This window comes from Equus przewalskii, chromosome 16 (assembly GCF_037783145.1).
Source record: "Equus przewalskii isolate Varuska chromosome 16, EquPr2, whole genome shotgun sequence".
Lineage (NCBI taxonomy): Eukaryota > Metazoa > Chordata > Mammalia > Perissodactyla > Equidae > Equus > Equus przewalskii.
The window spans coordinates 52,308,830-52,597,187 of NC_091846.1; the positions used below are offsets into that span (position 1 = coordinate 52,308,830).

Below are 288,358 nucleotides of genomic sequence, written 5' to 3' on the forward strand. Positions count from 1 at the left end.
CTGTGTCCTGCCTTAATCGATTTGGCTGGCTCTGTTTCTAGCCTGCAAGAACATTCTCCATCTTCTGGTAACCCCTGGCAAGAAGCCAGGTTCCCTAGGTTTCCTCACAGGCACAGGAGACGCCTCTCTGCTACTCAGCCGCCTCTATTAATACCTCAGGATCTAACCCTGAAAGTCGAGCTGAGAACCCTGTGGTGGAGTCCACCCCACACTCAGACGTCCCATTGGAGGTGTGTTTCAGAAGAAATGACAGTCTCCTGGGAACCCTATACTTTACGTGTATTTTCTTCTCAAAAGAATTAACTCCAATTTTACATTATAACATGTAGTCATTTAAGCATTATCAAAATAACCTCTGCCTTCAGATTCTTCCACAAGCATTTCCAACTCTCATTTTTTTATTCAAGAAAAGGAGACTGAAAAAAAATCATCCATTTTATTGGAAAAGAAACAGCAAATATCCCAAACCGGATATTAGTTTCTTATGGGTCTGTCCTTCTTTCCATGAATAACAGTTTTATGTTTTTGCTCAGCCTAAGCTAGAAACTTCTCTGCAGTCATTTTTTTCTCCAACTCTTAATACTGATGCTTGCGTCATCATCGTTTTTCAAATTTGCTTTGCGAACTGGTTATTTATTCTTGGAGTTCTGTTCCAAGACTCAGAGCACAGAAATACTAAAAGTGTTGAAGGGGAGAACATTGGGGGTGGGGGCTGGGGAAGGCAAAATATTTAAATTATAAGCAGTACAGCTATTAGTTTTGAAATGGCCTCAAAGAGTAGAAAATAAGATGACATGTTCATGTAATCGGTATCACTTACTGAACCCACTTGCTAAAATAATAACAACGAAAATCTCTGGTCTTTTAAAGATACGCTGCATGAAGACTTTCTACACTGGCTGGCTGGAATGTTCTCCCTGGAGCCTCTGGGTTTGCAGTGCACCAGTCGATAAACTGAGAAGCTCTTCATACTCACAGCATGAGCGCCTCTGGTGACTGTGGACAACCACTGTCTCCGGTTTTGCCTGTGGGATATTCTGTTAAAGGTCAAGTCCATAAAATGGAAACATGGCTGGTATGAAAATAAACTTCTGAAAATAATTTCTGTCACTCTAAAAATGAAACCATTAATTCTGACTTTAGGACGTTTCTAATTCTGTTGGCAACTGCAACTTTGGCTCTGTCCCTTGATGTGCCACTTTCTGCCCTCACATCCTACTGGTTTTGTTCCTTTAAGACAACACATTGTATCCAGCCTGTCTTATGATTATCTACTATTAAATAATCAGGTTTGTATATACTTTGAGACTTCATGATTTCTCTAACACACCTGAAACACAAAATGGGCAGAACCATTATGGTTTTCAGTGCTTCATTTTCTTAGTTATATAATTGTTTGGATTATTTCCCAATATTCTCAAAAAGTCCTTTTCACCGAGTCTTCATACATTGTGAAGATATGAAAAATTAAGGAAGAGTATTGGACTTCACTTTTTTGTTGTTTTTTGGTTTATTTGATGAGGAAGATTGACTCTGAGCTAGCATCTGTTGTCAATCTTCCTCCATTTTTGTATGTGGGATGCTGCCACAGCATTGCTTGATAAGTAGTGCATGGGTCCATGCCCGGGATCTGAACCCTGGGCCGCCAAAGTGGAGCACACGAACTTAGCCACTATGCCATGGGGCTGGCCCCAGGATTTCACTATTTTTGTTATCAGGCACTACAGGCTTCTGCTGCGTTTTCTCAGGTGAGTGACTCTGATTTGTGAGCAAAGTTTTAAAAGGCTAAAAAGGGGGAAATTGGCTCAATATTTCAGGCGCAATGAAACATTTCTTTTGTCACTTTATTTCCCTGCTGTATTAATTTGTGGTTACTCACCTTCTCCTCAGAGATCCCCAGGGAACCCCAAATCTGACTCTCTATGATCTGACACGTGAACCCAAACATTTCTCCCAATAAATTACATCTCATGTGTAATGAAACAAAAATTGGGCTTTTTGGAGTTCAGGCACCAAACGGCCACATGTTAGCTTTTTGGTCACATACATCCCGACGGTGAGGATCTCTGTGGCCTATACTGGTCTGGGAAGAGGAACGTTGGGTTCGCTCACTGGACTGAACAATACTGGAATGTTTTTTCCCTGTCCATTCACTTAAACAATGTGCCATTCTGTACCTCATAAGCACTTAATTTATTCCAACTCTTTGGCCTGACCTGTAATCCCCCTCTCCTTACCCATCTGACCCATCTGTGTTTCATTTCCCACTCATCAGCATCCAGAGAGCTAGGCCCAGGCCCTGTTTGGAACCATTAGACAGAGATTGGCACTCTTCCCTCTTCCTGCACCACATCCTCCGCTGGAAAAAAAATGACCATCAGATCAGAGAACAGAGCCTGCTTTGTCCCCTGCAACGGGGATCTGGAAGCATTTTCAATCATTTGCACTCCATACCCACTCAAACGCATTAATGTGATCAACATTGGGTCTGTTGTGGGCATTTTTTCCAGCAAATAGCTTGCTAACATTCCAGGCATGTACTCCCCTGAAAACAAGACTGAGACAGGGCCCTGAATATTCAATTGGAAAATCACCAAGAGCAAAAGCTTAGCTTGGCACGGCTGGTGTTGATTCTTAATAAGTGACTTCCTAAAGCTGAGGCATGGGGCTTACAGCGTCAATGACTTGTTTGAAAAATATTTTGTAGGTGCCTCATACCACTCTATTTCCTGTGGTATGCGTCATATTGTGAGCTATTCCAAGCCAGCCTGGTCAAGCGCGCTAACTTTTTTCCCCCCCTCAAGATCGTGGTGTTTAACTAAAAATGTCTTTATACAAGATGAGCTCATAGCTATTAGTGCTGATGTAGTTTTAACTGCTTGGATACCAACGGCAGTTGGTTGAAAATGTGCTGAAAAAGGGTAAACCTGAGTGAAAACATATCTCACCCTCTCTAAAATGGCGGGATGGCAGTCCCAGTGGCAGCGTCTCTTCAGGGGGAAAAAGTTCCAGATTTAAGTACAATGCATAGCTTTCAGTTTCATTAAAAAGACTTACTGTTCTTAGTATATTACTAAAGTCATGGTGCTGAAGACATCTGGAACATTGGAATAAAATTAACCCTTTTCTTTGCTTCAGGTACTTTGTAAAACTTACCGAAAAACAGAGCTAAGGTAATTGGTGAAAACAAGTGTATCTTTTCAATAGAGTTTCCTAAAAGGAAACAAAAAGAAATCCAAAGACCTCAAATTCTGCCTCAGATTAAATTATTTATGAGTAGGATTTGTATAAAGATCAAATAAGATAATGTGTATGAGATATCTTGACAAGCGTTTAGAATTCTAGAGACAGAAAAGGGAACCAATATTGTTGAGCGACTACTATGTACACAGACAGCTTTGGGCACTTCTACATCCTAGATAAAGTGTTCTTCACAGCACTTACAGCGTAGATATTATTATTTTCATTTTACAAACAGGGAAAGAGAATCCTGGAGAGATTCAGTAAGCTCCCCAAGGTCACCTCATTGATTACAGAGGAAGGAGTCACAACAAGGTCAGTGTGAATACCAAGCTTGTGTTCTATCCTTTACCTTGCTTCTCACAGATCCAAACAGTCTCATCTCTATTATGTTTGTAACTGTCTACTTGTTCAAAGGATGTATACTTGCCATGGTGTGAAGGGCTAGAACAGGAGATGAATATAAATCTGTGTCATCTTCTCCCCTGTCTTCCTCCAGTGAATAGGTTACAGACAGTGTCTAGTTTGGGGCCTGTACCCAGTGGGTGCCCAGTAGCTATTAAGTGATTAGACATTGTACATGCCATCTCTGAGTGATTTGTGTTTCTACAATAGGGCCTTTTATAACAGAGAAGACAGGGATTGATACTCTGGACACTGCCCGGGCTGTGTTTGCCTCTCAGGCCAAATAATTTTCCTTGGTGCCAGGAGCAGCTCTGACGTGGCTGCTCTGCCCTTGTGTGGCCTGGGGCTTTGAGCTCCCAAGCAAGGTCCTGACTGGGTCTGCGATGAGAGAGGACTGCAATAAGGTGGAGCCAGGGAAACCAAAAATTGTGTGTGAGGAGAAGAGACAACCATGTAGGTTTCGATCTCCAGGTCATTCGGGGGCCTGGAGAATGTCTATAGGAAATGACCAAGACCTTTTCTGGAGCAATGAGCTATTGAACAAATGCACCGTACAGTATTATAAAGGGAAGGAAGAACCTCCATTCCCCTCCACATTTAGGAAGGCACGTAATGAGGCTCTACCATGAAGTGGAAAAAGACCATGAAGTGGAAAAAGAGGCTTTTGTGTTGGGTATTATCTGTGAGTAAGTGTTTTGGCTCTGTCGAGCTTACAGGCTACAGAACTAGGCACCGGGACTGTAAATTGTGAGTGTATCCCTCATGGCCTGATAATTAGTGCATTATCTGAAGGACATAACTTGTTTCTTTGTTGAGATTTGCAGGCTGGACAATTTTCTTTTCACAATATAGATTTTTAAAAATATAAATTTTTAAAAAAATTCTGTGACTTTTCCCCCTACTCCTCACAATTTAATAAGTTTGTAAGACAAGCAGTTCAAAATGTCTAGCTGAGTGACAATGATGAGCTTGGTTTCTGTTGTCAAATTATAAGTAGTTTATATTTCTACCTGAGGCATAAGAAGAAAGCTTCCTTCACGTGAATAAAAAACATTTGCTTATTATTTTGAAGGAATTCTGACTTCAGAAATTTGTTACCACTGCATAGTGACATTTGGGGATAAGCCATATAAGTATGTTTCTAAACTAAGAAAACTGACAGCTTTTAGAAATATGTAGATTTCTTTTATCCTTGCATTTTAAAGTCCACATCAGAACTATTTAATGAAAAGGCAACATTAGGAAAGAAAAACAGATTTTTTTAATGAAAGCAGGTGAAGTGAGTCGAGTCAGAAATCAGTTCACTTTAGGCCTTTTGCAGCCTTGTGAAAAGTCGATTTTTTTCTACTGAATACTCTTGTGTTATTATTATATTTCTTGCAAGCTGATTTGCCCTCTCTTGTTAGAAAGAGAGACTTTCATCCTTAGCAAAGTAATGGAAAGGGAACATGTAAGAAAATGTCAACAGACTAAAACTGCATGATCCATCACGGTGTTTAAGCGTAAATTTGGAAATATTGGCCAGGAACAGCTGAAGTCCTCAACTCATGACGTTTGAGCTGATTTGAGTTTTCCCTGAGCTAGTTCCATAGCGGGCTTTCATGTTTCCGTGGACATAAATTCGTGGGCCTCTTAGGTAAGGACTACGTCTGAAAGAAGTGAATAGAATGCTGGGATTTTCTCTTAAGATTACACGTACCCCTTCAAGTAAAGTTCCATGCAACTTTCCTTCCCAGAGCTGTGCACACAAAATTTCAGGAAACAGCAGGTCTTAATTAGGCCTCCAGTTTATAGTTTCACCTGAAAAAATACATTTAAAAATATCATATATGTTTGGCTGTCGAGATTTTTCAAGTCAATAAATTCTTGCTAATTAATCACATTAACGGTGCTCCTTAAAAGTTGAAACAGAATCAGAAAACAAACCAAATTCCCCATAAATATCCAACATAAAGGCCTATTCACTGATGCATTTTCGGTTTCTAAGAATTTTACAAGTGTTTTTTTCTCCCTGACAGGACACACACGCACAGGCACACTATGTCACTATCTGTAGTCATATTACATGATCTGCACAGGAAAACAATTCTGGTGACAAATTTTAATACTTCACAATGATGTCACTGTGTATGAGTACTTTGCTCCTTAGTACCCATGTGTGTGACTGTTTTAAGAGATTAGAACCCAGAAATCCGCAGGAGCAACATGTCATCTCATCTCAGAGCCCCCCAAAAGGAGAAATTAATAACATGGGGGTGAAGAGAAGATGACAAATTGGGAAAGCAGAAGCTAAAGGGGCAAATGGACCTTTTCCTGTTTGGCCAGCATTGCATTCTTCAAAAGGACCATAATCCTTGGTATAAATGTGCCCCACTAATATCCTGGTTGATGCTTTGGTCTGCCATGGCAAATACTGCACAAAAGCGGATTGCTTAAATCCCCTTCAGAAACATCAACAAATAGACCTAGAATTCCACCTCCCTCTGTGGTATGCTTCCTGAGAATAGTGCTACTGTTGTTCGTTGAGAAAATAACCTTTCAACCTCGTAAACCTTAAGCTCCCCAAATCTCTCGTGTGTGTTTATCAAGACGCTTTATCTGAGCATGCGTGAGCTGTGATTTAAAATCTTGTTACTACTTGGTGTGTTGTAATTAGCCATTTTTCCAATAGGATTTCTGAATGTGATTTATCTTTTAGAGAGAGAGGGGGTCAGTTGCTATTTTCAACAAGGAATGAATTTTAAATCAGTAAAATGGGAGAATTTCCCTGTCAGGGGAATAGATTTTAATTTCTTTTCAGCCTTTCATGTAATATTATTAGGAGGAGATGCTCCTAATTTTATATGTATCTGTAGGGGAGAATGACCATAAGAATTTCTGCCGTAAGTCCTTCGGCAAACACAAATAGTTGACCATGGCAGAGATGTAGTGTTTCATAAGATTCCTATTCAGAGATTTTGAGAGTTCACATTTGAGGTGATTTTATGTTGTATAGATAAAAAGAAAAATAACAATATTTTAATCTGAAATTCTTCCCTTTGGATTTCTTTTTTGAAGCCCAGTTCTTCTTTGGAGGGGAACTTTTGATTTATTATCCCTTCCTGCCTCCCTTCCTCATATTTAGGTCTTATATTCTAGGCTCTGCATTGCCAGCCATTAAAGAAGACTAGGTAAAAAGCAATACATTACGTTGAAAAAAGTGCTTGACCGGGTCCGAGCTAAGCCTCTAACTCACTGTTTAGCTTGGGCAAAATATTTCACCTTAGTTTCTTTACCAATAAGTTAAGGGGGTTCAATCATTGATTCACTCAGCAAACTTTCTGTGAGTGGCAATTCAGGCAAAGCACTGGGTTGTATACAATTGATGCAAAGATGCAGAACAGAGTCTCTGGCTCTTGAGGGTCTTATTGTGTGGGCAGACATGCAAAGGATTGGAATGGGGATAATACCTACAGATAGATGCCTTTCTGTGCAGCAGGTTTGCTACTCCATTATTCACCACATGGAAAGAAAAAGGAAAAAAAAGAACATATCCTGTAAAGAAGCTCAGGACAGTTCTCAGAAGGGGACAAGAGTTGAAAGAGAAGGAGAGAGAGAAGCAGCAAGGTCCTTTGTTCTCTCATTTTCTCACCGAAAAACTCAAGGTGAGAAACGGAGGTAGAATAAAAAGAATGAGTTAGTTGTGAAACCAAAACCCAAATGGGCTTGTGTGCCACTTCTGGTTTGGGACTCTCGATGGAGACAGCCTGGCAAATTATTTGCCAACAAGGAGCAGCCACATTGAGTGTAGAAAGGTGGCATGGCTTGAGAGAGAGAGAGAGAGAGAGAGAGGGCACCTTCTGTTCCCTAGCACCTGATAGAAGCAGTGGAGATATCCAGAATTTCCCACCTGTTCCCAGTGATACTGAAGGTTGAGAGCTGGCAGGCCACCATGGGGCTGTAGCAGTGAGGGAAGAGAGGAATCATAGGCTGAAAAGAGGGATCCAGGGATCAGATGGAGTCCAAGCCTGACTCAGAAGATCTGCAGGTCAGACAGAAATGTGGTCAGACTGAGGAGCAGAGTGTGAACTGCTGGGCCGTGGCTGCACTGAGAGAAGAAATGAGCATTACATCAACTACGGAACTTCCCACGCACATGCAGAGAGGTCAGAGATCAATATGGAGACAGGCAAAAGGAGTTTATCTCAGCCAAAGGCCCGTGGGAGCCCAAAGAGAAGCACAGGGCTGAGTTAACGCCAGGGTCCCTGCCATAATGCTGTGAGGGTGTGTAAGCTTCCCCTGTGCTCACATGTTATCTGAAGTAGAGCGTAGGAATCTGTGCCTCAGGTGAGATAGTGCTGATGTGGAGTTTCAACTTTACTTTGAATGACTCTTTGCCAAAAATGGACTGAACTAACCTAAAAGGGGATTATGTTAAAGTGGAAGAGATTGAATTACTCTGAATTGGCAGATTTAGGTTTTCTCCCACCTGCAAGTCCATTATCATGGGGCCTCACAGCAAAATGCAGATCCAATGTGGATCCCACATACATTTTTTGCACATTAGTATTGTATATGGTACAGATGTGTCCTCTTTTATGATGATATAATAATAGCTTACCTTTTATAATGTTTCTAGTTTTTCAGGCACTCTCCCATCTACTATTTGATTTGCTCCTCTCGGTAAGTATGAGAGGTTGGCAGAGTAAGCATTATTGACTCCGTTTTATAGCTGAAGCTCAGTGAGCTCGGCTTGCACCTCTTTATCTATAAAATGGAGACAATAATACTAACTTGGCCGAAATCTCATGCTTTTTGTGAGGATCAAATAGGGATGGAGAGCTCAAAGGGAGATATGATTTACTGTAACCCTAGCAACACCTAAAAGCAGATGTAATCAAAATGACTAGGATGCAAATAATGCTGTCAGATGCAGAGAAGATTTACCTAGTGAGAGGACTCCTAGAAAAGTTTCAGTAAATCCATTCATGTATGAAACGCTCTGGTGAAATTCACGTTAAATGAAACACTGGAGTACTGCAATTATGTTCAGGGAATAGATGTCTTTTTGTGATGTCATAAAAAGAGCATGATTTAGAACACCCGATTGGAGTTTTAGCTTCAGCACTTAAAGGAACGTGAGTTTCATAGGGATATTAAATACACTTTTTCTGGAAGTTTACAGTGATCATATTTTTCAGCTATCTTAAATCTATGAAAGGTATGATCATTGTATGCTTTTTTAAAGAATGCAATGTAATTTACACTCACAATCTCTGTAATGTAATAGAAGTGTGGTGCTCAGTTAACCTAAAATTTGGATCATCGTCAGGTCAAGGCCGCCTCCAGGCACTTCTACTCTCTTCTGATGGCACAAGGAATGAACTAGCCTTCACTGCTTGGCCATCACGGCCTTGTGTGGTCTGATCCCTGCTGACATCTTCCACTTGATTTCACATTCTTCCCTTCACGTACTGCATGCTGGTCTCGGTGGCCTTCATTCAGTTCCTCCCTTTGCTAGGTGAGGTTTGTGGGTATGATCTTCCCTCTGCAAGAATGCTCTTTCCCTCCCCAGAGTTTTGGCTCCTTCTCATGCGTGAGGGCCCTGCATAAACGCCTCCTCCTCAGTGAAGCCTTCTTCCGTTATTCTGTTTAAATACAGCCCCATGCTATGCTCTATTTTAGCAAGCTCTTCTTCTTTTATTGCACTTTATATTTTGTGAATATTTGTTTGATTGGTTATGTATTGTCCAACATCTCACCAAGCTGGAGGAGGGTAGGCACTTGGTTTCACTCACCACTGAACAACTAGTCACTCCGGGAGAAACAGTAAATAGCTGTTGAATGGATGGGTAAACAAATGAATAAACCAGGTGTAGAAAGTCCTTACCCAAGTATATAGCAAATGACAAAAGCTTAGTAAAAACTAGCTATTTTTATTATCATAGTATTAATGACCTCAAAATTATTACTGCTAAATTTATGTATAAATACAGGGGGAGAATATAAAGAACAGTAATAGGTTTTGGCATTGTCTACATGATTATTTATATATATTCTTAGACTGATTCAAATTATTCATAATTTAAATTGTAAATCTCAAAATAGAAATACAAAAGAACAATAAATTTATTAAGAGGTATTCAAACCAACTGAAGATTAAATAAATAGAAGTGGAAACAACAATGAAATATTATTTTTTTTACTATAAGATTGGCAAAGAAAGAAAAAGTTAACACTATTCTGTATTGGCAAGCATGTGGCAAAATGGACCCTCACATAAATGTTTCTGTAAGGCAAAGAGGGATTATGTGACAAAGTTTAAAATGTGCATTTTTGGGGCTGGCCCCGTGGCCGAGTGGTTAAGTTTGTGCGCTCCGCTGCAGGTGGCCCAGTGTTTCATTGGTTCGAATCCTGGGCGCAGACATGGCACTGCTCATCAAACCACGCTGAGGCAGCGTCCCACATGCCACAACTAGAAGGACCCACAACGAAGAATATACAACTATGTACCGGGGGGCTTTGGGGAGAAAAAGGAAAAAATAAATTAAAAAAAATTTTTAAAAAAATGTGCATTTTTGTTGTTCTAGCATTCCAATCTTGGGAAATTATACTATGAAGAAAATTAGAAAAGCCAAAAAATATTTATATAAAAGAATGTTTACTCCAGGACTTTTTATAATATACAAATTTAGAACTTTGTTTAAATACTTCATTATAATGCAGAAAATTTGAGAATAAGTTTATTATAAATAATGCTGCATTTATAACTGCTGATGGAAATATAAATTGGTACAAAAAGCTTGGAAAACAATTGGACATAATCTTTAAAGTTGAGCATGAACATGTCCTATATCCTAGAAATTCCAGTCTTCAGGTGTAAACCTCAGAAAAACTTACACATGACCCCAAAGAGGAATAGATAAGAATGTTCTTAAACATTGATTTTAGTAGCTAAGCAATTTGGTATATAGTACTTTCAGTACTGTTTAAAGTATTTTTAATTTCCATTATTTTTTAACAGGATTAAACTTGTTTTTTAATTTAATTTAATTTTTTTTGAGGAAGATTAGCCCTGAGCTCACATCTGTCACCAATACCCCTCTTTTTGCTGAGGAAGACTGGCCCTGAGCTAACGTCCGTGCCCATTTTCCTCTACTTTATATGTGGGACGCCTACCACAGCATGGCATCATGCCAAGCGCTGCCACGTCGGCACCCAGGATCTGAACCGGCGAACGACAGGCCACCCAAGCGGAACGTGCGAACTTAACTGCTGTGCCACTGGGCCAGCCCCTAAACAGTTTTTTTTAATTTATTTTTTTCGAACTTTATTGAGACACAATTGGCATACAATATTGTGTAAGTTTAAGGTGTACAATGTGATGATTTGATACATGTATATATTGCAAATGATTAACACATTAAGGTTAGTTAGCACATCCATCACCTCATATAATTACAATTTTTTTTTGTATGTGACAAGAACATTTAAGATTTACTTAGCAACTTTCAAGTGTATAATACCGTATTGTTAACTATAGCCACCATGCTGAATGTTAGATCCCCAGAAACTTTTCTTGAGGCTGGAACTGATCCCCAAGGCTGTTTCAGGCTCCACAGCTAAGACTAAAGTCTACAGACCAGGTTCTGGAGGCACGGGTGGGTATGTCTCCTGCCAGGTCCCTAGGTGGGCTAGACTGGTCCCTGACATCGTTAGGGGGACCGGACCTGAGTGCAGGGCCCTTTCAGGATCTTCCGAGGCACAGACGTGGGTGTCTCCCACCTGGTCCCTGTGCCGGGGGGACTGCTTGCAGACTGCAGCTGGGAGGTGAGTACAGAGCCATTTTAGGATCTTCCAGAGCACAGATAAGAGTGTCTCCCTCTGGTTCACTGCGATAGGAGTACTGTTTGTGGACTATGGCTGGAAGGGGTTGGAGCCACATATAAGGACCTTTCATGATCTCTGGGAGCACAGACAGGAGTGTCTTCTCCTTGGTCCCTGGGCTGGCAGGTCTGCTGGCAGACTTTGGCTGTGATGAGGTTGGAACCGAGGACAGGGCCCTTCAGGCTCTCTAGGGGTGCAGCTGGGAGTGTCTCCTGCTGGGTCCCTGTGCCAGCAGGACTGTTCATAGACTGTGGTTGGGAGGGGCTGGAGCTGTGTATAGGGCCCTTTCAGGTAAATCCATGGATTGTTATTAGAGAACACAATCTGTCTATCTATTTTTGGATGATTTTTGCCATTTGCTTTATGGCCGGGCACATGGTCAGTTTTCATAGATATTCTATATGTTCTTGAAAAGAATATTTATTCTTTACTTGTTAGGTACAATTTTATATGCATCTGTTATATCAAGCTTTTTATATTGCTCAAATATTTTAAATGTATTGCTTAGAAATTCATTTAACTGTGAGTGAGTCTTTTCTTTCTCCCTGACAAAAAAGTTCTCTCTTTCTCTAATTCTCTCTCTCATCTTGTAGCTGATAATTTCAGTAGCTAATGTCCTAATTAGAGAGTCCAATTCTGTTTTCGATGGCTTTTGCCAACTCTCACTCTCAAATCGGCTTGACTGGGCTTCTGCTTTTATAATTGTGGATTGTAAGCTCATCTTTCTCTGGACTCTATACCTGGCAATTATGTGAGGCCTAGGAGGAAATTATATGTCTTCCTCTAAAGAGTTTCTCTTTTTCTTTTGCTAGGCAACCTTAAGCTGAGTAGAATTTTAAGTTCATTTATCAGCTTGGAGAATCTTAGACCATGTGAGTTGTATAAATTTTAATTCCAAGCCTATGTGAGAGCAGACCTTGGTTAGAAATTCTCGGAGAAAACCTTTTCCCACCTAGTTTTTCACTGGAACTAAGATGTTACCTGACAGCTCTTTGCTTTTAGGTGGGTTTTTCTAATCTACCGTTTTACTGATGGTGTATCTCTTCAGATCCGGAATTTATGCTGAATGGATTCTCAGTTCCAACTTCCGTATTTCGCAGTCTCAAGGTCATGTCTCTAGCCTAAACCTCCAGCTTTCAGAGATTTATAAGATCTTTAATGTCCACTGCAGCATCTGCCTCGGTTTACCTCCTGTTTCCTCTCTGCTTCCTAGCCTTAAGTCTATGGGTATTTTGTCTCCTATTTAGTCAGCTTTGTCATGCATTTTAAGGATCTATACTAACACGCTTTCTTCATAGCGTTGGTGTGAAATTAGATAGAAATCTATATACGGCATTTAGATCATTGCCTGAAATATATGCAGACTTAGGGGCTTGGGTTTTAAAAATAGTGCACTGAAAGAAGAAAAACCTTCTGTGGTGTCCAATTAGTGACAAGAAATTGTCTAAGATCTCTAGCCTGTTCCCTAAAAACAAACAAACAAACAAACAAAAAATCTTATAGTATCCTGCAGGTTGAGTGCATAATAAACATTCCATTTGGTAACAATTTCGATGAGAAGAACATATTCCTGTATGTGTAGGACAGAAGTGGCTGGGATTGGTACGTAGGAATATCACGTTAGGAGTTTCACTTCCTGATAGCCCATGGACTGAGGGAGCCTGGAGAGGAGGATACTTCCACCAACAATAGGAATTCTTCTCTGCCACTTTGCTTTTCAATCTAATTTTCTTTCCATTGAAGGCAGCTGTGCTTTTTCTCGTTCTGACAATTCAGAAATCAGTGTAACTCGTTCTTCATAAATGCTTTAGAATATGCTGGAAGAGCTGCTTCTGACAGTAGGTTGCTGAATGTTCAATGATGCTTGATTATACAGAAGGTTAAAAAGACCACTGTGATTATTTCCTTCTTTGAAAAACTGTCCTTGTCTTATCCCAAAACTGCTAATTCTTCCAGAAGCCAGAGATTATCTAAATAAGCTAGAGCAGAAGCAGTATTATGTAACAAGACAGGTCCTTTGATTTTATTTTTTTCTGGGTGTGAGTGACTTTTAAAAAACAGCTTTATTGAGATATAATTCCCCTATCGTACGCGGCACACATTTAAAGTATGCAATGCAATGGTTTTTAGTATATTCAACACAGTACATATTTAGTTTTAGATGCTATCACCATCACTGCAGTTTTTTCAAACATTTTTATAACCTCGAAAAGAAACCCTATACCCTTTAGCAGTCATCCCTACCTCCAACCTTTTCCAGCCCTAAGCAACCACTAATCTACTTTCTGTCTACTATTCTTCTGGACTTTCATATGAGTGGAATCATGTAATATGTGGTCTTTTATACTAGCTTCTTTAACTTAGTGTAATGTTTTCAAGATTCATCCATATTGTAGCATGTATTAGTATTCCATTTCTGTTTATGGCAAATAATATCTCATTATATGGATATACCAAATTTTATTCATCCTTTCATCAGTTGATGGATATCTGAGTTGTTTCCACACCTTGGCTATTATGAATGATGCTGCTATAATCTTGCATATATGGGTTTTTGTGTGGATATATGTTTTTGTTTTCTTGGATATATACCTAGGATTGGAATTGCTGGGTCCCATTGTAACTTTATGTGTAATCATTTGAGGAACAGCCAGACTATTTTCCGAAATGGCTGTACCATTTTACATTCTCACCAGCAGTATACGAGGGCTCCAATTTCTCCACATCCTTGCCAGCTCTTGTTATTATCAGACTACTTGATTCCAATCATCCTAGTGGTTGTAAAGTGGTATCTCATTGTGGTTTTGATTTGCATTCCCTTGATGACTAACAATGTCAAATATTTTTCAATGTGCTATTGACCATTTATATATTTTACTTGGAAAAATGTCTGTTCAGATCCTTTGCTCATTTTTTAATTGGGGTAAGGGCATTTTTTTTTTAATGATTTCTAATTTCTGAATATTTTTATAAAACCTAACAACTTAACATGTATTTCATGTTTAATAATATTCTTAAGAAACTTCCTTGATTGAAAAGAATAAAAATACGTGAAATTGGAACTCCTTTAGAAAAAACAGGTTATTGCGTAGATCATTCAAGAAGAAGAAACATTTAAATAATAATTTAAATTGCTGGTCACCCATGTCCTCTATTTTAGTATTCCCCAAAGTCTCCTACATTGGAACTTCAATTCACATGACCCAATGAATATCATTTCTAAAAACATTTTATTTTACTGCCAATATTTTTCTGTCTTAAGTTATCGCTCTAGTCATGGGATATCTCCTCAGATTTTCATTTATCTGTCCCCCTCTCAGTCCTTTAAGAATACGAACTCAAAGTTAATGAGAAAGGTGTTTTGATTTTTTTCTCAAACTATCTCATTTCCTCTGGTAGGAAATTTGCTTACTTTACTGTTAGTAGAAGCTTATTGACCTACAGTAACTAGAGGTCACCGATGTCTGACCCTGGTCTCTGTCATTCTAACCCTGCCTGGATGGAGTGGAGCAAGCTTTCTCATAACTCAGCGTAAGAAGTGCTGCTTTGCTCTTACCCATTCCATGTCTATATGATGGTAACCAGAAGTCTTGGAATTTCCAGTAGAAATTGATCATTTTTTAAATGCATAAGTAAATTGAATTTAATTTCCCTAGTGCTTTAAAACATTCATATAAATAAACTCACAAATCTTTTTAAATAATCCTTTTTATTTTCTGACCTAGTATCCTGGTTTGTGTTTCAGGTACATGTAAACCATCTTGGAAAGAAGACTAAAATCTCCAAGCCAAGGTTAGGGCATGTATGGGTTTCCTCAGTAGGTTAACTGCTCACATCTCCCTTCAAATTGATATTCTACAAATGTTAGCTTAATACTTATTTGGAGTCTAAAGAGAAACTGATTTCCAGTTAATGAAAATTATATATAATAAGGAATTTTCCACAAGTATTCTGAAATATGTCATATGATAAAGATTAATTGGAGCTTCAGTTATAATAATCAGTTAATAAACAACTAAATGCTCATGAGTAGGGGTTTATATAGTAATTATGTTTCAACCACACAATGGAATACTATGTGAGCCATTTAAAAAACATGAAATTCTACATTTATGATACAGAAAGGTTTTCAAGATATTTTAATTGGAAAAAAAAAAAAACAAAGTCCAGAAGAACACATATAGCATGTTACCATGTATGTGGAAAAAATATTTCTGTGGCTAAGTCTAGAAATAATGGACTATCTCCCAAAGTTTATGCAAGAAACTGGAAACTGGCTGCCTTGGAGGGCTGAGCTGGTAGCTGAGGGACAAGATTTCCCAGTGTACACCATAGCGTGTCTTTCCATCACATATCATGTGCATTAATCTCAGTTAGTAAGTCACAAATTTTGTAAATAAATAAAGCAAAATAAGGAATTTATCATATTTTTGTTAATAGTATTTCTCATATCATACAGCTTCTTGTGAGTCATTGTAGCTCCTAAAATTCAGGTAATCAAATAACTCCTTCTTAGTAAAATGGACTTGGTTTACACTATTAGCTTTTAGAAATTCTGTTGAGACTAACTTCGTACGACTATGTGCCAGCTGACTTCAGAAATCATAGTGCTCTTTATAGAGGGCATATCGATGAGGGATTTATAAAAAAATCTATTTTTATTCAACATACTTTTATTTCTCTGGTTATTTAAGAAGTTGAATGAGGAAACCTGAATTAACTGGCACCATATTTCTGATTTATTCCAGTAAGTTTTATTGCCTTTTCAGACTCAAGCTCTGGGAGCCTGCCCGTCTAAGTTGCTTCTTAATCCTACTGTGGTTTCACACCAATGTAAGAGTTTTGCTAACGTTACGTTACTTAAAACTTGGTAAAAAATAAAATAACAGAGAGTTTAAAACCTTATTTCAGTTTGAATCCAGACAAAAAATTTGAACTTTTGGAACTCAATGAAGGCACCAACTCTTTTTAAATCCATTGTAAGATGTGACCATTTAAAATGTCTTCTTAAAGACGACATTTAAAGAAAAAGAGAAAGAAACTCAAGGAGCATAAAAGATATTAAGAGAATTTGTGAAAGGAAAGATATAGAGTTATTTCTTCATACCTTCATAGTTTTGGTTTAATTTAACTTTAGTTTAATGATGCCTGTTGTATTATTTATGATGATGATGAAAACTCATCTTACTGTAAGCAAACCAGTAATGTTTTTATCTAGCTGTTATGACCAGAGTTCTTCCATTAAGTTTCAGACAAATTCTCTATCCTTATCTTTATGTGCACTTAATTTGTGTGTGTATGTATGTGTATGCTAAATATAGTCCTCTTACTTTGTTACAAATGAAATCTGATTTCTTCCAGTTACCAAGTAGTTTGTATATGAATTATCTAGTCAACCTCACTAAAATGACTTGACCTTACTTGAGAATGACTCTGTGTAACATTTTCTCCAGAAAATGGAGACAAATATTGATATGCCCCTAAAATTTTGGAACCAAACTAAAGTTTAATTGGGAAAAATTATGCTGGTTCTCTGTTATTTAACATTTTAGCTGGGGATTTTTTTTTCAGTAGTATCAACTAATCTTATACTCTGAAACCTGCAATATGATCCACGTTTGCGCTCAAGAAAATCTAGTCCAAAAAGTTCACCTGTGGAAGAGGAACTTCATAGTGGAGAAACCTGACAAGCGATACTTCAGGCAGGTGACCAAGATCAACACCAACAGCAAGAAGCATCATTGATAGTACGTACCCTTGATATGACATGATGAAAATGACGTTACCTCTGTGTTCTCTCTCCCAGTAACACATAGCCCCAGTTTGATCACAAGAAAAACATCAGACCAATCCCAGCTGAAGGAAATTCTGCAAAATACCTGACCAATACTTCTTAAATGTGTCAAGATAATAAAAAACAAGGGAATGTGAGAAACTGTTACAGCCAAGAGAAAGTTAAGGAGACATAGCAACAAAACATAATAAAGTATCCTGGATGGGATCCTGGAATAAAAGAAGGGCATTATGTTTCCTGAGCTAATGAAATTGAAATAAAATATGGACTTTAATAATAATGTATCAGTTTTGGTTCCTTAATAATAACAAAGGTGTCAGCCTAAGGTAAGATGTTAATAATTAGGGAAACAGTGTAAAGTATATGGGGGCTTTCTATACAATGTTTTCAATATTTCTGTAAATCTACAACTGTTATAAAACATTGTTTATTAACAAAATAGTTCACCAAGACTTGTTAAAAAATAATATATTCCTTATATTCATCAGGAAAAAATGAGTACTACTGACAAAACTTATTGACATTAGTTTAACACATGATATAATAAAGAACATTTATGATTATTATTCTTTAGTTGGGATAATGTGAGAGAAAAAAATTGATAACGTGTATATTTATAGATGTTTCCTTTTTTCTTCCTCACCACAACCAACACTCCATGGAGGAGTAGAGAAAGGATAAAAGTTGTGCAGGCAGATTCTCACTACAGAGGAATTTAGAGCCAAGAACAGCGCTCTCCAGGACGTGTTCATGGAAAGGATGGTGTGTGTGTGTGTGCATGTGCGTGTGTGCATGTGTCTGTGTGTGCTGAGGATATTAGATAGGACCAAATGCGAGGTGTTATGTGGCAAAAGGCAGCACAGAGAAGACTTGAGAAACCAGAATAGTAACAAGGAGAGATGGAGCTCTTTAGGTGAAGGAGACTGAGTTGTTCCCAGGAATTTCAGAGACCTGGAGAAATGAGAACTTCTTAAACTAACTCACTAAAGGAATGGAAGCGATGTAAGAGTAAAAGTCGGAAAACATGTTGGGCGGTTCTTTAAATGCAGTGAACTCTGGGTTGGAATAATGTGTGTTATAGATCTACAAGCATTGCAATTCTATTATATATTTCTGTTTGTAAGTGCAATTTTAAAAATAGGAAGCAATTTGAGGCCAGCCTGGTGGCATGGTGGTTAAGTTCGCACACTCTGCTTTAGTGGCCTGGGGTTCGCCGGTTCGGATCCTGGGCGCAGACCTATGCACCGCTTACCAAGCAGTGCTGTGGTGGGATCCCACGTAGAAGAACTAGAAGGACTTACAACTAGGATATACAACTACGTACTGAGGCTTTAGGGAGAAAAAAAAGAGGAAGATTGACAACAAATGTTAGCTCAGGGCCAATCTTCCTCACCAAAAAAGCCTGACAAAAAAAAAAAGGAAGTGATTCATCACAATACAGATGGCAACAATAATATCTTATCAGGAAAGAAAATGCTGCATATAATTCAAATGCATTCTCAAGTGTAAATATAGCATTCTGGGTATAATAGGTGCAAAATAGAAAAATGGGATAATGTTAACTTATTTTGAAAAATACCTTTGCATATCATATCCATTATTATTTTCTTGTTTGCATTTCCTTGACTAATAGACAATAATAGATAATTTGTTTCTTTTCTAATTTGTTTACGTATGATATACATGTACTAGTAACAAAATTCAGAAAATTCAAAGGTCCAGATGCAATTCTGATTGAGTCTTCTTTCTCATGAAAGAATCACTTCAAATGATTTTAAACTCTTGCATTGAATGCATAATTTTTATTTAAAAAATATATCTTGTAAAAATAAATCTAAATGTAAATTTTGATATACACACATAATAATCATTAATAATCCCTATTCATTTTTTTAATAATAATCCTTAGGTTTTCATTAATAATCTCTATTTTTCCTAAGATGATAAAGCAAAATTCATCTTATTTCTAATGAATTTTAAAGTGACTTCCTCATTGTAGCTATTAATTCACAAAAGAGCACATATAATTATGAACATAGGAAAAAATTGTGAGAAACAATTTGAAATGCTCCTACCAGAGATTTAACTAATTACTGAGATAGTTTGTTGATAAACATGAATTGTAAATCAAATTTGACAAGTAAATAGCTTACACAATATAGAGTTTATTCATAAATGCTCATCACTCAAACACAGTACTATCTTTTTTGAATGCTACTCTATACCACATAAAACACTCAAAGGGACAGAGAAAACAAAGCAGAAATGACATTTCCCCTCAAGTGACTTACTGTGGGGATATAAGGCATATTCAAATCCAACTACAGGATAGAGCGATGATAATGTAGGCTATCAGAGGTGGGACAAATTACTTGTCTCTAGGAGAGATAAGCTGTGTTTGAGTTGGACCTTAACCATAAGCAGGATTTGAAGTTGCAGCTGTGACAAAGTAGGGCATTCCAGGTGGAGTTAGCAGCACAAGCAATGCCAGCAAGGAAGAAAACTGTGACAAATTCGACAAGTAATTAAAATTGACTGAAGAGTTAAAGAAGAAGTAGCTTGAAATAACATATATTAAAGGTAATATGGTAATGATTCAGGGAAGACATGGACGTATAATGAAATGAAGAGGTTCTTAAATCCATAACTATCTAGAAATTTGATAGAGTTGACTGATCCATTAATTCGGTCATTCATTCATTCAAGCATTTCTTGACTGCCAACTTGGTGCTGAAACATTGAATATCCATTTAGCCCTCAAGACCTTGCCCAGAAGGCTATTCCCAAACTGAACCTCATTTCTTCCCCAGAAGATTTAGGGTACATGAAGAGTTAACCACTGCAGAGTAACGAAGGATAACAATTCGCGGTTTGTTGCTGCCTTCCATCTTCCCTGACAGAACAGCACGATATTGCTTGATTTGTCTCTCATTGGTGGTTTGGCTCTCAAAAAAGCCACCAAGACCACAGAGGGCACGAGCCGGCCTGATTGACACTGGCCTCATTCTGTGGGTGTGAGGCAGGAGAGCACCAGGCTTCGGGACATGGGCACTGGGTGCAAGTCTGGCTTAGAATCCCGACTGTCACTTACTGGCTGTGCGGCCTTGGGCATACATGTTACTGAATTGTGATTGTTTCCTCATCTGTGATATATGTAAAGTGTTTATTTAGAGTAGCCCCTGGCACATGGTAAGTATTTGAGTATCATTCATTTTTATAGCGATTTAGCATCAATATAACCATATAATGAGGGATGACTCCCTAGAGATAGTCTTGAGCAATTTATGTTTAAATTAAGACTGTGGCTTTCTCAGAGTCCATTTCTCAGAGCATGGGGCTCTGACTTTTCCGCTTCTGTTCCAGGCCATTGGCATTGGGTAGACAGCCACGTTCTGCCTCTGCTTTTCCTGTCTGCTTGGTTTAGGCCACACCTGTTCCCATCTAGTCCTAACATTCATGTTGGGTAAATGTATTTGAAAATACATTTGTAATCTAAGGCTGGTATGTATTTAATATGCTTTACTATAAATATACTAATAATGAGAATTTTAAGGCAACATCGACATTTCCAAAAAGATAATCAATCAACTGGTTCTCCAGTGTTCCAGTTTCAAACTATCTTCAGATAATTTAACATTTTAGATCGAGTGCTCATCTTTTTTTGACATAGATTCCCAGTCAAATTATTAGGTACCATTCTCTAAGAACCCAAGTGTTAAACATTCTGTCCGCCTCCCACTTTTTTTCCCCAATGAACTAATTTTTAGAGAAGTTTCAGTTTCACAGCAAAATTGAGTGGAAAGTATATAGAGTTGGCATATACCCTCTGTCCCGACATGAGCACGACCTTTCCCACTACCAATAGCCTCCATCACAAGAGAAGATTTGTTACAATCAATGAATCTGCCTTGACACATCATTGTCACCCAAACTCCATTGCTTACTTTAGGGTTCACTCTTGATGTTGTATATTCCATGGGTTGGGACAAATGTATAACGACGTGTACATTTCACCAGTTGTATGTACATACATACAATCAGCCATTGCAATATCAACAGAGTAGTTTCACTGCCCTAAAAATCCTCCATGCTCTGTATATTCATCCTTCCTTCCTCCCAACCTGTGGCAGCCACTGACATTTTTACTGTCTCCATGGTTTTGCCTTTTCCAGAATGTCATATAGTTGGAATCATACAGTACGTAGCCTTTTCAGATTGGCTTCTTTCAGTTAGTAATATGCATTTAAGGTTCCCTTATGTCTGTTGCTGGCTTGATAGCTACACCCTCTTTCCTCTTATTAGTATTAGCGTGACATATCTTTCTCCACCCCTTTATTTTTAATTTATACTTGTCTTTATATTTAACGTGGTTTCTTGAAGACAACATAGAGTTGGGACTTGTTTTTTGATCCGCTCTAACAATCTCTGTTTTTTAATTGGTATAGTTAGATCATATATATTTAAAGTAATTATTGACATAGTTCAATTAATCTCTATCATATTTATACTGTTTTCTATTTGTTGCCCTTGTTCTTTGTTCCTACATTTTGTATTACACACTTTTTCTGTCTTTTGTGGTTGTAATTGAGCATTTTATATAGTTCTATTTACTGTCTTAGCGTATCAATTATACATCATTTTGTACTTTTTTGGGGGGTTGCCCTAAAGTTTGCAATACATATGTAAAACTAACCCAAATCCACTTTGAAATAGCACTATATTGTTTCACAGGCAGTACAAGAGCCTTACGATAAAAATATTTCTATTTCCTCCTATCCATCTTTTTTTACCATTGTGATCATTTGTTTCATTTACACATAAGCATTTATAAGCCTATACATATACGCAAACATATTTAATCAAATACATTGTTGTTATTATTGTGAAAAAATTGTCATCTGTTAGATCAGTTAAGAATAAAAAAATAGAAGTTTTTATTTTACCTTCATTTATTCATTCTCTGATACTTTTCTTTTCTTTACGTAGATTTAAGTTTCTGACCTACACATTTTCCTTCTCTCTGAAGAACTTCCTTTAACATTTCTTGCTAGGCAGATTTACTGGTAACAAATTCTCTCAATTTCTGTTTGTCCAAGAAAGTCTTTATTTCTTCCTCACCTTTGGAGTATAATTTTGCAGGGTACAGAATTCTCCAGTGAGTTTTGTCTCTCAATGCTTTAAATATTTCACTCCACTCTCCTATTGCTTGCATGGTTTCTGAGAAAAAAATCAGATGCAACACTTATCTTTGCTCTTCTAAAGGCAAAGTGTTTTCTCCCTTCTGCCTTCTTTCAAGATTTTTTCTTTAGCTTTGATATTCTGAAGTTTGAATACTATATGCTTAGGTGTAGTTTTGTATATCAGTCATTTATCCTGCTTGCTGTTCTCTAAGCTTCCTGGATCTGTGGTTTGGTGTCTGACATTAATTTAGGATAATTCTCAATCATTATTGCTTTCATTCCTTTATCTGATTCTTCTTCTTCTGGCATTCCAATTACACTAGTGTTATAGCTTTTGCAGTTGTCCCACATTTCTTGGATACTCTGTTCTATTTTTCAGTCTTTTCCTTGTTCTTCATTCTTTGGAAGTTTCTCTTGTCACATCCTAAAACTCAGAGATTCTTTCTTCACCTGTGTCCAGTCTCCTAATAAGACCATCGAAGATGTTCTTTATTTCGTTTACAGTGTTTTTTAATCTCTAGCATTGCTTTTTAATTCTTTCTTAGAATTCCCATCTCTCTGCTTACATGATACATCCATTCTTGCATATTGTCTATTTTTCCATTAAAGCCTTTAGCATATTAATTGTAGGTTGTTTTTTTCTAAATTCCTGGTATGGTAATTCTAACATTTCTACCATGTCTGACTCTGGCTCTGATGCCTGTTCAGTCTCTTCAAACTGTGTTCTTTGCCTTTTAGTATACCTTGTAAGATTTTTGTTGAAAGGAGGGCATGATGTACGGGGTAAAAGGAGCTGCAGCAAATAGGGCTTTAGTAATGTGGCAGTAGTGTGTGCAGGAGGGAGCAACATTCTATAGTCCTATGATTAGATCTCAATCTTTGGGTGAGCCTGTACCCCTGAACTATGGACTTTGCCAGTGCTTCTCAGTCCTACCGCTCATCCTTACATGGGACAGGATGGCGAAAGGGAGCTAGAGTTGGATATTTCTCTTACCCCTGGTAGGTTACGCTCTGATAAAATCCCAGCAGGTTAGGTTTTGGTAAAAATTGTTTCTTCCGAGAGCAAGACTCGTTAAAAAGAACAGAATGCTCTGGGTATTTCAAAATAGTTTCTTTTTTCCTCTCCCTACCTGATGCCCAAGGCAGTTCTTCTCTGACATTCACTGTGCGGACCTGGTAGAGCCCTGGAGGTAAAATTTGCAAAAGTATGGGGGCTCCCCTGTGACTGCGTTCCCTGGAAACTTTTAACTCTCAGAGGTGTTCGCCCTCAGCCTCCAGCAATCCATCACTTATAGTTCGGATTTCCGTATTCCTGCACTGGTTCCCATGGAGGTTTCTGTTTATGAATTTCTTCTCCAGTAAATTATGATTCTCTGTATTTGTCTGTCTTTCCAATTTTGAGGACAGTGGTTTGCCCTGTGACCTCACTTCTCTAGTGGATCTAAGAGGAGTTGTTGATTTTTCAGTTTGTTCAGATGTTTACTTGTTGTTAGGAAGAAGTGTCAACTTCTAAACTCCTTACACATAGGACCGGAAACCAGAGTCACTCTGACCCCTTTTAAAATACTCACATTTATCCCCGACATCTGTAGAGCCCCATCAGTTTTGACTATTACTGGCTTACAGTAAGCGAGGCTCGGATTTCCTCATTTTGGAAAATTTGGGTCATCGGAGACTTTTTTTTTAAGTTCTGATACATCTGCTTCTCACTTTGTCCGATAAACTAAAAAAGTAAAATCCTGATTGTCAGCCTCTGAGACAGCAGAGGTTTCACTGTGGAGCATGACTCTGCCTTGACTGTCCCTCCCAATAAACAATTGCTCACTGTGGGCCTGGGGTCCCCACCCAAGGTAAATGACTCAGTTGCAATTTCAAAAATATCGTAAGCAAGCACAGAATATTTGGGCAAGGAAACAGGACAATAAAGCCTGCTAGAATTAAGTTATGTCTGGTTTAATTACTATGGCATTGAATGGCGTCAAGCAGAAACCTAAGGGTAATAAAAATAAGTACTGTCATAACCATTAGAAATACTGTTCAGTGTTGAACTTTTGCCTTTATCACTTTGTTTTATTGTCTTCTACTACAGATTCCGTCCCAGCACTGGGTAGCCTGTGTGATCATTTATTCTGCAGGCATTTACTGATTTCTCTAGTCCCAGTTTTCTCCTTATGAGCTGGATGAGCTCCAATATGTACTTTTTAATTTTGGATTTCATTTTCCACTGCTGAATCTCTGAATCATAGAATCTCGGAAGTTCTTTTTTCCTTCTAGTTCCAAAAGTATTTAATAAAATATGGATTCTTGAGCAGAAGACTCACTTAGAGTGATGTTAGTGAGAGAAAACAACTTGGGAGAAGGCTCAAACCCGGAGGGCTGGTGGCTCATCTTCCCTCCATCCCCTTTAGCAGAGCTCCACAATGTCTTCCACAGACCTGGTTCCAACATCACTTCCTCTGAGAGAACTTCCTAACTTCTCCTGAGAGGAACCCCTCCTCTTGGCCCCATAAGTCTCTGATATGACTTATGGAAGCATTCTATAGTTTACCTGCCTGCATACAACTTCCCTCCCTACCCCAGACACTGAGCCACACAAAAACAGGAGCCATATTTCACTGCTCTTTGAGTGAACAGAGCCCTTCCCTCATATAATACACGTCATTTATTTCAAATGATTTTGATAGTTGATAAAATGTTATATTTTATGAATATTCCATATATGTTATATACGGTCCAAACAAGCCTACAAGCACGCTCAGTGAACACACAGTGTGTGTACCTTCTTTCTGTGTTTTCTTCAGTTCTGAGTACGTGGCAGGTAGTCAGTAAGTAGATGCTATAATTCCCTGAATTGGAAGACAGATAATGATATACTTCTTGGGCTCTTTCTTAAGAATCCCCCTGTTTACATCATATAAAAGCACTTACTAATTTACTCGCACATTGCTCATATCAAGTAGAAGTTTAAACTAAATGGTTTAATCTATTATTTTAGGCAGCTAAAAATAGGCACACAGTTGGTCACTCCTGGAGGGGAAAGAAGGTGCCAGCTTATCTTGCATTACAGAGTACATTAAACAGTACAAGGTGTTGTAGTTGTTTTGGAAAATGCTCTTTTATGACAGGGCTGAATCATGGGGCTGGGCTGCTGATGGGAGCGAGCAATTCCTCTGCAGCTCAGAGGGCAAAATGCGGAGCTGGGGCAGCGATACTGCTAGTGTCATTGCACCTTCTCTAATCCAAACTCTGTCCTCCACAGCCCTTCCTTTACAATATGACCCATGTAACAGAAGAAGAAATTTGCCAGCATTCTCTTGTGAACTTTCATTGGCAGTAGGTTTGCGTTAATTCATTGTCAGGCTCGAAGGCCAATGGGACCAGCGGTGGCCTGCAAGTTGCTAACTATTAAGACAGCAAAAATGATTTGGGACATTGCAAATTGTCGGATGAATTCCTTAATGCAGGCCAAGTCTCCTTTTCCTAAAAAGCCATAGGAAGGAGTTTTAATTGAATTATTCAGATCATTGCTTAAATGTGTTTTGCCTCTGTGGGCAGCTTTTGAGTTTTCTCTTCTTGCCTGTTTATTGATAATATGGTCAATAAACCTCTTAGAAGATCTTAACACTTGGCCAACAGTCATCTTCTCCATCCCTCAGGCCTGATATCATTCTGGATGACTCAATATGATAACCTTGCCTCATGGTTCCATGCGTGCCTCACCTTCAAGGACCTTCCTTCACTCAGGCTCTGCTCCATGGCTACACCTTAGATCTCGTCACATCCAGATTGGGCTGCCTCTCAAATAAAGCGTTCACACTCATTCTTAACCATGTGTTCCTGACCATATCCCTCTTTTATATTATTGTTTCCAATATCCCAGTTCTTTGACTTCTTTAATATCTTTATTTTAGAGTTCCTTGTCCCTCTCCCCATTAGGTCTCTCCTTTCTTCACTTAGCTCCCCACCCTTGACATCACTTCATCCTTTTCTTTACCAGTATTCTAAAACCTCTAATTCTACTGTCTTCCCAACACACTGGGTGGAAGAAAACCCCACAAACAAAATCCAACAACTACCTTCTCTGCTTTTGCATTCAGCTCATTGACATTTTAAGAGAAAAATCACACAGTGATCAAGATTGTCCCCCATAGAGTTATGTCTCTAATCTTGGTAAAGCATTCCCTGACAACACTAATTTTTTTTTCCGGATCAACTTGCTCTCATTCCATGTGATATTTCAGACGATACCAAGCCTCTCAAAAGTACAACCCCTCCCTCCTCAGCTCCCCTTTGCTATCAGCCTCTGATCTTCTGTTTCACAGAGAAAACAAGTAGACAGTAATTCCTTCAATATACTTATATACAACTCTACCCTTTTCTTCTCTCTCCAGTTAAAATGAAAGAAAGTCTCTTCCTTTTTCCTAGGGGCTTACATGTAGTTATTACATCTTACTCTTTATATTTAATATCTCCCTCTCCACTGGCACATTTGAATATACATATGTATTTCCAATGGTGGTCGGGAGGGGGGGGCTTGTTTCTAATTCCTTCTCCTGTCCACTGTTTTCTCCCTAGTTTTCTTTTTCAATTCAGATCCCATCTCTTGAAAGAATTGTCTTTATTGATATCTCCACAGTGCCTCCTCCCAGGCACGACTCAACTTAGCCCTTCATTCTTACTACTCTACTCAAACAGATCTTTTTAAAATTTTTTTGGCTGAGGAAGATTCACCTGAGCTAACATCTGTGCCAACCTCCCTCTGTTTTTTGTATATAGGACACTGCCACAGCATGGCTGGTAAGTGGAGTAGGTCTGTGTCCAGGATCCGAGCCCACAACCCAGTCTGCCGAAGTGGAGCATGTGGAACTTTAACCACTTGGCCATGGGCCAGGGCCCTCAAATAGATCTTTAAAAGGCCACTAATAATTTCCTTGTAGCTATATTCAAAGGACACATGTAAGTCTTTATCTTACTTCATTTCTCACTGATAAAAACATAATTGATTTCTCCCTCTTTCTTAAAATACTTTCTTTCATATTTTCCGTGTCGGAGAAATCCCTGTTTTTTTTCCCCATGCCTTTATATGTTCATTAATGGTTCTTGCTGTTTCCTCTTCCTCAGCTCATATCTTTTAAATAGATACTATGCAAAGTGTTGTCTTCAGTGCTTTTCCTATGCCATTTCCACATCTTGTAGTAGGTGGACTAATAGCTCCGTCCCCAGAGATGTCCACATCCTAACTGCCAGGACATGTGAATATGTTACCTTACATGGCAAAAGGGACTGTGAAGATCTGATTAAATTAAGAACCTTGACATGGGAAGGTTAGTCTGGATTATCCAGGTGAGCTCAATGTAATCATCAGAGTCCTCATAAGGGAAAGAGGAGGGCAGGAGAGTCGCTAATGGAGATATGGTGATAGAAGCGAAGGTCGGAGTGATGCTGGCAACCTAGAGAAATTGAAAAAGGTAAGAACATGGATTCTGCTTTAGAGCCTCCAGAAGGAATACAGCTTTGCTGATACCTTGACACTGTAAGACCAACTTCGAACTTCTGACCTATGGAACCGTAATACATTTGTGTTGTTTCAAGCCACTAAGTCTGTGATAATTTGTTACAGCAGCAATCAAAAACTGAGACAATCCTCTCCCTGGACAATCTCATCTGAGGTTTCAGATCTTTATTCCACACTTGTCTTTGTTCAGAAGGCTCCTGAATCAGTTATGGTAACCTCATTATTGTAACAAATTCACCCCCTAAACATATAATTCCTCCATCATAATACAGTTTACATATTGTTCCTGTAGTAGTGTTGGGTAGATGAAAAGTTCAGCAGGAGGGCACCTCCTCAGTCGTTCAGTAACTCAGGCTGACAGAGGTCTTGCCATCTTCGACATTTGCTAAAAACAGAAAGAGCATGGGAAGAAGACCATGGACCAGTGCACCTGGGAGGTTTTTATAGGTGTGGACCATAAGTAGGTATTTTTCTTCTCACATCCCACTGGCCAGATTTCAGTCACATAGCAGCATCCAGTTGCAAAGGATACAGGGAAATATAGTCTATTTATGTGCCCAACATGAAGAGAGAACGTGGATTTTGTTCAGCAGCTTTTTAAAATATCCCCAGATCTATATTTCAAAGTCTGGTCTATTTTCTGACATCGGAAGCCACATAGCCAACTTCTTACGGATAGCTTCGCCACTTTGCCCAGAGGCATCTATGAACCTTGAACTCAACATTTCAGAAATTGACCCATCATCTTCTCAATGTTGTGTCCTCTAGTGTTTTTATGTCAGTGAATGGTAGCACTATTACCCAAGCCAGAAACCTGGGGGCCGTCTGTGACTTCTCTCTCACTATGTAATTAATCACCAGGTCCATAAATAGTAAATAAAAGAATTATGTTTCAATTCTGTTCATCTCTCTAGCATTACTGCCACCACCCTAAACCATGCCATCACCGTCACTCACCTAGACCCCTGAAAATGCCACATAATTGGGTCCATTCTTAATCTTCACCTATCCATTTTTCATACTGAAACCCAAATGATCTTCTGTAAATCTTAATTTTCCAATTTGTGCCATTCTCCAAGTTCAAACTATTTATAAATTTTCTCAGTATTCCAAAGACAAAGTCAAAACTTAGCATGGCTTCCAAGTCTCTTCACGGCCCATCTCCTACTTGTACCTCCTACCTCACCTCCAGCCCCTCCCCATAACTCTCTGTGCTACTGTCATGCCAAAGTCTTTTCAGTTCCTTTAAGGCTCCGTGTTGTCTCTTGCATCTGGATCTTCATATATCCTATTCCCCTTGCCTGGCTCCTCTCCTTCTTGCCTCAAACTTTACTAGTCAAGTCTTATCTATCTTTCAGATGTCAGCTCAAAGGTTATTTCCTCTGAGAAACTTTCTCTGATATCCCACAAGAACATAGGGCCCATATCATACTCCGTTTGTGTAACTGTCTGTCTTGAGAAACTGCAATTTATGTGAGGGCAGGAAAAGAGTCGCTGGTAGTCTTTTTATCCTCAATGCCTAGTGTAGTGCCCAGTACACAGTAGTGCTGAGCAAATATTTGTTTAAAGAATGAACAGATCCTCATTTGTGTGTATCTAAGGCTTATGAAGCTAGGTAAAGGCTAAAGTATTTATGTTCTCATCACTGAGGTTCAATTCCCACTTTTACTTTCAGTTTCTTTACTGGTTAAAATTAATGTTAATAGCAATGGTGGCTGCTGTAGTGGTGTGATCCTCAATCACCAATAGCAGCTATGTTTTATGTATACAGATATAGTTATCAAATCAACCCATTCCTAGTGCTTCTAAGGGACACAAAAATAACGAAAGCTACTACTCAGTATAGATCAACAATACTTTAGAAATAAACGCAACAACAAAAGATGTTTTCTAATTCAAGAAAATGTATATATATATATATATATACACACACACACACACATATATATACACATATGTGTGTGTGTGTGCACTGGGCACTACACTATATATGTATACACTATATATATATATACACCAACTTCATGTGTTTATAGCAGCAGATAAACATATAAGTTTTGCGGTTACTAAACTACTAGCTAAACTCAAGCCACTTTTTAATTCAAAAAGGGTCTAGCAGTTATAAGGGATTTGGTACAATGCTTTCTTATGTGACAAAAAAATAGAATTGCTTATAAGATCGTTGTGACAATATGCTCTATATTTCTCTAAATAAAGCCAAGACCATCCTTCATTATGAAGGATAAAGTGCATTTATATAACTTGAAGCTCGCAAGCATTGGCTCAAATAATAAATTATTTTGGTATGGAAATTTTTTAAAGAATGCTTAATAAATAAAATATGTATTTTAATGCCATAAACTATGTTAATATCTGGTTAAAAATAAGATTTCAGTTATACCAAAGTCTGAAAATTCAGAATTACTGATCCCAAGGAAATCCTAATCCATCTCCCAAGTGTACAATTCTGTTTTCAGAAGAAAAAGTTCTTTTAACACAGGACAATGCGATCTGTTATTTGGCACATCAAGAAATTCAGTAAAATATTATGGGAAAGAATGGATCAATGTGAGATTTAGGGACTTTGATTTGCATTTAAATGGCATCGTTCCTTAAAACTTGTCTATGCCATGCCAGTGGCGAGTTCAACAAATGATGGAAAATAACACTGACTGTAAAAGTATGCTTACAATTGATCTTCCATGAGAAACATAGAAAAAGTTTTATTAGAAAATAAGCAGAAAAGTATCTTTCTCACGAGGTTGAGTGAATTGGTAACTCCAGGCCAATTCCTGCTTCAGGCACTTTGGTGAATAGTTTGATGGTATTGTCCATAGTAACATTTTCACAATTTTCTTTTAGTTTAGGGAAGCAAATTGTTTGATAATAATAATTATGTTATTAACACAGATGGAGGATGTTAGAGGAGACTTCATGGGAAGATGCTGCCTGAATTAAGTTGTAAAGAATGGACAGGTTTTAGATAAGAGATGACGGGAGAGAAAACTTTCAAGGTGGGTGAGGAAAATCCCGAAATTGTTTGATAATAATAATTATGTTTAAAAAATTGTTCAGACTAAGTCTTAGTGATTCTGTTTAAGGGAGCCACAGAAAGATCTATTCTCAAAGAAGGGAGAGTGAAGACATGAAATTGAAAAAGAGAAAAAAAAATGGAGGAGGGGAGTGGAAGAAGCAGAAAAACCGCAAGAAAAAAGGGAACAGTACACATGATAAGTGAGGTAAAAGGCCACTGGAACTGCTTTTGATTTTTCTCTGTGGCAATAGTTCTAGAAATCAACTGCTCTGGGTCTGGAGTATGGAATGCAGCATCCCAAGCTTCTTGCCTCTGCCTGACTCACTGTGGGGCATAAGGAATGACAATCTGCTTCACCACTGCAGATCTAATCAGCCTGTAACCCTTGTCTGAGCTAATGAGCTCTGTCCCAACAATGTGGTGACACAAAGTTGATTATGCCTCAGTACAATTAAACTTCAACTGAAGGATTACCCTGGAAGTTATATCGAAAATATTTCTTTATTTAATCAATGATTTTTGAGTTTCCAACATGTGCCAGGAGTATACTAGATTTTTGGAATTCAAATAATAATAATTGATGCATATACAGCATGCATACGTGTCAGGAATTCTTCTGAACACTTAATATAACTCACTTAATCCTGGCAACAACCTAACTAAGCTGCTATTATTATTATCCGCATTTTACAGGTAAAGAAACTGAGGTGCAGGATGGTTTCATGATTTTATATGGCCCAAGGTCATATAAATAGTTAAATGGTGCAGTCCTTGACAAGTGAGACCCTGGGGTGATGCAGTGTGGTGAGGGACGTAATAGCGATAAGTGGAGGATGTGATGGAGAGGCAGCGACTATACCCCTAACACAGACTGAGGATGTCCCATCTTCATGGGAAGATGGTGCCTGATTTAAGTTGTAAAGCATGGGCAGGTTTTAGATAAGAGATGAATGAAGAGAAAACTTTCAAGGCAGGTGAGGAACATGAGGAAAATCCCAGAAGCCAGAAAGAACACAGAGGTTTGAGGAAAAGCACAAGGGTCAGTGGAATAGGAGTATATGACAGGAAATGGGGGTGGAGGTGAGAAAGGGAGGTGGAGAAGTGACCAAGGTCCAAGCCTGAAGAGCCTGGCTCACCATGCAGGTGGGGAGGAGCCATGCAAAGAGTTCAATCTGAGAAAGACATATTTGGTTCTTAACATTAGAATAAACACTCTGGAGAATATTGCTTATGGGTTAAAAATAGTTTTGTTTTGTTTTTTTAAATTCAGTCAGATCTTGGTTTTGAATTCTGGCTCCTATTTATTCTGTGACCGTGGGCAAATCGCTCCACTGGACCCCAACTGCTCTGTTTGTAAAGAAGGACGAGGTGGTATCATGCTTAGATGTGGCTTAGTAAATGGAGGTGCCCATAATATGCATGGCCAACTGGAGGAGAAGATAAGAATAAAGGAAACTAGTTTAGAGTTTATTTCAGTAATTCAGCAGTGAAATGATGATGGTTCTCAGTGGGATGGGGGTGAGGGTTGATTTTGCCCCTCCTCCCAGGGAACATTTGGCAATGTCTAGAGACAGTTTTGGTTGTCACAACTGGGAGTGGGTGATATTGGCACCCACTGGGTGGAGTCCAGGGATGCTGCTAAACATTCTACAATATACAGGACAGCCACCCACAAAAAAGAATTATCCTGTCCAATATATCAACTGCGCCAATGTTAGTAAACCCCATCCTAAGCTAAGGTATGGGAGTGGAGAAAGGATGAAGTGGACAGATTGAAGCGATAGTAATGATGCTAAATTAAAAGGTCTTGCTAACTGACTTGATGTGGAAGTTGCCATAGGGATGAGGTCTGAGGCATTAATCCCAGCACCTATTGGAGTATCTTGCACATATACGGTATTCCAAAAAATTTCTTTTAAAAGGAAACTCTCCTTGAAAAGAGTCTTTGAAAATTATACTGGACGTTCTCAAGGTATAACCAAGGATAGGTTTAAGGTCTTATGATCGCTAGAGAAATCTACATTTTTACATTTATTAATCTTTCTGAGGAAACCATATTTTAAAACTTCAAATTATGTGGTCTTAATGCTTCTTTCTTGCCTAACCTCACTATTTTGGCTCTGAAGTAAAGCAAAAAAATATAGCCATGCCATTTAAGCACCAGAGGCAGTGGGATTACTTTTACCCTCAGATGTGGTTACTCGTCCTTCTCCACACTAATCCCTTCGCCAAAGCCTTTCTGTCCCCAGTGCCCATTTGCCATTGATCTATTATCCAATGGCCTAGAACCAGAATAGAGACATTTGTCCCCAGGGCTCCCTTTGCCCCCACTCAAAGGGTGCCCCTCAGTGGCCTTGTTGAGTGATCTGCATGCCACTGGTGAAGCACAGGAGTGCTACATGTACCAGGGCCATTTAGGTCGCTGCCACTGCTCTATTTGTACCCTTGTCACTCCACTAAGCCTCGTTTTACCGCCAAAGCCACCCTGTTCTTTCCATTTATAAACCATTACCTAAAACCATTTAGGGGGGACTCCCCAGGGCCTGGGGCAGTGTGTATTTGCAAAGTGCTGCACCACCAGGCCCAGGAGGGAACGCATGAACTCTGACTCTTCTTATCTCCGAGTGAGTTCCACACAGTCTAGGGCGCCTACTGGGGGGTGGACCTTACCTCTCTTGTCAGTTCAAGGGTGTTAATCTCAGTGATCCTCATGTGCTCAGAGATCACAGTGATTATCAGTTCCCTGAATTCTCCTCATGGTATATTTCAGAAACGTTTAGAGTCTTAATGCAAACAGGACGTGTGAGGGCTTGACCTGATAATCTCAGTCTGATCAAGGTGGACACCCAGAATATGCCTGTAATCTGTTCTTTCCTACATACATTTTTAATTAATTGCATTTTATTTTCATATTGGTACTGGACAGAATTTTATTCTCGGACTATCTGCATTTGTTGACTCTTACACCCAACAGAATTAGCTGTTCAAAACATAGCCCTAAAGAAATTGAGCATTTTGTTCTCTGTAGCCATTGTTATGCACCTTTAGGACAGTAAATGCTGCCTTAGTAGGATCTTAGCAAACGTATTTGAAAGGGAGCTGTGATGGGACTGAGTCTTTTCATCACAGCCTAGAATTATCTTTGGTCAAACTTTTAAATCCAAAGTCCATCTTATGATTTCTGTGGTCACAGGGGTTGGCAATCGTGTTTTCCAAAAATATTGAGGCGTCGGGAAGAAGGCCCTGAAACGAGTGAAGATGTCAGCACCTTCATTTATAAGAGCTCACACTGCCATCATGGAAAACACACTCATGCCAGAAGAAGGGAGGAGAGATTAAAGGAGCTCTGGAAGCAACAAGTTGGAGCTGGATTTCCTGGTGGTGGAGCGTGCACGCACACTTAGGAGGATGTCAAAACCATTTGTAAAGTTTTTTAGAAATTGAGCAAAGGAACATTTTATCCATTTGTCAGAACTGTGAGCTCTGCCTCAATTGCATTAGCTTTTTATTCATTTTTAAGTGACTGAATTGATGAAAACAAATTCCTTGTGAAGTCTCGCCAAAAGGCGTCAGGGGAAACGGCATCTGTTCATGTTCTGGATCCGCGTTCACATTCTGACGGAGGAGCTTCATGTCAAAACCAGTATCCCCGTGGTATGAAGTCCTCTTATTGTCAGCTATTCAGTTGCTACTAGAGACTACAGGTTGGTTTTTTTCTTTTAATTTTCATTTTTTAGTTTCTTGTGTTGAGAGAAAGTAAACAAAAAAAGACATTGGTTTACAACAAAAATCCTAATGTGATGCTAAGAAAATGATGTTTCGTGTGATCACAAGATTGAAGTTCCTCCCATGAAGGATTCATCTGCTTCTGGGAATAGTTCTGAGAGTTTTTATATCCATTTTTGTGAAGCTTGAAGAGGCTTCAGTGTAACACTGCACCCCAAGAGGCCTGTAAAGTTGTTAAAATATTAAGAAAGACATAATTGTTAAAAGACTAGTTCTTAGATGAAATCTCTTGTGGAATATGAAAAATCTCCTGAGGCTACAAGGCGACAGTGTTGTATTGAGGACTGACGCGGCTCAGTTCATTTAGAAAATACCATCAACGGCTTTATTATGGGAATTTGGTAAAGAATCTTTCGTTAATAGGAAATATTTGGCTCTACACTGCAAATAAAATGATGTTTACATAATTTGTTAAGATCTTTCAAAGATTTAGTATCCTTCTGCTCGGCCTTAATGTGAAGTACTATATTAAATATCTGATTTTGAAAAAAAATAAATCCCACCAAATCAGTTATGGAAAATGTGATTTCTCATTTTGGGTTGTATCCATTCTTTGTTCACTGAATTCGTCCGATGTCATTAGGGAAAATGATTCAAATTGCTACTGTGGGTTGATGTGATATAAATCATCTGTATTAGCAGACTGTGATGGAAAGATATGTCCAGATTCTGAATCCCCAAATTCATAAAGAGGAATTTATTCTGGATTTCTAGTGGCATAAGCAGAAGTAGCATCTCAGTCAAACACACTGTGGTTTGTATGGGCTTTGACTTCAAATCCCAAGGAAAACCTGAACCTGCTGATCTGGCCTGGATCATATGGGAACCTTTGGACTTCTATGCCCCTTAGACTACACCCAGAATATGAGCTAGTCCAAGCAGCCTGCTTTATCTCCTTCCCCTGAGGGCCAACCTGATATTCATGTTAAAACTCCACCTTGTCCTTGGCTCAGCTCGGAATCATTTTTTCCTGGGGAGTGTGTTCCCTTGGAATAGAACAGAGATGGTGGTGAGCCAGGTACAACCCAGAAAGAGTAAGCAATTTCTAGATTAGAGTTATACTAGTTATATTAGCTAGTTAGCTAGATTAGTTAGAGTGTGTAGCCAAGAACCTCTAAGTCTAAGACAATACAATTCAATTTGATTTTGAGTACCGATGAGCACCGGGGTTAGCCTTTGGTGGGCTGGGGTGGGGTGGGCAATTAAATGTGCGTGGACTTGGCCAAGGCTTCCCTCCACTCCCTTGGCCCCTTAGATTCTACTGGTCTCCTTTGAGTCTACGGGGGAGCCAAGATTTTATCTTGTAAGCCAGGAGAGTGACATGATGAGATATGCCTTTCAGAAAGAGAACCTAGAAATTATCTGAGTGACAGATCAGAAGGAAGAGAAAGCTGGATGGAGCCAGGGCAATCAAGGTCATTAAAATACTCCAGGTGAGAGACCAAAAAGATCAGCATCAGGGAAGGGAATTGGTTAAAGGAACGGTAATGCAAAATGACTCTCAAGATGCAATGGAAGGTCCTCAAGTGGGTAGAGAGAGGCTTTTGTTTTCTGAGCTTATCAAATGGTATGAAAGAAAAGTGTGTACAGTAGGAATGCAGTAACCCAAATATCCAATGTTGAAAAGATTTCAAAGTGAAAGATGGCAGTTTAAGAGGTAGAATAATCCAAAATGTCTGCTGATGCTCTCCTGAAAACCCCAACTAACACGAGTACTAATTTCACACTACATAGCGCTAACTCTTCACTTTGTACACATTTTGATGAAGTCCCTCCCGTAACATCCTATCCCTAAATTATGCATCAGGGTGCTCCGCTTCCGCCTGCGACAGTCTCTCTTCCTTAGTGGTTTCTCCATCAGAGACGGTGGTTCCCCAGCACATTAAAGGAAGTGATCGTTATCATCTCTCCCTGGCTTCATTATTATTTCACAGGATGGACTGCAGAAGATAAAGCATAAATATCCCTTTCTTACTGTTCATTATGAGTCACATTTTCTCATATTCAATTTCATTCTTCCCTTCCAAGAAATCTAAATAGGAGTAGATATCGATTCTGGAAATGTTTCTTAAATGGTCAGAAATAGCAAACTATACCCTGAAGCATAAGTTTAAATGCACATTTTATGTCCTTTGGATAAAACAAAGATCTATGCTTTGTCATAGCATTAGAGGAACATATCAGGAGATGGATATTTTGTGTTTAGTGGGGAAAAAGTATTTTTACCAGTTTTTCAGTGCCTAGAATGAACAAAACATCTAAGATTTCTTTTCAAGCCCTTTTACAGTTTAGCAGAATCAAAGGGGAAAATTCACCTGCAATTTTGATACACAGCCTGACAGGACATGGACTAACAATTCACAAAAAAATTCTGATGGAAAGATTTATCTCTTGGAAGAAATCCATGCAGATAAAGTGGGTAGATAAAGCAGGATGGAATAGCACATAGTTGAAACTAGTTCTTACATTTTTCATGTAATGGCATTCTTTTGTTCTTTGTATTAAATATTCTAAATAATCAGTCTCGCTCTCTCTATTAATTGATGGAATTAAAGCAAGCTAGATACTATGTGCACATGCGTCATTTCTGATTGGCCCAGTTTGAAAGCTTACTGGGGTATGAAAAAAAAAATCATCACATACACAATGCTTTCTTTCTGGGCAGTCTAAGGACCACAAGCCTGGAAACAGAAATGGGAATGTATTCTGAAAATCACAGCTTTGAATCGGCAAGCTATCATTTTCAACAGTAAAAACACAGTAAGACTCACTGTGAAGAGACTATTCCCTGTTTAACCTCACGGGAAAAGCGCATCGAATCCACACCTTCACAGACATGGCTGCTGATGGTGTGATTTTCCCTGTAGGCAAGTGTGGAAGAAAAACCTGATCTTTTGGCTCAGTCTGCCTGCTAACAGGGTCAGCGTCAGGGGACGGTCACTCAGGGCCCAGCTACCAGAATGACTCTGCGCTTGGTAAAATGCTCTGCTGTCACTGAGCGCTGAAACTCTCAATAATTTTGGAACAAGAAGCTCTGCATCTTCATTTTGCGCCGGGCCTCACACATTATATAGCCAGTCCTACCTGCTGGACCCATCATCTTGCAGCTCGGTCTTTTTGCTTTATAATGGAAGGGCATGAAGGCTTTTAAAAAAAATTTCACAGTCTCACTTTTGGGAGCTATTTATACTATGGACTTGAATAACTCGTGACTTCTGCATGGCAGGGTGTTGCTGTCGTTCTATTCTTACTCTTGGACTTAGGTCTCCCTTCCCCAACACACACACAGTTTAATAACCTGATCTATTAACTATAGGTAATGATATGAGAATAGAGCTCTAACTTCCGTTATAAATACTGACTCCCTTCCTCTGGTCTTAGTTCTCCGGGATAGAACACTCTGTGCATGTTCCATACACTCACTTGCTTTTTCCTTAATGGTCTTTCAGTGTTTACTTAGTTCCTGTTTCAAGCTGTATCTCAATGGGTTACTTCTATCAAAACCATGCTTCAGAAAAACCTAACTAAAAAGAGTGAAGTTAGCTGTTCACAGACATTTTGATTAACTTTTTCCTTTTAAACCACTTTTGAAGTTAAAATGCTTTCTGTGGAACAGACTTAATTCTTTGCCCATTATTGCATCATTTGAAATAGGATTAACTGAATTACAACCAAGTGATTGTTTTTTGCATCTCTGTTGAGGGACTCCGTGTTGTTGAAATGGTTAATGTTTTGATTGTTTTATTTTTTAGATCACAAGATTTCTGATAATTAGATATGGTTAATTTATCCATATGTTGGTTTTTGAAAATTTTAAATGTTATGAATCTTTAAAGTTGGATATTCTAGCTTCTTCTAAAATGTAGAAGGGGCTAGCATCAATGGTTTAGCTGTTCTTAAATTGATGAAGTCCAACTTATCTATCATTTTCTTATGGATAGTGTTTTTGTGTTGTGTTTAAAAGCTGTTTGCCTATTTTAAGCTCACAATATATTCCTTTATATAATTTTCCAGGAAATATATTGTTTGAATTTTCATATTGAAATATATTCCATCTGGAATTGATTTTTGTATATGATATAAGATAGTGAAGTGGGATTCAAGGTTCATTTTTTTCCCCCTTTGTGGATATCCTATTCACTGGGGAGAGAAGAGGCAAAAGAAACTATCATTTCCACTGTTATGATGACACTGTTGTCATCAATGAAGTATTTGTATATATGTGGGTTTGCTTCTAGAATATTTTGCTCAATAAATTTATTGTCTATCCTTTAATCAATACTAAACTTACAATAACTATAAATATGTTTTAATATCTGATGTTGTAGGTCTTCCAACTTTGTTTTTCTTCTTCAAGGTCATCATGACAATTCTTGGTCTTTAACATTTCCACATTGATTTAAATCAGCTTCTCAAACTCCATAAAAATACCTGTTGAGATTTTGATTAGGAGTACATGGAATTTATAGATCAATCTGGAGGGAAATGGCTTTCCTACACTACTGTAATCTAATTCATAGGCACAGTATATGATACATTAATTTAGGTCTTTTTCAATTCCTTGTGATAATGCTTTTTAGTTTTCCCTCTTACATACTATTGTTAGGTATAGTCCTAGATACTTAAGTTTTTGATGTTATTGTAAATAACATTGTACTGATTTTTAATTTTATTTTCTAATTATTTGTTGATATTTTATGAGTGTAATTTATTTTTGTATATTGACTTTGTATCTACTGACTTTGATAAATTCACTTATTGATTCTAATAGTTTACCTTTTGTATTTTCTATGTACATTCTCATGTCTCCTCAATCCATAAATATTTTATTTCTTTTTCTTGCCTTATTGCATTGGCAGAACTTCCAGGAGAATATTAAATGGAAATTGAAACAGGGCTATCCTTATCTCCTGAGTTATCCTTATCTCAGAAAGAAATTTTTTAATATTTCATCAAGTGATGCTTGCTATAAGTTTTCTTGAAGATACTTTTTATCATATAAAGATATTTCCTTCTATTTCTATTTTGCTAAGAGGAATTTGTTGTTGTTTTGTTTCAATCACGTGTGGTTGTAAATGTTTTTATTTACATTTTTCACATTTATTGAAGCGACTACATGCTTTTTGCCTTATTTCTGTTAATGTAGTAAATTACAGTGGTTGATTTTTGAGTGATAAATCAACCTTGCATTCTTGGTTTAAACCTGACTTTGTGGGGATATGTTATGCTTTTCCATATTGTTGAATTCAATTTGCTACTACTTTATTTAGTATGTTTGTGCCTATGTTCATAAGAAAGATCTGTAATTTTGCTCTTTTATGTCTTTGTCAGGTGTTGCTGATAAGATTATGATGACCTCATAACACGAGTTGGGAAATACACCCCCTATAGCTAGACTCTAAAAAAGTTTGTGCAGGATTGAAATTATTTCTTCCTAAAGTATTTAGAGCAATTCTCTTGAAGCATCTGGACCTAGAGTTTTCTTTGTGGGAAAGTTTTTAAGTTTGAAATCAATCTTTTTCACATGCAATAGCATTATTCACATTTTTATTTCTTCATTTGTATCAGTTTTAATAAGTTGTGGTTTTTCCCCAAGGAATTTATTTATCTAATTTATGAAATTAGCTGATATTAAGTTGTTCATGATCCCCCTTACTATATTTTAATCTGTGTAGTGATGTTCCCTTTTTTCCTGATATTGGTAATTTGTTCCTAATATTTCCCTGGTCTCCATTTTTTCTTTTCTTTCTTTTTCTTTTGAGGAAGGTTAGCCCTGAGCTAACATCTGCTGCCAATTCTCCTCTTTTTGCTGAGGAAGACTGGCCCTGAGCTAACATCCATGCCCAGCTTCCTCTACTTTATATGTGGGACACCTGCCACAGCATGGCTTGACAAGTAGTGCTAGGTCCACACTCAGGACCCATACTGGCGAACCCTGGACCGCAGAAGCAGAACGTGCAAACTTAACCATTGCACCACTGGGCTGTCCCCCCTGCCCTCTCTTTTTCTGAGTCAATATTGCTGGGGATTTATAAATTAAATTAGTGTTTTCAAAGAACCAACTTTTGCCTTTTTTGTTTTCCCTATTAAATATTTGTTTTTTATTTCATTTATACTGCTCTTTTTTTTAAAAAAAAAATGCAATTTCATTTCTTCCTTTATATTTATGTTTAATTTATTCTTTCTTCTAGACTTTTGAGTTGGAGGCTTAGATCACTGATTTTTAGCTTCTTTCTCCCTCTTTTAGTAAATGTATTTGAGGCTTTAAAATTACCCCTTTAAGCACTACTCTTTCTACATTTCACACGTCACTCATTTCCAGATATTTTCTAACTTCCTCAATTAAAACTTTGATTTTTATCTATGCAGTGCAGTGAGAGTGCTGTAAACCAGACACCACTGTATTCTGTTTTGCTCCCATGCTCTGTGACAAAAATCAGCCTAGTCTCCAAAGGCTTGTGGGGCTCACCTCAAAGTGTGTCTCGTCTCTCTAGAATCTCTGCTGAAGCCTCAAGGAATCAAGATCTAGAATCTTCCAGTCTTGAAGCATTGGTTTCTTTCTGTAGTGTTCAAACAGTTTTTTCTTTTTAAATACAGGTTTGCAGTTGCTCTTGGCCGAGGATGAGTCTCATACAAACCACTCCCTTATAGCCAAAAGCTGTTCATCCCCTTGATTAAAATTTTACCAGTAAAATACATTTAGCTTCTGTTTATGTCATGGTACATATTTGTACAACTTATTATTATCTAGAGAATGGCAATCTAGAAACATTGAGATTATTTTTGAGAATATTTAGTTTAAAAATTAGATAAATGATTTTCTTTGTGAGTCTTAATACAACATTGCGTGTGTGTGTATTTCCATATCTGATTTCATCACTTACATGAGTGTAATTCTTTTGAGAGATTGCCAAGGCAAAAGCTGTTTTTTTGGGAGTGTGGAGAAGGCATCAAGCACTAGCCATTTTTGTGTTTCGTCAAACTCATGTCCATGTTTTTGAGTGTGTCAGTGTGGGAATTGGTGTGGCAGGGATGATGGTTGAAAATTCCTACTCATGAGGCTACAACATCCACGGGATGTTCCCTGACTCACAGATATAGGTCAGCCCTTTCAAACAGTTCTGACTTTTTACATTGCAAATCTTTTCTCACTGCTGAAAGCCTTTCTGACTGCTGTTGGTGGCTCAGTAGCCTCATCTTTCTCTAGAAAGAACAATGCCTAACGATTTTCAGTACTTTAATGTTGCTTTTGAGAGTGTCTCAATCCTAAAACAGGTGATTTCTTCATCATGTACAAATGAGTGAATTATGATGTGGTCACTCAGCTCTAGGTTTCATTTGTGATTTTTTCCTTAATTCCTTAACCAGAAAACAAGACTTTTTGTGCCAATGTTTTCTATTCTCACTGAGAAGCAGCACACTTGTATTTCACTTTCTATCCAGGCTGGTGTGAATTCTGTCCTTAAATTATATCAGATGGCTCTTTCCTTATTAAGCTTTGCAGCCTGGCCCCTCCGTGGAGGCTCTGGACTCAGGATGGTGATTCTGTGAGGACTTCTCCTCACTCACACTTTTCTCTGGGTAAGCTCAGGCTATGCTGAACATCAAAGGCAGCCTTGGAAAAGAAAAGACACACAAAAATAATATCTGGCAGTTGGAAGGTGGAAGGAGGGAGAGAGAGTCAGGCTATCCCACCAGCTTGTCTTAGGGCTGGCAAAGGAATTATATTCTGGCTGTATATAGAGAGCTTATGGAGTAATGAGACTTGTTCAACAGGTCATTCAGGAAAATCACATTCTCTTAGCCATGCTCAGCAGCTTTAGGTCTTTCTTAGGAAGTGATGTCAGAGCCATTTTCTATTTCTTCCTTCTGGAAGACTGACTCCCTGGACCAGCTATTTCCCTCCCCATGTATGTACCCAGGGTGATCAGGTACGCTAGAGGAGAAGGTTTACCAGGTAAAGACAGGCATGGCCACCACTGCATAACTTCGATGATTGTACCATTTTGTTCTCTTGAATAATTGTTATTCTCTACTTGAAACAGATCCAATAGAGAACACATTAATTACTCCCAACACCCTTGGATTCTTGCCACTATCCATGCCAAAAACAGAACTGATAATAATGATACAGGGCAACTGAGAGAAACGGATTGTCAGGATGGAGAGAGGGGAGAAACATTATGAGAACAACATGTGTAGTGTCTTAGTCTGTTCAGGCTGCTATAACAGAATACCATAGGATGGGGGACTTGAACAACAGACATTTGTTTCTCACAGTTCTAGAGGCTGGGAAGTCCAAGGTCAAGGCAACAGCAGATTCGGTGTCCAGTGAGAGACCCTCTTCCCGGTTCATAGATGACTGTATCTTCTCGCTGTGTCCTCACACGGCACAAGGGGTATGAGAGCTCTCTGGGTTCTCTTTAATAAGGACACTAAGCCAGTTTTTGAGGACTCTAGTTTCACCTCCCAAAGGCCTCATCTCCTAATACCATCACATTTGGGGCTCAGAATTCACAAAAGACACAAATATGCAGTCTGCAGCAGGTAGGCTATAAGTTGCCTTGTTGGACTGTTTTTGGAAGGGAAATGGTGCCTTAGGAAGGTCACAGTCAATGAGGACAATGTGAACATGGGATCAGAGAAGCCAGTGGACGATGGCACTTGACTAGGATATGGTTAGAGCAAAACAGGAAGGGAGGGGCTACTGCATTTTATGACCTCTCTGTTGGTTTCTGATATTTCTAAGGGTTGAGATACTGGTTTATGAAGCAATGCCAGAAGAGTTTGGATTTATATGCAGCAACATAACGTACATTTAGAAAATGCATGGCATCTCTCAGATAGCTGGTGTTCGTCAAGCGTCCTTTTACTTCTATAGTTCCCTAAAACAAACTGGATGATGAAGACTCTAGCTCCAATTCCTTCTTCCCCTTCCCACACAAATGGTGGTAAATTTCCTCATTTATGAAATAAAACGAGTAAATTAAACAATTCCCAATGTCCTGATAGCTTTGATAGTTTAAGCTCTGCCTTTGTGAACCCTAAGGTTTTATGACTTCTTACCCAGTTTACATACTGAGTTACATTTATGCAATACTCAGTGATATTCCAGGTGACTTAAGGACCTTTCTGTTCATTCCAGCTATGATAGAAGCTGCCAGGTGCTTAATATCGAACTTCATTTTCTCCAAGTGGATTGCTAACACCTTGAAGCTAGAGATCACAATTACCTTTTGGAATATCATGTGATAACTGATATCACAGCAGTGCCAGCCAATTCAAGAGAAAGATGACACTGGTTACTTGTTTCAAGAGGGCAATTCAGGTACAGGCAGGGTGGACTTTGCTGTTTAAAGTGAAGCTTACTGATGAAGGGCAACTCACAAAGCCTGGTGCCAACTGTTTTCTTTTGGCAGGTCACCAACGTCTCTCAGATTTCAGCTTTGCAATTATAGATGCTAATTACTTTGAAGTTTATCAGTCTACCTAATGGCAAAAGCAATCACCTGATGAGTCTGATTATCTCTCATATCAAGCATCATTAATGTGTCTTTGCTCATCAGAATAAATGTGTACCTCCATAACGTGGAAAGAAATTTGTATTAGGAGTCAGAATCTCGGGTCTTAGAATTTCAACATTTATTTGCTGGACATCCTTAGGGAAAATCATTGATCTACTCTGAGCCCTTTTCCACACCTAAACTTTGGAATAATCCCTACACAACCACATTTTTTAACGTTGTTAAAAGACCTTCTAATTAGATGTTCTTCTAAAAGAACATCTAATTCTCTCCATAAGTGACAAAACAGAGACTCAAAGAATTTCAAAAACTTAAGCAACATGTCCAAGTTTGTGGAAGCTGAAAGTCAATGTGCTTTCCTTTAGGTCACATTAACTCTATTCTGAAGACCAAGTGAGATAATGTATATGAAAGTTATAATATAGAAACTGTAATATATTATACCATATTGAATATTTCAATGGCATATTGGCAAAGAAGGGTAGTAATGATATCTCTATTTTCCAAATGAGAAAACTAAGGCACAGGTAAATTGAAAGATTGCTTGGAATCAGCTATCAGGGATAGAAGTCAGGTTTTTTATGAACCTATTTCAGTAGTCTCTCCATGAGAATATACTGTAAGGAAATATTATTTTCAATAGGGACTAAATTTATTTGTCACTAAGTGGCAGTATAGAATAATAGAAAGAACATGAGCTCTGGAGGCAGGCAAACCTGGGTTCCAAACCTGGACCCATTCATTCCTAGCTATGTCACTTTGGATAAATATTTAACCTCCCTGAGTATGGGATTCCTCAGGTAACAGGGGAGATATATCTAATTAGTAATAATACTATTGAATACTTATGGAGCATTTATCATGTAATAGTTACTGCTTTAATGGTTTTACTGTTTTCGTTTTAATAGTTTAACTTGCTAGCTCGGTGACTCCCGAGAACAGGATTATTGTGAAAACTGTTAGGAGAAGATTAAATCTGTAGAGCGCCTTTTGCATTTCCTCTCTTCCTCTTAAACACTATCGGTAAGTTTGATATTCATGCTAGTCAGAAAACATAAGCTGTGACAAATGAATCTCCTACTCTTTCCATTGTGACTCAGTGTAGGAAAAGTGGGAAGGAAAAGATAATGGGATTGATTATTTCGTATCTATCACAATTTGGAGACAAATTATTGAGTTTTAGTGTTTTTCCAAGCATTAAAGACAATAATGCTCTGGTCTAACATTGTGGTCATCTCTACCAAACCTGAAAAAAACAACAATTTTCAGTTTTTGTTTTTAAATTGATGTTGTTGATGTTTGTCCACAGCCAAGCAAAAATAGTTTTCCTCCAAAAATTGTCTTCTAATTAAAATATAGGTAAACTACATTCATTACATAAGCACATGTTCGATTCTTGTAATTTTCTCTCGTTAAAAACATAGTGAAAAGGAACTAATTCTCACAGGAGATTTTTCCTAAAGAAATTATATCCTATAATCAAAATAAAAATTCACTTTCCCATTAGAAAAGGAAGTCAGGTCAAGAATGTGAACTAGCCATTTCAGAATACAACCGCATATATGATTTAGAATGAGTATTAAAAACAAACTCTTTCTGCTGTCCTATTTACCAGAAGGTTTTTTCAGCAGTTTCTGTAAATTCTTACCTTGTTGTTCAAAAGCGACTAGAGAATAGAGCTATTATTTCTGTGACTTTTCATTAATTCTGGGCCTTATGGTGACTGAACATCTTTCTTTCCAGAAGCTCAGAGACATTGTTTACTGAGCTGCTATGCTAATTTGTACTTTGGAACAAAGCTTGAGCTAGCACTAACTTCAGAGATGGTGCAAATGAATTGGATAGAAGCAATGGTACCCAGATCTTGTAGTTTTCGAGATTGTCAAAACTTCAACAAAGTATTTGATGATTATCTTAAATCTATATCTTCACTCATAATCTCTCTTCTGATTCTAAATAATTTATTAACCATGCATAATATATTCACCTAGAAGTCCCACAGTCACCCCAGATTCGACTCATCCTATATGCACTCGTAATACTCTCCTCCAGATCTGCTATTCCTTTGGTATTCCACATCTTGATTAATGATTTACTATCTACCTAGATGCCCAAGCCAGAAACCTGACCATCATTCTTGATTCTTCCTTTTGTTCAGCATTTTTCTCCAATGAATCTCTTCTGACCATCAATTCTACTTCCAAAATGTCTTTGAGTCTGCTTGTTCTTCCAACCACTACCCACATTTTCTCTCCCCTGGATTATTGTCATAGCTTCCCAATGGGTCTGCCCATCTCCAGGGTAACCACTTTCCATTCCACCCACTGAACTGCTACCAGAGTGTGCTTTCTGAATAACAAATCTGATCTTGTCACTCACACAATTAAAGTCCTCCAGTGGATCCCAGCTACTTACAGCATGGAAATTCAAACCCCTCAGCATAGCCTGCAAAGACTGTTTTTGATGTGGCTCCTGTGTCTTTCATCTGCAACCCAAGACTATCCTCCCTGAACTTTTCACAGCTTGGCCTCATGTAATGCGCTCTCTCATGTTTCTGTGGCTTTGCACATGCAGTTCCCATGCCCGGAACAGCTGTTCTTTCCACTCCCTGAATACCTGCTCATAGTTCAGGTGGCATCTGTCCTAGGCAGCTCTTCCCAGTCCCCTCTGTGCATATTCTGAGTAACAATCTCATGCCCATCATCATGGTAGTTTCTACTTCATTATATTTTAATTCATTGTTTATATATTAGTTTCCCCCTCCTTTCTGTGTATTCATTTGAGCATTCTTTGTATTCTCTGCATCTATCAGAGTGCTTGGCAGTAGAATAGGAACTCAGGACATGTTTGCTGAATATGAATGAATACCGAGGCAGCTGCTTTCAGTCCAAGCGCAGCAACTCTGGGCATGCAACTTAATGTCCTTTGAGACTTCGTCCTCATTTGCAAAACCAGGGATGACAAGACCTACCTTGCTGTGCTGCTATAATAACCAAATAAGACAGGGACATACTTTGTAAACAGTAAATTAATAAACTTGCATAAATATATCATATATAAGATTATGTAATTATTGTGACCTATTGCACACTAAGCAATATATTTCTAAAAACTGATTTATCAGTACGCACAATGACACACAAGGACACTGCACAAAACAACCAAGGCTTTCCTTTCATTCCCAACTCCTTTGCTTTTCTTCCCTCCTCAACCCCAACTACTGATGCACATACTCTTTATGTTAACAGCCACCAGGTCTGGTGTCCTGAATTTGCTGTCCACTTTCACACCAGCATGACTTCACTCATGCTATTCCCCTGCTCAGAATGTCCCTTCCCTCTGCTCTCCTCATGAATTTGTTCTCCAAATCTGACTCAGAGTTTGATACTCTTCCAAGCCTTTCCTATCTTCACCCAGGCAGAATTTACCATTTTCCTCTCAGCTGCCCAAACACTTGGTATATGCTTCTCTTATAGTTTGCACCACTGTGTATAGTTTTCATTTACGTGTTCATCTTTACACATTCTATTGTGAGGTCCTTGAGGTGTTATTCATTTTCCCAGAACTGTTATTACTGTTTCCCAGTGACTGCCCCCTGCAAAGTGGGTCTCACTCAGATTCCCAAACCAAACTGGACACGAGATAGACAAAATATTTAAGCATCCACAGTCCCCCAGATTGTTCCTCTCTTGGATGAAGGGTCTGTGCTCTGGGAGACCACCCCTCCCCGACCCGGTTCATGAGTTACTCCCTGAATTCCCTGTCAGGACTGACTGACATTTGCCTGCTGCTCCCAGGTGTGTTGGAGTTTCCTCTGGTCACTGCTGTCCCTGGCATTTTATTTTAGACTCAATTTATTTTAGAACTTTAAATGGTCGCAGTGTCCTTGGTTTCCATTTTAGTATCAACTCAAGTCTCTGTATGACTCTGACAGCCTCTTTCCTCCCAGTTCACTTTTCCCTAATATCTGAGGCTTTATTCAGGAACTGTAGCCCTGTGGCTTACCCTGAGCTATCTCATCAAGAACATGTGCCCTGAATATCCTTCCCCTCCCTTCCTCTTTCCCTGTCGTCTGCTTTCCTTCCTTCTCTTCCTCCTCCTATATCAGCAATGTTTTAGAAAGACAGCCAATTGTCACTAAAGATTCGTTTAGTGCCAGAAACTGTGCTAAGCACTGTACATGCGTTACATCATTGTTCCTTACAATAAATCCGTAAGGAATTACTATTGGTGTCCCTATCGTATGTTATTTTTTCAATTATTTTATTGAGATCATGTGGTTTACAACATTGTGCAATTTCAGGAGTCCATTATTATTTACCAATTTCTGTATAGATTCCATCATGCTTACCACCCGTAGTCTAATTTTTATCCATCACCATACATATGTGCTGTTTTATCCCTTTTGCCCACCCCCCAAACCCCTTCCACTCTGGTAACCACTGATGTCTTCTCTTTATCCAAATGTTTGTTTATCTTTCATATATGAGTGAAATCGTGAAGGAGTACAGTATTTATCTTTGTCTAGCTTATTTCACTTAATAGCAAACCCTCAAGTTCCATCCATGTTGTTGCAAATGGGGTGATTTTGTCTTTTTTATGGCTGAGTAATATTCCATTGTGTGTATATGCCACATCTTCTTTATCTATTCATCCACAGAAGGGCACTTATGTTGCTTTCACTTCTTGGCTATTGTGCATAATACTGCAGTGAACATAGGGTGCATAAATCTCTTTGAATTGTTTATTTCAAGTTCTTTGGATAAATACCCATTAGTAGTATAGATGGATCATATGGTATTTCTATTTTTAATTTTTTGAGAAATCTCCATACTATTTTTCATAGTGGCTGCACCAGTTTGCATTCCCAGTAGCAGTGTACAAGGGGTCCCTTTTCTCCACATCCTCTCCAACATTTGTTATTTTTTTATCTTGGTAATTATAGCCATTCTGGCAGGTGTAAGGTGATAACTCATTGTAGTTTTGATTTGCATTTCCCTGATAATTAGTGATGTTGAACATCTTCTCATGTGTCTGTTGACTAGCTATATATATTCTTTGGGGAAATGTCTGTTCATATCCTCTGTCCTTTTTTGATCAGGTTGTTTGTTTTTTTTATTGTTGAGTTGTATGAGTTCTTTATACATTTTGGAAATTACCCCCTTGTTGGATATACGATTTGCAAATATTTTCTCCCAGTTGGTGGGTTGTCTTTTCATTTTGTTCGTGGTTTCCTTTCCCTTCCAGAAGCTCTTTAGTCTGACGTAGTCCCATTTGTTAATTTTTTCTTTTGTTTCCCTTGCCTGAGTAGACATCATATTTGAAAAGATGCTACTATGACTGATGTCAAAAAGTGTACTGTTACATATGTTTTTAGGAGTTTTATGGTTTCAGATCTTACCTTCAAGTCTTTAATCCATTTTCAGGTAATTTTTGTGTATGATGCAAGATAATGGTCTGCTTTCATTCTTTTGCATGTGCCTGTCCAGTTTTCCCAACAACATTTATTGCAGAGACTTTCCTTTCTCCGTTGTATATTCTTGGCTCTTTTAGCAAAGATTAACTGTCGTAGATGTGTGGTTTTATATCTGGGCTTTCAGTTCTGTTCCATTGATCTATGTGTCTGTTTTTGTTCCAGTACCAAGCTGTTTTGGTCACTATAGCTTTGTTGTATATTTTGAAATCAGAGATTGTGATGCCTCCAGCTTTGTTCTTTTTTCTCAGGATTGCTTTGGCCATTCAAGGTCTTTTGTTTTTCCATATAAATTTTAGGACTCTGTTCTATTTCCATGAAGAATGTCATTTCTTTTCATGTCATTTCATGAAGAATGTCAGTTTTTTATTATAAATGGATGTTGGATCTTGCCAAATGCTTTCTCTGCATCTAATGAGATAATCAGGGATTGCATTGAATTTGTAGATTGCTTTAGGTAATATGGACATTTTAACTATGTTTATTCTTCCAATTCATGAGCATGGAATATCTTTCCATTTTTTAATATCTTCTTCCATTTCTTTCAATAATGTCTTATAGTTTTCAATGTATAGGTCTTTCACGTCTTTGGTTAAATTTATTCCTAGATATTTTATTCTTTTTGTTGAGATTGTAAATGGGATTGTATTCCTGAGTTGTCTTTCTGCTAGTTCCTTATTAGTGAACAGAAATGCAGCTGACTTTTGTGAGTTGATTTTGCACCCTGCAACTTTGCTATAGTTGTTCATTATTTCTAATAGTTTTCTGATGGATTCTTTAGGGTTTTCTGTATATTGAATCACGTCATCTGCAAACAGCGAGAGTTTCGTTTCTTCCTTTCCAATTTGGAATCCTTTTATTTCTTTTTCTTGCTTAATTGCTCTCGTCAAAACCTCCAGTACTATGTTGAATAGGCAAGGCAAGAGTGGGTACCCTTGTCTTGTTCCTGTTCTCAGAGGGATGGCTTTTAGTTTTTCACCATTAAGTATGATGTTGGCTGTGGGTTTGTCATATATTGCTTTTATTATGTTGAGGTACTTTCCTTCTATACTCATTTTATTGAGAGTTTTTTATTATAAATGGATGTTGGATCTTGCCAAATGCTTTCTCTGCATCTAGTGAGATAATCAGGTAATTTTTCTTCCTCATTTTGTTAATGTGGTGTATCACATTGATTGATTTGTGGATGTTGAATCATCCCCGGCATAAATCCCACTTGATCATAGTGTATGATCCTTTTAATGTATTGCTGTATTCAGTTTGTCAATATTTTCTTGAGGGTTTTTGCATCTATTTTTCATCAGTGATATTAGCCTGTAATTTTCCTTCTTTGTGCTGTCCTTGCCTTGTTTTGGTATAAGGGTAATTTGGCCTCATAGAATGAGTTAGGAAGCCTTCCATCCTCTTCAAGTTTTTGGAATAGGTTGAGAAGGATAGGTATGAAATCTTGAATGTTTGGTAGAATTCTCCAGAGAAGCCATCTGGTCCTGTGCTTTTGTCTTTTGGAGGTTTTTGATTACTGTTTCAGTCTCTTTACTAATGTTTGGCCTATTCAGATTCTCTATTTCTTCTTGATTCCGTTTTGGTTGTAGGAGTCTAAGAATTTATCTATTTCTTCTAGGTTACCCAATTTGTGGGCATCACTTTTTCATAGTATTCTCTTATAATCCTTTGCATTTCTGCAGTATCCATTGTAATTTCTCCTCTTTCATTTCTAATTTTATTTATTTGACCCTTCTGTTTTTTTGTCTTAGTGAATTTGGCTAAGGTTTTGTCAATTTTGTTCATCTTCTTAAAGAACCAGCTCTTAGTTTCATTGATCCTTTCTACTATTTTTTAGGCTCTATTTAATTTATTTCTGTTCTCATTTTTATTATTTTCATCCTTCTACTGGCTTTAGGATTTATTTTTTCTTCTTTTTTCTAATTCTGTTACGTGTGGTTTAAGATTATTTATTTGAGGTTTTCCTTGTTTGTTGAGGTGGGCCTGTATTGCTATGAATTTCCTTATTATAACTGCTTTTCCTGCATCCCATAAGAATTGGTATATGTTTTCATTTTCATTAGTCTCCAGGTATTTTTTTATTTCTCCTTTGATTTCTTCATTGATCCAATGGTTGTTCAGTAGCATGTTGTTTAGTCTCCACATTTGTGACTTTCCCAGGTTTTTCTTATGGTTGATTTCCAGTTTCATAGCATTATGGTTGGAAAAGATGCTTGATATGATTTCAATCTTCTTAAATTTATTGAGGCTTACCTTGTTTCCCAACATATGGTCTATCTTTGAGAATGTTCCATGTGCACTTGACAAGAATGTGTATTCTGCCGTTTTGGGATGGAATGCTCAACATAAATCTATTAAGTCCATCAGATCAAGTGTTTCATTTAAATCCATTATTTCTTTGATGACTTTCTGTCTGGATGATCTACCCATTGATGTAAATGGGGTGTTGAGGTCCCCCACCGTTATTGTGCTGCGATTAATTTCTCACTTTAAGTCTGTTAATAGTTGCTTTATATACTTTGGTGCTCCTGTGTTATGTGCATATATGTTCATAAGTATTATGTTCTCTTGTTGGAAAGTCCCTTTTATCATTATGTACTGCCCCTCTTTGTCTCTTATTGTCATTTTTCTCTCATGTTTCCAGCTGCGTTTCCAGCTGCTCTGTGTCTTTTGATAGGAAAATTCAATCCATTTACATTTAGAGTGATTACTGATATATAAGGGCTTAATACTGCCATTTTATCTCTTGTTTTCCAGTTCTATATTTCTATTGTTTCTCATCTTTTGTGTTTCTGACTACCATTTCAGTTTGGTGATTTTCTGTGGCAGTTTTTTAAGTTTTCTCTTTCTTTATGAATTGTGGCTCTGCTTTGATTTTTTTTTGTGGTTTCTGAGAAGTTTGTATAAAAGATCTTGTAGATGAGATAGTCCATTTTCTGATAGCCTCTTATTGCTATTAGCCTAAGCAGGTTCCGTCCCTTTCCTCTTCTTCTGAGTTATTGTTGTCACAAATTATTCTGTTTTCCGTTGTGAGTTTGTGACTAAGTTACTTTTGATATTTTCCTTCCCTTTATCTTTTAAGTTATAATTCAATATTTGCTCCACTGTTCTGAAAAAGAGTTGCAGTTTTCTGACTTTGTCTGTCTTTTTATCTCCTTGTTTGAAGCTCTGTAGACCTTTGCCTTTTTGTTTTAGGTGTGAGCGCATCCTTGATTATTTCTTATAGGGTATGTCCAGTGGCAGTAAACTCCCTTGACTTTTGCTTATCTGGGAAAGCTTTTATTTTTCCATTATATCTAAAGCATAGCTTCCCTGGATAGAGTATTCTTGGCTGAATGCTTTTGTCTTTCAGTATTTTGAATATATCATTCCACTCTCTCCTAGTCTATAAGGTTTCTGCTGAGAAATCCACTGAAAGCCTGATAGGGGTTCCTTTGTAGGTTATTTTCTTCTGCTTTACTGCCCTTAATACCTTTTCTTTGTCATTGGCTTTTGCCAGTTTTACTACTATATGCCTTGGAGAAGGTCTTTTAGCATTGATGTAATTAGGAGTTTTATTTTATTCCTGTATTTATAAGTCTAACTCTTTCCCCAGGCTTGGGAAGTTCCCAGCTATTAATTCTTTGAACAAGCTCTCTGATCCTTTCTCGCTCTGGGATACCTATAATCATTATGCTGCTTTTCCTAATTAAGTTGGATATTTCTTGAAGAATCCCCTCATTTTAAAAAAATCTTAGCTCTCTTTCCTCCTCCACCTGAAGCATTTCTATATTACTATCCTCTAAATGACTAATTCTTTCCTCCACAATGTCAACTCCTATTTTTTTAAGGATTCTAGACTATTTTTTATCTCATTAATTGTATTCTTCATTTCCAGAATTTCTGTTTGGTTTTTCTTTATAGTTTCAATCTCTTTGGTGAAGTATTCCTTCTTCTCAATAATTTTACTCCTGAGCTCATTGAACTGTCTTTCTGAGTTTTCTTGTAACTCATCGAGTTTCTTTATGACAGCTATTTCAAGTTCTCTGTCATTTAGATTGTAAATTTCTGTGACTTCAGGGTTGGATTCTGGAGAGTTGTCATTTTCCATCTGCTGTGAATTGTTACTGTAGTTTCTCATGGTGTTTGATGAAGTAATCCTTTGCCAGCGCATCCATAGCAGTATCAGGTCACAGATTCTACCTGCTACCACTGGGGTGGAAGTAGGAGCTGTATTTCTGATCCCACCTCATCTAATGGAACTTGTAGGAGTATGGTAGACAGCCCCACAAGCCAGGAAAACATTCGTGAGTGGGCTCAGGGCTGCCATCACTTCTTCTTACAGTCGCGCTAAGGTGCATTCCCATTTGTGGGGTTGCAGAGGTTCTATGGGCACTCCCACAGGCCAGGAAAGCATTCACACATTAGCATATCTGCCTCTGCTTCTTCTTACAGTCATGCCAGCTGCCATGCTCAGTGGGTGGGTCTTCTTCATGGGGTCTGTGCCTGGGCCACTCCTTAGGACTGCAGCAGTAGAGTGGGCTCTCCTGCTGGCTGGGAAAGCATTCACATGCAAGCTCAGGGCTGCCTCTGCCTCTTCTTACAGTTGCACTGAGGTATGTTCACACTTGCAGGACCACAGCAGCACTATAGGCTCTCCTGGCCAGGAAAGCATTCATGCACATACACAAGGCTGTCAGGGAAGAGTCGGAGAAAGCTCACCTATCTTAGCTGCTTCCAGGAGGCCCACTTTATCCACCTTTAGATGTATAGCTGCATGCGTCTCTCAGGCATCCTGTTGGGCTGTGTGTATATTCTCCACTGATCAATGAGTGTCCATTTAGTTGTAGTTCAAAGGGAGAGAGATAATGGGAACAACTCACTCTGCCATGTTGCTGATGTCATTCTGGTGTTCCTATTTTAAAAGAAAAGGACACTGAGGCTTAGAGAGATATCATGACTTGGCAGACATGATTGCAAACAACTTGGGTCTACTTCAGTCTAAAACTCTTGACCCCAATTATATTCTGCCTCTGAGGTGTTGCTGACCCCACCTCTCTCACTCCTGGCTGCCTCCCACCCCTTCCTCTAAGCCCTCTGCCTTGTCACCAGTGGCACACACTTTTGCCTGTGCTTCGACTTAGATGCTCATGCCCAGCTGCACGTCCATGATCAACCTACATTGCACAACCTCTGTCAACCGCCCTACTCTGCCTTTCTTTATATACCATATCTAGTTACCTTCACCTCCTGACATATAGCTGAGGGCAAGAACTATGTGTGACTTCTTTGCCTTTATGTTCCTAACTTCTACCACAAGTGGGCCCCAAACAGATCCATTAAACAAATAAATGGATTTTATTAACATAAAAATATTGGGAAAATATGAACAGAAGCCATATTCAAAATTCTTTTGACCACAAATTATTTTAAGTACTATTGATTTTATATAGAAATATTTGACACATTAATTTAAATATTCTCAAAGGAGATTCCCCAAAGCTGACTATTAGAAAATCTTGTTGGTTTGGGTTGAATTAAGGCAATATATGTATACCTAAATGTAGAAAACTGGGTTCTTTGAGAACTGGAATGGGAAATCTAACTCCATGGAAACATTTAATTGTGCCTTCTTCTCAATTAATCTTAACTTTAATGTTTTATTATAATTAGCAGCAACCGTAATGTTTGTAATTTCTCTTTGAAACATTCCTGTGAGATAGAAAAAGAGCAGGTGACTGTAAACTTATTTGTAGAAAGATGGCTTGGTCAAGACCTTTTAAGTAACCCAAGAAATCACCTCTCTTTTCTTGATTTTGATGACTGGCAGATCCTAATCCAGTTTTTGGCTCTCAAGGAGCTACTTATAAAATTAGACTGTTGGTAAATCAAAGTCAAACACTTACCTTGCGTGATCATGAGTCACTGTAGCCTGTATGCTGTAGACTAAATGCATTTTCTTTTGTGTAAAGTAACCTAAGGCGGAAGTTTTCTTCCTTGAACTCTGAGCATATGATGGGAAAAGAAAGGAAATAAATATTCTATATGAACCAAGAAAGGTATTAATATAAAAATACCTTTTGGATCCATGAATTGAATCCTACAAATTTCTCTTTACAGATGTTATGGTCTATTACATTAATTCATGTGCAATATCTCAGAACAAGTACGCATTTATCAGTCTGAAAATAGAATAGTTGTATTTAGCTAGTCATCTCAATGTCCTGCTGCTAAGGGCTCTCCCAATTCACCTGGACGAAGAGTAGCAGAGGGAAGATGAGGGGCAAGCCCTGCATCAGAAAGAAAAATAGCAGAGCACTAAAAGGGATTGGACATTTCAGGCTCCAGAGTAAAATGAATCGTCTCTTCTTATCATCCACAAGTAAAGGGTAGAAAACATCTTCTACCTAGATCTATAGTCCGTCTTTTAATGTTCAATTAAGAGAACTTTCTTTAAGAAACAACTTTAGAGTTTAACATCACATGGCAGATGTATTGTAAGAATTATGACACTTCATCTTTTATTTAAGATCTGCAATCACATTGAATTTATATGTCCATTTGGAGTCATAAAATCATCCATTGTTTTACAACTTTTTTTGTGAATCAGATAATGACTGATCTTTTCAAATTGATTTTATAGGTCAAGTAGCTATTACAAACACTGATCTAAAAAAAACCATTCCCACCCTCTGGCCAATCAGTGTGTAATTATAAATGCATTTGAATTCCAATTTCTAAAATAAATATAAATTTTGAAGCAGTGAGTATGCCAGAGAAGATTAATTTAAACAAATAGAGGAAATATACTTTGTCCTTATAGAAATATATATATATATATGTAATTATTTTTTTTAAACCCATGCAAAAACACCCTATCCACTGTGCCAAATGCAACCCGAGGTTAGATTATTCATTTATTTGTTCATTTAGCAAGTAGTTACTGGGAAGCTAATTTAAGCCATATGTTATTCAACCCTGGAGATATTTATTAAAGAGTAATATCCATAAATCAGCCAGTGAGGACAAATTTGATGTCATTCAGTAATTCTACATGTTGATTCTCCAAGCCGCTACCTTCTTGAATAACAGAGAACCTAGAGGTTGGAACCAAAGAGTAGCCCAGAATTCATCAATATTTATGTTATTTGTAAGATTAGTTTCCAGTTTGTCCATAGATATATTGGATTAATTGCTAAATACTAAGAGACAGGATGTCAGCCCTTTCTTTCTTGACTCTCCAAGAATCCAGGGGCCGGGGGGCGCCGGGGAAATGGATATAGATGAGCTGTTCACTTATGACCACCTATAGTCTGCCCCCTGCTCTAGGGCCCCTCCTTCCTGGCTCCTGTTCTCACTGCCCATTTGCAGCTTTTCCTTCTGCCTCCTTGTCTGATGTTCCTCTGGGGTCTCTCTCTGTACTTGTGCCACAGCCAAACTTATTCAGGCTACACTGTACAGCTTATTCACTCTACACTGTTATTGCTCTTGCCTTTTTTTGGGTATAATTTGCTTCGTCATGTTTGGTAGGCAAGATAATGGCCCCCAAAGATGTCCACTATCTAATCCCCTAGGACTTGTGACTGTGTTACTTTGCACAGCAAAAGGAATTTAGGTTGCAAATATAATTAAGGTTGCTAATCATTTGACCTTAAAATAAGGAGATTATTCTGGATTATCCAGGTGGGCCTAATGTAATCACAAGAGTCCTTAAAGGGAAGAGAGAAGCAAAAGAGGAAATCAGAGTGATGCAATGTAAGAAGGACTTGACCCATGATTGCTAGCTTTAGAAGGGGCCCTCATCCAAGGAATGCCAGTGGCCTTTCAAAGCTGGAAAAGGCAAGTAAAAGATTCTTCACTAGAGCCTTAGCAAGAGTAAAGCCCTGCTGACACCTTGATTTTAGCCTTGTGGAGGGCACATTGACCTTTCACACATCAATGCCTTTTAGAAGGGAGGAGTGGATCCCACAGAGAAATCCTTGGGTCCCTGGTAATATACTAATTTGGCTTTTTAAATGCCCTTCTTCCATCTGGGGCACAGATATTCTGGCCTGGTGTGGACAGTGCTGAGTGGGGAATTGGTCATGCACCATCTCAGTTGTACCTGGAACTACTGCTCCCTTTCACACATAGGCCAAGCTGAGGGGTCAGGCTCTGCCTGCCAGATTTGACACAGTACTTTTTTCTTTAAGGACCCCACGGTCTTTCCGTGAAGTTTGGCTCCTTCTCCCCACCTGCCCCTCTTTATCAGACATGTCTGCCTATATCAAACACTAACCGTAATCAGGTTCCACGCCCTTTCCCACGTTTGGGAGCTCCAGGGAAACTAGGCATGTAGCCAGACCACTGCTCCTGTCAATCACCACATATTCTGTGATGGGTAAGGAGTTTCCTGAGCATTTTAGACCAAAGAAAGAGGTATATATGCTTGAGCACTGATCCATATGCTGTCCTAATTCAGCTCCAGCATCATCAATATGCACTGTGACATAAAAGTAAATATCAGATGGCCTCTGTCCTCAAGGAGCTTAGCACCAATTGGAGAGATATACACAACGTGATCTTACTGGCAGTAGATATTCAGCTGGTATGCACTAGTACTGCTGCAAGGCTGGATATGTTCTGATCGGCTAAGGCCCCTGCCATATTAGCTGTTCATGTTTTGGAAATGGGAGAATAGTGAAATTGAGCTTAACTCATCTTCAGGGTGGAAATGGAAGCGTATTGGGAGCGAAGAGTCAAAACATTGGAAAATTAATAGGAGCTACTAAGCAGTGAAAAGAGAACCAGAGCATAGGCAAGGTCAAGATTCAAATAATTGTTTGCTGTGCGTGGAGAGTATTAAGTAGTCCAAAGTGGCTAGGGTGCTAGATAAGTGCCTAGGGGAGCCAGAGGCCTCTAGATACACTTGTCTCTGAAGTAATTTAGTCATAAACTTTTTTTAAAGCTGATCAATGTAACAGTCTTTTGTAAATTAAATTTATTGTTGTTGTTGAAATGTATGTCTCTAGTTACTTTTCTTTTCCTCAAAGGTTGCTCATTTTGACACACTATGAAATAGTCCCTCACATAGCTTGAAGCATTATTGATTTGTAAAATTGCATTTTAATTTCAATTTTAAAATTTTGAATTAATTGCTTAGCCATTTATTTCTTCCTCTGCAGTGTGTAATTGTTGATTGCACAACAGAAATGTCCACCAGTAGCAGGAAGCTGACTACTTGGGAGCATGGTTGGTCGTGCAAAACCCATGTCTGGATATAGCCACAATGTAACCTTGAACTTGAACTCAGTGTCTCTAAGTTCCTATTTTCCCATTTATAAAGTGACATTCATAATATCTGCCTCATGAATTATTGAGAATTAAAACCAAAGTTTACCACAGTGCCCAGCACACAGTGAGCTCTCACTCATTAAAAGGCAGCTTCTTTCATCAGTTTTTTCCTTATTAAAAAAGCAATGAATTATTACTGCAAAACAATAGAAAAAACACAAAGAATATAATAATTTCACCCATTCAAAATAGATGCTATTAATATCTTGCTGAGTATTTTAAATCCTTTAGATCTTTTTAAATGATTTCTATATATTCTTACATATTACTGATTTTTCTTTTGTAAAATGAGACCATACATGTGTGCTACATTATAACCTACTATAATTAATTTAAACAAAACACCATTTGATGGACGTTTATGCTATTTCAAGTTTTTGCCATATGGCAGTGTAAAACAAACAAAATTAATTATAAATTAAAAAGCACTAATTCTAAAAATGGACACAAAATTTTAATACACACAGGGGAGCAAAATAATACACAATTGGCTAATATCTTCAAAAGCCTGTTTGGTCATTATTTAAACAATTTTCGTGTGGATCTGCTTTTTTCCTATTAAAATATTCTTAGAAACATTTTATTTAATTAAATTGCTCCTGACTAAGTCGTACGCTACAGAGGCAAATGTGAAACTTTGGCAGCAGCAAGAGGTGAGGGCACGAAGGGCTTGTACGCCGTGTTAAAGAACTTGACAACGGAGGATGCAGAATCTTTGAAAGAGTCTTAAAGCAGAGGCTGAGGAGGGTCCATTCCAGTTGTAGAACTTGGAAAACTGAGACCTGGAAAGAGTTACTCAAGTATAGAAGTCACCTTCAGATGGAGGTAGGGGCTGTGAGTTAGACTGAAAGTTCTAGTACATTGCCTTGAATCCTTTCTGGACAAGGTTGAATAAGACATAAATAAGTGTCAACCAGTCCAAACGGATCATGTCTCTTTTCTGCCCTGTAGGAACTTACAGGAATTCCTTTTTATGTTATAAAATGTGTTACACTAATAAACTCTTGATACCTGTTGCCCACATTAGTATTCCGAAAATGAAGGGAAAAAATAATTAGCTGTTCCTCCATTTATGAACTGGACTGAATGCAAAAGGAAATGGTTAAAGCCTCACGGCTGCAGGGAAGCACTTTATCTCAAGTGACACGTCTAAGAGTTACTGTCCAAAGCAGACGCTTTCTCAGACTAGTTCCTTCTTCTGCTTCTGTCTCATCTGAAACCGGGAACTCTGCAGAATGCTTCAGATTTGCTTAGTGGTCTTGTAAGTTTTGCTTCAATTCCATCCCTGAAATATACGTATTTCTTTTAAGTGTCCAAGATCTTTCAGAAATATGCCTCTCTGGTGACATGTCTGATTGACCAACATTTGGGCCACAATGGCACAAGAAAATTGTCAGTAATCAGTGCTGTGAATACTCACGCCTACCTGATTCATGCGCTGGGCTCGCCTTGGTTACCAGTGCTTTTGTTTTACATTCATTAAAATTCCTATCAGGACACAAAATGCTGAACATCACCCAAAACAAAACCAAACGAAACCAACAAACCAAAAATAAAAAAACAAGGCCTAGGCTTAGGTGCAGATACGGCAATGGTGTTGATGAAGAAATGAAACAAATCTCTTGCTGATTTTGCTTTGGCTCATTGGTAATTTTTTTTAAGTTTGAAGTTTTGTGGCAGTTGTAAAACACCCAATACTCGTATTTTGATTATTCATTTCTCTCTTTGTCTCATGAAATTAGACTGAAAAAGTAAACAAAAATTAATGGAAAGATAGTCTTTCACGCTCCCACTAAACGTTCAAATAGAGTAGACTTTCCTGTCTTTCCTTTCAACTCAGATATTTTGGTCATTATACCTTCTAAAAATATAGTTTTGCTGTATGCAAGTTTTGGAAGCATATAGGAGTTAAAATACGTGTTTTATTTCTTTAGATAAAATGCACCTCTATCAACCATATGTTATATGAACATGCAAATATTTTGGTCTTTATTTTCGAAAAATACAAATGCAAGTTAATTCTCATTTTAGGAAATGCGATTATATCTTAAGGGTAAACCGTAAACTATTCCAGGATAGAATTGTCATTTGATATAAGCTCTTGGGTTTTAGTTTATTTTTTTATTGAATATACATGCACCCACAGGTTTTACATTTTCTTGTTGCGGGAATAAAGAGATGGAGAGGTGTTGAATAGGTCTCGTGTTATGCATTTTTTTTAAAGCAGACATTGTGTTAAACTGGAGAAAGAACCATTTTTAGTGAATGTGGCAGAGACTCTGGTTGTCTCCATAGGGCTTGTTCTCACTTTCCTCTGTAACAACAGAAAGCCTGCTTTTTGGTTTGGCACATTGCCACTGGAGGCAACGCCACATTTCCCAAACTCCCTTGATAGACGTGGCCCTGTGACAAGTTCTGGATATGTGTGTTCAACTTCTGGAATATACCCAGCCACGCCCCTCCCTCCTTTCTGTTGCTTGGAGGTGGGTGTGATGGCTACCTATTCCTCTGACATGGAAACTGGAAGCAACATGTGCCCCAGATTGGACGATGGAATCACCGTGCCATCCCTGAACTACTTCAATTAAGACTTTTATACAAAAAGAAATGAAGATTCATTGTGTTTATGCTTCAGGTATTTAAGATCTCCCTTACGAGCAGACAAATATAAACTCTAATGAGTACAGAATTTGATGCCTGAAAGTAGAATTTTGGCCACGACAAAGCCTAGAACGTAGTTTCTGATGGCTCAGACGGTGGAAGCTGAAATGCTAAAACCTCTTGTTACACTGTGACACGCCATTTGATGAAATGCTTACTATCACATCTTGGAAAGCAGAGCACATGGTATGGCCAAGGCATTAGAGGAAATTGTAGGAAAGATCCAAGATGTTGTCTTATGTTTGTTACTTCTTGGGGCTTTAGCAGAATCTACAAAAGAGGTCAACTCTGGTGTGAGCTAATCAGTCTGATGGCAGACTGCATCCTGCAAAACAAGTTGATCAAGGGTCTAGCAATCTTGCATTAGTAAGTTAATACTAACTACATATAGATGGTGCTTACAATGTGCCAGGTACCTTTCTAGTGCTTTATGTATTTTAAGTTAGTTAATCCTTAAACGACATAATAAAGTGCATAGTGTTTTTAGCCACATTTTTCAGATGGGGATCAAAGAGGTTAAGTAACTTCCCAGTTGAACCTTTGGACTGGGCAGTCTGGATCCAATGTCCATATTCCTAATTGCTACACTAAACAGTCAATGATTTGGGCCTTAGAGATTGCAAAAGCAAATTTCTTTTGTACCGTAGGCTAAAGCAGTTCTAAGTAAAGACTGGAAAGGGGCAGACTTAGCAGAAGATAAGATGGTGCCTCTCAGTCTTTCCCAAGTACCTGCAGTTAAGCGTTCTCTGTCAGACAGTGGGAGCCAACTCAGTGGCAAAGATCAGCTGAAGAGTGTTGTCTGCCACTGTAGCTCTTTGTTTCAAATGGCCTTAAGAGAGCCAGCCTAAAACAGGAGAGAAAAGGGATGGGCAGAGCCCAGAGGCAAAAAGTAAAAGAGCTGTGTGTCTTTGGTCTAAAAAACTCTAACTCTACCAGACTTTTTTTTTTTTTTTTTTTTGCTGAGGAAGATTAGCCTTGAACTAACATCTGTACCAATCTTCCTCTACTTTATATGTGGGTTGCCACCACAGCATGGCTGAATAGTGGTATAGGTCTGTGCCCGGGATCTGAACCTGTGAACCCAAGCCACTGAAGCAGAACACGCCAAACTAAACCACTAGACCATGTGGCTGGCTCCCAGTCTCTACCAGATTTTTATCTGTGGTTATTAACACATAAGGCTGACTAGAAGCAAATAAACTGGAAGACCATTAGGTTTTGAAGAAATTCTATTACTAAAAAACCAAAATCCTGTTTAATCCCAAAAACATTTGCTTGGCCTCCAAACCAATAAAAGCAAGAGGCAGGCTACAAAAGCCGTGCAGGTCTAAAAAGGACACCTTCTCCAATGCCCACCTCAGATATGCCATGGAAGATAATGAACAAGGAAGTTCCATGCAGAGGAGCTTTCAGATGGAATAACCTAGGAATTTACTGACAAGAAGAGAGTCATTATGACTCCTGCTTAAGCAGACATGGTAACTTCCAAGATGGCTCTGTTTCCCATTCTTCCTTGGCATCGTGCTGCCAACAATCTTTACTGCTAGTACTGTTTTTCTTTATGATAAATTTTGACTTTTCCCTCCTCGTGTTCCCTTCATAGAAGAAGGCTAAGTATCTTAACCGTAATAACTTTTCGTAAATATGAAGATACCTGTGAAGCCTCTACTCAGTACATCTCCCTGTCCATGCTATAACGTTTCTCCTGAGCATCTGTTTAAGACTCTTTTAACTTTCTTTGCCTCTCCGAGTGACATCTTACAATGGTACCACTTTTGTAAAATAATGATGACTCACAACTGAGTAGGAGATTTCAGTAAGGGCTGAGTGTGATTCTTGACAAAGTTCTATGCAGATCAGAGATGACTTTAATCTCTTTCACTTTGACATGACAAAGATTGGAATGAGGTTCCAGAATAAACAATAAAGCAACTTCTATATAACTCAAGAGGAGAAGAAAATATGGCCCATTTCCAGTAATTCCAGACTGTGTAGGAAGACAAAATATAATCAGTGGAGAGGAGATTGGCTTGTAGATTAGAAATGCTTTTATGTAGCTTTGAGCTCTGATTGAGCTTGTTATTTCTGGACTCCAAGAAATTTCTTTATATCAGGGCAATGTTTTTATTTATTTAATTTGTATAATCTATCCCAGAACCTGAAGAAGTAAATGGAGGCATTATCGATGTAAATGAAGAGTTAGCCCTACGCAATGATGCTTCGGGCAAGGATACGCAATCCAAATGTAGGGTTATTGGAAGGAAAGTAGAGTGGGTGTCAGTGTCAGCTATTCCTAAGTCAACTTGTTGCTGTAGCAGATGAATATGATATCAAGGATTGTCTAATAAATCACTGTCCTCACTGAGGAAGGTGAATTCCCAGGTTCTCTTCTTAACGTCTAGTCTCCAATAAGAGAGACACTAAATGGTTCAGAGAAAGTAAATGAACAGATTGGCCCCTAGAAAAGGAAGAAGAGCAGCTTGCACCCAGGGGGGACAATGTACTAGATGTCCTATGGAAACAAAGCCTTCCTCTTGCTCAGGGTTGGTATACAAACATTGGATTGTTGCCGGGGATGGCAGCAGATGGGTGATGTGTCCTCTGCCAACACGTGTCCTTTTCCTTTGATAATGGTGTCCAGAATTCTTGATGAATAGTTGGTAAATTTCCTAGGTTTCTGGGTGGGGACTCAGATCAATAGAATTGTGACACCCTTGAAAGATAATACCAGCTTTACTTAACAGAGGTGTCTGTGACAGGGTGTTACATAATCTTCATTTCTTTCTCTTTTTTTCCCCTAAATTAGCTAGATCAAATATCCAAAAGCTATTATTGTTACACCAGATAATGATTTTTGAAAAAACTAAAGTCTCCTTAAGATTATAGCAATTCAGTATTTGGAATGGGTTTGAACCAGATAGTTTCTACTAAGTTAGCCCTGGTTTTAAACCTGTCAGACTGTCTTCAGTTATATTACTGGGTCTGCTACACAAACATGAGTAAAATTCTAAAACGCTTTTGGCAATGGAAGGGGTAGGGATCACAGAATCAAACACCAATATCCTGTTTACTAATATCTGTTCTAATTCAATGTAATAAAATGAAAAGGAGGATTGCTTTTAGTTGGATTATTTGGGATAGAGTGACATAAATATCTTTACAATCTACCTGGGTAATTCAGAACAGAACTTCTACATGCAGCATGTACTAACTCCAGACCACAGTGTCTGATGTGCAAGTTGTACACTTAAGAAAAAAATTCTAATTCATTTCATTTTTCAGCCTCCCTTGTCTGGGGCAGGAGCTAGTCAGTTTGGACTCCCTCCCTTTTCCAGGGTTGTATCTATGTTCCAGGGGGCATTAGAGAGGTACCTAGGTACAGGCATCTCTGCTAAGACATCCATCATCTCATCTGGTCTTCAGTCATTGGCCCACATGGGATAAGAATCATCATTTCTTTATGGTCTCATCTGCTTACACAAAACACACAGTCATCCTTTCTCTTCCTGAGACCCCCAAACTGGGGGGCTCAGAATGGAGGTGGAGGTACTGCGCTTCTCTCTGGGACACCACGGCCATCTCTGCTCAACTTGCTTCCTCCCATTCATCCTGTCTCCTTCCCCACCCAAATGAATCATTTTCCAGACTGTAGCAAAGCAGAGGTCAACTGTCTTATGACGTTCCTCCCATTCATTTTGTCCTTACACGGAGTCCTCACTGTTGCTCAAACACTGGGTTTCTCAACTTCAGTGATGGGTTTCTCAACTTCGGCACTATTGACCTTTGGGGCTGGATATTTTGTTGTGTAGGAGGCGGTGCTATTCTCTGCAGGGTGTTTAGCAGCATCCCTAGCCTCTGCTCACCAGATGCCAGTAGCAGCATCAGTTGTGAAAATTGAAAATTATCTCCAGACCTTCTCAAATGGCTCTGGTACATTTGCCCTCGGTAGAGAACTATTCCTTTAAGGGTATAAGTTTTTGGAAACCAAAGCCATTAAGATTCCCTGGAGACAATGAACAGTGAAGAGGAGAGCTGGCAGAAGGGGTGGCCAAAGGAGACGTGCGAAAGTGGGAGTTTATATTTGAAATTATTCATACACCCCCTACTTGACCTGAAGAAAAAGGAGACAGAAATGTCAGGATAGCTACACATAAACATTCTATACTAAACTTAGACAGGCAAGTGTTAGAAGAGTTACACCAGATAATGATTTTGTATTTTTTATGAAGTTATTGTTCTCTCCTTATCAGCACTGCCCTGACTTTTCTAAACGAAACTTCACGTCATTAATGCAAATAAAATAGATTTCGGAAGCATGGACATAGAAGTTGTACATGATTAGTTGTTCAAAATTGCATTCTTCTAAAATATAGGAATTTCTTTTAATATACATTAATCAGAGAATGTTATATAGAACAGCATCATGACCTCTTACTAAATAGAAAAGTCCCACTAGGTATAGACACGTATGTGTAGCATTCACTATGCCATACTTCTTGAGGAAGAATAGCAAAAGTACTAAATTGTAAAGAATTCAGTTTCTGAGACATTTGAGTTTCTGAACTTAAGGGAAAGGAAGTCACTTACCTTGTATTTCCTCATGAGTAATCTATGACAGGCCAAATAGGAATGTCAGTCTGTTGACAGAACAAGAATAATGAGTATACATTTATGGCCTTTGTCAATAGCCCAGGAGATCACTTGCCCTGTTGACCAAGACCAAGTATTTCCTCCAAAAGATGAATCTTGAAAAAAAAGGTTTCCAGATGCAGTTCATATCCAGGTGTTGTGTTGGCCTTTTTGACACCTTTTCAATCACCCTTCCTCAGACAAAGGAAATCTGCAAACCTTCTAAGATCAACAAGCTTCCTTTCTTCTAGGCGATGTTTAGTAAGCAATGGACTGATAGATGCGTTCATTCTAGTGGTCAGTAGAGAGTTTGGGAAATGGTGGAGTGGTTATTTAGGACGTTTGCTACTGAACACTTAAGACCCTCTCCCACTTGTAGTTTGATCACATAAGGAAAGAACCTAAACCATTTGATGTTGATCATATTTCTTCCATTTGAGGAAAGTTTCAGTGTACTGGCATACAGTTATCTTAATGTGACAATTGTTTTACTTGGAAATTGTTTTTCTCAAATACAGTACTGATGTTCATCCTCCAAATATGAAAATTTGAATCTATGCGTTATTCTGTGTATGACAGCTGGTTCTCTAACACTAACCAAAGTGTTTCATATGTTTTCTGGTTTTATTTTAGTTTATTAATTCTCAAAATCTATACTCATATTTTTTCTTGAGTAAATAGGAATATTTGAATTGAAAGTTAACTGAATTGTCAATGGGAAATACATACAAGAAAAAATGTATCTTATTAGTAAACACGAAAAAATATTCAATTCATTAGTAAACAATGAAATGCAAATTTGAACAAAAACAATATGTAATTTTACTTATCAAATTGGCAGCAATAAAACATTTTAGAATACTTAATACTGGACATAGAGTATTGCTAGTGGGAAGGAGAAATGTTACAGCTTCTTTGGAAAATAATGACAATATGTAGGAAGGGAAATTTCCAAGCCTGAGACAAGTAATTCTAAATCTGGGAATCTATCCAGAGAAAATCATCTTAAATATAGAGAAAGTTTTACCTACAAAGGTCCTCACTGTCATACTATTTAGAATAGGGGAGAAAGGGGGAAACAAAGTGTTTGACAATAAAGGAAATTTAAGTAAATTGTGATAAATCTCCTCTATGAATATGTATGTGGACATTAAACCTGCTAATGGATTATTTGAAATAATGGAAAACACTTATAATATTTAGGAAAGGAGCACTGTAAAAATTATACATATATAAGTTATGCATCAAAATTATATAAATGTGGTGCTTAGAAAAAAGGCAAATATAGCAAAGTGCTTGTATTTTTACAGTGATGCTATAGGTAAAAACTTAAATTTTAGTCAAATTTTCAAAATTTTCCAAAAGTTCTATACTTATATTTTATTCTTTTGTATTTAGAACAAAAATATTTATTTTTAAAGTGTATAACATACATTTTTAAATGATTATTCTGCAATACTAATCTTTACATTTATAGTTCTTTTTTGTTCTGTTTATTATTTTCTTGAAGTCACATTGGTTTATGTGGATAGTTCTTGAACTAATTACTATGTTTTTTCTTTCAAATGAAAAACTTCAGAATCACAACATCAAAAAAATGAAAAAAATGACTCTAACTTAAATCCTAGTCAGTAGCTTTTCAGTCAGTCCACCTTCAACTGTCTTTGGTAAAATGGATCATCCTTAAAAGAATGATTAACTTATGTCTCACAGCTTGTTCCAATCCTTATATGTTATTAGTCAATTTTATTCCTAGGACTTCATATATATAATCTTCTCTGTTAGAGTCATGTGCTATTCTCTAAAACTATCAACAAACTAATTTTTGGTTATGGCTTGTCTTTCTTTCCTTATTTGCCTCCTAGTATAATACCTCTATGCTAGCTTGAATTTTAAGAAGCTTCCTCTGTTTAGTATACAGAAAATTGTCACACCTGTGGCCCTTCCTTCTCTGCTCTTCTAATGTCCTAAGTATACTGGGTAATTGGCGTGAGGGCTAACAGGCCCCATGTTATTCCTGCTGTCTTCAGCCATCAATAATGTCAGGATTCTTGAACAATGGAGCAATTTCTAGGTCTTGTGGTATGTGTGTATTTGTGTGTTTGTTGAGATATCTGGGGGAAAGTGGAAAATACAAAAAAAATGGTTGAACTTCAAAAATCTTAAAGAGTACTTAAGTGGTTTTCAATTCGTTGTGCTGAACTATCTATATTTCTAACCTGTTAAGAATGCAAATTCTCAGTCCCCTCCACAGACCTACTGAATCAGAAACTGTGCTTTTGTTCAAGCTTACCAGGAGATTCGATGCATGCTAAAATTTGAGAACCACTGCTTAAGAAGAGGCCCAAAGAAAACATCAAAGGAATATCCAAACTAATTTTGTAAACTACATTTGGAATAGGGTTGAGGCTAGCCAATGCACTTTTTGAAATGATGATTATTATTAATGAAGCCTAGCTGGTCTTTCTCTTTTACCTCATAAGTAGTTTCGAAGCCCTTGTGAACTCTGTGTTTCCCTTTTCCTCACTTTTAAAGCTGGTCTCTTGTGGTTAGATTCGGGGGGCCATGGTGTTGGGATGTGCTGGGGCAGCAGAAGTCCTTGGATTTCTTTTCCACATGACCTGCTGAGGACAGTATTCATGACAGTAACTGTGTGCTATTATTCCCTGTACTTCATGCTTAAAACACTTCAACCTGTGACAAACCAGGCTTATGTGTTCCTTTGAACAACATCTGTAGCAGGTGTGTAGCTTCTGCATGAACTCCTACAAATAAAAAAATACAAAAACTTTTATCCCCTCCCCCCACAGTTCAGCCTCACAAAAGCGTTTCCCACGTAAGAGTATAAATCTCTGTACAGATTTATTTGCTGCCTGTTTGCAGCTGTATCCAGGTTCTCCTTTGATCAGCATTCTGGGAATGTCCAGGGAAAGAACCTGTAATTGTTATTCTGGATCTGTAAAATAGCATGCCTTCCAGTCACTCTGTGTCTTCATTTCCATGTTTCAGAATCCACTATCATTTTCCCAAATTCTAAACTTACTCAAACTCTTTCATGCCTGGGCACTGCTCCCAATGAATTATTTATTATGCTTTCCTCATATAGTTTTTGCAGGATATTTTCTTATCTTTACCCATTTGTCTTGTTCTGGCAGCCAGGAGGCTGATAGATAAGAAAGGTAATATGATTTAGAGGATGGCGAAGGGCTTTCTTGCAAAATGTCTCCTTGACTAGGCATGATACGAGGCCTGAGTTTTCATTGGTCTGTCAAATTTCCCAGGCCTGATCTGTCTCCCACACTCCTGCCCCATATTTCTAACTCCTCGCTTGGTGTCATTGAGCCTTCCAGTGTGTTCTCTAACTCTTGAACAATGCTTCTCAAACTTTACTGTGCATCATAATCACCTGGTAAGCTTTTTAGAAAACAGACTACTGAGGCCCGACCTGACATTCTGATTCCGTAGGCCTGGAGTAGGGCTAGAGAATTGATTACTTCTAACAAGCTCACGGATAATGCTGATGCTGCAGGTTTGAAGACAACACTTTGAGATCCTTCATTTACTCAATTGTTTTGTAATTTACCTTTAATTGTTATATGTGAGGCAGACATTATTGATGTCTTAGCCACCCAACAGCCATTTCCCTTTTTCCTTAATAACACAAACTAACTGTATCTAGGAACTCACCCCAAAGCTTCTTGCGTCAGGAAAACCTGCCTTCAATTGCAGTGCTAGGATCAGAATTTTAATAGTTTAAGATAATTAAGTTAATAAATTGAAATTCATAGTGATTTCATTTCCTTGTGAATGACTTAGTATGAGACACGAATAGGGCTGGCGGGCTTCTGAGAAAGGTTCCTTATGTCTCAAAAAGATACATGTGGAAGACATAAACCCTTTTTCTGGCTCTGGACTAGCCGAGTGTGATTGTAAGAGTGCTACATTCAGCTCGTGACCATCAAGAGAGCTTGTCAAATGCTGAGCACAGCAGAATGGAAAAAAGAAAATAATTAGGTTCTTAAAATGTTGGTGACCAACAAATTAACCAACCTGGAGCCACCTCGCCTCAAGACTTCTTATTATGTGAGATTTCTGTTTCTTGCAGCTAAAAGTATATTGATTGATGTTATCTATCTATCTATCTATCTATCCATCTACCCTCTACTTACCTATCTTTAACTTGTCTCGACAATTAGATGATATGTGTTAATAAATATGTGGTGATCAGAAAATTTAGTTACAGCACTGTTAGAATATAGCTATGTTACCTGGAAAGGTTAGCTTACCACCCATCATCATCAGATCAAGAAATAATCACATTTTCTTCTATCATGCAGAGATTTGGAAGGAATAGAATATGGGAAAGTTAGGTCTGATGGGATGTGCATAGAGGACAAAATTTCAGAATCTATTCAAGAGGGCAGGCGTAAGAAGGGCACCAGAATGGGCACCCTGGATTCCTGTTACACAGCAGGAAGGAACCAGAAGTCTCTGTTTTCAAAATATCGTTTCTGGTGTCCCTTCATGTACTCTCATACCTCAGTAATTCTTTCTCCACTGTGCATCCGGTGTGATTAAAAAATAATGTGATCAAGCCATTCTCATTAAAACTCTTTAAAGACTTCCCATTTTTCTTTTTCTTTTCTTTTTTATTTTTTTATTTTTGGGTGAAGAAGACTTGCCCTGAGCTAGCATCCATTGCCAATCTTCCTCTTTTTTTTGTTTGAGGAAGTTTAGCCCTGAGCTAACGTTCACGCTAATCTTCCTCTACTTTGTACATGGGATGACTCCACAGGATGGCCAATGAGTAGAGCAGATCTGAGCCTGGAATCTGAACCTGCGAACCTGGGCTGCTGAAGTGGAGCAAGCGGAACTTTAACCACTTGGCCACGGGGCCAGCCCCCACTTTTTCTTTTTTGAAAAAATTTTATGGTGGTGGTTAAGTTCACGTGCTCTGCTTCAGCGGCCCAGGGTTTCACTGGTTCAGATCCTGGGTGTGGACCACCACTTCTCAAGCCACGCTGAGGCAGCACCCCACATAGCACAACTAGAAGGACCTACAACCAAAATATACAACTATGTACTGGGGGGCTTTGGGGAGAAGAAGAAGAAAAAAAGATTGGCAACAGATGTTAGCTCAGGGCCGATCTTTAAAAGAAAAAATTTATTGTGGTAAGAACACAACATGAAACCTACTCTGTGAATAGATTCTTAAGTGTAAAATACAGTATTGTTATCTATGTATGGCACAATGTCGTACAGCAGATCTCTAGAATTTATTCATCTTGCATTACTGAAACTTCGTACCCATTGAACAACAACTTCTCATTCCCCCTCCCTCCAGTCCTTAGCAACCGCTATTCTGCTTTCTACTCCCGTATGTTTAACTATTTTAGATTCCTCCTATAAGTGGAATCACACAGCATTGGCCCTTTGAAGAATGGCTTATTTCAGTTAGCATGATGTCCTCAAAGTTTATCTGTGATGCTGCATATTTCAGGATTTCCTTCTTTTATAAGGCTGAATATTCCATTGTGTGTATATATATATATGTACACATACACATAGATGTATATATATACACCACATTTTATTTATCCATGCAGCCAAAGATGGACATTTAGGTGGTTTCTGTATCTTGGCTATTGTGAATAGTGCTGCAATGAACGTGAGAGAGCTAATGTCTCTTCAAGATCCTTATTTCAATTCTTTTGATAAACACACAGAAATGGAATTGCTGGATCATACCGTAGTTCTACTTTTAATTTTTTGAGGAAACTTGTAGTGTTTTCCATAGCAGCTGCACTATTTTGCATCCCCACTGATAGGGTACAAAGGTACCAATTTCTATACATCCCTGCCAATACTTGTTGTCTTTTGTTTTTTGGTATTAGCCATCCTACCAGGTGTGAGGTGATATCTCATTGTGGTTTTGATTTGCATTTCCCCGATGATTAGTGACATTGAGAATCTTTTCCTATACCTGTTGGTTATCGTATCTTCTTTGGAGAAATGTCTATTCCAAGTCCTTAGTCTACTTATTAATTGAGTTATTAGATTTTTTTACTATTGAGTGGTAGGAGTTCCTTATATATTTTGGAAATTAACCCCTTATCAGGCATATGCTTTCCAAATATTTCCTTTGATTGGTAGGTCGTAAACCCTTCTCATTTTTCTAAAGATAAACATTCCAAATCCTTACGTTGACCAACAAGGCCCTGTCTGAGCTGGTTCCCACCTGTCTCTCAGCCTTATCTACCATCACTCCCCCATCCCTTGTTCTTTCTGTTCTAGTCCCAAAGGCCTGCTTTTGATTCTGTATTCCTGCCGTGTGCTTCCTTCCTCACAAACCTTTGCATACAGCACTTCCTCTTCCTAAAAAGCATCTCCCACATCTTTGCAACTTCACCCTTTCCCTTTCATCTTTCATAATTCAACTTAAATGTCACTCCCATACAGAACCCTTTCTGTAGACTAAATCTTGTTCTATTCTTAAACATTCTTTTAATACCATAATGTCTTTTGTGGTACTTATCACAATTTTAGTTATATAATTAAATGCGCAATTAATTATTTAGTGTCTGTCTCCTAAATTACCAGGTGAGCCCTTGAGGGTAAGAACACGTCTGTTTGCTACCATACCCCTAGCACCAGATGCTAACCATGGGTTAAATCATCTTTTTTTACTGCGGGCAACTTCTCTAATGACTGCCAGTATTTTCTCCCACTCTTCCTTCATCAAATATTCAATAAATAATAGTGAACCTGATTTTGCACATGACCTTTCCCGTCAGGCATGAATTTTCCTGCTTCACAGATGAGAAAATGAGGCCCAAAGAAGTTATCCCACCTGTTGGTGTTTAAAATCAGCAAGCCTGACTCCTACTCCCTGGCTTCTCCATGGACTAGTCACCTCCAGAACAGCATTACTCAGCCTGCTCAGAGGGAGCACACTCATGCTTAAGCAGACTACAGCTTTCTCTCATCCTCTGCACCAGAATTCTCTGCAGCTTACACTTGCCTGAATCACTCCTGGAAAGCAGCTAAGAACACATTGTGTGAAATATACCAACCCACCCAGGAATGTCCTTTCATCATTCCAGGCACAAAGGGTCAATGGAATGTTCTAGGAGTATCTTTGAAAGGGAAGAGAGAATTCAAGGCAGAAAATTGCTCCCCAGTCACTACCCTACTATTTGCTTGTAGACTATCTGTCATGTGCTTGAGTATAAAGACCTGGAAAACCTTGACAGCGAACAAAAGATTTTCAGTTCCTTCTGAGAGTAATTCAAGAGATACATTAATGCAGTCATGGAAATTAGGATCTCTGCTGTGGCCTTAAATCTCTGAAAGTAGCATTTGAACACCCAAAGGTTTCATACCTTGTACCAGGGCCATAGAAAAGACTTGCAGAATCATTGCTGGTATTTGTCTAAAAGATAAGGGACTTCTGAGAAGCTCCTATAGAGCTGTGGACTTGTCTCTTCCTCTTCTTTTTCCTCCTAACACTCCTCTGACAATAGCTCAGGAGTGGGATTCTTCAACACTGGGCACTGTTGGCTGCTTGAAATTTACAGGCTTTTGTTTTCATACAGGCAAGCAGGTTAGACCTGATTGAGGAAGTATAAAGGTGGGGAAATGGCAAGGGACCAAATTTAAGAGGGATAACTGGCCAGTTTAGAGGCTGTTGGAGTGTTTGGAAAATCGGTATTAAAAGTTTGGCATCAAAGTTATATGCTTCTCTTTATCAGTAAATAACTGTTGTTGAGTATCTGCTCTGAGTTCACTTTGTGATAGGAGCAGCCAGGAAATTTAAAAGAACAGTAAGAGAGTAGGAAGGCAGAGTAGAAAGAACAAAGGTCTTAGAGCCAGAAGAATGGATATAGCTTCGGATCTTCCGCTTACTGGACCAACTTCCTTTGGGCCTGTATTTTGTTTGCAAAGCACGAATAGCCTTAGCAACTTCGTAAGGCTGTGGTAAGACTTGGGGAAGAAAAATGTGTCAAAAAAAACCCTAGTTTAGCATTTTGTTAACTTTCATTTAACAAATATTTTTGAAGGCCCATAATATACATTAATAAACTTACCAGACAAAATTCAAATACTCATGGTAGATCCCTACTTATCCTTCAAGGTTCAAATCAACTATGACCTCTTCTAGTTATGATATTTCTTTAAATAAATCTTTTCCTCAATTAAATCTCAAATGCCTTTGCTATCTTGTGTTATTTTACACATTTGTTAACATATCCATATTCCATCTTAAACTGTGAGTTCCTCAAAGACAGAGACTGTACCTCATTCACCTTTCTGCTCCCATGATGCCCAGCGCAGCACCTGATATAAGATGTTTTCATTGGATGATAGACTGGATGGATATATGAAAAGATGAATGGGCATCAGGTATGGGACAGCCTGGGCTCTGAGGGGGAAATCAGCATGAACATAAGAAGGCTGACTGCACTGGAAAAGAAGATGGGTTTTGACTTGCTGGGGGAAGTAACGTGAACAAACTTTAGTTTGTGAGGTCCCATGGTGGGAGCCTGGAGGACTACATCATGGAATTTGGACACAATTTTGTAAAGTGTCAGAGTCTGTTAAGTCCTTTAGAAGAAACATGATATGATCAGACTATTATCCAGACAAGAAAAAAAGTTTATAACTGGAGAATTCTGACCATAATCAATGTCTTGCTGCACAGTTAGTAGAAAGTTCTCTGGAGTTAAAGAAGGTCTTGCCGTCTTGGGAGTTTCCTTCTGCTGATCTGGTGACATGACGTCATCAGAACACAACAGTACGTCTATTCAGAAACAAGGTCAATAATGAAAATCAATTATACAGGCAAAGGCTTGTTGAACAACAGTTTTATCAGAAGAGTTCAATGAAGGCTTCTTTAAAAATGTTCACCTGGGGGCCGACCTGGTGGTGTGGCAGTCAAGTTCGTGTGTTCCACTTTGGCAGCTTGGGGTTCGCTGGTTTGGATCCAGGGTGCTGACCTATGCATCACTTGTCAAGCCATGCTGTGGTAGACTTTATTTGTGGTAGGTCCCACATATAAAAATAGAGGAAGATGGGCACAGATGTTAGCGCAGGGCCAGTCTTCCTCAGCGAAAAAGAGGAGGATTGGTGGCAGATGTTAGCTAAGGGCTAATCTTCCTCAAAAAAAAAAAAGAGAGAGAGAAAAATAAATAAAAACGCTAGCCTGAATTTTTTTCAATCAGTTTCTTTTTTCAGTTTTCACTTGCAATAAGAATATTTTCTTGGGGCTGGTTCTGTGGCTGAGTGGTTAAGTTCATGCGCTCCGCTGCGGCGGCCCAGGGTTCACATCCTGGGCGCAGATATGGCACCGCTCGTCAGGCCATGTTGAGGCACCGTCCCACATCCCACAACTAGAAGGACCTGCAACTAAGATATACAACTATGTACAGGGGGTTTGGGAAGGTAAAGCAGAAAAAAAAAAAAAGAATATTTTCTTGAGCAAGAAATGACAAAAAGCATCTTTGGTATGGTTCTCCTTTAATGCCGTGTTTATTCCTTAGAGATAAATATGTGCAGAAGAAAAATATGACCTGAACAATGCTAATCCAAATGCTAAAGGGTATTTTATTACCAAAATTTTATTTAATATTTGCTTTTGTAATCCTAAAGCATTTACAGGAACTCAGAGATCAATGAAGTTTCCAAAATTAACCAACATTTCAAGAAATAATTTCAACAGCGAGATAATTTAATTTCCTGAATCCTTTGTCACAGCCACAGTCTTTCCAAGGTTGAGTAGAAATTCCTACCTTCCTTGATTTGAAGAATCTGAGTCCTCCAACAGTATATCAGATGTTTTTAGTTTACATTATACAAGTGTTCCTGGAAAATTTCAAGTTGAGCATTTTTAAGGGAATCCTTTAAAACATAAGGAGGAGCTTCAAATAAAATCACCAATAAATTCCTTATGATATGAACAAGCCTTTACATCACGTGTTTTACAGGATCGATATTTTTTGTGTCAGATTTTCATAAAGAGGGATGTAAATGGTGACAAGACTAGGCTTTTTTTTTCTTGATATTGAAAACAAGGTTACAAGATATTGTTCTCAAGTACCATATGTCTTCCTTTCAATTGTTAAGAACCATTTCTAAAGCTCTAACACAAGAGCAGATGAGCCACACTGGCTGGATTTGGGGATAATTGGATTTTCTTTTCTCTTCACAAAAATTATGCATGCCTGGAAAGAACGGCAAGAATAAACTTCAACCGATGCCTACTAATTACCATCAGCTAGTGCCTGGCTTTTGAAATCTGATTTAAAAAAAAAAAAAATGAAATAAAACCGCAGGCTTGGCTGATAGAAAACTGTACAATGTTTAAGCAATGATGGGGGAAGCCCAATCTTAAGCAGGCTAGACTTTGGACCAAACCCAATTGATGTTTCTCATCCTTGTTTATTTTGTTACTTGACATGATTCAACTCATTAAGGATTTCAAAGGTCCAAGGGAAAGTATTTCTACTTTGCCAAGGAATCCTTAGTTGGAATTCCATTATCTCCCATGATCCGAGACAGGGATTTCCTCCTACTCAGTTCTGAGTAATTATGTGTAAGCAAACCCTTGGTGTTCTCGCAGAGTGACTGTACTGAGTTGATGGTTCACCGTGAATCATTCATGCGGCAGGCATCTTCAATGAGAGGGTAAGAAGGGATGACATTGATTTGCAGTGTTTAGATGAAGTATGGCTTTTTCGTTTGTTTCATTTGCTTCATCAGAGTTGATGCTTATCCCTATAAACCACGCCCTCTTCTAAAATGAGCACAGAAAAACGAGAGAGAACAAGCATATTCAATCAGTCCTTCCTGCTCTATTGAGTCTAATTTAAATGATGCCTTAGGAAATATTGCTTGCTCCCTTCCGAAATTGGGAATTAGAGCGCTCTCTCTCTTTCTCTCTCCCCTTCCTTTCTCCCTACTCTCCTATTCCCCCAACAGTAAAACAAAATGGATATAACCTAGGAAGTAGCACCTATTTTTTAATTCTGCATTTTGTACTTCAAATTATCAAAGCTTTCCTCTTTTTTGGGGGGTGGAGGCGAAATAGACTTCTCTAAGACTATGATAAATAAAAGTGCCCTTGCCAGAATAATTCCACGAACCACATATTCACAACTGACATACAACTTTAGGAGGGTTGGCATCTGAAGTCTATGGATCCCCCAACATGACTCCTCACTCCCTCCTTCCCACACCCGAGGACATCAGGTTAGACCCCTGCTCTAAACGTCCCAGGAGCATATCCTACCAGGATTTGAAGGTAATGGGACCTGAGGCCATTTTTTCCCCTTAATTTGTTGATAACATATCCTGCCTGGGAGTATTACAGGGTTCAAGAGAGACCAGCTCAAAGGAGAAGCTGCTAGGGTTCACGATTCTGGGCCATATTGATTCTTTCTGTTAGTGCCATCCAGTGGATTCTGACTCCTAGCGATCTGTGTACAGCAGAGCGGAACGCTACCTGGTCTTTTCAAGCCAGCCTCTCACCTTCCAACACTGTATCAGACAATGCTCCAATGTTACTCATAGGGTTTTTGTGGCCAATCTTTTTGGAAGCGGGTGATCAAGTTCTTGTTCCTAATCTGTCTTAGTCTGGAAGCTGTGCTGAAACCTATCCACCATGGGTGACCTTGCTGGTATTTGAAATTACTGGTGGCATAGCTTTCAGCATCACAGCAACACACAGCCACCACAGTATAACAACTGACAGACTGGCAGTGTGGTTCCCTGACTGGGAAAGAAACCTGGGCTGTGGTGGTGAGATCGCCGAATCTTGACCACCAGACTACCAGGGCTGGTTTGATCCTGATTCTTACATGACTCTAAAAGCTTTTTAAGATCTTCAAAGATAAAATAACAACACATCACAGCGATGGCCCTGGCAAGTCCTTGGTCTTTTTTATAACAGTTTTATTGAGATATAGTTCACATACCATACCATTTATCCATTTAAAGCGTTCAACTTAATGCTATTCAGAGCTGTGGAACCATCACCACAATTAATTTTCGAAAACTTTCATCATCCCAAAAAGAAACCCTTATCCATTAGCAGTCACTTCTCATTTCCTCCCAACCTCTTCCCCCTCTAGGCCATTGCTAGTCGACTTTTTGTCTCTATGAATTTGCCTACTCCAAATGAGACCTCACCTGGGAGTTGCCCACTGTGTCACCCTTATATAGGCCTGTTGCCTCAGATGAAATGACCATAAAACTACACATTTGAATTAAACAGTTCATCATTTGATTGCCTAATGGGAGTGAAGCATTATGTTAGGCATGCAGAAGTTTCAAAGTTGAGTTTTCAACCTAGAGATGGGAATTATTCTAAAAAGAAGTGATAAATGCCATGGAACTGATACAAAGTGTTATGGCATTTCAAGGTGTTCCACCCAGCCTTGCTCTCTAAAGCCGGCAGGCCCTATCCCCACCTCTGAAAGCCAATGCTCACCAGGAATCACCCCAGATGTGGGTTCCCAATCATGGGCAACATCCTGAACCATTCACTGGAATCCCAAACAGTTCTGATTTCCTCAGATTCTGATCCCTGGAATTCTGTTTCCTTCATAGTCTCACAATATTCTTTTGGATCTTGGGACAGAGATGAAGAGTTGCTTCCTGCTTCCTGCTTCCTGCTTCCTGCTTCCTTCACTGCTTCCTGGTCATGCTGTCTTCTTTTTGTTCCTCTATCATGTCAAATTCTTTTTCAGCTGGGTGCCTTTGCATATGCTGTTCCCCCTATTTACTCTTCTCTGACTCTGATGATTTCCTAAGTTTCAACCAACAATCCTTCAAGTCTAGGCTTAAAATGGCACTTCCTAGTCAGACTAGGCCAGACTAGGCCAGACGCAGCCTTTAGGAAAACCTTATACTTATCTTTTATCTTTCTTACCATAGTTGTAATTTGAATTATTTCTATGATTGTTTGTTAAATATCTATTCCCCCTACTAAATCATGATGCCAGTAACTATATAATTTCACAATTGTATGTCTATAACCTAGAAGAGTACCTGGACCAGATTAAATTCTAATATTTATCTGTGAATAAGCCAAGGATAGGAATATGATCAGAACTCAGTTATATATATATTAGAATAATACATCAGGATTAGAAGCAGACCATTCCCTAACCACAAAAGAAGTTTTCAACATGCTATTCTGAAATTATCTATTTGTTTCTATTTCCACCATTGGATAGCAAGTTTCTCAAGGGCAGGAATGTGTGTACTAAAATGGCTGGCACATGGTAGCCACTTATTTATTGCAATATACATAGCAGTTTGTGTCTCAAGAAGGTATATTGGCCCTTTGTCTTAATTTATTTGATCTCTAAATTCTCTGTCGTCTGTTGTTTTCACAGTTGATAGTACTCAGGCCGATTGACTTGAAGCCCACCTGTAGGCTGGTGACTAACAGACTGGAACTCTGTCCCTCGTTTCACCCCTCAGCACCTCTGAAAACATCTCAAATTTAAGAGAATTAATGGTTGTGTCTTGCCTCTATCCTTCCAAAGCTGTTGGCTTCATTTCAGAAAATGGTATCACCATCCCTCTAAGTGCTCAAAATAAAATCCTTGACACCTACCTTTCCACCTGTCCCGTGTCTAAACTACAAGTAAGCTCTTAGAAAAACGTACCTAGGATCCATTTAATTCGTTTTCTGTACTTTAAAAATATACTGCGGTCCATTTCATTCATTTTATCCTCACTGTCATTGCTCTCATCACAGCCTCATCACCCTTTATTACTCCGATCGCTTCGGCACTGCCTTCTCTGCGCTGTCTGTAGAGCCTGTAAGCCATTTTCACGCAGAGAACGGGTGATCTAAAATGGCGTGGTAGATCATCTCATTCCCCTGACTAAAACGCTTAAAGAGCTCCCATTGGATTCTGAAAAGAAAAATCCAAACTTTTTCTCATAGCTCACAATATTTTAGAGGATCTCCCCTCCCCATTTGTCTCAAGTCTCATCTAGAACCCTCTCTCATCATCTATTACGTTCCAGGTCTTTGTTCTAGCCTTCAAATACATTCAACTCCTTTTCTCCTTAAGGCTTTTGGTGTTGTTTACTCTTCCTGGGCTGATTTTTTCTTAGCCTCCTCAAAAGTAGATATAGCTCATATTTCTTGTGTTAATTTAAACGATTTCTTCTCAGAAAGACCTATCCTGAAAGTAGCCTCTGGTTACTTTCAAACTTATTAGCATATTTATTTGATTCATTTATCACTATCTGAAATTATCTTATTGTTTTCTCGTTTTTGACCATCCCCCTTATGAGATTGTCAGCTTCTTGAAGCAATGAATCTTGTTTTGTTTTCATTATTCGTACCTTAGCACTCAGAACAGGACGTGCACCTTAGCGAATAGTTGTTGAATGAATAAATGAATGGAAAATGAGCATTTGTGGGAGTAGGCTGAACTGAATGGGAGAAGCAATGACAGAGGAAAACGTAATAGCCCATCTTGGAAAAGAAATTGGTAAGGGAAAAAACCAAACAACAAAGGGTAAAAATGGAATAAGATGATTCTAGATGCTAAGTTTTAATAGGTTTGGGTCATGTGCCCCTTTGTGAATGTTACAATATTATTTGACATATAATTTAGGATATTCCCTGACACGTTGAATCTCATCTAGGATCCTCTCAGGAGGGGTCATGGACAGTGGAGAAAGGATTTCTAGAGGTTAATCAGTGACAGCCTTATCTTCCCAGTGAGCATTTCATTTTGAAGGTCAACTTCCATCTAACATTGCCACTTCAACCGTTATATCAAATTCCTCTTTTAGTAGGGCAAAAGTGGGAGTACATAGCTGGTATTGTTTTAACCTAGCAGAATTTTAGTTAGGCAAAGCTCTGCGGGACAAAATACGAAGCAAAAGAATTGCCCCAAGAATCTGTTTCTTGCAGTGGAGTTCCTCCAGACACAGTTGACTTCATCAGGTCTCACCTTAATCTTAATTAAAGCATCATTATTAAAATTTCTCAGGATCCACATTGTACTCATAGCTTCCAGAGAGAAGTAAATTATCGTCAACCTTTGTGTAGATACAGGGACTTTAAAACAGATTCACGGGTCAAGTATAATTTTTTCCATTGGATTAGTCCAAAGGATAAGGAAATGTGTGTCTTTAGAGCAACTCCTCTTGTGCTCTTCAAATATCCAGTGTGTTGAAGCCACTGGAGGCCATTGAACCTCCTACCTGCTAGATTATGCTGGAATAGTGTCACATTTTACTAGCACTCCCTAGAAAACTTTACTTGACTGTACTGCCTCGCTTTCATGGGACGGTGTCCAGGATAAGCAGGGAAACATTTTCCCCCCTATTTTATCTGAGTTTGTTCAAGGAACTGGAATCATCATGTCCTGAGCTACATGCCATGTGCAAGGCCTCCGACCAGCACACAGAAAATTCTAAGGAATCGTTATTCAGTGACTCTTGCCATCTGCAAGCCTGTGGAATTCAGGTGCCCACAGGAAGGAGTGGAGAGGGTTTTGCAGCCTGACAGTATCAGCTGTCTCACCACAAGAACCTTCTGTTTTGGCTGAAGTTGTTCTATCAGACTCAAGCTGCTCTTTATGGCTAAATGTGAGTTTAACGCGTCTGCTTTACATTCTTTAAATGTTTCTCTCATTCATAGGCTTCTCTTCTTATATCCAATGGCTTGATTTCTTTGTATTCATGTCCGTTTTTCAAGAGGAGGTAGGATGGTTGGACACTGGAGAACATAAACTCTTGAAGTTTAAATTCAGGGAGTCATGAAATTAATGATAATAAAGAGAACCACAGACACTGAGAGTGCAGCAGAGAAAATCAAACAAATAGGATCAATGCTATAAGGATGTGGGAGGCAACTTAAGAACAGTATGAGTATGGAGTGGTCAGTAATAGTAACAGAAATTTTTTGGTGAATCAGGCAAAGGTTTTCATGATTATTCCTTTCTCATATTTGTGAGGTGTGGTTTGCTTTAAGCAATAGGAGGGTGGCAAAGGACTTAGTGGAGAGGAAAACAGTTTTAAAATTTCTCTCAGAACCCAGCCCACTGGAATATGAAAGCAGCCTCAGTAAGTAAGATAGACTTGCATGCCTCCAGTTACAGAGGTGTAGGAAAAGAAATGACTTCGGTTACTGGAAACTAGTATTTGCATTGGACGACGTTATTATTTGAATTGGACAGCAGAGGGAAAGGTGCATCTTAACTTTATCAAACACATTACAGATGTAATTTTTAATTCATCCACTCAGGGCCATTTTGTTTGTGGATACAGGATGATTGTTGATATTTTTAGACACATTTAAAAAATTACCTTTAAGCTCGTTAAGTATTCTAAGAATATTTTTAAGCTCCTTAAGAATTCCAAGAATAATTTGTTTGCAAGTCAGAGACTACACCTGCTATATTTTATTGTTGATTATTTTTAAAAAGCAGTCTAAGTATTTGCTATGGAAGTGTGCCTTCCTATTATTTCTCTGTGTACATAAAAGAAGCAGAGATACCCGTTTAATAAAGCAGTTTTCCCCTCACAGAGAGTAAAACAGGCTGGGCTGTGCCCATCTAACACACAAGGTAGTTTGACCTTTAAGGTTACATTCTCTGGGATGTAAAAATTATTCAGTTTAGGTGACTTGAATGGTGATTTCTGAAAGTTATTTCTCAAAGGTAAATGAATCATCAGCCTCCACATAAACAAGCTGAGCATTCAAGGGGCTGCTTTTCTAAGTTCTTCTTGCCTTCCATTTTTACCAGCCAGATTGAGAGGGAGTCGTGCTCCCTGCTCACCACCAGGGACGGCTGACTCTTCCTTCCGCAGCTCGTTAACTTGCAGGAAGCGGTCACGGTTCACTCCCAGGCGCATCACGCTTCAATCCCGGGTAGGAGGGTGCGCTCGAGGTTTGAGCGTGGGGGTGGGAATGGAGGCGTTTCCGTTCTATTTTGGTTTCTCCTACTGACTGGCTGCTCAGCTGTTCATGAGTCACCTTAACCTCAAAATCTGTCATTAAAACAGAAATAATGGTACCTATTTTCTGTGCCTTATATGAATTGCATGAAGATGTTATTCATATTTCTGAAACACGTGAGAATTAGTCAAAGTTAGATGGAAGGAAAGGTCCAATGTAATTGTTCTTAAGTCGTGATAAATATGCTTTTATCAGTTAGATTGTGAGAATTCTCTGTAATGAAGAGTTAAGAATATGAAGAGATCTTAATAAGGATTAAATTTGAAAAATATTTATTTTTCAAACTGGGATCAGGAATATAAATGGTTTAAAAATATATGCCATTAGAACTTATTTATTTAAAGTTTCATTTAATAGAATTTTATTGAGCATCCTGGCACTGAATTAGACATGACACAGAACCTCTCCTAAAGAAGACCACATACCAGAAATAAGACAGTAAATGATTCTGGGTGACACCATATATAAGTTCGGTGGTATCTGGGAAATTTTCACTTTAATATCATCTATGCTAGTGGTTCTTAGAGCAGCATTTTGGTTTTTTTTTCCCCCTGCTTTTTCTCCCCAAATCCCCCCAGTACATAGTTGTATATTCTAGTTGTGGGTCCTTCTAGTTGTGGCATGTAGTATGCCGCCTCAACGTGTCCTGATGAGTGGGTGCCACGTCTGCGACCAGGACCCAAACCAGCGAAACCCTGGGCCCCTATGCAGAGCACGTGAACTTAACCACTTGGCCATGGGGTGGGCCCCAGAGCAGTGTTTAGGAGCTTCAGAGAGAAAGAATTCACCTTAAAAGGAAAAAAAGTTTCCCTTTATCTTAAATTTGCTTTTCTACAGTGTGACTTACCTTACTTGATTGTTCTTTTCCTACATTTGTGAGTTTAATGTTTATTTTATTTTTTATTCACTCGTGTTTAGAAATAAAAATATTTGAAAACATGAGTTTGTCTCTGGACAGCATTTTGTGCACAGCGCATATTTTGTTTTTACTATTTAGTGCTGTCCATATTCTGTAATAAATGCTCTATAATTATAGCTTTTATTAGGTGATCATATTAAACTTTTTCAGTGATAATCAGCCAATGCTTTAATTTTTGCTCTCCACATCCAGCTAGATTACAGAAGCAGATTCGTTTGCATAGCTGTTTCTTCGTCATAAAGTCCAAGTTCCTCATATAGATTGTTGAATACTTGACCTCTGAACCAGGAAGAGTATTTTACAGGTGTTCCATTTAATTCTTCCTGGTCCACCCACACACAGGCTTCTACCATATTAAACAGTCTTTACAACAGGCTCCTACAAACAGAATTCTGCCAAACTGAACAATCTTTATGACAGGCTGCTACAGTGAAAACAAAAAGAAATAGAACCAAATAAATATCAACCCGTCATTCTCTCATCCAAAGTCCAAGGGAAGATACTCTCAGAAATTGACCTTCTTCTCTGTGGGGTGGATGGGAGAATTCTGAATGTAATATTATTGGCCTCTCTTGGACCAGAGCTCGGTTATGTGGTCTCCCCTATTTCCTGTCCTGAGGAGAGATGAAAGAATAGCGTTGAGTCTCCATACAGCAGCATCCAAACACTGCAGCTGGAATCCCAAACTCTTAGCCTTAGTCTTTGGGCTGGGTTCAGACCTTTTATCATGTTCTCCTGCTCCTCCCACGTGGGGCTGGCTCATGGCTGCTCCCTCTCCCCTAACCTTGTCACATGAGATGTGGGGCTTCTCTCTTAGTGCTTTATTTTCTCCACCAAAGATCTACTTAGAGAGAAGTGAGATTCTAAATATTGCCACAACTGTTTTACCTCTTTTAGGAGAAATAAAATCAATAAATTGAATTGTTCTTCTAGCTAGATCTTGCTGACCAATATATAAAGTTATTTTTGATTCTTGTTATATTTTAAGCCAAAACATACCTGCCATCTGAACCCTGAACACTCAGTAGGATGTTTCCCTTTCTTCTGCGCAGGGAAAAATTTCATAATAATATTTTATGTAAAATCCTCCTATACAAGGGGACATTTTCTCTTTCTTTCTCATTCCCCAAATTAGGATAATGAAAAACTTTTAGAAATCCATACAAGAATATGTTTGAAATTAGATTTCTCAAAAATTACATAATTCCCTACATACTAATTCATGAGGTTGTGCATACTCATTTTAGCACTCTTTTTTCCACTCTACAGCTTCTGTGTTCCCATTATACAAAATGACCCTTACTAAAGTACCAGCATTGCTTCCTAATCCCTCATTCCTCGACTCTCCAATTAAATCTCATCAATAGGCTCAGCCGAATTCTAGATGTTGGGAACTTAAAAGAGCACTATTTTAGTACTTTAGATTAATCAACATCAAATTAACGTTGCTTAACCTTGTTCTGACCTAGCTAGGCTTCTGACCTGTCCACATGACCAAATGCCCACCTTTGTCACCAACAGCTGAATATCATACATATTGACCTATCCCTGAGTATTTACTTGATAACCTACTCATCCTTTCCATTATCTTCCTTTCTCTTCATTTCTCTTGTCCGTTCTCTTCTGTATTGGTTCTATCCACTACCTCTTCGTTAGATCAATGGTAGTTTCCCCCATCTACCTGGACTTCCTAAAGGCACCTGTCATCCTGCCCAAGTCTCAGTCTCTCACCTGCCTCCGTTTTCTCCATTATCAGGTTTTCACTGACTTTTTCCTGAGACATCACCTGTTACCTCCTTTGGGGTCTTCCTTATGTTGATGATCTGTCTGAGGGGTCATCTACCACCTGCCACCACACTATTTTAGTATTAGGGATGTTGGAAACTGTTCAGAATATTTATCAAATATTTTTAGCTATAATCCTAACTTTTAAGTACTACTTCTGAGAATCCATAAGCAGCAAATGCCAAACTACAGGGGAAAAAGTAAGTACACAAGGATGCCCAGTGTTACTGTTTCTAAGAGGAAAATAATGAGAAAATACCAGCAACAAAAGAATGTTTAAATAAAAAATAATAAAGCATCTGATGGACCTTAACGCAAACATTATAATTATGTCTTTAAAGACAGAGTGCTGTAATAATATGGAAACATCTTTATACTAAATTAAATTATCTAAATTAAATAAATAAATTTAACTTAGTGGTAAATTTTTTAAAAAACAGGATTTACTCTATAGAGTGTGATAATAACTAAGGATTTTTTGTTTGTCTGTTTTTAACTTATGTATAGAAGCCGAGACTGGATAGAAAAGAAGTAATATAAATGTGGGTGGTTGACTATCTGTCACACTGACAGCCTTCTTTTAATTTTTCTGCATCTTCTAAATTTTCCCTAATGGTTAGTGTGACAGGCAGCCTCTAAGATGGCCTCCGATGCTCCCCAACTCTTGGAGTACACACCTCTCTATAATCCCCTGTTCCTGAATATGGGCTGGACTTGCTTCTAACCAATAGAATACAGTCTAGATGACTGGATGTCACTTTCATAATTAGATTACAAAAGACTGTGACTTCTGTCTTGCTAGCAAACTTTCTCTATCACCTTCTTGATTTTCATGCTTTGATGAACAAGCTATCATGTGGGAGAAACCCACCTGGCCAGGAACTGTGGGCAGCCTCCAGTCAACAGCCAGTGAGGAACAGGGGGCCTGAGGCCAATAACCTGTGAAAAAACAAATGCTACCACAACTATTGATCGAGCTTCGAAATGGATCCCTCCTCAGTCAAGTCTTCAGATGAGACTGCAGACCCTGAGCTGATACTTTGTTGGATCCTTTGTAGAGGACATGTAACAGAGGACCCAGCTGTATGTTCTAGTTGTGAGCGCCTCAGGTGGTTCTATGTGGGATGTTGAGTCAGCACGGCCTGACCAGTGGTGCCATGTCCACGCCTAGGATCCAAACCAGTGAAACCCCGGGCTGTTGAAGTGGAGGATGTGAACTTAACTACTTGTCCACAGGGCTGGCTCCTAAATGTGTGTTGTTTTAAGCTGCTAAGTTTTGGAGTAATTTGTTACACAGCATTAATTAACTAGCACATGAAGGTATTATTTCTATAACATGGCAACAAAGTTTTAAAAAGGACTTTCAAATTAAAAAAATTTGAAATGCTAACAGACTTTGTGAAAGTCTCTTGTACAATTACCCTTAGAAAATGACCCCTTGCCCTGGACAAGAGGAAAAGGAAAAGATTGCGGGTGTCATCACTGCACAGCACAGAATACTTGCATAAGCTCGCAGGAGTAAGGGATCATTGCAGATACTTCCGCATTTGGGTTTTTATCCTTCTGCTCTTCCAGAAGACTGAGTGATCTGGAAGGTAGAGCTCTCATGCTGGAATTAGAAACCTGTCTACAGGGGTAGTCCCCTTAAGTATATTTGTGAGAGATCTTCACTTTCCTGTAAGAGTCTGCCCCCTAAGAAAGGAAGAAAACGAAATACTGTGACACCAATGGTGTCTTTTCTCCATCCCCTAAGAGGTGATGGAATTAAAGGGCTCTAATGCTGACCATGTGATATTATCTGAGGAGCTGTGAAGAGAAGCCTGTCAGAGGGGAGTGGTGACTTTCCAGCCTCCACCTGTGGGGACTCACCTGTTAGTGCTCACCTGAGGATAGGCTTCAGGAACTGTGCACTGTGGTAGGTGGAACAAGGAAACCTTCATCCTTGACCACTGAATCCTTTAATCAGCCTTACTAGAAGGAAAGAAGCAACTATAGTTTGGGGAAGGGGTAAGAAATTGCATCCATGTGAGCTGTCTGTATGGCTTTGTATGTCAGAATTTTCCAAAGCTAGTCATTTTGAGTTTTTAAACTGTATGTGTATATACTTATGTATTTGGGTCAGGCAGGGGCTCAAGGATGAGGGAGGAAACTCAGATAAGTGGCTGAGTGGACCTAGACAAGGAAAGGGCGAGGGGGCTTTTGTCCCTTGTGTATTAATTCTCTTCCTTCTTTCTTCCACCTCTGCCCACCCCCCATATAAATTTCTCCATTCAGCCGAGCATTGACCCCTTCCTGGAGCTGTGTCCACCTCAATATCTGTTTCCACTATTCCTGTTCCTAGAGGAGAACCCAGCCTCATTCATACCATCATTTGAGCAATTCTAGGAACACAACCACATGGACCTTCTAGTAGAAGGGAAACAACAAATATAGCTCTTTCTAGAGACAGGATTTGCCTTCTGGAGACACAGTTTGTTCTAATATACAAGACAGATGGGAAATACACACTATTAGTGCCTGCCTGAGTCACCGACATTTAGATGTTTTCTTTCAACAGTTGTCACACTTTGGGAAAAACACATCACCACGCAGGAGTGTATGAAGGACGAGCAGTCACAGATTAATAATCAGACACTCTCAGAGCCCAGTCATGAATTAAACCCAAAAGTCAGAGATACAATCTCATTACTACAAATACTTGCTTATAAAAGATGTCTGTTAATTTATTTTTTCCCCATCGGCTTTGTATTAGTAAGCTCAGGCTGCCATAGCAAAATACCATAGGCTGGGGAGTTTAAACAACAGATATTTATATTCTCACAGTTCTGGAGGCTGGAAGTTTGAGATCAGAGTGCCAGTGTGGCTGGTTTCTGTTGAGAGCGCTCTTCCTGGCCACATTTTTATTGTGTCCTCAACATGGTGGAGAGAGAGATGGGCGGGGAGAGTGGGGGAAGCAAGCTCTCTGGTGTCTCTTCTTATAAAGGCGGTAATCCCATCATGAAGTGCCATCCTCATGATCTCACGGAACCCTAATTACCTCCCAAAGGCCTCATCTCCAAATGCCATCATATTAGGGGTTAGGGCTACAACATGTGAATTTTGGGAGAACACAAACATTCAGTCGCTAGCAGGCTTATTGTCCCATACGTATTTTTTCCACACCGAGTTTTAACTACATATTTTCTAGAGAGCAAAGTTCCAGCTATTCTTTGTAGAGTATCTTCTATGCATCACAAAATTTTACCATTTAAAGAATGATTTCTGGTAATTGTGATTATCTTCAAACTTTTAGCTGATCGGAACTTGGAACCCAAACCAATGTAACTTGTATTAGCATTACGTCTTTAAAATAATGTCTTTTAAAAATAATACTGATAAAAAATGCTGCAATACAGGCATGGATCACATATGGTTTTAAGTGTAATAAAATGTATTTTGCACATAGCAACATCGAACTGTGATGCTACACTCACTTCCAAATCTCAGTTACCTTATATACAAAAACTTACGCTGAGTGGCCTGAAATAAGGTCATTATACCCTGAAGCTTTCACAACCTTCTCCTTTTCTTTCTAACAAGTGCTCACTATTATGGGAAGAATGCCTGCCTTTTCTTTGCAGCTTTGCAGAGTTTTAAGGAAACAGGGTTTTTAATCACACTCTTCTTTTCTTGCTTGCACTTCTGACTTCTCTAAGTTGGCAACAGAATTTTAAGTTCATCTCGGAGATAGCATCACTCTTTAACCTTGGACAGTTTAAAAGTCTCTCCCAGGGCATTTCTGGGCATTTGATTGCTTCATTCCTTTATTCTCATGTCAAGGCTAAGTGGACTTGAGCCAACAAACAAAATTAGAGCAGAGCCTTTACTCCATTTCCAGATCAGCTAAACCAATTAATACAATTTAATTAAAACTTATTTTCTTTCCTTTCTGCAGAAGGGGCTCAGAGTGCAGCTATTGCAACGGGGTTTTCAATATGTCATTCCAGCTTCATTTAACCCTTACAGGGACATTTTCAGAGAGAGACTCTACAGGCATGTGGTACAACACAATGACCTCACTTTTAATTTCTCGTGTGGTACCATGGCAAATTATCTTTTTAAATTGTATATTTCCTTAATCTGGAAGGGAGAAAGTTGATTTAATTCTTACTTTTTCCCTTGGGATTGAGTGCTTCAGTAATACTCATGCCTACAATGAATTATCCATATTTGGCAGGTCTGAACCAATTCATTTGAACAAACGTAAAGTACACCTGCTACAGTGGGAAATGTCCTCTAATCACATCCCGGAATGTGTTTTGACCTTGAATAGGAGTAAAAATTCACGACAGTAATCACCTCCACTTTTCCCCCTGTAATATTTACCTAAGCATTCCTATAAGTTATACATATTGGCAAAATAAACTGATTCATTGGAGTACAAGAAAAATCTAGCAAGAGCTTCTCTCTTCACTTGGATCCCCACATTTCTAGTGGGGTTTCTAGGGGTCCTCTTGGTATTTAGCCTGTTGTGGGGACAGAGTTCAAGTTCCTTTCTCAAAAGTACACTGTTATAACTTACCTTATTGCTTTCTCTTCCACTCATCTTTACCCTTCCCTAGTCCATGAAATCTTTATTGAGACTAGGGCAGAAAGAGTTGTTTTGACTTTGCATTGGTTAGAACGAGTTTGACTGCAAGTAACAGAAACTCCAACAGAGGTTCAAATAATTAAGTGGCTTGTTTTGCTCAGGTAGAAGTCTGGAGGGGAATAGATCAGGTTGATTCAGTAGCCAAGGGCACCATATGGGCCCAGGGTTTCCTTTTCTCTTTTCTGCCAAACTTAATAGATGGCCTTCAACCTGGTAGATACAGGGCCATTCTAGAGACTCCACACATCCATGTCTATATTCCAAGAGGGGCAAGGGAAAGGGTAAAAGAGAAAAGCCTTATGCCAGTAGAGTCTGTCTTACTTTTAAAGATTTTTCTGGAAGCCCCATCGGTGATTTCTGTATAACTCTTTTGGGCTTCAGCTAAGTACAGAGGAATCTGGGGGGATGAGTATTTTATCTTAACACAGTGGTTCACCCAAATAAAAGTGAGGATTTTACAGTAAAAAAGAAGATAAAAATATACATTTGGTGGGTAACTAGTTAAATCTGCCAAAGCCTATCCCTTTGGCTACCCAACATCCATATACACGTTTATTGTAGTCTTCTCCCTCTTAGGGAGTATTGTAAAAGGTGTGGAGACATCTTTACTTGTCAAGATGACTGGGGAGAGGGAGTGCATGCAAGTGGTGTTTTGTGTCTAGGAGCTAGTGATGTTAATTGTCCTATAGCATGTGGAATATTCCTGAATAATAAAACATTATCTCACCTGGAATCCTAGTATTGACTCCCACTGGGAAACACTGTCAAACATAGGAATGGTACCTCCTGAAAGGGGATGATATTCTAAATTCGTAACCATTCGTCGTCCAGGTCAAATAAAGAATTTCTGGGACTGTGTAACTCTGCCAGATACAGTGTCTCATTATCCAGTCGTCTAACTGTCCACTTGCCAAACATTGAATATACAATGGAGGAGTATGAACCGTATCGGCTGAAACAAAAATTCATGTGTGGAAAAAAGTGAAGTCAGTGGTTTGTGGCATATATCGGATCCTGCTGATAGAAATAACTGCAACTCTCCATTGACTAAGCTGGTCGCCCCAGTTTGAGTGCCTGGGGAGATCTCTCTGGTCTGTTATCCCCTACCGCCACATTGAGCAGTGGGGAAGAGCACGTCTTCATGGTCACACTTGCTTTTAGTGCAGTTCAGAGTCCAAGGATTGCTTTGGAGGTTAAATAGTCACAAGCAGATGTTATCCTCTCTTGGGATGTTTGTTTGTTTAGACAATGTAGGTCCTCAGTAGGCTTTCAGGCTACTTGCTTCAACCAAATCTCTGAGTAACTGTAGCCAAAGATCCTGTGTGGACATAGTTTTAAGCATTAAACCTTTTTTCTACTGGCTTCTGTGACCTAACCATTTTTCTCAACTCCTACTTGTCAAAGCCTTGAGGTAATTACAAACAACCTCGGATGGGTATACAAACGTTTAGAGTAAAATTTTTTCCAATAATCGCTCCCTCTATTTGGCAGAGGACTTTTGTAGAAGGGATGTGGGAAAGGCCCAAGGTACCAATCTAAAACTGCCCCTTCTAAACTGTCCTCTGTTTAAGACAGAGAAGAATTTAGCTTGTTCAACTTTCCAAGACTCCATGAGAGTCTTACTCAACTTGGTTTCCAGGTCATTTGCAGGAAGCGTTTCTGTCAGCCAAGTTACTTTGTTAATCCATTTCTGCTTGCAGACTGTCTAATTGTAGTCTGAGCTCATTTATCTCTTGTAGGACTTGGCTCAAAAAGGAAAGAAGAAAGAACAGATCCCACCATTCCAACTGTTCCCACCATTTTCCCTAACACAACAGCCTTGGTTTGTACACGGTCAATGTGCAATGTAGTAGCAGTTGAACAAAATGTTTTGTTACAATCTTTTTGTGTGTGTGTGTGAGGAAGATTAGCCCTGAGCTAACATTTGCTGCCAATCCTCCTCTTTTTGCTGAGGAAGACTGGCCCTGAGCCAACATCTGTGCCCATCTTCCTCTACTTTATATGTGGGACGCCTGCCACAACATGGCCTGACAAGCACTGCACAAGTCCGCATCTGGGATCCAAACTGGCAAACCCTGGGCTGCCAAAGCAGAACGTGCGAACTTAACCACTGTGCCACCAGGCTGGCCCCTGTTACAATCATCTTGTAATAATTTTTATAGAAACTTCAAGAAAGTAATTCAGTCTTTCCTCCTACAGTGTTGATCAAAAAAATTTTTTTTATTATTCTCTCTTTAGAAAAATTTATTTCAGCTGCATAACCTGATATCAGTAATATCATTTGAATGTTTAAGTTTGTGTCAGTTTTGGAAACTGTCAAATTTCCGCCACGTAAGCACTGTAGGATTAGAGGACATTTTAAGTTTTCTTGTGTAGTGACTCGTTTAATTGGAGACACACATTAAGTGATAGGCTGTGAATGTCGTCACGTCGTTACTCCGGGTGAACTGGCACAGTAGGCAGTAGGAGTGTGCCTACAGCAGGACAGCTAGCAATGACTTCACTGTACACAGAAGTGACCGCAAACCGTAATACCATATCCCCAAGTTGTCCAACCCCCAAAATGCTACTGCTGCCCAGGAGAGGAGTGAAGGGGAAGTGCTTGGAGCTTGACAGAGGATGTTGGAATGAGAAAGGGCAGCCAAATGGGATTGAAATGTCTTACTTTTTCAAATTTTAGAAACCTTATGAGTATGGTGCATAGTTTGCAGTCATGACCAGGTACAGTTCAGTTATGCTAGCTGTCCTCCTGCAGGACCGCTCCTACTGCCTAGTGTGCTGGTTCACCCAGAGTAATAGCATCAGGACTTCCATGGTGTATCACCAAGTAAAACCAATCAGAAGGTCATACCTCTCGATTGTTCTGCAATCACTTTGCTTCTGACAGTCTAAATAAAGGAGGGTGAACAACTTGCACTCTTATGTACGTCTCATAAAATATCTTCATAAATTTGCTATTCTAGCTAAATTAGATGTTTGATTTTTAATTTTTTAAATTCTTTTTCTTTTCTTAAATTTTTATTTTCTTTATTATAGATGTAAGAGTAAACAAAAGGTAAACACCATGTCGGAGTAACACACGGAAGCAATCAGGAAAATACAAAGCTTAACAAACTAGCTGAACCTCAGGGTAGAGAAAGCTCTGTTACACCCAGAAGACAAGCCTTGGGGGAAGTTAACACTTCTTCAACAGTTGTACTAAGAACATTAAAAATACTTTTGCCAAGGGAGGGTATCAACATTTTAATCTACCTTACACTGATAAAAAGAAAAACACACAGCAGGGAGGAGGCAGGGCCAGGTTTTCATGGAGCCACAGACGGTAGAAACAAAATGTCCTTTGTTTGGAGAATATTGCACCTGCATTAAATTTACTGCTGACATCTCTTCATAGAAATTTGATTTTTCTCCCATTCCCCCACCTTTGATTGTTTTCAACACTGAAGAATGTGAGGTATGCCAGTTGTCCTCCTTGTCCTTGCGACATTTCTGTCTTCAGCTGTGAAGGGGAACAGAGCTTCCTCACCCCTGGCCATCAGCACGTCATCTCAGCAATGCACCTGCACCCGTAACACGACACTGCAATGTGCAGAGCTTCATACTTCTGTGACAGACACAAGAGATCAATTTCCTGCCTATCAGGCCTTGGAGTTGGGGCCCTGTTCTAACAAGGAAGGTCTCTTTCAAATAATCCTAACTACTAAGGGCACCTCAAATTCAGACGCAGAGCCTTTAAGGAGCTGTGAGATCAAGGCCATAAAGGCAGGCAGCATGGCCACAGGCACAGTGGTCATGGGGATTTTTCTGAGGGGAGGGGTATCTATAATCTCAATATCTGCATAGTGAGTTGACTCTGACATTTTATATGTTTTCTGAATATTCCACGTAGTTGCTGAAGGAGAGAAAGAGAGTGTGATGGATAGCACAATATGAATTTTGCTCAGAAATGATTTTACCCAGGAAAGCATTGTATATTATAGATTAGGTCAGCTTTGTTACGTAGTTCAGCTTTAGTCGTAGTGTAACAGAAAGTCCTGGCTTTCTGTAGCCAGTACAAAGGCAGAGTTTCTCGCATCTCCGAACCTTGTGCTTACCTCTGTGATTGCACCTGCAATTCTTCATGGCAGCCATTTGCTTAGCTATCATCTCGTCTCCAATCTGTGAATTTCCTAGGACAGAGCTGGGATGTATTCCCTGGTTCCCAGTGCCTAAGTCCGCATCTCCATCTTGGCAAATCCCTACTAAACATTTATCTTTTAATGAATTAATAGATTGCCATTCAGATTAGTCACCTCCTAGGGGATCCTGGAGCTACAATCATACTTCTTGTTGAAACTATGTCAGTTTGGCTCTGACTTCGAACTCAGAAATTTATCTTGAATTGGGAAAGAAGAAAGAGGAGAAGGAGAGGAAGGAGCAGAAGAAGATGAAGCGTGTTATCTTACAGTCAGGAGACCTGGGTTCCAAACACGCTCTAACACATTGTGTGAGTTTGAGAGCTGATTTAATACCTGAGCATGATTCTCCTTACCGTAACATAGAAGATACTAATAGAAGCTGGGAGATTAAATGAGAATATGAATATAAAATGCTTAGAAGCACTTGCTCTAGAGAAAGAATTCAATAAAAACTAACAGTTAGTACTAGAAGAGCAAGAAAAAATTTTGGCTTCAGTTTTTCAAAGATGTTATCTGCATACCATAATTTAAAAGAAAATTCCAAAAAGGCAGAGGCACAATTAGGAAGCCTTAAATTAGAAAACATGCCTTAGGTCACCTGCTCCTCCTCTCTATTCAGAAATCAGCAGGCAGAGTCTGGTTTCTACACTATTATTTGCTTTAGGAATACCTACAAACCTCTCTCTGTAACTGCAAATGTGCCAGAGGTTGATTTATTTTTGGCAAAAGGGAAGAATTAAAATGGAAGTCTTTTAGATGTCCTCTCTCACACTGAGACTACACTGCTCATTCTTTAGTTTACCATTTAACCTTTTACATGAGAGTACTCAGATAATTTTAAGCATCATCCATGTACTTTGCGATAATCCTACAGTTTACAGTGGGCTGAAAAGATCAGATCTCTGTACATTCCATGACCATTTCCAAGTTGCCACCAAACTGTGAGATGCAAACCAGCTCATAAATAAGCTTCTCCATTATGAAAATTTCAATCTTTCTTCTATTTATCCCAGATTTTCTTGCTTAAGTGGAAGTCAGGAAAGAGAAACTAATACTTAATCCTAAAATTTTGTTTATTCTTATGCAACTTTTAGTCCTTATAAGTTTTACCTTAGCATGTCCCATTGCATTAGTCTATGAGGTCACTCTTCAATGTTCATATCACGGTGGTTGAGCCTGATCACACAGAGTCTTGGAAGTTCAGTCTTTTACCAGGTTTCCTCTTTTCTAATTCGCAAATGTTTCTGGCTTGGGAAGCCCAGAAGGCATGGGAAGGCATGGTCCCCATATCTGCCCTAATTGTTGACCACCTCAGTCAGATTTCTTTCCACTGTGGATTCAGGACCTTCCTCCTGCCATCTTGAGCATGGCTTCCCTCAATCTGTTGCTCCTCTCCCCTCTCCCAGCTCATCTCGACTTGGGGCACAGACCTTTTGCTCAAACCACCAGAATGATAGCTGAGACCTGACCATCACTTTTTAAAGTCTTAAGGATAACAAGAGGTCTTTAAACTGGTCATCAGATTTGGCTTTTCTCAGAGTCCACTGGCCTTGTCAGTCCACCAGCCATGTCTGTCCACTGGAACCATCTGTTGGACACTGCTGTCTAGATGTGGTCCTGCCACCATGTTGTAGAGATGGACTTATCCCCTATACCTCTGCCAATGGTAGTGCCTTGAACAAGTCTCCTTTCAACGTGCCAAGTACTCTGCTGAGGGTCATCTATTCCTCAACCCTGAAGGAAGAAAGGGGCATTTCTGCCTCCTACCAGTCCAGAGTCTGCCTACCATATCACTATTTTCTCTCAGATGAGAAATATTCTCTGACATATTTTACAGTGAAGCTATCCAACCCTCTCAAGGGAAGGGCATCCTTGGGAGCATCATCTTGCCTTTGAACTCTTTAAAACACAATTGCCTGTGATGCATATATTTTGAGTGTATCACACGTTATTCAAGTTCAACAGTTCAGTTTAGTTCAGTTTAACTCCCAGCCCCCACTAGCATGGGGGAAAGAGCTCGGTTCTATATCCTTCTACAGTCTGAGACTGATCTCAGTCTATTTGTCTCCTCTACACCAAGACTTAGACAAGAACAAAAGTACAAAACTTTCAAGAATAAGCAACTCGCTTCAGAGCCAGTGTATTGTAAATTCGTTTTTAGAAAAGATACATTTTCCTAAAAGAAATGATCTCCCAAGATTCAGCTTTGTCCACTTAGAAGACAACTTTTCATAGGAATCAGAGTTATTTGATATTTGCAGCCACATTGTCATAAATCTACTCATTCCAGAATAAAGTTGTGTGTTACATTTCTGTAACGAAAAGATCCATGCAAATTTCTTTTCTAAAGTAAAGTAGTTTACTCCCAAAAGTTAATGTAAGAATCTACCTCTATAGAAACAAAACAAGAGAGAAACATTGTTTCACCTTTAAAATGAGGGGTTTTTTTTGTTTCTAGTGTGAAACAGAATGAAGGAAACCTGATAAAAATGAGGTCAATAGGCCAAAAGGATGAGCCCTCACACACTACTACTCAATGTCAATTACAGACCCCAACGAAGAATGGTCAATAACTACCCCAGCAGGAGGAAGATTTCTTACTTGCCCAGCAACTCAGCCAACAAGAAACCATCACCACCCTGAACTCTCCCTTTCCACCAGTGGATTTTCATTCAAAACAACCCCTACCAACCTCCTTCTTTTTCTCTGTAAAGTAACATTCCTCTCCTTTGCTTGCTGGACTTGTATGACTTTTGCTATCGCTTGCTTGTCCCAAATTGCAATTCCTCTGCATTCCTGAATAAACCCATTTTGCTGGTAAAATAACTGCCTGCTTTATTTGTTTAGATCAACACTAGCTATGTGTAAATCTCAAACATTTTAGGTGCTTTGTTTCAGCCAAAATACATGCACAACTGCATAACTGGATATTGTGTTAGCATCATTTTTGAGCTATTAATTTTGATTTTTCTTTGTATTCTCCAAAGTAGCAAGGCTCTTTGCATTCTTTACCTCTTTGATTCTTGCAGAGCAGAAGTACTTGGAAAGAAAGTTCAACCTCACATATTATTTCAGGTGTCTGGGAGGAGAAAGACAGACATATATCTTTGACAAGGAAAAATATAAACGGGAGAGATTTTTCCTTAGAGATATTGGTGGGTCCCCAGAGCAGTGGCAATCCTCATACCACCTCCACACAAGGCACCAGAAAAGTGAAAGCCATCAGAGGGAGTAACTTCTCCCAAGTACAGCAGCTCCCTGCTTCACCAGAGATGCCCAGGATTCAAGCAGAGGCCAGTGTGGCAGGGCCACCAAACCTGAAGGGAACCCTTGAGCTGGGAGAGCACATAACTCCAAGGTAACCAATGTGGACAAGTGACTGATGTGGCTGGCCCCTCGCCTGGGAGCTCTGTAGCACCCCGGGGCCTTTGCAGATTTATGTACATTTAAAGGATAAAAGGAAATGGAATTTTTCTCTACATCTCAGATTGTGAACTAAAATTCATGTTTCCTTTTGAAAAAGGTTTTTGTAGAACCCCCATTTCACAGTTGAAGAAACTGAGATCCAGAGTAAGATTCACTAATCTGTAATCTAATTTCTCACCGACAGGAGGTGACAGAGCTAGGGTTTGCATCCAGATCTGCTTAACTTCAAACCTATGCCCTTTCTGCCCGGACTTCCTGTGGATGTGCTTGGGGACAGGGTTGGAGCTCCAGCACCTAGCTCTGCGTTGACATCAGCTTCAAAAGAATCTTTTCGGACACCATAACCCCTCACATGAGGGAAACAATAGAAAGAATAAACAAATGGGACTTCATCAGACTAAAGAGCTTCTTCAAGGCGAGGGAAAACAGGATTGAACCAAAAAAACAGCCCACTAATTGGGGAAAAATATTCACAAGTTATTTATCCGACAAAGGGTTAATCTCCATAATATTCAAAGAACTCACATGACTCAACAATAAAAAATCAAACAACCCAATTACAAAATGGGCCGGGGACATGAACAGACATTTCTCCAAAGAAGATATACGGATGGCCAATAGACACATGAAAAGATGCTCATCATCACTAATCATCAGGGAAATGCAAATCAAAACTACACTAAGATATCACCTTACACCTGTTAGAATGGCAAAAATATCCAAAACCAAGAGTGACAAATGTTGGAGAGGCTGTGGAGAAAAGGGAACCCTCATACACTGTTGGTGGGAAAGCAAACTGGTGCAGCCACTATGGAAAACAGTATGGAGATTCCTCAAAAAGTTAAGAATAGAAATACCTTATGACCCAGCCATCCCACTACTGGGTATCTATCCTAAGAACCTGAAATCAGCAATTCCAAAAGTTCCATGCACTCCTATGTTCATCGCAGCATTATTCACCACAGCCAAGTCATGGAACCAACCTAAGTGCCCAGCAACTGATGATTGGATAAAGAAGATGTGGTGTATATATACAATGGAATACTACTCAGCCATAAGAAAGGACAAAGTCGTCCCATTCACAACAACATGGATGGACCTTGAGGGTATTATGTTGAGTGAAATAAGCCAGACAGAGAAAGAAGAACTCTGTATGACTCCACTCATAGGTGGTAGTTAACATATGGACAGAGAGAACTGATTGGTGGTTGCCAGGGGAAAGGGGGTGGGGGAAGGGCACTAGGGGTGAAGTGGTGTACCTACAACATGGCTAATAATGATGTACAATTGCAATTTCACAAGGATGTTAACTTTCATAACCTTAATAAAAAAAAAAAAAAACCTATGCCCTTTCAACCAAACCACTCTGGCTTCCAGGTAGATCAAACACTGGGGACGAGAGTAACCATCCAGTGGAGAAAACTGGCAAACGCCAATGGTACCAAATGATCAAAGTAACACCACAGCATATCAACATCATGAACCCCTTGATATAATGTACTAGGAAGGATGCAACATAATGTTTTTTAATATTTTTGCCCAAAATGCATAACCTTTGTCCAAAAATGAGAACTCGTCAGACAAACCCAGTTCGAAGGACATTTTGTAAAATAAATGATCACTATTTCCAAATGAGAAGGTCATGAAAAACAAGGAAAGACTAAGAAACTACTGCAGACAGAAAGAGACTAAGGAGAAACACCAGCTACATGCAGTGGGAGATTCTGGATTGGATCTTGGAACAGAAAAAAGATGATAATTTCCTCCCCGTACCGCTTCCCTGTAGAGGAATTCTCTAATGGCCGCAAATAGGTCCTAAGGAACAGAGAAATATAGTTGTGACCAGAGGTGAGTCTGGAGAAAGTCCTTTGCCTTGTACTCAGAATTTCTCATTTAGTTTTATTGCTTTGATCTACACAAAGACCATTTGGGGTGGGAGAGTTAGCCAGTCTTGGGAGAGTGGGTGTTGCCTTTTTTTATCTAGCTGCAGTGCTAACTAAGTTAGGAGAGCTGATCTCATTCTGTAGTTATTCCTTAGCAGCTAGTTCCATGAAGAGTGCAGGCATAGTCCATTTTCTACGCACATTTACATAAGCATTGATTAACATTTTCTTCCCCTCAGTCTCTATTTTCTTTTGAGAAAGATTAGCCCTGAGCTAACATCTGCTGCCAGTCCTCCTTTTTTTTGCTGAGGAAGACTGGCCTTGAGCTAACATCCATGCCCATCTTCCTCTACTTTATATGTGGGACTCTTGCCACAGCATGGCTTGATGAGCAGTACATAGGTCCACACCCGGGATCTGAGCCGGCAAACCCCAGGCTGCTGAAGCAGAACGTGCAAACTTAACCACTGCGCCACCTGGCTGGCCCCCTTCAGTCTCTATTTTTTAAATTAGGCCCAAGAATTTAGAAAATTGCTCATGGAAGGAGCATTTAGGCACTTATGAAACTTAAAGCAATCTGTCTTTCATCAACAAAATCCCAGCTGAGATTGCCACAGTGGGATTTCTGGGCTAAATGGAAGCGTCCTTATTTTATGTGTAGATGTATGAACGTACCTGGTATGGATGACATGTTTCTTTCATCCTCTTGAAAATGAACCACATATCTCAAAATAGTCTCTTCTTCTCTAATCATTTTCCCAAGCCACAGGGCTTTATTTAGTCAACGCACAGTTGCGTCCTGCTTATTATGTGCAAGGTACGATTTGAAGTGCTTTATAAATAAGAACTCAATTTCTCATTGTTACTGCCATAGGTGGTGGGTGCTGTTACCATCACACCCAGTTTTGTAGATGAAGCATAAAGCAATGAGGACCACAGTGATAAATGACAGAGCTGGATGTGAACCCATGGAGTTGGGCTCCAGGATTCACATTCTCAAACACTATGCTGTGTCGCCTCTATTCTCCCCTTAATGCCGCTATTTAAGCCTCCACATACCTCTATTTTAGGCTGGACCCACACAGTTACAATTATCGTACGCTCCCTGAGAACAGAATTTCTGGTTTATTCCTCTGTGTGTTCACCATATTTGGCATCATGCTTAACAAACAGAAAGCACTCAATAAATAGGTTTGCCTAAATGAACGAAACCAGGTTAATAAGAGGAGGTATAAGTGATTCTTAGACCTTCAGATCTGTCATTAAACAGGAGTGCATTATCCAACAATTATATTGTCTACAATGCATTTCATGTGCATTTTCATCACACTGGGATGAATTTATATATTTATCCCATTTCTATTCTTCTGTATGTTTAAGCGCTCGTATTTTACTGCTCTCTAAGAAGACTCATAGTAAGTCTTACAACTCAAATTTGATTCCAAGACAAAGGTTAATTGGCAAAGATTGCACAAGCATTAAATATTGTACATGAATCTGAAGGTCAGTTGGCATTTCTGAATCAGATAGCTTTTATCATAATGAAATTTTAAAAGAAATGACATCCCGCACAGTAACTAATGGTTTTTAGCCCTATTGGGAAATCATTTCTTTAACACTAGTAGGTTAATCGAGATTGATTTCTGTGAACTCTAAATTCCTAAGTACGCAATCTAATTGAGGGCATTGTTGAGTAAATGCCTATGTCATAGGCACTGAAAATACCTCACTTGCCAGTGTATCATAGACATCTGAAAATGTATGGGATTCAGCTAATATTGTTCATTTTATTCATTCTTTTTTTGGCTAACTTTTTATAGCGATGACAAATTTTAAGATAAAAAAATCATGCTTTAATCACTGAACTGCATACATTCAATTTTAAAACACTCCTCTTAACAAATAGAAAAGTTTAAAAGAGTTTTACTTTTCCCTGGGTAAGAGCGCAATTTTGTGAGAAATTCACAGCTATAATCTTGATTTCTCAAGTTTATTGACTTGAGTTCTTAATCAAGAAGAATACAGCCATTTCCTCTTCTGAAAGCAAGATACGCAGACATACAAAAATATATATGAATATATATATCTGAAATGCTTCCCATATTTCAAAAATATTTCCTCTAAAAATCCTTAGTTACAAATGTTCTGTTTTAAATCTTTTCTGAAAATGAATTTATTTAAAATATGAATCATTTTATACTGCAGGTTTGTGTATATAATATTTCTTGTCAAAAATGAAATGAATTTTTTTTTTTTACAAAAGCCAAACTCAGAAACTCTGAAAAAAATAAACATAGGAAAAGACAGAAAGACAATTTCAATATTGTTTTAATAAAAGCATTCTTCTCTTATTAAAATTTTGGGATGGATTTAAGATGCGTAAAACACAAATCCGGGGTATTGTAACTGGGCCAGCATGCAATCTGGGGACCTGAGATAACTGCAGAGCTTGAGCCTCCGTCTGTTACAATGATGTTATCCGAATCTGTAAGTGTAGCTATGAGTCTGGCTTGTAAGCTGTCTGCATCTGACCAAGAAAAGGCTAATCTGTATTTCACTTCTCATTTTTAAATATATGTGGGGGGATTAGTGGCAGCACAGAATATACCAGATGAAACAGTATATTGTAGGAAAATAATTTTGTTATTTTGTCTTTTTCTTCGGCTAGGGGATAACCCCATCCGGGACGGAGGTTCTGACAGCCAGCCAAGGCAGATAAGATAGTGCTGAGTGAAGCTGCATAGTGAGACACTGAAAGCGGCAGTAACGGGCTGGAGGCCTGAGGATACACTGAGAAGTTAGCAGCCATATGTTTGACAACTGAAGTCCTCTAGGATAAAGATGACTTCTTACATGGCAATTGACAACTGAAAATGCACACCTTAAGGAAAAATCAGATACTTGTTTTCCTGTTATCTAACCCTGGGGTTTCCTGTTTCCAGGTTTGAGGCAAACTTGTGCCATGCCCAAGAGAAAGCTCAGCTCCTAATCATCTTATGTTCACTTTCAGTGACTTCCCCAAAGATGACAGACTGGGGATAGGGCTCATTTATGGAATAACAGACTGAAAGTGGTCTTAGAAATCATGAAATCAATCTCTCCTCCTTGTTTTTGAAATAAAGAAAAACTGAGGCCCAGAGCGGTTAAGTGAGTCCTCCAAGGCACATAGTCCTTTAAGGTCTAGTTCATACCAAAACCAGAGGGGAAGTCCCAAACTCCCAGTATAATCCTTTTTTTTTTTTTTTTTTTGGTGAGGAAGATTGGCCTCAATCTGATGTCCATTGCCAATCATCTTCTTTTTGTTTGAGGAAGATTGACATTGAGCTAACATCTGTGTCAATCTTCCTTTATTTTGTATGTGGGGTGCCACCACAGCGCAGCTTGATGAGCGGTGTGCAGGTCCATGCCCAGAATCTGAAAATGCAAACCCCATGCCACAAAAGCAGAGCACGTGAATTTAATCACTAGATCACCAGGCAGGCCCCAGCTAACTCCTGGTATAATCTTTTACTATGCACACAGTAAAGTGATTGCTATAAAATTATCACAAAGGCAAGAAGAATGTTATTCATATATGAGGAAATGATCAAACAAGTTGAGTTGACCCCTCCAGCCACCTCCTCTTTTCAATAATAGTTATGTTATTAATATTTTCTCAGTGTTTGGCATTAGAATCCAGTCACTGTTTCTGTTAAATCACAGGCTATACCCTCTCACTTGAATAATTGAGTAAACTGAAGCTTCAGAAGGATGAATGACTTGCTCAAAGGCATGCACTTAGTGACAATCAGACACCAGGTAGCTGAATTCTCATCTGCGACTTTCTCCCTAAACACTGCATTTTGCTCAGAGCCTTCCTCTTAGACCGAAGAAATGCTGGCCTTCAGAGTTACGCAGGAAGGGATGACTGGACGTTGATGCTCTGACGTTCAGGGTCAGAATTGTGAGTATCTCTTTCTCTGCTAAGGTAGCTACCAGCGCTTCAAAAGTTTGGGAGAAGACAAACTCACGGAACCCCTTCCAGAGCTGGGGTTTTATCACTGTTGACAAGGCATTATTTAGGACGCTGCCTGGTGCCAGGGTGTTTTGCCAAAAGGCCATGTTGTCACACTGCACGAAGCCCAAAGGAAGTCCCTGTGCTTGCTGAATTTTAGGATAGGAGACAGTCTGTGTAAGGGGAATAAAATGGGATGAGCTTTCATCAAAGATCAAAATGCAAGGACTTGTTTATTCAAATATCCTCTGAACAAGAATCCATAAGCTCATTTCTCTGGTTTAAAGCAAAAACTACATTGGAACGTCTTTCAACCCAGTACCAAAATTTGACATGAAATGGAAGAGTGAGTGCAGTAACTGCAGTAGAACGTGAGGAGTCACACAGGCATGTCACAACTACTCCACGCGCATGCTACTCTTGCAGAGGAGGGAGATAAAGGGACTTGGTTGCTATGCAGATTGGTGAACACAAATGAATTGGTCCACAAGAAGTTCAGGTTCCTGGATCAGAAGATTTCAGCCCTCCAAGAGCTGAAATAATAATACATGATGGGCCATACTAATCCATTATGGTTCTGGGGTCTGGATACTTTGTGGACATGGAATGTGGTGTCATAAACCCTGACAGTTTGCAGGATTCTGTCTCAAGTCAGTGCTTTAGGACATCTTGCCACCATTTACGTTGGCATGCACTGTTCTGTCTGAGACATTTGATGTCTGATTGATCAAATTCAGACCCTATAATCTGAATTCGAGCCAAGCCATAATCAAATCATAAAATTTCCAAAGCTGCCACCATCTTGGAAATGTCAAGTGTGGGATGGGGGAGCAGGAAATGACTATACAGGGAATAAATAGAGCCCGTTTTAATGACTTTTGCATGTGATCTTTATGTGAGGCTGTCAATCCATTAGATATAGTTTAAACATCTTGATTAACATTTCATTACCCTATATGACTGCTGGAAAAAAAATTTGCGTCTTCATGCACCATGCATACCAAAATATCCTAAACTCCTTTGAGTTTTAAGGTGCTAAATATAATACTCTCAGGTCATTTAGACAGCGTCTCAAGTCAGCTTGATATTAGGCATAAAAAATAAACCTAAGAAAACGGGATGTTTTTATATGCTCAGATATTAGGACCTGCTAGAAGCATGGCCTGCCTTGGCAGTCACTGTCAGACCTCCCCGGTGTCTGAGGAATCGTACACTCCTTTTTAAATCCTTTCGGAAATTGCCAGTTTGATAGAATAACATTGCAGGAAACCACTCAAATTGAACATATTTGTTGTTTTATGTTCTGCCAGGCAAATGTCAGAACAATGCCAGGAGACCAGAGAGGGTCAGAATTGGAGGAAGCAGGGGGAGGTGAAAGGAGGGAACTAGGAGCATAAAAGACAATAAGAATAGAATAAAAAGTTATTTTAATGGGAAATTTTAAACACATAAAACATACTCTTGCTTTTGAGAGTTAAAAGCAAAATAGATGGCATCTTCTCGATTGTCTTGTGGTCGGCAGCATGACGTCCAATCTGAGAATTTTTGTCGTAGAACTTAAATATTGTGGTCAACAGTTTTCTGGTAAATCTCTATTCACTGGTCAATATATTGCCAACAATAAAACTAAATTGAAGGCTTAGTTGGAGAACTCACTAATGGAGCCTTATTCTTCCAGTTTTATTCCATTTATCTTGAATATGAATCTCCTTTATTACTGGGACATTTTTTTTTCACTCAGCGTTTTTCAGTTACACAGCATGTCACATAAATCATTTTAATTAATTAGGAACAACGATTTGGCATAATCATTTCTTCAATCTCCTATTTGAAGTCCCAGTGAAACATTTTTTTCCTAAGTCTGACAGTAAGTACCAGTAACTTACTGGTAGTGATTCTGCATAGTCCTGCAAGGAATTTATTTTTCCAGAAAGATCAGCATAGGGAAAGGCTGTATGAACGACCGTGTCAGCTTTGCCTTTTTTTTTTTAAGTGGCTGACTCATGAAGTAGGAACTTGATTCTCTCTCCCTGGCTTTGGATGGTTTCCTAATGAGCAGAAGGACTGCCTTATTTATTTATTTACTAACCGATGTGGATTCAAACCCTTGATAGCCCTTTAACACCTTAGTGACTGTGGCTATATTAGCATTGCAGGCACACCGTGTTGGTCTGGTTACCAGGAAAAACTTTTTGCCTCATCTCCATTCAAGCATTGAACCCAGGGCCAAACATATGCTCTGTATTTTTGCCAGATTATCATTACATTTTAGCACACTGAACAAATTTGATACTGATTAAAACTGAATGTTACTTGAAAGTAAATAAATTGACTTTATTTTCCACATCAGTTAAAAAAAAACAACCTGTAGCTTCCTTTCTAAAATATCTAAATACATTTGTTTTGGCAGCAGGCAAATAGGGAAAACTACCTCTTATTTCCAAATATATAACAACCCACCCAGTAAATTTTGTAAAAATCAGAATTTGGATTAACTAGTTAGTCTTTGGACAATAATAATGTTTGATCTTAGATACGCACTCATTTAATGGCTCTAAAATTGGGGATTTTCTTGTGATGTGCATGCCAAAATATTTTGTATGCTCTAAGGATAGCTACTGGAGGTTTGATGGTGGGTATTGTTTTTACTTACCAGGTACAAATGGATTGTAAAGGAGTTGAAATGAGTTGTCCACTGTCAAAAAGTTATATCAACAAGGAGCCAGCCCCATGGCTGAGTAGTTAAGTTCGTGCACTTCACTTCAGCGGCCCAGGGTTTTGCCAGTTCGAATCATGGGCAGGGACATGGCACCGCTCATCAAGCCATGCTGAGGCAGCATCCCACGTGCCACAACTAGAAGGACCCACAACTAAAAATATGCAACTATGTACCGGAGGGCTTTGGGAGAAAATGGAAAAATAAAATGTTTAAAAAAAAAAAAGTTGCATCAATGAAATTAAACACCTAGAACTTCTTGCCAAAGCATTGCTAACTAAACACACGCTTGTGATCTCATTTTTTCTGCACTGATATGATTGCTTTGCCAAAGTAGCAAAAGAATAAGAGAATCATTTTGCTTTCCCAGGCCTTCAGAAGGGAGTAAAGTACTAATCACACAGCTTCTATAAAGAGTCAATCCAGTCTTCCTGGTAGGCAGAGTAGGTGCTCAAATATGTTGTGTGATTTGGGAGAGAAAAACTTTCTCCTTGTTATATATCCCTGAGCTGCTTTTATTAACGTTAGACAGCTTCAACCAAGGGTGAACGCTCTTCATGCCATTTTTCCTATTACTCCTCAGTGCACATCAACTAATAGAGTGCTCCAGTCCCCCACCCAGTTTGCCTTGGTCTGCTTTTATTTGTCCTCAGCTCTCAGTTTAGATGCTCCTTCCTCACAAGGTCTTTCCTAATGCCCCAGCTGTGACCATCAGCAAAGAAGGAATTTTGTATTTTTAAATAGTTGGAAAAAATAAACATTTCATGAAGTATGAGAAGTATAAGAAATTCAAAGTTCACTGTCCATAAATAAAGTCTTAATGGAACATGCCATTTGCTTACACGTTGTCTAAGGCCACTTTTACTACGTAATGGCAGAGTCGAACAGTTGTGATATTCTGTGTGGCACCTAAGCCTAAAATATTTACTATCTGGCCCTTTAAAAAAGGAAAATTTTGCCAACCCCTGCCCTAGACTCTTTAATCAAGTAAAACAATGCCCTTAAGTGCCCACAGCACTGTGATGGCTAAATGTGTGTCTTCTCCACTGGTATTTAAGATTCATGGGGCAGTCTTATCTTGCTCAGTGTGAAATCGCCAGCACCTACAAGAGAATGCCAGAGTGTACTGTCAGTGCTCAATAATGAGATGTCAAATTATTAACCCTTCCTAAGAATGCTTTCTTTTATGAATAATTTTATAAATGACATGATTCATACTGAGTTGCTCCTTTATCAGTCACTTAAAAATTACTTTGCAAGTAGCTCTGTTCCTGGTTAAATAAAAAAAAAAAAACAAATGAACCACGGATAAGAAGGCAGGCTGTGATTAAGAAAGAGTCATTACCATGAGTGGATCTATTTTATTTCTCATCAATGATCAAGTAAAACAGGATTAATATGAGGTATAGGAATTTTTTTTCGTTTATTCCAATCACCCTTATTTGAAAATTAAAGGAAGAACTATAATTTAGCGTTAAAATTTACTTCTGGCTATCTGGGAATGTCTTTAAATAAAAATATTGTTTCAGTCCTTAATAACCATGGAGACTGCAACTTTTCTGGATTCATGAGATTGTTATTAAGACACACACAAGGGAAGATGCATGCAGTCTGTAACGAAGTTGTAGGGATGGTTAAGTGGCCACAAATGATGAAACCTACAGGTGATGGATATTAACTGTATTAGTTTGCTAGAACTGCCATGACAAAGTTACACAGGCCAGATGGCTTGAACAACAGAAATATACTTTCTCACAGTTCTGGAGACTCGAAATCTGAGATCAAGGTGTTGGCAGGGTCGATTTCTTCTGAGGCCTCTCTCCTTGCCTTGTAGATGACCATCTCCCTGCGTCTTCTCATGGTCTTCCCTCTGTGCATGTCTGTGTCCTAGTCCCCTCTTCTTATAAGGACACTGGTAATATTGGATTAGGGCCCACCCCAAAGACATTTAATCTTCATTACCACTTTAATGACCCTATCTCCAAATACAGTGACATTCTGATATACTAGGTGTTAGGACTTCAATGTTTGAATCTGACGGGGAACACAATTCAGCCCATAACACCAACCAAAACGTTCAAGAAGATATCCAACCACAGATTTTTAAGGCCCAAAAAAGAACACACAGTAAGCCATGCCCAAATTCCACCATTTGTGATAGCAACCTCTCTAGTAAAGAAGAAATATGTCTTAGATGTCTATGTAAAATACAAATCTCTTTTCACTAATGCAAGTTCATGGTTTTTGTCATATTTGTCCTCTTGGCTTGAATAATTGATTCTCCGATAAGTGGCATCCTAGTAAATGTAATGATATCTTAACAGCATGAACAATATCATATTTCCAAGTATCTAAGCAACTTTAGTGCCACAATGAGACATTTTGGTTCAGTTTATTCTCTCATTTATTTATCATAACATATTTAAATGAGATGGTTATGTGCGGTCTCTTTAGGGTGGTGATAGACAGATATTTTTTGAATATCTATGCTGGGACCTCATCCCTATTGGCATTAGCCCTTTGCAGTGTAGGTATTTTTTCTAGAGGGTGACTTCTGTCCTTTTCTCTCTGTTCTTCAGTCCCTGCCTGGGGACTGAGTCAAAATCAGACCCAAGCCCCTGAGCCTGAATACTGTAGCTTATAGTTTGTAGTTTGGGTGTATACTAACTCAAAACATTCTGAACAACTTTTGACTTAGCAGAATTGCTGCCATAAAGTTTACATTGATATCTAGAAGATAACCTTCCTGTTGAAGTTATTTTAAAAGAATAGCATAACTAAATTTCAAACTTGTGTCTCAATATTTTGCCCTCTCAAAACCTTGAAATTTTAAAGGTTTCGTCTGCTCACTTTCTTCCTCAAAACAAAACAAAAAAATGTATATTTTTTCTTTCTCTTTCAATCTCTTGTCTCAGTTAGAGACCCTGAAATAGTTTGTAGGGAGAGAAATTCTGAAATATAGATATTTCAGCTGCCTGTAAGATGGATATAATTTTAACTATACTTAGAAACTACCCACCCATGTGTCCGGGATCCAATTATCTTTTTCCTCCTTCATTCCTGTCCTCTTGTTCCTCATTCGTCTTTTAAGCAAGTTGTTTTTTTAAGAACCCATGTTTCTTATTTCAGACAATCATTATTTCATTTAGTGATTCTAATATGTAATTAAAATGCATGAAGAGGGCTGGCCCAGTGGCACAGCGGTTAAGTGTGCACGTTCCACTGCAGCGGCCTGGGGTTCGCTGGTTCGGATCCCGGGTACGGACATGGCACCGTTTGGCAAGCCATGCTGTGGCAGGCGTCCCACATAAAGTAGAGGAAGATGGGCACAGATGTTAGCTCAGGGCCAGTCTTCCTCAGCAAAAAGAGGAGAATTGGCAGCAGATGTTAGCTCAGGGCTAATCTCCCTCAAAAAAAATAAAATAAAATAAAATACATGAAGAGAAAAATCAAAACCCTCACATGCATAGGTGGGATAAAGACCAATATTAGAATATTGGAAATTAACCGGAGTGAAGGGTTGGGGGTGGGGCTTGAACTCTGTAATTTCTATGTATTTTTAAATAAGAGAGACCCGACTCAAATATGCCAAAATATGATAGTTAAATTGAAGTGCCTCTTATAGTCTGCACTTTTCTCTAGATTTGAGTTCTTTAGGGCACGAGAGTTGAGTTGTGCTCTCCATTCTCTCTCCTTGACTTTGGGCCATTGCTAAAATCTCTCCATCCGTGTCAGTGACTAGAGCACCATTCAGTGTTGCTGCTGGACTGAATGAGTGGTCAGTCTGTTTGAGCTTTCCTGTGAGTTGTACTTTTTTTTCTTCTGGTCATCAATCATTCTGCCAATGATAACATTTTGTGTTTTAAATAGAGAGTGATGATTTTACCGGGAGGGACACCGTGGTGCTGGTGAAGGCGGATGAGGCGATTATGTCTCACAGAGTCAGGAGTCGCCACCAATAGTTATCTTCAGTTCTTAGGGTGAATCATGAAGGTTTTCTAATATTGACTCAAGAATAATCCCGCTTTGTTACACAATATTTGAGGTGGAAACTGTTAGCATGAAATTCGTTCCACAACAAACATTTCTCCCTCCAGTACCTACAGAAGCCCTTCCTTTGTGGCCTTAAATGGAGCCTTCCTTGCAGTCTGGTTCTTTGACATGCCACTCTTAACGGCCCTCCATGCCCTTCCTTCTCCTCTGACTGTTATGACTGTTCTTGCCTTCATATATGGTTGCAATATGATAGTAACTTATGGCCAGCACAAATAAAAGTCTGTGAATGGGATGCCAATGATTAGACAAGGAGAGGTATAGACTTTTTTTAAATAAATTAAACATTTTGTTGATTAGTAGTGGACCAAGTCTCCAGGCTTTACAACTTGGACTTGGCACGCTAAACTAACTGGCTGATATGTTTAGAGTTATAGCAAATATCTTTTATTATTATTTTTAATCTGGGGTAGATGGTAGGGACCCGTAAATATTTGTTAATTGATAGAATCAATTTCCCAAATGTATGTGTTCCTTCTTAAACAATTACCAATATTTACTTTGTTAACTTTGTGTCAAATATACTTCATCTTAGTATATTAATGTGTTTTATATATAAAATTTACTTTAAAATTTCCAAAGTTTCAAATAAGATTAAGACAGGAGTACTATTAGCAGACATAATCTAAAAATAGAATTTAAAATTTTGTTTGTGAATAAGTTTAAGTTATATAAATGCCATGTTAAGTGTTAGAAATCAATGAGTGATAAGGTGGTATAATTTATTTATCTGGAAGTTTCAATTATTATTCAGATGGTAATTCTAAAAGAAATGTATCTTTTTACTGGGAAATCGGAAGATAAAATATGAAGAAACTGTGTGCTTTTAAACAGTTTTTACAAAAAAGCATAAAATTAAAAAAACCTAACATACAGATTTCATGATTACATTTTAAAATATTGACTCACCTGGGGTTAAATCTTATTTTCTCTGAATCAGTCCCCTGGATATTCTGACATTAGAAATTGTAGCAAAGACTTCAAATTGTTTTGCTTTTAATGGATAGGAATTTGGAAACTGAAATAAAAGCTTTTCTTCAAAGCCCTTGAAGCATGAAGCTATAATAAATTCAATCTTACTTACAGGATGCTCTCTCAATGCTGATTTATAGGAAGTTACATTCACTCAGTTTATAAAATTATGATTTTAATGAGTTTGAGTTTTCCCAAGGACTTTTCAAAATCCATGTCCTTTTGGATGGAAAACTTGTCATGTGATTGGTATTTCACTTATGTGGTTTCTTAATGTTCTTAATAGTATGAGTGATTGACACACTGCTGTCCTACTTGTGATGTATTGCCCCCTCCAAGTAATGTTCCTACCTCAGGTATGCGAGATAGCTCATGTTTTCATATCTCATGTATCAAAAACATACTACTCAATGAACCAAAGTAAGGTCACCTTTATTTTGGTTTTTCCATTGCATTTTAAAATTATGAAATGCTGGAGCCAGCCCTGATGGCCTAGTGGTTAAAGTTTTGGCACTCTCACCAGTATGGCAGCCTGGGTTCATTTCCCGGTCTCAGAACCACGCCACCTGTATGTCAATTGCTGTGCTGTGGTAGAAGCTCACATAGGAAGAACTAGAAGGACTTGCAACCAGCATATACAACCATGCACTGGGGCTTTGGAGAGAAAAGAAAAAACAGAAGAAGATTGGCAACAGACGTTAGCTTAGGGCAAATCTTTCCCTGAAAAAAAAAAAGAAATACTAGGAAAAAATTAATTCTAGAAGTAAATATAACAAATACTTGTAAACTCAGCACTTAGTTTTAATAAATATTAGCATTTAAAAATATTTGCTTCAAACTCTGTTTCTGAATTTTCATGTTTGTTTTTGTGTTTTACTATGTATGTATCTAAAAGCAATGTATTATACTTTCACAAGTTTTAAAATTTTATATAGATTCACACTATATGTATCTTACTGTGATCTGATTTTTTAAAAATGTCCATTTGATAGATATAGGGCTAGTTCATTTATTTCCATTTTGTAATATTACATTTATACATGAAGCACAAATTATTTAATGTATTTCTCTGCTTGTGGACATTTAGGTAATTCGTAATTTTGTGATTAAATCAATACAACACTGATTTGTACCTGTGTGCTTTGCACTTGTCAGGTTTTTTTTAAGGGGTTGCAGTGGCGGGTTCTGTTCCTAGAAGTGGAATTTGGGAAATACGTATATGCTGTCCCCTTCCTTCCAAAGTAATTGTAACAATTTCCATTCCAAGCAGCAGCCTTTGAAAATTATCGTTTCCAAATATTCTTGACAACATTTGATTCTGGCAGACTTAACATTTTGCCAATTTGAAGACTGGTATCCTTATATTGTTTTCATACACGTTAGCCTGATTACTTATAACTTTGAGAATATATATATATATATATATATACACACATTTATAGTGTCATCCAAGTTTTTATTTATCTAAATTATACCTATTCAAAACTTCATTCATTTTATGTTTCTTGTGAATGTTTTATATACTCCTTATATATTCAATATACAAATCCTTCGTCGCTTTTACACTTGCAATTATTTTTTTCACATTATTATTTTTTACTTCACTGGTAGTTTATTTTGCTCTTCAAAATATTTTTATTTCTATGCTATCAAAGTTATCAATATTTCCCTTAATCTTTGTTCTTTTGTAAGTTTTGTGTCTAAAAATCTTTCCCTGGGGGCTGACCTAGTTGCATAGTGGTTAAGTTCACGTGCTCTGCTTCGGCAGCCTGGGGTTCCTGGGCTTGGATCCTGGGCAAGGACGTAAACACTGCTCATCAAGCCATGCTGTGGTGGCATCCCACATATAAAATAGAGAAAGATTGGCACAGATGTTAGCTCAGGGCCAATCTTCTTCACCAAAAAAATAAAATAAAACAAAAAATCTTTCCCTGACCCAGTGTCATATTGTTATTATCCTATATTTTCTTTTAAAAGATTTAAAGTTTAGATTTTCACATTCATAAGTTAAATTGAGTTGGAACCAATTTTTTAATAATGTGTGAAGTAGTGTTTTAATTTATATTTTTCCACATAGAAACATATTGTCCCAGCACCATTTATTTAAAAGTTCCCAATGAGTATTAATGCTATGTCTGCCATATACCACGTCACCTATATGCCTGTCTGTATGGATCTGCTTCTGAGTCTTCAAAGGGTACTACCATCAGACTGTCAGCTTAGGTTCCTGATATGTCTGGGAATTAATAATTATTTTCAGATTGTTGACTTGTGGCTGGATTGCTTGGCACTGACTTCTTCAGGTGTTTCTCAGTTCCAGCTTGTTCTGTTTCTGGTTTATTTTTGTCCACTTTATTTTTGAGCTCAGTTAAATTTACTTCATTTTATTCTTTCATATTTTTGTTCATTAGCATGAATCAGAAATCTTATATTACTGCTAGAACCCAAATTATGATCACTTGAGGCTGACCCCAGATGAGTACTGTCATATATTAACCCCTGCTTGTTCTGTAAGAACATCTAAATAATGCACAGAAATGATCTTCCACCCAGCCCCCTTGTCTTACTTCTACACATTCCTCTTGTGGCATTCGTGCTTTGTTAGACATGCTGTTCTCTGCTAATGACTGCCATGGTCCTCACCACTCTCTGGGAGAAAGGACAAAACACACTGTGCTCTGTTTACTGAGCATGCTCAGTTTCTCACCGCACTGCCAAGACTAATCGGTCATGGTTAGTGATAATTCACTGAAGTTTCCAAGAGAAGGAAAGAGACCTTCACAAGTCTGTGATCATGACTTGGGGTTTCTTTTCAGGCCACTTCCCTGCCTCACTCTGGGTTTAACTCTGTGAGGGGAGGGCTGTCTTATTCTCCACCACAGAAGTGGTCAGCTTATCTCCATGCCAGGGAGTCCAAGACAGGAGCTCTGACTGCCGGAAAGAGGAGAGATTTGCAGTCTCAGGTTTGCCCCTTTAGTGCTATCTTCCTGCTCCTTAGCTGACTTTCCTCCGGGATGATTGGTCTTCGGTAATCCACTGCACTTGAAATTGTATATTTCCTATTGCTGGTGTAACAAATGACCACGAATCTAGTGTTTAAAACAACACAGATGTATTATGTTACAGTTCTGGAGGTCAGAAGTCCAAAAGTGGGTTTCAATGGGCTAAAATCAAGGTTTCATAGGGCTGCATTCCGTCTGGAGACTCTAGCAAAGAATCCATTTCCTTGCATTTTTTCAGCTTCTAGAAGCCACTTGCATCTCTTGGCTTTCAGTACCTTCCTCCATCTCCAGATTCAGCAATGGAGTCTTTCTGACACTCCTCCATTGGCACATCTCCTTCTTTGGTTTTTCTGCCTCTCTCCTCTACATTTAAAGGACCCCTGTGATTTCATTGGCTCTGCCCTGACAATCCAGAATAATTTCCTTGTTTTAAGGTCAGCCAATTAGCAACCTTAATGCCCCTCTGCCACGTGACATAACGTATCCATAGTTTCTGGGGATTCAGGCCTGGACGTGTTTGGGAGCCATTATTCTGCCTACCATAGAGACAAACCCTGCTATATGCCCAGGATTATCATGCCTTAAAAAGCCATCAGAATATAACAGTTTAGTATCAGTTCATTCACCAAATGCTATGTTATTTATCTTAAATATCTTTACATGTGAGACATCCCTTGCTCTGTTCAGGGTGGGCTGAATAAACTGCAGTCTACCTGCTATAGAATGTGGCCATAAGATGAAGGGAACTTCCGGTCATTATGTCTTTCAGATTTCAGAGTCTCCTCACCTATTGCCTGCAGGCAGCTGCTTGGTCAAGGGAACATCCTGTACACGCCTCCTGAGAGCAAGACACAACATACAGGTAAAAGCAATCTAGACCCACTTTTAGGAAGTAACTGTGTCTCTATCAGAAATAAGTTTTGCAGAGACTTAGAATTCCTAACAACACACCCAATTTAGGACTCTAAACTGAAGGACCAGCCATTATCTTGGTAGTATTTATGTTTGAGTTAATTACTTGCATCCAGCTCTTCCCTAAAGACATGAGTGCTTACTTGCTCTTTCTCTCTCTTTTCAAAGATAGATATTCTAAATTGTCCGTTTTACATGTTATTTCTTTTTATTTTTTACAGAACAATAGGAAAATCTGTTCCAGACTTAAATTTGTCTCCATTTTACTTTATTTTTTTTAAGATTGGCACCTGAGCTAACAACTGTTGCCAATCAATTTTTTTTTCCTTTCTGCTTTTTCTCCCCAAATCCCCCCAGTACATAGTTGTATATTTTAGTCTTGGGTCCTTCTAGTTGTGGCATGTGGGATGCCACCTCAGTGTGGCCTGAGGAGTGGTGCCATGTCCACGCCCAGGATCCAAACCAGCGAAACCCCCAGGGGCCGGCCTCTAAGTCTCCATTTTAGAAGACAGAAAACAACTTGCAACATTTAATGACGGTGTTTTGTGTTTAAAAATTATTGAAGTCTTTTTTACAGCGTACTCAATACATATCATACTCTCACTACCCATAGCTTTGATGTTTATATGTGATAGATTTTTCCAAGACTTCCTGAATTTTAAAATATTTGCTTTTTTGTCCAACTGTTTCCAGACTTTAGGCTCTGAAAATGTCGTCCACTTCTATCCTACCTTACATTTCTTTACCTTAAATATTACTAAAAATAACTTGCCAATGGGTTGACACAATTTTTGTCTTCCATCTCCTCTAAGCCCCTCTAATCTTTTCTGAAGTTTATGTAAGTTTCTCTCACATCATACAATGTTTCTCTCTCATTTTCAGCTTCTACTCAAGCAAATACATTTCATTCATTTAATGCATTTTTTTTCCCTTAATGCCCAGCCCAAGCTATTACCTTTTGTCATATTAAAACCAATATTGGGAATACACACCAAGAATATATTTGATCTATTTGCTTTTCTCTTTTTTTCCTCCCACATATTATAAATTATAAAGAACAGTTTACCTTGTCTGAAAATATAAATCCCATGGGGACAAGAATGGCATCTTTTTTACATTCTGTAACCTTCAGACAATCGTGTATAGAAAATGTTGAAGTGCTCAATTAACAAATGAATCAAAGCACTACCATTTCTTTCTTAAATGTCACATATTTTTACCCAGCTAAAAATATTTTTCTGTGGTCTTGGCATTTCACATGTGACATGGCATCTGCTCTAAAAGCAACAATAGAGTTATAACAGACCTCTCAACTGCTATTTTCGGTAAACTATTTTGTCATCGTAAAATCTTTTGTTAAAATGCAAGAAAAGGTAATTATTCTTTTTTTCTTAACACTTTTGTGAATAAAAATGCAGTGTACTTATAATAGAAAAATTATCATTGAACTGTCTAATGAGGTTGAAGCAAAGGCATTTTAGTAATGTGTTAATCCTCTTGAGACCACTTTATACTTTTTTCACCCAGGTTATTTCTGCCTCAATAACTTAAACATTGCTGTTCTGACCATAATCTGTCCCTCAGGCTTTTCTTCTAAGGGGGACAAATACATAATCACTTCCTTTCCTGTTTAAATAGAAACTTGGCACTGCAGATGTATGTGAATAACAGATGACCTAAACTGCCACTGGGAAGCCTGGCATGATGGAATCAGACCTAGGAACAGGCAGTGACATTTGCCCAGAGAATTTACTAGATTAAAACCCAGGCCCCCCAAGTATTTCAGTCACAGATCATCACGGATCATCAAATTAAATAAAAATCAAACAATTAAAAGTGATCAACTTCATTTGTATATGATACCAGATAAATGCCTGGATTACTTTTCCTTCCATAAAATTAACGAGTTGGTTAATTAATTAGTTAGTTGTTTGCCAAACTGTAGGAACAGAATACAATTGATCTCAGAATTATGATTATAGAGATAAGAAAAGTGAAGAGGAAATAAATTGAAGTAATTAAACAGATAATTATCTGCAGAAAAGCAATCAGTTTCATACCTGAATCCTGAGGATGTGTCAATATCAATGTAGTTTGCCAAAGAAGTTCTCGGTTTATAGTTTACAAAATTATCATACTTGCTCTAATTTTTCTCTTTTTAAACAGCAAAACTAAAAATGAGGATCATTTTATAATAATCCATTTAATAATTTATAATAATCCATTTTAATAATAATTAAATCATTTTTAATAATTATTGATCCTCATTTTCTACATTTCAAAATTATAAAATCTTTCCTTTGATTTATGTGTAAGTTGCCTTCCTGAAGTGTTACACACACGAGCATGGGTATTTCTATTGTAACATTTTCTGGGTTTATTTCCTCTTTAAAATCCATGCAAATAGTTTACTCTACTCCATAATTTAGCTATATTTATGCTTCTATGAAAATACTGTTTTTCCCTCAAACTTTGAGTAAAATTGATTCTCAAGGAGTGTGCTCCTGGTTTACGCTGTGACCTTGCCTTCCACCTTCGCACAACCTAGGGCAGGTTTCTCAACTGGGCTCTTTCTCAGCAGAGCCCTCAACAAATGAGCCTGCTCTCTCACCCTAGGGGTCAGAGGACCAGGGCAATCAGCCTAAGTTTGACTGGCTTTGGAAAATGGAGCCAGACAGATGAGGAAGCTGCAGTTGGTTTTCTATTTAAAGGTTTGCTGCTTCCCTTTGGGATATCTAACAGATAATTAAAATGATCATTTATACACAAAACAAATTCTTGATTTACCTATCCTTTCAAAGATCTCCTCCTCTCCTGGATTTCTATAGCTGAGTCAGCAGAACCGCTCAAACAGGGTCTCTCTCTTCCCCTGACATCCACATCCAAGCCATCTGCAGATACCACATCCTGCATCTATCCACTTCTCTCCATTCCCCCTGTTACCACCTAATCCAGCAACCTGAAATACCCTTCCTCCCTCACTTTGCTCAGGTCCCTTCTCACATGTGGAGTCTCCCTCAGAGACGCTTCCCTGACCATCCTTTCTGGAGTAGCACCCCCACTCATCCTCTTCTATCTCCTTGCTTTTATTTCATGTTCTTGATAATAAACACCTTCCTAATTCATCTCATGGTTTCCACATTTGCCACCTTACAAAACATGGTCTTCTTAGCTTCCAGAGTGATCTTCCACTAAATAAAGAACAAAATCCCAAACTCTTGTTGTGGCCGTTACTGAGCTGGCTCTTTATCCTGGTTTTGATTTGCTGCTTTCTCAGAGATGTCTTCCTTAAGTCTTCCCTAAGAGCAGTGTCCCTAAGACACCCGTCTGTCTCTGCCCCAAGTTACAGTGTAAAACTTCACCATGCTTTATTTTCATTATAGCTCAAATCCTAATCTAAATACCTGGCATTTTGTTTTGTTTCATTATTTAATTTTGTAGTTTTTGGCTCTTCAAAGGGAATAAAAGCCTTGTTTGTCTCATTCAACACTGCAAATCCATTGCCTAGTACAGTATCTGGCTGGCAATAAGTGTTTAATAAATATCTGTTGAATAAATGTATGAACAATTTGACCATAATTCTAGGAAGCAGGTAGAGAATGTCCTTTAAAAGTGGTTCAGGAACACTACAAGACTCAACCATAAGAGTAGAAAACAAAGCAGAAAAATGGCTTATTACATTTTTTTTCACCTTGAAAATAGAGGAGTGGATTAAAAAACCACTAAACTCTGTTCGAGATTTATGCTCTAATCTCATGATATTAAAAATATATAAAGTACTTACATTCAAAGACTACCACATATGTAGGTTTTTCTTTTAAATGTTGGCAATTAGCCTTGTGTGAGACTCATAACCCATGTTACAGATGAGGAAACTGAGGCTCAGAGATTTGCCAAGGATACATAGCCAGTTGCAGAGCTGAAAACTGAACCAAACTCTTCTAAAAGCTATGTTCTTTCTATGACATCATACACTAACAAGATTTTGATTCCTGTAGCCATGAGAGACTCAGGATTGCTTTGGGCCACAGCTTCTTGCACAAGAAAGAGTGAAAACTCGCCTTGTTTTATAGGGTGGTACCGGTTCAATCAAGATGATGTGCCTGCTGCCCACAGGGTGTGTTTGCTCACCCAACAGGCACGATGGATACAGAACGTCTTTGAAATCCATAAAACACCACATAGAATATGATTACTTTCAAAATAATCAGGGTAAGTTAAAATTAAAAGTTCTATATTATCATCTAACTTAAAGCTGTAATTGAATTTATCGTAAAATCTAGAATAAGTGCAGATGTAACCAAACATTTTTATTTTAATGAATCAACTTATGGTATATGCATACAAAGGCGTTTTGGCCTTACAGAGGCTGTGGGTATCATAACTGCCATAACTCCACCACTGTATTCTGGGGTTGAATGGGAAGCACTAACCTTGGAGAGGTTTTTGGGTGACTTTGAAATATTTCTTGCTTAGGAATGTTTAGAATCCTTTTATAGCATTCTTTTTTTTTTTTTTTAAAGATTTTATTTTTTCCTTTTTCTCCCCAAAGCCCCCCGGTACATAGTTGTATATTCTTCATTGTGGGTCCTTCTACTTGTGGTATGTGGGACGCTACCTCAGCATGGTTTGATGAGCAGTGCCATGTCTGCGCCCAGGATTCGAACCAACGAAACACTGGGCCGCCTGCAGCGGAGCGCGCAAACTTAACCACTCAGCCACGGGGCCAGCCCCCCTTTTATAGCATTCTTAATAAGTTTGGTGGATATTATGATACTCCATTAATGTTACTTGACTCCCACAATAGCAACAGGGTATGCACTCTAGAATTTCACTTCATTCTTTGTGAAGAGGTACACAAAAATATACTGAGTCAGGGCCGGCCCGGTGGTGCAGCAGTTAAGTTTGCACGTTCTGCTTCTCAGCGGCATGGGGTTCATAGGTTTGAATCCTGGGTGCAGACATGGCACCACTTGGCAAAACCCATGCTGTCGTAGGCATCCCACATATAAAGTAGAGGAAGATGGGCACGAATGTTAGCTCAGGGCTGGTCTTCCTCAGCAAAAAGAGGAGGATTGGCAGATGTTAGCTTAGGGCTAATCTTCTTCTTCAAAAAAAAGAAGATATATACTCGGTCAGCAGTAAGGACATTGATCTCCATTAGTAATTTTATGTAAAGCCTTTAACTATAAAAGCAAGTGACATAATTATAGCACCATTTCTTGAGCACTTGGTATATGCCAGATATTTACATACACTATTGCCAACATTCCTACCAGCCATGCAAGATAGATATTTCTAAATGTTAAATGATTTGATTGAGGCCAAACAGCTAGCAAAATTGGAGAACTATAATTTTAACTCTGTCCTTTCTGATTCCAAAGTCCTACTTTTTCTCCCATTCCACATAATCTCATTCATCATTCATAATGCCTATCATATAGCAGTTACTATTTGAGGTATTGAATAAAATAAAGTCACCATTTTTATGGGGCTTATAGTTTAGCTGAGCAGAAAGGACATATGCCAATATATCACATAACATAATATAACATAACATTAGTATAATATTAGATATGTAGTTATATCGGCTATAAAATAAAAATAAAACAGGGGAATGAGCCAGGAAAGAGTGTTTGGCAATCACATCAGAGAATGTCATGAGGCTGGACTGTTTAGGACTTTGTTGGCCATAAGAAGGGTTCTGGATTTATCTATCAAAAGTTTCCTTTAAAAATAGGAACTAAGGGCCTGCCTTGTGGTGTAATGGTTAAGGTGAGTGCTCTGCTTAGGCAGCCTGGGGTTTGCAGCAGAGATCCAGGGCGCAGACCTACACACCACTGATCAAGACATGCTGTGACAGCATCCCACATGCAAAATAGAGGAAGATTGGCAACAGATGTTACCTCAGGGCCAAACTTCCTCACCAAAAAAAGAAAGAAAGAAACTAATAGACCACATAATCCAGGTAGAGTTATACAGACATCTCCAATAATATATTCTACTTTTGACAGAATTAATTAAATCATTAATTTACATATTCTTTCAGGAATAGTTTACAGAGAACATTCTACATATCAAACATGGAGTTGGTGCTGAGATTAAAAAGATGGCCAAGACATAATTCCTTCCCTCAAGAGGAAGGCAGAAAGGGAAACAGAGAAACTCATTCATAAATTTTATTTGAAACATGAAATTCATTCAAAAACGTTTAATGAGATCCTTGTATGCCCAGAATCCAACCACAGTGTGAGATACTGAAAATACATGAGAAGGTATGACCTCTCGAGAGGGGAGTCTGGAGAGAGCTACAGAGCTGTCTTCAGAGGAGACATATCATATTGCTCCTGAAGGGTGAGTGAGAGTTCACCACACAAAGACTAGAAAGATGGTCTAAGTCGAGAAGACGGCAAATAGGAATGCAGGGAATTGGTATGTTCGAGAACAGTGAGAAGACCCAGTTGCTGGAACGCAGGGTGTAAGAGAGGCAGGGGCAGGAGATAGAATAATGGGTGAGCCTCGACTCTGACAGATAAAGGTATTTAAAGCGTGGATTCAGTTGGTAGACTGTGATAAGGGACACGTTTAGTCTCCTTCTCTGTTGTTTTCATGAAGAACTTCCACTGTCCTCTCACCCCACCCCTTTCACACTTCTCTCCAGAAGAGGAAGACAAGCTCAAGGGAAGATGAATTTGGGGAGGGAACTGAACCTGAGAAGTTCAGACACACTGCTCCTCCACGGGAAACTCACAGAAGCACACTCCATCTGCTCCTGCTTCTTGGTCCCCGGGTCTGAAATCCTGTCTAATTCGGGGGTGAAGCTTTAGAAAGACTATTTGCCATGGATCTAAAGTCACATCCCTCAATCAGCTTTATCGCTAGTAAAGGTGACATTTCCATGCCCTGCAGTCTGTCTGACTTCCATACTTTCTCAATTGGTTTCTGATTTGGAAGAAGTGCAAATTTACTTATTGGCTTTCCTAAAACTCCAGCACACCTGTGGAAGGCAGAATCATGGTCCCTGTCCTACTCACCTGAACCTATGAATATGTTACCTCATGTGGCAAACGGGACTTTGCAGATGTGATTAAGGTTAAGGACCTTGAGATGGGGAGATTATCCTAGATTACTCCAGTCTAATCACATGAGTCCTTAAAAGCTGAAAGTCCTTCCAGCTGGGTCAGAGAGAGACGCGAGGATGGCAAGAACGATCAGAGAGATGCAGCATGAGACAGATCTGACCAGTCATTGCTGGCTTTGGAGATGCAGGAAAGGAGCCACAAACCGAAAAATGTGGGCAGCTTCTAGATGCTGAGAACAAAATCCCGGCCAACAGCCAGCGAGGAAATGAGGACTTTGGTCCTACAACCACACAGAACTGAATTCTGCCAACAATTCAATTGAGCAGGAAATCAGCTCTCCCCTAGAGTCTAAAGGAAGGAACATAGCTCAGCTAACACCTTGATTTTATCCCAGTGAGACCAGCGTCAGACTTCTGACCTACAAAACTGTAAGGGAATCGTTTGCATTTTTTAACCCACTCAGTTTGTGGTAATTTGTTATGGCGGCCGTAGAAAACTAATACAACATCACAAGGAGCCAATAGAGGGTTCTTTTGTTTGTTTGTTGTTTTTAAATTGAGATATAATTGGAATACAACATTGTGTAGGCTTGAACTGTACAATGTGTTGGTTTGATACATTTATATATTGCAGTATGATTGCAGTAGCTGACTCCTACATCGTGTCACAGAATTATCATTTCTTCTATTTTTTTTTTGAGGAAGATTAGCCCTGAGTTAACATCTGCTGCCAATCCTCCTCTTTTTGCTGAGGAAGATTAGCCCTGAGCTAACATCCGTGCCCATCTTCCTCCACTGTGTATGTGGGACACCTACCACAGCATGGCTTGCCAAACAGTGCCATGTCTGCACCCGGGATTTGAACCAGCGAACTCTGGGCCACCAAAGCAGAATGTGTGCACTTAACTGCTGTGCCACCAGGCCGGCCCAGAATTATCATTTCTTGTTTGTGCTGATAACAATTAAGATCTGGTCTCTTAAGGAGCCAGTGGAGGTTTTAACACAAAAGTGATGACATGCTCAGATGGGAATGGCAATTCCGATGGCCAGCAGAGTCTAAGTTTGAAAACATTTGTAAGAGACCATTGGCAGCATTTGGTGATGGGATGCAGGGCAGTGAAGGAGAAAGGGTATTTCAACTTGGGAATTGGACGGATGTCCACACCATTAACCAAGATTGAGATGCCAGAAAGAGAAATGAGTTTGCAAGAAGAAATCATGAACTCAGCATTGATTTATTAAGATTGAGGTATATAAGGCCTCTAGGACATTCGGACAACAAATTTACAAGTTGTTGCAAACAAGTACCCAAAGCCGAGACAGTGAATGCCTTGGGAGTGGATAAGACGACGCAAAGTGAGAAACATTTTAAACTGTACTGATTTGGACCACGAAAAAATTATTTTAAACAATTTATGTATTTTTTTCACTACTAAACCGATCATCTACAAACATATGTAAAGAAAATACGGCCAAACTCAACTGTGGAAATATACAGATGACTTTCTACAGGTAACTTGAGAAGCCTGTTCAGTTTCAGGCCATATCCTGGACATGGCCTGACGTTTTTATTTTTTATCAGCATTGTAGTTTTAGCCCTTTAAATCATCTGTAAGAAGTTGAAAACTGTTCACAGAATTCCACAGATAATCCCCCCGTGCGCCACTCCCAGAATCACACACCTGACGCCGTTTTTGAATCACACAAGTGTTGAATCAAACCGTTGTCCACATTTGACGATTATCGTGTTTCGGCTTTTCCCTTATGCATTGCTACTGAGGAAAATATTAGTAAGTAATTCCCTCGTAGCTTAAAGGGTATTGTCCACAAGATTGCAGTTTAACCCTCACCTTCCCCTTTAAATTCCATTGTTCTTAGAAAGTGTGTTTGGATAACAGTTTTTTCTAAACTTAAAGTTGGAAATTATATTTATTTGATCTCTGTGAGGCCTATCTTAGCTTCATATAACCAAAAACACCAACATAAGTCTTATCTCTGAGTTTCACCATAGGGAATTATATTGAGGGCTAAATAACCAGCAGTTCTCAGGCAGAACCAGCACTTCAGATTGGTCAGATCATTTCTTTCACATAGTTGAACTTGTGTAAATGACCCAAGGCATAAACCTTCTTAAAAACAGATGAAATTTTTTTCTTTTTTTTTTAATTGAGGTATAATTGACACACAACATTTTGTTAGTTTCAAGTATACAACATAGTGATTCGATGTTTGTATATATTGTGAAATGATCACTACAATCAGTCTAGTTAACGTCAGTCACCGTACACAGTTAACAAAATTATTTTTCTTGTGATGAGGATTGTTTAGATCTACTCTCTTAGCAATTTTCAAATATGCAGTATAGTATTATTAACTATAGTCACTATGCTGTACATTCCAGCCCAGTAACTTACTTAGTTCATAACTGGAAGTTTGTACCTTTTGACCCCCTTCACCCACTTCTCCCACCCCCTACCTCAAAAAACAGATGACATTTTGAAAAGTTTTTTTAAGCTTTTTATTTTTAAATAATTATAGACTCCAGGAAGTTGCAAAAATAGTATAGATAAGTCCCCTGTGCTCACCACTTAGCTTTCCCTAATGGTAACATCTTACATAACCATAATACATTTTGCAAAACCAAACAATTGACATCGACACAATACGATTAACTAGACTACAGGCTTTACTCAGATTTCAGAGGTTTTTGAATGTGCTCTTTTTGGACGGGGGGACATATGTGTCAATATAGTTGTACGAATTTTATTACATGTGTAGACTCACATGAGCCCCACCTTATTCAAGATACAGAACTCATCACAAAAGATCTCCCTTGTGGCACCCTTTATAGTTTCATCTCCTCCTTCACCAACACTTGGCAACCATTGATCTGTTCTCCATTCCCATAGTTTTGTCATTTCAAGAATGTTGTATATGTGGAATCATACAGTATGTCACATTTTGATGATGGCTTTTTTTATTCAATAATTACCTTGAGATTCATTCATGTTTCTGCATATAACAATAGTTTGTTCCTTTTTATTGCTGAATAGTATTCCATGGTGTGGATTACCACAGTGTGTTTATCCTTCACTCATTGAAGAACATTTGGGTTGTTTCCAGTTTTGGGCTTTGATAATTAAAACCACAGTAAGCCTTATCTATCAGTTTTTGGATGAGCATAATTTTTTATTTCTCTAGAATAAAAGTCCAGGAGTATGATTCTTGGGTCATATGGTAAGTGTATGTTTAATTTTATAAGTAACTGCCAAACTTCCAGAGTGGCTGTACCATTTCATTCCTATCAGCAATTTATGAGAGATCCAGTTTCTCCACATCCTTGCCAGCATCTGGTACTGTCAGTATTTTTTTATTTTTAGTCATTCTAATGGGTGTGTAGTAAAAAACAGATGGATTGTTAATGGTGCTTTTGGAACTCTATATAGACACTCTCTAAAGTGAACACAATTTCCTATTCCCGTATATGAACATAGTGCTTTAGTTAAGAGGTAAAAAGACAGGAGGCTGGATCTCAGCCCTCCATTTTCAAGTGAAAATGAGCACAAAAGCATTGGAAATGTAAGACCATCATCAAACACAAAAGCCTGGTTATTTATAACAGACTCCATTTTGGAATCCTTGTGGCCAGTTTCAGGGGAGAGCAGAATAGAAGTCATGGTTTGCTATCTGCCTTGATCTGATTATCAGTTTTCAAACAATAAGGAACCCTTAGAAGCCTTTTCCAAAGAGTTCAGCACGCTTGCACTAGAGAATGGTAAGATCTAGGGTGTCTTCTTGGTCCAAAAACTCATGGTTACCTTATTTACCAAGAGAAACAAAAATAGCCATTAAAAATGAAGTTAAATACCACCAGTTTTCTCTACTAAATGATGTTTAACTACATTATTGAAAAGTTAAAGGTCATGGATTTTTAGATATGCTGTCACTTTTAATCACATATATGTGTCATTTCTTTTGTCTATCTACAAAATTAATTAATGAACACTTTAGTTACTTAGAACATTACAGCCTGTAGAAATCTTTCCACTTGCAAATGATTATAGCAAATTCCCCAGTGTCTATTCTAAGAACCTGTAGTTCCACAGAATGTTAACAAGCCAAAGAAGAGTTCCATGACCAAAAAATGTTAAATAGCTTCTTTACAGCCAATCTTCTCAAAGTCAGTGTTAAACGGCTGAATGGATGTACAATATAAAACTCCAAGGGATCAACGGAATATGGAGAAATTACCTAAAACTTATTTGTCCAGAGAACCCTTTATTACACTGAACAGCTCAAAGACTATGTTAGAAAATCCGGGATGATATTGATTGAAAATGTGATTAATGCATAAATTATTTCCATATCTCTTAAATTGCTGTTGGAGAGGAAGCCATTAGAGATGCTTTTATTCTTATATGTTTTTTGGATGGTCAACCCCTAAAGAAGTCTAGCTCAGACTAGATGGTTCACATCTTTTATGATTCAATAATTATTCATTGATGTTGAGAAATATTGTTTATGAAAGCCATAATAAGAAAGGAAACAGTGCTATGTGATTTTTAGCTATTTTGTGGCAATTTTAAGGCAGGTCAAAGTTCTCAATGTTGTGCCTTTGAAAGAAGCAAACTTCTAGAAGAGAAAAGGCAGAAAAGCAGGAGTCAAAAGAGCCATGTTGGTGCTGGCCTCGTGGCCGAGTGGTTAAGTTCGCGTGCATCCGCTGCAGGCGGCCCAGTGTTTTGTTGGTTCAAATCCTGGGCGCGGACATGGCACTGCTCATCAAACCACGCTGAGGCAGAGTCCAACATGCCACAACTAGAAGGACCCACAACGAAGAATATACAACTATGTACTGGGGGGCTTTGGGGAGAAAAAGGAAAAAAATAAAATCTTTTAAAAAAGAAAGAAAGAAAAAAAAAAAGAGCCATGATGATGGATTCCTGGATACTTTACTCTTTACACACATCATAATTAAGAGAATAAAAAATTTAATCACAAAGTTGCACTCAAAAGCTCAAATGAGATAATGATTTAAGGAAAATATTAGAGATTTAAAATTATTATTAGCACACATAAAAATATCAACACTGGAAAATAGAAGCTTCATTTTATTAAAGGAGCATTAAAAAAAAAGAAAGAAAAAAAATCTGTGCTATTTCTTCCTCTATGCTCTTGAGTGGAAATTTCGAACTTGTAAGCAGTAATCCTGGGGAATCCTATCTCTCCCTAACAAACCATGTAGAATTACACAGGACTGTTGAAGTCCTTGGAGCAGTAGGGACTTTTGTAAGTCAAGATAAAAATATTGGTCTTTAAGAGGTCTAAAAGCCTCAATGAGAGTATAAATATAAATTTCACCTTCTTGTGTCAGATTATACAATATAGTGGAAAGAGCACGGGCTTTGGATCTATAAAGACCAGAGTTTGGGTAATTTGAACTTATTATGCCTTAGTTTACTCATCTATAAAATGGGTATAATAATATCTAGCCAAGAGGAAGTTTAGAAGATTAAATGATATAATAAAATAAATGCTATTAATGTAATGCCTAGACAATAGAGGGTATACAAAAAATGTTTGTTTCTTTTCTCTTTCTTCACGTGAGAGAATGGCTATTAAGCAATTGTCTGGATAATCATGACAGTGTATGTTTTCTCATTTGATAGAACCATCAGTCATATGAGTGGCCATAAGTTTGGTTGTCTATTCTAAAGTGTTGTACCAGAGGGGAAGGCGGGAGAGAAGAGGGTGAAAGGGGTCATAGGGTTCATGTGTACAGTGACGGACGGTAATTAGTCTTTGGGTGGTGAACATGATGTCGTCTATACCTAAATCAAAATATAATGATGTACACTTGAAATTTACATAATGTTATAAACCACTATTACCTTAATAAAACAAATAATAAAATGTTGTAATTTAAATATTATACCACAGCAGAGTTGAAGTAAAATTTGAGTTTAGGCAATAATCAAGAGGATTTTCAGTTAAACAAATACGTTTCACATCTTTTGTCTAAATCTATTACTTATTTGGAGACTCCTTCCAACCACTGAGAGTTGTAAGGTTAGTGCATCTATGGAGCACATAAAACTTAAGCCATCAATTAGAGTTTTGTGATGTGTTCAGATTACATCCATTTTTGGTTGTAGTTCTTGCTGGGCAGTGAGGAAGGAAAACAGCATGTGTGATATGCATATAGACAGAATCGATGCCCAGAGAAAAATGATAACAATGGCTTTATAAGATGGCATTAATCATTTTTAACATTAATCATAGACACAATAACAAAGATGCTTTTATGCTAGATTCATAGAGAGAGTAGAAGTGATTTGAAAGTATTCACATGAGCTTATACTCAACATATTCTGTTATGGACCATCAATATATAATTGTAAATATGCTTTCTTAAGTGAGTCTGACTGCTTACCCACAGTCAGTCATGAGCTTTGACTTGCTTCTAGTTATGGTGATGGATTAGAAATGATTCTTAACCTATATGGAGCCCAAATAACATGCTATGTCTCAAGATTAGTTTAGGGAAAGGAAGGGAGAAACATTCAATACTAGTTACTAGGGAATTTGCATTCAGTGTTTAGATTAGAAGGGAGATTGTATGCAGCTACTCTAAAGATAATTATGGAAAAGTCAATATGCGTCATCTAAGAAAGCCAAGGCTCTCCATCGAAGGCAACATTGGCTTGCACTACCCAAAGCCTTGGGAACTTGCCGGTTCTGATACGCCAGAAGCCAGCACATTGCCCTGCACATTCCAGACATTTTGCTTTATAAGCCGCCTGAAAGTATAGCTGGAACTCTTCTGTGAGAAGCTCTTACAGGTTAGGGAGCCAGCTCAAACCTTTGCGAGGTCTGTGTACAGTGACAGGCACATCTTTGCAAAGAACCCTTTTGAAATTGGCACGTAAGCCCCTTTTCTTCCAAATAAAATGGAATCACAAATTCAATATTATTTAAGAATTTTAATTCTTCACAGAAATTGCTTATCCTTTGCTTTTAATTTTTAACTCCTGTCTCACTATTTTTACTATTAAGAGAAAAAAATCATGCAAATATAGTTTGAATATATATGTATATATGAATATGTGTAATGAATAATATACAAATGTAGTAGAATATACATTTCTGGAATATATATTTTATAAATATAATTGAATAGATATCACCAGAAAAGAATAATGGAAGGATCCACAGATTGATTTGGAAATCTCAAGAGATTGAATTGATTCATAGCAGATTTATTTATGCAAACATTCCCAAGGATGCATTTGCTGCCTTGGACAAAAGCTATGATAAATTGGAGAATTTATCTTTATCTGGACATTCGTTATTGTGGACATTAAAAGCCATAGTGATATCAATGCTTTTGTCTTTTCTCAATCAAAAATTAAAGTAAGAGACATATAAAACTCTCCTTTCTTAAAATGGGCAGTGTTCGCCTTTTAATTTTCACTGCTTCTTAGCCATTTAGCCATGCCTCATCTGTATTTCTCAGTAATAGGAGTCTGACTCAAATTCAATAAAAAAGTGATTCTTTGAGGAAAAAATATGTACATGTTTTTCTTTTGTTTTATAACAGGATTTTGAGAATTAATCAAAGAAATGTTGCATTGGGTTAGTGAGGCACCATCTGCCCCAACCCCAGAAAAACCATCCCTTGGAGGCAGTCCTGGACCCAAAGTCCAATCTGGGTTTTTATGCTGTGGCATCTGGAAGTCTACAATGTGAATTTCTCAGGTTTCTTACTCAACGTCATCTATGCACTGTATCTTTTAAATAGTAAGCTAACTTCCCCTAAGTTTATCACAACCAGTCAGGAAATAAGAAGGTGCAGATACTTTGCACTGTGTTCTACTCTATTCATCAATATATCTTTGCTTTACCTGCAACAGGACGTTTCTTCTTCCATCAAAATGACAAATGTAAATACTGGTATATTAATACATTTGAACTTCATATACTTTTATATACAATAAGATTAAAATCATCCAAAGTTAGAAAAAGGCAATAACCTGCCTTTTTTCCAAGCAATATGTATACATATACGTAAACATTTTTTGAGAATAGATTAGAAAATATAATTATTTTAAAACATGTTGGAATTTTTTTTTCCGGCAAGGAAAGATTCACCCTGAGCTAACATCTGTTGCCAGTCTTACTCTTTTTTTTCCCTCCCCAAAGCCCCAGTGCATGGTTGTGTATTCTAGTCATAAGTCCTTCTAGTTCCTTCATGTGAGCCACTGCCACAACATGGCAACTGACAGACGGGAGGTGTGGTTCTGCCACCAGGAAGTGAACCTGAGTCACCGAAGCATAGTGCCAAACTTTAACCACTAGGCCATCAGGGCTGGCTCAGAATTTTTTTAAATTTGTCAACTAGTATTAAATTTCCTCAGAGCTGTAATTAGATGGGTCCAGTAAATATTCTCATGAAATGCTTTTATTAGTATTTAACTTTATATATATCTCTCAAATAAATAACCTAAAAGTACTCTAAGTTAATCATATTTGTTTTCCAAGACATATAGGTAAATGAACACTCAATCCTATGGCAACAAAGAGCATTTTACTTCGCATACATGCTATTACTCCTGAGCACCTTCAAACATATGGTGCTTAGGAAACGTTTTGCTAACTTTGTCCCTAAATCATCTCACAGTACTTATTTTTTTTAAGTATTACATTATTTTTTACAGAGGAAAGGGTTTGATCCAGTTTATAGCTCTTTTCCTTTTAATCCTTGGTCTTTTTCCACATTCAATTCTTTAATGCTTATAACACATTTTTCTTCTTTTTTAATCTGGGAAAATTTAGCTTTGGTGCACCATCTGTTTCATAGCGAAGCGCTTGTATTCAGCTTCCCAGATGGGTTGAATAAGAGAAAAAGGTTAAATGACTTAACTTGAATTCACATAGTGAGTCATCTGTCCTCAGCACAGTCATGACAAAGTGAGAGATTTTCAAGGTTTTTCCTTCTTCTTCATTACACTAACTTGGCAATCACACAACTTTCAGCACAGCTTTCTCAAAACAAAACTGAGTAGCAAATATAGTCAATATTGTTGGACAATAATATGGATTTCAAATTTATTTCTAACACACTACTTTTAAATAATGGAAAAAGTAAATGTTTCCTTTTCAAGAAATTAAAACTTAACTTTGTCAATATCATTGCTTCCTAGCTCGTATTCTAATCTCTCTTTTGTCTCCATCCCATCACATCTTTTAAGCTTCTCCCATATTAATCTTGTAACAATATCCCTTTTTTTCCCATCTCTACTGAAGAGTAGGAAGTTCCTTCCTACCAACGGTGCACAGACCGCCAGCTTTCCACAGAGTGCCCGAAATGCACATTCTTCAGTACTTTTCTAGTCTGAAGTGTTAGTACTTCAACACAGCACCAGAGTTTGCATCCCAAAAGAGCTCCCATTATAAGAGAGAGTTAGATCGCAGAAGATGCCTGTATGGATGAAAGAATGTATATTAATTAAATTTATTGCATTTTAATAGTATGAAAAGAGGGTCAAGTTTGATTTATTCACCCTTGACTAAGTTTCACTTGGTGCAGAGTTCTAGTCCAGAAATTGTGAGGAAGTTCAAAAGAAGTAGAGATGATGGTTGACCTTGAGGAATTTGATCTCTAGTAGAAGCCATAATTAAGGTGTCCCCATTTAGGGCAGAAACAGATTATTTTGTTAATGAACCGAATTCTGTGACATTCAATTTAACTGAAATCTGATAGACTGATTTTTTTAGTAAATTGTTCCTCTTAACAATTGATCTAGTTATACATTTCAACATGGTAAAAATATTGGAAGTCACCCTGCCTTAAATGTTTTGTGGCAAGACTGCTATAAAGTCATTAGTCCTACTCGATTAATATGCGGACATGTTTTAATGTCATATATTTGAATCTAAAATGATTCAATATAATACATCTGCTTATTAAGAATCTGAAAAAACTCCTACTTTTAGGGTTAATTTAACTTAAGTAAAGTTTCAAAGAATAAATTAACTTTGGCATAGGGGGCTCACAAACACACCATAAAATAATATATTTATAAAATTTAGCACTATGCTTAGCCCACAATTCAGTGACTCTTCATTACCTTCAGAAGGACTTCGCGGTAGTAATCCCTTCAATAACTCCATCAATCTAGAAAGTTAATCTAAATATTTGCATCATACAAAAGTTATTAATAACAGAAACAATATTAAAGAGACTTTGAACTTCCAAATTTATTTTTGTCTGCATGAGGTTTCAGATGCAGTTACCTCCTCACTGAGCATCACCTTTGAGTGTAATAACTTGCTCTGTTTCTCTCTTCCCAGTTAGATGGTAATCTCTTTAGGGCAAAACTGATCTTTGTTTATTCAGGACTATCTCTGCAGCCCCTAGACTAGTATCTGGAGTATCAAAATATTATTTTGTTGAATTGAGTTACATTGAAGACCATCTGCCTCCCATTTTAGGAGCTCACAGATTATAGCAGAGGCAACATTTAAAGAAATAACTTTAATCAAAGAGAGTAAGAGTTTTCATACCAGTTTGCATAGAGTTGTACAGCCAACACGGAACAAGGGTTACAGAAGAATTCACTAAGGAAAGAGCATGTGACCTGGGTCTTGATGGATGATTGGGTTCATCCAAGTGGAAGGGTGGCCAAGGTACTCAGGGCTGAAGGAACAGACTTGATTTTCAATACATGGAAATGAAAAAAGATTCCCTTTACCTTGTTATCTTCCTCATCTAGCCAAAGAATCGCAAAATGTTGAATGCATTTCTTTCAATCACATATAATTTAGAAAGATGCCAGCGTGACCAGATGGATGGTTTCAAGATTCACACTTTGGAAACACATGGTGCTTTTCTGAGGCAATTGTGTACTGTTTCTTTTAAAATAGCAGAAAGCATATGGGAATAGGATTGGATCTGTCAGCTACTATCCAAAGAATCATGAAGATTCTAAAGTAAATTAAATCAAACCTATAAAGTTGCAAAAATTTTCACAGTGTTTTGAAATTCTAAAATTTTACATTTGTAGATACACGGACATTTAAAAAGAAAAAAATCTACTTTTTTATAAAAACCACAATCCCTGCTAGAGCTGCCAAATTGACGCAAAAAAGAGAGAGACGAGGTCAGTGTAATGACAGAGCCTGGAAGAATTTCATTGATGAACCGTTAAGTATTTCCTCTCTCCACCATATTACAAATTTCTTTTCCTAAGGAAAAAACAGTAGAACAAACTTTGGAACAGTTTGTCTATTTTTCTCCAATATCTCTTTCTTTTCCTAACACAAAGACACAATCAAACAAAAAACATCAAACTTATCTGTATGAAAACACCTGCTTGAGTTTAAATAACTTGGGTGTTACGGTTGTCCATCGCTTTGTGTTGAGGCGTCTCTCCCTGTGCCTTTAAGCAAGCGTGGAGCTGAGTGACTTTACACCAATCCTAACCACAGTGCTTCCATGAATGAGTGTTATAACTATGCCAGACTTACAACTCTACCATATTCTATGTTTTCTATGGCAATTTATCTTTCTCTAAATTATTATTATGGGATTGGAGATGATTAAACTTCAAGGGAGTGACTTCATAGGGCTGAACCCAAGGAATTAAAGGAGCTTTAGATAGCAAACCTCTATTTTAAGAAAACGTTTTTTTTCAAAGAGGATGACTTCCCCTGCCTTTTATCCATGCAGAGTCCTTGATCCCAGATAAAGTAAATGATCTGCTGGTGGCTTTGAAGTCATCAGCTATCCTTCACTCATTCAGGAATGTGCATTACTCTTCTTGACCCCCACATGCATAGAACTTTGCTTCCAAAATCTGTTACATGCCAATATGAATTTGTCAACATTAATTCTAGAATGGTGATATCATCTGTTATTATTCATTATTTATCCAGTCATTCCTTAAACATTTATTGACTTCTGAGAGAGGTGTTATGGGGGCGTTCAAAGATAAATTAGGTAAATATCATGACTTCAGAGAGTTTACATAGTGTTGGGGGGAACTAAGATAAACAAATAGCTATAATGCAAGGAATAAAGTGGGAAATATTGAGATAAAGGTAAAAAGGAAGTGTTATGGGAGTTGAGAAGAGCAATAGGTGGTCATAGATGTTTAATATTTATAGACATTTGGATGATTTTTTTTTCAGGGTGTTCAAAAAAATCCCTTGGCATAGCCAGAATGTTTTAGTTGAAGTTAGCATATTAAATATGCACAACTAGCTCAGGATTTTACATTTCAACATGATACTAAGTCATCATCATTATCATCATCATCATCCCAACTTACTGGCAACTCCTTCCTACACTTTATCATAACTACAGGCACAACTAGAAAGTGATTAAAAGATAGCATGTACCTATAGTTTTTAAAATTTTTTTAATGCTTGCATTTCTAATCCTATTTTTATGTAGCTGAAACTCCAATAGAAGCTATTTTGGGGGGGGGGAGGTTTTGGGGTTTTTTTTTTTTTGGTGAGGAAGATTGGCCCTGAGCTAGCATCTGTTGCCAATCTTCTCTTTCTGCCAGAAGGAAGAATGGCCCTGAGCTAACATCTGTGCCAGTCTTCCTCTACTTTACATGGGATGCCACCACAGCATGGCTTGACGACAGGTATGTAGGTCTGCATCTGGGATCTGAACCTGTGAACCCCTGGCTGTGGAAGCAGAGTGTGTGAATTTAACCACTACACCACTGGGCTGGCCCCAATAAAAGCTATTTTTAAAATTAATTTTTGATATTGGTCTCAACTTTAGAGGCACAGTATTCTCAACATATGTGGTTTTAATGGTATTTGGTTATCAATAGATAAGCTCCATTTATGTTTTCAAATTTACTATTCTAAATTGCATCAGAAACTGGAAAGCTTGAAATTTGGTATTCTAAGAAGCTGCCAACTCTTATGTTAATATAACTTAAAAATATTGACAGGCCCGCCTGGTGGCACAGCAGTTAAGTTCGCATGTTCTGCTTTGGTGGCCCAGAATTTGTCAGTTTGGATCCCGGATGTGGACCCTACGCACCACTTGTCAAACCATGCTGTGGCAGGCGTCCCACATATAAGGTAGAGGAAGATGGGCACAGATGTTAGCTCAGGGCCAGTGTTCCTCAGCAAAAAGAGGAGGATTGGCGCTAGATATTAGCTCAGAGCTAATCTTCCTGAAAAAAAAAATTGAAAGCATATTTATTTGTTAATTTCTTTGTATTATGGCAAAATTGAGGTGTTTCCTAAAGTAGTATTGAGTAGGAAAGAAGAAGCAGAATTATCGCTAATGAAACTAAGATGATAGCTAGGGAAACGGACTTTGAGAGTGGACGACAAAGTAAGAGGTGGAGGAATAAAGCCTCAAAGTCAGTAGTCAAGAAGATGAGGAACAAAATCTTACTTGGTGACAGATTGAGAAGACAGTTCAGAAACAGGCAGTCTTCGAGTTTCTTCACATGCTGTCTGGTTTGTGTGGCTCAGGCAGTCATAGTAAATTGATTAAGCTTCAACTTTGGATCTATGTCCATTTAGTTTCTGAACAAATATACTCCAGGTAGTCCTACCACCAAGCATTTATATAATAATATTTGTCATCACTCATGCTATTTCGATTTCAAACTCTTCAGCGTATTTCAAGAAATAAAGAATGAGTACCAAGTATTGGAGCCAGGTTTAGCCAGTTACTATCCTCTTACCACGACTGTGTAAAGACATCACCTCCATTTCCCAAGTTTCCCAATCAAATTGTAGTGTGTGATTATGAATTTAGTGAATTTGCTAAGTCAGAGGCTCTCGCCAAAAAATAAAATTAGTGTTATATTAATGAAGACGTTATATCTAAATTCCAACATTAAATAAAACATACTCCACAGAAAGCAATAACTTCAAGCATATGCTTTGTCAGTAAAAAAAAGAGCATTTAAACTCCAAATTTCTAGTGGCTGTGCCAAAAACAGTTCAGCCGTGCATATTCAAATATAATATACGCAAAGTACAATATTGTAGAGTAAATACAAGCTAATAAATAAGCTTGTTTGCCATAAGTAATGCTTTACTTATCTGAGAAACGGAGGAACTCACATTTAATAAATTTACTTTAACATCAGTGATTTCTTCACTAACCATTCTGTTTTTGACCAGAGTGTGGTCACATTCCATAGGTTGAAGCTCCCATCCTAAAACACAACCAGGAAGCCAAGGCTCTTTGCTTCCAAGAATATTGGCGTCTAGGTATCAAAAATTGAAAATAAAATAAAGCTTTTTTTTATTTGAGGAAGATTAGCCCTGAGCTAACTGCTGCCAATCCTCCTCTTTTTGCTGAGGAAGACTGGCCCTGAGCTAACAGCCACGCCCATCTTCCTCTGCTTTATATGTGGGATGCCTACCACAGCATGGCATGCCAAGCGGTACCATGTCTGCACCCAGGATCCAAACCAGCGAAGCCCAGGCCACTGGAGAGGAACGTGCGCATTTAACCACTGTGCCACCAGGCTGGCCCCAAAATAAAGCTTTTTATTAATAGCAAAGTTAATATTAAGTTCCAGAGACATGATTAAATGATTTTCCTCCTTCCTCCCACTTGACCATGCCAAAGTCACTCATGGGCTTTGGTGGAAATTCGCTTGCCCTGCTCCCTGATGGTGAGGTTCCTGTGCTGAGACAGCCATGGACACCCCGCATTGGGCACCCTGCTGTGGGTTTGCTGGGCCTGCACATCTCTCTTGTCTACAAGTTTGACTCCTTCTGTGCTTCCAGGTAGTTGCTGTATCTCCAGTATAATATATTACATTGCATTGAGTAGTGGAAATCAATTTGGATTTCCCTTACTTCATGTGAGTCCCTTGAGGGCCAAGTCTGTTTCACTTTCGCATCCTCAAGATCCTTAAGACAGTGACTTACATACTATATAGTTAAAAGAGAAGGGAGGGGATTTATTAAATTCAATTAATTTGCTATTAACTCTGTTTTAAATAGTGGCCAACTGTAGTGTTGGAATATTATGTGGGAGAAAAGCTGGCTTTCCCTACCCCCAGCCTCACAGTGTGAACTTGCTGAATTTCCCACACCCCCTAGCAGGCTCAGGAAGCTTTTGTCTCGTGGACCCAGAGCTACATTAAACCAGCCCAAGAAACTAATGAGTATAATCAAATGTCAATGTGTTACTTTACACTGAGAAATGCGCTCACACTCTTCTCAGCTCACATTTCTGACTTGGAGCATCTTCCCATCAGATTTAGCCTATAGGAGAAGAGAAACGTACTCAAATTGTCTTTACCAGCAAGACTGGCATTAATAGGAAGAGGCAGCACATTACTATAATTTAAACTACATGGTTTCCAGTAACATAACTAGTCTCAGGATTGTTTCCAAGGAGACAGTATCAATTATGGTTTGAAGAAAAAGATATTTCCAAAGAAGAAAGAACTTTTATAGGAATTTAGAATTTACTCATTTGGTCTCTTTTTGCATAACTTTCTACCTAAATTAAGGACATTTGTATTTCCTTACTTGTTGCTTAACTGAGATTTCATGCTATTTGAAGAAAGGTTTCCTAATTTTAGCATAATGACCTGGAAAGTAGACATCTTTTCCAACATCATAATGACATGTAGGCTTTTATTTTCAGATAAATGAAAAATTATAAGATTTCTAAGCAGTGAAATAAAAAAAAAAAAAAGCCTGGGAGAGGAATATACCCTTGTGGGATGCATTTCTGTTATTGCATCTGCCCTGCAGCTTGGATCAGAGCATTTATGATATCAAGGACTAAAGCACTTAAACATCTTTAAATCTCTACAAATTAATTATATTAAAAATATATAGACATATAACCTCAATCACTAACCTAATCAATACGTATTTAAACAATATCAAATCGATGCCTTATACTCAACAACCATGGCTTCAGGAACAGCTCGATGAGGTAGTTATTAGAACTGCTCCATGTCATCGAGCTCTAAGTCACCTGCAAGAAGTAGCTTGAAGAGAAGAACTTTTACCCACTGCGCCACCACCTCCTAGTATTATAGTCATCAAAGGGTTTAAGGTTAAAGCTTAACTAGAAGCCAGACAAACCTGTTCTTCACCAGTTTCCAAGACAGGAACCTCGTAAAAATTCTCTCTCTAAGATAAATGTTATGCACTGGATTGTGTCCCCCCAGAATTCATAGGTTGAAACCCTAATCCCCAGATTGGCTATTTTTAGAGATAGGGCGTTTAGGAAGTAATTAAGATTAAAAGAGGTCATAAGGGTGGAGCTCTGGTGTCCTTATAAGAAGAGCAAGAGACATCAGGGATGCGCATGCATGGAGGAAAAGGTCATGCGAGGACACAGCAAAAAGACAGCCATCTGCAGGCCAAAGAGAGAAACCTCAGGAGAGACCAACCCTGCCAGCACCTTGATCTGGGACTTCCAGCCTCCAGAACCGCGATAAAATAAATTTCTGTTCTTTAAGCCACCAGTCTGTGATATTTTGTTATGGCGGCCCTAGCCAACTAACACAATAGTACAGCAGGAATTTTCTGAGGGGTCTGTTCAACTCATACCTCCTCTTTTGCTAAGAACTATCCCCGGACAAGGTGGATCTCTAACACTCCATATGCACTAAAGGACCTTGGCCTCATGGTTACAGAGGCTCAGATTTGTGGATGATACCAGCACAAGTTAGGGCCAATCGGATTTTCTCTCCTGGGAAATTGAGACTGAGAATCAAAGACCTGTCAATCTCTAGTAGGGCTTGAACTTGGATCATATAAAGTGGGGGTTGTGTTGGCCATGAACGTAGAATATTCCGCCTGATATACAATAGGAACTCTTTTTTTTTTTTTTTTTTAGCAAGCTCTTACTAGGTGCTAGATACCACTATAAAAGTTTTATATATATTATCTCATTTACTATTACCAACAAACTTCTGAGAGAGAAGTTTTATAAATGAACAAACTCGGGCAGAGAGAAGTTAAATAATTTGCCTAAGATTAAACAGCTGGTAAGTGGTAGTGTGAGTTTCAACTCAGGCAGCTTGGCTCTGAAGTCCAGGTTCTTACCTACATCTATTCTGCCTCTCCCTTTAAAAAGGGAAGGGAGGAGAGAAGGGAAGTGAGGAGAGAAGGGAAGAAGAGAGAGAGGAGGGGGAGGAGGAACTCACCCAATTTTTTTCAGAAGTCCCTTTACATTCACAGATTTGACAATATAGAATTCCACTATTTGCAAACAAAACAGAAGGTCCATCATCTGCAGGATTCAGACCTTGCCAGGGCCAACTGAATCGTGTCATATGGCAGTACTGGCATGATGCAGCAAGTGAGTGACATGGCAGCCTCCCCTCGTTTCTACCTCAGAGCAGCTCTTTGTTCCTCCAGATCTCATTACTGTAACACTTTTTTCCTTTGTACAGTGGCCATCAACTCAGAGACAAAGTTGGGTGAATGCTAGAAAGAAGGCTGTGTTTGTGACGTGAGGGTAGACATGAGAAACGTGTTGCTGTGAATGAAAATATGAGTCAGCAGATATCCAGGAAGGAGCAGGCCCAAACATGTCAGAACTTGGGAATTTGGCAATTGTGATAGTTTCCAGACATTCTCCTGGAATGTCCAGAGTCTCGCTAAGGTTTATCTGATTAGTCAATTAGCTTCAAATGCTGGGTATTCAGGGTTCCTTCCTCCATAGGGCACTCACTGCTTTGAACCGAGAGTTTGGCAGACTTTATGTGTGGACAACCCAAAGTGCTTTCAGATTTACTCATTTTTTACTCTTTTTTTTTTTTTGCTTAATTTACATTCGAAGTGGTTTACTAAAAAGGAGAAAAAAATGATATAAAAATCAGATCCAAGTATCGTTTTAAGTTACATATGTAGAATGTAACTTTATAGACATGATAAAATTATATTAGGATGAACTTCTTTGTTTAGATATTGTTTTATTGTACTCAGTAACTTCATGGCTTTATGGTGAGGCTCTAGACTAATGTTACAAAGGGATACTTACACAATACTTTTTTATAGCAATAAGTAGCAAATTTGTACACTGAGAAATTAACCATGAAAAATAGTAACTTTCAAACATGTACAAATGTCAACTTATTTAGAAAGTAAAAAAACCATGTTTGTGGGATACACTTGCCTAACCTAAGGGTCCCTGTGGGTCAGGACAAAAAGGAAGGATCTCTCACGCATTTCTTTAAAAACTTCTTAGGCCGTTCTCTGCCTAATATTGCGAAGAGGCCAAGTAAACCAACTCATGGGTCTCATAGTTCTTCAGGAGCCTGGTAGATGTTCATTTTCTTTATGGAGCTGGAAGGAGGTGGGCACACATTGAAAATGGAAGTGTCCTGCTATGATTCGAAGAAAGAAGAAGAAGAAAGGTAGGCTCAGGACCCAGAAAGTCAATTTAAATTATTTGTCAAGGTAGAGCAGTTCTCTGTTTGGCTTTCCTGTTGGAAAAAGCCTAGAGATTTCTTCAGACTTCTGGAAAAGAGCAGTTTTTTATTTGTCTGTTTGTTTCTCCCTAAAGCTTTGGAATATGCAAAACCAAATTCTGCACTAATGGCTTCTTCTTTTCACGTAACTACAAAGCTTCCTTGAGCTTTTTTCAGCCAGTGAGGGACATCCCATATGCCCCCAAGAATAGGGAGCAATTTTGAAATTAACAATGAGAATCATGGATCATACACCCGTGGATGTGATTAGATCTTACTTGAACTGAATTTGGACTAGTTGACCTCTTAAAGTCTCCCCCAACCCATCTATGTTTCTGTGTGATATTACATGGCAGCTACTCTACAGAATATTTTATAAAAGACTGCCCCATTATATTTTCAATTTGTAATTTTAATATCCCAAGATGGAAGTAATGTGTACTGAAAAGGGATTGTCTTCATATCCAACATAATCATATACATTTTTATTACAAGATTTCACATAAACTGAGCTTAGCCACGTTAATTTCCTAAATGGAATACATCACTAATGATGAAATATATTTTGGAGTGTCACAGAGTTGACTAGTACCCGATAGGTTTTAATTATGCACATGCTTGTCATCTAAAAAGCGAGTTAAAAGGAGAGAGAAAAGAAGGCATGTGAAATTATGAAAAACTAAAGCTGTTGTTAATTCCACCACATCTTAGGGTCTTCCTTCCAGACCATACCTGGAGTTCTAAAGAGCCCCCAGTTTGACACCTCATTTTCTTGAGTTACAGACAGTTGCATTCCTTAAAACCAGTGACTGTCACAATGAAAGAGAAAAGGTTCTCAAGAGGAAGTAGCTGTCAAGGATGGCTAGACTGGAAATTTTACTGCTCTTGACAGCGGTTTTGACTGTAATGGATTAACCCCCAGGATTAGGGTTTGCTTACTTTTGCCTCTTCCTACTTTTTCCTCTTTTAAGCAAACGTCTGGATCCCTGTGATGTAGTTCCATTGTCTGGAGATATTTTTGTTTGTTACAACTGTAAAGGGGTGCTGTTGGCATGTAGTGAATGAAAGTCAGGAGTGATACATAACATCTGACAATGAACAGGACAACCTCCCCCCAGAAAGAATTATCTGGCCCAACATGTCAATAGTGCCAGGTTGAGAGGCCCTGTTTCAGTCCTACCTTACAAATACCAGGGCGCGTGTATCAACTAAGAGCAGAACTTATTTTGCCTCAATTTGTGCTCTTGTGATAGTTTAGTTCCTTTTACATGACATAAATGAACAACATATCCTACTGTAAAGGAAATATCTTTCTGTTCCAGAAATAGTGTTATCTTCCTGAGTGATAACAAATAATATTAAGTGTAGCTGACTCAGGTATGCGGCCAATGAATGAAAATTACTCGTTGCTGTTGGATAATAGTAATCTGCAGCAAACTAAGTCATTCTCAGCCCTGGCTGCACAATTATGAGCACCTGGGGAGATTTTAAAACCTACTGGTGCCAGGGCCCCTCCCCCTGGAGATGCTGGTTTAATTGGTCTCAGTTTGGGCCTGGGCTTAGGTGGCTTGTGAAGCTCACCAGGGGGTTGTAAGGCACAGCCAGGGTGGAAAGCCATTGATTCTAGCCTGTGGGGCACCACTGCTATGCCAACAGGTTCAGAAATTCATTGCAGGATCCAGACTGGGACTCCTTTTGACAATGAACTAGGTACATAAAACACTCAGGAATTCACTTGACGTTCTAATCTTATCAGTTTTCTCTGGATGGCTGGGGATTAAAGAGTGAACCCCAAGATCTTCCTAAAGTCCCTCAGTACCTGCTAACACCCATCTGAAGAACTCCCAGAGACTTGAAACTCTCCAAATTTAAAAGCAACACAATTTCTGAGTACTAGGTGAGCACGTAGCCCTAACTCTCCACGTGTCTTTATCCTTTATTCCTATGTTTGTTTTCTATTTTTTGTAAAGAAGATAAGCCCTGAGCTAACATCTCTTGCCAATCTTTCTCTTTTTGCTTGAGGAAGATTGTGGTTGAACTAATATCTGTGCCAGTCTTCCTCTGTTTTATGTCGGATCCCACCACAGCGTGGCTTGATGAGCGAGTGCTAGGTCCACCACCCACCATCCGGGCCTGTGAACCCCGAAGTGTAGCTCACAAACTTAACTACTACACCACTGGGCAGGCCCCTACATGGTTCTTTTCATACCACATGAAGTAGGGGTGGAACCAGCTCAGCTCTTGCCTATTAACTGCTATCTTGAACAATACATTTTCAGCGGTGGGGATGGGATGCTATTTAAAACCAAAATATTAGGGAATGCAAATATATTTTCCAAGGCATTCGTTTCTTCTCCTCCTCTTCCCATAATCCCCTGGAATGAAAAGGATGGCTTTCCTCCTTTGCACTATTTCCCTCCTTCTAAATGCCAGCCTCTAGGCTAAGTCTTAACAGGAAAAGTGGATCTTCTCTCTACAAATTTGGAGGACCCCATGATGGAAGCCTTCCTGGCATTGTTGAAATATCAAGACTAGTGTGTGTGCATGTGCTGTAGAAGGAGTTAGATGAAGTGGAGTATGCTCAAGGAACTTAGCAATTCCTAGTCCTGCTCTCCACAAAGTCTGCCTTTCTAGCCCATTGCTTTGCTAGAGTCAAGTCTCTGTTCCATTCCGTTCTGAAGTGATAGGCTATGGCTCAGCCCTGAAACCACACAGAAGAAATGTTACTTGAAGGAAACAATTGAAACAAGTAGGCTTAATATTTGCAAAAATATTATTCCTGTGATAAAAACATGCATATATACTGAGGTTGAATCAGACAAATTCAAGAGCTGAAGGCAAGCCTAATTGTTCTGGATGAATTCTGGAAAGCACCAGAATATTTAATACTAGCTATTTTATTTGAAAGATGATTTATATCAAGTGCAAGGTATAGTGTATGCAAATCTGATATGAACAGCAGAGAAATATTCCTGACTCCTGACCACCCCAGGGAGTGTGGCTTGTCACTTAGGATACCATGTCAAGGCCATCAGGTCATCTCAGGATATATTGAGAGTTGAGGAAGATGACCAAACCAAACCGATGGGAGTATGCAGTTCTCCAATGGCCAGCTGACCCTCTTCCCATCATATCCTCTGCTAATTGTAAGGTAACTCTCATTAGGAACCTTAGGAGAAAAGGGATTGTGTGAAGAATTCTATATTAACTGTCATCAGGCACTTTACTCCTTCAAGTGGCTGTGCTAGTTACGCTTTATGGAAGATTCAGCTAGAAGTGGTAGTCAACACAGAACACAGAATCCCAGAGAACAAAGGGATCTGAGAAAGTGCTAATCAGTACCTCTCACTTAGCTCTCATAAACCCAAAAGAGAAAAATGATGTCTCAGCTCATTCTCAAGACATGGAGAATAAGGAACACACCTCCTTCTCTGATAACCCAGTCTCTTGACTAACTTTTAGACATAATGCATTTCGGTCCTTGGAGTTTTTTATTTGCCAGTATCTGCCTCTGAACTACAGTAGATGACAATACTAGAAAAATCACTCTGTCAGAGAATAATATGAGCAACTCTAAAAAGCAAAAGTTTTGGAGCCAGACAGATCTGAGTTTAAATAACGATTCTGGCATTTCCTAGCTATCTTTTTTTTTTTTTCTTGAGGAAGATTAGCCCTGAGCTAACTACTGCCAGTCTTCCTCTTTTTGCTGAGGAAGCCTGGCCCTGAGCTAACATCCGTGCCCATCTTCCTCTACTTTCTATGTGGAATGCCTACCACAGCATGGCTTTACCAAGAGGTGCCATGTCCACACCCAGGATTCGAACCAGCGAATCCCAGGCTGCCGAGAAGCGGAAGGTCCACACTTAGCTGCTGTGCCACCGGGCTGGCCCCCCAGCTGTTATTTTTGGCAATTTTTTTAACCTCTCTAAACCTCAAGCTTCTCAACTACAAATAAGAAGAATTGGACACTCAGCACCCAGCATTGCTGTGAGAATCACCGCATTGCACCTGCCACAAACGTGGCCACGAGAATGCCTTCAATAAATAGTAGCCACTGGTGTGATTCTCACTGTATTCTTCTCTCGCCCCCAAGTTTTATTTTTTTCCCTCCCTGTCAAGGCCTGTCAGGTTCTCTGCTCAAATAATGGAAGTGGGGTTTGGCCATGCAGATATAGAGTTGGGTCAAGAGACCAAGAAAGAGTGAGAACAACAATTGGGGAAACTGGAAAGTGAGTGTTCATTCATTAGGAGGAGGAGATAAGAGGGCTGATGGGAACATCAGATTGTGGTACTAAACTATATCCTCGCTTATTCCTTGGCTTTCTTTGCTCACTCTATGATAAGATGGAAATAATTCTTAAGTTATTAAATGAAATTTAATGGCAATAATTCTTGGGAACTAAAAAAAAATTCCAATTCTGAATTTTCAAGAGAATAAAACAATATTGTACCCTTAGATAAATTTACCTTTAGAATTGCTTTTAGAATTTTCCCTCTGGATGGATTTCACTTTCAGATTTTGTGGTTCAGTATTGTATGATGTGCTACAGGAGAGATCTTTGTTAAAAGTGAATAGTTTCCCTTTGGGATTGATCACATTTGAGATGACTGACCTTCCAGACTTTCCAAATTACATGTTTGGTTTGTTAATTAATAAAATTAGGATTACAATACCTACCCCAAAAGAATTGTTGTTGTAAGATTTAAATTAAATATTTAAGAGTATGTAAAGCCTGGCCCGCAGGACGTGCGCAGTAAATGCTCACTTACTTCCATCTTTATGCAGTGGTTACTCAACGTAACTTTTTTTACTAACTGCAAATGATCTGAAGAAAAAAAGATACAGAAGTATTAATAGTTCTTCAAATCCGTAGTCCGAATTGTTGATTTCTTTATCTTGCGGACTTCCCTATAACTTTGAGATGCCGTTAACTTAAAAGAACATCTCTAAGAGGGACACAAAACTAAAATTTGGTACTTTGCAAGTACCACATGCCTCAGAATTTGGGATTTGCTTTCCCAATAAGTTCTGACTGAGTAACTAAATGTATGGATGATGGTGAACCTTCAGTTTGGATTCTGCAAAAAGAAACAGCTTTCAAAACTACAGGAACTTTCCAAATTATATCTATTCTGGGGTAAGAAAAAAAATATAGGTAAGCCTGGATTTTATTCTAAAATGAATAAAACTTTTCTGTTCTTTAACATAAGTGTCAGAGGAATCAAAACTCATGTCACTTTAGAGGGACTGCATTTGGAAACAAGCTGACTGCCATGCTTGAGAGCAGGCAGTGGTCTCCCGGGCTCCCGCCCCTGTGACGGGGCTAGCACAGTGTTTAAACCCTTAGTGGGCATTGCTCTGGGATCAGGGAAAGGACCTATGCTATACCAGAAGGCATGCTTAATATTTTAAGTAATTCAGTGCCATATTTCCATGCAAACACTCACAATATCACTTTTATTCCGGGTTAAATAAGAGAAAGGCAGAGTCATTGTTGGTGATACACAGAGGAGTTACTGTTCCAAATGTATAATGGCTCCGGGGCTGATTGAGAGAAAATGTGTCCAGTTCCTGGACCCAGAAAAGATAATGGTCATCCAAAGTAGATCCAGATGTCCCATATAAACAAAATGCATCTAAATGCAGGTAGTGTAGGGAGTGGGGAGGAAGTGGGCAAACAGAAATGTCATTCCTTCCCTTTTTAATTCATCTTGACATCTCAAGGTGGTCAGTCAATGAGGGCTCATGCATTTGGAAAGAGCACTAGTGGGTACAGTGCATTATAAGGCTAGGGGATCGGGGCTGATTCTCCTCTAGTCCTGTGGAAAATTCAATTGCCAGAATATTTATTTTCAATATGAAGTTTAATGAGTTAACCATGGGAATAATAGCATCGACTTTTCCCTTCAATTTTTATTAGAAACAGGTTAAGTGTAATTTTAACAAGTAAGTATATCTCAAAAGTAGAGCAGTCAAATATTGCTTTCGGAAGGAACGTATACTTATTCCAAAACTGCCCTATGTTAATTAAAATTGCAAAATAAGTATTTTGCAGTTTTAAAATTATGGATAAGGAAAGATTGGATAACATGAGGAGGCCATAATTATGCTAAAATGTTGGCTGAAAATAGTAAGAAACAAAATTCTACATATGGTTAAGGTCTCAACAATCTATATTTAACGATATTGGAAAAGACTGGAAGAAAATATGCTCAAGTCTTCATCATGGTTGCTTCCAGTAGCAGTATCGTGGTTGAATTTTTTCAGCTTTATTTTTCTGTTTCCATATCTTGTATAATCTACATGTTTTAGTTTTACAATCCTCAAGGGGAATAAAACAAACTTTCTCTGACTTCATAATATAGAAATATCATAGGCGTGTTTCTGTTTCATTAGAGACGACATTCACATACCAAGGATCCGGCAGCTCTCTTTTTCTTTTTACTTGCTAAACTAATCAAATCATGCCAAGGTATTTTTTATTTCTTCTTAATCTCAATGAGAAGTTTACTTTGAAAAGAGAAGCTCTAATTTTTTTTTCTACCCTCACACAGTGTTTGTGCTTTTTCTGGAATCCAAATTAGATGCCTTCAGCAAACTAATTTGAAAGACATAGAAAAACAGCCTCCGTCAAGCCCGCAGCCAGCACAGTCGCTGTTACTTTAAGAGTAGCATCCCACCGCCTCCTCACACCCACATACTTGTCCTCTCTTTGCACAGCAAGTGCCAAGCGGTGACATCTACTATAGTTTCTAGGACACGATGGTCTCTGCTATACAGGGAAAAAAGGGAGAGCGGGCGAGAGAAAGAAGGCGGGTGGTGAGGGAGAGCGAGCACAAATCCAGCTATGTTCCCAGAGGATGAGTCACTTCCTCGCAATAATCCTGAGATGCTGTTTATGGCTGTGCTGCTGATAGGCAGCCCAGCTCCATTTCTCAGCAGAGCAGCAGGACCCAGCCTCCCCCCTGGCTGTCCATTAATCATGAGGGGCTGTTACCCAGTGTACACAGAGTGGGAGTTCTGCCTACGAGTGGCCTCTAGCTGTCTCCAGCTCAATGAAATGACCCTGTGTGAAAACTTGTTTTATGAGAGATTGGTTTATTTGTAACTAAACGACTTCCTCCGTTATTTGATAAGCTCAAATATTTGCTACTGATAGTCTGAGAGTGTCACATTTATTATCCTATTTCAGTGGTTGCCTAACTCCTTTGGAACTGACTCTGTTAACCCTTTGAGGGATAGCAGTAGCTTTTCATGGACCGGCTTCTATTTCCTTTCAGCAAAGCCAATGCCATCTTTCAGGCAGTCAGCATTATTTTAGATCAACTATGACATGGGAATCAAAGAGAGGCCTTTCTGTTCCAAAAGAGAACACAGACAACTATAGAAGCAAGGGGCTCTGCAGAACTCCCTGGAGGTTCTGAAGCCACCACGAAAGGAAGGAAAGGCATTCTAACTCACTGACATAAATCCAAGATGCTCTGCGCATACTAGTATTTCTGAAATCGCAAATTTTAAATATGCCACAATGCCTTTTTATAGTTTCTTGGACCCCCAAATATCACTTGTGCAGGGCATGCTGTCTCAAATCCTGTAGCGTTCTGCATTTTGAAACCTTGCCTTTTGGAGGCTGAGCTCATTTGCATTTGGCAAAACTTGATTTCCTGCTTCTACAGAAGGGGGGCGGTGGTGGAAGCCTTTACAGCCCTCCCTCAAAGGGCTCAAAGGGCTTTCTGAACATATTAAACTATGTTTCCAAGAGTTAAATGAACCAGAATGGGGCAGATTTTCATTTGAAATGAAAAAGAAATACAGGCTTTGTTACATGCCATACATTTGAAAACCCTAAATTGAAATCGCTCTCCTGACAAACCCATATTGGGACTGTTTTCCATTTCTCTTGCTCTCTGATCAGCTACACAGAGCTCTCAGTGAATGTAGAAGAGGCTAAGGAAATAACCACTTATGTGTGGCAAAATGTTCCAGCCTTGCAGAGATTTTCCCAAAATCATTAGACCCACCAAAACACTTTCCATTGGCCAGGTCCACACCTTGTTCATCAGATTTTCCACACTTCTCCAAACTGCAAGTACTGTCCATCTGTGTTTCCTAAGAGAGCCAGTCATTTGGAGCCGAAAACGTAACTGAGTTTACTCTCATAAACCAGAGATTGCCTGTCAACCAAAAAAGAAAAAGGCAGTAAAAGAATTTACTCCTAACTCGTTTCAGGAAGGTCAGAATGTGAACATTCATACATACCCACCCCTCAGAAAAGGAGGTGAATTAAGGGCAGCTGGACTCTGAGGGCGTATAGAGATGAACATGAAGAGAGCCAGCCAAATCTGCTCCTCCATGATAGTGAATGGCGAGGGGGTTAAGGGTTAATTGCATGGATCCCACCTCTGGTCACTTTTCGGGCCAGTTCTCAGCAGGTGGCCTCCCCGTGTCACTGCCCCAACTGCCCATCAGTGGAACAAAGACTGGCCCTGAGTGATGGTCTGAATTGTCATCTGCAGTGGATTTGTATTCAGAAACAGTCAACCAATGTATTGAATAGATTTTATACTTTAGTATAAAGTATTCCTGTCCTTTCCTTCATCTTGTTTTTTTTTTTTATTGTGGTAAAAAGCATAGAACATGAGATCTACTCTCTTCACAAATGTTTAAGTATACAGTACAATATTGTGAACTACAAGTGCAATGTTGTACAGCAGAACTTTTTCATCTTGATGACTGAAACTTTATACCCATTGAACAGCAACACCCTACTTCCCCTCCCCCCAGCCCTGGCAACCACCATTCTACTTTGTGCTTCAATGAGTCTGACAACTTTAGATTCCTCGTATTAGTGGAATCATGCGGTATTTGTCCTTCTGTGACTGGCTTATTTCACTTAGCATAACGTCCTCCAGGTTCATCCATGTTGTAGCATATGACAGGATTTCCTTCTCTTTCTATGCCTGATTTATATATCTGACATTTTATTTATTCATTCATCAGTTTATGCTATTTAGGTTGTTTTGCCTACTGTGGATAATACTGCAATGGACATGAGAGTGCAAATATCATATATTTGATAAGGGGTTAACATCCAAAGTAGACAAGGAACTCCTACAACTCGATAGCAAAAACACAAATAACCTGATTTAAAAAATGGGCAAAGGACTTGAATGGGCTTTTCTCCAAAGAAGACATACCAATGGTCAACTCTATAGGAAAAGATGCTCAACGTCACTAATCATCAGGGGAATTCAAATCAAAGCCACATGAAATATCACCTCATACCTATTAGGATGGTCATTATTTAAAAAAAAAAAAAAACAAAGCCGCTAATAACAAGTGTTGGTAAGGATGTAGAGAAATTGAACCCTTGTGCACTGTTGGTGGGAATGTAAAATGGTGCAACCACTGTAGAGAATAGTTAAAAAAATTAAAAATAGAACTATTATACAATCCAGCAGTCCCATCTCTGGGCATTTATACAAAAGAATTAGAATTCAGATCTTGAAGAAAGATCTCCACTGCCAGTTCATTGCAGCATCTTGGCGTTTGGTGGTTTGTTTATTTATTTAGAAATCTATCCATGCAGACCTTACATTGTATCAAGAGCAGTGAAGTGATGATGGACTGGAAAAGGAATGGAATTTGCTTCAGACGTCTAGACTTTAGGTGTAATTTCAACCTTTACTGGCAATATGACCTCCGGTAGGTCGCCTAAATTCCCTGGGTGTTGATTTCCTTTTCTCTAAAAGGAGTGTGATCCCCTCTACCTTAAGGGCTGTTTTGAGCATTGAATGGGGTGACTCGGGTAAGAGTTTTAGAAACCGTAGAGCACTCCACCAATGTTTGTGGTTGTAACAGGAATGAACAAAACAAAATTCTGCTTATCCCTTCCCGCTTCACAAAATAGAAAAATCCCACTCTAGAGTTGGAGTTTTCTGGTCTTCATCAATTCTGGATTATTAACTGGATAATAACTAACTTTTCATGTCTCTTTTTGCCATGTAGATACACAAAATATTTTATTCTTTAAAAAAAAACCGTGAACAACAAAGGATTTATATGTGTGTGTGTATAATATATAAATATATCAAGATATCTTGGATGAACCTTTCAAAAACTGTGCACCATCCCTATTAAATTTATTTTCAAGGTAACTTAAAAATATATTTCTATGTGAAAAACATACCTGATAATTGCTATTACTTATCCTCAGTCCATGAGTCACAGATTCTAGGATAGAAGACTGATCAGAGTTCAAATAGCTATGAAATGGAACAAAAAGTTCTTCTAGCCAGCTCCTCCGGCCCTAACTTCCCATTGCTGGCACCTGCGCTGGGGAGGCTAGGGCAAAGTGGGATTTGGTCTCCCAAGATGGCGCCCTGTAATTTACCCTCTGCTTTCTGCAATTCTCTTGTGTTACCCATTCCACGACATTGTTCCTGTAACTCAACATACTAAGTCAGTTCACTGGCACAAAAATGCTTACTGGGATGTCAAGACCCCTTGGGAGCATAAACCATCTAAAGCTGAAGTGAATTTCCTGCACAAGGTCATATGACTCAGTTAGCTTGGTAGTTCCTCCAAGAGCTTCCGGTTTTCCCTCTCTTCCCTTTAGTTCACAGTGCCTGATGCATATTAGATCCTCCTATTGAAGAGGTTGTTTCTGTTGTTGTTATTCTTGACACTATATTCCATTTCCTTTGATGAACCTGACATATGTATTAACACATTTGATTCTGATGCCTCGAGATCTAAGTCCTTTCTGGTCCGTGATATTATAATGACTCAGGACAGTAGTGAAGATTTGGCATTAAACTTGATCTGGACTTAAATACTGGCTTTTCAGTGTATAGCTCCGTGACCCTGAGTAAGTTCCTTAATCTCACTGAGCTTCAGGCTCCTCATATGTACAATGGGAATAGTAATACCAATTGCAAAATGTGTTTGTGAAATTTTGTATAATGAGGTATGTAGAACGCTTAGGCTGGTGCAGGGCACATGTAAATTTTTATTATTATTTTCTTTCTTTCTAAAGCATACATTCTTTTTCTTATCAAAAAACAAACAAACCTCTAAGATGTGATGAAGAATTATATAGATGGCAACTAGACTTTTGGTTGTGAACACAATGCAATCAATACAGAAGTCAAAAGTAGAATGATTTACACCTGAAATTTATATAATGTTATAAACCAATGTGACCTCAATTTAAAAAATTAAATAAATAAAGCACATACACCAAAAAAGAATTATACAATTTTTCTGTTGATTTTAAAATAAAATGGGAGATTTGAAAGAAGTTTTATGCATGCGTTGGGCTTCTCTAGGCTACACTTTCATGTTGTCACACATTCATTTTTATTTTCCTCTGCTATTTCAGGGGCAAATTTTGAGAAGCACTATTTATTTGTTGAGATTTTACCAATTGCAAGTGTTAGAAACATCAACTGATTGGCGTCAGTGAACAATGAGATTTAACGGTTCACATTGCTAAAATATACAGAGGTGGAATTCAGGGATAGCTGAATCCATGATTCAAACAATATTATATGGTAAGATTTTAATAAGCCCTTATTATCTTTACTTAAAGATTTTTTTTGTTACTTATTTCTCCAATCTGAATCAAATTATTTTCTCTTCCCCTCTCTGTCTCTCTCTTGTTCTTTTGAATCTACGTTCTCACTAAGAAAGTCCTCTAAGATTTCCAAGTGTCATCTTTTTCAAGTTTGGTTTACATCTAAACTTTCCCCTAAAGGGTCCTACTTGTTCTATTTTTATCATGCTAACACTAACAAAAGCACATGAGGATGTTGAAGAAAACCTTTATCTAACAATATAGTCACTGCAGTGCTAAGTGGCAAGGTTAAGTCTCAATCTTCAATGAAAAAATTAAGAAGGACCCAAGATTCCTGCTTTTCTCTTCTTTCAGATCTGTCCTTAACTGAGGTAATGAATAGAGAATAGACTTTAACAGAGAAGAAAGCAAAAAGTAAAAAAAAAAAAGCAAAAAAATAAGGTCACTATCTTAAAACATTGTCCCACCTGATCTAAAATATTTCACCCACATATATTTCTATATATTTACATTTTATTTCTATTTTGCCAGCGTTACTTGCTTGTTTCCCTGACTATAGAATGAGTTCCCTAAAGAGACAAAAAATGTCTTCTTTATTTTTACATTTATTTCTAAAACGTAGCACAGTTCCCAGCATATAATGAGAGGTCACAAAATGTGAATACATGCTACCCAATAATATCTTTGATCAAGTTTAATTATATATTTTCTAAAATGAGGCTCTTTTGATTGTGTAAAATATATAAATTAAAATGTGGAATGTAAAAAACTTTTTCTATAAAGAACACAGCAGTAAATACTTTCAGCTCTGCAGGCTAGATGGCTGTTGCAACTAATCATTGTAGTGGGAAAGCAACATTGAACGTACATAAGTCATGAGGTGCTGCTGGATTCCAGTAAAGGTTATTTACAAAAACAGGCTATAGGCTGGATTTGGTCCAAGGGCCATAGTTTGCTGACCGCTATTCTAAAACAAAGCAAAAGGTACGCAAGGTTAACTTGCATTTGCTAAAGTGACCCACCATTTAGGTTGCCAGGACCCAAGAGTTTCCCCAGGATGAGGGACTTTCAGTTTGAAAAGCAACACCATCCCAGGAAAATTGAGATGAGTTGGTCACCCTACTTTTCCTAGATCCTAGTATCAGCCAGTCAATCCTTCCTTTAACATTGAGTACCGACTAACATTAAATCAACACTCAAAGTTTCAAATTAAAACAACCACTTAATGATGTTCTGCGTTATCGGATGATCATATAACACGTAATTTTGAAACTAATTGTAAAAGGCGTTATGTTTACTTTACTATTATTAGTTTTTAATTTGGGCTACTTTAAAATAAACGTAGTGCAGTAAATAACATAAAATAATGGTTATTATCAAAGAAAAAGCACAATGTAACAATATAAATTTATTTCAACTTATATGCATTTCTTCACTTAATCTGTTTCACTAACGTATTTTATTCAGGCAATAAATGATGTCTTCCTGTAATAAAAATCCCAAATTAGACTTCTTTATAGGCAAGAAATTTGAGGAGGCTGCCAAACGTGCTTAGGAAAATCCCAGTGACCTCATGATTCATCATTTGTATTGAAAATTAGAAGGTGAGAAGATTGAGAGGGAAAAAAAAAATCTCACTAATAAGGATTAAAAACAAATGATTCATTTCTTCAACGTTTTTCAGAGAAGCAAATTATAGCCAAATTATAGGCCTGACAAACCATAATTAAGGCATATGAGGAATGATGCGAGATTGAGTGGTGAAGAAGGCCATGTTTCAACTTAAATATCATTTTGCATCATTAAAATTAGCTCTTTCTTGCTAGAAATTCTTTTAGTTTCTGAAGCCACTATTTAGCGAAAAGGAAAATGGAATATTAGAGCCTACATATATAAATTAAGTGGGATTAAACATGGGAAGGAATTTACATAAAGTTTAAATAATGTTCATATACAAACATGGATAATATTTTTTTCTGGAAATTAGAAGGGAGCCTTCGAGTCCAAGAGTCAAGAGACTAAAAAGTGAACACATTTTTTTTTCCTCCTTTGCAATAGGAGTTCTTCAAGAGCATTTCCGAGATTATCATTGACCCAGTATTTCTCTTTGGATGGTTTTACAATTTAGAGTAAAAAATGACACTGATTTTTAATCCAAGCCTTCATATAGTAAAAATATAATGTAAAAGCTCAATGTATTGGACTATCTTGAGAATAGATTGAATGTCGTTAAAATAAATGTTTGTGTAGCTGATTATCAATCCAGAGTGTTTCTTTTACTATTTTCCATTTTGCTGCATATTTTATTTAAATGACATGAGTGAACCATACTTTTCCTTCAATGATTCAGTAATAACCACAAAAGAACCTTTAAACTAACAGTGTTTTTATTTTATATCACTGCATATGTTAAATAGAAACTTTGTATGAAACTAGGCGCTTTAGGTGTGCATTAAATGAGAGCAAGAGGGTTTAATTTTATGCTTTAGAATTTTAATTGCATTCATTTGTAATCCGGTAGAGGAAGTAAACAGCATACTAGTAACATTCATCAATGAGAATAGGGTAAAAAGTGATTTCAATAGAGTCTGGCTGCGTGAGCCTAATCAAATGAGGCCAGCAGTGTTAATACTCTCTCCCATTCTCTGAGTAATAACAGTTCATTCATGAAAAACTTTATAATCATTTTATTAGCCATCCTTGTCAGAAGTCTAGTAACTTTAATTTAAGGGTCTTTGACTGGGGAAGAAATGGAAGTATAAAAATGTAAAGGGGGCACTTGTGGTCTGAATGTGGTCCATGCCGTTAGCATATCCCCCTTCTCCTGCTGGAGAACATCCAAAAGCAACACGAAGAATGGGAAATGAAAATGCAAACTCCATTTTCAGCAACACTAGGAGACAGCTCAAATCTCCAGAGCCCAAAATAGGTGCGAGAACTGCCAAAAGCGGTGGAGACTGAGCTGGGAAGAGCAGGGGGCTGTGTGGGAGGAAGCGAGAGAAAAGGCCACAGAGTGAATTCCCTAGCAGCAGGCAGAGGGCCAGCTCCTGCAGATATCAGAGAGCAAAATGCCGACTCTCAGAAGCGAGGGGTGTAGTCTGGGTGTTAAATCTAGATCCTTGTTTGCAACACAGGATTTGGGTGCATTAGCTGGCAGAAGAAGAAACTCTGGACCTGAGTTGATTTTGAGACACAGAAGAGGAAGATCTAAATAAAGAATCACTCATAAAACAGCCATATGTACAGAGAAGCAGTTTGTCTTGTGACAACAGGGTTCAAGATAGTCTTGGCACTGCCTTGCACCCGCCTATATCCATTGACTGGGGAGAAGCCCTAGCTACGTGAACCAACATGTAAAAATGCCCCAGCCTGGAACACAGCTCTGGCTCCTCCTCCACGTCCGAAACTCATGCCATAGTTGGTCCAGAAAAATGCGCCTTTGCCAATGATGAGTGCAACAAGAAAAACAAAAATGAGATACTACAAGGGAAAAAAGGAAGAAATAAACAATAAAATATAAATAATAAAAAGACTACTCATACAGGAGGCAGCATAGCCATGAATACCACGGAAGCAGACTGACTATTTACAAATCTCTGGAGTGAATTAGTTCCCATCTCAGTGTCTCATTTTCCTCAGTTTGTAAAATAGAGTTCCAGGTAATACCTACTGCACAGGGTAATTACCATGATTAAATGAACTAATATTTATAAAATACTTAGAGTAGTGCCTATGACAGATTAAGTTGTTTACAAATGTTCATTTTTTAAAAAGTGATAGCATGAAACACATGGAAACTTACCTTGATTTTTAAAAAGTAATTTAATGGTGTAATTACCACTATGAAACAAGACCACAAATCAAAAATACAAGAATTAAGGGAAATAATGGTGAAATACGAGGAGGAATTGAAAAATGAGTTAGTATTGTTCAAGAAAAGGATAGGAAAAATATCTTAAAAATAAAGGCAACGGTGGACAGATTGCAAGACAGAACAGACACTGCCAAAAGCACAGAAGGTACACAAAGTGAAGAAACTATTAAAGTGACAAAATAAAATCAAAATAAAGAATGGTAAAAATGTTCAAAAGAATTGGAGATAAAAAGATGACAATAAAAGACAGACATTGAAGTGGGGCTGGCCCCATGGCTGAGTGGTTAAGTTCACGCACTCCGCTTCGGCAGCCCAGGGATTCACCTGTTTGGATCCTGGCACAGACACGGCACCACTCATGATGCCATGTTGAAGCAGCATCCCATATAGCTCAACTAGAAGAACCTACAACTAGAATATACAACTATTTACTGGTGGGCTTTGAGGAGAAGAAGAAGAAGGAGGAGGAGGAGGAGAAGGAGGAGGAGAAGAAGAAAGAAGACTGGCAACAGATGTTAGCTCAGGTGCCAATCTTTAAAAAAAAGAGAAGAAGGGGCTGGCCCCGTGGCTGAGTGGTTAAGTTCGCGCGCTCCGCTGCAGGCGGTCCAGTGTTTCGTTGGTTCGGATCCTGGGCGCAGACATGGCACTGCTCATCAAACCACGCTGAGGCAGCGTCCCACATACCACAACTAGAAGGACCCACATCGAAGAATATACAACTATGTACCGGAGGGGCTTTGGTGAGAAAAAGGAAAAAATAAAATCTTTAAAAAAAAAAAAAGAGAAGAAAAAAAAAGACAGAAATTGAAGTCTTTTAATCAAAGCATAAACCTAAAACAGTGCAACAGAGTAAACATTTCAAAATATAATTGAAGAAAAATTCCTGAAATATAAAATGATTTGAATCTGTTATTTGGAAATATATATTGTATGTCAGGGAAAATTTACTCAGTATTGTCAACAGAGAGACATATCTTCATATATTAGCGAAATTTGAAGACAAAGATTTCTTCTTTGCATAGAAGGAAAAAGGATCAGATTACTTATGAGGGGAAAAACATAAGGCCGAGTACAGACTTCTCCATACCACCATTCAGTGTTGTAAGAATAATCCTGAAAAAAATCTTTAAGGCAAAAAAGTTTAACAAGGATTTTTATGCCCTGCTAACTTGCTATTGATGTCTAAAGGTAACAATTTATATTTCTCATACAATAATTCAGCAGTATTACAGATTTAGTAGAATCTACTAGAAGACCAAAAGATACCTGTGGAAAAAGGACTGGTGGTGGTAGTAATAATTGACTGCTTTTACCTGTACAACTAAGACCAAAACAAATCTAGACATTAGGGTGATGGAAGAGGGCTAAATTGTGTGTGTGTGTGTGTGTGTGTGTGTAGTTTGACTAGTAAAAATACAGAAAGAAAGAAAGCAGAAGATAAGGAATGTTATCTCATCTATATCAATCAGGAATCAAAGAATATTATTCATAGCTAACAAACCAAGTAATAGCAGTATAATCCTATTTAATATACAGAGGAAAACACTAAGAAAATAAATCTAATTGATTAAAATCGGATCGTGGAGGAGAAAGGAAGGAAGGGAAGGAAGATAACAAAATATGTTCTTTTCTTCACTCTCCATAGTAGGAAAGTAGTAAATACTGTCTATTGAAATAAAGGTCTAAGGGTATAATAGAGAGCAAAAATTATAAAAGTAACTACTACAAACAAATGTATCATGGTTAAAAAATATAAGAAAAACCTATATGCCCCCCAAAAAAACAGGGGAAACAAAAAACTCAAGTTCAAAAAATTTTTAAAAGCTAATAAAACAGAAATATGGCATAAAATTATGCTAAACAAAATCCAAGCACATTTTTATTGTATTAAACTAAATTGTTAGAATTGTAAAAAGGGTTTTATGTTGGATCATAAAACAAAACTCAAGAGATGCACCAAAAAAAGAGGACACTTTTCAGAAATATTGAGAACAAAAAAATACAAATGTTGAATAAAAGAAGTAAGGCACAGAGGAGGGCCGATAGCATATCTGCCTTTCTAAGGAGTTGAAGGTAAATAATACACAGTCCCAGGGCACCTACACTGTGGGAAATTTACGCACAAGGGCAAGGGAACGATGATCAAGAAGACAGGAGAGATGTCTCTGAGAGAAGACAAGAGGGAATGAACTCTGGAAGGGCTGAAGAGTCTCAAAAGGCTGGCTTGTTCTGAATTATAATGTAAAAACGTGCAATTATTTTGGGAGGACTTTTTTGTGTGCAGAAAAATCTCTTTCCAAAATACAGACTTAGACTACAACGTACCTGGAAAAGTTAGTGCTTATTTTGGCAGGATGGCTGTGTGTATATGTGGGTGTGTGTGTGTGTGTTTCTCATTAAGTTATTCCCCACAAAAGATGAGAGGTGTGGAGACCTACAAGAATACAAAGGTAGATATGGAGGTGGCATCTTCAACTCATGTGAACACCCCAGGAGCTGAGACTCCTCTCTCTCCTTATGGAAAACCCGCCTGGATTGAATGATTAATGCCCGTGTACAACATCATTCAAGATGAAATAAACCAGACTTTAAAAAATCATACTCTCAGGTATTTTTTCAGATATATTTTATGAGCCAAAGTTCAGATCACGTCCCTGAGGGCAAACTTAGTTCTATAATTAGGAGATTGGGCTGTTAGGAGAAGTGGCTCCTGACAAAACAGATACCAACTTTGAGTGAAAGAAAATATTTGAAGTTTCTTGCCTCTCATATCAAATATGTAAAAAGTATTATTTTATGTGCAAGTGATGTATTAATCGCTTCCTTTGAGCTTAAAAGGATAGTTACTATTTTTATTAATAGAAAAATATTTGTGCCCACTAAATAAATGTTGGATGCTTACAAATATCAGTTGGAAGACCAAGCAAAGTTTTAGCTTGCCGGAGTCCTGTATGATCTCATTGGGCTTTGATAGGGGTGAAGTTTTCCTGCCCGAAAGAAATTAAAATGTCCTCTGTCAATCGTCCCAGGAAGAGTGAATTCCTGAGGGAGAGGGGCACCTCTAATAAGAGGTGTTATTCTGGAATGAGAGAAAAACTGCCTCCCCTCTCCAACCAACCCTCAGTGCGCTGGCTTCTCGGTTACACAGCCAGGTTCCTGAGGGCGGGTAAGCTGACTCCTTCCACACAGCGGTGGGTGCCAGAAAAGGACCTCTGTGGGGACTGAGGATGTGGACTCTAACGCTAACTGAAGCTCACATCCGGTTTTAGGATTCTTTTCAGTTTTTCAGTCAGTCAAGGAAAATGTGACATGACAGGCACGTGAGAAGAAAAACTGTCTCTGAGAAATTAAGTAACTGGCTCAAACCTGGGAGAATCAGAGGCCAGGCCTTCTGAACTCCAATTTCCATGCTCTTAATGATTATGACGCATAATATCTTCTCTGCCTCACAGTCTTGTTGTAAGGATCAGACAGGACCAATTTGTTCAAAGCACTTAAATGACTATAAAATGTGATACAAATAAATGTTGTATTATACAGCTACAGCACACTTGGTTTCAGAGGAGAGAAAGAAAAGAGACCTAAATCAAAATGGGTGTAGCTGGTCAAAATTTAATTAAATTTTTCTTCTTCCTGTCTTCTTGAGAACAGAAACAATTTCAGCCCAAAACCATACCCCAGACGTCAGTAAATGCATTCAAAGTCCGTGCCTTTGCTGATCCCTGCCTAAACAGCAACTGTGGCCCAAACCTCCTTGTCTCTCAAAATCCTATTTACATTATGAATCCTACTTTACATGTCACCTCCCCTGGGAATCTTTTCTTAACCCCTCCAGAGACTTAGCTGTGCTGCCACTCGACTGAATTCATACCTCTAACTTCGTGTGTTGTAAGGTGCCTTTTCCCCTCCCATTAGCCTGGTACTGCTGTGAGCACAGCCACCAAGTTTTAGTCTTCATTGAACAGCCAGGCCAGCACAATGCTAAAAAACCTATGAGGGGACCGGCCCCGTGGCCGAGCAGTTACATTCTCGCGCTCTGCTTCGGTGGCCCAGGGTTTTGCCTGTTGGGATCCTGGGCGCAGACATGGCACCACTCATCAGGCCATGCTGAGGCTGCGTCCCACATGCCACAACTAGAAGGGCCCACAACTAGAAGTGTGCAACTATGCACTGGGGGGCTTTGGGAAGAAAGAGGAAAAGATAAAATATTACAAAGAAAAACCTATTAGGATTTAATATGGTTGAACAGACAGAGTTTTACCTAACTATAATTTTACCTAAACTATAAAAGCATATGTAGCTCCCTGATGGTTACTTAAGTGGGTGAAACCATACACCGATCCTCTGAGTTTGTTTGTTTGTTTTTGAGGAAGATTAGCCCTGAGCTAACTGCTGCCAATCCTCTTCTTTTTGCTGAGGAAGACTGGCCCTGAGCTAGCACCCATGCCCATCTTCCTCTACTTTCTATGTGGGACGCTTACCACAGCATGGTTTGGCAAGCAGTGCCATGTCCAAACCCGGGATCCAAACCGCAAACCCCGGGCCACCGAAGCGGAACGTGCGAACTTAACCACCGAAGCCGAACGTGTGCACTTTAACCGCTGTGCCAACAGGCCGGCCTGATCCTCTGAGTTTTAAGATATATTAGTGAATATAGTGCCAAGTATTTGTTAAGAGTTTCTGTTTTATTCATATTTCAAATTTCATCTCTGTTCACGTCAACTATTATAAACTGTGGATTGACAGGGTTTTGCTTTTGTTTGGAGGAAGAATTGAGTAAAGTGATGGCAAATCAGAGGCTAGAATATGGGATAACAAGAAGAGAACGGCGGGGAGAAGAGAAAGGAGGGATATTTCAGGCAGGATTTCAGTGCTCTGAGTTGGAGGTGGGCTAAGGTTGGAGTGAGGATGCACTGACTAGGATCGGGGCTCCGGAGAGTGATGGGCAGTTGGTACCAGGCAGAAGGCCTGGCTGTGAAGTCAGTGATAAGGGGTCCTCTCTCCTGTCTTGCATTCTGCTACCACTTATAAAGGGTATGGCTGGTGTCAAATACTCATACAAATCTAATGCAATCCCCACTGAAGAATTTTACCAGCAGACAGATTAGAGTTTACAGGACATTGAAGAGACCAGTAATATGGTTTCTGAAAAAAAATACCATAAAAATAGTTGTTAAAAGAAAAACTGGATGTGCAGAATAATTCCAGGAATCATGAAAGCTGAGAGAAAGATGCCAAAAACTGAAATGTATCATTTATCAGACTTCATTCTTTGATCTTTAAACCCCAAATTCTATATCCACTGAGATGTTCCAGGAATATTTTAACCACGAATTCACAATGTTTTGTCAATATTTTCTCATGATATTTTATAAAAGCCCTTTGCAGGAAGGAGCATGATTTGCAGTCATGCCCATTTTGTAGTTGCGGAAATAAAGGTGAAAAGTCTCAGGGAGCTGGCCTGGGTCTCCGGGATACACGAGTTTGGGGCTATATTTACTTTCAGTGTAACTGACCCATCTGAGAGGGTTTTGTCAACCATGTGAGTTCTTTCTTCCAGGCAGCTTACTGACATTTCATAGGATCAGGGTGAGGTCTGACAAATGCACAGCACTGCAGACAGATTGTGGAGAACTCGTGATTAGAATAATTCTCTGTTACCTATAACAAAAAAGAAAGATGATGAGAATAGAAGCCTGTAAACCTAGAAAAACCCAGTAAACATTCTAACTATCCTTGAAGGCCATCCCACAGCACCTCCTCCATCGAGCCTTGCCACATTCTCACAATTATTTATGGTCTTTCTTCCTTTCTTTCTTTCTTTCTTTCCTTTTTTCTTTTGAGGAAGATTGGCCCTGAGCTAACATCTGCTGCCAATCCTCCTCTGTTTGCTGAGGAAGACTGGCCCTGAGCTAATATCCATGCCCATCTTCTTCTACTTTATACGTGGGATGCGTACCACAGCATGGTTTGCCAAGCAGTGCCATGTCTGCCCCCCGGGATCTGAACCGGCTAACCTGTGGGATCTTAACCACTGCGCCACAAGGCTGGCCCCAAGTCCTTCTTCCTTTTATTCTCCATAGCATTTAGTTTTAATGGGCTCACGGTGACTGACTTAAACATTTACGTTTCTTATATTATACTCACTGTAATTCCTACCTAAATAGAGTATATGCTTGCCGCGTATTTACTTATCTCTGTGCCCCATGTAGGGCTTAGTAAAATGCATCTTTATTAGGAAGTCCAAACATATTTTAATTATATCATAAATAAACATTAAAGGATTTATCCATCAATCATAAAACAATTCCCAATTATGTTAATTCATAATAATTTCCTTTTAAAGAGTTGAAAAATTAAAATAGTCCATAACTAATTCTGTTAATTTATTTGTTCATTCAGCAGATTTTATTAGCCATTTATTAGGTGCCAGTGGTGGAGATATTGCAGCGTACGAGAAATAAATGTCTTTGCACTCACAGTGCATAAAGAGAAGGGAGAATAAACAAGTAAATAGATAAATTCATATTATGATAAATCCTGTGAAGATAGTACTATAACACGATAATATCATTGAAAGTGATTAGGCAAGTAGCTACTTTAGATAAAATGATTAGGAAAGGCCTCTATAAGGAGGTGACATTTGAACTGAGATCTGAATGCGAAGAGAACCTTGCAAACACTGGTGAGAGGAGCACTATATGCATAGGGATTAGCAAGTGCAAAGGTCCTGAGGTGTAAAATAACTTGCGTTCAAGGTACAGAAAGAAAGTCAATGAGGATTGAGGTTATTGTACTCACCAAAGTTAACATAAAGTGATGTTGGAAGCAGAAGTAGAATTGAAATCATGTAAAGTTTTCTAGGCCACGATTAGATTAGATTTTCTAGTTATAACAGAAACCATATGCTTGTCTACAAAAGATTTGAGTGCAATGTTCAAAAGCATCTAGGTGGGCCCCAGTGACGGTACTCACCAATGGAATGTGAACAGAAGTGCTCTGTATCACTTCCAGGCCAAGGTAGTAAAAAAGGGTGCCTTCTCCACCTTCTCTCTTTGCTCACTCTGTTGCTGGAAATAGGGGACTCTGATGCCCTGAGAATGTCAGAGCTACAAGATGAAAGTAACCTGGAGGAAAACGTCTCATCAACCAGGAACACAGGCCCTGGACCCTTACATGAGCAAGAAATAAACTTCTATTGTCTTAAACTATTGAAATTATTGGGTTTATTTGTTATAACAAATTGCATAACCCAACTAACACAGATGTGATGCAACCAACATTTGTAGTGGATGACTCTGGTGGTGCGAGTGTAATGGAACAAAGGGCTCAAACCTAGAAGGAGCGAGGCCACAAGGAGGTTACTGCAGGTGTCTTGGTCAGCAATGATGCTCACTGGTTAGGGAGTAGACACGAGGAAAGAGAGAAGTCAACTGACTCAAGATATATTTTGAAACCTAATTTCAAAATGTACAAGCCTTTTCATCCACTGTTGGTTGAATCCAAGGATGTGATCTGTGGATACAGTGGGTCGACTGTATAGCTGCCTCATTTTGAGCCAATGGTTAAAATCTGTCTTTTTTCCATTGAACTACTTAGGAATAAGTTCGTCTACAAGTAAGAGAAACTCAACTACAAGTTCGTTTATTTATTTTTACTCTTTCATGAATAATTAGATCCCAAGGTGGTCAGCCCAGTACTATTCTAAGGAGCAAAGCCTTGCCTAATTCAAATGTATGAATCAATGTCTTAGTTAAATTTGTACTCATTCGTTAGATTGATAACTTGGAATGTCTTAAGCAGGAGACACAAAATTTAACAGTATATTAGCTATTGTGAGAAGAGGATTATGGATTTTTAATAGGGAATGGGTAACAATGATAGCCTCATAAATGGTTCCCAAGCAGGCAAAAAAATATGAATGAAAGACAAAGGGGAAAAAATGACATACACTAGTCTAGTCTAGTCTTTTGTTATGGGGAAAATAGCAGTTCTTGGAAGCTCCTCCCAGAAAAATTCCAGTCATATCTCACGGCCAAAAATGGTTCTTATGGCCTGAGGTCTGAGGAAGTAATGAATTTTAATTGAGCACATGATCATTCTGAACAAAATTGGTTAATTTTTAAGGAAAAAAAGAGAGTTTATGAGTTAGAGTACAGGCTAGGGTGCTATAATAAGAAGCTCCTGAACTACAATTGTTTAACAATCTAGAGTTAAAGGATATTCTAAAGCTGTTAGGTAGCTCTGCCATATTCTACAAGTCCCCACTTATAGACCTAAGATGACATTCCAATTGTACCATTTCCCAGGCATCTGGAAAGCAAGAAGAGCCCAGGAGGGTGCACATCCAGTTATTTTAAGGTAGATCCACAAATGGCACCCATTCATTCTATTCACAAATCATTGGCTAGGATTTAGTCACATGGCCATTTCTAGGGAGGCTGGAAAATGTAGCTGTTAGCAGTGCATCCATGTCTAGGTGAAACTGTATTAGTTTGGAAGAAGGAGAAATAGACATTGAATGGAGGGTGTGAGTAATACAACAAGAGGTTTTACCAAAGACATCTCTTTTCCTTTCAGGTTCGCAGGGACCACTCAGTCACTACCTAGGGGCAAAATTATTCAACAATCCAAAACATGCTAATTGTGTAGACACCTAGCTTATGGTTCTCCATCTCATGCAAATATATAATTAATGAGGAAAGAATAGGTTCATTCACTCCTATATCCAATCACTAAACAAATACTTACTGAACACCAAATCCCCAGCAGGAACTAAGATCCAAAGGGAAGAACTATGCAGAAAGATGAGCAGAAACAGTACACGAGGGCATGAAAGTTCAAATGAGCTCAGAGAAGGATAAGACTGGTTTGACGGGCTCTTATCACACAGGATAGCAACAAGAGACGAGGTTGAAAGGTACGTTGAAACCAGATGCCAGCCTATAGAGTTGGAATTTCTTTCTTTAAACAATGCAAAGCTATGAAAACACTGTAAATAAGAGAACAGCATTATCTGGGATGTGGTTTTGGAAGATTACCTTGGCAGCAGTGCGAGTATTAGTGGAACTGAAGTTGAGCAGGGATCCATAGCGTTGCAATAGTCCACGTGGGAGGCAATGAGTTCACGTGGGAGACAATGGTTCGCTTGGGAGGAGGGAGCAATGCAGCAAATGTGGGAGAAGCAGATGTGGCAACTCACTGTATCTGAGGAAACCGGGAAGAGGATGGAATGAATCAGACTGGCTAATCTGGATGACTAGGGGTCTGGTGCTGAAATTAGCTGGAAGGAGGAAACACAGAAAGAACATGTGTGGGGAAAAGATGGTGAGTTTAGTTTCGGACTTCAGTTTGAAATCTCATTCAGAGGGATGCAGTAACTATGATACGTGACTAATAAAAATAAGTATTTTGTGCTATGCAATAGTTTCTACTATGGATATTCCCATATTCCGGGAAACTCTCCCAACTCAACATTTGGCGGCAGTCGTCGTAAGCTCTTGAGAGTCATTCAGGAAATTCCGGGCACTTATGACTCTACTTTGAACGTGCACACCCAGGAAAAGACTCGAGTTGTGATGCACTTTGTAGAGTCAGGACTATACTATGCTGACAATAGACCTGAAGAAGCCTGGAGCCCTCTAGGGACTTGCTTTAGGAAACACCAGATGTGAGGCTAGATTCCATGGGTGATAGAGATCTGGGGGCTGACTTGAAACTTGCACCCAACAGAACAAGATAGAGTGACAGGCAATTTTTAAAAAAGAGAAAAAAATCACACAAGAACAAGGAATCAAAAACGTCGGCTGAGTCTCTGGGAACCCATTGGATAGTTTTGTAATAATACAGCATCAAATGTCATTAAGTTAAAGATTCACAAATTATTAATAACTCCATCATGAGATGCTGGCCATTTGAGACTCTGTCCCTAAAGGCAGGGACACATAACCTACACATAAAAGTGTACGACAATGGATGACTAACGTCAGGGAAATCAAACTCTATCTTCACTCCTAGGTCTTCCTATACCATATCGGACCCCAGCCACGTCCCTCCTTACATTCCCTCATGTATTCTTCTGGCCTCCCCTCGTTTCCTATTTCTAACTTAGGCATTTCTAGACTTCCATTTCAGCTCCTCCTGGGTCTCCTTTTGTCTGGCTTGCTGCATTTGGACGACCTTGCAGAAAATGACCTCTGACTCTGCGCTGAAACTGTTCCCTTAAAAAGCCCTCCCAAGGGCACCAGGGGCAGGGGCCTGCCAGCCGTGGCAATGCACCCTTCCCACTTGTGCTTCAGTGCCAGCCAAACTGGAAGACACACAGCAATGTGTGTTTGGATGGCTGTGCACTTCAACTTTTAAGAGTTGTCATCTCTAAGTTGGGAGCTAATTTTGTCAATAATGTATTAGAGTTATACCATATAGTTAGATTCATCACCAGTAAGTCTGGGGGCGGGTATCCTTGGTCTATCTTATTCAACAAATTTTGTAATAAACAAGGACCTGGGAATGGTGTTGGGCAACGATACTACATTGATGAAAAGACATAGCAGCAGCCCTGAAAGAGACTGTAACCCAGTAAGACGGTTTAAAGAGAAAAGTCTACTACCATATACTGTATTGAGTTCTGTGACAGTAGTTTGCCCAGAGAGGTGTTCTCATCTTGTCGTTTATATCTATATTTGTATCTGTATCTACAGGTTTGTGTATATACCTAGAGAGTCTCACCAAGGTGTCTAACAGTAGAGCCAATTGAAAAATCATAGTCGCCAATAGATTGGCTATATTAGTTATAATTGGTTGTGAAGACTTGATAAGTGAGAGAAGTCCACACGTGCTACTTTCCATTCACTGTATTTATATTGAACAAATATATTTGCTAATAAAACACTCATCATACTACAGCAGTGACAAGAACAGCAATTTTCAAAGTTTATCCAGGAAATTGGTGAGGGGGAGGCGGTGGGGAGAGGCGGTCTCCCAATATATTTTAGGGGTCTGCGGGGGTCAAAACTATTTTCCTAATCATGCTAAGACATTTTTTGGTGTTTTCATTCTCCTTGTCTCACCGGTGTGAACAGTAGTTTCCCAGAGGCTCCATGAGGGGTGATGTTGCTGCGGGTAGAATGCAGAAGCAGATACGAGGCACTATTAACTAGACATTAAAGAGATTTCGCAAAAATGTAAAACAAGGCCACTACATTTTCTCTCTGTATTTTTGCTTTAGGAAATATCATTATTTTCCTAGGAATACATTATTGACTTGAACATGTAATGAATTGTTTTAATGAATTAATAAATAGTTTCAATTTTTTCTCAGCTTTAATTTCTAATAGATTAGATGTTGAGAGATATAACTCATATAGTCAAAGTTGCTTTGGGGTGCTCAATAATTTTTAAGAGTGTAAAGGGCCTTGAGAACAGTTTGAGAACTGCTGTCCGAGAGTGATTGATAGCTATTAGAACTGTATGGATCTGTAAAAACGAAAGAGGAGAGTCAGGAAGTTTGGAATAGGAAATAAGATATATACTCGAGAATTGCGTACAATGTTATGGAACAATGAAAGCATTGTTTTCACATAAGGAAAGAGGCAGAATAAAATTACATTTCTTGTTGACAATCTGGAAGAGCTTCAAGGAGGTGGTGAGGACTAGATTCATTTGAACCTTGGAAAATCAGCCACTATGTATTTCAATTTATATCTGCTTCCTTGGAAGCAACAGTAAAACATTATTTCGGAAGATTCCAAAATATGAAGCCAGAAACAAATGGATATTCCTTTAGTTTTGATAGTCAAAGAGCAAATAAGATGTCAGTGTTGACTTCCCAGGCAAGGCCCCCAAGGCAAGGCCCCCAGGCAAGGCAGTGAGATGCTTTTTGATCTGAACAATAACTCTATTGTAATTAACACAATTGCTGCGTATATTCTTTCCTCAATATATGGGCACAGATTCCGTGGAGTTAAAGGGACTGCAATGCATGTGTCAAGGGAGTAGCGTAGTCTGGAGTAGGAACACATAATGATCAAAACTTACTGTTTACAAAGGGTTCTATATTTTTAAAAAATTTATGTCACTTTGCCATTTTACATTTCAAATAAAAACTTTTATTCTCACGTCTACAATAAGAAATATTGCAAATTCTTTTGAAATGAGGCTGAATATTGACCACATTCAGAGAAACACTATATGCATTAACTCCATCTTTGTTCCCAAGAAATCAATAAACATGAGACAGAAATTTCCTGTAAAAGCCCGAATGATTTTAACATCTGAATAACGAAAATTCATAGTGAATGCCATTTCGCAGTTCAAGTCCACGCAAAAACTTGTACACAGATATTCATAGCAGGTATATTTGCAGTAGCCAAAAAAAGGGAATAATCTAAATGTCCATCAACAGTTAAATAGATAAGATGCGTATTCATACAATGGAATACTACTCAGCAATACAAAGAAATGAATCACTGTTACAATAAATGAATGAATCCCAAAATTGTCATGCTGCTGTGAAAGAAGCCAGATACAATAGTACGTGCTGTATGATTCCATTTACGTAAAATAGTAGAAAATACAAACTAATCTATAGTGACAGAAAGCAGATGGGTGGTTTAAGAGGGAGAGAGGGGCAGGAGGAACAGAGGACGGAGGGACTGCAAAGGAGTATGAGGAATCTTTTGGAGTGATGAAAGAATTCTATAATTTGACTGTGACAATGGTTTCACAGGTGCATAGCCTGTCAAAACTGCTTAAATTGTACACTTTAAATGGATTCAATTTATTGGACAGACATTCCACCTCAGTAAAGTTGGTTTTTAAAATGCACTGTAACGCAAATAACCTCATTTGATCATCCCAACCATCCTGTGACATAGTAGAGAAAATTGTGACCTTATTTTGAGGATGAGGAAACTGGAGACAGAGAAACACAATGACTTGCCTGGGGCCAGTAACTCTCAGAGCTTGAGCAAGACAGCTGCAAAGAGTAGTGACTTTCAGACTTTTTCCTGTGACTTTTTGTTATTTTTGTCGAGTGCAAGATTCTGAAGACGTCCATTGTATAAAACACTAAACGCTGGGATGCTGTGAGTGGAGCAGAGATGGGTGTGAGTGTGGGCTGAAAGAGGTGGGGAGGATTCAGGGCAAAAATGCCTACACGGGAGCACAGGGCTCTGATGCGGTCTGAACCCCCTAAGGTGACGACACAAACATGGACGCCAAATACAGAATATCTTGCTTCAGACCTCTGCTCTGTTGCTTATTAGCTGAAAGTCCATGTTTGCACATGAGGTTGAATATATTCACAGAATTAGTCACATAGAATTTTTCAGTGCTTATGCCACTTCCTAAATGTTTTGTATAATTTGTTTGCTGTATTTTACCTTTCTGTTAATTTACTTCTTAACAACGCAACAATACCTAGGGGTCTGGTATTTTAGGTACTCTCATGAGTGCCAAGGCTGAAGAAGATCCCACGTAGCAATGTTCCCTGAAACTAATTACTTAGGAGAATTCATGAAAGTTGGGCCAACGGTATCCCATTATATCAGTGACAGCAGGGAAATGACTAAGCAAAAACCTGAGCCTTATCTTTAACTCCTGTCTCTCTCACATCTAGTCAGTCTCTGCAACAGATCTACCCAACTGATTCTCACTTGAGTAGATCAACTTCTCTTTATCTCCGTGGTCACCACTGTAATTCAGGAACAACCAACATCCTTCTCGCTGTGATAGCAGAAGTCCAGTTTCAATCCCCATCTAGTTCTCTCCACACACTGCAGCCAAAATAATCACTCCAAAAATGCAATCAATTCCTACCATTCCTCTGTATAAAGTCCTCTCACGGCTCCCCATTTCCTTTAGGAAAACGTCCAAACTCCTTCTTATGGTTTATATGGTCCTAATGGATTCTGCTTCTCTCTCAGCAATACCTTTTACCACATGCAACCTTAAACTCCACCCTTCAGCTAAATAAAACTTTTCAAGTTCCTCAAACACGAGACTTCTGGGCTTTCAAATATGCTGCTACTTCCTCTCCCAGAACACTCTTTCTCCCTCTTTTTCATCTAACACCAGTCATGCCTCATTTTGGCTCTCACTTCTTTTAGAAGCCTGCCTTCATGTCCCCCCTCTTGCTTGAGTTCTTCTCCCATCATACTGTTTATCATAGTATGATAATGAACTATTTCTGTGCATATTATCTCCCTCAGAATTGTAAACGCCTGAACACACATACGTCTTGCTTTTTCACCATTTTCTCTCCGGTGTGTAGCATAGTGCTTGGCATAAAGTAAGCACTCAAATCTATTTCTTGAATGAATTGACTGAATAAGCCATCCTAACAAATAGCCAGAGCAGATGGTCGTAGACTGCTGGATGGCACCAGATTAAGATAATGGATTTACTGCAGATGGGACACATTACTTTCTTCCAAAATTAAAGTAGCAGAAAGTGAGTGTGGGTTCATGAGTCAACAGCACTTCCGGATGAACATTACATGGAATGGCTGGGTCTAGTTCAAGGCCAAAGGTTTTAATCTCTGTAGGAAGAATATACGGAAACACTACCATTTTCCAAGATATTATTCTTTCCTGGCAAGAAGGATCTCCTAGCATTTTAATCCATAAAGCACTTCCATGATTAGGTTTAAGATTTGCTGTGGATATAAGGGCCCTGTCCAATGAGACGAATGCACCAAGGTTAAAGAGGAAAAATACTGGAAAGCTTTAAGCATGTTAGGATAATTGGGCCCAACATGCGTAAATTGCTTTCAGATGAAAGGCTCTAAGCAATTGTTAAATTATAAACATTGAAAAAAAATTCTCCGCATCCAATCTGGAGAAGAAAAGGTTTCCATTTGTAAAGCAAATTAGATTCAGGTATTTCTGTAAGTCAGCAATTTTTTTTTCAGGCGAGGGGAGCTCTCCTGGCGCTTGCTGCATCTGATTCAGAGATGGAAGGGGTTTGGGAACTGCGGAAGCCTTTTTTTGCCTTGCACTTGTCCCACAGCAATTACATTGGAAGGGGTCCTAGACTTGTGGGGTGTGGGATGTGGGATAAATTTGGAGAAAGACCACAGTATGTAAACAAAACCTGCCAGTTTTCCAAAATACCTAACCACAAGACTTCACATTTTGGCAGCTTCGAAAGAGTCAAATGTGCTTTATTCTGACAACAAATTTTATTCTCAGCAGGGAGAATTATGAATCCCAGTTAAAGCCAGCAGCTACCAATAACCAAAGTTAAAGGAATTTTAAAATATAGTCCATGTAGTAAAACTTAGCAAGCCCATGTTCTGAGACAATATTAATCAAAAGCCAGTGGCATCAATGGAGTTTTTGAAGTGTGTGTGTTTTCAAAATCCTTTAGAGTAAGAAATCCTACAGAAGGAGAGTTATTTCTGAAGACATCATTAGCATTAAACTGCTTACTTTATGTTGATGAAATCTTCTAACTTACAGCATCACCAACTGAAACATAGTGTTCGAGTCTTCAATCGGATTTTATGATGATTTTTAAGTTTACAAAGTACAAAAAGAGTTATATTTTATATCATTGTTATATGGCTTTACCTAACTAGCACACTCTTTAAGGCAATCAGAAAGTCAAAAATAGATAATCCATCTCAAAGCATTGTTATATTTCCACAGAATTTCAATATTGCTGTTGGTCCAAGAAAACAACTGGTTTGAATCTCAAATGGCTCTAAATTTGTACCATATCCATTGCCAACTCACATTTAAACATGGCCAAGGGAGCTGTTCATCTTCGCTGCCTTCTGGAAGGAAATGGCCCGCAGGCTCTCTCCCTCAGCCAGAGGTCTCCAGAGCTGGCTCTTATCAAGTCTGGAGATCCAAGGAAAGGCAAATAGCTTAGCCACCTTTAGGGATGCTGATGGCATTGCTTTGATCAGTTTCCAGTCAGGGGAAAGGATAAGCAAGGGCCGAGGGTTCTATGAAAGCTTTGCTAGTCTGAAGGTCAGAAACGAGGGCAGGAAGCGGGCCTGATAATCCCCATGAAACAAGCAGAGGGTGGGAGCAATTCCAGTTACTGTCTCAGAAGAGTTGGGGACTATAGATTAGGACCAAATAGTATAGATTTATTAAAATCCTGTGATTTTAAAGGTAAAATGCTTCTTCTAAAAGGCACATTCATTCACCTATTCTCCATTCATCCACGAAATATTTGCTGAGTACTTACCATCTACTCTTGTCTGGTATTAAGTCTGCCTGGCACTGAGGACACGACAGTCAACAGAAATGAGATGCTCTCTACTCTCAGGGAACTTCCTATCTGACAGGTGAGTAATATATGTGCACGTGTGTATGTGTATAGATAAAGATAAAGAGATAGGGAGATATAAAACTCAGAATTCGAGTACTGTCTGTTTTGGGTTTTTTTGACAGGAAACCCCAAAGAGTCGGAAGGGGAAAAGAGGGCATTGCTTCCACCTTCCCGCTGTGGAAGTTAATGGGAAATAATCACTCCTTTCCCATCTCCCAGCAGCCAGGAAAAGATATGCCCTCCCCTAGGAATCTAAGCTTTGAGGGCATGTGACAGGGGCTCAGAAACAATTAGAAATTCTTCAAGAATGTTGTACCAACAGAGTGCTGAATCTAGCAGTGTGGCAGCAGTCTGAGTGGTTAGGTTCAAAACAGAGTAACTCCAGTGTGATCTGGCTCACCGTTCGGTTGCCCAGCGTTGGGCTTCCTGCCAATTTCCCTTCTCTGATTTTTCAGAAATCTTGTCAATCTCCTATACCTTTTAGCGCTCCAGTTGAGCAGAGCTGGTGTCTGATGTTTGCCACCAAGAGTAGCAACTAGCAGAAAGGAGACATTCAAGATTAGTGCTGGCATTATCGATTGATTATAATCATGGTAAGTGCTATGAAGAAAAGATGTTTTGTCTTTTTGGGTAGCAAGCAAAGAAGATATTTGGGAAGCCTGAGACCTTTGCCACATCTAGGCTGGAGGGGAAAGTCCCTGCAAAGGACCAGCAGAATGCTAGAAGTTACTGAAGGAGAGGAAAGCAAGTCGAACCCCCGGACCCAAGGCAAAGGAAGAAAGAGCTGCAGTGAGATCCAATACGAGAAAATGGACAACAGAAAGATCTCTGCAGGATTTCAACATTCCTATTAGGGTAAACTTTACTATTTGTGAACAGCAATTCAAGAAACGCCTCAGAAAGATTTGTATTCCTCCCTGCACTTTTCATAATGCATGTATCCCAACGCTGACAGCTTTACGTCTCGTCCAGTCACACTACTACGGCCCAGCGCAAGTCCCCAGTGCCTCTCCCGTGGACTCACCTCCCAGGTCCTTGTGTTCCATCCTTCAAATCTTTCCGTCTCTTTGCCATTCACATGATCCCTCTAAAATGTTATGTGATTATGTCACTTCTCTTAGAATCCTTCTGGGCCATTCTATCACCCCATCACCCAAAGGATGGTGTGCATGCTCCTTAACAGACAGAAAAACCCTCTCTAATGTGGTCCTGACTATCTCCCCAGCCTCACTGCTACCTCTCACCACCTGCAGCTTTGCCTTCTAGCAACATGGCAGTGCTTGTAATTCTCCAAACATACCAGGTGGTTCCATGCCACTGTACCTTTGCTCATCTACGGGGTTCTCTGGGCCTCAAACACCCTTGCTCCTATCCCTTACTCCTCCCCCTTCGCCTAACTAATTCTAAGTCATGTTTAATGAATGAGCTCAGATGTCATCTTTTCCTTGAGAAGCTTTCTGGAACCCCTGTGCTGGATGAAGAGCTCCTGCAGCAATTTGTGTCTATCTCTAGCATAACACTTAACACATTTGATTGACATTGTCTTTTTATGTCTTGGTCTTACCCCTTGTCTCAGCTTGAGCTGCTTTGACAAATTACCACAGACTGGGTGGCTTAAACAACAGAAATTTATTTCTCACAGTTCCGGAGTCTTGGAAGTCTCAAATCAAAGTGCTAGCCAATTTGGTTCCTGGTGAAAGCCCTCTTTTTGGTTTGCACATGGCCATCTTCTCCTTGTGTCCTCAATGGCAGAGAGAGATCGGCTGTCTCCCGTCATTTCTTATAAAGGTAATAATACCATTCATGAGGGCTCCACCTCATGACCTTATTACTGCCCAAAGGCCCTATCTGCAACCTATGAATTTTGGGATGACACAAATATTCAGGCCTTAACACCCATTAAACTATTAATTCCTAAAGAAAAGGTTTGTGTCTTATTTGTTTTGATATCCTTAACACCTAGAATAGTTCCACCCAAAAATTAGACTCTAAAATAATCTGTTGTACTAATTTATGTATATAATGTTCTCATTAACATCTGTTACTAAATTATAACCTCTGGCTTTACTGAGGACCTTGACTTATTATGAATTCATAATGTTGCTTCAAGAACTGTCTCTTCCACCTTACTCGTCAATCATTTTAATGAGCAATAGGACTTCCTAAAAAAGTTAAAAGACAGAGCTGGTGGAGAAAATAGCAAGACAAGAAAAAGGAATATGAGGGAGTAATGTTATTCCAAAAGATGAGTCACGGATGGAGACATTTGCAAAATGAAGGAAAGAGTAGGAAATGAGCAGGCTTAATTATGGTGCATGATTCAGCCACAGATTAGAATGCTGTATCTTACTTCCAGTTTTCTTCACTTCTATTTAAACTGTACAAATCTGACTTCCTGAAGTAATCTATTTCTAGTAACATATATTCTGCCCTGACATGTAATTCCTGTCACGAGCCACAGCGACCTGTGAAAGACAAAAACCAGCTTCCTGACAATGGTTGGCACCAGAGCCCCTGCCTTAATTTCCTGGGCCACTCAGGAAATAAATATGGTAGAGGAGCATGCCCCCAGCCATCACAAGTCCTTAAAAGTACCAGCCTTTTCCCTCTCTACACAAACTCCACTAATAGTCCTCTGTCTTTAATTGAGGATGCAAAAGGGTCGAAAAGCCAAGAGCAGAGAGTTTTGACGGTCCTGGATTAATCCCCAATTCTATCACTTCCCAGTTTGTATGACCTTGAGTACATTGACTAACTTCTCCAAGCTCAGTTTCGTCATCTCAGAAATGGGGACATAATAGTGCCTTCCTCACAGGGTTTTGGTGACAAGTAACTGCTATTTGTGATAGTCTTTGCACTATGCCAGGAATGCAGTGAGTATATTCAATAAATAGTACACGCATTAATTCTTTCCGGGAGAAAGGAATACATATTGGCCCACGATGAGTCACTGGGTCATGTAACATGAGGCTGGACTGTATCCCCTCCTTCTGTGTAGCCTCTGCTGTGTCTTCCAGGTAACCAGGTGTGCAGCATCTCTTCACACAGGCCCCAGTCATATTCCTGGGAGGCAATGACTCTCTTACTCTCTGGGCCTCAGCGTTACTGCCACTCTGGAGCACTGGGACATATCATGGCAAATGCACTTTCAATCTTTGAGAGTTTAGCCGCATCTGCGTGTGATGCCACATGGCTTATGTGCAGAAGCAGGTTCTTAGCCAGTGAGGAAGTCTGACTGATTATTCAGCCTCTACATCTTAATTAGCATTTGTGAATTTAGGGATTCTGGAATGTCTCAAGATGCTTACTTTGCAAATGTCAAGGGTGAACCATATATGTACAGCCCAGGTTTCTGGGAAAAGCTCCATCTGTCAACTAGAAACAAATGTGTCTTAACTGAATGCAGCTTGGAGCGTCCTGTGAGAGACTTCCTCCGAGGGGTTGTAGACTCACATTTTGAGGTACACTTCAAATGTCACCTCCTCTGTGAAGTCCTCTCTGACTTTTCTCAAATAGCATTTGCTGTTTCTCCTGTGTTTTCATAGCACTGTGTGCATAACCCATTATAACAGTTGGCCTCCTTAACTAGCCATAATTACTTGAGAACAGAGACTCTATCCTTGTGTTTGTATCTCTAGTATTTACCTATTACAGTTTCTGACGTGTAGTTGTCTCTCAATAATCTTTTCCCATAAGAATGAGCCAGGGAAGGCAGTGCTTATTCTGTCTTGGCAGCTCTCCAAATCATACACCTGTAGAATTGGGTCATACCTGCTGGTTCCACTACCCTGAAGGGGGATAGATTGCTTTGCCCCTATTTAGCCTTAGAGTGTTTTCCTGAGCTCCTCTGCTGCCACAGAAGGGGATTTTATCTAGACTATCCTACTGCTCCCTAGGTTGACATCTCCTAAGGCCTTGGCTCCTCTGGTAAAGTTTGTCCCTGACTTGTGACCTCTCTATGCCTCCTACAGTTGTTAGATGTCATAGAAACCTATTCAACACCCAAGCAACATACTACCAAGACTGCCAAAGCAGGATTTATTAAAGAGAAATTTTCAAAGATAGGAGCAATAGTAAGTGAGCCATCCTCCCACTGCCTGTAGGGCAGTACACAGGGACTCCAGAAGGTCTATGTGTTACCCTCCAGAAGAGGAAACTCAGACCTTTGAACTGAGTGATTGGAAAATACCATCCTCTCCCCTGGCACAGCCAGGAGTTGAAATCCAATAGCAACACGATGGGGTGGAAACTTAGCTCCAGTCCTGGTTTGTCAGCCAAGTACTCACGGTTAGGGAGGCGAACGTTTTGGGGTCCAAGCTATGTGGTTGCAGCTACATAGTATGGCTGTTAGGTGGCATAGTTTATACCTTGGCGTTCATGGTTGGGCAGCACCAGCCCCTCCTCTGGCGTAATCAGGGGGATTGAGGTTGCAGCTTACCTAATGTGGTGGATGCATGACCTGTTTCACCACATTAGCCCTGTGTCAGGATCTATGGCCTGAACCACTCAGCTACAGATGCTTCAGGTAGCTTTGCAGGAGGAAAGCCTATAGGCAATTAGTGCCCGAAAAGTTAAACCCTCATCTTTCAATCAACTTAATTCTTGTATAGTCCTAACTCATTAGCATTTCCTAGACTTAAGTAAAATTAATGGATCAAATTCAACCAGATTGAATTACTTCTTATAGACAAAGTCACTAACACTCCTGCTAAAATAAAAATGACCATTAAGCCCATGAAGGCAGGAGCTCTGTCTCACACCTGAATGCATTCCTGGTGTCTGTACTTCTGCTTTGGTTGAGTGAATGAAAGAATGAATCTTTAGTTATGGGAATTAGATCTCATCCCTGTTCCACTTTGACATCAAAAGGAATTCAAATGCGTATAGTATTTCCTCGAAGCATGATCCTGACATAGCAATAAGAAGGACTAGTATTTAAAAGGGTCATCTCCTTTACAGTATACTTCTCTACCCCAGCTGTCACGCAGTACCCTAAGATCTACTTTCTGCCATAGTTCCTTTAGAACAAATGGTCATCGATTTGGTGACAACATAAGAAAGAACAGGAGTAAGAAAGCCCTTTTTCACCAAAAACTTCATCTCCAAACATTCAAGACCTTATTTAAGGACAGAAATCTACAAGGGCCACTTTTCAGATGACGTATTGTAGAAACAGCATTTCTTTATTCTAAAGCTGAACTTTAGAATCACCTGGAGATCTTGTTTAAAAAGAAAAAAAATGAAAGGTGATTCAGACCCCACTCCTAAATGTTCAGATTCCCCTGGCCTGGAGTGGGGCTTGGATGTGATTGTAACCTGAAGCAGCGTTAGAGACCTGCTGCTGACAGCAATGCCACTCAAAGCCAGCCTGTGACTTGATGCTTATTGTTGTTTGTTTGTACAATAAGGTAAATACAGAAGTCAAGACGAAGTGTTTAGAAATTTTTACAGCAAGTTTACAGAGTAATTTGTCTGTTGATACTAATAATAAACACACCCAAGGTTGTATTTTCTGTGTCTTATTTTTTGTGTTACTTCATTTTTCTAGTAGTTAAATTCATTGGCAACGTGTTTAAAACAATAGTAGTCCATAATGGATTAAATACAGAAAACAACAACAAACTGGCCCTTTACCTCATCTTGTCTCTCTCTAATCTGTGTCTCTGTGTGTCTGTGTGTCTCTCTCTGTCTCTCTGTGTCTCTCTCATACAAACACACACACACACACACACACACACATACAGTAGGAAGAGCAGCTATGGGGACCCTAGGAGGCAAAGTGAATTTTCAAAGGTGAATGGTAACTCTTGCTCTGTCGCTGAGCCCCAATAAAAGCAAAACGAAATGATAATTGTGCCTGGCACTAGGCAAGTCCCTGATTATTTTCTGAGGGAATTTGCCTCTAGTAATGGGAGAGGCTGCACAGCTGAGCACTATCTTCCTGCGGAATTCTTCCCGGTACGATTACCTGTTGCTGTTTCGTAATCAGGTAAATCTAGCAGATCCTTGACCTCATGGCAGCCTAGGGGACACTATATTCTACCTTCTGTCAGCTCTAACCCTGATGGGAGATGTCACAGTATTTATAGACATCCACAATGCAGTTTAGCAAAGAGAGAAGAAAGAGAAGCAAGTAGGAGAGAAGAAAGAAAGAGGAAAAGAAGAAAGAAAAAGAAAGGAAAGGAAAAAAGAAAAAAGGAAGGAAGGAAGGAAAGAAGACAGCCATCTCACATGGACCATCCCAATGCCATGTACACTGATATGACGGCCTTTCTTTTCACAGGCAGGAGAAGGGTGCATCAATATCCAGACAGCATTTTTAGGATTCACGCCTTCCCTCGCCCTAGGTTCGCTTTCTGGTAATGTTACTAGTTATACTCCAAGATGGCGTTGGCCTGAACAGTTGACTCAGAGAAGAGGATTAGAGGAAAGCACATTGAACTGGGAACCAACAGCGTTGAGTTCCAGTCTTACTTCTGCCATTAACCAGCAGCGTGAAGGAGTGGGAAGGCCTCCAGGTCTTGTGAACTCCAATTTTCTCACCAGAAGATTAAAGAGTACAGCTTGATCCTTTCTATTTTGTTCCAAGCGTTCACCTACTTATATTCTTTCTTAAATTTACCTATTTTTTTAAAAATAAAAGAAGACTAAAATCTAAAATTTGTCTTTTGCTTTTGATTATTTAGAATGAGGCAGGAGTGAGGAGGTTTTCTTGTTGCTTTGTTTTGTTTTCTATGTATGATTTTGGCTTCTGGGGTCATAAACATGTTGCATCTCAAATCATACTTTTTTTAGCACATTATCAAATATGAGAATATGTATGTAAAGCAGCTAGCAGAGTCAATAGTCTACTATAAGTTAGAGCTATATTTATTACTTCAATAATTAAAACATTTATTCATCTAATAAAGATGGGTTTATATACGAAAACCATGTAATAGACGTCTTTTTTCCACATTTACTTTATTCTTTATTCCATTCAGGAACTAGGCTGAATGATGACTGGAAGATTGTAGTAATGTGGAAGAACCAGTTGTGGTTTGAATTTTCAAGAGTTGCTTGTTGATAAGAATATTTCAACAATGATTTTCCCATTAATCTTTTAAAGTTGTGCAAACACTAAATATTATTCCCATTGACTGTCTAACCAAACACCCATTAGTTCTCTGCCCACTGTTCAAGAAGCAATCAGTCCTTTAGCCATCCTAAGAGCATTTAGCAGTAGAAAAAGCTATTCTTTCTTGCGCAAGACCACAAGACAGTTTAGCTCTTGAAAAGAAAATCTTCCAAAGGCAAAACTAGAATCTTTACAATGTTATAATAAAGACTGTTTTTCTTGGTTTCTAATACATTTCTCCAATAAAAGGGGCCACGGCTCATTGGAAAACTGATTCTAAGGCCTAGGTAGAAAATACACAAGGAGAGCCTTGTGGTACCAGATAGTAAGGAAGTGCTCAAACAGTGAAAGTTAGGGACATTTCAAAGAACACAGAAGCCAGCCTGGAAGAGCTCCCAATGGCCAAAGCTGTAACAATTAGAGAAACAAAATAAATGACATAGTATTGGATAGCGATCCTAAAGTATACAATCAATATACATTCGTCCATATAAGTAAACGGTTAAATAAATAAATGGAAGAGAAGAGACACATTTTCCTTACAGAAGATTCCAAATAATATATTTATGTACGTTCTCCTCCGGGAGATGGAGCTTAATTTACCCCCATCCCCACCCCTACCTCCACCCCACCCTTGAGTGTTGGCTGGATTTAGTGACTCAGTTAGTGAATAGAGTATGGAAAGGGAAAAATAGTAACTTCACAGTGGAGAATCCTGGCAAACATTACTGTAACCAAGTGATCAAGGTGTTAAAAGAAAAACTGAGGCATATTAAAATTTTAAGAGTTTATTTGAACAAAAATCAATTTGAATGAGGCAGTGCCAAACTGAAAGGGTTAGGAGTGCTCCACTGCCAGGAGCTCGGGGAAAGACTTATACAGAGAAAGTGCGGAAGCAAAGAAAGGAAATTATTTGATTGGCTATAGCTTCAAGCCTAGTTGGCTGTGATTGATTGTCCTTAGGTTTCAGTTTGGTAACCTTGAGGCATTTACAGTCTCAGATTTTGATTTGCTTATATAGGCCTCGAGGGCATTAGAGCCACCTTGGTCTAATGGCTTCCTTGTTTAATTAACTTAAAAAAGGTTAACATCAGCAGTGACACGGCACTTTGATAACACATACCCTCTGATATACTGTTATTAGAAGGGTAGTTCACCTCTGTGACCTTCTTCTCAAAACCTGTAACCCCAGTCTAACTATGACAAAAACATCACACAAGCTAACACTGGAGGACTTTCTACAAAACCCTAACCAGTACTTTTCAAAAATGTCAAGGTCATTAAGAAGAAGGAAAGTCTGAGCAACTGTCGCAGCCAAGAGGAATCTGGGAAGACATGATGACTGAGTGTAACGTGGTGTCCTGAATGAGATCCTGAAACAGTGAGAAGGACATTAGGGAAAAAAAGTGACATCAAATAAAGTGTGGAGTTTAGTTAAGAGTAACGCACAAATATTGGGTCCTTATTGTAACAAATGCACCGTAGTAATGTCAGATGTTAGCACTGGGGACACTGAGTGAAGGGTAGACGGGAACTCTGACTCTCTTTTAACTTTTCCATAGGTCTAAAACTATTATAAAATAGAGTTTATTTACATGTATTTTTTAAAGTGAATGCTACCTGATATTTATGTAAAGGTGTTTATAGCCACTTGGCTAAAAGCAGGCAAGAACACAGCACCAAAAATAGGGCTTGGCACACAGCAAGAAGTCAATAATCTGTGTTCAATAAATTTAATCGCTTTAAAATAGTTATAGATCATATAAGCTATTTAGTTGCAGTTAAAAGAGTTTTAAAAATCCTTCAATTTTAAGGTTATGGAAGAAATTACTCAAAAGGAGGAAAAACAATGTTTTCATTTCCTAAAAGTTTCCAAAAGATATTCAAACCAGGAATAATTTAAGGAAAGTTACCGAGGAGGTGGCAGATGCAATCAGTTAGCCAGCTGCCCAGCCAAATGGAACATTGCTGTAAGGGAAAATGGAGAGGATCTGATTGAAAGGAGGTATGCTTTCTTATGTGCACTTCAAAAATTGATACCATTTCCTCTTCTGCCTTTTGTTTGTTGTGGTGAGCTCTAGTCTTCTTGCTTTCTCTTGTTTTCTTTTCTCTATATATACATGCATTTATAAATATATATAATTATGAATATATATATGTATATATCTTTTTTTCCCCTTCTGGCCTTTCTCACATTTCATTTTTCTTCTTTCTTATTCCTCTGATTATCTTGTCTTTCCTCTTCATGTCTCATGACCTGGCAGCCCCAGGCTAAAGGTTGATTCACATTCACGTGAATGACGTTCTTCCATTCTCAGGCACCTGGCTTTGGGTCTTCACGTTGCTTATTAGCTTTTTCTTTAAGGAACACTTGCATGCATTTATAAAGAACTCTGTGAGTCACTCTTCTTGTGTTGTCTATATCTAAAAACAGATTCATCTCATAAGGTTTGTTCATTTACAGATCTGGAAAACATGGCAGACTTCAGTGGCAGAACTTATTTTCCTATGAATAAAGTAATATAATAACAGTGTTATCCTCATTTAAAATATACTGATTTAAAATATCCTCATTTAAAAGCAGAATTATGTAAAAAAGAAAATACGTGGCCAAACATTTTTATCCTTTTTTGGAAATATATTTTTTAAACCCTCATCAATTTTGATATTATTTTATTGCCCAAGGAATCCACGGACCTAGTTGTAATATGAAAATAACCTATAACACTTTACATAACCGGAGAGACAGTCAATCCCAATGATGGCTAGAGGTCCTTCCAAATATAAAATCTTTGATTCTAAGTTTAATCAGTATTTGAGGGGCAACTTCTATGCACACTTTCCTTTGCAAGGCACTGAAGATAGAGATGCCAACTGAGAGTGAGAGAGTCCAAGAGGAGTATTTGACAGGCGAGGATGCTGAGGAGGAGAGGGGAGAGAGATGCTCCTGGTTTATGCTGTGCTGCCTCTAAGATCAAGCACACTAATAACGTACCCATTCAAATGGAGGTAGAGCTGTCCTGCCAGTTGCTCTCCGACAAATGTGATCATAACCTTCTGAATTACTAATGAGAAGTCCCCGATCATATCTCTATGTTGATTAGTAATTTATATATTTGAGCCAGATTTTTACAGAAGACCAAAGTATGTGTTCAAATGGCAAGTACAAATTCAGTTTTGGTCTTGTAATTTATATTACTACTAGAGTATAAGACTAAACAAAATATTCATAGAATCATTTACTGATACATTATTTTTTGTACAATAAACTGGTAACCCTTCTCTTCTCTTCTCATTCTCCCACCCTAAGCAGCTCTGAGACTGAATGGATGGTAGTTACAATTTTACAGTCTGTGGTTATCCTTTTTTTTTGTAAACCAACTATATAATCAGCCAGTGTTTATGGCAATTTGACTGTCTCATTTTTAAATGAAATGAGAATTTCTTAACGTATCTTTATCTTATGTAGTAAAGCAGAGAGTTCACCCAGTGATAGAGTAGAACATTAGAGAACATTCACAATGTCTTTATTTCATTTATGTGCACAAAGTGACCATTTCATTTTCCTACTGTCTTGGCATATTTCCTTCCTCAAAGGAAAAAATGATAATAATACATTGCTTTGCCTCAGTGAACTTAACCTTAAGTATTATTTTACTCAGTCTTCATACTAACCCTATGATGACTAGAACAATGCTATTATCCCCATTTAACATAAGAGGGAATGGAATGAGAATTTTCTATAGAAGTAAGTGATTGGTGAAAAACTGGAAGCAACGTGAATATTTATTTTTTTTTCACATTGTAATTCTATTTTTTTTATTGAGTTATTGATAGGTTACAATCTTGTGAAATTTCAGTTGTACATTAATGTTTGTCAGTCATGTTGTAGGTGCACCACTTCACCCTTTGTGCCCACCCCCCACCCCACCTTTCCCCTGGTATCCACTAAACTGTTCTTAGTCCGTAATTTTAAATTCCTCATATGAGTGGAGTTATACACAGATTATCCTTCTCTCGCTGGCTTATTTCACTTAACATAATTCTCTCAAGGCCATCCATGTTATTGCAAATGGAATGATTTTGTTCTGTTTTGCAGCTGAGTAGTATTCCATTGTATATATGTACCACATCTTCTTTATCCATTCGTCTGTTGCTGGACACTTAGGTTGCTTCCACGTCTTGGCTATTGTAAACAGTGCTGCAATAAACATTGGGGTGCATAGGACTTTTGGGATTGCTGACTTCAAGCTCTTTGGATAAATACCCAGTAGTGGGATGACTGGATCGTATGGTAGTTCTATTTTTAATTTTTTGAGGAATCTCCATACTGTTTTCCATAGTGGCTGCACCAGTTTGCATTCCCACCAGCAGTGTATGAGGGTTCCTTTTTCTCCGCAACCTCTCCAACATTTGTTGCTATTAGTTTTAGATATTTTTGTCATTCTAACGGGTGTAAGGTGATATCTTAGTGTCGTTTTGATTTGCATTTCCCTGATGATCAGCGATGATGAGCATCTTTTCATGTGCCTATTGGCCATCAGTATATCTTCTTTGGAGAAATGTCTGTTCATGTCTCCAGCCCATTTTTTGATTGGGTTGTTTGATGTTTTGTTGTTGAGTTGCGAGAGTTCTTTATATGTTATGGATATTAAGCCTTTGTCAGATATATGACTTGCAAATATTTTTTCCCAGTTAGTGGGTTGTTTTTTTGTTTCAATCCTGTTTTCATTTGCCTTGAAGAAGCTCTTTAATCTGATGAAGTCCCATTTGTTTATTCTTTCTATTGTTTCCCTTCTCTGAGAAGGCATGGTGTCCAAAAAGATCCTTTTAATACTGATGTCAAAGAGTGTACTGCCTACGTTTAATTCCAGAAGCCTTATGGTTTCAGGTCTCACCTTTAGGTCTTTGATCCATTTTGAGTTTATTTTGGTGAATGGTGAAAAAGAATGGTCAATTTTCATTCTTTTACATGTGGCTTTCTAGTTTTCCCAGCACCATTTGTTGAAAAGAGTTTCTTTTCTCCATTGTATGCCCTCAGCTCCTTTGTCAAAGATAAGCTGTCCATAGACGTGTGGTTTTATTTCTGGGCTTTCAATTCTGTTCCATTGATCTGTGCACCTGTTTTTGTACCAGTACCATGCTGTTTGGATTACTGTAGCTTTGTAGTATGTTTTGAAGTCAGGGATTGTGATGCCTCCCGTTTTGTTCTTTTTTCTCAGGATTGCTTTAGAAATTCGAGGTCTTTTGTTGCCCCATATGAATTTTAGGATTCTTTGCTCTAATTCTGTAAAGAATGTTATTGGGATTCTGATTGGGATGGCAATGTGAATATTGAAACTTAAAGTAATCCACAAATCATGATTATCCATTTATTGGAATACTACACAGCCATTAAAAAGTAGTCCATAGAAATATATTTGTGACTAATATGTATATTGATATGAAAAGTTTCAATATATGTTATAAAATTATGTGTCCTGTATGCTTTATTTTTAAATGTGCATTTATGTATAGATATTTATATGTAGAAATAAATATTTGGAAAGGTGTATTGTGAAATGAGTCAATATAACAAACTAATTAAGAGCATGAATTTGCAGTGAAAGAGACTGAATTATAATTTCTGGATTTACCACATAATCATTGCCTATATAATTTCAAATCAACTACTTGTTCACCCTAAGCCTATGTCCTACTCTGTAAAGTAGGGATAAAAGTAGGATTCCCTCCTAGGCTAATATTGTGAGGATCAAATGAGATGATGCATGTAAAATCCTAAATCTAGTTTTCTGCAGATAGCAGTCGTCCAATAAACTTTGCAATGTTTGCATATATCCCTGGGACACTAGTTATGGGTGATTTTGATATTATTTTCCTTCTATGCATTTTCTAATTCCTTAAAATGACTTTAAAACTTTTATTTTGTCTTGTTTTGACTTTGAAGAGCACAGCCAAAATGAGAACATTGTCTCTTGGCTCTAAATGTAGTCTTATTTCCACGCATTCTGTGTCATTCAACTGCAAATGTGACTAGAGATCTGGGAAGTGAGTAAGCACTTGGGCTCTGGAGGCAGCCTGCCTGGGCTCCACCCATTCTATCTGTGCAACCTTGGGCATCTTACTTAACCCCTCTAAGCCCCAGCTTGCTCATCGTTAAAATAGGGATAATAGTAATTATATAATATAATTATTGTGAGGATTGAATGAGATAAGGCATATAAAGTGCTCGGTTGACTATTTGACATATAGTACATATTCAATCAATGTTACTATTATTATATTATTTGTCTTGGTCCGTGGATGGACTATGGGAGTTTGTGAGCCTTCTGAAACTCTAGGCAGAATTTTGTGTGTGTGCAATCACATTTATACATGTATCGCGTATTCAGAGGTCAAGATTCAATGATTTCTCAAAATTCTCCATGCACTCAAAATTGGTTAAGAACCGTTGCTCTAAACAGTGATATCCACAGAGCAATGGAGATGATTTCGTCTTCATTTTGGGATATTCAAGTATCATCACACAGGATATTGTGCAAATACACAGACTCCAGTGGAAATTGAGTCAAAGGGAAATAGAAGAACCCTCATTATTCAATCTTTGTATCATCCCAGTTACTCAAAGGGCCTGGACAGACGTGTCTGTAAACTTGTGCGCCTCCTTCCAGGACTCCTCAGCAATTGCTGCAGCATGAACAGAGGTCTTAAGGGTTTCTAGAACCTCTGCCTGGGGAAGTTTTCTGTAATTTCAAATGTTATGTAATTCAGGATTAAAATAGCTTACATTATGATTCCAAAATCTTTCTCAAGATTTGAGTAACATTATTTTAGCCATTGGTGGAAAAAACCAAAAACCTGTGGCTTATGTAGCTCTTCATCTATGAACTGGATGCTTCCTATGTGTGAAGCTTCCTGCTGTGAAGCTTGTCTTGATTTTCACAAGGATACGCTTAAAAACAGAGGTTAGGAGGCATCTCAGATATTTAGGTAATCTGGACATGATTAAATATACATATTCATGAGTATTTCTATTTTCACTTTTTTTAGAATAAAGTCCAAATTCCATAGCAATTATTAGAAAACTTCTCCACCTTATCCCTCGCAAAGTGACACATCAGTCCCCCACTGACCCCTCACTTGTAAACCCTCAATCTGCGATTCCTTCATATTCCCCATGCTCGTTCCTGCTTCTGAGTTTTTATACATATTTCCTCTGCCTAGAACTCTTTTTGTTCCTTTCTCCCTCCCTTATTCCAACACAAAGCAATGGCTCCTATTCATTCACGGTCTCGATCTAGATGGCACTCCCTCCGGAAGTCTTCCTCACCCTCAAGCACGGATTCCATGACTCTCCTATGTTTTCCCACAGCACAGGATACCTCCCAGCCCTCCTCATGCTGTATCAAAGTGTCCCCTCTCCTTGTCTGGATCCACACTAGCCTGCAAATAATGACAGTGGGGTCTGCGTCTGGGCCACAGCTGGATCTGCACCTATCACATCTCCCTGTGCCACACGAGACATCTGAGAAATAGTTATCAAATGCATGTTACTTAGCTATTCGTTCTCCACTGGTTCTATGCTGGATAACAGCATTTCTGGTGGAGAAAGAAAGAAAAAGAGAGCGAGAGAAAGACGGGAGAGAGAGGAATGAAGCAAAGAAGGGAGGGAGAGAGGGAGGAAGGAAGATTGGCTATGTATGGGATTGTTTTGCCATCAGGATGATTCCTTTTTGGAATATTAGGCATGAATTCCATTAAATTGCACTGAAATTGCTTCAGTGGAAGAATTAAGTACTGTTATTCATCTTTGTTTGTTATATAGAGAAGCATACTTCTATAATTAGATATACTGGCTATATTGAATATAAGAGACTCAAAATAAAAATGATCAGATAAATTACATGGATGAATTATAATATATATATCAGACTATTGTATAATGTCTTTGAGGAACAGATTGATATTAAGAATTCTTTTGAAGAATTTGTACTGTACATAACTGTATACATGCATACAATTTTTTACAGCTGCCTCACATTTGAAACTGAAGCCATTTCCTTTCAAAATTAAACATCTATTCAATACAGACAACTGTTTTTAACGGTAACAGATTTTGGAGTTATTCTAAAGCACTATTAATGCATTATTGATGCATGACTTGTGAGAGACTATACAAGACTGTTGAAAACATCAAATATCCTTTCTCAAGCATAGGTTTTCACAGAACATAGCACTTCTTTTGTTACTGATAACACTTACATTCATCACGGAGACTTTTAAGAAAGTACCTTTCGAGAAGATCTATGGGGCTTGGCAGTGTATTCCTTTATTAGAGGTTTATAAATGGAGGACTTAATAAGCCAGTTAATAGTTCTAGAACTAGGGATATGTCTTTGGCAAAATTGTGAAGCAGTGTAATTTGCCTTTGGTGCTCTTGCATCCTTCTTTGGCAGACTTTTAGCATCTCTCCCAAGTGCTCAGGGCCTCTCACTGCCCACGCCAGCCCTGTACCTGAGGCCACCTCCCCTGGTCATCCTATAACGCTTCCCCTCTACACTCACTTTCCACAGTCCATCTGCTCAGCATCAAGGCTGGTGCCGGAAAAAGCTGCCACTCCCACCTCCCACTCTTGGCTTCTATGGTGAAATGTACCAGAAACACAGAGAGTGTCCAAGAGAGTCATATTCTCATTGGTTCCTGCCACAACAAGAAAGCATAGAGAGACTATGGGAATGAGACTGAAACTAGCCTTACTTATTGAGATCTAGGTTCTGGCACCCCAGATTTGTTCTCTGAACTGTGTTTTCTTGCTTCTTCAGTCCTGCATTTTATCTAGGTTCCATACTGTCCCCTTGGACTTTAAGCTACCAGTGTTTGTGTCATCTGTTTCTTGTCTGCTTCCTTTATCTCTGACCATACTAGATGTTTTCTTTTGTCCCTTCTCTGCTTCTCTTTCCAGTCCTGTCCCATGGCCTTAATCAAACATCTGGACTTTACATTGCAACTCTGGAGTTACACCTTGACTATCAGTATCTGAGCCTTGCCTTGGGCTTGACAACTTCCACTTCTAATTTGTATTCCCTATTACTAGCATTATAAGGATTGGCTCCTTGCCTTATAATCCACACAGTTCACATTAGGCCAGCTAAATCAATGACCTGATTTTTCTAATGTTTTTATGTGATAATGCTTCAATGTTAACCTCCAACATAATGTCATGCATATTTCCAGGAAATCAACAGCGTTTTGCCGTAAAGGAGTGACTGGTATGAAATTTTTTTCTTGTCTATTTCTACTCTGTATGCAGGGTCAAAGAGCCATTGCTGGAAAGACAGTGTTTACAGTGGAGGAAAGTGTGGCGCAGAGGCAGGGCAAAGACTTGACCTGTAGTTCCTTTGCTTCAGGGCAAGGCATCAAGATATAGAAATGTGAGTGACATTGTTCCATTTTTCCCACATCCCAGTGACAGCATTCAAGTGACTATTTACTCACTGTTGGTTATGTTCAGAGTTGCAGCACCTTTGCCCTCATCTGCAGCTTGTTTTGTTTTATATCTATAAAAATTCATGAATTGAATGTTTTGTAAGTAGAAATATTTCTCCATTGAAACTCTATTTCTATTAACCAAGGAAATATTGTTTTAGACACAGTCCTAAGATGTGTGGCTATCTGAATCCACTGCTCATAACAGCTTAGAAGTAACAAATAAAAAGTGGAAATAGTACATCGCATAATCAAGTTGAAATATGGAACCAGACAGCTAAAACAGCCTGGCTTGGGGAAGGGATGCAGAAAAAAGTGAATAGAGGTTTGGGGTATTTTATATAAAGAGAAAAAAATCTGTTATGTGTCTCAAAGGATGATGAGGGCATCAAAGCATTGTAGCACAATTCAATAACTGATAGTAAATTAGGTTCATGCTCCCTTTGAGGAGACAGACAAGCTTGCAATATACTTAAGACTGTCTCCAGCCTCTCTCCTTCCAAACCCCTCCTCCACTCTGTAACCAAAGCCCTATTTCTAAGACACAAATGTCATCCTGTCATCCCCCTCGTTAGAACCCTTCAATGGTTCCCTCCCCTTTGCCTACAGGATAATAAGCTAAACTTCTTTAGCCTGATGTACAAAGTTCTTCACAATCGGACTGTAATTTATATTTCTTAGCTGGGCTCCTACCAGTTCTCCATAGGGCATAGCCTACTATGCACCAGGTTTAAGACCTAGAGAAGGCCCTGGAAATAATGATCATGATACTTAGATTCGTTGACTGTTTGCTATGTATAAGGCTAAGAACTTTTTTAACACTCTCTCATTTAAATAGTATAAAAAAAGATGAGTATTATTGTTTTATAGATGAGGGAACTGAAGCTCAAGTTAAGGTTAACTAACACATCCAAGATTTTACAGCTAGTTAGGTAGCTGAGGTCAATGTTAAGCCCAGGCATCAGATTCCTAGTAGGTATTGGCCTCAGGCCCTTGCCTGGGAATCCCATGGGTACCTATGGTCATCCTCCTATGAGAGGATAGCCCCCACCTTGCCATCCATGTAAGTCAAGATTTCCCGCAAAGACCCAAAATATTTCAATAGGAGAGATTAAGATGATTTCTAGGTATTGCTCAATAAAATTTTAAATTCAAAGAGGCGTGGGGTAAATATATAACAAAGTGTGTCATCTTTCTGATGGGATAGACAGAAAACAGAGGTCCTGATCCGCTGCAAGTAATTGAAGAGTCTGTAACTCTTCTTGAAAGTAAAGAAGCATGAATTCCAGTGCCCTGGCCAAATTCCAAACCACATAATTATACCTTCCCTTTTCTGCCTAAAAATTTTACTCAAAGTTTCAGCTAAAAAATAAATTCTTCACTTCCCCTACTAAAAGTAACCACTGTGGCTTGTGAGACGTCATTATGCTTCTTTAAGCAGACTCTTCCTATATTTCATTGACAAATCAAGTTTCCCTTGCAAGGTGGCTCAGAATAAAAGATGTGTTTTTACATATCTTTTCACACTTTCTTGGATAAATATGCTAAGCATGGCCAACTTAATCCTAGGAAGGAGGTGGATAGATAAATAGGTAGGTAGGTAGATAGATAGATAGATAGATAGATAGACAGACAGACATTAAAAATATACTAAACTCAAGGTAGTAGAAAATTATAAATATTGGATTTCTTTGACTTATTATATGAATGCTTCATTTAAACTACAGCTCACCTCTTGCACAGCTGGTAGTTCTGACCCCTTAGGATGGTTGTCAACGTGATGAAATAAAAGGAATTATTTTCACTGTAACTAATCAAAATAAAGATCAAGGGTCACTTGCAAGTGTCTTTCTGAACTGGATTACACTTTAACTTTTAAGTGTATTTGAAATTTGTCTCAAACAATTATACTAGAGGTGTTGTAACAAACGGTAATTAAAGTAGATGTCTCTTTATTAAAACTGATTGCATCATTTTTACACTCTGTAAATGTTAGTAGAAATCCTTGCTTAACATTTATAGGGATGAAGTACAGAAACAGAAAAAAAGAAATCAGTCTGATCATACTTTCATTTGAAATGAACCGCTAATCAAATTTGTTAGAATCGCATTCTTTATTAAATTAGTGAACTGCTAACATTTATTGGATAACGTCCTCGGCACTCTGCTAAGTCCTTTATACGCATCATTCTGAGAAGAGGCTGTGGGCTTTCCCGAACCACCAAAGGGGGAAAACGGGTCTAGAGCATCTACTAATTTTACTGTTGAGGAAGAGGAATTAAGTAATTCCAACATTATTTTAATTTCAAAATAAACAAATTGTATAATGAAATGACTTCAAATTTTAAATTAGTTTTTGGATGAAGCAACATTTCAAAGGAATGTTGCACTTGTAATGAGGCTGCTGAGTAGATGAGGAAGGAAAACAGATGGTCATAATAACCACCAGTTGAATGAATGGTCTGTGAATAATAATTGCTTCAATACTACAAAGGCATATTTCATTCTGGGTCAAGAAATCTCTAGGTTTTTGATTTTTTTTAAATCTAAAATTTTAAAGTGTTCGAATCCACTCTTAGCAGATTACCCTCTCAACCAAAGTAAGACTTCTGGTCACTACCACTCCTAACGTATCCATCATTATGCAAAACATGCAAAATGATCTGTAAGGTTTAGGTGCAGAAGGAATGCTGTGCATGTTTGATCTGGTTTGTATGTGTGCATGTCCCTACACTCAAACACTACTCTTTTTTCCAAAGAAGCAAAAAAACAATATTAAGCAGTTTCCCTTTGTAAGCTGAGATTTTGATTTAAAAAATCATTCTTTTAGGATTTCATTGTTTCGTTTCTTTCAGTTCACAATTATCTTTACATGACGCACCTTGTTAATTGTTGTTTTCTTCTTAATACTAATTACAGCTTTGTGAAATGGTCAATGCTACTCACAAAATACTGTCAAACTGTGAATTACAGAAGCTTTTGATGGAGATAATAAAGATCAAATAACATTGCCTTTCCTTTTCCAGACTGTTCTTTCCAAGATTGAGTTTCAATCAATACTGTTATTGTTATCCATGCATTTTTGTTATTCCTACAAAAAGTAAAATTCTTCTTTGTCTTTCTAACTTGTTAGATAACTGTTGTAGCTATTAGAATCCTTTTCGTAATTTCTACTTTTTAGAGGAAAGGTATTAATATTCTAACCACTGTGCTTTGCCCAAGAGACTCTTTGTTCTCAGGTGTAAAGATGGTGTGTTGTACAAATATTTTGCAGTATTACTAAGGTAGAAGCAAAACACCAAAACTTTAAAAGAGAATTAATTGTTCCACTTCTTCAGCACAGCTTTCTTTCTATACAGCATCCCAATAGCATGAACCATTTTAGAAATGATCTGTGGTTAACTGTAAGCCCAAATCATAACCAGGGCCAACCCAAGGCAGTCCTGGGAAACCTAGAGGCTCCATTTACATTCTTCAGGAATTGTCCATGATGCCTCATCATGTTGGATCACCAGATTCACACTCTCAAGCACTTGACTTTTAGCATAATACGAACAGCGTCTATCATTATTTACATGATGTCTGTCTTTCCCTGTAGGTTGTAAGGCCCTGGAGAGCAAGGACGGCAGCTTATTCAAGTCTATCTCCCTAGGGCTTAGCAGACTACCTGGCATATACTAGGTGTTTAATTAATAGGTGTTGAGTGGATACATGAGCAAAGACAGGGCTTGCCTTCACAGTTTGGGTCACTATTTTCATTTCTCTAGAACAGGCCTATGTGGCTACAGACAGCTGCCATGGTGGGGAAGGGAGAGCTGTGGAACAAACTGAAATATCTACAGAAGCCAGACAGGACTGGTCATAGAGGTCCATGGGGAGCCCTGACAAAAGAGGGCTACACAGTGCAGCTAACTGTAGCCCTGTGGCCATGCCAGATCTGCTTTTTTAAGAGAAGTTAGATCTTGTATTCTTACATGAAAAAACCAGAAATGGCAACATTTTATGATTTTTTCAAATACAGTATAGGCCATCAGAATATGTCTGCTGCCCATCTTCAGCATACAGATAGCAAATTTGCAATCTCCGATCTGTCTTCTGTTTTTCCCTAGTGTATGAATTTGTAAAGGAATGTTTCTTCGTAATTACTACCTCCGTTTGCTAAGACGTCTAGTATCCATATTAAATTCAAGATTATAACCAAATTTTGCTATGTTTCTTTCCACGTTTTCTGGTTCTTTGGTTCAATTTTAACTTCCGTCTCTCCTCCACCAATGTTGTTCTTCTGATAATAAAATGTTGCTATAGTTCAGCCCCAAATGGAATCATGTTTTGAATGTCTTCAGTTGTCTTGAGATCGGCCTGAATAGCTAGTTTCTGTTGCTTTGACCCACACTGTGGTGGCTAAAGGCAGGTGCAAAACTGACTTAACCTTGGGGGTCTTCCTCTCCAAGGTTAGTATATTCCCCATCATCTTATAAGTCCTATCAATAAGATTATGGTTAATTTTGATCAAAGCCACGCTACTTTTATTTCTGCCCCCATCGCTTAATTTCAAGGGTATTCATGTGGACTTTAAATGATTTCTAGTCTACCTCTTGAACCCTCAATCTTTCCGTATGAGAAAAAAAAAATCTTTGGTTACCCCCAGTCAATTTTGTTCTAACTCCGGCATCAGCATTTGGAAACAAGATCTTCCTCCCTTTCATAGATTCTTCATAATTGGCATCAGTTATAAACCCAAGGTCCCAAGTCTACTTTCTATTAGGCCTCACTCCAGAATAACAGCTGCATCTCCGCCTGAGACATACCCGCTGCGAACCCTGTGGCGGGGGGTCTCCGTTCTTCAGGCCTGGCTCTGAAGAGAAAAATGGCCTCTTGCAGGAAATCATGTGCTCCTGCTGACCACAGGTAAAGTAGTTACTGTCGTCTTTGTTCACTTACAAGTCCCTTCAAACTCTGGCTGCGTTTATATCTCCCTTTTCCCAGCCCTCTTGAAATGATTTCTTTTTTTCTCTCTTCTGGGACAAGTCATGTGCTACATTTTTTGTCAATGATATCCCAGGCATCGTTCATTCCGTTGTAAATCAGTTAGCTTTGCTTTTGATTGCTTGAGAATGATTGTTTTGATCCTTTATTCTCTGATACCCAAAGATACCTGTAACGGTGCTGTTGACTAAGCTCATTCTAATCTACTTGTTTTCCCCTTATATCTGCTTTGATTTTCCTTATCATCTATTCTAATGTCCAAATATTTTAGCTACAAACTATAATGGACTACCCATTTGCTGTGCAAAGAAATCTGAAATTGAACTAAATATTTTACATTTAAGAAAATTAGAAGGAGCACTGATCTGAAGTCAGAAACTCTAGTGCAGCAACTTAGAAGCTGCATGATCTTTGGCAAGTTAATTAACTCTCTATGGTATAATTTCCTTATTCATGACTTGGGTATGCTGGCTGTATAATTTTTGTGGTGTTGCTGTGGGGATTAAATGAGATAATATTTCTGAAAGTGCCTTAAAACCTCAAAGGTACTACACATATATACAATATTATTAAATAATGCAATTGTATATTGTACATTTATTACTGCCTTAAAGGAGAAAGTCATAGACAGCTGTGACTGTCTTGGTACACAGATGATACATATTTAATGCCGTATCTTCCCAGTTATATGCCAGCTCCTCAAGGAGACCACAATACATTTGTGCTTTTGGCTATAATCTGGAGAGTGGGTTGTAGTCTGGAGGGTAGGTTGGGAGGGGAATGAAGAGGGCAAGGAGATTTACTTTTCTTGGTTGCTTGCTTTTGGTTTGTCCTTTTCTGGTATTAGCTGCTTTTCTGATTGAATGATTTCTCTTGCTTTATGTCAACTGTTTATGGTGTTTGGTCAGTGCCTGGCACCTGGCTTCTGCCCATCAGGCATACATATGTGCCTAGACTTGGGGTGCAGTCCTACCCTTACTCTGACTGTATCTCTGCCCTAATCAAGGACCCTGGCCTCATAAGATATTATTCACTCCCTATGATGTACAATTCCCATGCCTTTTAATGCAATTCCTCAGCTATCAAGTCTCACCTACACACCCTGGTACTTGGACACTCTGTACCTGGATCTCAGCTCTTATATCTCTGTCCCCAGGGATTCTGACTCAGTCTGCCTATTTGGACCGCAGCCCCACCAGGTATCAACTTGCTTAAACTGATGGTCTGACCCTTTATAATTTTTCTTATTCTTCTTAGTGATGTTTATCACCTGCTTCTCAAACTTTCCCCTCTAGACTGTGAGTTCCTTGAGGACCAGTTCCATTACTGATGCACCACCTCATCCCCAACACCTTGCCTAGAGTCCTTAGCGCACAGCAGTTTGACCAAAGCCGTGTGTAGCTAACGCCTTGCTGGTGACTGCCTTGCTGCTTGATGCTCCACGCTTTCAGGTGTGTACGCTTTGGACTGTCCTAACTCTCAGAATCCTAGAAACTTATAGCTGATCTGTGTCCAACTGGAGCACTGACTGGCTTGCTTAGTCTGCTTCCTGCGGACTTGCTGCGTATCCCAACCCAATTTGGCTGGCTCTGTTTCTCCACTCTCACAACCTGGAGGTAGCTCAGATATAGAGACTGGACAGTGTAGATGAAGATAATTGAGAAAGTCAGGTATAACCTCACATAAAGCCTCACAATATTGGCATCTCCTGGGAGATGGTTAGAAATGTAGAATCCCCCACTGGAGTAGGCCCCACTGCAGAATACAGGCCCCAACTACTCAGTATCTGTATTTTAATAAGGCCCCTGGTGAAACAATTCATATGCAAATTAAAGCATGAGAGGCACTGACTTAAAGCACACACACACAGAGCATATGTGTTATATTTTAAGATATACATATAAACTATATGAATACTATATTTTATAAACTGAAAATAGGCTTAAAATACTATAATACCAACTGTTTTATTTAATTTTCTTTATAAAACTTATAAATTACACAAAATAGAAAAATGTCTATAAAGTAGCAACAGCCAACATTAAAGGCAGTGGGAAGTAGTAAAATATCAGGGAATTCAGTTTTATAAGACCTGGTTTCTAGTACAGCTTTGCTGTAGCTTAAGCAATCAACTCTTGTAGCCCTTGTTTGTTTATTTGGAAAGCTGTAAAGGAAAACTAGGCGAACTGGAAAATGCTGTCTTCCTCTAACATTTATGGTTTTTGTAACATTATTCTCTATGACTCCTTCAAACTCACACTTTGTAGTTATATAATTATTGAATATTTAATCTTATCAATTTCAACTTTTGTCAACATCTCTACTTACTGGCTTTTATCTTTCTTCTATAAGTGGAATTTGCTCTAGTCAGGGTTCTTCTGGTTGCAAGAAATAGAGAGTCTGACAGGATGACAGTCTCTATCCCAGTTTGCTGAGGATTGAGATGTTTCCTGATAAAACCAGGATGGCGCCATGCAAATTGGGATGGTTGGTCACCCTACTCTGTCCAGACCATGCCAGAGAAAGGAGTTTGTTGAGAAAACATACTAGCATTGAATGCAGGGAAAACTTAATAAAGCCTCAAAGGAACCACCACCAGCCAGTTTTATGGCCCAGCCACCCATCCTCTCTCTGTCTTTCTTTCACGGTGTCTTTCTTTTCTCCATATATCATCTCCATTCCCCTCTGTCCCCTGGCTAGCTTCCTTTACTTAGTATCTGTTTCTGCACAACTTCAATCTGTACTGAAATGTAAACTTTGTGATTACATCCTATCTTTAGATCAAGGACATAGATTTTAATTCCAGGTATACCCTAAACAGGCTATCCTTAGATCCAACTTGGCTGTGGCCAGAGGTGGACACAGAAATAATGTCATGTGTGACCAAACACTGGGATTTTGGAGAGCAGAGCCTGTGAGTTTGGACCTATCCCTTCAATGGGAACATGTGTAGGGCAACTTTTCCAATCTGAATCTAGTCTACCATTCTTGTTACTACTCACTCTTGCCTCCATCAATCCAATTTTATTCTCAGAAGCAAGTTCATAACAACTGTGAAATACAAGCATAGAACTTCTCACTGTGTAGCCAAATGCCCTTAAATGATCTCAGCTTTTCACTGCACAGCCTATTTTTCCAGTAGCTCAGTTTGAAGCATCTGCACCCTTCCTCAGGTATCTAGCCATCTGGTTCCAAACTTATGATCTGCTCTTAGAGGCTTCTCAACTGCCCTTTTAGAGGAGAAATGTAGCATTGTAGCCTGTCCCAGATTTTCCTAATTCATTCACAAGGCTTACTCCTTCATCAATAGAGTGATATTATCTGATTTATTTGTATATTTTAACATTCTGATTTTATAAAGTAGGAGGCTTTTTTCTCAAATACTTTGCAAAAAAATGCAGCATGACTGTCAACAGCTAAGCTTAAAGCCTCATGATGCTTAACAAATATCTACGGATATTTGGTAAAAATAAAAAAATACACACACAGTTGAAACTCCTGATTTGGTAGTCCCTTCTGTACATGAACTATGCATGGAAACCAGATGACAATTTTTCTTCCCACTGGAGAACTCTCTCTTTTGCTATCTTTGTTTGTGTAACGTGATTATTGATCCATTTCTACCTCTCCTCTCAGGGCTTCAATTTGCTTTGACTATTATTTAGATTAATATAGTAGAATAAAATTTTAAGAAATGCATTTCAATAGAGGTTTATTTCTATTACATATAGGAGACTATCTAGAAAACGAAAGCATTTTCTGTAATTATAATTAATATATTTTATCCTTTATAATTGTAAAAATCAATAACATCTGTCATCCAAAGAAATCCTTCAGGTAAATTTTCAATTTACATTTATCAAGAAAATCTACTTTTATAGAATAAGCTGGTGCTCATACATTATGTGTAAGCGATAATTTACTGGATTTCTACTGCTGTTCTAAAATAGTCATCAAAACCTTAATAAAGTGTATGACTTATACTCTGGCATCCAGTTGGAATTTATTAGGCTAAAAGAGCTGAGGTGACTCGTTGATTCACAGAAAATACCCTCTGAAATACTTATTTTATAATCAGCTAGGTACACTGAACCTTCAGACATACACGCCATCAATCACTCAGATGAAATAAAGAAAGAAAAACTTTTTACTTATTGGGTGAATATAAACATTCATCTGTAAGTTTATGATGCAATTTCATAAGCTCAAATCCACAATCCACGGGCAATTTAGAAATTTTCCTGAGTTGGTAAATGAAAATTCCCTACCGGTCATATTGACTTTACCACACATTTATTCTATTCAGTTAAAAATTTGTTTGTGGAGCCAGCCCAGTGGCATAGTGGTTAAGTTCACGTGCTCTGGTTTGACTGCCCGAGATTCCCAGATTCCGATCTTCGGCACAGACCTACACACCACTCATCAAGTCATGCTGTGGTGGTGTCTTACATACAAAATAGAGGAAGATTGGCACAGGCGTTTGCTCAGTGACAATCTTCCTAAAGCAAAAAGAGGAAGATTGGCAACAGACGTTAGCTCAGGGCCAATCTTCCTTGCCCCTTCCAAAAACATTGGTTTGCCTTATAATCAATATGTACATGTTTCTCATATTTTCTCTTCTTCATCCTTCCTACAAACACCCTACTACAGGCTTTCATCACTCTCAGATTATTTTCCTCCTAAGCAGTAAAATTCTCTAAGTCTCTTCCCTCCACCATCCACATAGCATATCCTGCCCTATTGATCTTAAGATCCTGATTTTAAAAGGTAACTCCTTTACCTATAGCCTCTAATTTTGTGTCAAAAAATCATCTTGAAATACTAAAATTATAAAACCATAAACATCTTGATTGGAAAGAATCTTAAAGATATCTAGTCCACCCTCCCAAAGCATCGCTAGTATATGCTTTATTTATCCATTCCACAATTATTTATTGTGTGCTTATTATGTTTCACACGTGGGTGTAGACCATAACAATATGGTGGTACAGAACAGATTATATTTGCTCAATTGGAATTTACATTCTAGGTAAGAGAGAAAAAAATAATGAAGGAAACAAGAAAAATAATCAAGTAATGATAAGAGCAATGAAAAACACAGTGACAGTGACTGCATAGCTGCTGTAGATTGGATGTTCAGAAAAGGTACATTAGTTTCCTGAAGCTACCATAACAAATTTCCACATATACGGTGGCTTAAAACAACATAAATTTATCCTCTCACAGTTTGAGAGGCCAGAAGCACAAAATCAAGGGTCAGCAAACTTAGGCTCCCTCTGCACTTCTAGGAGAGAATACTTCCTTGCCTTTTCCAGCTTCTGAAGACTTAAGACATTCCTTGACTTGTGGCTGTGTAACTCTAATCTCTGCCTCAGTTTTCTCATGGGCTTCTCCTCTTTATGTCTCCTCTGTGTGTCTTTTAGGAAGACACTTGTCATTGGATTTGGGGCTGTAGGGGAGGAAGACATTTCCTCGAGCCACTGTGGGTTCTTCTGGCCAGAGAACAAATTAAATTCACATGAGACAGAATAACAGGAGAAAATTAAACAAAGCTTTATAACATGTATACACAGGAGAGGCTCAGGCAAGCTGAGTAACTCACCAAAATGGCTGAAGCCCCCCACCTTAAATATCATCTTCAGCTAACAACAAAGGAGGATGTTGGGGGTGGAGAGGGAGTTGATCATGGGAGATAACCACACAAGTACAGTAAACAAATGCAGATTTAAGTCCTTGCCTTTGGCATTGATTAAGAGTTTCTAGAGATAAGGTCATCCCCCCTTCTTCCTGGTACAGAGAGGGAGACACCTTTACAGATGGAGATTTCCTTTACAATGTAAATGTCTCCTAACAAAGGGCAAGCAAGTTCCACTTCTCAGAGCCTCCTTCCCATCTGCAGTTTATTAAAAGTAACCAGCCCCAAATAATCCTCATGCCAAAGAGACATATCTTGGGGTGGCCAATTCCCAGACCCCACAGGGCCCACTTGAGTAATCTAGAGTTATCTCATCTCAAGATCCTTAATTACATCTGCAAAGACCTTTTTGCAAAATAAGGTTACCCTCACAGTTTCCAGGGGTTAGGACATGGACCACCATTCAACTCACTACAAAAGACTTCTCTAAGGAGGTGGTATTTAAGTTGAAACCTAAATCACAAGAAGAAACCAGACACATGAAGTTCAGGGAAGGAGATCTCGAGAAGAGAGACTAGCCAGGACAAAGGCCTCAAAGCAGAACCATGCTTGACATGTTTGAGAAAGCAAAAGAAAATCAGTGTGGCTGGAGTTTCATAGTGGAGAGAAAATCATATAAAATGAGTTCAGAGTTCTAGGCTGATTATAGATATCTTGGTAGATATTTAAAGGGTTCCCCTAATTTACCGCCAAGATTAGGAGTATGAATTTTATGTTTTAGTGAAAAGGAAGTCACTGAAGAGTTGTAAGCAGAACAGTGGTATGATGCAATTTAAGTTTCAAAAATTTCACTCTGGGTCCTGTGTAGAGGATAGATTCTAAAAAGCCAGGAGGGAAAGCAAAGAGACAAGTCAGGAAGATGTTGGAGTAAATAATTCAGGCAAGAGAGAAATGGGGCAGTGGGTAAGTTTAGAGGAGAGAAAAGCATATAGATGCAAGATATATTTTGCCATTATAGTTGATAGGATTCGCTGGTTGATTGCATAGGAAGATGAGAGAAAGAGATGAATCAAGGATGGCCTCTAGGTTTTTGTAGACGGTATTTACTTGAACAGAGAAAGACTGTGAGAAGAGCATGTCTGAGGGGGAAATTAAGGGTTTGGTTTTGACCATTATTCATGTGGAAATGTTAAATAGTTTGATATAGGAATCCAGTGCTAGAATAAAACGTCAGAGCTGAACATACAGCTCTAGGAGTTGCCTTACCTCTATTTAGACAGTAGTGAGGATCACTTAATTTCTAGTTTGTTGTTGCACTTGTAATTAAAGCTGGTTTATAAGCCATGCAAGCTCACTACTCTCTTTAAAGTCTGTATGCCCTCTGGCTATGCTGTCCTCTGATCAATAAGCATAACAAAAAGAGATTTACCTAATTTATTTACTCTGTTCTCCAACTCAAGTTTTCACTGAAATTTCACCAATTCTCAAAGAGATTCCAAAAATCGAATTCTAAAAAGTTGGAATTACAGCATTACAGTCCTCATGATTTATTGGGCTTCCCAGAGGATCACATTGCTCTGCAGAGAGCAGCACTCAACTGGATTTGTAAATCCTGGAGGATGTAACTGACTCTTTACAGTCAAATCTCACATAGATTTATATCTATATATATTTATATGTATACGTATGCAAAAATATATACACATATCTGTAAGACGTGATCTAAATGTGGTGTGTGTGTGTGTGTGAGACAGAGATAGATAATAAATCTAGGAGGAAGAAGAAATGAATCGCTGCTTTAAATAAGAATGCCGTAGTAATGATGTGAAAAGCTTACAACCTTACTGCAAGAGTAACAAATGGCTCTTAAGGTTTCCTAATGACTGAAAAGTATGCACATAAGCAAACTCAGAAAACTCAGTGCAAGTTGTGTGTTCTGTTACATGCTGCCTCACCTGCTACTCATTTTTCCCAGCTTAATGATCCAGAAATCAGTTGAAAACTCTGTTCTGAGTAGCATGAGGTAGCTCTTAGGAGCCCGAGTGCTAAAGCCCTTTTGTTTTACTCTCCCAGCTGAGGAGCAGCCAGCCTCAGTCCAGTACCCCTTGACTTAAAGTTGAGAATAAAATTAAGTTTAGTGGTTAAGCCATCTCAGTTATCTGATTTCGTCTGAGACCCTTCAGTTTTCCTTCTGTCTCAGCAACAATGAAGCAAGGCTGTTTCCAGCATGGGCAAACTGATAACATAAAAATGCACAAAAAACTATGAAGTACCAGCATGGAGAGCATGTTGATATAGAAACAAACATCCTCGTGTAATTTAACTGTCCCCAGGGTCATCCCTGGAGGGTGGCGACTGCAATCTTCAGATCTGCTTTGTCTGTCTGAGACACCATGTGACATTTGGGTTTTGAAGCAAAACACCTGCCGGGGTTTGAATCTGGCTCTGCCACTTAGTAATGTGACTTTATAAAATTTGTTTAATTTCTCTGAAACTTAGTTTTGTTTTCATCTATAAAATTTTAACAGTGTCACTTCCTTCATAGGGAGACAGCAAAGTGACTTGAAATATGTTTGTATTGATTTTTGTCAATTATCACCAATTGAAAACCCACTTTTTTAAGTTCTCAGGTAATTTAAGTCAACTGACATCAGTTTTAGAACACTGGTTAAAAATGAAAACCATGGGGGGCTGGCCTGGTGGCGTAGTGGTTAAGGTCACACACTCCATGTCAGCAGCCCAGAGTTTGCAGGTTTGGATCTGGGTTGTGGAGCTAGCACCGTTCATCAAGCCATGCTGTGGCGGCATCGCACATAAAATAGAGGAAGATTGGCACAGATGTTAGGTCAGGGCCAATCTTCCTCACACACACAAAATTGTTTTTAATAAATAAAAAAAGTTAAAACTGTGGAAAATGATCCAGAGAAAGGTGTTGGATCACAAAGGAAGATTATAAAGTGTTCTCTCCCCCAACCCCCAGAGAGGAAGAGATGGGAAGACATGTATAGAAACTCCAGGAGAGGGAAAGAGCAGACCTTGAGAAGAGAAAGACCTCAAAAAACCTTACTGAGCGTGGCTGCTCTAGAGTGAATTGGGTCACTAAAGAGGCTGTCCATTGAAAAGTGATGAAATACAGCCAAAGAAGACTGGAGGAAGGTTGTCTGCTTAGAATTCAAAGAATATCTGTCCACAAAATTAGCTTAGCTTTGGTCTGTATGTGGAAATGAAAAATAAACTAGTTAAGAAAAAGGTAATATCAAAGCTCAGCTTGAAAAATGGTTAATGTGGACTTCTCTAGAGTGATTAATATTTTAGGCATCATCGTCTATTTCAGTCAGTTAAGATGTATACCTTAAACTTACTTCAAGTACCTCCGACAAGTGCTGCAAGATTTTCTCTACTATAAATATAGACTAGCTGTGGATTTTTCAGTGGCTAATTCTGTAGCCTATAATAAGATAACACCATGGGTCAAAGGTACTTCAGAAAAAATCAACCAGAAAATGGTGCAAATTAAAGATGCTTGTGGAGAAGTCATTGCCCTGATCCTTCAAAGAAAAGGAACCCACCAAACAACCATAGACCCTAACTTGAGAGTCTTCTCTTGGAGAGACCACCCAAAGAAGGGTGAGGGAGGTATTTATTTGCAGGAAGGAAAATAAAGTTAAGGTATGGAGAAGGCATCAAATTTTTGATGCCCAGATCTTTCTTCGATCCTTTGCTCTGTTATCTAACACAGTGCCATTAGCTAAATTCAGAGCTAAAGAAGGAAATAGTATTGTATAAACTTAAAATTTTAGTGCAACAGGACTCCAAATCCACTAAATAAAGTGGAACCAGTCGTGTCTCAGAGACAGTTCAGTAATTTGAAAAGGCCAGATAAATTTCCAACTGAAATAATGATCACAGAGGAAGGAGAATGAAACAGCTTGTGGCCCACAGACATACAAATAGCTTTGTTGGTTCTTAATATCATCAATGAATTCAGGCTGCATATGTATCTGCATTTGAATCAGCTGCCTCTTTTCGGACTAATACTCCCTAAACTCTTAAAAGAAGTACTAGTATTTCCTGTGGTGGTGTTCAGCGTGCTAACTCATCTTCCCACCAGGGCTCTCACACTGGTCCAACATCCAAAAGCAACATGGATTTTCCATTAATTATCATTTAACTTTGATTATATGGCAAGAAGCTGGGCTGTAGAGTAATTTCCAACTGGACTGGATATCATTTGTATCCCTTATTGGCTGTGTGGTTTGGGTTAAGTAGTTTCTCCTTCTTTAGGTCTAAGTGGACCTTTGGTAGGTGGGCTCTATTGCTGTGAGTGATTGTTGCTTTCCTGGGTGGCTCCCAATGGAGCAAATTAGAAAGAAGACGAACATTGCCCCTGAGGAGAAATCATGAGTTAAAGTTTGCATATGCTGGCCTTGAATAGCTATGAATGTGACAGCCAGGTGAACCCATTGTTGTTTCCTGTCACACCTGAGGCTTAGTTGAGGATCTACAGCTGAACCCCCCCCCCCCCCACCCCAGAGTGGTACGTACGTTACCTGACCTTGTTCTATGCAGAGTGCTTTAAAACCTTCCATGGACCTTGCCTCCTTCAAACTCAAACCCAAATATGACACGCAGTGTAAAGCCATCTGTGTGCCCCACTCCTCTGTCCAGGTATGATGATGCTCTGAACATGCAGGGTCTGACATGGACTCTGCCTTGCTAGAGGTTACAGTGCAAAGCAGACAACACTCACCTGGGTACACACGCACACAGACCAGAGATTAAGTGTTCTTAGGAATCAAGGAAATCAACTCGAGGGGTCACCCAATCGTAGTTTTGAAGAGGAGAAAAACCTCTCAGGTTATCCTCTTAAAACGAAGATCAACGTATCCTTTGTAGTCAACGTCTTTGGCGACGAATCCTCTATATGCCATGTATGTAACTCATTGTTTTTAATCCTTCCAAGGGGAATGATTTTCTAGCATCTGATTTAAACCTCTTACTAGAACATAAGCCTCTTTCCTGCTATACTCAGTGAGATGAGCAGTCCGCTTAGATAACATTCCTTCGTATACGTTTACATGATTTGAAATCATCTTTTTCAATCTTCTCTTCCACAAGCAAAATCTACAAAGCCTATTCCTTTAGGTTCTCTTAGTAATGTAATATTTTAAAAACTTTCTAGTGAAAGTGTTTCTTTTTATCTGAAGTCTTCATCAAAAGCCAAGTTCTATTTTATTAAAAGTAGACTTCACATGTTACAGGTAAAACAAAGACATATGAAAACATGACTTTGTTTAAATAACAGAATGGACATGTTCCATTATACAAACAACATTCTAGGGGAGATTCATGATCCATGCGGAGCCGGTATTTCTGGTCTATGTAGAACCCTGCGGCCACTCTATGTCTATTTCAGTCCTGCCTTTCCGTAGAGTGCTAAACTTTCACATTTGTCTTTTCTTAACCTAATTTTTACACATTTCAAGAAAGCGTTACTCAACTTTATCTTAAAATCTTGCTCTTTGCCTCATTCATGTGTTGGTATAGATGACATATGGGTTCTACAATAATCTCATTGTGGTTATCTTTATTATTTAAATCCAAATTATTTTTAAATCCATACTGTAATCTTTAAGTACAGGCTGAGAAAAGAAAAGTAGTCGTCTCTGAAAAAGATCATTTTGATTTTCTCCATTAATAACGGAAGCCTTAAAGATTTATCCAGGTCATTTGGGGTATGTGTGTGTGTATACTTCATGATTCTACTTGACATTACAGAGTCTTTATTTGCTTTTTAAAATATTGACCCTAAATTTATTTTGAACTGTCTTATATTCACAGCACACCCATCAATATTTTTCACCTGTTCTAGTATTTCAGATAAATTCTTTACCCTGACATCAATCAATAATGAAATGCAGTTTACTTAAGGCTTCCATTGGGCCTGATTTTCTTAGGGATGAGATGTGATATAGTAGTAAACATCTTGCTTTTGCTTATGTGGTACTTCTGGGAGCTGAACAGTCTGCCCTCAGGCAAATGCATCCCAAGCCAAGGAGGGATGCACCCTTATATTCTGTTAATTGATTGAAAGGGCAAATGATCTATAGGAAAAGTTGCATCATTAACTTAATTGAGGGCAAAGCCTAATTAGAGGGGAAATGGAGTAGACAGAGCCAGAGACACAGCAGGCCTTCATCTGTGATGTCAACAAACAGACCTGTAACTCGAACCAGACAGAGACTGCAGGCCTGCATTTACGTCTTCAGTTTCAATGAGAAAACATTCACTCTGTGTGAGTGTGTGTGTGTGTGTGTGTGTGTATGCGCCCGCGCGCGCATTGTGTGTGTGTGTGTGTGTGTTTGGCCAGAGGAAAAGCAAAAGTTTACGTTCTCAGATAGAAACCAGTTCCTCCCAGGTAGAGCAACCTAGTGGGAATCAATATGTTTTAAACAAGTTAACTGAATTGTGTATATTTGAGAGGATAATCTGAAACACATTTGAACTTTAAATTTGGGAGAGGGGAAGAGCCTATTCTCATTTATAGAGGGGCCTTCGAAGTAAACTAAGTATCAAGATCTATTTTTCCCACTTGAATGTGGGCAGATTACAGTGGGGATTTATTTTGGACTTGATTATATTACTGTAGGAACAAATATGAAGTATTTGAACACATTTTGGTCCACACCAATTTATCCCATAGTAAACAGCCTTCCCAAAATAGGTACAAAATGACACCGCATTACAAAAGATAAAAGGTATTGATTCCACAGCAAGACAAGTTGGAAGTGAAGATTTCCAGCTTCCCCTTTACTCTACAACGGAACTTTCTAGCAACTCCTGGCTCCTTGGGTGTCTTTTTAGCATCAGAAGCTGCTGCATCATAAACAGCAATATTAAATTTTAGACGCTTCTTAAGTGTTTTAAGTTTGGGGTTCAAATCTGAGCTGAGACAGATGGTGACGGTCAGAGCACGTGCTTTGTCTTCTTTCAGAAAACTTTCCATGTCCAACTTGCCGTTGATTGCACTTTTCCTGACTGTAGCAATACAAACAAAACCTTTCACAAGAAATGCCACTTAAGTGAAATAAAGAACGCAAGCAGATATGTTTTAGGTAGAGCTTTAGTTGTTAAAATACGTGGTATTATTTCTCAATTCAACTGTAGTCCTTGACTTTGAAAAAACTGGACCCCATTTCTTATTGCTCACACATGCACAGATTTCTATATTTAAATAAGAAAATCATAGCAATGTTAATAAATAGGATGGCTAATAAAGTGTTTCATCTAAGAAAAAGAAAAGACATACATTAATTAACTAAAATTTTATTTAGCTGAGCATACCAACTAGGTGCTATATTTGAGCAATAAAATCCGACCTTTTGTATATAAAGAAAAATCCTAATGACATTGGACAGGAAACTAGTAATGATTTGCACCAAGAACTTAAAATTGTATTACAATACATTGTCTTATCAGAAATCTGGATCAATGATAGTATTTTCAGAGTTGGTTAGGAAATTCTCTATTTCTTCTGTCGTTTATCTCTCTGAACATTTATAGTTCAGCTTTTTAAGTTTGATTCACGTGCAAACTGCTAAAGATTTTCAAGTTGTCAAAATCATATTAAGAGAAGGAATTAATCACACACAAAGTTTGTTCTTAGTGGTCATGTGGCCATAAAGAACAAATCTAGTTGCAGCTACTAATCATCAGAAGAAACAGGGCATGCTTTATCTTCCAGAATCTTTTCTTTGTAAATGCTAAACTCACAAATTTCATCCCAAAAGTACCAAAGGAATCAGCAGCCCAGGGTTGGATGATTTCCCTCAACCATAGGACTGAGGGCAGCTGGACTCACTTTAACAATTGAATGTTGATTTTGGGTTAAATACAGAGATAATCTCATTTTCCTCTCAGATTGCGTTTTCTGAGAAATTGTGAAGCAATACAAAATATAATTTTTAGAATAATAATAACACCGTATTCATTTTTTCAAATCTAAATCCAAGGAGTTATTGTCTTGTTATTTTTGTTATATATATTTGCTATAATATATATTTGCTAGTGCCGTCCACTGGATTCCGACTCCTAGTGATCCTGTGGACAGCAGAGCGGAACCCTGCCTGGTTTTTGTGCCATCTCTCACCTTCCTGCGCTGTATCAGACAATGCTCCACTGCTGTTCATAGGATTTTCATGGCCAATTTTGTCAGAAGTGAGTGGCCAGGTTCTCCTTCCTAGTCTGTCATAGTCTGAAAGCTCCACTGAAACCTGTCCACCATCAGGAACCCTGCTGGTACTTGAAATATCTATGACATAGCTTTCAGCATCACAACAAAAGGCAGCCACCATAGTATGACAACGACCGGATGGGTGGTGTGGTTCCCTGACCAGGAAATGAACCCAGGCCTCAGCGGTGACGGCACTGAACGTTTGCTATGTTTAGTAGTAACGTTTTCACTACAAATCCATAAAAATCTTGACAGATTGTTAACATCTGATGTGTTGAAAGAAAAAAATGTGCATCTGAGATAATCATTCAGACCTCTGTTGAAGTGGGAGTTTTGCATTGATCAACTAACTTCGGCTCTACATCATACTGCATTTGCTTCTGGAGAAACAAGCTGGAGGTTTTGCCACCAAAAGGGCCTTTGAGAGGAATGGAAAGTCTAGATCTCCTTGTGGCTTAGATTCTACTGCCTGAGCTGGTAGCAAACACTGGCTGGGACTGGGCAATATATGACATGTATCGGGAATACACAACATAGGTCTTCAAAACATGAGACTCAAAATCCTCCCAGAGTCTTGGATTTCGGAATTATACAATACAAAAATCATCACCAGCACTATGTAAAAAATCCACACCTTAAAATTTAAAAAATTCATGTAATAATCCTAGTAATTTACCTACATAAATGTTAAAATCTGTATAATTAAGATCTTTATTTTCTTCTAAGTGTTTGATGTTAAGTAGTCATAATGTTTATCCTCATATTGGGTCCCCATTGGATTTTATAAAAAAGGATTTGGGATTTTTTCATTCGGGAGAACTGGATTTGAATCCGGACACTATCACTCACTGGTTATGTGTTCTTGACACCTCTAAAACTTCTTCAATTTTCCTATGCAAAATTAGAATAATAATAAGTACTTCATTATATAACTGTAAAAGTTAATGAAAATTAAATGAGACAGGAGTGGGGAGATGTGGATATCAACATTTTATTCTAAACGCAAAATAATGTCTCTCATGACTCATGACCCTTGCCTTTGGACCGCAGTGAATGACTCTTAGGAAGTGGAAAAGAGAATAAACTGATAACAATAAAGAGAAGATAGGCAGTGGGTGTAGTCAATAGCAGATAAGAGATTTCAACAAATTCCGGGAAGATAGGAGCAGCTGGAAGCTGGGGAACGGAGAACAAAAGGGAGGAATCCGCATTCCAGAGAGTGCCCATGAGAAAGCTTGGTAGGCGCCAATCTTCTGGCAGTAGTGCTGTGGGCTCAGAGTTGACAGCGCAAAGAGTGGGAGTGAGGAATGAAGCTAAAATAGGGGGATTAAAAGACTTCCTCCTACAGCTCGCTCCACCTCTCCAGCTCCACTCCCTCATCCCTCCTGCAGGCTGGAAAAACTGGAATTGCAGCCCAGCCTTTACATCCAGGCTAAAGAGGGTAGGGCTTTATGGGAAAAAAAGTGAACAAGCTTCCAGTTTAAAGCTTAGACTTCCAGTATGAATGAGGAGCATAATCTGGCCTTTGAGGGCCCAGCTGACCTCTGGCTTTCTGCCTGTGCACCTATTTATGTGAAGTCTGCCAACAGAGCTGAAGTACTTCATTTGCATCCTGAGTCATTTTCCCATTTGGAGGAGAAGCCATTATGGAAACTGAACAATGTACAGTACAGCTACCTATTTCCACACTGCCCACCTATAAGAAAGTAGGCCTTCATTTTTCAATAAAATGGAAAACCATGGATCATCACACCAATGTGGAGAACCAATAATTACAGCTTATGATTTATTAGTATTTGCTATATAACAGATACCATTCAATGTCTTTACATTTTTCATTTACTTAATCCTTTTAGGATTAAAATTTCTTTTAGGCCAGTACTGTTACAATCTCTATTTTACAATTGGGGAAACTAAACCATATGAAAATTTAATCTTACTTTTGCAAAGCCACATAGTTAATAAGTGATAGAGCTGAGATTGACAGTCAGAAGTCTGGCTCCCAGAACCTACAAAAGATATCAAGCACTACCTAGCATTTGTTTGTTTTCTTTTCTTAAAAGGAGCAAGATAAAGAAATAGAAATAAATCAGAGAATAGAAAAAAAAATTCATCTTTAATTATCATGCTCAGGAGATTTGAGAGCTTATTTCATGAAAGCAGAAACAGCCAGAAGGGGAAAAAAATGAGTTCTTAGAAATTAAAAATATCATTGCCAAACTCAAAAGCAAAATATCAATATTATGAGTGGAAGCTAGAGTCAAGGAAATCTTGCAGAATGTAAAGCAACAGTATGAAATAAAACATTGAAAGAAAAGATAAGCAACATAGAGAATCATTCTAGAAAATCCAATTAACAGTAGTTCCAAAAAGATAAGAAATAGAAAATGGATAGGAGAAAATTATATGAGATTTATTAGAACAGAATTTCCTAGTAGTGATAGGCATCTTCAGGTTGAAAAAGTCCATCATGCTTTGAGGGAAATGAATGAAACAAGATCCATAGGGGCCGACCCCATGGCTGAGTGGTTAAGTTTGCCTGTTCTGCTTCAGCGGCCCAGGGTTTCACTGGTTCGGATCCTGGGTACGGACGTGGTGCTACTCGTCAGGACAAGCTGAGGTGGCATCCCACATGCCACAACTAGAAGGACTCACAACTAAAATATACAACTATGTACTGGGGGGATTTGGGGAGAAAAAGAAGAAAAAGGAAAAAAAAAAGAAGACTAGCAACAGTTGTTAGCTCATGTGCCAATCTTTGGAAAAAAAGAAAAATGGTCCATACCTAAAATATATCTTTGGGAAATTTCCAATACGTTAAGGTTAAAGAGAAATGTTGAAAACTTCTAGAGAGAAGGGAAAAATATTTGCTTATAATGGAAGGAACACCACCACACTGCAGACTGATAAGAGATTTTTCATCAGCTATACCAGATGCTAGAAAGTCTTTGGAGCCAACCCTTTCAGGTGCTGACAGGAAACTTCCTTGAGACTGGAATACAGTACCAATTCAATTATAAAACAAAACTGGGCAAAAATGAGGACATTCTCACAGGAAAATTGATAAAACAAGATATAGTGGTTTAAGCATATTAGTTATATTTATGTATGTAGCCACCAGAAAAACTAAAAATACAATTAGTCGAAAGTATATAATTCTGAGAAGTAAGTTTGTGAATGAGAAAGTATGAGTAAGAAAACTATTAATTTTTATGGCATGCCATTTTATACTCTGATTTTTCAATTTTTTGTTTTACCATTTTCAAGTATTAATTTAATTTGACATTCTTTATTCAAATTGAAAAGTGTATCTAAAGCACCTAGTCAATGTCTCATACAGGTAGTCATTAATGCTGGTGACCTACTCTACACGAAGTTTCCATTTACTAACCATAGGTCCACCACGCATTTGCTATAAGAACTTAAGTGAATTACTTAACTTTCCTCTGCCTCAGTTGTGCCTTCTGTAAAATCTTTTAAAAGTAGTGATCATTGTACTTACACGTGCTTAAAATATACTCCTCCTTCAATAAATATCAGCAATTATGAGCTATATGCCAAACTGGCTCTGTTCTTTATGATTTTATAGCAATCTACATTAATTCATTGCTTCAAAACTGAATTTTAAAAATCCTTATTAGTTGTGCAGTGGGGTTCCAACCAATTCTGAGAAACAAAATTTTAAAATGCTAAAGACAACCTGCTCATAATTTTAAACAATTTGACGTCATTTAATTTAAAATTTGAGTTAGCCCCAGTTACTTAAAATTTTATACTCATACTAACAGAGAGATTCTATATATTCATTTTATATTTATAGTATGTCATTATTAAACACTTTTCAAAATTAATGCATTTGCTGTATAATTTTTCTAAGGATTATCTTACAGGATATGACTATTCAAACGTAAGAGTTGACACACTGTGGTTTTTTAATTGTATTCATAAGTACTTGCCAACCTTGGAAGAATGCGTTATTATGGGAAGCATATTGAATTTGGCTCTGCTAGATCACTGCTCTGAAGATGATGGTTTAAATATCACACAGACAACATCCCTGGTCTGAAAGAGTTACAAACCACTAATCTGCAACAAAGTACAGGCTATCGGAGAAGTTCGGTGCTGTTACTTCCTGAAGTTCCTATTTGAAATAAGACTCTCAAAAATTATCAAGGCCATCACCACAAACACATTATTTCTTTTGGAGATGACCACATACTAGCTACAATATCTTTGTAAAAAGCCACTTAGTGAAATTTAGTTGTAAGAGGATATGCCGAAGTATTAGTTTCCTTTTGTTGCAGTAACAAATTACCACAAAGTTAGTGGTTTACAATGACACTAATTCATTGTTTTATAGTTCTGAAAGTCAGAAATCTGTAATGGGTTTCACTGGGCCAAAAACAAGGTGTTGGCAGGGCCACACTCCCTCGAGGGGCTCTGGGAGAGTCGTTTTCCTTGCTTTTCCTGCTCCTAGAGGCCAACTGCATTCGTTGGCTTGTGGCCTCTCCCTCTATCTGCAAATATATCACTTCAACTTCTGCTTCCATTGTCACAACTTTTCTCTGACTCTTGCCCTCCCACCTCCCTCTTATAAGGATTCTTTTGATTATGTTGGGACCAAGCAGATAATCCAGGATGGTCTCCCCATCTCAAGATCCTTAATTTACAAAGGAAATTTGCAAAGTCCCTTTTGCCATGTAAGGTAACATATTTGCAGGTTCCAAGGATTAGGATGTGGGTATCTTTGGGGAACTTTAATTCTGTCTACCTCACCGAAGTATGAAATTAATCTCAATAATAGAATCTAACGATAACAATCATCTTGAAAGAAAGCGATAAATTTAGTCAAAAAGAATAAACCAATGAAACACATAGAACCAACCTTATTCTATGACTAACGCCAAGAAAAGAAAACACTACTTGACATATAATTATTATATTTGATTGGCATAGTGACTCAGGAGTTCATATTTTTAAAAAATACTTTACCTTCATGGATGCAATGTCTTAATGAATATGTGGGAGGTAGGAGGAGGACAGGGAAGTTAGGGAGGGAGGGAGTAAAGCATGACTCATTTATCACTTTATATCAAAATGACTCATGAAAGTCATAAAATGGAAACTTTATCCACTAAAATAATTAAATTTGACAAATGCAATCCAAGGTAATGGTCAAGAAAGCAAATTTTTAGCCACATATAGTGGAAAGAAGAGCTTTGGATCCAAGCCCCATCTCTTAGACATGACCTTGAACAAGTAACCTAACCTCCCTAAGCTGTTTCTCTATCAAATGGGGTGTTAATACCTACTTTATAGATAGGTTGTGAGAGTTCAATGTAATCCTGCCAGTCTCATAGTGAACAATGAGTTATACATAGTCTTCTCAATCTCTACTGGTATATTAACCTTTGGTATATTGTATAACCATCCAAGTTTCTCTCTCATAAATTGTCTCTCGTCAGGTAACTACATCAGACTACTCTAGTTTAGGAGTCACTAAGCTGGAGACTTATCTCTATTATTTTTTATGGTGTCATTGATTCTCGACAGGCATTTCTGAGGTTAATTCTCACCAATCACCCAAAATTAATGTAAAAGGCTGCTGTCTGATTCAGACATATATGTAACTTTATTATATTTCTGTTTGTACTAGTTGCATCGAAATTTAGGGCTAAATGATTTTAAATAGCTGAATGACATGATCTTTCCTTCTGTGAAGTACTGTTCACCATCATTTCTAGGACTCCCTCCAACTCTCTAGCTTACTCTAATACTTACTTCAATATAATACGATACATCCTATAGCTAATGTAGTTTGAACGACACAGTCTCTATCTTTTATCTCTTTAAATTTTGCAGACAAATGAGTATTATTCTTTCTATGTGCATGATTGAAAATGACTTGGCCTATATCATTGGTTTTGACCCTAGGATCTCAAGTAGATATTCAAGAAAAATAAATGCACATGAAATCATAAATTTTCAGCATTTATTTCAATTTCTTAGCAATGTTTCTATTCTCCACGGGTACAAATGAGTATCCATTTCTTAATAAAATGTGTGATAATTAATTGGAGACAAAGCCTTCTGATATTGTCATCTAACACAGAAAATTATGTGACATTTTAGAACTTTTCAAATCATATCCAACATATGGCATACTATCTCACTGTAATTTGAAATAAAGAAAAAACAAATTTGCAATTAGGGTTTGACTCATCCATCTCACAATATCTGAAATGGCTCCCCATTTCATAAACCTGTAGTTGTGGAAAGTCAACACATAAAGTTTGGTAAATCATCCTTAATTGGGGGTGAGAACTTTGCAAGTGCTTGCCCAGGCCCAAAGGAGGCTGATGAACTATCAAATTTGAAGGATTTTTGCCATTACCTCTTCTTATTTTTAAATTTTCTTTTGTTACCCATTGATAGTTACCTTCATTTAGTCCTGTGACATTTATATACCCCCCCCTCAGAAGGTAATTAATTCAAAGATTAGGGTGGATTCTTCAAAATTGAAAAATGTTTAAGGTGCTACAATGTTTTTCTTGAGGATTAATTAAAATGTAGTTAAGGAGGAAAATTATCAGAGCGGTTTTAAAGAGAATTCTTGGTCAGAGTTGAGGACAATGAGAGCAGCATTACTAGCCAATTAAAATACAAGGCAAATGATTTTGAACAGTTTTCCCTGGCTCTTGATGAATTGACACATGTTAAAGATGCTGCTCAGCTGTTGTTTGTTTGAGCAAGGAATGCTGAGTTTGAAGCGACTGAAGAATTAACCGCTATGAACAGCCTGCATATAACCACCATAGGCAAGGACATTTTCAAAGATGCTGACAAAACGCTAGTTCAGTACAACCTGAAGTGGAATCTGCTAAGATGTATTAAAACTAATAGTGGTAAAAATGTGAACAGAGTAGAAAAAGGCTTAGTTGGAAAAATTTACGAAGTTTGTGGCAATATGAAGTGTTTAAAGCCTATGATTATTCATCAGCAGGGCCTTGCAGAAAACATTTTACTCTACCATGTTCCTTTGAACCAATAGTGTCAATAGCAAACTTCATTCACTCTTGTGAGCCAAACAACATCAGTCCATGAATTTTTGTCAGAAATAGAAGCGGAATATTCCAACTTGCCCTACCACACAGCAGTTTGATGGCTTAAAGTGAAGAAGTTTTATTGTGATTTTTTTTAGCTCAGGGCCAAGATTAAAATTTTTCTGAATGAGAAGAATTACCCTCAACCACTACTATCAGATACTGAATGACCTTGGAAGTTAGCTTTTGCTGTAGATTTGATGTTATTTCTTTATGAACTTAACCTAAAATTATAAGGTCAAACAGCACTGTATGAGAAACTTATACTGAAACAAAAGTCATTTCAAGAAAAATTAACATTATTTGAATCACAAGTAATGTCAAGCTACTTTATACACTTCCCATTCTGTCAAAGGTTAAAGTAAGGAGTAAGATCTTCATTCCTACACGAGTATGTGGTGGCTATATCTTCTAACCTCCAGTAACATTTTCCAAACATGATGTAAGTGTGAAGGAAATTTCCATATTTCAAAAATCCTTTTAAATGTGCAATTGAGCAGTTTCTATCTAACATTCAACTGGAAGTTAATAATCTGCAATGTAATCACATGCTAAAATGCAAATAGGAAGAGAAGAATCTAATAGAATTCTGTAAACGCATTCTAAATAATGAGTATGTTCCATTTAAGTCAGATGCTAATGAATATCTATCTGTCTGAAACGACACTTTCAAAGATGAAATGTGTAAAATCTCAGACACATTTTACAAATCAGCATTAACGACACTTTCAAAGATGAAATGTGTAAAATCTCAGACATATTTTACAAATCAGCATTAACAGATAAACATTTGTGATCAATTCTGGTGATAGAGAACTAATTTTGAACCCCAATTAAGTGAAATGTTATCATCTCCCAAAAAAGAATTGTATTCTTCTCGTTAGTAGACTTGTATTACAAAAATTATACTTTATTATTATTTTAAATTTCATCAATACAAAATTTGTAGCAAATTTTACTTTTATATAATATCCTTGATTTTGTTTCTCTGTTCACAAAGCCTAAAATATTTACTATCTAGTCCTTCACAGAAAAAATTTTCTGACCTCTTTTCTAAATCCCCAACTGATTATAGTTTCTTTGCAGGAAAGGACTGGGCCCTAGACGTTTTTGCTTCTTCCTCGGGGACCAAAACAATTGTCAGTATTCAATGAATGATAGTGACATCTTGTAATTAGGCAGAGTTTTGCAGTGAGATGAGAAAGGACTCTTTCGGTTGTTATGATGATGATTATTATGATTTAATGTTATGAAGATGTTGCTCTCTTTTATATTCATTTGTAAATAAATTCAAGATAGATTCATGATTAATCAAAGTAATTACAAGCAATTTCTAACACAGTCGTTCTGTCAACTTCTCCAAAAAGATTCAGTGGATACAAGGGACTTATGGCTGGTACACAGAATCGAATTTTGTTAGTTTGTTTTGTACAAAGGAAAATGATTTTCATGAAACATAACTTTAACTTTGCATTTTAAAGGCGCTTATCTTCTGGTACATGTTTATACTTCTAATAGAAGATTGTATTCTAAAAATCAAAGTAATTAAATCACATTTCTAAGAATAACATCATTTCCATGCATTAAATTTACACAATTGCACAGACACAATGAGGATATTTGAAGCAAATTATCTGTTTTCTTCCTCTATCTTATGCTCATCTATCTCTCTATTTTGTAGCTGCCTCTCCATCCATCCCTACTTCCACTGCCTTTTTTTTCTCATTATTTTCCCCTGAAATTGGTCTCTGAATCATTGATTGTACTCAATAAATATTTATTAAATGTTCAATGACCAAACCAGAACTGGGTCACTGTTGGAAACACAACTAGGAGGCTGGTCTCCCTTCACTCCATGAGCTCAACTCTCTCCCGTCCATCCACCATACCTAAAATGATCTTTCTAAGAGTCAAAACACATCTTGTCACTCCCTGGCATAATGATCTCCCTCAATGCCTCCAGTTTAAAACCCTGAGGCCTTAACATGATATATAAGACCCTTCATAACATGACACAAGTATCCCTCAACCTAATTTCCAACCTCATCCTCGTGCAGGTTTCCTCTGTACCTCTTTTCAAAGCACCAGAATTTTCTTGTTTTTTCATTTGGTGCCTCTGCTCATGTCATTCACTCTGTTTTCACTCTGACCCTTTCTTTTTCTTTTCACTTTCTAGACAGTTGTTTATTTTCAAAAGTCTTGTCCTCCGAATATATTTCCCTCAGTTTATGCTCTCTGCCCCCAAATTATGTGCTTGCCCTTAGCTCCTATTACCCTGATGCATAAATATATGTTTATACATCTGGCTCTCCTACCAAACCATAAGTTCCTAGAATGCATCCAGCCATTCCCTAATCTATTCACTTATAAGTGTTGCATTCTCATACTTATTATAATGTTTGTAATATAATTGGTTCTTAAGTACATATGTTCTGAATCAAAGCCAGGCCACTCTAGGAAGCAAGGCACTGGGCTCAATGGGACAAAAAAAGGAACTAATATTTACCAAGTGCCTTCTATGTCAACAACAACAGAAAAATCCTTTCACATTTTATTCTGACAGCAACATTATTAGGTTGGTATCATTGCTCCCTTTTCACAAATTAAGGAACTGAGACTAAATTACGGACTCAAGACCATTTAGCAAGGGGGTGTTGCCGCCAGGTTCCAATTACACCTCTGTGCTCTACAAATCCACCTCCTGGGCAATGGACTTTGACAAATTTGTTACTTTTTCCCTTGGTTTCTATCTTGCTAAATCTAGTTAATCTCATGAACTAACTCCTACCATGATGTTAATGGGTTCATATGCTGCCACTCATTATCACTTTCCAGAGAAAATATTTTAACATCAAGGAAATATTCTAGGGAAGTTATTTTGAGCCAAACTAGGGAGACATTTGGGGATCATTATCATCTTTCTAAGGTTCAAGGTGTTAGGAAAGATGCTGTCTGGTTCAGTTAGTGTGATTCAAGTGTGTGACTCTACATAAAAATTTCCTGTAAGAGCACATGTTGACATTGTCACTTATAAATAATAATAGATGTAACATGCAATCCTCAGGCATAGTATATAATCTGCACAATTGGCCCCAGAAACAGAAAAAGAAAGTACCAGATCCTCAGAGCTCTTTGCTAAAAATCCAGAAAAACTTGTATATTTCAGCAAAAAAACTAATGATAGCTGCCATTTGTAATATTAACATTTGTTTCATTCTTCATTTATTGAGCACCATGTGCTAAGCAATGTGATACGCATTTATTTTTTGCATAAACCTATATGAGAGGCAACTTACTTTGAACCCTGGCGTAGGGAAGTTTCAGTTTTAAAATGTATAAAATTTGTATAATAATACCTCTCTTTTAGAGTTGTATAAAAAAGAAAGTGCCAAGGTTCGGAGTCAATGCTGAGTTCTTTCCAACACTCCGTGCTCTAGCATGCTAGACTCCTTAGAAAATGAGGCACTGTCCGTCTCAAGACACAGGGGTCTGATCAGGGATTTGCATCATTGGAAGAGGAACAGAAGGAAGATGAGTGTGTGCATGTGTGTGTAGAAGTGGAGGGGTGCCTGTACAATAAAGGAGTTCTGGAAGTAATGGAGTGTGATGGGGCCATGGAGGTGGAGCACTTGTACGTCTGTTTATCCAAACTTCCTCCAGACCTCCATTCTGAGTGTGGAGGAGACACACTCCCTCAGAAGTTCAGGGTTATTTGCTGCTGTGGAAGGCAGCCAGCATTCTCAATACCCTTTTCCTGTTTTTATTAGAGGGAAATAGAGAGTGAAGGAGGACTCAGGCCATTGGACACCCATTTCCACTGACTACCTCAGAGAGAATGCACCCTCAGAAAGCACCTCCTCATGGGTTTCTAATACAACAGAATTAAATATTATTAAAGAATTAAAAGATTTGCTGACACTGACCAGAGACACACATCAAAGATATTTGGGCCTAGATCACATTTTCTTTCCATTTTTATTGTAGTACTTTGCCTTAATTATTATTATTTTTTAAAATTACTAAATGAGGGCTGGCCCGGTGGTGCAGCAGTTAAGTGAGCATGTTCCACTTCGGCAGCCCGGGGTTCGCCGGTTCGGATCCCAGGTGTGGACATGGTACTGCTTGGCACGCCATGCTGTGGTAGGCATCCCACATATAAAGTAGGGGAAGATGGGCATGCACGTTAGCTCAGGGCCAGTCTTCCTCAGCAAAAAGAGGAGGATTGGGCATGCATGTTAGCTCAGGGCTAATCTTCCTCAAAAATAAAATAAAATAAAATAAGTAAATGAGCAGTGGTTTTTGAAAAAAAGTAACTGCTATCAAGTTATACATGGCAAATAATGAAAACTGCTCCCTCCCCTCCTTCTTCCCAGCAACTCCAGGAATGACCTGTTCCTGTGCTGGTTCCTAACTCTCCAGAACTCTTTGTGTGTACACGCACTCTTATAGTTTTTTTGTTTTGGGTTTGATGACATTGTTCTATAGGTATCATTTGCTACTTGCTCTTTTCATTCAAAAATGGGCAAGGATCTCTTTTCATACATTTAGATCCACCCCTCTCTTTCTCTCTCTTCTGTTTTTCTTTCTTTCTTTCTCATTTAATGGCAATGTAGTATCCCATCGTTTGGATATGGTGTAATTTATTTAATTCTCCCCACTGATGTTCATTTTGGTTGCCTACAGTTCTTTATAATTAAAAGAAAAATCTAGGCAGAAAATATTTGAGGACATATCCATGTGCCTCTAGACGAAATTTTCTAACAGGATTGATTCCTAAAAACAAAATTTTGGAGACAAAGGGTATTTGCAATTAAGATAAGATTTTAAAAGTTTGTAATATCAACTATCTACAATGAATATCAGAGAAAGATCTGTTAGAAAGTTTTAAAGTCAACAAGGATTATTCCTGTGAATATTTGTAGACTTTTTTTTTTTTTTGGTGAAGAAGAGTGCCCCTAAGATAACATCTGTTGCCAATCTTCCTCTTTTTGGTACTTGAGATGCTGTCACAGCATGACTTGATGAATGGTATGTAGGTCCATGCCCAAGATACGAATCATTGAACACTGGGCCCCCCCCAAGCGGAGTACGTGAACTTAACCACTATGCCACCAGGCAAGCCCTGTGGATATAATTTTGATTACAAAAGTTTTAAGACTGCGTGAATAACAGAGATGTGTATTCAGCCATTAAAAACTGAAAAAATGGAGTAAATATCTTGAAAGTCAAGCCCTTATCATTCTAGCTTTTTTAATTCTCACAATCTATTTTTCTCTTAAAAACCTATAGTTCTCACAAATCTTTAACATTTGATTTGTAAATCTAAGAATAGTTTTTTAATATAGTGGTTATGTTCTCTTTGTTTTGAGGAAGATTAGCCCTGAACTAACATCTGCCGCCAATCCTCCTCTTTTTGCTGAGGAAGACTGGCCCTGAGCTAACATCTGTGCCCATCTTTCTCTACTTTATATGTGGGACGCCTACCACAGCATGGCTTTGCCAAGCAGTGCCATGTCCGTTCCCGGGATCCAGACTGGCGAACCCTGGGTCCCCGAAGCAGAATGTGCGCACTTAACCGCTGAGCCACCGGGCCGGCCCCCTATAGTGGTTATGTTCTTGAATACAGTGATACCACAGATTAAGAATGCCATATTTGTATTTTGGAGATTTAGATTAATATAAACTACATTTTAGAAGACTTCTTTTAGATAGTTCACAATATTTATATTAATCTTATCTGAAGAAAAAATTGTATTTAAGGCGTCATCAAATCTGCTTAAAATGCACAAAATATCAAGCATTCTAGAAAATGTTTAGTTGGATTTCTACAGAAAGTATTGCTGTTACTATGATAGTTTGCACATTACATTTATTTAAGATTATATTCTTGCTTAAACGTAAACTGTTTTTATGATTTTTTAATCTTGTTTATTTTTACCGCTTCCAATTTCAACAACTGAACTAAATCAAATCATCAAAAACTGGTTTCTTTTTTTTTTTTGAGCAAGAACTGTATAAATTGCGTATGACGAAAAGATTTTAACCGTCGTCAAAGAGAAAAAGAAATTTTGTGGTTTATTTTTAAAGTGTGCACTGGCGCACACACACACACAAAGTAGCAGAGTTGAAAGGGGAGAAAAAAGAGTAAAAGTTCATTGGAACTGGGTGATTTATAGGGAAACGCTCAGCGAGCTCACATAAAAACCAAAGGGGGGAAGTGGTCGGACATTGGGTCAAATCTCCATTCACATGTTGTGTAATAAAAGGCTGACTGTAGCCTTTCAGCCTTGCTTCTAGTCATAGACAATGGCAATTGCAGAGCAAGACTAATAACAGGATTTAGCATAAATCCACCACAGGAAGTGAACAGTTGTACTGGCAAATAATTAGCCAGGAAACTTTCTAGCAGCATCAGGATGCGTCCGTGAGCTTTCAAACTCTCAATGCATTTGTGATCATGAAAACATAATTAGTTCTCAGTGATTGTGATTTTTGTGTGTGTTTGTTGTAGGATGGTTCTTTTCCCCTCCTTTCATTTCACAAGAAGGCCTTATTTTTCCTGTCCTAATTTAGCAGTCCCAGCGAGGGTTTTGAAGTCTCAAGGGAGGGGTTTAGAATGTTCTCTTTTTTTGCCTGCTGATGCTTTTTTATTGCAAGGTGGATGGTGTTTATTTTGCACGGCTAACAAGTGAGTTCAAAGCAACACGTTGCTCTTGAACTCCTGCCAGATTCCCAAAGCTGAAAGCCCCCCTGCCTGGCAGAGCCGACCTGTACTATCAAAGCCTGACTAATTTGCAAAGGAATGTCAAAATGACTGGCGCACCGCATTTTCCACCACCCGCTTCATTTGACACTTAAAGGAAAGCTAAGTGGGAGTGTAAAAGGAAGAAAATTCATTCAAGGCAGCACACTCTATAATGTGAATTAATTTCACAAGAAAGTGGGAGCTCTTTGCTGAGTACTTCCCATTTTCATCTTCTTTGCTCTTTCTTTTGGCTACTGTTTTGGTAAGGGCTGCGAATAAACATTATGTTTCTGCTTGCACGTCATCCATATTGAGAGTAAACGCTGTCATTAGACTTAGCTCTGAAATTCTTTGTGTCAAAGTGTCCACATGAGGCTGCTTCATCTGATTTAGTCATACCAGTCAGAGAGCAGCACCATGAAGACAAAACATTTGGTCTAGGCCAAGATTTTTCTCTGTTAAACACTCTAAAAAATCATTTCAATCAGAACCAAGAGGTCTATGTTTATAACAAATACAAATTGTTGTTGGAGGAGGCAAGACTGATAAAACAAAGTCCTAGATCGGATTTTTGAAAGTATAATTCAGAGATGATGTTCGAAAATTCTATTCAACTTTCATATAAAGTATTAACACTAAAACAAAGGTCACAGAGTCAGTAAAAACCAAATACAAGACTTTAATTTAATTTAGTGTGATTCTAATCTCTGAGTTCTGATCACACTTTATAATCTCAAATCTTATTTAAAACTTAAAGTGAAAATATGACATTGCCATATTCTCCCCAAATAAGAGCATCCACAGATCATTTCCCTAGGCATTGACCCTAGAACTTCATTAATATTCTCCCAGTGAGTTTGCATGATTTATATAAATTGCCATCACCATTATCTAGGTGAATAGTAATCTCACCTTCAAAGATTGTCCCCCTTGAGTTTTTACCATGCATTTCTTTATTTACCCTCCACCTGACACTAAACTCTGCATTTCAGCATGCTATTAGCCATTCAAAGTGTACCTTATCTCTGTTATCAGAATGGGAGAAGATCTGGAGGTAAAGCCTCTGGCAATGCCTCAGTTGCTCGGAAGTGAGTTACCGAGGTCTGGTCATGCTGTAGTTGTCTAGAAAGTGAGTTAATGTCAAACAGAGTGTCATGCTGCTGAACGATGAAGGCTGGAGTCAGACCCATGTTTGGATTACAACTGAAGCACTGACTAGTTGTGTGGCCAAGACCAAAGAAAGAACCTTATGAAGCCTTAGCTTCCTCATGTGTGCAATGAGGCTAATAATAGTGGTTTATTGCAGTCAGTACTGCAAATGTCAAATAGTAGGCACTCAATAAATGATAGGTACTGCAAAATCATGGCAGTTTGGAAATGATATGCTGCAAGAATCAGGAATTCCCTCAAGTGGGCTTAAAAATAGGAAATGCCTTATTTAATGGAACAGGAATCTAGAGGTAAGGCAGAGTCCGTATTTGCTATGCTCCAGCCTCCAGTGTTGTCTTGGTAATGCTCTGGGCCCTCTTCTCTGAGTTAGTTTTGTCTTCAGGCTGACTCTCTTCACAGTTGCAAAATAGCTGCCAGCAACAACTAGGATAACCAACTTCTTTATTCAAGTCCAGTGGACGAGAGTAGAGGGGAAAGTGTTTCCTCAACCGTGAAATAAAACTTCTCTCTGCAGTATGGCTGGGGACACCTTAAGCTCTGTGCCAATCACATGTGGCGTGATGGCATTCCCCAGGTACCCTGAATATCTTAAACCTGGTTTTCTGGGCCTGTTTCTAGTAAGGGGAAAGAGACTTCCATGATTGGCCTATACTAATGAGGATTTCACCCAAGAGCTAAGATGGAGCTCATCTTCCCCTGAGTCCCATGGACTGAAGGCAGAAGGATGGCTGCATAGACCAGATTGGAGTTCTGTTAAGAAAAGTGAAAGGAATGATGTGGTTTATCAGTCAGAGTCCCAGAAGGACATAAATGGTACACTAAACAGAAATTTAATAAAGCTCTAATTACAAAGGAAAGAGCAGTGTGTTCTTCTAGTTAGCAACAGCCAAGAGCTGTTACCATCCCTAAACCTGAAGGAGGGAAAGAAGCAGTACTGTGACCTTTCTCAAGGGACTCAGCCCGCCCTCACCCATCCTGAACAACCTTGCAGAAGGTACTTGCAGGAATCACTGTGGTGTCACTCTCCTTCTACCCTCTAATTCCGTGCCAGGGCCTCCTATTGGTGGACCCAACCAGGAGCCAGGGGTCATGGGACCCTCTTGACACCGTTCACAGTGGTCAGCCTGCTGGGGCACAGAGCCAGAGGAGAGACCAATGACAGATATCTAGGACAGGAGGATAGGGCTTGCAACTTCAGGGTAGGCAACAAGCAGCAAATGGCTTAATTTTTCAGTAAGACAGAATGAAAATGGAAAAGAAAGAGGAAGAAAAAGAAAAATCAAAGTGTTAAAGAAAGATGCCAGCCCCATAGCCTAGTAGTTAAGTTTGGTGCACTCCACTTCGGCAGTCTGGGTTCGGTTCCTGGGCACAGACCTACAACATTCATTGGCAGCCATACCGTGGTGGTGACCCACATGCAAAATAGAGGAAGACTGGGACAGATGTTAGCTCAGGGCAAATCTTCCTCAGCAAAGCAGGAAAAAACAAAGCTATTAAAGAAGGGTAGAGACCTGGGAAGGAAGAGAGAAAACTTCCTTGTAAACAAAACAGAAACAGATTGGAAACCCAAAACTTAAACATAACGTTAAAGGATTGCCCATTTTGCTAAGCAGAAGTGCAAGAATATTTTCAATGATTAGAGAAAGGAATCAAAGACACTCTACTTGAATGAAATGTGTTAATTTGTTTTGCAAGTATTTTTAAGTGTGCGCTCTGAAAGGCAGTACAGGAAAGTACTTAAAAGCTGGAATTTGAGGCTAGTTTCTCTGATTTCAAATCTTGAAGGTGCCATTTACGAACTGTGCAACCTCGGGCAAATTACTTCTGTTCTCTGTGTTCCCATTTCCTCATCTATTAATGATAACTTTCTCTTAGGACTGTTGAAAGTTAAATGAGCTAAAACATGTAAAGTACTTCAAACCATCTGATACTTCCTGAGAGTAGAATAGATGTTAGCTTTTCTTATTCCCCCGTACTGGGCACTGTGCTAGGTGTTCTTTTAAATCTTATCATTGTGCAGCTGCTTTCTAGTAGAGGAACAGAGGGCCTGTAAATAAATAAGCATAATAAAATATTACAGACAGTATGATAAAAATTTAGCCATGTACAAATGGGTCAGAGGAAAAAGTGGCCAACTGGTTTAGATTAGAGGTTTATACAGGAGATAATCTTTGAGTTGAGTCTTGAATGATGTTAAGTATTTGCTGGGCAGGCTGGGGCTTGGGAAAAAGAGCATTCCAAGCAGAGGATCTTACACGGACAAAAACATAAAGACTTGAAAGAGGATGGGATCTTAGGGCAACAGAGTACTGAAGTTGGGGGAAGAGGGAGGAAGACGGGGAAAGTGTTGTAAAAGGTGTAATTTGAAAGACACTCTGAGGGAGGATGTCTTATGCGTCATGCTAAAGAGATTGTCATCCCTCACCACCCCCATTTTATTTATTTAAAGCATCAGGAAGCCAGGGAAATTTTCAAAGCAGGAGCATGACCCAATCAGATTCATATATAGAAAAAAATTCACTGTGGATGGATGGTGGGAAAAACATTGTGACTACTTTTAGGGGGCGGGGCCGGGAGCTCCTAAATTCTCAGGTAAGAGATGCTGGTAGTTTGGACCAGGATGCTGGTGATGAAATTATGTGGATTCAAGCATTATTCAGCAGGTAAAATCAATGTCTTGAGGACAGATTGGATGAGGATGGGGAGAAGGTGTTAAAGACGATGCCCAGGCATTACTGAAAGAGGATTAGGACAGGGAAGAAGGTCAGAATGTTGTTGTTCAGCCATGTTGAATTTTTTGGTGCCTTTGAGAACTAAAGAGGAGATGTCGAGTAGACAGTCAAATGATAGCAAATACACCCCTGTCAAATAGGAGTCTGAGACTCAGAGGAGAGGTTTGGACTAGAAATAAATGTCTGTGAATCACTTTTGCACGGTTGATCGTTGGATTCTTAATGCCTGGACGAAATAGCAGGGGAGAGAGAGGAAGGTAAGAAGAAGATGTTTACGCTGAGGAACTACAACACTTAACGGAGAGCAGAGGGCGAGCCTTCAGAAAAGAAGCAGCTGGAGAAATATGAGAAATGCTAGTCATCTGTGGGCAGTCAGTCGAATGAAGCTAGAAGTGGGTTCACAGGAGACTCTTGAAGACTGTCAACAGAAAGAAGCAGACAAAGTACTATCAGTGCGATAGAAGCCGAGATAGGAGAGAATTTCAAAAAGAATTAGCTGGTCAAGAGTTAAAAAAATCATACCCAGCACTTACTGTGTGCTTACTGCATACCAGACATTTCTCCAAGCTCTTTAGATATATAACTCATCTAATTCTACTGCAATCCTATGAAAATCACAAGTGTAAAAATAAGCTCCATTTTACAGATGAGAAAACTGAACCATAGAGAATTAAATAACTTTCTCATGACCACACAGAAGTTTGATAAAGACAGAATTTGAACCCAGATGCAACTGATTCTAGAGTCTGCAGTCATTGTTTCTCTGTCACTGCAAACAATTCTACGATTTGGGTCATTATAAAGTTATTGGTGACTTTTGCCATAATAGTTTCTTCGGTAAGTTACAAACAGAAACTCAGACTATAATGTGTTAAAAAGAGTGCAGGCAGGCATCCGGCCCAGTGGCATAGTGGTTAAGTGTGGCACGTTCTGCTTTGGTGGCCCAGGGTTCACAGATTCAGATCCAGGGTGCAGACCTACACCACTCACCAAGTCATTCTATGGTGGTAACCCATATGCAAAACAGAGGAAGATTGGCACAGATGTTAGCTCAGGGCCACTCTTCCTCAAGCAAAAAGAGGAAGATTGGCAACAGGTGTTAGCTCAGGGCCAATCTTCCTCACCAAAGAAAAAAAAGAGAGAGCGCAGGCAGTGAAGAAGCAAAGACAGGAACTGATTTTAGTAACTAACAAATGGAAGCATTACAAATGCTTGGAATTGGGGAATGATTAAATACACCAAGAAATGACAGTGTAATGAAATATTGAAAGCTGTTAAATTTAGTCTTTTTGAAGGATATTTATTGATATCACAGACTTCTTTTGTAATACCAAATTTAAAAAGTGGAATAAAAAATTACAAACGTGGGGGTTGGCCCTGTGGCATAGTGGTTATGTTTGGTGTGCTCCACTTCAGCCACCTGGGTTTACATGTTCAGATCCCAGGTGCAGACCTACACCACTCGTCACCCATGCTGTAGTGGTGACTCACATATGAGATAGAGGAAGATTGGCACAGATGTTAGCTCAGGGACAATCTTCCTCAGGGGGGAAAAGAATGACATATATGATGTGACCCCAGTTATTTAAAATCATATGAACATTTTCTTGTAAGAGAAGTTCCAAGATGTGTTAAAAATGATCATTTAGGGACTGGCCTGGTGGTGTAGCAGTTAAGTTCACACACTCTGCTTTGACGGTCTGGGGTTCTCAGGTTTGATCACGGGCACAGACCTACGTACTGCTCATCAAGCCATGCCGTGGTGGTGTCCCACATACAAAATAGAGGAAGATTGGCATAGATGTTAGCTCAGTGACAATCTTCCTCAAGCAAAAAGAGGAAGATTGGCAATAGATATTAGCTCAGGGCCAATCTTACTCACCAAAAAAAAAAAAAAAAAAAAATCATTTACTTTGGATAGTATAATTTTGAGTTATTTTAATTTTTTTAAATGCACACATAGTTTCTAATTTTTTATGGTGAATATATACAATGTTTATAACTAGAGAAGGTGATAAAAGTTATTCTGTAAAGATTATTTCTATTTATTGAATTTCTCTCTTCATTTTCTACAAAATTACGTGTTCATTATGTACATATATATAAACTTATTCCATGCAATATATATAATCCTTGTAAAGATCTCCCTGAGATAATTAGGAAATCATTTTTTTTCTATTCAGTTTATGAAGAATGAAAAGGGCCTAAGGCTTTTTCAAAGGGACGCATTTCAGGGAATAGTTAACGTTATTTAAAATTGTCAGTTACAACTTAAGCTTCAACTGTGTTTAAAGCTCACGTAGGTGCAATAGCTCATCTTTACTGTGCGTGATAAAGTGTGACGTCACTGTGGATAACAGGTAAAGCATAATTTCACAGTCTTGAATGAATCAATTTCACTTGACCCAAGTTCACTCAATGGTAATGTTGTATATACAGATATTGTTTGCCCAGCCTCCTTTCTGGTTTACCCCTATTTTTTCTTTCTTTCTTTTTTTTTTCTGAGGAAGACTCACCCAGAGCTAACATCTGCCAATCCTCCTCTTTTTGCTGAGGAAGACTGGCCCTGAGTTAACATTTGTACCCATCTTCCTCTACTTTATACGTGGGACGCCTACCACAGCATGGATTGCCAAGCGGTGCCGTGTCGCACCAGGGATCCGGACCTCAAACCCCGGGCCACTGAAGCAGAACGTGCGCACTTAACTGCTGTGCCACCGGGCTGGCCCCGTACCCCTACTTTTCTTTTTAGACCATTGGAGGGGCTATTTCTCTCAAGATTCTTGAGAAAAGATTAATGTTTCTGTGTTTACTTCTAATAATCAACCCCTGGTCTACGTTGGTCTCCTCACAGCAATCAAATGCCTAATTCAGTGATTTCTTTCATAATTCATTCACAGAATTTTATTGGATTCATCTCTATCACATTCAATTCACTAAGCAATTATTGGGTGACTTTTATGTGCTGGCAATGGGATAGCAAGATGAAAAAGACAATGCAATTATCTTTAAAGGGCTCACAAGCACATGAACAAATGTGAGCACGTATGTAAATATGCACACACACACACGCAGCAGAATTGGGAACGTGATGAGAACTCAGGAGTCAGGGAAAAGTTCAGAACACAGAATGGCATCGGAGTGGGACTTGAAGGCTGAACAGTAGCTCACTGTGCAACGGAGGTAGAAAGGGATATGTTAGTACCAAGCGCTTGAGCAAAGACCTAGAAGCTTAAAAGTACACGATGTGTGCAGGAGCTGGTGGTAAATTTGGTAAGGATTTGGGCACATGGGAAGGTGTAACATTATATGAGCCTGCCTTGTATTTTCATGTTTCAAAGTGGGGCTTATACACTGTACACGGAGAAGAGGCATAACCAATCCTACTTTCCAGATCAAATTAGTCCCAATCAGATTTCTGCTGCAGAAAGAAAATTCTGGTGGCACCAGAGGGAAAAACTGTGGGCAGAAGGAGTTTTCAGGAGGCTGTCTGAGAGAGAGAGAGAGTAAGGGCCTGAATTAGGATCTTAGCATGGAAGAATGTAATAAATGGGACCCATTTGGGAGATATTTCTTGGTGAATAAACAGGTTTGACAAATAAGGGCAAGGGAGAATTTGAGGACGGCCCTGCTTTCTGTCTCAATCCATGCTTCCTAAGAGATGTTCTCTACTCATGGGGTCAGCTGTCCCATATCTATTTATATCTCCCAGACATACATCTTCAAGACAGATGCACATCACCTGGCGTTATAACCACCTGGACGTCCCATAGGCAATTCAAAGTCAACTGATCGGATTGAAGCAGGAACTATAAACTTCTCCTCTAAATATATTTTTCAGCTACACTCTTTTGCTCAAAAGGTGGCCCCTCTCTGGAGTCTCTGTAAGTCCTTTCACTTACCGCTACCAATGCACTTAATCACCAAGTATGGTTGATTTTTACCTCGAGATATGTGTTTTCAAATCTGTCCTTGCCTTTCTATCACTGCCTCCGAGTCATCCATTTCTTTAAATAGTACTCCTACCTTACTCCATCCAGTTCATCAAGACCCCTTGCCAACTTTACCTCCTAAAGATTCATTTTAATTCTGCCTTGGTTCAGTCCATCACCATTCCTCAGTTTTATTATTTTATCACTTTGTAATCTCTTCATCTCTTCAGTTTCTCGGCAATTATCACCCAGCCTATTGAGGCATCCATAACTGGTCTCTCTGTTTCCCCTTCAGTCCATCTTTCACCCCTTCCCCAAGGCAAGCCATCTAAATGACAGGCCTGCCCTCATCACACCTCTGCTTGTAAGCTTTCATTGTCTCTCTGCCACAGAACTTGTGAAGGCCTAGATCTTTAGCAGGCCTGGCAATGTCCTCCAGGCCCCCACCTCCTTCTCCCCGCCATCAACTCTCACCACTCTTGGTTTCACTAAGTAGTTTCTAATCACATACATTAGCATAACCATAAATACAAGTTACTCAAATCAAGGCTGTTTAGTTATTTCCTGTTCTTTTGTGAGCAACCTGTGGTTCTTCAATACTTCTCATTATTGAATTAGAATATATTACAACGTTCTCTAAAGAGCACACAGTAGTCAAGTATTCTTGGATAATGATAATTACAAATGTAGTTCTAAGGTTCTGTATTAAGATACTGAAACTTTAATAGCATTTCCACAATTGAATTACAGAACAATTAGTATGGCTCAAGGTAATCTGGTTTGTTTTCAACACTGGCAAAGAATAACAATAATAATGATGATAATGATGATGACAGCAACTGTGTTGAGGACCAACAATGCCCCAGCTGTCGGTAATACTTCATGTACATTATCTCAACATCTCTCAAAGTAGGTATCATTGTCCCCATTTTATGGATGAATAAACTGTCTCAGTGAAACTAAGTTTCTTTCCAAAAACAGTAATACCAAAGTGAAGATTCAACCCCAAATCTCTCTGATTCCAAGCCTCATTCTCCTGCCACCATGAGACAATATTTAATAAAAGTTTATTAAATATATGAATCAACACATTAATTACAATAACAAAACATATCAAGTTATCTTTAATTCTATTCTTAAATTCATGCTTTATTTTCATATATTTTGTGTGAAATAGTTGGCCAATGCTCAAACATTTACAGTAATGTTCAAAGGAAAGCAACATAATATGTGTAACTTTGTATTTGGCTGTAGAAACTCCCACTTAAATTAATTGCATACCAAAAAACAATCTTAAATATACCCGAGTGTCTGCCTCTGTCAAGCCCCACATAAGTCTCAGACTATTAAAAATTTCCTCATGGAAGACTTTGTCAACTTCCGTCCCCTATCGTACACATTGTCAGACACTCTCCTGTACAATATTGCAACTCTCAGTCCCCGTTCATTATACCATTTGTAATAATTACAATTTAATAAGTTTTTCTATAGTTATTCGTTCAGGAATATCTCCCACAGAAAGATTAAGAAGCCCATGAGAGGAGGGAACTAGCCTGCCTTCTCCAGATTGTCTCCTGTCACCCAGCAGTATGCCTGGCCTGGTACATGTTCTCGGCATCTATCAGATGAATGAACGTTTGCACTAAAGCAGTGAGGAATACAGATATGTGAAAATACTTTCCATGTTAGGAATCATCAAATATGGATCAAAGGAATTGAGGAAAAGGAGCTACTGAGAAAGGTAGCTACCCAATTCCCAAAGACCACGGGTACCATACTAAGGAGCTATAAACAATAATCTGCAGAAAGTACAATGACTAACACAGTGCGTTGAGTGTAACAATCTTGTGATGGGAAATAGTAAATGATCGATTTGATTACTGTAAGTTCCTAGTTGTATGAGCTTTTTTTAAATTGCTTGACTGAACAATCTAGAAAACTCTCCTAATAATTACCACATATTTTTTTCACTTACTGCTTTGTAGATAAAAACCTTAACCCCATTTAAGCTCTCTCTAAGACACCATTCACCTTGCTCTCTCATATAACCTTTCCAAATCCCACACTCACGACGTAAAGGGCCTTCACAGTCACAGCTCTCCATCTTACAATTCCTCGTTTGGCTGATGTATAAGATGAAACTAAGGGAAAAAGTGTGATAAAAAATCAGACAGGTGGCATAGCGGTGAAGTTCACATGCTCTGCCTCAGTAGCCCAGGGTTCACCGGTTCAGATCCCAGGCCGGCAGCTATGCATCGCTTATCAAACTGTGCTGTGGCAGGCCTCCCAGATATAAAATAGAGGAAGATGGGCACACATGTTAGCTCGGGGCCAATCTTCCCCAGCAAAAAAGAGGAGGATTGGCAGTGGATGTTAGCTCAGGGCTAATCTTCTTCCCAAAAACCACAACAAATCATACAGGGGATATTACATTCTCTATCTAAGTGGTACCCTAGTCCAGTGTTTGGCTCATGGGAATGGTTCATACGCAGCAGGCTTCACTGTCTTTGCTTGAAAAACTAGCCAGTCGTGAATTGAAAAATATCTAGTAGAATCCAGTAACTTAATTTTTAACTTGTTCATTTCTATCATAATGTAGGAACCAATGATTACAGAAAAAAGTTGTGAACAGCATGAGATTCTCATGCAGAAAATTTACTGCCACATTCAAAGCCATAAAGTTCTGAGTATGGTCTACAGCAAGTCCATTGTTTCCAAAGGCCTCTGTTGACATATCCTTGTAAAGTCTGACTGCCTATTGCAACAGCAGCCTCACAAATGACCCTCAGCAATCTTCACCTGTTGGTGTTCACACCATATGTAGTCCTCTCTCACACCACCAGGGTAGGTCTGTGACCAATAGCACACAGCAGAAGTAACGGTACCTCGCTTCCGAGATTGCGTTATAAAAAAAGACTGGCTTCTGTCTTGAACCCTTCCCTCCTTCTCCTCCTCTCCCTTCTTGTCCCCCTCCTCTTCTTTCTCTTTTTCTTTCCTTCTCTCTCTCTCTCTCTTCTTTTCTTTCTTTCTTTCTCCTCCTCCTCCTCCTTCTTCTTTTCTCTGTCTGTCTCTCTTTCTCTCATTTGGGGCAAACCAGTTGCCATTAACATTGAATCAGCATACAGGGAGGCCCATATGGCAAGAAACTGAAGTCTCTGACCAAGAGACAGTGAGGAAGTGACTCCTGCCAAGAACCATGTGAGCGAACTTGGAAGTAGATCCTTCAGCCCAGTCACGTCTTGAGTCTTGAGATGACTACAGCCCTGGCTGACACCAGGTAAGCTGCTTCCAGATTCCAGACGCTCAGATATTGTGAGATAATAAACGTTTTAAGCTGCTAAGGTTAAGGATAATTTCTTACACAGCACCTATATCAGAAAATTTTTATGAGGGTAAAATAAGAGAAAATGCTCAGGAAAAATGGTAATAAAAGTACTCTCCAAAGGTCAACATAGCATCATGGATAATTCCATCTCCCACTGATTCTGCCAGTAGACAGAATGTCTCAAGTGTCTAAGGAGAGATTTCAGCATGAGGAATTCACCTGTGAAAATGTTCTCCTGGAATCTCCGTGAAACAAAAGATGTCTGAGTAATTAGAAGCTACGTTCACTATTATGGACATCTAAAATTCACTTTGTTCTGCCTTCACTATGAAAATTGAACAAGAGCAATTTGTCTTCATAAGAAATAAAAAAAGAAATGTTTACTTTTCCTCACTAAGGAGATATTACTCTTCAGCACTAAGAAGATAATAATCCTGCTGAGATAAAAATATCAACATTACCTTCATAATTTCAGTACTCACCTTAAAATAAGTTCAGTGTGTGACCATCACATATGCATAGCCGGAAATATCGCCCAAGAAATATTTATCTTTTAAAGAAGCTAATATTTTGGTATAGTTCTTCCAAACTGAAACTGGTAACATCTCTAATAATCAGTCTGTAGGAAAAAAGAAGAAAAAAATCACACCATTATCTAAAGTAACTTTAAGAGGAAAAATTACAACAGCCGTTAATGCTCTATGGCTTTAAATTCCAGGATTAATGTATTTCAGAAACGATTTAAACTCCAGGATCAATATCATTCTGCAAGTGGTTAAAAGAAAACTATTTCTGGCCATAGACGGTCTACGGCAATATATGCTTCATTTGTGACATCTTCCACATGAAAAAAGTTTTGACAAATACGTTTAGAAGAGGCAAAATTGTAATAAATAAACTAAAGAAATGAAAGTGCTTTATAAAGCTGTAAAACACTATATAAATAACAGTTATTACAATATTGGAAATATTATTATGAAAGCAAACTATAAAACAGCATTTGGGGAAGAACGTGGACAATGAGAAAATAAAACCTACATAAAAGAATGAGGGAGGAAATTTAGACTCAGTTATGTCAAGAGCAATGTCCTTCTTAACCACTGAAAAAAAGCATTTCCATTAGGACAGATTTCAGTGGTTTAACATTGGAAGACCATAATCTTCTGAAGGATGGAAATTTATGAAGAGATCTGTGAGTAATAAAGGAATTGAAAATAGAATAAAGGGAGGAGGGAAGACACGAAAGAAAAAACATGAGTAAAAGGATGCATCTTAACAATATGACTTGAATTTAAAATGCAGAACATCTGCTTTTTATAAAAAAATCTGAGTGTATTTAGCCCATAATAAAGGAACATGTTGACTTGCATCTTCAGTTGCAAAAAAGAAATAAAAGGACTATTAGAAAAAGAAACAAAACATCATCTCAAGCACAATAAAGTTTCCTCTGATTCAGTCGGGGAGTTCCAAGAGACTCGCAGCAGCTAGCTGTATGTACATCTTTCAAAGGGCACTCTTCTGCAAGGATTTAAATCGCGGTCACTCATTTTTGGTAATAAAAAATTGTCTGTATCTGTGAAACAATGTTGGTTCTATATTTGATCCTCTTTTCCAATTCTGCCATCATTTAAGAAGTTTTCACAATAAAAAGAAAGATCTCTTACGTTTAAAAAGTTAATTTTTTTAATATGATAGGCTCTCCAAACGGGTTGTTAGAAATCCTTAATCCTTCTTTGTCAGCTGAAAAAGAAAAACCTAGATTCCAAAGTCTTTTGATCTTCTCACTCAAGGCAATAAATTCTTCTTTGGGAAATAATTGTTCATAGAGTATCTCCTTCCTGTAAAGACAACTTTTAAACTATATTTTCTGGGAATTGTGTGATTTGTTTTTATTAATTTCTGGGGATAAACTACATTACTATCAACTTCTTTAGGTTCTGGGGAAAACATAGCTAATATAATGTTTACTTCCTGAGAATATGGTTTTTCCCCTCTTGATGTAGCAAAATCCTATTACCCTCAGGTTCTTACTGGTTTTCTACATCTGGTTATATTTATCTTTGATTTTACATCTAGTAAAATTATTACTTTCTAACCTAGTTTTTACAAATCGCTATGTTTATAATATATCTGAATCCCCTTCCATATCTCATATGGCTTAGAAAAACAGTAAGCTTTACTAGGATTTGAATATTTTGTAACCACATTATTTTTCATGTGCATCAGGTTAGCATCACCTGGCAAAAAAGGATCTGACTAGACGGAGATTGCGGGAGAAGAGCGTCCAGACGGAGCAGTCTAACCCATCACTTGCAGGTACACAGGTGCTTTGAGGTTCTTCACTGTCATCATCCCAGCCAGGCCTACACATTCCCAGCTGTCTCAAGTGCTGCAATAGGTTGAATTGTCTGCTTTACTGTCCAAATGATCGGCTACTTGCCAAACCACAACTTTGCTTTAGAAAGAACTCCTTAAGTAAAGTGGAGACTTAAAGACAATTATTGAGATAATCCAGTCCAAAAGAAATGCTTTGAGGAAAACCTGCCTTTTTTGACTTGATCAAGATTGGTATTGTCTACATGGATGAAACTTCTTGCACAATTGTTGTATTTTGCCTCCACAGACACTTTCCTTGTGGAGACTAAGACCTGACTTTATCCTGCTATCTAATACTGACAAATTCTGAGTTTAATTGCCTCCTACCAAAGTTTTTCAGACGCATATCTATGTTAACACACGACAGAGATGGCTTTTCTGTTGTCTACATAATTCATTGTGAAGTATTTCATAAAATGGTTTTTTTTAAACTTGGTTTCCCATGGCACAGACCAGTTATTTCATTTACATTGTATAAGGATCATGTACATTTCTTTTCAAGAGGATTTAACATTCCAGCTAAACAGTATATGATAAGGAAATATATTCTGAATTTTTGTGTGTATGTTTTCAGAGTGAAAATTGATGTTTCTCCTCCAAGCTCTATTTTCATCAATGAAAGGAAGTCAATCATTATTTAAACATGAAAATTGTCTAAATATACAAATGATTTTGTAAATATGGAAATGAACTGGAAATAGAATGATGTAAATAAAATATAAAGATTCAACATAAGTCCCCCAGAGAATATATTAACCAATCATGGTCTCTATATAAATTGTTAGTTGTCTAAAAATATTTAATATATAAATTAGTTTTTAAATTTTAATTCATGTAATAGAAATTACTGTATGGTTAAGAGTGATATAAATCCTCACGGTAATCTATGAGGTAAGAGCTATTATGATTGTCCCACTTCTTCATCAAATATTAGTGGTAGTTGCTAGGATGCCCACAAATATTCTACTGCTCCTCCTTCTATGCACATGGTAAGTTAGGAACAGACTAAAGACTTGTTTGGTCAGAGAAATGTGCGCAGAAGTAGTCTCTGTCATTTCCACAAAAAAAACGTACGTGTTCATGTGTGATTCTCAACGTCGCTTTCCCACTGCTTTGATGATAATGGAAGCTCTTAACAAGATGGCATTTTCATCAGCCTGTGTCCCAGAGTGAATACCAAGAGAAAAGCCCCCCTGCAGAACAACTTGAACATGTAGAAGAATTGTGAAAAAAATGTTGTTGAGTTACTGAGATTTTGGACTTTGTTGCTGCAGCATAACCTAGTTTTTCCTGACCGATATACCAATCGTTTCTTCCAACTTACTACTATTAGTCTGGAACATATAAAGCTAATTTTTTTGTTTGTTTTAAAAAAGAGAGGAAGGAAGGGATGAACAAGGGAGGGAGAAAAATGGAGAGAAAGATGCCTTTATGCTGCTGCTGCTGCTTCTCATCTCTTTCTTCTTTCATTTCCCATCTTCCTGTGATAAATCTTGAGCCCTAAAATGGAAATTTATAGAATCAGGGGCAGGAGTAAGGGGAGTTTTTTTTCCGGATACAGAAAATAAACATGGAAGCTTCCCATTTAGGACTCAGTAGAAACATTGTTATTTGCTATGTGAAGACTATGGTGGAAAAAACCAGCTGACTCTGGGATATCAAATATCTTCTTTTTCTTACTATGGAAAACTCCCAAGAATTAGTCAGAATCATGCGAAATTATCATTTTTATTGGTCAAAATGGCTAAGTAATGGCAAAATATTTTCAAGAAAGTCACCTCTGTGCCCTTCATATAACATTGGAAAGAATACTAATTTCACTGATACACTTAAGAGTCACCTTGTCTGAGAAGCTGGGCCAGGGAGATCCTTTTACTACTGTTATTTCCATAAACATCTCCTCTTTCTATAATATCCATGTCTCCATAGAAGCCTGTTATCTTACTTCATTGTCACAATAACTCTGTGATCTAGGTAGAATAGGGAGCAATTTTTCCTGCTATGAGTGAAGAAATTGAGGCAGGTAGTGAGATCAAGATCACACAGTAGAATTCAAGAGAGATCCGATGTTATTAGTGCTAAAATACCATATAACACCCAATAATAAACGGTATATTTGCTGATGGGACAAATATGTCTTATTTTAAGTTATGCATGATGCCAAAATAATTATTTAATATAAGCAGTCTCTTTAAGAAGGAGAATGAACTCAAACCAATAATTTACCAAAGTCTAGCCGTATCAGTGAATTCAGTGCAAATGATACGGATGCTTGGATACTATGTCAGCCTTATAAAACATGTAGTCCCTCCTTCCAAAACTGTCCCTGGAACAGCTTCAAGGCTCAAAATTTCAATTTCACTTGAAAATGCTCCAAATTTAATTTAAATGTATGGGGGCATCCTAGATCTGAGCCTGATGATGTGATATTTGTTAGTTTCATCATTGTCTTGCTGATTTCACTTTCTTCACTGTTTTCCGGGACACACACTATCTTGGTTCTCCTTCTAATTCAGGGCTGCACCTTCTCAGTTTCCCTTGCTAGTTTATCTTCATCTTTCTAACTTATAAATGTTGGATGGCCCCAAGGCTCAGTCCTAGAATCTCTTTTTATTTCTATCTGCACTCATTCTTTAACTGACCTCCATTCTCATGGCATTAAATGTTACATAGACTCATAAACTTCAGCTGCAATCTCAACCACTCCCCTGAACTTTAGACTCATGTAACCAATCACCTACTCTATCTTCATCATTTGCATGTTTAATAGTCATCTCAAAATTAAGATGCCAAAAATCAAATTTCTGATTTGCTGCCAAAACTTGTTCCTCCTACATGCTTCTCCATCCCTCCAGTTGTCTTAAAGGCAAAAACTTTGCAATGAGTTTTGACTCATCTTCTCTCATACCCTAAATCCAAAACATCAGAGAATCCTCTTAGTTACATTCTTTAAATAAACCCAACATCCCACCATTTCTTACAACCTCGCTACTTTCCACCTCTAGCACTTTGAGTCACATTATTTATCACTTGGATATCTATAATAATCTCTTAACTCCTTGCGAAATAAGTTTTGTTCTGCACACCATGGGCATGAGCATCACCCGGGAGCTTGTCAGAAATGCAGAATCTCTGTCCCCATCTTGATCTACTGAAACAGAATCTGCATTTTAGCAAGATTCCCTGTGATTTGTACATGTGGTGGAGTGAGAAGCTTCATGCTAACTGGTCTCTCTGTTCCTGCTCCAGAACCTCCACAGTCCATTTTCAACATGGCAGCAGCGGGAGTAATCCTGTTAAAATGAAAGTGATATTAAGTCCTTTCTCTGCTTAAAACCCTCAGATCTTCCTATCTTGCTACAAGTAAGAGCCAAAGTCCTTACAGGGGCCGAGGGAAGCACCTGCATCACCTGGAGGCTGCCACCTTTTGGTCCTCAATGCCTACAACTCTCATTCATTAAGAACATGTTGATTGGGTATGGGACGTTTCTAAATCTTCTGGGAAACTCCTTAGCAAACATCTCTCCATGTATCTTACTTCTACAGACAGGTAACTTCATTCTTAATGTTGAGTTTGTACTGATTTCAGTTTTTCACTTAGAGAATGAACTCTACTTTTGCTTGCCTCTAATTTCTAGAAAACACCAACAAAATTTCCCAAACACTGACAATATTCCTTTAAATGTTTTAAAGTGTGTAATTTTTTGAGTTGTTGCCTTTTATAGAGATACACTGAAACACAGATGTAACTATATAATGGCTGAAATTTGCATCAAAATAATAGGAGAGGAAGGGAAGCAGATATGGGTATAGATGAAACAAAATTGGCCATAAAGGAAGCTGGTTGCAAGTTACAGGAAGATTGCTTATGTTTTCCTATCAATTTTTGTATATGTTTGAAATTTGTCCTAACAGTATTTTCAATGTGTATACGAATTTGTTAAAATTTATTCTTTTCCTGATACCAGAATAAAATTATATGATGTCCAAGTTTCTCTTTGGTGGTAACAATGAACAAATATGCCAAAATAATACTCCAATAATTGCTGTCCTCTGAGCTTATGATTTCATATCTCCCTAAACCGGTCTAGATTATTTCTCCTTGATAAAGGCTGTTCCTATTAGCTTTCTAAAAGCACATTGTTTTAATGGAAAATTTTGTTCTCTGTGGAATTAGGAGAAATAAATAACTGCAACTACTTTGGTAGAATTAAACTTTGAGGAAAATTTCTGTTTATAATTTGTGGAAGGGTACCACTATCCTATTATTTAGTAGGTGGTATTGGACTTTCTAATTTATTTATTTGACTGTTTTCCTGGCACATAGTAGGCAGTCAACAAGTATTAACTGAATAAATGAGTAAAAGAATAAACAAATAAGTGAATAAATTAATGATGATGGCTGGGTTAAAAATAAAATCTAATCTAATCTTGCTGTCGAACTGGAATTATGGCAAAATTGCACTTTCTCAAATGATTGAATCACAAAAGGAATGTATATTTTTCACCTGGCCAGGATGGTAACCCAATATTTGTTTTAGGTTGTATTCCCAGGATAATGGATTCCAAGGTGTAGAGCTGCATGCAGGAGGTTTGCTGGAAAGTACATGAGAGACCACCTCTAAGAGTGAGGGAAGCAGGAATGGGCAAAAGAGAAATGGAACTGGGAGACAGTTGTGACAGAGGCCTCAGCCTATCCCTCCTGGAGTTTTGTAGCTCGTGCCCCATCATTTGCCCCAGTTCAAGACAAGGGAGCCAGGCCCTTGTACCCCTTGCACAGAACAGTAATTACATGTGGACTGCTCGTGGGGCTATCTCCCAAGGGAAATGCCTGAGAAGGGGTTAGCTGTGAGTCATCAGCAGTCAAGCCACAAAGCCTATTATAATAATTCATTTTCACACCCAAGAGTGAAAATTTCACCCAAAAAAGTATTCTACAATTTTTTTTCTTTCCACTCATTTCTCGGTGTGACCTCTGTCCATATCATATACTGAATCATTTCTGTGTGAAAGAATATAGAATGCTTTCTTAAAATTTTACCCTTCTCCTAAACCTATGAAATCTGTTTTTCCTTCAGGCCTCTTGTTCCTTCACCCTCTCTATTATTTTTATTTTATTTTAGAACTTTTTTTTAAGGTAGTTAAATATACATAATATTTATCATTTTAACTATCTGTAAGTGTACAATTCAGTAGCATTAAAAGCATTCACAATATTGTGTAACCATCACTGCTATCTATACCCAAAACATTTTCATCATCCTAAACAAAAATCTGTACCCATGAAACAATAACTCCTCCTTCCTGCCCTCTCTCAGCCCCCTGGTAACCTCTATTCTACTTTCTGACTCTATAAATTTGCGTATCCTAAATACCTCATATAAGTAGAATCATATAATATTTGTCCTTCTGTCTCTGGTTCATTTCACTAAGATAATGCCATCAAGGTCTATCCATGTTGTAGCATATATCAAAATTTCATTCTTTTTTAAGGTTAAATAATGTTCCATTAAATGTATATACAACATTTTGTTTATCCATTCTTTTGTTGCTGGACACTTGGGTTATTTCCACCTTTTGGCTATTATGAATAATACTGCTATGAACTTGAGTGTACAAATATCTGAGATCCTGCTGTCAATTCTTTTGGGTATATACCTAGGAGTGGAATTACTGCATCATATGGCAACTCTGTGCTTAACCCTTTGAGAAACCACGAAACTGTTTGCCATAGAGGCTACACAATTTTAAATTCCCAACCAGAAATACATGGGAGTTCGTATTTCTCCACATCCTCATCAACACTTTTTGTTTTCCATTTTGGTTTTCCTGTTTATTTATTTTTTGTTATCACCATCCAAGTAGGTATAAAGTGGTATCTCATTGTGGTTTTGATTTGTATTTCCCTAATGACTAATGATGTTGAGCATTTTTCATGTGCTTATTGGCTATTTGTATACCTTCTTTGGTGAAACCCTATCTATTCTTCCAATATATCCCTTTCTGGTTCACATGTCCTTACTACACCTCGTTGCCTTGGTCTCCAGTCTCTACGTCTCTTGATGCTCCACAATTCTGTCATATCAGTTCAAAATCTTTTATTACTCCCATAATTCACTTTCTCCACATTCCATTCCATGCTAAGAAGCACAATTAGAGAAAGCAGGAAACTCTGTTGACTGTATCCATGTCAAATCCACGCTATTGAACTTCAGCCTAGTCCTCAGTGATACTTTGAAATCCTTTTTATCATATAGGTAACACTTGGAAGACATGAATGAACTTATCACTTCTTCAATATGGAAATTATTTGTGCTCACATCTAATTATGTCTGATTTTTAAGTACCGTAAGAAAATAATTAAGTTTTAGGCATATTTGTCTCCTATTAATAATTATTGTGGCGATCTCCTCAAGATGGAGGCATATGTGGACTCTGAACTCACCTCCTCCCATGAACACAACCAGGTTACAACTATTCTTGGAAAAATTACCCCTGAGAGAGAACTGAAAACTGGATAAAAAGAACCCCCACAACAAGAGACAGTCCTGACTGAGGCACAAGAGGCAGAAATTCTTCTCTGGAGAGAAAAAAGCTGCCTTTGTGAGCCACAGAGCTTCACAGCCAGCCAGGTGAGAGCAACCCTAAGGTATGTATGTAGCCTTCCCTGGAGGAGTGGGGATCTGAGTGAGGGTGTGTTACTGCTATAAGCATACTTCAGACTCAGCATAACTGAGACAAGTTTCATAATATCTGGCTTTTCTGGCTATTAACTGCAATGGGGAATATCCCCAGAAAAGCTATCAACATAAGTGAGAGAATCTCACTATGAAAGGGTCCATGCACAAATTTTCCCCATCTCAGAAAGTGACCTAAAATCACCAGAATAAAGGTGCACAGTCCTTTGGTGAAAAGAGACTCACCTGATAGGCTTGGGATGCATCTCAGTGACAGGTGAGACCTCTCCAGAGAATAAGACCTTGATGGCAATCATTGTTGTGACCTAGTACAGGCATGCTGACACAGACGAACACAGACAACATTGAAGTTCTTCCCCTGGCCTGTTAGCCCAGGGTCTGCCCTACCAACTAGAGCACTGATTTAATCCAGCTCAGTGAGGGCAGGCAGTCTGCCCTAGGGACTGGCCCAACCCAACAGCAAGCCCTCAGGCTAATTGTCAACCTGCATAGTCTGGGTGCCTCAATCCTCTGTAGGCAGGTGAGTGTGTCCACCTCTGTAGGGCAGGGACCAGATGAGGAACATGTGGAGTGTGGGGGGTGTTGGTGGAGAGGTGGGGGCCTCTGCAATGAAGCAACTGGGTATGCTCCGGGGGTCGGGGTGTGTGCATGGGCCAGGACTGTGTTGAAAGTGTGTGCAGACCTGTGGGCAGTGAGCTTATCAGTGGCAGAAGACCTGTGCTTCACAAACAGCTACATAGGGGATCAGCTGGGCCTGCCAAAGCCTGAAACAATTGGTTGCTCCTGTGCCTGGGGCCAGCCTCACTCAGCTGAAATCCTGAGACAGCTAACAACAGCCTTGCAGGCCTGAGGCCTACACCAATTGTAAGCCCCTGAGCCTAGCAACCACCCATGCTGGGGACCTACTCAACAGAAAAACTGCAACAGGAGTATGCTATTAAACCCTGAAGTCAACTGTGCTGGGGCTCTGCAAGGCTGATTGACAAACAGTTGGCTGGGGGGGGGGGGGGCCTAGATTCCCTAGGTACCTGTAGTAAGAGTAAACCTGCCACAACAGAAAGACACATGTAGCCCACACAGGGGTCATTCCTAGAACATTTGGTCTGCTGAAGGGAGGGAAGCACTTTACTGGGCCTCAAAAGATGTCTCTTACATAAGACCACTTCTCCAAGATCAGGAGACATAACTGACTCACCTAATATGTAGATATAAGCACAGAGAAACAGGCAAAATGAGGAGGCAAAGGAATAAGTTCCAAATAAGGGTACAGGACAAAACTCTAGGAAAAGAACTAACTAAAACAGAAATAAACAATCTACCTGACAAAGAGTTCAAACGAAAACTCATAAGGATGCTCACAGATGTTGGGCGAAGACTGGATGAACACAGTGCAAATGTCAACAAAGGACTGAGAAATGTAAAAAAGAACCAATCAGAAATGAAGAATACAATATTGGAAATAAATTCACTAGAGGGACTCAAAAGCAGAGTAGATAATACATAAGAATGGATCAGCGAGCTGGAAGAAAGACTACAGGAAATCACCCAAGCTGAACAGATAAGAGAAAAAAGAATTAAAAAGAATGAGAACAGTCTAAGAGAACTCTGGGACAATATCAAGTGCAGTAAGATTCATGTTATAGATGTCCCAGAAGGAGAAGAGAGAGATGAAGGGGCAGAGAATCTATTTGAAGAAATAATAGTTGAAAATTTTCCTAACCTAAGGAAGGAAATAGACATCCAAGTACAGGAAGCATAGAGAGCACCAAACAAGATAAACCCAAAGAGGCCCACACCAAGACACATTATATTAAAATGTCCAAAATTAAAGACAAAGAGAGACTCCTAAAAGCTACAAGAGAAAGGCAACAAGTGACATACAATGGAAAGCCCATAAGGCTATCAACTGACTTCTCAGCCAAAACCCTACAGGCTAGAAGAGAGTGGCATGATATATTTAAAGTGCTGAAAGGAAAAAACCTAAAGCCAAGAATACTCTACCTGGCAAGGCTATCATTCAGAACGGAAGGAAAGATAAAGAGTCCCCCAGACAATCAAAAATTAGAGGACTGGGGCCGGCTCCGTGGCCGAGTGGTTAAGTTCACGTGCTCCGCTGTGGCGGCCCAGGATTCGGATGCTGGGTGCAGACATGGCACCACTCATCAGGCCACGTTGAGGTGGTGTCCCACATCACACAACTAGAAGGACCTGCAACTAAGATATACAACTATGTATGGGGGGTTTGGGGAGATAAAGCAGAAAAAAAAAAATTAGAGGAGTTTATCACCAAGAAACCAGTTCTACAAGAAATGTTAAAGGGATTTATTTAAGTGAGAAATAGAAGACAACAAATAGGAATTAGAAAATTATCAAAAAATAAACAAGCAATAAAATCACTGGTAAAGGCAAAAACACAGTAAAGGTAGCAGATCAACCACCTGTGAAGATAACATGAAGGTTAAAAGACAAAAGTACTAAAATTACCTATTTCAATGATAAGAGGGTAATGGATAGACACATACAAAATAAGAGATTAGATATGATTTCAAAAACATAAAATGTGGGGAGGTGGGGAGTAAAAGAGTAGAGCTTTTAGAAAGAGGTCTAACTAGAGACTATCAACTCAGTATAGATTGCTATATACATAGAATATTATCTATGAACGTCATGGTAATCACAAACCAGAAACCTATAATAAATACAGAAATAAGTAAGAGAAAGGAAATCAAACACCTTACTGAAGAAAGCCATCAACCCACAAGGGAAAAGAGCAAGAGAAGAAGAAAGGAATAGAGAAGAACTACTAAAACACCCAGAAAAAAAGTAACAAAAAGGCAATAAATACATATTTATCAATCGCTACTTTAAATGTCAATGGACTAAATGCTCCAATCGAAAGGCATAGGGTGGCTGATTGGATCAAAAAACAAGACCCATATATATGCTGCTTACAAGAGACAAACTTCAGACCTAAAGACATTCGCAAACTGAAAGTGAAGGGATGGAAAAAGATACTCCATGCAAATGGCAAAGAAAAGAAAGCTGGGGTGGCAATACTTATATCAGACAAAATAGACTTTGAAACAAAAACTGTAACAAGAGACAAAGAAGGGCACTACATAATGATAAAGGGAACAATGCAACAAGAGAATATAACACTTGTAAATATCTATGCACCCAATATAAGAGCACATAAACATATAAAGCAATTATTAACAGAGAAATAGACTAGAGAATAGACAATAACACAATAATAGTAGGGTACTTTAACACTCCATTTACACCAATGGATAGATCATTCAAACAGAAGATCAATAAGGAAACATTGGCCTTAAAAAACACGTGAGACTACATGGATTTAGTAGAGATATATAGACCATTCTATCCAAAAACCACAGAATACACATTCCTTTCAAATGCTCATGGAACTTTTCCCCAGGATTGATCACATATTATGCCACAAAACAAGTCTTAATAAATTTAAGAAGATCAAAATAATACCAAGCATCTTTTCTGACCACAAAGGTGTGAAAGTAGAAATCAACTACAGGAGGAAAATCAGAAAAGCCACAAATATATGGATTACACAAAATGCTGCTGAACAACGATTGGGTCAATGAAGAAATCAAAGGAGAAATGAAAAAATATCTTGAGACAAATGAAAATGAAAATACAACATGCCAAAATCTATCAGATACAGCAAAAGCATTTCTAAGAGGGACGTTTATAGCAATCCAGGTCTACCTCAACAAACAAGAAAAATCCCAAATAAACAATCAAACAGTGCACCTAAAGGAACTGGACAAAGGAGAACAAACATAGCCCAAAATCAGCAGGAGGAAGGAAATAATAAAAGTCAGAGCAGAAATAATGAAATAGATAGAGACTAAAAACAATAGAAAAAATTAATGAAACCAAGAGCTCCTTCTTTGAAAAGATAAACAAAATTGACAAACTTTTAGCTAGACTCACCAAGAAAAACAGAGAGAAGGCTCAAATAAATAAAATCGGAAATGAAAGAGGAGAAATAACAGACATCTCAGAAATACAAAAAGTTATAAGAGCAAACGATGAACAGCTATACGCCAACAAATTGGATAATCTAGAAGAAATGGATAACTTCTCAAAATCATACAACCTTCCAAAACTGAATCAAGAAGAAATACAGAATTCAAATAGACCAATCACCAGTAAGGATATTGAAACAGTAATGAAAAGCCTCACAAAAAATAAAAGTCCAGGATCGAGTGGCTTCCCTAATGAATTCTACCAAACATTCAAAGACGAATTAATACCTATCCTTCTCAAACTGTTCCAAAAGATTGAAGAGGAGTGGAAGCTTCCCAATTCATTCTACAAAGCCAACAATAGCCTGATACCAAAACCAGACAAGGACAACACAAAAAAAGAAAATTACAGGCCAATATCATAGATGAACATCAATGCAAAAATCCTCAACAAAATACTAGCAAATCGAATACAATACATTAAAAAAATCATAGACTATGATCAAGTGGGATTTATTCCAGGGATGCAGGGATGGTTCAACATTTGCAAATCAGTCAACGTGATACATCACATTAACAAAATGAAGAATAAAAATCACGTGATCATCTCAATAGATGCACAGAAAGCATTTGACAAGATACAGCATCCATTTGTGATAAAAACTCTAAATAAAATGGGTATAGAAGGAAAATACCTCAACATAATAAAGGCCATATATGACAAACCCACAGCTAATATCATTCTCAATGGAGAAACACTGAAAGCTTTCCCACTAAGAACATGAACCAGACAAGGATGCCCACTTTCACCATTCTTATTTAACATAGTATTCCAGTCCTAGCCAGAGCAATCAGGGAAGAAAAAGAAATAAAAGGGATCCAAATTGGAAAGGAAGAAGTGAAATTGTCACTATCTGTAAATGACATGATTTTATATATGGAAAACTCTAAAGAATCCACTTAAAAACTTTTAGAAATAATAAATGAAAACAATCAAGTTTCAGGATACAAAATTAACATACAAAAGTCAGTTGCATTTCTATACACTAACAACAAATTAGCAGAAAGAGAAATTAAGAATACAATCCCATTTACAATTGCAACAAAAAGAATAAAATACCTAGGAATGAACTTAACCAAAGAGGTGAAAGATCTGTACACTGAAAACTATAAAGCACTGTTGAAAGAAATTCAAGAAGACACAAAGAAATGGAAAGATATTCTGTGCACTTGGATTGGAAGAATTAGCATAGTTAAAATGTCCATACTTCCTAAAACAATCTATAGATTCAATGCAATCCCTATTAAAGTTCCAACAACATTTTTCACTGAAATAGAACAATGAATCCTAAAATTTATATGGAATAACAAAAGACCCCGAATAGCCAAAGGAATCCTGAGGAAAAAGAACAAAGCTGGAGGTATCACACTCCCTGATTTCAAAATATACTACAAAGCTATAGTAACCAAAACAGCATGGTACAGGCACAAAAAACAGACACACAGATCAACGGAAGAGAATTAAGAGCCCAGAAATAAACCCACATATACATGGAAAATTAATTTTCAACAAGGGAGCCAAGAACATACAATGGAGAAAGGAGAGTCTCTTCAATAAATGGTGTTGGGAAAACTGGACAGCACATGCAAAAGAATGAAAGTAGACCATTATCTTACACCATGCACAACAATCAATTCAAAATGGACTAAAGACTTGTATGTAAGATCTGAAACCATTAAACTTCTACAAGAAAACAGGCAGTACGCTCTTCGACATTGGTCTTAGAAGCAATTTTTCAAATATCATGTCTGATCAGGCAAGGGAAACAATAGAAAAAATAAACAAATGGGATCACATCAAACTAAAAAGCTTCTGGACAGTAAAGGAAACCATCAACAAAACTAAAAGACAATCTAACAATTGGGAGAAGATATTTGCAAACCATATATCCAATAGGGGGTTAATATCTAAAATATACAAAGAGCTCATACATCTCAACAACAACAAAACTAACAACCCAATTAAAAAATTGGAAAAAGATCTGAACAGAGATTTCCCCAAAGAAGATACACAGATGGCCAACAGGCACATGAAATGACGTTCAACATCATTAACTATCAGGAAAATGCAAATCAAAACGACAATGAGATATCACCTCACTCTAGTCAGAATGGCTATAATTAACAAGACAGGAAACAACAAGTGTTGGAGAGGGTGTAGAGAGAAGGGAACCCTTGTTCACTGCTGCTGGGAGTGCAAACTGGTGCAGCCAATATGGGAAGCAGTATGGAGTATCCTCAGAAAATTCAGAATAGATCTACCATATGATCCCACTATTCCACTATGGGGTATTTATCCCAAGAACTTGAAAACACAAATGCATAAAGATACATGCACTATGTTCATTGCAGCATTATTCACAATAGCCAAGACTTGGAAGCAACCTAGGTGCCCAATAAGGGACAAATGGATAAAGATGGTGTGGTAGATATACACAATGGAATACTACTCAGTCATAAGAAATGATGAAATCTGGCCATTTGTGACAACATGGGTGGACCCAAAAGGTATTATGCTAAGTGAAATAAGTCAGAGAGACAGAGTCAAATACCATATGATCTCACTCATAAGCAGAAGACAAAAACAATAACAAACACAGAGCAACAGAGATTGGATTAGTGGTTACCATGGAGGAAGAGGGGCGGGAGGAAGGCAAAAGGCGTGATTAGGAATATGTGTGAGGTGATGGATTATAATTAGTCTTTGGGTGGTGAACATGATACAATCTACACAGAATTTGATATATATTACAATGTACACTTGAAATTTATATAATGTTATAAACCAATATTACCACAATAAAAAAATAAATAAATTTAAAAAAAAATAATAATAATTATTGCAACTCCTTGACATAGAAGGCACTTAATAAATATTTGTTAATAAATGAAAGCGTGAATATAGGGTAAGAAGTACCAAACATGAAAACTATCTTATGCTAAAAAATTAAAATGTACAGAAAAGGTCACACATTCACATATATGGTCTTCTGTGGCTTGTGTGTCCCATGTAGAATTCTCCTGGAGACCATAAAATACCTCATAATGGTGTTGTTCTAGTGGAGAGGATAGAATCAGTTGAACATACACAGCAAAAGCAAATAAACAGAGAAATATCATGTGTATGTACACATTGTGGGTGATCCTGCTGGGTGAGCGTTTGAGAGGAAGGGTAGAAAAATTATGATTATCTCATTATTTAGTATGAACATTCAGTACATTGGCAGATTAGAAGCAGGAAAAGGAAAAGCTACAGAACAGAATTTGAAAATCTAAAGAATTTGCAAGCTAAAGGAACAGAACTTGGAAATTTTGGGAATATCAGAAACAGGCACCAATTACACATGTTCAGTGACAGCCAACTGGGTGAAGAACAGGATTGGGAACTAAAAGCTTATAGAAGAGGTGGAAAACAAGAAAACTGTAGTCATGGAATGGAAACTATAAATGGAAGGTTTTTAGGAGAAGAAGAAGAATTTTGACAGTTCAGTCCACACTTTCTCATAACTTTCCAGCATTGATCTGCAGTATGGAGGCCAGAGCACAGAAGTTGGTTGTTGAAAGTTGCTAGAGATGGGAATAGAGGAAAGGAACATAGTAAAAAGTCACTTGATGAGGGATGTTGGAGTGTCAGTGAAGAGATTATTGAAGTCACTACTGGAGATGAAAGGATGTTTATGTAATTTCATGGAACAGAGGAGTCAATTCCCCTGAACTATCCACCATCTTGAGATTTTATGTGAGATAGGCAACTGGCTTTGGAGACTTTTTCTTTTTGGTTTATCTCTGTTAAAGCAGCCAATCCAATATTTCAATTTAATTTGTTTTAATTTAATTTATTCTTCCCCCCAGGCAAGAGGGTTGCGTGGGAGAGATGACGTAAAACTAACTGATGAGAAGAAAAGCTAAAAGTATTCAAATATTTTTTTTCTATTTTGAAACAGAAATAGAAGATGAAAGCAATTCATATTAAGAGTTTTATAAGATGAAAACAGGCTTCCTATGAATCATGTGCATAGTAGCTGCAAATAAAGCAATTTGATGGAAATGGGCTTGCCAAGTCATAAGAGATTCAGAAACTGCTGTCAATTGGGCTGCTGAATTGATCTGTGGCCTCCACATCCAAGGAGGAGGATGTGTCCTGTTCTTCGCACAATAGAACAGTCTTATCCGAATCACTGCATTCAGTGCTTGATGCATTCTTTTAATGGGCTGTTGACATTTTGTGCATCCAGGGGGAACTAATGGGAGGATACAGATGAGAAAACTAGAGGTTTGCAGCTTTAACAGAACATCTCTTGAAATATTTCAACCAGCTCTCACATGGGAGAAAGAGATTTGACTCAGTGCTGCAAACAGAGTACTATGCATATTTCATCTGACTTTAAAAATCATGTTGTGGGGCTGGCCCAGTGGCGTAGTGGTTAAGTTTGCACGCTCTGCTTTGGTGGCCTGGAGTTCACAGGTTTGGATCCTGGGCACAGACCTACACACTGTTCATCAAGTCATGCTGTGGCAGCATCCCACAAACAAAATAGTGGAAGATGGGCACCGATGTTAGCTCAGGGACAATCTTCCTCTTTTGCTTGAGGAAGATTGTCCCTGAACTAACATCGGTGCCCACCTTCCTCACCAAAAATAAATAAGGAGGAGGTACCATTGGAGTCATGTTAGGTAGCAATTTTAATAATATGTAGTAAAAAAAAAAATCAAACAATGTAAAGTAGCATCTAATAAACTCAATCTCCCTCCTTTCTCTGAGCCTGGTTAGATTTCTGCTTCTGCCTTTCTGCTCTGGTAGATTGTAACTCTGTATCTGCCTGTCTGTCTTTCCAATTTTGGGGGCAGCAGTCTGTCCTGAGACCTCATTTCTCTAATGGATCTAAGACGAGTTGTTGACTTTTCAGTTTGTTCAGCTTTTCACTTGTTGTCAGGAAGGAGTGGCAACTTCCAAGCTCCTTACATGAGGAACTGGAAACCAGAAGTCCTTGTGCTTCATTTTCTAGAGTTCTATTTTTTTTTTTTTTTTTTGGTTGGATGCTGGACATTGTGAATTTTACATTGTTGGGTGCTGGATTTTTTTTCTTTAAATAATATTGTACTTTGTTCTGTTATGCAGTTAAGTAACTTAGAATCAGTTTGCTCCTTTCTAGGTGTGTTTTAATACCTTATTAGTGTGGATCTAGAACAGCCTTTACTCTACAGCTAATAAACGAAAGTCCTACTAGAATAGTGTGGTCCTTCTGATTTTCCCATTTATCCAGTGTGGCGCCACTTCACTGTGGCAAGGCGAAACTGTAAGAGTTCTAACCCATATACATAGCTTTATGCTTTAGCCTACTTTCTTCACATATCGGATAAAGAAGAGAAAATTTAGAGACGCACTTTCACCTCTGCAATTATGGGGGAAAGTTTGCAGTGGCAGTAGTCTAGTAGCATATTGAATAAATAATGTTTAACTGTCATCACCACCTTTGACGGGAGTAGGTTAGAGAACTATTTTTACTGTGGTTAAGAAGAAGAGAGAAGAAGGCTCATTTTCATATTTTTAAGTCTTTTCAAACAGTGTAGATCCTGAATTCTATTGGAAATATCACTACACTAGAAAGCAGTAATGCAGCTCTTTCAACCTATAGCCAGTAAGCAGCATCTAAATGTCCCATCTCAAAGCAATCATAGGCAGACAGAAGAATGTCGCTATCAGATGTATACCAGATGTATCAATTCTGCCAAATGTCTTCTCCTAAACGTGATATATTCCTTGAATATGGCATCATAAATTTTTTTTTTTTGCAAGCCACCATCAGGTTGTAAGCTTCCCACTAAGAAAGAATTAAATAGCAGCATATCTTTCATAGGTACATCCTCTATCTACCTAGGAAAATGGAATTGTGTAGTGGTTAAGGACTCTAGAAACACCTAGACTGCCCTCATTCACATTATGGTTCTACTTATTACTTGAAGGTAGTTTTGAGCAAACACTTAAACTTTCCATGCCTCAATTTTCTTATCTGTTAAATGGAAATAATCATAGTATCTTCCTCATGGAATAGTTGTGAGAATTAAATGTATTTTTAATATAATGCAGTTAGAACATATCTACCTTGTAGTAATCACTGTGTAAGCATTAGCTACCATTATTACTGTTACTTACCTATCTTTCTCTTAATTTTATTTTATGACAAGTATATGCCTGACCCGGTAAATTTCAGAGAAAGTTTAGTTCTGTGGGGTGGATAAGAAATTCTGCTGATCTAGAGACTGTAGGAGACTCTCCTCTACAGCCTTGGTTTGAATTTTCTGAGGAGAAATTTGCTCAGTTGAAGATCCACTTTGCATTTCATTTTGTCTTCCTTCAGAGCTGAGGATTGCAGATGCAGTGTAGATTTATCTGGAGTAAATTAGTGAATTAAGTCCGAGTCTCATTGGTGTGTCTACAATGGCAAGGACATGGTGCTAGACAGAGAAGAGGTTCCAGCTCTTCCCGGAGCAGATTCTCAGAGATGGCATCTGCGGCTCTTCCAGTTAGGACTGTGTGCATCAAGACAGTGTGTCATTTCTTCTTCTCTGTCATAGAAGGAACTGGATAAGTTGGCCTTGGCTTTGAACAAATATATGTAAGTAGGTCTGCTAATCATACAACCAAGGAACCAGAGAATATCAGATCACGCAGCAATACGAAAAAGCATTTGGTCCAAGGCTCTCATTTAACAGAGGAGGAAATTGCACTGAGAATTTGAATTACATGCCTCAGGTCGCTATTTGGTGGAAATGCAGGAGCTTTGTCTGAGCTCTCTAGATTCTCAGTCTAATCACCTTTCTTCTCTATTTTTCCCACCTAAAATTTCAGGGAATACAGCTTTAGATGAGAGACCATAGACAAAAATGTAAAAGAAGAAAGATCTCGTTTTCAGCACCCCTCGCCTCTCTCCCGTGACTTTCCTCCCTTTTCAGCACAACTGTATTTCATTACTCTGTGCAGCTCTGGTGTTTCATATTGATCCACCTCTAAGAAGAGAGCCTGGGAAACAGATTCATTCCAAAAAAGAAGAGACCTTAACCCAAAAGAATGACTTAACCCAGAGGAATACCTCATAACTCCAAAGTTTTGACACTGGGTTAACTGGGTAGATGGGTTTTCAAGGGCTGAGTTCTCTCCAAGCCCCCTTATACACCATAGCATGGGGAATATCTAAGCCTAGCCCACATTTGAGCAATTACTGGTCTCTTGTAATGCCTAGACTTCTCTCGGCTTTTGAGAGCTCCCATCACGGTTCTGACAGCCCTACCTTTATAACCCGGATATCCTTAAGGAGCTGGATGAAACAGATTTGCCACTCAAGGGTCCTCAATCTTTTCCTAACGAAGAATTGCTTTTGACTTCTACCCGGGAAAATTACACTGACGATGCCAAATACTGAATTGCTGTTGAGAAGAATAGTGGGCACGGCCAAGAAGAAGTGCCTGGCATTGTTACCCAGCTTCTTAAAGTGGCAAATCAAAGAGGGAAGGCTCCAAAATCAGCAGATGGTATCTCAATATGCCCCTCTGAGCTCTACTCTAGACCCTAGGAATCTAGATTAACAAGCTAGTCGTAGGTGTCCCCTGACATTGGGTCCCTAGAAAGGAAAAATCCATTCAGACCAAGTGAAAATATTTCCTTGACTGTGTTCCTTAGAGAACATTATCCAGCCCTGATGACTGCCTCACTCTTCAAAAGCTACTGCCATTCTCTACACTTAAATGTTGAAAAGTTATTACTTATTGAAAATTACGGCATAGTTTCCTCAGAGACTATCAGAAAGTCCCCAAATAACCCAGGGTAATTTAAACTCCTGGCGACTTCTGAATTTTATAAAATATAACTGTAGGGGCTGGCCCCGTGTCCGAGTGGTTAAGTTCGCGTGCTCCGCCGCAGGCGGCCCAGTGTTTCGTTGGTTTGAATCCTGGGCACGGACATGGCACTGCTGTCAAGCCACGCTGAGGCAGCGTTCCACATGCCACAACTAGAAGGACCCACAATGCAGAATATACAACTATGTACCAGGGGGTTTTGGGGAGAAAAAGGAAAAAAATAAAATCTTTAAAAAGAAAAAAATATATAACGGTAATCGTTATAGTTTCTTAGGACTCATAAAAAAAAAGTTAATTTAAAGCTCATTTTAATGAAGGCACCATTTCCCCCACAAAATTTCACTATAATTACTCTTCAAATTTGATTTGATTTTTAAATTTTCATTTCCCCTAAAATTCGTATTAAAAGAATAATAATCACATGAGGTTTTGGTTTTTTAATGTGTGTTTTAAAACTGCACTTAGAAATTGAGAATTATGCTTAGAAAAAAAATTGTCACACCCTACTAGTATTTTGCTGCCAAGTTTAGATTTCTACTAACTGGTTCCCAGAACTATAGTTTTTTGGAGGAAATTTTCAGACTTTGAAGGTAACCATCAACAATTTAGAAACAGATATGTCAATGACAGAATTTATTATTTTTATTGAGTAACTCTTAGCTTTTATTGTTTTCTTTCTCATTTTGGTTACTTATTTTAATTGGTGGCATTTTTCCCTTAGGAAAATTCTAATGTTATATGTTAGGGTAACGCAATACTTTTCTAAGTAGTTCTTCACACATTTGATTATTATACTAAACTTGTGAAATAAGCAAGTTGGGTCATTATCCTTATTCTACTAATTAAAAAGGAAAGCAAGGGGCCGGCCCGGTGGCGCGGTGGTTAAGTTCACACGTTCCGCTTCTTGGTTGCCCTGGGTTCGCTGGTTCGGATCCTGGGTGCAGACATGGCACCGCTTGGTACGCCATGCTGTGGTAGGCGTCCCACATGTAAAAAAGTAGAGGAAGATGGGCATGAATATTAGCTCAGGGCCAGACTTCCTCAGCAAAAAGAGGAGGACTGGCAGTAGTTAGCTCAGGGATAATCTTCCTCAAAAAAAAAAAAAAAAGAAAGTAAAATTGAAGTGCAGAGAGGCTAAATGACTTGTCCAAAAACAGAGGTTACAGGCACATTAAACATTATCACTCAAAAAAGATAACTAATTTCAAAATTTATTAGTGATATAAAATGTTTACTTCTTCCTATTTTCACAATACATCCATAGAGAAAGGCCAATATATAGCAAATCCTCTTCCAAAATGTGTATATTCTCACCACTCTGACCCTCCCTTCACTTTGCTGTTGGAAAATGGGTGCCTGAGAGTAAGTCATGAAAAGACGCCATCAGACTGTATCAAAAATAAGTGAAAACCTCAAAGAGCCAGTTTCCAGCCAACCCTGCCCCCTTCCCCAGTGCCCACCAGGGGAAAAAAAAAAAAAAAAAACAGACAGGCTTGTAAGCACCCAGCTATGGCCACAGAGCTGTTTGATTGCTTAAACCGGGTGGTCAGACAATAGGACCAGAAAGAATGGCCGCTTCCTTCCTTCCTGTTGAGTGTTCTGCCTGAGTGAGCAAATTCAATAGCACTTTGCTTCACAGCCACACTAGGCTCTAGCAGAGGGAAAATCAACAAAGAGCCATTCTAGGGCATTTCCAACCCCACCTAAGCCAAGCCTCTGAGCTATAGAACCATGGGGGAAGGGGTGCCCAGATTCAGGCACTCCTGGGGGGAGGGGTGTGCATGAAAGCCCTAGACTTGCAGGTTATTGTTTATATTGAGGACCGTTTTTGTGCTGCTCCATGCATCTGTAATTGCCCGCTTTAGTTGCTATCATTTTTTCACTTTCTAATCTACAATTCTCTGAAATGTTTCAAAACTTTCTTCATCGTGGCAACAAAGACAAAATTGGTATGGAAAACCATGATGATGGTAACTCCAGAATCACCTTAAATGCTTCTCCAGTAAGCCATCGGTCTTTTCTCCCACCGACTTCTAGATCTATATAAAGTAGGCATAATATTTTGGCCAATTTGGCAATTAAGAATGGGAAGCAGAGAGGGTGTGAAAGAAAGACGTTCAATATTTAATACTATAAAGTTCCTGTTTTAACTAAACCTAAATTTCTAAGTTAAAATTGAAATAACTTGTATTGTCCGTAGAAGCATATATATATATGTAGTATATAATTTCAAATGCCTTAAAATTACCTCTGCTGCATTTATACACAAGAAAAGTAACATTGAGGATGTTTCTCTTCATAGTGGTTCAATGTTTCTTTCTGAACTTACAATTTGTATATATATATATACCTATGCTGCCACCATTTCAAGGAAATATGCCTCTAAATTGAGTGTCAAAAATTAAATATTATTTTACAGAATAAGACATTACTTGTGTTCCCCACTCTATGTGAACCATACTCAGAATAAATTATGTCAGTAGGCTGAATTTCTAGGTATGGTCCCCAAGATTCCACACTCTAGTCGCTGGAACCTATGAATGTGATGAGATGTCATGCTCATGATTTTGTTATGTTACTGGTACAACAGGCTTTAAAAAAGGGAGATTATCTAAGTGGGCCTGACCTAATCATACAAACCCTTAAAAAGCAAAGGATTTTCTCTAGATGTGGCAGAAGAGGAAGTAAGAGAAATTCGAAGTTTGAAAAGGACTTGACCTACCACTGTTGGTTTGAAGATGGAGGGAGCTACAGGAGAAGGAATGAGGGTGGTCTCAAGGAACTGAGGGTAACCTGCAGACAACAGCCCTCAAGGAAACAGGAACCTCAGTCCCAGCCGTGCTAGGAACTGGATTCTGCAAACAACCTGAACGAGCTTAGAAGGGGATTCTCGCAGAGAACCTCCAAATAAGGGTCCAACCCAGGAGATAAACTTGACTTCAGCCTTGTGAGACCTTGAAGAAGGAGCTGAGCACACCCAGATCTGTATCCACAGAACCGTGAGTAATAAATAGATTTGGGTTTAAGCCAAGTTTGCGGTAATTTGTCGGGGACAGCAATAAAAAACTAAAACGTCTTTCCTCCTCATTGTGCTGAATTTTCTCAATTGCAGCTGCAATCTTACGAATGTGAAAATTTATTTTGTCATCTTTTGTTGTTAATTTGGACATAGTTTCTGCCACTGTGACATCCATAATGTTTGGGTATTTCTGACAGTAAAAGCATACGTGTATTTATACACGGACATTTCCACCACTGGAACGTGGTGGCATCCAACAGTGTCATTATAGAGGCATTTAGAATACATGAAACCACAACATGGTTAAACTAAATTATATTATTTATCAGTTAGATTTGAACGGAAACATATCTTGGATTCAAAATTGAACATGAGAGAAGATTCTTTATTAAGTGATTAAAGAAGGTATAATACTTCGTCTTTCAATATGAAAAATTGCACTCGACATGCATTCTAATTTATAGACATTTACACATGAGGTAATTAAGCCCTTTATTATAATCCATAAAAATGAATAAGGAAAAAATAACCTCTAATGAAGAATAATAAAATTTCCTAAGAGCCAGAGACAGTGTGAAAACTTTTTTCATTTAAACTTTAAGGCAATCCCTTTAAGAAGTTACTATTGTTACAACCCTTTCACAGAGAAGCAACAGCAGCTCAGAGAGGTTACAGGATTTACCCAAGCTCACACAGCTGGAGCTGAGATTTGAGCCAAGACAACTTCAAAACAGGGTCCAAGATTTTCTTATTTTTAGCAATATAAAATATGATTTCATTTTGAAGGAATTTCAAACATATATAAAAGTTTGAACGAAAAACTTTTTTTTCCTGAACCATTTGAAAGGAAGTAGCTGATCTGATGCCCCCTCACCACCAAATACTTAGGTGTATATTTTGTGCAAATAAGGACAGTCTCTTGCTTAAGCGCAATACATTCATCAAAATTAGGAAGTAAACGTTGATACATTACCACCATCTAATCCTCAGACCCCATTCAACATTTGCCAATCAACCCAATAATATCCTGTATGAGAAATGGATCCAGTTCAGAATCACACATTTCATTTAGATGTGATATCTCTTTAATTTCCATCCAGGAACACTTCCTCAATCTTGGCTTAATTTTCAAGACTTTTGAAAATTATAGGCCAGTTGTTTTGTAGAATATCCCTCAATTTCCATTTTTCTGTTGTTTTCTCTTTATTAGATTCAAGTTATGCATCTTTGACAGGCATATCACAAAAGTAATGCTTTTGTGTTCTTCTCATTGCACCATATCCGGTAGCACAGGATGATGTTCATTTTAATCTCTTGATTAAGGTGGTGTCTGACAGATTTTCCTGCAATGAAGTTATTTTTGTTGCTTTATAATTAAAAGTATTTTGTAGGAGAGATTTGAAATATCCTATTCCTCACTGAACTTTCATTTTATTCATTTATTAATTTCAATCAGTATCATCTCATAGAGTTCTATTTTATTCAAGGATTTATAATCCATTACTACCATTATTTATTTTTTATCTTTGTTTCGGCTAGTGGGAGCCCATTTAACCTGGCTGCTATGCCCGTTTGATACGTTAACTTCATTTTTCAATCACTACCTCCTGGTACAGTTGCTTTCTGGATCAAAGGCCCTAGAATCAGCCGTTTCTTCAAGGTTCTCTGGTTCCTTTGTGTAGAGAATGATATTTAGAAGCCCAGATTTGGGTGCTAGATGTACTCATTGCTGTTGGAGCGTTGTTCCCAGGTCATTGCAGAGAGCTAGAGAATTTATGTATGCGTATACGTACACATTAACATCAATTTTTATTTCTCTCTCTCTACATTGAAATCCATGAGTTCACACCAATACCCCCGTTCCAATCCGACATCATAGAGTTAACTGTAATTTTCTCCCTTCCCTTATTTGTAACTTCTTTGTCAGAAAGTAAGAGCCTATTTCATGTTCTCCATATGTTTATATATTTGATCAATCACACAGAATGTAACCGAGCTCCCATCACTGCTATAACCACCCTTTCACTCTTATCAGGATAAAGTACTCCTCTCTGGGACATCAACACATCTAGAAGCCCTCCTCATCTGCTTCAGCTCCAAAACCCCCTCAGGCCTTTTCTCCACATGGACAATTTCATCACTTTGCTTGGACTCTACACCCTACACCAAGCTGACTGACTCCCTCCCACCACGACCTTGTACATGCTGTCATCACCCCATTGGGCTAAAAAAGCTGGCTGGCCCTGAGTGAATACTCTTCCTGGGCACTGACACCCCAAGCCACCCCACAAATGAATACCTTCCTCACCCTGCCTGGGCTCCCACATCCTTGTCAGGTCTTTCTCTTGCAGGAAGCCTTCCACACACTAGGGTCTGGTTCTTATGCACTCACATGGGCAAGGAGAAGAATGAACCTATTACACTTAACCACATAATGATTTCATTTATAAGTATTTGCTCCTGGCCTGATGAGTAACAGCTACTACTGAACTTACCTGCCCAGGAAAAGAGAGAGAGGATTAAGTAATTCATTTCCCCCTGATTTCTGAGATACCCTAATCAAAATAAATCCAGTTGGAGAATTCTGTTCCCGGTGATTCTGCCCTGCCCAGTCACCTCTCTTTTCCAGGACATGAGACCTTTCTCTTTGAGTAGATTCTATAAGGCATCAAGCAGATTCATGCTTAATGAGCAGGACAAATTCTATTTTATTCTTTATAGAAAATGTTGAAGCATTCACCCTTTTAGTCTCATAAATAGCTCAGGCTCTGCCTACATAAAGGATGGATTCCTTTGCTGTCAAGCTCTGCTCCACACATAGAAAGGCACCACTTCTAAGTTGGCCTCCAATACTATCATATTAACTAATTATTTCATTTATGCCACTTTGTGTTCCCAACTAATTTAGAAGTTTCAAGGACCACATTGTATTCATCTTTGTATCCCTACTGCCTGAAGCACAATAGGCTTTTAATAAATTTTTAATGAATGATTGAATAATTGAGTAAATGAGCAAACAGCAGGAGCTATGAAATTAAACTTCTTTCAATCTTTATCAAAATGCAAAACAAATAATGAGAACTTCATAACCAAACTACTGGTTTACATGTAAATATATATATATCTATATATATCCTATTTTGTCCTTTAACACATACTGCTATGAGGGACAAGAATTCTCATATTGCCTGTGAAGGAACCAGGGATGACATGGGAGTCATTATAATTTTAAAGCCACTATTTTCTCACTTGCTGAGACACCTGAGCCCAATCCTATTTAGGGTTATAAGAGAGTTTCCCTTCATATCTCTCTCTGTTCCTTCCACATCACACATTAGAGCATGTAAGATCACCCCCAAGGTACGAAGTTACAAAAAAGTCAAACATTGCCATATTTTTGCTTTAACAGACACATACAAACAGTACTAATAAAGATTTGTTAACTCTGGTCCCCAATCTATCAAAATCTGTCATATGCTTTCAATACACATATATAGCTTCAAACCAAATAAATCTGCTCATAGCTATCTAGAATTTAATAAATCTAGTATTCAATACAAAATTTCCACTGATATCTGACACGATTTGCATAGCTAATGAATGCTAAACAGGAAATCTTTTAACCTGTATCAGCAATAAGATTGAAATATATTTTAATCTCATTAATGTTTTGACTGATTCAAACCACAGTATAAGCAAACAAAAATGGTAACAAAGCTTGTTGTTTCTATTTATGAAGAAAGATTTATAAAAGGAAATACATCCATATTATTCAGTTAAAATAGCACTTTTAATAATGGTTAGGAAAATTACTTTAATAATCTTAGAGTTTATAAGAAGAATTTATTTTTACTTTTATTAAAACTTAGCAGAGTTGAAGATTCTCAGATGAATTGGTCTATAAAAAGTGTTGGAAATTAAAATGGTCAGGTATTTGGGGAAATACACACACACACACAAACACACACAATGTACCTCAATTAAAACAAATTTACTCACCCTAAGATTATAGTAAAAAGCACATTTTAGATGCTATACATTGAGCAATGGTCATAGAAAATGTGAGAGCAGGAAGCTCCAGGGGTCAGTCTCTTCACCAAAAGAATGATTAAGCTGGAACAAAAACTATCAGAATCACTTATTTTGGAACTTATGAACATGACCAGACACTTACAACAACCAGAGGAATACTTGATAGAGGGAGAGGCTGCTGAACTTTGTTAAGAGAGTGACCTGTGTGAATCAGCTACCATACCCCATTCCTCAGGCCCTCTTGGCCTTGGGGATGGCAGCCGATACTCTTCAAGCAAGTGGCTGGTGCCAGGATGGGCAGTAAGGACCTTGTCCTCCATGAATTTAGGTTTGTGTCTTTTGGATGATCTGGCAGTTCCCTGAGGGACTGACCTTTGCCTTTGTTTTGACCCCCTCAGATTGCAGCAGTGTCCCCAGCAACAACTTCTACTGGAAGATTGAGACATACACACTTTTTAAAAAAATTCAGATACTTAAGGAAATAGGCCACAGACTGACTGTAGAGATAATGGAACTGAATGTTTTGTCAACACATATGTTAAGAAATACAGACCTTGTGAAAACAGTTAAGAAAAGTCACTGTATAAATGGGCAACAGTAGCTCTCAACAGGGAACAAAAGCAACCTCTGAGGAGGGAGAAAATCTGATTTCCAGAATTAACACATTAATTTGACAGAAACTATCCTTGAGGAGGCCCAGAGATTGGAATTACAATTGGAATTAGTCAAAAACTTGTTGACTATCTCAAGTATGTTTAGTTTAGTTAAGTAAAACTGCAGAAAAAGAATGAAAGGAAATTGGGAAAACAATACATAAACAAATGGGGAATGTCAATAAAGAGACAGAAATTATAAGAAGGAATTAATTAGATATTCTGGAGCAGAAAAATACAATAGCTAAAATAAAAAATCCACTAGAGGAGTTTAACAGTAGATTTGAACAAGCAGGAGAAAGAATCAGCAAACTTGAAGATAAGAAATTGAAATTACCCAGTCTGAGGAACAGAAGGAATGAAGGAAAATGAACAATCATGAGAGACCTGTAGGAAACAATCAAATGTACCAACATATATATCATGGGACTCCTAGAAGAAGAATTGAGAAAGGGGCTGAAAAAATATTTGAAGAAATAAACACTAGAACTTCCCAAATGTGATGAAAGACATTAATATTCCAAGAAACTGAACAAACTTCCAGCAGGATAAACTCAAAAAGATCTACATCAAGACATCAATTATAGTCAAATTGTTAAAAAGATGAAAACAAAGAATATCTTGAAAGCAGCAAGAGAGAAGTGATTCATCATGTAAAAGGGATATTCAATAAAATTAACAGCTGATTTCCCATCAGAACTCACGGAGGCCAGAAGGCAGTGGAAGGACATATTTAAAGTGCTGAAACAACATAAACTGTCGACCAAGAATTCTATATCTGGCAATACTGTGCTTCAGGAAGAAAGGAGAAATGAAGACATTCTTAGAGAGACAAATTAAAGGAGCTTGTTACTAGTAGACCTGTCCTGCAAGAAATGCTAAAGATAATTCTTCAGGTTGAAATCAAAGGATGCCAGACAGTAACTCAAAGCCATATGACAATATATGGAACACTGGTAAAAGTAACTACCTAGGTAAATATAAAAGCCTGTATTATTTTACTTTTGGTTTGTAACTTCTCTTTCTTTTCTTTATGACTTAAAAGACAAATGCATAAAACAATAATTATAAGTCTATGTTAATAGCCACACAACATATTAGCATATAATCCATGACAATAACAACATAAAGGGAGGGACAGAGATAAGGAAGGTCAGAGTGTTACGTACTATTGAAAGTAAGTTGGTATTATTCAAAATAGGTTGTTATAAGTTTAAGATGTTAATTATAATCCTCAAGGTAATCACTAAGAAAATAACTTCAAAAATATACCTAAAAAGGAAGGAAGGAAATCAAAATGACACATTACAAAAAATCAACTAAACATTAAAAAAGTCAGTAATGGAGGAACTAAGCAAAAAATATATGTAAGATGTACAGAAAAAAACTAAATGGCAGATGTAAACACTTCCTTATCAGCAATTATTTTAAATGTACATAGATTAAACTATCCAATTAAAAGAGAGAAATTGGCAGAATGCATATTAAAAATATATATATAGTCTATACACTGCTGTCCTATATACTATTTATAAGAGACTCACTTTGGATACAAAAACACAAAGAGATTGAAAGTAAAAGAATGGAAAATAATGTTCCATGCATATAGTAACCAAAATAGAGTGGATGTGTCTACGTTATTATCAGACAAAATAGATTTTAAACCAAAAAATATTAAGAGACAGGGAATGAAATTATGTATTGATAATAGGTACAATCCGTCAATGAGATATGACAATTATTTTTTAAAGTACACACCTACCAGAGGAACTAGTCAAGAAAAATAAACAAAAGATTTGGAAATTGGAAAGGAAGTAAAACTGTGCCTGTTTGTAGATGATTTGATCTTATGTGTAGAAAACGCAAAGAATCTACCAAAAAAAGTGAGAGCTAATAAACAAATTCAGCAAAGTTTTGAAGGATATAAAATCAACATGCAAAAATCAGCATTTAGCACACTAGCAATGAAGAATCAAAAAAAGGAAATTTTTTTAAAAATTCCGTATTCAATAGCATCAATAAGAATAAAATACTCAGGAGTAAATTTAGCTAAGAAGGATCAAGACAAATACACTGAAAACTATAAAACATTTCTGAAAGAAATTAAAGAAGACCTAGATAAATGGAAAGACATCCCATGTTTACGGATAGGAAGACTTAATATCGTTAACATGATACCCAAATAGATATACAGATTCAATGCCATGCCTATCAAAATCCCAATACTGTTTTTGCAGAAATGAAAAAACGCATCCTAAAATTCATATGGAACTTCAAGAGACCAGAATAAGCAAAAGAATCTTGAAAAAGAAGGACAAAGCTGGAGGACTCACTCCTCCCAATTTCAAAACTTACTACAAAGCTGTAATAATCAAAACAGTATGGTAAAGGAATAAAGATAGACATATAGACCAATGGAATAGAATTGAGAGTCCAGAAATCAAACTATATATCAGCTATCAATTGATCCTAAACGGTAGTGCCAAGACCACTTAATGGTGAAAGAATAGTCTCTTCAACAAATGGTGCTGGAAAAACTGGATATCCACATGAAAAGTAAAACAAAGTTGGATCCTTATACCATATGAAAAATTAACTCAAAATGAATCAGAGACAAATTTAAGAACTAAAACTGTAAAACTGTTAGAAGAAAACATTGGGACAAATCTTCATGGTCTTGGGTTTGGTAATGGTTTCTTAAACATGACGCCAAATGTACAGATGACAAGAGAGTGAAAACATCACCCAGAGAATGGGAGAAAACATTTGCAAATCATATATCTGATAAGGGTTTAATATCTAGACAATATAAAGAACTCCTACAACTCAACAACAAAAAAAAAACCCCAATTTTAAAATGGGTAAACAATTTGAATAGACAATTTCCAAAGAAGATATACAAATGGCTAATGAGTGCATGAAAAGGCGGTCAATGTCACTAATCTTTAGGGAAATGCAGATCAAAACCACAACGAGATACCTTTTCATACCTGCTAGGATGACTATAATAAAAAAAAGTGTTGTCAAGGATATAGAGAAATTGGAACCCTAGTACGCTGTTGGTGGGACTGTGAAACAGTGCAGCCGCTGTAGTAAACAGTGCGGCAATAGCATGCCACTCACCCGGCATCCAAGCTTTCACCAAGCAGGAAGTTCTACTGAGTTTGATTACTCAAAGTTTCATTAAGTAGGTATGATTGAACTCAAACCCCAGTTCCACTTCCCTCCCAGAAGTTTGAGGGTAAGGCTGAAAGCTCTAACCCTCTAATGACATGCTTGGTGTTACTGGTATGGCCAGAAACTCCCTTGAAGTGATCTAAAGGCCCACCTTGAGTCACCTCATTGGCGTAAATTCAGCTCTGATGAAAGGGGCTCCTTATGAATAACAGAAGTCACTCCTATCACTCAGGAAATTCCCAGGGCTTTTAAATCTCTGTGCCTGGAAACTGGACAAAGACCAGATATATTTTTTCATTATCCCACACATGTAAGCAAGTACTTGCAACACTATAAACTAATTCTCTGATAGAATTGTGTTCAAAGTACGTGCAAACTTGAAGAAAATGCAACCAGCAAGGATGAGGGGGTTGAGGAAAGCCTCATAGAAGTGATGCGGTAGAGGGAAAAATGTGGGGGCTGCATTTCCAATGAGAAAAAGCACCTGTTTAAAGTCATGAGTCCTGAAAGAAAAGGGATTATAACGAGCACAGGAGTTGAGCTTTAAGGAGGTGGTGAGGTTCAGGAGCTGAGGCTGGGGATAGGCAGACTGAGGGTGGGAAGGCCTCCTTGGTGCAAAGGGATTATGGATTGATTTTATTGGCTGCAGGGATCCTGCTGAGGTTTGTGAAGAGGGGAGTGTTGTTGTGTTTGTTATTTTTAAAGATAATGCAGGCAGCAGTGAGAAGGGTACACTGCAGTGGGAAAGAGAAAGGAAGTGGGAGTGTATTTGAAAGGCTATTATAATCTGTAAACAAAAGTTAATGTAAGACTGAACCTTGCTATGGGGATAGAAAGGTCGGCTAAAAAACACTGGACATGGTTGTTCTGTTTATTCAAATACACTGAATTGCAATTAAAAATATTCATGTTGTTAAGTGTTTTTCTCCTTGTTAAAGGACAGTAAATTCAACCCGTAGTTTGACCACACCATTTACCATAAGCACTCTTTGATAGCTGCATTCTCTCGTGGATGAGGCCTGAGAGGTACATATAAACCACCTTTGTTGTTAGTTCAACCCTGACCAAGGGTTGTGTTAGGAAAGCGAAATAGCTCGTTTTCATGAAAGCGCTTCAAATAATATAAACTGTCTCTAAGATGGTTACTAACAATTATTTTAATGAAAAAAGCTATTCTCTATCTTTGCTATTTCCTCTAATATTTTTGTTCTTGGGGTGAGATTGTATATTACCAAGAATCAGAATTGACATACTGGAATGTCTGGCTGCAAGCATCAGAATGTTCTTTGTCAAACTTTCTCTGTCATCTTCAGAGTTCTGATTTGTTTTATTTTTGTTCTTTCATGATCTATCCTCTAAACTTCCTCTTAATTTCTTGTGCACACACCTAATGTTTTGCTTATTACTTACTCTGTAATGGTATTACAAATGTGTCTCCTCTACTTGATTGCAATGCCACAAAGATATAGATCTTTCTGACATAGTACCTGGCACAAAATGTGTTAACAAGTATTTACAAAATGAATAATGGAATAAATAAATGAACAGAATGGTTCAGTTTTCAGGTCTTTCAATGGAGGAAAGGACCAAATGCCAGACTCTTGGCTTGATCTGATAGGGAAAATCCATTTCAGAGTATTGCCTAGACTCGTTCCAGAGCAGACTGGGACAATCAGATAAGAAGCACATTTCTTTCTGGTGTTCTTGAAGACCATGTTTGTTAGGTCAACCAGAGATTTTAGACCTAAGCATTATCTGTTTTCATTTACCGTGAATTCCTGCATTGGTCGTCTACAGTTCACTGGTATCGCAAGATGAGTCCATTAGCATGTTTCTAGGATGAAAATAAACACAGCAAGGCAGGGCAGATATTATATTAAATTAGTAAAACTGCAGAGAAAATGGGAGTAAATCAACCAACAACTATTTGCACTATTAGTAGGAAGACAATATTCCCCTTTTTGATATTTTTAAAGTTATTTAAATCTTTTTTTTTCACATTTTTGTTATTCTGTCTTTTAGAAGTAGCCTAGTTTTAGAAATAAAAGAAGTGAGACATAGAGTTCAAGGACCCGCCAAGTCACAGAGTCTACGTTTATTTGAGGGGTCTGTCCTAGATGCAAAGTTTGAACATTGATCTCTGATTTCTGATCTTTCACTTCACCACTCTGTTTGCTAATTTGCAATATCCTGAACAAATGCGTTTCTCCCAAGATTCATTTGCATTCTCCCTCAGAAAATGTTACCAAGATGGCATCTTAAATTCTTTTTTTGTTTAATAATATGATTTACTCTCATTTTTTGAAAGGGCTACACAACAACCTCTAACGACTAGTGATCAAGCAAAGCCAGTGGCATTCTATGACTTCATTAGAATTTTGAGTTTGGATAAAGCTGGAAGAAAAATAAAATTTTCCCATAGCTTGCTGGTTAATAAGTACACCTCCACTGTGGGTCACAGACGCTCCTTCCAGGGGGCATTTTGGCACCCTCTTTGGCTTAATTAAAAGCTACACTACACGTACTAATTATTCATTATGGAGCTGTCTTCTTTGCACTGCTGTTTACTCCTTTATAAATATGAGATTACACTGTTATTTTGTTTTACAAATAGCAGAAGTGTTTCATTCATTTATCCTGACTGAATTTTGCCCTTAGAAACAGAATGAAACACGGAGTCAAACCAAATCAGGTCATTAATATTGTAATCTACAAAAATGTCTGATATGATTATTTTAATTAAAATGATTTTCTGTGAACGTTTTGTTTCCCATATTCTACTAATAACAGAGGAAAAGCAACTCTTCCTTTATTTTGGAAAAACATTTAACATTTTCCTTTTCTCCTTCTTTCCTCCACCCCCACCCCAAAGCAGTAAATCTATCCCTTTCATGACTTATAAGAGCTTTCCTGAGGCATTCATATGCTTTGAAGGTCTCGAACATTATTATTCTTTAGTTATTATTATAATAACTAAATAATTTCCCTAAATCCACATTTCGCTTTTGGCTAACCCATTTGGTTCAAATGTATGTATACACAGGAGTTTTAACAGGGTGTCTTATTTCTGCAAATCAGGAAGGCTTTGTTAGAAGCCCTGTAAGAGGCATTCAAGGTTAAAATTCAGCATGACTCTCTCGGCAAACCCAGCACCTTCCCTCCCACCCCCACTCCAGCTCTGTGGCTTCCTCCTCTCCCCTCCCCTCCCCCAGAGAAGGAAGCTCATCAACATTAACACACAAATGCAAAATAACCAGCCAGGCCTCTCCCTAGGAATACAAATTAGGGGCAGGTAGCTGAAGAGCTTAGAAAGCTGAAATCGTTCACATTGAAAAGGATGAATAGATGAGAGACTGAGAGTGGGGTAAAGTGTTTAGCTTTTGTCATTTAAAGTGACGTCTTTAACTCTTTGCCTTCTAGAGACTACCCCTCACCAAATAACAGAGCTTTGCAATCAAGAGTTCCCCCGTATAAAAAAAAAAATGGTATTGAATTTCCTTTTATAAGGTATAATGATAAAATTAGATATTGGTTTCACTAAGGCCTATGTCTGACAAAAGAACGGTAGAGAGCTTGTGACATTGAATAATTTGCTAGTAGACTTTTATTTTTTTTAAAAAAAGGTCCACATTAGCTGACTAGGGCATTTCCTTTTTCTCTTTTGGTCACTACTTTCAGCTCAGTGCAAATCATGTTTTACTGCATTGACACTTGGCTGAGTTTTGACTTGGGAGGTGAGTTTGGCTGGAAGCTTGAATCTTATTTTCTAATTAGCTCTACCTTATCTAGTAATTAACAGCAGAGCCTTGCCATAGCTTTTTGTAAAGATTATGAGATCAATGGCCAAGCAAGTCTTTTCCTAGATTGCTGAAGCTTTTGATATCCAGAAACGTGGGCACCCTAAAAGCAATAATGTAGGCGGAGCCACCAGCAATGTGCAACATTCTCCAACTAAAATCTGAATGTGTAAGCATGATGCTACCTCAGTGGTTAGAAACAGAACTACAGACTAGGAAGATGCCTTCTGTCCTATTGTAAGACAATCAAGGGACACAGAAGGAAGTCCACCACTTCACAAATGAAACTCAGGGCTCCTACTACCATAGCAGATTTTGACTTAGAGCTAAAATTTTTTGTTTGAATTGAGTGCGTTATCTAATTTGGAGAGACCAAGCCTTGCTTTAATGCTGATACAGATCATAAGTCAGGTACTATAATTATTTGTTAAATGCCTTCTTTGTACCCTGCAACCAAACTCGTGCTCATCTCATCCTTAAATTTTTGATAAGGCTAGTCTAGACAAACAAGTTATAACTGCTGAAGAAAATACACATCGCTGAAGCAGAGAGAGGGTTTGTAAACCCAAAATGGTCATTGATATGATAGTATTGAGGGGGTGGCTTGGAGGTGAACACATTTTGTGGGGGTTGTTGTGGGTGATGCGGGCTCGGTGAGCTGAGGAGTCAAAAGAAAGATTCCTTGGACTCTCAAGGTCTGGTAATAGTGCTCCTTTATTTAGAGAATAGCATGGGGACAGGACCCTTGGGCAGAGAAGAGCTGCAGCATGGGGACAGGACCCATGGGCAGAGAAGAGCTGCAGCATGGGGACAGGACCCTTGGGCAGAGAAGAGCTGCAGCATGGGGACAGGACCCATGGGCAGAGAAGAGCTGCAGCATGGGGACAGGACCCATGGGCAGAGAAGAGCTGCAGCATGGGGACAGGACCCTTGGGCAGAGAAGAGCTGCAGCATGGGGACAGGACCCTTGGGCAGAGAAGAGCTGCAGCATGGGGACAGGACCCTTGGGCAGAGAAGAGCTGCAGCATGGGGACAGGACCCATGGGCAGAGAAGAGCTGCAGCATGGGGACAGGACCCTTGGGCAGAGAAGAGCTGCAGCATGGGGACAGGACCCTTGGGCAGAGAAGAGCTGCAGCATGGGGACAGGACGGATGGTCAGTGAAGAGCTGCAATGGGTTGAGGGTAGGGCTAAATTTATAAAGCATAGGTATATGAGTTATTTCTTTACAAGACAAAGGAAAGATCATGAAAAAAATCATTAAAATGGTATCAATGCAGGTCAGGTCTGGTTATCGGGTGGTCCTATAACTTTGGATATGAATCAGATTGAATCAGGTCAAGACGTCCTATGCTTCCCACCTCCCCCCACCCTCCACATCACCCTGCCCCAGGATGATATCAATCCGTATGTAGGTCAGGATGCCTTGGGCTTCTCTTCCTGGGGCAGCCTTGATCCTCATCAGTGGGCATGCATGTAACGAGTTTTTACATCTATTATGGCATTGTATTCACGATATTTTCATTGCACAGGAGGGGAAGCAGGACCACGGAAAGTTTTGAGGTTTTGTTTGTTTTGTTTTATAAAGACATTCCTAACTAAAGACAATGCATTATCTTGTTCCCCTTTTCCTCTTATTTCTCCAGATAGATGTAATTTTTTGAGGACAAACATGCTCTTTCCTTTCTCAGTGTCTTGAATAGTACTGTTTACAGTATTAGTGCTTAAAAAAATACTTAACAATTTAAGAGTACTACACCAGACATCTGTGTGCCCCGTAGATAATAGGGGTTCTTATTCATCATCTTTGATTTCACACACAGGTAATGCTGGTAAGTTTCTGCTCTGAAATCTATCAATAGTAAAATCCACATATAAAATCTAGGAGACAATCATTAATATCAGATAAACAGCTCTAAGAAAGACATCATCTGAAAGTTATCATTTTTGTCAAGGGATTTTCCTAGAAAGTTCCATGGAAGTCCTTCTCTTTAGGTTGACATTGGGGATGGAGAATAGAAGCTTCCCCTACCCCCTTGTTTTTTTTCTTGTTTGTTTGATTATTTTTGTACATTTTTAAAGGAATCCTGTAAAATCATGGTGAATACCAAGGCAACAAGGTGGAAGTTAGTCAATAATGATGCAAACTTAGAATGTGATAAAATTTCAATGGAGGAGTCTCTGCCATTTATCATTAGTTTGACATTTTGAGCTTTAGCATCTTATCTGCAAGGATAGATCATATCTACCTCACAACAGGTTGTAAGGATTAAATGGAATCCTGTTTGTAAGAAGCCTAGCCTAGTGCCTGCATTTAGTAGCTGCTCAGCTCATGCTAAGTCACTTTCTTTCAGAGAATGAGCAGAATTTGCTTATTTTGTAGCTGAGTTATTCACAGGGAGGAAGGGTGAGTTGAGAAGCTTAGTCTAGTATCAATATGAAGTTCAACTGGGCTCTAAGAAGGGATCTGATGGAGGATGAGCAACAAGGAGTGAAACCCAGGAAAGGCCAGATTAGATGGGCTTGACTCTATTTTGATTCAATCTAAAAAATTAGATCAAGTAAGAAGATCTCTGCCGTCACCCCATCCCTCCGCCCCAACCCCTAGGCCTCCTTTTTAGTAGGCAACAAGCTCACAGAGGACCCCATCTCAACCCTGGAGCCTGAATCTATATATGTAGGAGCTCCTGGACTCTTCCTGGATGTTCCACATGCATGTCTAAACTCTCACATCAAAAACAAAATACGTGAACCTCTCCATTCAGTCTACTCTGCATCTTGCATTCCTTACCTTTATGATTGGTCTTATTATGTAACCGGCAAAACTGGGTTACATCATTAACTTTATCTTTGTCGAGGACATTCAATTGGTCACCAGATCCTGTAGACTCTTTTTCCCAAAGTCGTTTCTTCTTCTTCATGTTTATCACCAAGGGTTTTCCTTAAACCCATGCTTTGATCCACCCCTGAGCCTTGATACACCTAATTCTCTTTGCTGAAATGCCTTTGCCCTCCCTTCTGTCTGCTCCCTCTCTGTGATCCAGTAGGATCCATCGAAAAGATGAAATCTAGAACACACCTCCATTTTATTGTTTATTCTTAAGTTTTCCACTTCTAATAAAAATATCTGCATTTTTAAATTATAGCACTAGCAGGAAAAACATAAAAGCCTTCACAGTAAATGATTCAGCATTGTATAAAATATAAAGTGAAAGTCCTGCATATTTCATTCCCAGACAAAATCACCACTGTTAACAATTTGGTGTATGTTGTTCCACCCTAAATAAACAGAGACACACACACACACACAGGTACACGCGTGTGCTCATGCGTGAACACAAATACACATATCTTTCCAAGAATGAGATTTTAAACACAGACTACTCTGTAGTCTGCTTTTTGACCTTAATATACTTTGGATATTTTTTTATGCCTGACAATGAATATAGACATGTGGTATCTTTTTTTTTTTTTTTTTTTTTTTTTAAAGATTTTATTTTTTCCTTTTTCTCCCCAAAGCCCCCCGGTACATAGTTGTGTATTCTTCGTGGTGGGTTCTTCTAGTTGTGGCATGTGGGACGCTGCCTCAGCGTGGTCTGATGAGCAGTGCCCATGTCCGCGCCCAGGATTCGAACCAACGAAACACTGGGCCGTCTGCAGCGGAGCGCGGGAACTTAACCACTCGGCCACGGGGCCAGCCCCTTCATGTGGTATCTTTTTTAAATGGTGCATGATATGGAATATTTTTCATTACATAATTGTTTCATAATTTATTTAACAAGTTTATGTCAATACCCATTTATTTATTTATTTATTTATTTATTTACTGCTGAGGAAGATTTGCCCTGAGCTAACGTCTGTTGCCAATCTTCCTCTTTTTTTGCTTGAGGAAGATTCACCCTGAGCTGACACATGTGCCAGTCTTTCTCTATTTTGTTTACGGGTCGCTGTCACAGTGTGGCTGACGAGTGGTATAGGTCCACACCCAGGATCTGAACCCGTGAACCCAGGCCCCTGAAGCAGAGCGTGCCAAGCTTAACCACTATGCCATGGGCCGGCCCCTCAATAACCACTAGATTGTTTGATAGTAGCTGTTATAAACATGTGCTTGGACATCCTTAGACACAAAACTTAGGATATTGGTCTAATCATTCCTGAAGATAATTTTCTTCAAATCTATTTATAGTATTAGCATATGCATATTTTTGATACTATTAGTACTATACATTTGTTCTCTTGAAAGTTTGTACCAGTTTTCACTTCCTCAGTTGTGAATTTTCTGCCGTTTCACCAACAATGCATATCATCTTATTTTTAATCTTTGCCAGTTTTTTAGCTGGCAAATGATATCTCATTTTTCTTCCTTTTACTGTTATTGAGTTTGAATATCTTTCCATATTTCACTTGCACAATTATTTTTTTTACGTGTCTCTTTCTATTGTTTGCCTACTTTGTATTATTTGGCTCATCTTTTTCCTATTTACTTGAAAGAACTCTCTCTCTGTAAGTAGGTAGGTAAGTAAGTGGAGATAGACGGTGATAGACGATAGATAGATAGACTGATAGATTGATGATAGATTGATCCAAACTTTGTCTTTCAACTTTCTTAATGCCTTTGCCATTTAGACATTTAAAAAATCTATGTAGCTATCTACTACCATTTTACATTCGAGTTCCTGGTTTTGGTGTCATGTTAAGAAAGTTCTTTTTTTAATTAAAAGAAAAAGCTCGAGGCTGGCCCCATGGGCCTGTGGTTACGTTCCCATGCTCCGCTTCGGCGGCCCGGGGTTTCACTGGTTGGGATCCCGGGCACGGACATGGCACTGCTCACAGGGCCATGCTGAGGTGGTGTCCCACATAGCACAAACAGAGGGGCCTACAACTAGAATATACAACTATGTTCCGGGGAGAAGAAGAAGAAAAAAAAAGAAGATTGGCAACAGATGTTAGCTCAGGTGCCAATCTTTAAAAAAAATTTTAAAATAAATAAAAAACCCATGTATCTTCTTTTCATTTTCACTGTTTTTGTTTTTACTAGTCTTGTTTTTATTATTTATGCATTTGGCTATTAATTCCATTTGAATGTATTTGTTCTTTAAAGGGAGTGAACTTGTTTTTTTCCCAAACACTTGGCAGTAAACCCCAAATCATTTATTAAACAAATCATTTCATTTTGATTTTTAAATGCCACTTTTGTTAAGTAAAGGGGATCGGAATATGCCATTTCAAAATATGCCATTTTGGCATGAGGATTGTTCTGAGCTGAAGGCAATTAAAAAGCAGGGAACATAGAAGGGACTCTCTGCCCTCCCCCATCTGCAAGGCATACATTTCCCTTTTTGAAGGTTTGTCCCCTTCCATTTCCCATACCAGGAGGAGGAAACACAACCATTATCACTGGAGTCAGGAAGTAGGCACAGAGGTGGGTCTGCACGAGCAACCCTTACTAAGATAACTCCTATCTTCCATTAGTTTTCCCCATAAATTTACCTTCCCATTACTTACCACCCCTGGGAGCCCAAACACCCTTTCTTTGTCTTATCATTTCTCCACAAATGTATCACCATTTGTTAAAACGGTGTATAGGCCCCTGTGTCTCACTGCCTCTTTGGGTCTTGACTTCTTTCTTATGAAGGCCTGTGCAAGTAATAATTAAATATTAATATCAAATAAAATTTGTACAGCTTTTCTCATATTCATCTTTGTCGGCTTAATTTGCAGGCCTCAGTTACTGACATGTCAGTCCTGCTGATCTAGTCGTTAAGATTTGGCACTTTCACCCTGTGGCCCAGGTTTGTTTCCCAGTCAGGGAACCACACCACCCATTTGTCAGTTGTCACACAGCGGCAGCTGCGTGTTGCTGTGATGCTGAAAGCTATGCCACTGGTATTTGAAATACCAGCAGGGTCACCCATGGTGGACGGTTTTCAGTGGAACTTCCAGACTAAGACTAGGAAGAAGGAACTGGCCCCCTACTTCCAAAAGAATTGGCCATGAAAACCCAATAAATAGCAGCAGAGCATTACTGATGGTAAGCCTTGTCCAGAAGGTGAGAGGATGGGTCAAAAAAGATGAGCAGGGTTCTGCTCTGCCGAACACAAGGTTGCTAGGAGTCAGAAGTGACTGGACGGCCCTAATGACAAAGCTAGTGACATCAGAGGGTAAAGGAAAAAGGTATTTTTCCTCTCCTGTATGTAGTATAATCTGCATGATCTATCTCTGTAGTCTATTTCGTTGACCTTTTCCTTTATTATCAGAGTTAGTTTCATCAGAGTTAATTACCTTACTTATATAGCATAAATTTATATGTGGTAGGGCAAGTCTCTTTCATTACACACTGTTCCAAAACATTTTTGCAAATTTTCTGTAGTTAATGAGCAAAGGTCTAACAAATGGACATTTGTATTAGAGTGGAAAGAAATAGACAAATATTTCATGAACAAAAGATATCTTTAAAAATATTTAGGCTTCTCATTCATAAATGTAGTACTTTTTTTCCATCTCCTAAAAATCTACTTTATAATATTTTTATATACTGTTAAAGTTTCTTTGTAGAGATTTTATATCTGTTATTAAATTAATGCACAATTTTTTTGTTGTTGACGTTGTGAAGAGGATACTTCTTCTCTCGCATTTTTTGACAGGTTTTCCTTTCCTAAGGAGGATTATTAATCCTTATATTTCTTATATCAGTAGACCTTAATTGAACTCTATTATTAAGTCTAAGAGTTTTTTATAAAATTTCTCTCCAATTGTCTTAGTAGACAGGGATACCACCTGCAAATAAATGATAGTGTCTCACGCTTCTTATTGATTTTTCTTAGCGAAGTACATTGGATAGGATCTCTAGAACAATCCTGAAATAACAATGGCATTGGCAAGGTTCAAGAGGGTGCCTATCTGCTCCCTGTAAGACATGTCAATGCTGGCCTTAAGGCCTCTATGGACCGATCCAAAAGGAAACAAGTATCAAGGAAAGCTCTGGGGCACTATGTGGTCCCAGCAAGACCTCTGTTCCATGTTCCTGCCAACATTCTCAATACAGCCACTTGCCTCGGAACCATGAGGAAGAATCTCATCATGTTCTTAATCCCTCTTCTTGTCCCCATCACCCGATGCTGAAGACTTCCAGCTCACTCTTCTTCCCCAGATTCCAATCCCCGAAGAATTCTGTAACACACTTTTTCTAACCTCATCTCTTACCACCCCTCATCTCCCGACCCCTTTACACCACACCCTTTGGAACTTCTCAACCTCTTTTGTGAACTCTTTGCCTTCTTGCTCCAGCTAAAACCTGGCCTTGTCCTGAAGCCGTCAGTTTTCTGAGGTCCTGGCAAGCAGTGGCCGTTGTCTCTCCTACTCTATTGTCACTGCGCCGGGTGGTTGATTAGGTAGCCTTGCTTCCTCTCATTGTGCTTTAAGGCAATCTTCTTCCCCTTCCAACCTCCCTTAAACACTCTGTTTTGAATCTCAGTTCATCAGATTATACCCCTATCATTCTTTGTTAAGTTATCCTATTGCACCCTCAGGTTATTTTGTCTTGTTTCTTGAAAATTTGAGCTTTAGTCTCCGTTCCAGTTTCCCCAGCATTCCTCCTTTCATAATTGTTGGTTAGCCCAGTCCAGCGTCCCGTCTTTTCAGTTGTTTGATAAACTCTCTTTAGCCGTCTCCTCCTCGAGATCTTATTCTAGACCTGCACTGTCCAGTACTGTAGCCACTAGCACTTGTGGCTATTGAGCACTTGATATGTGACTAGTCCAAATTAAGGTGTGCTATAAGAGTAAATACACACCAGGTTTCAAAGACTTACTATCAAAAAAGAACGTACACTATCTTATCAATAACTTTTAAATTTTGGTTACATATCAAAATGATATCTTCAATATATTAAATTAAATTAAATATATTATTAAAATTAATTCCACTGTTTTCAGTTTCTTTTTACTTTTTTAATGTGGCTACTAGAAAATTTTAAATTTCATATGTGGCTGACATTACATTTCTAATGTTGTTGCTGCTCTAGACCTTGTCATTACCAATAACTAAAACCCTCCATAACCTTGTTTTCCTATATCCAACTGTCAGGCCACCATCTTTCCAATTTGCTCCCTCTAGTATTCCAACTTCAGCAATCCTTGCACCTCCACAGGGATAATCAACGCATTGATTCCACAACCTTCTCACTATACCTATATAATTTTTGTGGCTTGAAACAAGAATTTACTCTCTCTCATGATTCTTTGGTTTGATTTGGCTCAGTGAGGCAGTTCTCACTTGGATGAGCTGGTCTTGGATGCAGTTGCAGACATAGGTAGACTGGGGCTGCAGAAATCTTAGGACTCAACTGGGTTGGACATCCAAGTCAGTTGTTGCTGACTATAGATTGGAAATTCACCAGGGATTGTCAGAAGTCCTATGATTCCACTTCTACCAAATTTTGCTCATTAAACAACTTTCTCACACCAGCCTAGGTTCAATTTAGTGGAGAGAATGGGTTAAACTCTGCCTTTCAATGAACACACTAGCAAAGAATTTATGGCCAACTTTAATTTACCACGTTGATGTCCCTCTAGTATTCACCTTCCTCCTTATTTGGCTTAAATTCCTTGTCAATCATTATAATCACTCCCATGCATATGCCTTTAATTCCTTTGCCCCCTCTCAATTTTTGTGCTCATCTAACTAAACCACAACCATGGTTAAATGCAGCCCTCCACCTACTCTTTTTTTGCACCAGCACCTCTGGACAGAGCTGGAGAAGAACACATATCCTTGCTAACTAGTCTCACAAAATGCATGATCACTAACCTGCAATGGACCGTTAGTGCTGCCCAGTGATGTTAGCTCCATCTTACGTACTCTCCTAGATGATTCTTTCATGGCTTTTCCTTCTCTTCGAACAGCCTGCTTCCTCATTCTCACTCTCAGCTAGTAATTTGTTTCATATTTCATTGAAAAAAGAGAATTAATCAGAGGAGAACTTCCACAAATTTCCATAAAATACACACTTACCTGTGTTTGGCTCCCTTACTCTTTATCTTTTCTCCCAATTCTATGAATGTTCATGCTCCCAGGTCTGGTCAACATCTTTTCTTGTTTTCTAAGTCCCTCTCACTGCTTGTAGGCCATGATCTAGAAATCCTTTGTCCAGCCTCCACAGTTTCTCCTCTCTACTGGTTCATTTTCAGTGGCATTTCTCCTATATTAAAACAAAAAATTTCTGGACCCTAATTCTCCCTCAAGTTACTAACCCATTTCTTTCCTTCCCTTTACAGCAAACCTCTTTTATGTGTGCCCACTGTTTCCAATTTCTTTATTCATATTCTCTGTTTAACTCCAATACTCCACCAAACACTGCTCCAACCAACATCATTAGTAACCAACACATTGTTGAATCCAATGGTCAGTTCCCAGACTCGTCTTATTTGTCCCATCTGCAGCATTTGACTCAACAGATTATTCCCTTTTTCTTGAAATAATTTCTTTCCATGGTTTCCAAGACATCACACTGGCCTAATTTTCCTCCTACGTCTCTGGTTGGTCCTTCTCAATCTCTTTTGCTAATTCCTTCTTCTCATCTCCACCAGTTAACAGTGGAATGCCCAGGACTATTTACTCTCAGTCATTCACCCAGTCTCTTGACTTTAATTACATTCTCTGTGCCAATGACCCCAATGTATATCTCTACCATAGACTTTTCCTCTGAACCACATAATCTTATATCCAACTGCCTTCTCAATACCCACCTCCTTGGAATCTAATAGATATCTCAATCTTAACATGTCCAAAATTAAACTTCAGATATTCCTCTCAACCCTGGTTCTCTCACAGTCTCTTCTATCTCAGGGTACCTCTATTCTTTCAGTTACTAATGCCAAAAATCTGGAAGAGGCTCTTCACTCACTTCTCTTTTTTTTTTTAAGGTTTTTTTTATTTTTTTCCTTTTTCTCCCCAAAGCCCCCCGGTACATAGTCGTATATTCTTCGTTGTGGGTCCTTCCAGTTGTGGCATGTGGGACGCTGCCTCAGCGTGGTTTGATGAGCAGTGCCCTGTCCGCGTCCAGGATTCGAACCAACGAAACACTGGGCCGCCTGCAGCGGAGCGCGTAAACTTAGCCACTCAGCCACGGGGCCAGCCCCTCACTTCTTTTTCTCATACCACACATCCATTCCATCAGGAAATCCTGTCAGTTCAACCTCTAAATGGAATTGGATCACTTCTTATACTTCCACTGCCACCACCCTAGTTCAAACTACCTCCATCTCTTCCCTGCCTTATTGCAATAGCCTTCCAACTGGTCTCTTTGCTTCTTTCACCTTATGTGGTCTGTGCTCAACACTCTTCATATCCTGTCACTCATCTGCTCAAAACTCTGCGAAGGCTCCCCTCAAAGTCCACTCCATGGCTTACAAGGCACTGTATAATCTGTCCTCATTGTCTCTCGGGCCTGGTCTCTTTCAGTTCTTCCTATTGTTCACCCTGCTCTAGCCTCTTTGATCCTCTTCATGGCCCTTCATTTCTTCACTCTACCTGGGGGTTCTTCCTCCAAATATCTACATGATTTTTTCCCCTCAATTCCTATAGGTCTTAAATTCAATTCTACCTTCTCTGTGAGGCCTTCCCTATCTCCCCTCTCTAAAACTGCGACCACTATACCCTCCAGCGCTTCCTGGACCTCTTCACTGCTTTATTTTTCTCCTGAGTACTTATCTAGCATACATTTAAGTTATCTAATTTGTCATCTTCCCTTCTTGAATGTAAGCTCCATAAAAGCAGGGGTTTTCAGTTCACCATGAGTCTCTAGAGCTAACCACATGGCAGGTACTCAACAAATAGTCATGGAAAGAGTAAATGGATGTAGAAGGTATTTTTGATATGTTTTTGGTTCTGTGGGAATTTTTCCAAGGTTTCACTTTTTCATTCTGATATTTTTTTACTATTCATTTAGGTAGATACTCATTATTAAGGAAATTTCTTTTGGCTCTTGGTTAGCTTAAATTTGTTATTATAAATGGATATTTAATTTTACCAAATGCCTTTTTCATAAACTTCAAAATGATCACATGCTTTGTCCCTTTTAAATATGTTGAATTAATCTTGAATTCTGGACAGAAAACCTGCATGGTAATGATTTATTTGTTTTAGTTAATCATCTCATTTAATTCTCTAATATTATTTTGAAGATTTTTACATTTACATCTATAAATGAGTTTGATTTGTGTTTTTCTTTTACAAGACATTTTTGTCAAGCTGAGTATTACTATTTTGCAAGCTTCATAAAATAATTGGGAAACTTGCTTCCCTCACCCCTCAGTGTTCCTGTGTTCTGGAATAGTTTGAATACATAGGAATTATAATTTCTTGTAATTATGGTATAGATAGAATAGCCTATAAGTCTACGGTACCCGACACTATTTTAGGTGTAAGTTTTTAACAGCCTTTCCAATTACATCTATGATTGCTCATCTATTCATAATCCACTATCCTTGAATGAACCTCGCTAATTCATGTTTTCTTAGAAAAGCATTACTTTTATCCAGATTTTCAGAATCTTTAATGAATAACCCCAACTCAGTAAAAATTATGTTCTTTGCTTGCAGCATCATTGTTTCCCCCATACCTATATTAAATTGAATGAAATCCGCTGTATATCCCCTTATATCATAAATAAATATAAATCCCCTTTATATCGTAAAATTGAATTTTTAACTTATATATCTGGTGAAGAAACAGAAGTGCTAAGGTCTTTGAAGGCATATTCCTTGGGGAAGAGGGGAGAAAAGATTATGCCTGTTTCCTCTACTAGGCCTAGCACATGTTATATGTGTTGAACACTTAAAAAGGGAATACACTGATTGTCAGATGGGGCCAAGAGTTTCCTCATTCTCTGCACAGGTTAGTAGACTGTGAAACCAGGTACTTCATTTATCTCCTTTTCCACTACCTACTTTGGGTATACCCATATATCTTTCAAATCTTGGGCAATCCAATATCCCCAAAATGTCAAAACAGGAGTACTTAGATTTACTATTAATCCACTAATCCAATTAAATTGAGTCCCTACGGTGGTCAAAATGCTATAATAGGCACTTTGAGAGATATAAAGAAGAATCAGACATGGTCTTCTCCAACCAGCAACTGTCAATCCAATCAACTGTTGGGAAAAGATATTTAGAAGCAGCTCCAATAAGTCAGTTTATAAAAGAGATACTAAACATCACTATAGTATCATTCTGTTCAACAAAGACCCAGTCAGTATCTACAAACAAGTTACTATACTAAAGACTATTTGTACAAAGATTAGTGATCCTCAAGAAGCTAATGATCTAACCAGGGGAGACTCAAATATATAAAGTTAGCTACATTGTGACATGATTTATTCATCTGCGTGATGAATAAAATGCTGCGTGGGAGTCCAAAAGAAAGTGTGGGTGGGTAGGGGTATCAGTCATGGGGATGGCTTTATTGTAGGACTAACATTTAAGATGGACCTAGGAAAATAAGATCATATGTCACTAAGCAGAACAAGAGAAGATTCTGGGCCCATAAGGCTCATAAGACAAGATATTAAGTTAAGAAAACATAGGCTCTTACAGATATAGCTGACATGTAAAAGTATGTTTGCATTGGAGAGGAGAATTGGGGTAGTGGAAAGAGATAAATCTGGAAACAGGCATTGACGCCAAATCATGAAGTGTCTTAAAGCTTTGAATACGGTAGTAAAGAACTTCAATTTTTAAAGCAATAGACTATTTAATAAACATTAAGTGCTCCGAGTGCCCTTTATCTCCTCAGAGCAAAAGAGTTGGATTTTTTTCATCAAATTTGAAATTTACATTTGAATTGATGAACCCCAAAACATAAAGTTCTTGACATATGTTGAATTTACTTTGGGGGCCATAGGAGGAGCCATCCTCCAGTAGAGCTGAAAGAAGCTTATGTGACAGCCCATTGGGAGAGATCTAACAAAAAATTAAAACTCTATGGACCAGGGCCAGCCCCATGGCCAAGTGGTTAAGTTCAGCACTCTGCTTAGGTGACCCAGGGTTTCGCTGGTTTGGATCCTGGGCGTGAACATAGCACTGCTCATCAAGCCATGCTGAGGTGGCATACCATATAGTGCAACTACAGGTGCTCACAATTAGAATATACAACTATGCACTCGGGGGCTTTGGGGAGAAGAAAAAGAAGAAAAAATAACAAAACAAAACACTATAGACAAAGGAATACATAGTGGTTTCAACTATGAGCCCTAAAGCAAACGTTCTAAATTGCAGACATTGATTTGCAATCAACCTGCTTCTCAGTAGAGTTTATTTATTTAATAAAGACCATTTTTACTTAATGATGATTAATAATTCACCCTTTCAACACCAAGGAGTCTAGCCAATATGAGAAGGAGGAGGAGGATGATAATAATATATAATAGGAGATCATATTTGAAGCTTTTTTTTTTTAAGATTTTATTTTTTCCTTTTTCTCCCCAAAGCCCCCCAGTACATAGTTGTATATTCTTCGTTGTGGGTCCTTCTAGTTGTGGCATATGGGACGCTGCCTCAGTGTGGTTTGATGAGCAGTGCCATGTCCGCACCCAGGATTTGAACCAACGAAACACTGGGCCACCTGCAGCGGAGCGCGCGAACTCAACCACTCGGCCACGGGGCCAGCCCCATATTTGAAGCTTTTTGATAGGGCATTTTTGTAGAATGAATTTTGTCCTGAATGCTTTATATGCATTACACTGTTTAGTTATCACAAAAATCCTATGAGGGAGGTACAGTTTTTATTCCATTGACCCTTGAAGAAACTGAAGCTTAAAGATGCCGTATCTCTCTCAAGTTCATACACTTAGTTGCAAATCCAGGTCTTGAATTGCATCTGACTTTGGAAATGACATTCCCAATGACATTGTTGTTTTACAAAAATAATTCCAGCAATAAGTGAAAGGCAAAATAGACACACGCTAACCAGAATGAGAAAACAAGGCAGGAGCCTAGTACAATAGCATGAAATGAACAAAGTCTGGCGCGGGGCACTGATTGTGGGAATGAAGTAAAGGAACAGATGCTGGAGCCATTTGCGAGATTAAATTGATGAGACTTGAACGGCCATTGGATGTGAAGGATAAGGAAGAGACGTGAATTAAAGGTGATTATGGAATATAGCTTGAGTGACTAGGTAGATGATAATATCATTCAAAACAGGGCATGCAGGCCAAGAAGCAGCTTTTAATGGGATACTCAGAGTAGTGGTTGGAGCTGAAGTTATAAATTTTGGAACCAGCTTCATTTCAATAAAAGATAATATCATGGGGATAGATGACCTGACCCAGGGAGAGAATCTGTAGTAAGATGAGTTAAGGAAACGGGCTAGAATCCTGGAAAAATCCAAAGTATACCAGAGGTAAGAACAGGTGCTGTGCGAGTCTAAGGAAGGCGGAGTTTCATTCCGACCAAGGGCAGCGGGAGAGGCCTTTTGGAGGAGGTGGAATTTAAAGGTACAGATGAGGAGAGTGGTAGAAGATGGGAATTCCAGGCCCGGAAAACATTTGAATAATAGCTGATGAAAGTCACTTTAGAAGCTCAGAGTGTCCACGGGAAGGAGAAAGTTGGGGTGGGAAGGAGAGAAATTGTGCAGCAGTTGGGGAAGCTGGATAGATGATGGGGTCAATTTGTAGAGGATGTGTACTGGTATGGAAAAATTTTGAGCAAGAGAGTTATGTGATCAGTTCTGAGCTTCAGGAGGAAAGCTTGTAGAAAGCTCTCCATGAGAAAACAAGGGGCTCTGACCTTTTCCAGGCCAGATCTCCAAATGACCGCGGCGTTAGGGAACCAGGGAGGGGTGTCTTAGGCCTTCTTCAGCAGAAAAGGAGGTGGAAGGATATATTTTCTTTTTCTTAAACCCTAGGAAATCTTTAACTCAGACCCCTATCTGACCCATGAACTAAAGAAACAGACTCATTAATCATCTAATTATGAAATATCTGGCTTTTAACTTGAGCAAATTTATAAACTAGTTATGACAGCATTTCAGAAGAAAAATATCTTTCATCATCCGTGTAACTTAAAGAACAGGGTCTTAAATTATATATTATTTACAGTGCTAAAAATTTGGAAGTTGTTCAAAAGTTTGCCACTTTGAAGAATAAATTATTTGTGACTTTATAATTATTTATACTTCAGATATGTTTGTTTTTACAAGTAGATAAATCAAATTTTTTAAAAAAGATTATTTTTTTCTGATCCAGGAAGTTACATAGCTTCCTTTATTTACACATCTCAGTGATTTATGAAACATATTTTTACGCTCTATTTTATTTTTAAAAAAGGAGAAAATATGCTCTAAGAAGTGTTGTTATTCCTGGAAATTGTTCTGTTTATTCAAGGCTATTAAGTTTTCTTAAAGCAATTTAAAGAGGTTTTTCCATTATATTTTGCTTTTCATTTCATATATTCCACATACTTTTTCACAGACACTAATATTGAAATTTTGGTTCTGAATTTCCAGGGGAATATCAGGATGGTATTATCGAAAAAGCACAAAAAAAGAATAAAAAGAACCGGGAGAGATTTCAAAGACATTTTAAATGAGGATGTTCGAAAGCTTCTCCATGTCCTTCGCTACTGGCAAGAAGGGTTAGACGTTATGCTAGCTAATGTCGACAGTTGTTTAGAAAAGTTTTTACAGGAGATTGGAAGGAAATATGACTTTCCCATGAGGGAAGGGGAGCAGGAATTCTGCTGGGCCGACTTTAACCTTAAGCACCAGAGACGGAAATGGAAACTCATTCTTCGGAGAGAGTTAACAGCGGTGTACTGTACTTTGCAAACTCTCCCTGGAAAGTCTGTTGCCAAATTTGTGCTCAGCAATGTTCATAGCTGATTTATGCCCTATAAAATAGAGGTCAAGGGATGTTTAAGTTCGCTTATTTTAACAGCCTAAGAATTTGAGTCCCATGGGATTAGAATCCCGCCTCACCTCCCTAATGAAGCCCCTATGCAATTATTGTTGAGTAAATTGTCCTGGTATCTTTTTGATTTCTGTGAAGCACTACAATAAGGAAAGATGTTATGATCAGAATCCAGACTTACTTAAGCATGAGTTTTCTCTGGGCATGGACCTAGGCATGGAGAGTTTTTATCAATCAACTTGAACTTTTATATTCAAGATATAGGGAGCAGAACAAACTTAAGACAAGACATATAATCAGAATGGGTGGTTTTCCCAAACTGTGTTGTAGATCTATTCATACGTGTTCCTTAAAAAAAAAAAAAAAAAGGCTTCTGGGATTAAATATTTCTGAGAAATGAAGAATTAAATAAAATTAAACAGATTCCTTTACCTTAGAATTCTCAGAACCATTAACATAGTAATTTGTTTTGCAAATCTCCAAGAAAACAGGAGTATGCAGCATGTTTAAATTTATACAGATATTTTTCCAGAAAAGTATACGTATTGGAACAAAGTGTGGAAAGTGCTACAGTAATAACATGAATGAATGAATGAATGAGTGAAGGAATAGCTAACACACTAGCATCTTGCATTCTGTTTGCTAAGCACTTTTTAAAAGACACGCATACACACACATGCATTTAATTTTTACAAAAGTCGTATGTATTAGGTACTATTTTTATCCCCATCGTACAAATGAGAAACCTGAAGTACTTTCCCAAAGTCCCATAGACGGTAAAGAAGGCCTCTTCCCAGTCATGTTCTAAATTTTTCTCTAACTCAGTGATACCCAAACATAAGTGTTCATGAACCCATCAGTAAAAGTTGAGAGGGTACTATGTCATAACTTATAAGTATACAAGATAGCTATATTAATGTATTATGTCTATAATAAAATATAGCAAAAACAAAAATTTAAAGAGGATTTGATAAAAATAAAATGATGAATACTTTCAAATAATTCTTTTTAGTATTATTAACAGTATAAAAATAAATTTTCTGTTGCTAGAAATAATAAAACCACCATCAATGAATATGCTTAGTTTCAAAGTTAATTTAATATTTTGTTACAGTGGTTTAAAGATCTGAATCTAGGTTAAGTTTCCTTAATATTGATAATTGATTTGAGAGTTGGAAATGTTGGAAAAAAGACAGGTCATGAACTGCTGTTATATAAAATAAACACTTAAGGTGGATTTCATTGCTAATGCTAGTGAATATAAGTCCGTATTTTACGTACTTCTTTTTTCTTCCGATTTTCTTTCAGACTATCCTTGTTTCTTTCCTATATCTTGACGAATGAAAAATTTGGACTTGGAGTACAATCAGCTCTGTTGTTTTCTTTCTGCTTACGTGTGCTTGCATTATTGGAATTAAATTTTTAAGCCTCTGTTTAGGTTTTGAGTATTAGGTTAAGTTACTTTAGGAGTTTCATGCTCTGCCAACTGAGCTGGCTGGGCATATATTGGTTAGGTTAGTTTAAACCAGATAATACAATGGGCAAATGCACTTAACCCAGAACACCTAAGTGTCAAATGTTAGTATATGCTGAAACCAAAGTACTAGTGAAGAGCCATATTAACCTCTCCATTCTTCCTCAGGATCCTGCTCACCACACATGGGATGAATGTCTGACTCTTGGATGAGACCTTGAAGTCACTAGTGTGTATCCCTATATGAAATATTAAGAAAGATTTATTATTATTATTATTATTTTTGCTGAGGAAGATTTGCCATGAGCTAACATCTGTGCCAACCTTCCTCTATTTTTTAGTATGTGGGCTGCCAGCACAGCATGGCCACCAACAGAGTGATGTAGGTGTGTGCCCAGGAAGCTAACCTGGGCTGCCGAAGTGCAGCGCACTGAACTTAACCACTAGGCCACTGAGGCTGGCCCAATTTTTATTATTTTAAAAGTAAAAAATAGGTATGCGCTTTCTACCCTCCAGTAATTCATTGTATGTACCCCTGGGGAGCCCTCACTCCACTTGTGAGACCACTCCACGAGACCATTCAGGCTAAAGGGAGAAAACTTGGTCAGAAATATTGGTTTCAATAAAAGCAAAACAAACAAATAAACAAAACCACTTACTGATGAGAAAAACAATTTTGTTACCTGTTGAAAATTAACACTTTTGAACAGTAGAGTAGCATTTTATTCAAGATAAATTTCTACTCTAAGCAAGAACTCTTCACTTTAAAAAATGTCCTTTAAATTGACAATCAGCCTGCCTTTACCTTTGTTTTAATGGGTACACATAAATCCAGGCTAACGGCCTCCGAAGGATCTCAGTTCATCTGTCTGAGGGTTTAGTCTACTGTGTTCCCGGAGAGCATGGAGGGTTGAGCGTGCACTTTGGGGATGAGAGGAGTGGTTCAGGAAAGCGGAGGATTGTTTCTTGGTGACTAGGCAGGAAAATGATGCAAGAGTTTAGCCATTGCCTAGTTCTATTTTTCCCTTTACTAATATCAGAACCCATTAGTCCCGTAAAGGATTTTAGTGACCATAGTACTAATTCAATTCTCCAATTTCACTGGAGACAAACATGGATTAAATGACTTGCCTGCTGTTACCCAGTTAGTGACAGAATCAGGATCAGAATCCAGTTCTGCTCACTGTTGCTCCATGTGCTCCACGTTTTCTCACTTATGAAGAATCCCCCCAAGTGCCCTTTGTAGAGTGACAGCCCCACAACCAATATGCAAAGCCCTGGAGCAGATTATTCACTGCCAATAATTTACTGTATTAAACAGATGAACAAAGAATTTCTCTGATCAATCCAGCAATTAAGAAATAGTTCTGTTTTATAAGGCACCCCTTCTTCACATGGCATTTGTTGTCCTGGAATTTTTTCTTTGTAAGATTTGTCTCTGCCAAGCTGCTTCACAGAACTCCACATTTGCCTGACACCCAACATCCTTCTCTTTGACTTCCAATCAGCAGTTTATACTCACAAGCTGCAAACTCCTACAGGTGAGAGAGAGAGAGAAAGAGAGTGAGGGGTGAAGAATCTGGAATAATATAAGCAATATATTGACCTTGGGATAGGACATACTCTAGGAAGCATTGTCATCTAGTTACTCCCTTGGCTCACATTGTTTGAGTAGACGGCACTAATGGCAGCAGG

At 38.4% G+C, this 288,358-nt stretch overlaps 1 protein-coding gene and 1 long non-coding RNA gene across 2 annotated transcripts; both read left to right on the forward strand.

Moving 5' to 3' along the window:
- The first annotated feature begins 15,254 nt into the window (after positions 1-15,254).
- LOC139076395 (uncharacterized) lies at positions 15,255-17,582 on the forward strand. Its single transcript, XR_011527962.1, has 4 exons — positions 15,255-15,303; positions 16,281-16,344; positions 17,083-17,213; positions 17,318-17,582. It is a non-coding gene; the product is annotated as an uncharacterized lncRNA (long non-coding RNA).
- A 57,228-nt stretch (positions 17,583-74,810) lies between these two features.
- Positions 74,811-239,973, forward strand: LOC139076365 (uncharacterized). Its single transcript, XM_070578535.1, has 7 exons — positions 74,811-74,921; positions 77,041-77,105; positions 80,188-80,251; positions 83,149-83,328; positions 115,743-115,835; positions 119,959-120,097; positions 235,834-239,973. The coding sequence occupies exons 1-7, from the start codon at positions 74,811-74,813 to the stop codon at positions 235,836-235,838; spliced, it is 657 nt and encodes a 218-aa protein (XP_070434636.1). The 3' UTR covers positions 235,839-239,973.
- Positions 239,974-288,358: the final 48,385 nt, after the last annotated feature.

Bases quoted from the DNA above. Each gene is read 5' to 3' on its own strand.
- LOC139076365 (XM_070578535.1), top strand. From the start codon at position 74,811: ATGAATGGGCATCAGGTATGGGACAGCCTGGGCTCTGAGGGGGAAATC. The intron at 80,252-83,148 runs GTAAGCCATTTT...CACATAAACAAG, and splicing joins CTGCGCTGTCTGTAGAGCCT to CTGAGCATTCAAGGGGCTGC. The intron at 115,836-119,958 runs GTAAAAGCAATC...CTTGTTTTATAG, and splicing joins GAGCAAGACACAACATACAG to GGTGGTACCGGTTCAATCAA.